The sequence below is a fragment of the Cucumis melo genome, chromosome 6, assembly GCF_025177605.1.
Source record: "Cucumis melo cultivar AY chromosome 6, USDA_Cmelo_AY_1.0, whole genome shotgun sequence".
Lineage (NCBI taxonomy): Eukaryota > Viridiplantae > Streptophyta > Magnoliopsida > Cucurbitales > Cucurbitaceae > Cucumis > Cucumis melo.
Window position 1 is genome coordinate 28,140,486 of NC_066862.1, and position 218,795 is coordinate 28,359,280.

Consider the following 218,795-nt stretch of genomic DNA (forward strand, 5'->3'; position numbering starts at 1 on the left):
ACCAAAACAAAGATTCAAAATACATACGTATATATAATGTTGATTAGATATTATCAAATTGAGTATAATTGAAGTTATTGAACCGGTCAAGTGTCCTAGTTCAAGATGTTAGAGAATAGAATTTTCTACTTTTGACTTATTGTTGAACGGACATAAATGTTTAAAACTTGTTTGACCTAAAACTCACCCAAAAGAAATAATAAATTGTATCAATCAAGATAGGAAATTTACTAAATCTAACCTAATAAGACTTTGAACTAAATTTTGTATTTAGTAAAACTTGTAAATTGTAGCAATTTATACATTGAATTTGCAATACCCATCCTATTGCATTTGGTAAGTATTTTATCTTAGGAGTAATGTAAATTGTATCAATCAATACCCATCTCTAATATATATATATATATATATATATATATATATATATAATAAAATATGGCACGTGATGCACGTTTTCCATTGATAAATTAGAATTTTATTTTTATAAAAGGAAAAAGAAATTATAAACAAATCTACCCTAAATAAATAATATATATATATATATATATATAAGTAATTTTTGTCCATTTTAGTTTAGCTTAGGAGTAATGTAAATTTGAAATTTGGGTTTATAAACTTAATTTTCAAAAACTAAAAATTGAAAACTTATCTTCCATATAGATCCGATTCGTTAAGTATTTTATCTTTCTATTAAATTTTTTAAAATTAAGTATATTTTCTTTTGAATTCTTTCTCGATAACTTGTATCTTAGGTACGAGAGTTGTTTTCTTAATCAACTTATAAGTGTTTGAGTTTTAATTTTTGAAATTTGTTATTATTTTCTCACAATGTCCTACTCATGGTATTCATATTTCTTATATTAATGCTTCAAAGCGTACGATAAATTTTAGCCAATTAAATTTTCTTGATAGTCCTACCGAAAACTCAACTTCATGGAAAAATTTGTCAATGGATCCGATGGAGGAACTAGAATTATTGAGGCCCAACTCAATTCAAAGCCTATGAGGAAAATTTGGATCAAATAAGATTTTGGGTCCAGGCCCAAGTTAACAAACAATTAGGCCCAAGCCCATTTAGAAGTCCACGGAAAACATTCATGAACAGAAGCTTTGTCCCTTAATTTTAGAGGAGGTTGGAAAAATCAAACATCAAAGCTCTCCCAAGATCTGAAGTGGTCTTTCAGTTCTCAAGATCTGAAGAAGTAAAGCTTTGAGAATTGAAGTTCTAACGCTCCAATGCGTAAAGTTCACATCATCAAAGCTTCAAAGTAACGAAACTCTCGTTTCTCGAATTTTAAAGATAGAAAGGTTTAAAGCTCTTAGAATCTGAAGTTCGTACGATCAAAATTCCGAAGATTTGAAGAATGTAAATCTCCTAAAGTTGAAGTCCAATCATTCTGAAAGATTAATAAGTCTGATGATTGATTCTCCGGTCAATCGATCCTCCAAAACAATCAATAAGTTTAATATTTACTTTTGAGATAATTAATTAAATGATTAGATTTTAGAAATTGTATTTACTATACTAAAATTAATACAAATGCAAAATTCAAATTTCACAAAAGTAAATTCATCTAAAAAGTTTCGTCGAACAAGCTTAGCCAGTTTTCATTAAAAAGCTAATTTCAAAAAACTTTTTGATTATCATTTTATTTTTTGTTTTTAAAAAATTAAGTCTATTTGATTTTTAAAATGCAGCCAACAAAATTTGGAAAAAAGTGGAATTTTTAAACTTAATTTTAAAAAATTAAAAACTAATAAACAAAGTTCCGTTTAGTAACCAATTTTGTTTTTACTTTTCAATATTAAACACTACTCTCACTTCCAACCAATATTTAAAATATCAAAATTTTTATTTATTTGCAATTGAGTAAAAATTTAACTCTTTTATTCGATATGAAAAATCATCATAAAAAATTAAGAGAAAATAGATATAGTTTTAAAAAACAAAAAATAAAATACATAATCCTCCTTTGGTAACCATTTAGGTCTAACTATCTTGTTTTTATTTTTCAAAATCTCTAAAATTAAGTTTATTTATTCTCCGTTTCTCATCGTAATTTGGTATTTCTTTAAGCATAAAATTTGAATTTTTAGTCAAAATCCAAAGGTTTTTTTAGTTTTATTTTTTGAAAATGTTGGCAAAAAAAGATTAAAAAAATAAAAAATTTAGAGATGGACATTATTTTAAAAACTAAAACCAAAAATCAGATGATCAACCAACGAGATTTTAAATATTTTTTCATTTGTATTTTGTTTTTAAACCTACAAAACTCATTTCCATTAGTTTGGTTTATAAATCTTATTGACTATATTTTATGAATGCTTTTCAAATCAATCTATACTCTAGAAACATTTCTAAGTGTTTAAGTTTATAAGTCACATTGAAGAAAACTCGCATATAAAAATCACTCAAAATAAATTTTAAAATGTAAAATGTGAACTTAATTTTAAAAAACAAAATATTTAAAAACTTTTTATTTTATTAGAATTTGACTAAAAATTTAACCTATAAACTTAAAAAAAAAAAAAAAAAAAAAAAAAAAAAAAAAAAAAAAAGGCAAATAATGGTAGAAGAAATTAAGAGAAAATAGATTCGATTTTGTTGAATTTTCTAAGAAGGAAAATCGTTAGACCTAAATGAAGCTTCCATTTTGGATATTTAATTTTTGAAAATAAAGTTTATTTTATCTCAATTTATTGCGATAGTTTTTCATCTTTGATTGAACGAGACAGAATTCAAAACCAAAAATTCTAGAAAAAACAAAAATAAATATAAAAATATTTAGTTTTAACAATGAAAAAGAAAATAAAAAAGAAATGATTACAAAATTGCATTAGTTACGTTTTTTTTGGTGAGTTTTAAACGAACATATAATTTGAATTTTGTAAGAATGAGTGGTGGTAGTTCGTAAGTGGACCACCAAATATGACGATATCTTTTGAGTGAAGATTAAAACGTTTCTCCTCTTCCTCTAGAAAAAGAAAAAAAAAATTCCCAATTCTTTTGCTCAAAAAATTCGATCAAACTTCATTATCTAATAACAAAAGGAAAATAAAAACAATAATAATTTGTTGGGCACTTAGGGTTTTCTTAAAGAAAATGTGACAATATATAAATCATTTTTTTTCTCTCTCCCCCTTAAATTATCGAGCGGGTACGAGTGAAAAAAACGAAAAGATAGATATAAATCAATCGGATTGAAATCGATCTATTAGCTTGGTTTGGTTTTTAGTATAAAATCAAATATATTGATTTGTATTTAAAAAAAAATTTAAAAAGTCGGTTTGTTCTATTGTTTTTTGTTTTATTAAAAAGCTAATCAAAACAAATCAAACCGATAATACATTTTACCTTTGATGAACTCTATTAGCTTAAAAACAATAATGACCGATTTTAACCCTGGAAAGGCAAATTTAATTGGTTTTGTATTTTTTGTCTTTGACAAATATAGCAATTAAAATCTTGAAGTTTCCCAAGAACATCGATTTGTATTATTCTCTAAATTTTGTTTGACTAATAGATTAAGCTTCTAAATTTTCATAATATAATTCATTTAGACTTTTATTGTGATTTTATTTGAAAATCATTCATGTATCAAATTAAACGTGTATAAACTTTTTCAAATATTCATCCAATAAATTACAAAATGAAACATCATTCACAATTAGAAAGACAATTTTATCTTCTAAAAACTTAGTACATATAATTATAAGTTTCATGTAACATTTTTCTTAATAAAACGCATAAGAATTATGTAAATTAATATAATAATTATTTCAGTATTCAAATTGATACGTCTCTATCCTAAAAAAATCATACATCCTCACAATCTAAGAATATGAACGAAATGTTGTTAAGTATAACATAATAAACCAAAATATTTTTTTTTTAAAAAGTAAAATTTCAAATTTTATTAATAATAAATATTAATATACTTATCAATGAATCAATAAATACTAATAAAATTTATTAACGTGCTTTTATGATCGATTATTATTGATATAATCTAAAATTTTGTTATATTTTGTAAATAAATGATACGATGACGTCATCTATTATGATTTTTTTTTTAACATAAACGGGTTTGTTTGTCTGACGTGGATAGAAAGAAGAGATTAGGAAAGTGTGGGGACACGTGGGCCTAAAAGTAGTAATTACGTGTCGGCCAGCGAATAGATTATGAATCCACCACCCACCCAACCCCTAGGGGTAGGAGGAAGCTTCGCTTGGCTTGCTCCTCACTTAAACACATTTATTTATTCTTTTATTATCACAATTCTTTCCTTTTCTCTCTTTTTTTCTTTTTAATATTTCTTTTCTCCATTTTTTTAAATTGAAACTAATTAAATTATAAATTTAGTCTTTTGAATTCATTTACAATCTATCCATAAATTTTACACGGGGTCACAACCAATAATATTTCGTTTAAAACTAAGTAGCATTTGATATATATTGTAATTTGATACTTTAAAATTAACATTAAAATACAAAAATCGATAATGTGAAAAGATACATGTCACATTGGTCCCTATATAAATCCGTTATATTTCATATAAAATTGAAGATTAAAAGTTTTGTTAGACACAAAATTTAGAAAAAAAGAAATCAAAATGAAGCACGCAAATGTAATTGATATTGGATTCTTTTCCAATAAGTTAAATATTATCAGTGAAGTTATAAAGTTATAAATACAATTTAACAGAACTATTTAAAAAATATAAAAAATTGACAAATTATTTATATTTCATATAATAAGACCATTGAACAAAATTTATCGTAATTGATTTATTTTAATGAAAGGTAAATATTTAATTAAGAAATTTTTATTTAAAATTTATAGAAGTAAATTGAATTTTAAATTAAAGGTAGATTTTGAAATTTAAAATTAAACTACTAAAATGAAATCATGATTCGTTGTTTAATTATTATTATTATTATTCTGTCTTATGGGAAACTCTTTATAGAACGTTCAATTCTCCCACCAAACTTAGATTTAAATATTTTTGAAATTTTGATTAAATTGATAAAATAAAAATAAAAAACGAGGTAAAAAGATTATAAATTTATAAAGAATGATTGCAACTTTACTACCAAAGATGAAATCATACAAAAGGGACAAAAAATGATTGGATGCCATTCCTTTTCTTTTTTCATTATTCTTTTTTATTTTTTCTCACATTAAAAAAACAATAATAATTGAGATTCTTTCAATCAAATGTTTAGAAGGGTTGTAAAAAGGTATGGCATACAAAAGAACTAAATAAAAGTGATTCAAAAATTCTCAATAATAATAAAAGTGGAAATTAGGAATCTCTATCGAAGAATACTAGCGAGTGTATCTTCGACTTCGATCTTTTTCTAATTCTATAATCTTTATTTTTAGAGAAACGGTCATTTTCATTTGGAGAATTATTATAGATCGAAAAAAATGAAACTATTTACAAAATATAAATAAACTATAAAAAGTTAAAATAGTTTCAGTATTACGTTATTTCGTTATGTTTACCAAAATAGTTTAGTATTTTGTTATTTCTCAATATTGTTATTTTTTCGTTTTTTAATATAAACGTACGAAGAAATAATGTTTTTTTTTTTTTTGCTGTTCATCACGATATCGTTTGGTTTCTTTTAAGTATAACAAACATGAAGGACGATTGTTGAGTGACTCGTAATGATCTCGTAAATTTTAGATTTCAAAAAAGATGTTAATGGTCTAAGTTAATTTAATATTATTGTTTTTCAACTAAATTATTTTATTTTGCAAATCTTATTATTTTTCCTTTGAAATAAAATTCAAACATATATATATATATATATATATATATATATATATATATATATATATATATATATATATATTATTGCACATCATTATCAACAACAATATCTCTTCGTTTTCTTCCCAATTTGAGATTCGAATATATATTGAAAGCAAATATTCTATTGCTTTCACTAATCATATTTCAAGATTCTTGAAACCTACCTTTTTATCTTCACACAAATACCCATTTATTCTACTTTTTGTATATATCTATTAAAAGATATCTTAATTCTATATTTAGATCTCATTTTTATTACTGAAATTTTAATTAGATTCCATTTTAAACTAATTTTTGTATTAATTAATATATAATTCACTTGAAGTTTCAACATCTAAGTTCTTGATATTCACCTAAGTTTGTCATATCTAATATGTTTAGACACATTTTTGTTCTAAAATATCAAAAATATTGTTTGGATGGGAGATTTATTTCGTAACTAATATCTTTGTAAATTTATAAAATATGCGGAGTAGCTTAACGACGACCAAAACGAGCATGTTTATTGTGGAGGAACGACTTCATCAAACTATAGTCTCAATTGTTGGATAGATCATTGCCTCTCCCTATTGATGGACGCTAATTATTAGTGCAACGTAGGAGCCTAATGATTCGTGTGGGGGCTTTGAAGGCATTTGGTTGGGCTCATATTCATTAAATGATCAGGGAGTGAGGTTTGAGATCGGATATTTTGCAATTTGCAAGGATATGTATTATATTTGGTTTTTCAATGTGCCTAATATTTTGGTAGAGTCTGATTGTTTTGAAGTGTCGAGTGGTTCATTTTCTCTAATAGCGTATCAATGAATCTTTTAGGGGTATCTCCACCATCAAGGAAGCTAGGTAGAATTCGATCGATAGTTTGGGACTGTTGCCTTTTCTCATACGCGGATGAGCGTTAATTCCTTAGTTAACTCCTTTGCACGTAAGATGTTGTTTGACAACATTTCATATCTCCTGATCCATTTACATATAGTTTTTCTATATCAACCTAGAGGTCAAATGTTTAATTCTCACATCCCACTCGTTGTAAAGGAAAAGAAAAAGATGAATAGGTTGATGAACTATTATACTTAACATGAAATGTTAAGTTTCGAATTATATTAGTTGAAACATCTTTAAATTTAAAGCGCATATATCATAAACCAGATATAGAATTTAAAATTTGACCAAGTCGAGGATTTTTACTTTTTCTCATATGTCGAGGGGCGCAAATTCCTTGGTGAACCCATTTGCACATAATATGTCGTTTGAGCAAATTTCATTTATCATATATTCTCTTTTACTTAGAGTTTGTTGTATCAACCTAAAGTCAAACATTCAATTCTCATGTCTGACCCATTATAAAAGAAAAAAGAAAAATTGAATAACCAATCAGTCAATGAGCTATCATACTTGACATGAAATATAAAGTTTTGGATCATACCAAATATAAAATTTAGACTACCACTAAACTAATGGATATAATTCTAGAAAGTTCATCCACTAAACTCATGGTGTAAACTTTATGACTAGTAATTTAACAAATGGTAGACATGGTTTTCACTATTAAGTTGGTAATAGATAAACAAAACCAATATTAAAGAATGATGCAAATTAATGATAAAATTTGATTCCAAATTACACAAAACCAATATTAAAGAATGATGCAAATTAATGATAAAATTTGATTCCAAATTTTAAATTAAATCAGGACAAACTATTTAATGAAAGAAAATCGATATCTCGTTTAAATTTAGTTTTTATAATTTTAAAAATAACATGATAAAAATAAAAACTATATGTAGAATATATGTGGACAGTGAAATTTGTAATTTTGACATTTTATTTTATAGAAATATAAGTTAGGTATGAGAAACATTCCAATTAAATATACTTCACGAAGTTACCAACTTAAGTATCCATCACCCTTAGCGAAAAGGAATTTTGGGGGTTTAATAATTCCAAAAGGTAAAAGAAAAGGTTAAATATAATTTTATTTATTTGTTTTTAAAAATAAATATCAAGGAAATCGGTCAAAATTCTGAAATAATAAACCAAAAAGAGAAAGAATAACAATTAATGAATAAGTTAATATAAAGGGGGACCAATCGCTAGCTGGCAAGTGGCACTAACCAACAAATCAAAGAGGTCTAAATCCGGGTGCAGGTTAAGAACCGGTGGGCCTGGACGTAGACAATGGAAACCTTGGTTGTATAAATAGCCATCGGTGTGGGTCATGATGGGAAATTAGGTATCTTTACCTTGGTTGGCACGCAGCAAAGATCTCGTGTTTTTTTGGGAATCCGTCTAGTTTTCTTTGTGGCTTTGAGAAGATTTGAGGGAAGAAGAGGAAGAAGAGGAAGAAGAAGAAGAAGAAGAGGTTGTGGGAAGCTCTGGATCCCTATTCTTCCCGTTCTTGGCGACGGAGGTTATGCTTCTTCATTTATCGGTATCGATTTTTTCCGATTTCTTTTTATGGTATTGTGAAAACTGTGTCTGGGTCATCTTGATGTGGTCTGATTGACGGATTAATTGATTGAATTGAGTGTTAGGGTTATTGGGTTTATTTATCTTTTGATTTATGTTTGTATATGTTTTTGTGGTTAATTAATGATTCGATACCGGATGACGGAGATATTGTTGCGGTTTTGTTTGGCCATTGATTGAAGAAATTATCGTTGGGTGGAAGTTTGTAGCGAGGGTGATGTTCGTTTATTTGCCTGTTTGTGAATTTGAAGATTTGTTGACTAGTCGGTTGGTGAATTGGTGAATTGGTGAATTAGGGTTTGTTCAGATTCGATGTCGGATATATTGTGAGATTTTGTTTGCTCACTGATTGTAAGGAATCTCGTTGGTTTGGAGTTTTGGGGCATTGCTGTTTGCTTCGCTTGCTTATTTGTGAATAGGAATTTTTGTCGACTAGTTGGTTGGTGGATTAGGGTTTTAATTGGATGAGCTCGGGATGTCTATCATCTTATTGGTTATTGATTGGGGTTTTCATTAATATGGAATTAATCCTTGTTTGAATTGGCATTTGCATTATGTTTCTTCTCTAATTAGTTTTGTCTCTTGCTTTTATTGTGTCAATAATTTGAATATTATGATCAGATTTGGGTATCTGGTACTTGGTGAATGATCTTTAGTATCTGATAAATTGAAGGCTTGTGTGAATTATGTCATTTATGACATCGACTTTTCTAAATTATACTGACCTTTATTTTTTATATCATCCATGAGTATGAGTCTAATGATTTGGTGGTATTTTGAACTATCAGGTCTTTGAGGGCTTGGATATAAAGGGATTTCTATATTTTCTCGAGATATGGAGCCTGCTTCTATTTGGACAAATTCCTTCCAGCATCAAGTTTGTTCTTTCCAGGAAGTGCTTGATTGGCGTTTCCTCGTTCTTGGAGATTTTCTTTTGGTTTCCTTTGTCAATTGCACTTAGTGGTCAAGTTCTCCTAAATGATCAGCACAGGAGGCGTAATGAAATTACTTTATAAGATAGGTGTTGGATCGTTAGTGCAACTGTTCAAGTATGGACTATATTTAATGATTGATTTTCGTCAAATTTATTATTTAATTTTATTTTAATTATAATGCTCTATTTTTGTATTCATTATTCCGATGCAGAGCGTTGTTGATGCAGCATCGGGATGATTTTCTAGGGGAAACTTCTTTAGGGGTATGATGGAACTTGCACTTTTTTTTTTTTTTTTTTTTTTGTATTTAGTTCTAACCTCTGTCCCCTTTTCTACAGAGCTGAGTTCTGTTAATGAAACATCGAAGCTTTTTTTCACCACTACCTGAAGTCAAGACTATTGTGTTGGCCTCTGCTGGATCTTTTCTTATTCGTTCTTTATCTTTGTTCCTGATTGGTGATGTTTAGAGCGTCATGACCTTTCTTATTGGAGGATATATCTTTAATATCAGTGTTGAATAATGAGATAGCTACAAGTTAAGATCATAGTCATCTGGTATTTCCAACTGCTCTGTTGGTTTGGACGGTTAGTCTCGAGTTCAACATGTTCAGAGGTGTTTGCCATATATCACCGTATTGTTCCTCTCTAGAAGTTGAAGCTTTGGATTTTGTAATGAATAAAGCTGCACAACCTGGTCATCAGAATTTTTCTGGTTTTGTGCATTTGCATTTCACCATGAAAAATTAGTGGTGGTTTTTGCGAGATCAGTGCAAGACTATTGTTTACTTCTTAGTCTTTATATAAAGATAAATGCGAATTATCCTTTTGAAGTTTCTTTACTTCTTTTGAATAAGGGAGGTTGTCTTAGTGCCTGTACGAGGAAAATGGAGAGGTTGGTTGTTTCTCATAGCTTTATTGGTTTCTTTTTTCATTTGGTTGTGCAATTTACTTGATTGTGTAGGCATTACTTATGTTTATTGATTTTGTTTACTACTTTTAGGTACATGTTAATCAAGGAAGTTGGTGATGGTACTTTTGGAAGTGTCTGGCGAGCTATCAATAAGCAGACTGGTGAAGTTGTAAGCATCTGCTCATATCACTCTGCGTATATTGAGAAAAAGTGTCTGAAAAATGATTATTTTCAGTTTTACAATCTTCTATTAATCAACAGGTTGCAATTAAAAAAATGAAGAAAAAGTATTACACATGGGAGGAGTGTGTCAATCTGAGAGAAGTGAAGGTGATGTATCCCTAATTTTCTTTTCAGATTCCGATTGCCTTATCTTTTTTCCTTATTCTGAAGTCAATTTGCTTTTTTCATGATCCAAATGTAACAGTCATTGCGGAAGATGAATCACCCGAATATTGTGAAGCTCAAGGAAGTTATCCGGGAAAACAATATTTTGTACTTTGTATTTGAATACATGGTTAGTGTCATTTTGAAATTTATTGCACATCTAGGTTCAAATTTTTTTCTATCTGACTTGACAAAAATTTGATGTTCAGGAATGTAATCTTTATCAACTCATGAAGGATAAAGAAAAACTCTTCTCAGAAGCTGAAGTGCGAAATTGGTGTTTTCAAGTCTTTCAAGGTCTTGCCTACATGCATCAGCGAGGATATTTTCACCGTGACCTTAAACCAGGTACCTCAATTGTTCTTGTGTCTAGTGAATGAACTGATTTGTGGGTTCACTTATGCTATCTGCTATTAGTATTTTTAAGTCTTCCTAGTTCTTTTTTTCTGTTATATGGATGTACTCTTTATATAATAAATATACAGAGTTAGAATCTTTCTGGACACCTGGAAGGAATTATGTATTGGGTTTCATAGATTGGAAGATGGAAATAGCAACGGTAGATTTCATTTGAACACTTTGTATAATGGGTGGAAGGAATTTTTGGATTGGGTTTTCTCAGTTTTTTATATTGTGGTGCGTGATGTTTGTATTTTTGTTGTATATTTTGCTATTGGTTGTTTTCTCAGTATATTCATAATAATTTCTGCAGAAAAAGACTTGCCCTCTTTTTATTTGATTTATTAAAGAACTTTTATTTTTCCAGAAAATTTATTAGTTGCTAAAGACTTGATAAAACTTGCTGATTTTGGGCTGGCTCGTGAAACTAGTGCCATACCACCCTATACTGAGTATGTTTCTACACGGTGGTAAGTGCATCTCATCTCTTGCCTGTTATAAATTCTGTTGCATTTTCTTGCCCTTAGCACTGGTTGCAGTGATGCCGTATAGTAACGCTTAATCTTGTGTCTCAGGTATAGAGCTCCGGAGGTGCTGCTTCAGTCCTATCTCTATGGTCCTAAAGTTGGTGAGGAACAGATTGAACCTACATTTGGTCCAAACCCATCAAAGCTTAATCTTGGATGCTTACTGTTTCCCTTTTTTTGCAGATATGTGGGCAATGGGTGCTATAATGGCAGAGTTGTTTACTCTTCGCCCACTTTTTCCCGGAGCAAGGTGAGGTTATGCACATCCACTTATTACTTGTCAATGATTTGTGCATAAATATTATTAGTAGTTTAGTACCACTCCAATACTGATGTCTTGATGATTTTAAGATCATGGTGGTGTGGTGTTTGTTTTCACCTATTTCTGTAAAATCTGGTCATCCTCTTGTTTCTTGTCAGTGTTTATTTCATGAAAATAATTAGTGGGGTCTACTTAAGTATTGACCTTTTAGTGAACGTTTTGGCTTTCTGTCACCTATTTCCATGCTCTTTATTTGTCTTCCAAAATCTAGTCTCTATCATGTAGACCTTTGGAGATTCGAATCTATCGCCTGAAATGCATCTCTCCCTTGTCTATACAACTCTATTTACTTATCGTATCTGTAATTTTTATTTTTGTAAAATAATAAAACACAAATGAAAGTTAGGCCTGATTGTAGTCATTTGACATTCGAGTCGAAATTGTCAGCTAATTTGTAGAGTTTCTTTAATTGTTCCATGCAGTGAAACAGACCAAATCTACAAAATCTGCAATATACTTGGCACTCCAACTATGGATACATGGTCTGGTGGGCTATGTCTTGCAAGGAACATCAATTATCAGTTCCCGCAGGTCAATCTCCTTTGTCCTCTTTTGGTTGGCATAAGTAACGATGGAAAATATGTGTATTTGATGTATGTGCTTGTTTCCCCTGGCAGTTTAATGGAGTTCATCTCTCTGTTGTTATTCCCTCAGCCAGTGATGATGCAGTCAATCTTATTGCAGTAAGTACAAACAAATGACAATTGAAATTATTTGATCTTGATCTGTTAAAAATGAAGCTTCTTGATTTCATTGGATTAAATGCACCTTTATTTATTTATTTCCTTTTTAATTTCTTCAGTCACTTTGTTCATGGGATCCGTCCAAGAGACCAACTGCTATGGAAGCCCTCCAACATCCCTTCTTCCAAGTAATCCCATAGTTTTCAACTAAGACCAACAAATGTAGATAGTTTCATTTGAGATTTTCTTATATTTATCTATTGCGTGACAGAGTTGCTACTATGTTCCACCGTCTCTTCGTGCTAGAGCACCAATTACTCGAACCCCTCCTTCTGGTATATCATGTTTATTTTAGCTTTCTGTTTTTGAGCATAATAATTTGGAAACTTCACTTGGTCGGACAGCTTCTGATCTGTTCTTCACTACTACAGCTGGAACAAAGGATCTATTGGAGCAGCAAACTGCTAAAAAATATCCTGTGGCTTTATCTGATTCAAGAATTGCTGGTAATTTCTCCTCTCCGAAGCTGCCTGCGATGTTGAGCACAGGTACCACATTTATTTCTTGGTTGAATTTGCATGTATGTTTGGGCATGCTTTCCTTTTTTTGGAAATATTTAGGGGCATGCTTGGGTTGATACGATCACCCTTTCTTGGGTTACTCCTAAACATGCATTTGATCTTTCGGATCATTTTGACGGTATCTAGATATCGTTTAGAGCATACTTGGATATGAAGAAAAATAGCTTTTAGCTGTTTTCAAGTTTGTACTGACATTATTACATATACAATTTGATTGGCTTGATTTCTGAATCATCAAAACTTTCTTCCAGGTGTGCAGAGGAAGTTGGATTTGATGAACCAGGTGAGCGATATTTATCTGCTCCTTCTACCCAACCACCTGAAATTATCGGCAGCCACAAATTATCACTGACGTTTCATCTCTTTTGCTACTTTAGGATTTAAATAAGAATGATAAAACCATGAAGAGTACAGTTAGACAACAGAAGTACCGACCGCCTGTGAGGAATAGCCCTACCAGTAAGTTCCTTTTATACTAGAACGTCGTTTTTGTTATTTTGTGGACCCTTGTGATTTCATTATTTTCATGTTGGCAGACTCTATGTACAAGGGAAATAACGCGCGTGGAGTTTCAGATACAGGTGAAAAGTTGGCAAACATGACAATCGCCCCTCGCAAGCCGACAATTGGGCAGCTTCCTCGTCCGATGAAAGCAGGTGTTCGTTGGAGCGGTTCCTCTAGCGATCTGTTGATAAGGCCCGCTCAAGAGTTCCAATCTGGCAACAATTACCCCAGGAAGGTTGCTGGCTGATAGGCCCTTCCTCTCGTTATCTGTTGTTATGGGTTTTTTTATGTTTTTGTGTCTTCGAAGAGATCGTATGCAATGCCCACCCCCCCCTCCCTCTGGGAATTTATGTAATAAGTGATGCCTATGCTGACTCAGTTTGTTTTTCGTGTCTTGTTTGCTACATACTCTTACGTTTGCCTTGTGAAATAGAAGATTATCAGTTTATTCTTTCTCTGTTGCCTTAAAGAAGGCTCCTCCTCTTTCCTTGCTAATCATGGAATAAGTATATCAAAATATGTACAAATGTGCAGACTACTTGTTAGACCTTGTAGAAAGAATGAATGGTGAGAAGTCTTTGTGTTTTGAGACGATGGAAGAGTCGTGGGAAGAGGGTGGAGATGATAGGGCCAAAAATTGTCCAACCTTCCTTTGGGTAATTGAACAAAAAGTGCCAAATACTGCCTAGCCCCTAACTCAACCCTAACCATTTTAACTCTGGTTGGGTAGTTTATGGTTTATATTGTTAGGGTTACTGGGTATGATAGTCCAACTCTCTTTGTTAAATTCTTTCGTAGTTTAGATTGGATATGATTATTGTTGCTATGTTCTTACACGTAGAAATATAATCATTAATTCGATATCTTTGATATCTATTATGCTAAAATGCAAATGGGGTCTAAGTTAAAATTTTATCAAGGTTTGTGGATTTGGTACGTGGGTTTGAACCTTTAAGATTCGTGGATTTGAACTCATGGTACGTGGGTTTGAACCTTTAAGATTCGTGGATTTGAACCCATGGTACGTGGGTTTGAACTTCAAATCTTAGAAGAATGAAATTTTAAGGTTTGAACTTCAAATTTTAGAAGAATGCAATTTTAAGGTTTTGAACCTCCTGGTATATGGGTTTGAACCTCAAATCTTAGAAGAATGAAATTTTAAGATTTGTGGATTTGAATCCATGGTACATGGGTTTGAACTCTTAAAAGAATATGCTGAAAAAATGATTTGATTTATATGTATGCATGTCAAAATTGGCCACGGTCCCTCTTACTAAAGGGATTTATTCTTCGTTCAGAATAAAAGAAATGCAGGACAAAAAGAGGGTCCATTCTCATTCTCTTAGTATACTGGGAGGAGAAATCATTCAAGTAAACAAACCTTCAATCAATCTAAAGTTGTGCCCATCTTATCAACGAACGTGTGATGCTCCTTTGAAAAGAAATGAAACCCATAACTCCTAATTATCCACAATTAATGATCTTCACGTGTCATTTTTTCTTACCAAATTACATTGGTGTATAAGCTTGATTGGTGTATTGAATGTCAAATCATTCTTAGGATTATCCACAATTGATGATGTTCACATCTGTTATTTTTCTCACCAAATCACATTGGTATAAGTTTGATTGGTGCATTTGAATGTCAAATCATTCTTTTCATGCCAACCAACGGAAAAATCGGAAAGTTCTAAAAAATTGAAAGTCACAACTGGATCTCAATTATACAGAAGATTGCTATTGTAGCATACCGACTTGAGAAGGGATCAATGACGTCGCTCATAGGAGGGATCATGTATTGTTGAGTTTCATGCCATTGGCTAAAATGCCAAATGCTTAGAAAGCAAGAGATGATATATTAAGCATGAGATAAGCCAACTGTTAGAGCTCATAAACTCCTTTTTGGATATATGAAAAGAAAGACAGCAACAAGACTCGATAAAAAAAAATTGATAAAAATAGATTGTATAATGAATATTTAGAAGAAAAGGGAAGGGAAAAAAAAAAGACATGGCTTAGGAAGAAAATAAAAGAATGACTTGGAGAATTCTGATAGGGAAATCAGAAGTTTTGTTTTGCTTTTCTTTTTTTTCTTTTGTTGTATCTGTGGTGGCTGGTGGTGAGTAAGTTTTCCTTAGCAAAAAAAAAAAAAAAAAAAACACTCTATCCAGCTGATGGCTTTTTTGAATATTACATTCTAAAGACAAAATTTTAGGAACTCCTTTTTGGGACATGAAGGTGCTCCTTCTCATACTCTTTTTAGTTTTAAAACCTGTTGCTGCCATCAATAAATTATAGGTATTGAGCTTGGATCCTCTCCCTGTTATGTTCCCACCATTGCTTCGCGTTCATTTCCCCAAACCTTTCGCGGCTGTTCATGTCGAATTAAAGAATGTCAATCCATCTTTTAGTATCTGTAAATATTATTGTAGATGAATGTAAAATGTAGATGTTAATTACCTGAATCTGACACGACGAAGCTCTCTAGTGCCATCAACAAGCTGCCTGATAGTTATGTAGACCCCCGGTTCATCTTCCTCGACCCATTCCGCCTCAATGTCGCTTGCATTGCTAATGGAGATTGAAGGTTCGTCTCGAGAAGAGGTTGTTGTGCGTGATGCTTCCATCGAGGACATGTCACCTTTGGCGCTGCCTGCTGGGTAGGCGCTTGAACCTGCATATGGGTGGCTGTTTCCATGATCATAATGCTGGTCAGATGGAAATCCTTTACTTCCTGAAGGTTTATAGTTTCTCGGCGTCCAGTCTTTGTTCGCGGAAGTCATCGGACTATCCCTTCCCATTTTTGAGTAGGAAGAATCCCTCTGTGGATTGTGAACATTTACTGAATATCAGAAAATTTTCTCTAAAGATGATTGCAAATGTTTACTAAATACAAGGACTCAAAATTATTTTATATGTACTCTTTTTTTTTATATTCACAAGTTGTCAAGTTAGATTACACATCTCTCGATTAATATCATAGGACAATTTATATAAGGCTGTAACATTTAGGTGCTAAAAAAGCTTATAAGATAGAGATATAATTAAACAAGGTATGAAAGAAGCGACCGTTTCATTAGTTATTTTTTCGGCTTTCCTTCGATAATAGGTAATGGAAAATATGAAGGATACTAAATTTTAATCCTGGAAGAATAAAAGTCAAGAGGCAAAGGTTCTAGAGGGCTTACCCCGTCCTCAGTTCTTGGTGGCGTATGAAGAGCTTGTTGATTGAATCTCTGGACATTATAGAGCTCCGTTATTCTGTCATAATTCTCCCCCCACCATCGCTGAGCTTGCCATTTGTTAAACATTTCTCGACTTCAAAATAGGAAAAACTTATCTTAACTTTGCTAGCAATTTTAAATAGTACAAGTCAGTCTTTACTAAAATAAACATGATATTAACGAAGCTTAATTACAACTATTTGGCATTTAATTTTCAAAATTATAAATTTCGTCCTTTGAGATTAATTTTACACGTGTATATATCTTTTAAATTTACAAATCCACTCGACACTTAAGATTACCACCTTGTACTTTAAAAAAAGAAGAGCTTAGAATTGCCGCACCCAACTTATACTAGAAAAAGAAAAGCTTAGTATTCTTCTAGATGTAAAATTTAGATTTTAAAAATTTGAATTTATTTAAGAATTTTTTGGATAAAAGATTGAAAATTTAATATCTATCGAATACGTTTGAAAGTTGAAGAACTAGATGGACACAAATCACAAAATTTAATAGATTAAACCTGTAATTTAATATATTAATTAAAGACATAGTAACCGACAGCGTTAAGCATTTAATACTCAACTTACTTGAAACGAATTCGTTTTAAATCATTGCCTCCATTGGGTAGGGACACAAAAGTAATGTGAACGCCGGGCTCCACCTGTGCCATCCACTCTTTCGGCTCATCCTCATCCTCAAGCACCACATCACATGCTGATATGGTGGAATCGCCTCCAGGGGTCTGATCTCCTCTATAAGCCGCTTTAAATCTAGAGTCAGATCTTGTATGAGGGTGGCGGTTAATAGGAGGGAAGTCCCAAGCAGGGGTTGAACTTGCACTTGCCCCTCCTATGTAAGGATATGGAACCCCTTCTGAAGCTGTGTCAAAATCTGGGTATGGTCTCTGCCCTTTCTTATAGCTACTGGAGCCTGTGCAAGGCTTGCACTGCCTATAAGCACCAGAAAATTTCAACGCCATGTCCTTAATCTGTCAAATTTAGAGTACATAATCAGAACATGGACAGCTTAAGCACCTCTTAATATCTTCTAAAGTACAGTTAAATACTGAAATTAGGGAGAGAAAATCAGGTCGAAAGATTTAAGATGGCTTAAGATAGTTTTATAAACGTTGAAACTGAGCTAAAAAATCGAACAATGGTGGTCTTTGAGTACCACCCTCCATTGAATGTCCTCTCTTTTGTCTTAACCAACTTAAGTATTCTATCCTTTTGACTTATCTAATGTGATAACCTGCACGATAACACAATATTTTAGAGTCAACTTAGGTAGCACTCGCACAAACTCGGTGTTTTATTTACGACTCTGCCCATTATGATCAGTTTCTACTTTTTTTTTTTTACCCTTTTAACCTAAATAATACGTTCTTCATTGTATTCAATACATGTCACTATATTAATTATGGAGTGACGCATACAGTCCAGACATTGTGTATCAATAAATACGCATGAAATTGAATAATTTTTGCTTGGTGAGAGATACATCCACTTTTGAATTCCGTGGAGCATGCTGAATGGTGTTTTAGGAAAGTGGAATATACAACTTGAAGAGATACTTCGAAAAGATATTTTTCTTCTGTATTTAAAATATGAAATAGCATCATAAGAATTAAAATTTTCCTAAACAATCAATTAGAAAAAAAGTAGCAAATTTCTTATTGCCAATCAAGTGGTAGCTCATCCTGCAAAGAAAGGGTTTGGTTAAGAAACAATACTTTTGAAAAACAGTACGTCGACAAAAATTCAATGGTGGGTCACATTCAGGCGTTCATTGGGCTGTCCTTTCTTAAAATGCGTCTTGTCTATTCCAAAGTGAATATGTCAATGACCCCACCGCTACTTGACGCAAAATGTGCTGCCACTATTTCTTGGCAAAATCACATTTCCAAGACAGACTGGACCAAACACCCCTGCTTAGTTTAAAAAAACCTAATCCCAGAAATGAGCGATATTATATACATTATTATGGAATTCAACTTGATAAATCTTTGGTAATACTTCATTAGGATGTTTATAGTTCTCCTAACTAACTAACTAACTATAGGAACAATAAGGTGCACTATTCCAACATTTCACCTACCAAAAATGAAATTTATCTAGCGACATTTATTTAAAGTTATAGTAAAAAGAGCAACCCCCCACTGTTCTTCACTCGAATATAATTATAAAGAGTTAGTGGATCAGAAAGGCTATCCTGGAAATCAGATTGCCACTTAATAATAATTCCCCAAGAGAAAAGTAAGCGAACAATTCGTACTGGATGGAAGGCTCGAGGTAGGGAATGTGGATTTTCTCTCCATAAGGGGTAGTACTAGTTTGATCATTTGGGAATAGAGACTATTCAGAAACAAAAAACAAAAAACAAAAAACAAGAATCTTTTATTCTATCGGTAATCGGGGGACCAAGAAGAGCTGCAGGTCAGCAAAGTCAGATTATTGATACGACGTGTCTCTAGGAAAGCCACGTGGACAAGAAAGTTGAGATAAAATATTGGTAAGCTGTAAAAAAACCCAACTGGGTTTCTTCAAAATGACAAAATAGAAACAAAAACGTATTAAGGAGGGAGCGGTTAAGGACAATAGGTTGGAGCGCGTCATAAACAAAGCACAAATATAAACACTTTCTTACCTAAATTTGATCTTAAAAAAGATTTAAAAAAAGAAACAATAAACATTAGGCACGTTTATATTGGTGACAAGATTGAATAGATCATAGATGGTCCCCCATTTATCGCAAGGCTAATGGGTATTATGAATTTGTCTGTTTTCACAAGATGGAAAAGAAACTGGGAAAGCAAAGACGTAGCCGGAGCAAGACATAAAAAAAAGACGGAAGGGTATAGGATTAAGAACCTGCGTTGTCAGGCTTTTGACGGCTTCCTTTGTACTAGGCGTGCCACTCCCACGCGCAGCCCCATCCTCACCTCCGTCGTCTGTCTGTTTCGTACATGCTATGCATGTAAACATTTTGCTTCAACTTTCCCTTTTCTTTCCTCTGCAGATAACAAACAAGTAGGTTCCACCTAGAGGTTTAGTGCATACCAAATTCATGAAAGAAAAAAAAAGGAAATCCCAAGAATTAATTGCATAATCCAACTACTTCCCCTTTAATTCTCTCTCTTTCTTTCTCTTCTCCATTGATTGAGTAGAAGAAAACAAACAAGCCTTCCCTTTACCCAATACTATTTTATTTTTATAAGAGATAAACACGAAATCTATTAATACTCAAATAATAAAGAGCAATAGTTTCCATTTTTCCAATTTCATCATCATTTAAAACTAACTTTCATGAAAAGATCAACTGAGCAGAGCAGTAATTTCTCTGTTTTTTCAATAGCTTAAGCAGTTAAAGAAAGAAGAAATAAAGGGTGTGAATCATATATGGTCTGTGTAGTAGGTACGCGGCTAAATGGGACAAAAGGGAATTGGGGGAATCTGAAATAAATAGAAATTCGTTTATCGATCCGCGGGAAACAAATGGGTCCTGGAGAAAGGAAAAGGGGAATGAAAAAGGAAAAGGGCTGCTCGGGATCAGAGACGACTAAGAAAAGATCAGAATAGGAACAAGAGAGGGAAGAGTTGATAATTGAAAGGAAAGTAAATGAGGGCACAGCCTATTTGAAAGTAGTCGATTGAGAGAGACCGAGTGTGGTACATGCTTTGCTTTACTCTTACAAAGACGAATAAAGAATCAAATATTTTGTTAATGCCAAAGTTTCTGACAACTTATTGGCTCTTTCTTTTTTCCCTATGGGCAAATCGCATCACTCTTCCATCTTCAAGAAATCCAAAATTGAAAAGAAAAGCAAATAAGAGAGAGAAATAATTCATTAATTAAACCCAGCAGAGATTTCAAAATTAATCGTTTCAGATTGAAAGCTATGTGTGAGACGACAGAGAGACAATGAATATGGGAGAAGATAACAATGCAACAAAGAAGAAGAAGAAGAAGAAGAAGAAACAGAAGCAGAAGAATGATGTTGATATTTTCTTTTTTCCTTTTGGTTCTTCAATTTAATTCTATCTTTATTATTCGAAAACGACTGATCAAAGCAAAAGCCAACTGTGATTTACGTACTTTGTCCATCTTAGGCCCCCTCTATCAACATCCCCACCTCTTCCACGCCCTAATTTAATTCTCTTTTGCAGACTTTCCGCTGTTCCTCTTTATTTCCCTCCTCCAGAAACCTAACCTAATTTCTTCATTTCTAGCAAGAACAACGAAACCAGATTGAAAATCTCTAAGTCCCAAACTGTAGAAATCAACGGATTCAATCAAATGAATCAAATGCACACTTCCGAGTCATGAAATGACATCGAACGAATAAATGAATGAATCTTTCTTCAAAGATAATATTACAGAGAATGGATTGAGGAACGATTCGAAATGGTCTGGATCCTTAAAACAGAACACGAATGGAATAAGAAAATTATCAGAAGATTCCGTGAGAAAGCAATGCTCTGTTTGCTTGCTTAAAAATACGATCAAATTGAAGAAAACGGTAAAAGTAAAAGCAGTAAAAGTCTCACCTCGTAGAGCTTATATCCACCGAAAATGGAACAGAAATCCGCCGCGCACACACTGATTGCCTGCTAAGAAAATCCTTCACCAGCCACCTCTACTACAACACCGAATTCTCAACTTCCTTTTCCTCAAAATCTTTTTCCGTTTCAAGCAATCTTCGCTTTAATCACAGCAATGGCAACCAACATCAACAGCAATCAAAATCCCTTAAATATCGCCAAACAGAGCATCTTCTTGCTTAATTTCTGCAGTTACACAGACAAACAACACATTCTCTCACTCCACTATCACTCTCACTCTCACTCTCTCTCGCTGATTCTATGCCAAAACCTCCAAACAAACAGCAGAATCAAAATGCAATTAAGAACCCAAATTGAACACTCGCCGGCAAACCCGCCGGCGTTCACCGGCGGCGAACAGCAAGGTCCAAATCCAAACAAAAAAAAAATCCCAGAAAAATAGAGGAAAAAAAATTGTTCGGAAAGGGAAAGTTTGGGATATTATAGTTCCGGGTTTTACGTTATAGAGAGCCCAAATATCGGCAAAATTAAAATTTATAGACAACAAAGCAATTGAATTGGAGAGGCAGGTATTTATATAGAGAAATCCGAGTTGACGCCGTCTGGTTTTAGTCGTTAAAGTAACGAAAAATGTCTTTCGTGTGTAAGGGAGAGAGAGGGGAAATTGTTAACAGTGGATTGACGTTTGGTCATTACCGCGGAGGACAGTCTGGGCCCACATGTTTCGGTGACGTATTAGTGAGGATGAGGATCTCAAACGTGCATTCGAAGTAGGGTACGTGGCAGAATTTTATTGGATATCGGTGAAATGAAGAATAAAATCAACGGCGGAGATTCGTTTAATGTAAAAACTAAAATACAATTTTATATTTTGATCAAATCACTGCACGTATAGAAAAGATTTCAATTCTTATTCAATCGCCTCCTTCGATTTCTTTTTTCCTTTTTAAGAGAAAAAAAAAAATCATTTTAAATTGTTTGAGCTTTTATATATTTCAATCTTTTTTAAATAATAAATTTATTCGATGAAGTTCTTAATTTCATTATATGCTTAATGATTTCTCGAACTTTTACGTTATTTTTGTGTTACTCTTTTTTAATATTATTTTGTTATTTATAATCATAATCGTCTAGGCGTTAGTGGATGTTTCTACTAAATAGTTAAAATGGTAAAATTTGTAGTCATGGGCGACTAGACAACATACAAGTCATTTCTTGTTCGAAAATGGTAAAGGAAAAATCATACATGTTAAAAATTATTGAATTTGTTTAGTATTTCAATCAAATTGGGAACATAAAATAAACTAAAACTGGATATTTTTTATCGAAAGACGGTTTACTCTAACATATTTCAAGTTGAAATATTTATAATGCATAGTGATCTACAATTTAGTTCTTAAGTTATAAATTAAAGTGTCAAAGTATACAATTGACATATATAATGTGTCAGTGTCATTAAGATGCGTAGCTTGAGTCCTTTACCTTAATCGTATTAGTAATTTTAAAGAAATTTACATTCTCATCGAATAATTATAACGATGAGTATATATAAATAATTATGTGAAGTATACCAGCACGTTATAATGACTAATAAAATTTTATTTATAAAAAAAGGACTAATAAAACATTCATTACTTTAACTAAAGTTGAATGGTAGATACCTTACTTATGTAATTATTATCAAACTATGCTAATCTATTTTTTGTTTGAAAATTGATACTACATTACATATAGGCATTGTATAATTTCTTACTAGCTTCATTTAATAATACTAATGCTGATGTAAAATTTGTACTATTGATATCAATGTCAGAGGTTTGTTTTCTATAGTATCATACAGTCTAAACAGGCATTTAATAACCTTTATTTTTATTTGCTGAATTGAGTATGTTTCAAATTTCTCATCAAAATAACCTCTTTTATCATTGATGATTATAGATCATAAATTAATTGTACATTATATTTGAATAATTTTAATAGAATTGTTAATCTGTATATTATTATTGTTTTCATTGTTTTTTATACCTAAGAAAACGAGCTAAAAGACTCCTTATCGGCCTTTCAAATTTTTGAAGAAAATTAAACCAAATATATAAACAGTTAACCACTGTAGGGGATTAGATAACCATAAACAAAGTACTGTCTTATCTAACTTGTGACGAGCCATATACTATGAGAAGCATAGTTAAGTCCTCGAGCAATTTTACCAAACAAACGTTTTGAAACCTTACATAAAAGGAAATAATATCTAACAATCACATAAACATTATTTCAGGAGAAAAAAAGCATCAATATCTCATCATTCAACATTTGAATAAGAGACAAAATCTCTAAATTTTGAACAACCAGCAAACGAAAACCCAATCTTTCGAACAACCAAAGACCTTCTAGAACAACGTAACATTGTTCGCCTCAACACATAATGAAGATAAATGAGTGCTCCTAGTTCTGTGGTATGTATGACTAACTATATAATACATACATATACATGAACACAACCAGACAAATATTATTATTTACTGTGACTGATCAGTCTAATACACCACTTTTTTTTTTTAATCTTAACATTCTCTCAAGGCATCATGTAAGTTTAACATAGTCATTATACATCAATAGGAATATCTTCGTTTTGTAGTCTATTTTATTTTTTTGTATCCAATCACATCTACTTAGAGTTGTCATGAACTTATGTCCACTTATCATTATCAACCATATATATTTTTATTTTATAGTTAATACAAAATATCATAGAAACATTTTTGTTTAATTAAAGGGGGTATATATTTAAACATACAACTTAAAAAAGAAGTTTGCATTGCTTAATTAGCTAGTAGCAACATTTCCTTAAATATTAGAATTATTTGGTATATTAATGATTTTTCAAAAAGAGAGGGAGAAAAACAAAGACAAGGAGACAAAATATTTAGATTTTATTTAGGTATAAATAATTTGGAATAATGATAAAAGAAAAATTGATTGAGGATTCCATTTTGAATTTTAGTTAGCATTTCACCCAACAAACAAACAATGAGGGCATGTTGTCTCCATATAAAGAGAAATATAAATATTTTCTAAACTATTTAGTTTTATATGGTTTAGTGGTTGGATAATGACACTTCCTAATATGTAAAATACACTAAACTTAACAATTTTCTTTTAAATTATTAATTTATAAATTTAGATTTAAAATTTTCCATATATTTGTGTTTATTTGGTTTTATGGAGAGAAAAAAAAATTCATTACATTCTTCAACTAATTCTATTTCAATTTTTTGAAGTCACAACACTATTTTTAATTTAATTCTTTTTATTGCAATTAGTTTAAACAAGAAAGTAAAGATTAAAAATTCTAATAGAAAAATTATTACTTTTCTTTAAAAATTTGAATAAAAGTCAGAATGATTTGTTTTAAAACATTATCAACTATTAGGTGAAAAAGAGTGTAAATTCCAACTTAGGAAAATTAGTGTAAATATAATAATTGATTTCTTTCTTTATTGATTAAGTCATGTGCTTGAATTGGATTAACCCCTACAATTTAATTTTGTGACACTAAATGTAAGAGATAAACTTATGCAAATAGAAGCATACAACAAACTAAGCATATTAAGTTTGATATCAAATCGATATTCCTACTCTTTCGAACTTTCCATTTTTCTATAAATGTTTTCTATCGTGTCTCATCGTGCCAAATCACCATTGGTTAGTCTTATCAACGTGACACAACAACGATTAATTAACAACGTCAATAATAAAGGTAAACTAAAATCAAAATTGAAAGTTTTAAGAAAATAATTATTACTAATTAATTAAAAAAAAAGAGAGAGAAAAGAAAAAGTTGGAGGGTAAATGAGTAATTTAAATAAGTAGTTAATTGTAATTGGGCAGTCACGCAAAGAAACAAACATGCCACTGGTGGGGAGTTATTGTAATGTCTAATCCAATCAGATTGCACGGGTGAGGAACTGAGATGCCCTGCAGGTGATGATATTACCAAAAGTAATAATAAAATTAAAAACTAAAAAAGAATCAAAATTGGAATTGTAAGGAAGAAAAATCAAATCTTTGAAAGCTTCTGTCAAAGCTAAATCGTAAAAAGATATTCTAAGAAGCAAAAGCCCTTTACCTATGAGGTGTATTTGTCTCACTATTGTACTATATATCAAATTGCACACTAACCATTTTTTTTCTTTTGCCTTGATGAACCTCCAAAGATCCCCTTTGATATTTTAATTTTGTTTGTTAAAAGTGGAATAATTTGAATATTTATCTTTAATTTGAATCTCTTTAATTAATTTGTATTTTTTTTTTAAAATTTTTGTTACATGCTATAAATCTTGATATGTCACATCGTTTTTACGATATTCGAGGGTCATACATAAAATGATACATATTAAACTCACGTGATGGATATTTGGAAGATGAATTTACTAAAATCGATAAAAGAAATTCATTAGTCAACCAATAAATTATCGAGAAAAAAAATCACGGTTTTCTATGAAGTGGTGTGTTGTGAGTGTATAACTTATACTAGGTAGGCTACTCTTTGTCTTTAGTAATGTAGTGTTTATATAAAAAATGAAACACACTAAGAAAATAAATTATTTGGAATATAGCTCAAATATAGTTATAAACCCTTGAATATCTCCCCTTTTATTATATGCCATTCATTTAAAACTTTACGATAAAATACTAAAAAGAAAAAATCATCGAACCTTATAATATTCACATATATATGACTCATTTATTTTTTTTAAAAGAATCACTTGAACAAATATGAGAATGGAGAATCGAACCTTCAATTTTATGATAGATGACAAGTGTCCCCAATAGACTATATATACTCGAACATAGAAAATGATATAAGTTTAAATATTTTAATCCCTATGATTCTAGATTTTATATTTTCAAGTGTCTAATAATTCGGTCTTTGACTTTCAATCAATCTAATTAATCCATAATATTGATGTATTAATTCTTTTCTTTTTTCACAATTTTTACCTATTAGCATTTTTACTACGAAACAATATATTCACATATTTTATTTTTTTATATTAAAAATTATTCTTATTATTTAACTATTCTTTTGATAAAAATAACTTCGAATTTATCGAACATATATAGGAAAACTAATAAAATGGAGTGTATGAATTTAGAAGACTAAAATTAAAACTTCTCGAAAAGTATAAATACCAAAATAATCAGAAGGTCAGAGGTTGAAATGTCTACAAAATTGGGAGAAGGAGAGGATAAAAGGAATAAGAGGGGAAAAGGGGAATATGTGAAATAGAGATATTGGGGTTTGGATGATAACAAATCGAAGAACAAAGAGAGTAAATGTTCCCTTAAAATGGGGTCGATCTGATGAAGAGAAGAGAGGCTGCTGAGAATATGGTACGTTGAGGACAGAAACGGGGCACGTGAGTACCGGCTATGACCGGTGACAAGTCCTTGGAGACTCTGTTTTCCTTCGACATATAACACTTTGGTCCACACTCATGTTACTGGCAGTTGTCGGTTGTCAGTCAGCATTTGGGATTTGGCTTATTGCTTGCTTGTGCTTTGTTAGCCTGGCATATATGGCCAACCCACACCCACCCCATGCAATCTTTCCTTTTTCCCTTTACAAAACTAAAACTATATACCTTCTTTTCATTTCCATAATATTTACAAACTTTTTAAAATATGTATAACCATAATAATTTTTTACTTTATATAGGAAATAAATTATTATTATTGATATATATATATATATATATATATATATATATATATATGAAAGTTTTGTTAATAACATATGTACATTAAAAAAATTATAAGTAAATTTTCTTATAGAAAGATATTTTTTCTAACCATTTATAATTTAGGCTTGATTTTTCTATAACGTTTTTGAAATGGTATTTTTTTTTTTCAAACATACAAAATTGATAAATTATTTACAAAAATTGAAAGATAAAGATAAAATTTATTATACTTTATTTTTTTAAGAAGGGTAAATATTTTGTCAAATATTCTATTTTTGACAGTTTTTTAATTTATATAAAATATAGCGAATAAAGTAAGAAAACTTTAAACATATATTATATTTATAATAAGCTTAATTTAGGTTTTAATGGCAATTAAATGAACGCAAGTCAATTAACATACAATATCTGTACCATCAACTTCGAAGTCAGATGTTCGATCTTCATCTACCCTTACATATTGTAAAAAATATATGTTTGAAATCATTTAATCTGTCTAATTAAATAGGGATCATGTGTGTATGGTTTGCATAAAATAGAGAGTCAAAGACCACACAATTATAATGGTATTGATTAAATTATTATGCACATATATTTTTTAGAGTAAAGACTAAATTGTTACAATGAACCATTAACAAACTGTAATTCAATTGTACTACTTAAAGCTAATTTAAGTCAACAGTGATTGACACGACCTCTCACCAGAAAAGTGAAACATTCGAATTTATCAACTCTCAACAGGTGTACAAAAAAAAAAAAAAACAAGAAAATGTTTGACTAGATTGTAACGTATTGAAAAACATATTCCAATATTTAAAAAGATAAATGTTATATCTTATTGACTCTATATATCGTAGAAGTCGCAATTAAGCAACTTCGGCGCCATAGTCTCAAACAATTCAAAATTTGTTTTTCTCAAAAGCTCCAAAGTGTTTTTAGCCATTAAAAAAAACAAAACCCTAAAATAGATTTAAACCTTTTTTTTCTTTTACTTTTCTTTTTAAAATTTTTAAGACACATTGCTGCCTTCATTTGGCTTTATTCCATCCCTTAAAACCTCTCTTTAAGCAAAGAATGCTTGGAATAGAGGGACAACAAAACCAAACTCATCCCACACAAAAATACTCTTTTCCTTCTTTCTCTTTCCTCACCTGCATGTTAATGTTAAACTTTTCTCATATGTAATGTAATATCGAAGTTTTTTATTCGATTAAAAATATCATTTAAAATGTGTCACCCACTTTTTCTTATTTTGCAAACACGACACTAGAGTGTATTCAGTTGTACCAAAGGTATTAAGGGATATCAAGTGTATCAAATCTGAATCAAGTGTATTATGTGTATTTGTTTCTTTTTTAAGATTCCATATGAACTGGATCTGTTCTTTTTCCCTTTCTACATAAGTAATAAGTTCGAGTTATGAGCTTACCTACCTTTTTAATGTTATATTTTTATTATTATTCAATTTCAATTAGAAAAAATTAACTTCGAGTGACTCAGTGCGTTTGGATTAATCCATTTTTTAAAAATATTTTCTTTAAAATGAGTTTAAAATTGAAACACTTACATGTTTGGTTACATTTTTATACGATGTTTATATGCATAATCTATTTCCTCAAAATTCAGCTTTGAGTGTTTTTTTTTTTCTAAATTGATTATTTTTTCAATTTCATCTTTTAAAAAATATATTTTGAAAAGTTACCCAAACATCTCAATTTTGTTTATCTTTTAAAATTAAATACTTTAAAATGTAACTTAAACGTATCTTAAATTACATCAACTAGAAAAACGTAGTTCAAAATTATAATGACTTAAATCAAATGGAGGAGAGAGGCACCAACTTTTGGTAAAGCGAAGGGTGACACAAAACAAGATCTTCTTAGGCAAGAAAAGCATAGTCAAGGTCCAAAAACGTCATTCCCCCCACCCTCCTCGATCCCATCACTCGTGAATTCTAAAAGAGCTCCTTCCCAAACATTCAAATTTTACTTCTTAACTTTTCTTTTTCTTTTCTTTTCTTTTCTTTTCTTTTCTTTTCTAATTTCTTTCTTATTATTATTTTTTTCCTTTCTTAATTCTTGGGGTTTTCTCTTTTTAAATTCTTAAACTTTCCATCTTCTCACTTTTCCCTTCTAAAAATCCTCCCCCAAAAATTTCATTATCTTCGTTTTTCCCCTTTTAACTTCATAATTGCATTTTCTTTTCCATGTGAATAACGATTATAAATATTTACTTTTATCATAAATAAACTAATAATTTTGTATAACTCAACGTTTCATAATTATTTTGGTTTTAAAATATTTAAAAAGACGTTGGAATATCCATAAATTTTGTCGATTATGGGACTTTATAATCTATGAAAAAAGATATATATATAAGAATTGAGGCTTAAACTTATTTGAAATAAAATACAATTTTATTAATGGACTAACTACTAGTATTGATATTATTTCAATTGATATAAACCATAAAGTTGAGGGAGACTCGAACCTCTTAGATTTATACTAAATCCATCGATGTCTAAATATGTCTTTGTGTTAGTAACCTTCTTCAAATATTATAGAATCACACATCACCATCAAATTTTAGAAATTACAATATTAAAAAATATGTCAATTTTTATTTATTTTAGCACATATAACTCAATAATGAATAAATTAGTTGTCTCACTTAATCGTCGTCGTTTAATCATTTTTTTAACCGTAATACTAAAAAGGATATAAATATGGGTTTTTTATATTAAAAAAAGTATTTACACTCCGTAAAAGAAAATCACTACAAAACAAAATTGATTATGGATCGTAAATATTTTACCAGATAAAGTACTGAAAAATTATTTACACTCCATAAAAGAAAATCACTACTAAAAAGGATTAAGTGCAAAATAATGTCAAACGTTTTTATAGTAATCTCTAAAATGGTGAAAAATGAATTGATTTGAAGCAATTAAAGGAGGTCGATTTTTCATTCCACGAGATAGGTAGGTAGGTAGGGGGAAAATGATTGAGATTTTTGGTAGTCAATTTTAATGGATTCAAATTCAATGATTAAGAGAAAGATTATATATATATATGTGTGGGAATGTTAGGAGGGGGGAGGGAAAAAGAAAGAAAGTGAAATGAGAAGGACAAGGAAGCAAAGATGAAAAGAAAAGAAGAGAGAGAGAGAGATTAGACTACTTTTTAACGTTATGAATGTTGGGGGAAGCAGTTTTCATTAAGTTTGAAAAGTGATTATAAAGACATTAAGTGATCCCATTCTAAAGCAATCTCTCTCTCTCTCTCTCTCTAAATCTAAATCCATACTTCATCTTACTCTTTCCCTATTTCCAATGTTTGATTTGATTGCTTTTTGTTTTTTTTTATTAATATTATTGTTGTTGTTATTATTTTTTAACCTCTCTTTCTTTTCTTTAATTTTTGAAATTTAAATCAAATTCTTAATAAAATATTGATTTTACCTTTGAATATTCTTCCTAGTTTTTTTTTTGTTTGTTTGTTGTACAAGTTTTTGGTGCTTGTACATTGATCTTTCTTTGTCCTTTTGTTTTTTTAATTCTCTTAATAAAAAGTTATACTTTTGTCAAGAGAAAATTGTCAAAAATAAAACATTTAACAAAATATTTACATCTCGTAAAAAAATCAAGAATAATAAATTTTGTCGATTTTGTTCTATAGAATATAAATTTCTGAAAAAACATATTTTTAATTGAGAATTTAAATAAAGTTTTAATTGGTTAAATATATGTTTTCATCGAATAATATATATATATATATAGAGAGAGAGATTTCAAAATATTAAATTTTCTATCTTTGTATATTGAATAAATACAAGAAGGGGAAAAATGTAAATGAATTAATTTTAATCTTATCGAGTAAATGAATGATTGTTTGTATTTTTTGTGTGATTCTTTGTTGTCTAATTAATAGTTTTTGGGTTAGTTTAATCATAGTTAACTAATCTTAGTGTGTGTTACTTCTTCTGTGTGACTTGGCAAGAGGATCGAGAGTTTTGATCATTTCTCTGCATCGTAAACAACATCGAATTCGATGATGTATGAATGAGTGAGATTGAATTTTTTTTATTGGTCGTTGCAATAGAAATTCTCATTATGATTTGTAAGTGGATGCATACTTCGATTGAACTATTGAAACCATTGACTTCGTGATCTTCTTCTTCTCTTTTTCCTTACTCTATTTCGATTTACTGCTTTTACATTTCGATGGACAATCGTTTGATTTGACGGTTTTATCATTTATGATTAGATGTCTTGAATTTTAATATGTTTTATTTTTTTTCTTGAAGAATTATTATTGGCTTTAGTGATACAATGAGGGATGAGTCAAAATGGTAAATGTGATTAAATTATCTATTTGACCTATAAACTTTTAGTTTAGGTTTAATTTAGTCATCATGACTTAAAAGGCTTTAATTTAGTTTATTTGCATTTGACTTTAGTTTTTAATATAATTTTTATTATATTTTCTCAAATCTCAAAATTTATTATTTTTTATCATCAAGGTTATTATAATTTTTTATTTGTTTGACTAAAGTAGTAATAAAAAAAAAATGAATTTTTGTGGGTAGAAATGGTCTTGGACTATATAACAATCTTTTTTTCGACAATTTTTTTTTATTTATTAATTACTTAGTTAGACTTTTAAAATGATCGAGTGAGTATACACGTTAAAAAAAAATATTTATATGCGTTATAGGAATACAATCAAAGTTTATTTCCTTAAATATTATTATTAAATGAAAACTTATAAAACTTAAATAATATTGATATTGAAAATATAAACTCGTCCAACCTAATTTTTTTTAATTCAATATTGATTGGTTGATAGATTCAAGTCTCCTAGTGATCGAGAAAAATGCCCTTTTTTTCATCTAATCAACTATACTTACATTTATAGGCTACCATAAAACTTTAGGATAAATGATTTGATAGTTACAAACACAAACTTGTACACTATAGATGTGTGTATATATATATATATATATATATATATATTAAAGAATAACAACTTTTTATTTAAAAAGATTATTCAAGTATATGATTTGATTTTTTTTTATTTTTTATTTAAATTTCCTTCCACCAAGACCAAAATCTTTTCCATTATTTGTGATTTGACTTGGATTAATATATTTTTATTTTTTATTTTTTTTTTACAAAAAAAACTTTACATAGTTGCATTGATATTTTGAATGACATTCATAATCCAATGATTTTCAATTATGATTTCATTTATATGGATATTATTTAGTTATTTATTTCTCTTGTGGGAATAAACTATTTATTCAATCATCTTTTTTTCTTTTTTTTTTTTTTTTTTTTGGTTGGGCGACTATTTTAATGTACTATTTTGTCCTATAGTTACACGATTAAAACATGGTTGAAATTTTAATGTTAAAAAAAATTATTCTCCACTTTTTATTTCTTCTCCTAAAAGCATATCCAAATTTTATTTTATTAAAATGTCATTTTAGTCTTATAATATTAAATTTTATTTAATTCGAGCTTATTATTTTTAATTGTTTGGTTTTAATTATCGTATTATCAATAAATCTTAAATTTAATTAATCACACGAAATTAATTTTTACTAAAATTGATTAAATAATATTAATTCTTTTTATAGGCAAGGCAAACTAAAAAACATGAATATGTATTTTTTATATATATAATTCATAGTAAAATTGCTATAGATTGACCTACGAAAAAATAACGATGATCAAAAGTACAATCATCGGTAGTATTTTAATAATTTTTTATTACTTTTTGTAATATTATGCCACGAGTTTTTTTCTAATATATGTTACGAAGAGTTTTTTGATTTAACTAAGGTTAATTGTATTTAAAGTGAATTGAGATTTTGATCGAAGTTGAAAGCATAGTATTGTAAGATGATCACAAGAGATTGATGCAATTTTATTATTATAATACCTTATTCCAATTGGTTTCATATAATTTGTCTATAGTACATGTATTCTTCAATCATATTTAATGACTTCTCTTATTATTAGTACTGTTATATATGAATATATATATATATATATATATATATATATATATATATATATATCTGTGTGTGTGGATGTATTATATATTTCAAAATGTAATTACAAAATATGTACACATCGAGTATGACTACGTACGTAGCGTATCATATATTTTACTATGCCATAATTTAATTAACCACATCAACAACATCACTCGTTATATAAAAATTGTAATTCAAAATTTAAATTGAAAAGTTGTTAAACTAATAAAATATTTACGTTTCATAAAACGATGTATATAAAAATTATAATTCAAAATTTAAATCGAAAAGTTGTTAAACTAATAAAATATTTACGTTTCATAAAAAATCAAAGAAAAGTAGATTTTGACAATTTTTTTTACATAGTTTATTTGTTTTCCAGTTTTTTTGGCCTTCAAAATTCACAATAGAATTAAAAAATATATATATTAACGATTTAAGTTTCGACAACTAAATTTGTAATGAAGAATAACTTTTTACTGCATTATGTTAGAAGATAAATTTACAAGTTTCTATGTTAATTCAGAGTTTTTCTTTACAAAATTCCCCATGATTTTGACGTAATTAGAGGTGCAAATTAAGGGCTAATTAAATTTTGGTGAATAATAGAATCAAAATCAAGAAGGTATATAAAAAGTAAAAGTTAAAATTAAATATAAGTGTATATTCATTATTCAAAATTTCAAATTAAAAATGAAAATAAAAAGAGAAATAAATGTTTATTTTCCCGTTATATAAAAAGAAGAGAACAGCACGACTATACTGAAACTGAGCTGTGCGAATATGCAAAGCTTTAAACACTCTCATCCGTACACTTTAAAAACAAACAAATAAATAAACCGACCCCCCTCCCTCCCCCTCCCCCTCCCCCCTCTCTTTATATAAAAAGGATAAGGGAAGAGGGAGAGTCAATGAAATATGAATGGAGAAATGTATGATTTGTACAATCATTTCAAGTCAGAAATGCAGAGTGAACAATACAAAGCAAAGAGAGAAGAAGAACATTACACTTGAGAAGAAGTATTGTCCTTTTTTAATTTTTGCCCACTTAGCCCTCTTCTTCTGACAATTCCCATTTTAGGCCCACTTTCTATCATTCCATCCCATCAGCCCAACTAAATCCCCATTTTCTTTTTTACTCCAACCTAAATTTTTCTTTTTTTGGTTCGGTTCGGTTTTAATTTGGTACACGTTTAGATGCGATTTTAAAATTATGTGATTTTCAATAGAATGACTTAGCAAATTAGCTTCTATAAAATTATATTAAGAGCATGTTTAAATCATTAATGTTTTATTTTATTGTATGTTTACTAAAAGAGTATTACATTTTAGAGAGAAATATTAAAAGAGGAAAATGACAAGTCACTAAGATAGAGAAAAAAAAAAGTTAAAGAGTGTGATAAAAATAAAAAAAATTACGAGAGTAAAAAAAATTCAAAGGAGAGAGAAAAAGACGAGAGAGATGGAGAGTAAGACAAAAGTTAGACGAATAGGTAAATGATGGGTATTTAGAAACGTATAGTAAAAGATTTAGAAAAGACAATAATGTCTACAAAAAATAGAGTAAAGTAGGGAAGAAATGGGAAAACACGACTATGAAATTTATAGCAACATATGTGTATAGAAGTGTTAGCAAATAAGAAGTTTGTAGTGCGAATTCTCTCATGTTCGTTGTGTTAATAAGAACTTATAGGTAAAATAAAAGTGATTTTAGAAAGTGATACTCTCAAACGTGCTTCTAGTTCATGTATTTTAATATCTTCTTCCCATCACAAATCATTGTTATAAACTTCATTTTTGTAATGCTCATATATACACCGACTATATCTTCTTAAGATTATGTTGGTGCTTAAATCTCATTTGTATCGAACTAATTCTTTATGGGTCTCTAGCGGTTGTAATTGTCAACTTACTTTCTCCTTAATATAGTTTTGAGATACTTTGAGTTGACCTATGTAAAAGGTCCAAACATCTATATGATATCAATCGTATTGCACTTTAATACTTAAGTTATTACAAGGAGTACAAATTTAACAAAACAGAATAGGAGTAAGGTCGAGCCACTCTTTTGAGGTGGTCGTATGAACTATAATGAATCTCTCATCTAATACATGCCTTTGTTACAAACAAAGACAATATTAGAGACGTCTAATCCAAGTCTAATTTGGTTACTCATTTTTTAGAGGTATATGTGTGTGTGCGCGTGTCAACTCGATTGGTTGACAAAAATCTTGAAGCATTTACGTTTTTATCATTTATCTATACGAGAATTGGATATAAATTTTGCAACGATGTATTTGGAATCGTTCTTCTTCCCAGTCTCTTATCAAAAATCTCATTTTAGGCCCACTTTCTATCATTCCATCACATCAGCCCAACTAAATCTCATTCTCTTTTAGTTACATTCAAATATCTTAAATTACAAGAATTTTCTACTGTAGTGATTTTGAAATATGTACTTTGACAAAGTGATTTAGTTCTACAATTCTAAAATGATTTTAACAAAATTAGAAAATGTTATAGTTCTTAGGTTATAACAATATTTTATTTTGGTTAGAAAATAATAGAAAATAGAGGATGAGAAGAAAATAGTAAACAACAAAATTACAGAAAGAAATTTGAAATAGCAATATTATAGTTAATTTTGTGCGGACTATATTGAAGTTGGGACCAAACAACCCTAAAAGAGTAAAAAGATAAATTATGAGGTTGGAGGAAAAAAAGGGTTGGGAGAAAGTGGTAAAAATTTAAAGGAGATGAAAAAAAAAAGTTGATAGAAATTGTTGAAAATTCAAAGGAGAGGGATGGAGGGATAAATATTTTATAGTGAGAGAAAAAGTAGTTAGAAGGAGAGACAAAATGACAAACATTTTATAGCCAAAGGTAAAAATGTAGAAATAAGTCAATGACTATAACAATTTTTCAAAAAGTAAAAAAGAACAAAAAAAAGGTGAGATTGGATAAAATAGAAAAACAACAAATTTAGAACAATAACCACTTAGAAAGCTATTTTCCAATAAATATTTGAGCAGAAATCACTTCAAAATTCACATTGATTCATAAAGTAAAGTATTTATGAATCATGGTCAAATAACACTATGTTAAAATAAAGGGATATATTTTGCCGATATATTGATTTTCACTCTTGATTTTAAAAGAGTTTTTTTAAGGGATATTTTTAAAGATCCAATTGAATTTTATTAACGTTGAAGAACCTTTTAAACAAAAGTATTAAGGATCAATTTTGATTCAATAGAAAAAATGATTTTTCAAAAAGTCATTTTCAAAAAAAAAAAATGCTCTCGATGATTTTCTTAAAAAATATGCAATCGTTTTTTAACCAAAACAAAAAACATATTTATAAAACTATCTCTTTTAATTCGTTTACAAGCAACATTATTTGTCGTATAACTTCGTTTTAGTAAAACGAAATGAGAAAGGTTCGAACTACAAACTTATGACAATTATATGGGATGAAAATTTGAATAGAAGATTATTGCTGACTACCATTGAGTTAAGTTCAACTAGATGGACTACAAACTATCCTCGTTTTAGCTTCTCATATCACTTATAGAAAAGACCATAATATTTATACGAAAAGAACCAGAGAAAGAAAGAGAAAGAAAGAAGATAAAAGCCAATTCATCTATTTCTTATTAGATCCACCCCAAATGGACTGCCAAAAAACAGGCCAATTTTTCTGAGCTTCATTCCAACCCAATAAAGAGCCTTCCCTCATAGGATCCCAACTAGAGGACACAATCCCATAGCTAACTCCCAAAAGAGCTGAGCCAAAGAAGAAGAATGAGACTATGACTGGCACCCATGAGGGCACATCAATCTTCAGCCCAACTTTGAGGTAATAGAAGAATGGGAAGAACAATAGCCCTATAAACAATGGAATCCCCACCGTAAATCCCATTCTACTCATCATCCTATTTGTCACTACTTCTGGTATTACACCACCTTCCTCTTCCTCGTTGTCTTCCTCTTCCTCGTTGTCTTCCTCTTCATCTTCGTCATTGTCATCATCCTCCCTTCCTTCTCCTTTTGTTTTCTTCATCTTCTTCTTCCTTGGAGCTGGTCCGAATCCCTTCGGACGCCTCAATGTTGCATTTAAACTCGTGGGATGGTTCGTGCGAGTTTGGTTTTGGTTAATGGTTGGTCTAAAATTTGGAAAACAATTTCTTTCGTAGCTTTTTATATGGATTGAGAATTCACAATTTTTCTGCTGAGAAAATATAAATTTGTCTAGTAAACAACGTGAATCATCGAATCATTCCGAGTTTAACAAATATCAATCATGCTCAGTAAAAAATCTCACCACATTCATAGACTCCTTTTTATATATAACTTCTTAACAACATATTCAAACAAACCACACTTGTTTCCTTTGCCCACCCTCATAATTCTCGAACAACTATCCCAACTCCTGTTTTCTTCTTACAATCAATTGTTCTTCAAAACTATCCTAATTCCTATGTTCGTAAATCAATCGAAATGGAAAATCAATAGTTCTGATATTTAAAAAAAAAAAAAAAAAAAGTCCTTCGTCATCCTTCCATTTCAGTATAATTCAACATTCAAGTAGTTATCATCGAACTGAATCGATGAATCACGCTAGGTTTTACTGATACCAAGCCTAAATCCTAACTACTAATCAAAACTGAGATTCGATTGATGAATAGTTCAGATTAAAGAATCCTTCGTCTTCTTCCGTTTCATTATAATTCAAGCAGTAGTCATTGAAATGGATCAATGAATCGTTCTAGGTTTCACAAGTATCCCTGATAAAGTAAATCCTAAATCCTAACTCCTAATCTTTAAGAAACCGATTGTTGATTGATGAACTTATGGAAAATCCATTGACAAACAGTTCGGATTAAAGAATCCTTCATCGTTTAGGTATAATTTGAAGTAGTTATAGTAGAAAAGGTTGTTATAGAACTAAAAGAAATGTTGCAATCGGGAGGCGAAATGAGAAGAGTACCTTAATGCGGAGTAATGGAAGGTTTGAAGGCGCAAGAGGAAGGTTGAGAGATCCGGCAATGGCGGCCATGAAGGTTTGTCTATGAAACTGAAATACAGTCGACTCGTCTCTTACATTTTGTATTCACTATGCGAAGCAGGGACGGACGCCATGGATGAGAGCAGTGAAAGAGGATAAGGTTTTCATCAAAATTTCGCTTAGAATTGGCGGAAGATTGTTTGGGTTCCTAAAGCATTTGGCGGACCAATGTGGCTGCCCCACGTGTCAAGAGGAAAAACTCCAAATTTTGTGTGAATCTTTAGCAAAAAGCAATATATAACTATTCGTACGATAAATTTTAGGTTATACTTATCTTAATGCATAATTATTTTTTTCCTTGTCTTTTTTTCGTGAACTCTTAGAAGAAAACTCATCGTTGAATCAAATATACGACATATTAGAAGTTCATTATTAATAAGTAATACAATAATCATATGTTGTGCTACATTGTTTGTAAATTTATTATTACGAGCTACGATAAAACCTAAGTATTGAATAAGCTTCTTATCAAGTTTATTCTTATTGTTTTTAGAATCTATATAAATACTATTTCCGCTCGTAGTTATGATTATGTTATTTTGATCATCTAACCGTCACGATGATCCTTAAGTTTTCTACATTCAAATCAAAATTTAAACCTTCATTTGATTGATTTTTCAAATGTTGATTTATCAAAATAACAACTTCACTATGAAAACAAGACAAACGTTATGGTATCAAGACCATTTTAGCTTAAATGTTTAATTTCATAGTCAAATTTGAACCCAAAAATAAAATAAAATTCTATAATCAATAAAGTTGTTTGAAAAATAAATCATTCCTTACTTACCAATGCAAACGATTAAAATTATCTTTATCCATTCTACAATTAAATCACATATTCAATCGCTAAAAATTAAATTAGTAGTCAATTGAATACTTCAAACACAACTTTTATACTATTAAAATCTATTTGTAGAGTTCAAATTTTGAAAATGATAAAAGCGATTTTAACAAGTTTAAGGCCAAACACGCCATTAATCATAAAAGAAATTCGGTTTGATGGCCCGCAATGTTTTTTTGTCCTTTTCGATCCAACGAAATAGAACCCTTTTACACTTCACCTTAACATTCACTTAAGGTACATATGCTCTTTAGCTATGCTCGTGATGACAATCTCAAATATTTTTTAATGTCACTATTATGATAAATAATATTTGAAATTTTCCAAAAGAAACTATAATTTCCAATCAGTCACCCAAAAGAATAAAACTATAGACTATGTTTGCCATTGACACATGATTACACAAAAAGAACTTAAGCAACAATATCCTGCAAAGTCATTGGAGAATGAGCAGAAAGAACTATTTGCCTCAAAATATTACAAAGTGACCTGTAAAAGGACACACAACTACATCACTTTTCTTCTCCATCTCTTCATTTCCCTTTTCCTTTTTTTCTTTTTGGTCTCTTTTAATGTTTTCCAATGAATCATTCTTCAATTTAAAACTTTTAATTACAATAAAGTTGAAAAGAAAAATTAATAGCTTGAATGAGTCTTAGTGTGAGAGATTAGTGTGAGAGATTAAGGGACGTCGCTAAAATGTATTTGGAAGTGATTCTAAAATAGTTAGTCATTTTTGTCATTCTTAGAATTACTAGAGAAATATTTTAAAACATTCTAAATCAATTTTAATAGTATAAAAAATTTGTTTAAAGTGTAAAATCATTCGTTAAATTGATTTTAAATGTTGAATATGATAAGAGTAGAGTGATTTTGAATTTTCAACCAGACAAAAGTGATTTTAAAAATATCAAAGTATTTTAACGTGAAGTCAAAAGTATTTTAATGATAACCAGATAAATAGAAAGCGTTCAATAAAAAATCATATGATGGTTGATTTTACCTTCTCAAGAAATTTTTTAAAGTGCTTTCAAGTCAAAGCACTCAAGCCAAATGCACTTTGGATTTGTTTACTCACAAAGCATTCAAGTGTTAAAAAATAATAACAAAAAATAGCATGTTAAGCAGCACTCCAAATCATAACCGTGGCATGGATTTCTAAATGAAGCTAAAGATGTTTTACTTTTTATGTGTAAAGAAACAAACCTAGAAGTCGCCTAAAGAATCCTACAAAGAGATGAAATTTTGATGCAAGACATACCCGGAAACAATCTATTCTTGGATGGCATTCGAACTTCCAAGGTCGGATCGCCCGTACTTCGATGCTGCAAACCAGTAAACTCCGACGACCCCACCAAGGACTCCAATGACCATAGAAAAGAGCTGGAAATTTGCTAGGAGTTCACCTCTAACCTCACTATCTTTTGAATGACACATGACCATCATATCATCCTTAAGCTCACAACCATCAGGCATCATTGGACCATACAAAGTGAAGGCTGTTTGATAAAACCAAAGACCCTGGAGCGTAATGGCGATACCGCTGCACATGTCAACCGGAAAGCTGGTAGGTAAAATAGCTCCAGCAACCGTCGACAAAATGCAGAGCCCAATCAAGAGGACAAGGAGAATATGGTAATAACCCTCAAGGCCTTTGTGAGTAGTTGAGTGAAAGTAAAACAACAGATATTCGGCGCAGAATGCCGTGGCAGCAATCAGACAAAGCGCTTCGTCTGGTAGACGAACAAATCTAAACAGAAAGAGGTGAGAGTTGAATAATCAGCTCTTTTTCAAGAAAAAAAACTAGTAATTAAGATTTAAGATTAAAGATAGTAAAAGATAAACTGCACATATATTTAGAAACTGATAGTTAACAACTCAATTCAATATTTGAATACTAGATTAAAAGATTATGCAAATTAGACATGTCCCCTTCTGTACAATATAACCATTTATTTGTCCACATTTCACTTCAAATTCTGGACGATGATCTCCTACGAACTGAAAAATACTAGAAATCAGGACGAAAAAGGTGTCTTTTCAGCGAAGTTTGGGAATGGGCACAACTTAAAATATGATGTGGTAGAAATTGCTATTGCTCTCATCCCAGAACTTCCATCTTATATGATCTGTAGGCTATATCTTCATATCAATTACTTCCCATACATGTGTTACTTTACTAATATGTGAACTTGATTGTACGAAAACAGCACGAAAGGTATAAATCAGAACAGATCCTTCACAGACCTAAACTTTGAAATCTTCACCTTGAAACTATGATCACTTATTCAATTTCCTGATGTAAACAAACTACTGCAAGATCAAGAGCAAAAGTTCGTGAACTTTTAGTCAACCAATTCAGCAAAGATACATCTACACACGCCACGTTTGCTCGTCCTTGCCGGCTTAAATTCCTTCTTAAAAGAAAATCCTCATACTTTCCACCATCAATTTGATATGTCTTATCAAGTAATGACATATATCCAACATCATGTTTTTATTAAACCCACCACTCAACTCAGAAACTAAGTTATAGTCTGTTTAATCTGTTATGCACGTTTTCAAAGTACTTCACAAAACTAACTTAAGCAAAGTACTAAATTAACTAAACCGAACTGATCTAAACAAAAATAATAAGAAACTTTAATGAAAAAGTTAACACTCTCAAATGCTTTGTTCATGAAACAATAACGAATTACCTGGATTTTTCAGAGAGCAAAGCGATGACTCCAAAAATGAAGAACATGAGAAGCATCCCCGAATGTTCAAAGTTGTTCATATGCGAAGGGTTCAAAACTCCATTAACGAAGAACTTAAGATGGGTTGAATACAAAAGCTCAATACACAAATCAATGAAACCGCCAATAACAATAACATAAAGCTCTAAGTATTTGAGTTTTCCGTCGAAGCCAGGCATGGGATTCCACACACGAACACGAAACAAGCTAGGATTTAACACGTACCGAAGCAGAGCACTCCATACGTGCCAAACACCAACCAGAAGAAACAGCGTTCCTGGAAGAACATGGCCCTTAAAAGATCCCATATCTTCAAATCGCTTTTACCACTCTATTCCTCCGTGATCTTCACTTTTGTGATAACTTCTCCTCTTCTACCATTAAGCCAAATTCTGTTTTCCCTCCCAAAAAAAAAACACTTCCATTCAGTAAATCAACACGGGAACTTCCTCAACTCTTTTGAATAATTCGTGAAATGCTTCGTGAAAACAAGTAAAAGTACCAATAATTCTCGCAAAACACAGCAAGAACACAGTGCGTAAAAAGAAGAGCATTATTGAAACTAATAATTGAGGAAGAAGACAAATAAACCTATTTTTTGAAGGCAAAATAAGAAACGCTTTAGAAATCGATTCTTCTTAAAAAAAGATCGTCAGTCTTCCACTTCTTTGGTCAAAATCGAACAATTGAAAGCAACATCCAATATCGCAATGATGTATAAAAACGAAATAAAATAAATAAATAAAAAAACAGATCCACAGGTGAAACAAAACGGCCAAAGTAGAACAAAAAAAAAATCGAGCAGCTCAAATAACACAGCAGCCATGAAAAAACAGAAACAGAAAAGAGGAAACAGATTTCGTAATTCTGATGATAAAAATCAAGTGGAAATGGAAAAAGAAGAAGGGGAAACGGAAAATGATGGAATAATGAATTGGTAATGATAAGTGGGAAAAGCACTGACGATTGCATAATAAGGTGATTGAAAGGAGTCGATCCCACCATGCGAGGGGTTGTTTGTTGCAGAAGAAATCAGCCCTTTTGCGGTCCCCGAAAAAGGCTTTGGCACAAAGGGGGAGAGAGAGAGAAGAAGAGAGTGCTTGAAAGTGGCGTTGACGATGGCGGCAAGGTGAGGATCTGATTCCGGTCGGTTCCACCTTCTCAAACTTAACGAATTGCCCCAAAATACCATTTTAGAATTTTAGATTAAAGTTTTAAAATACTATTTTTAAAACATGGTGTCTCATATGCTAAATGTGGATTTAGTTTTTATTTACTTTTTGAATTTTAGTTTAGGTTAAAAATATGACAGAAAATGTTTGAATTCTTTCCGTTTTAAAATGTTATACTTTTGGTTTGTTTAGTATAGAGTTCAAAAGTATTAGATTTGTTATTATAGTTTGTGATTATAACAGTGAATCGGTTATAACTAGTTTTTGTTTCAATTTATATCCTGATCATTATAATCTAATGTTTGTGTGTATACTATTTTAACTTTGGTAAAAAAACAGTAATCCAGTAGAACATAAAGTAAAAGAGAGGACGAGTAAGGAATGGTAACATCTATAATGATTTTGAATGGTACCATTATAGTTTAAATAGTGATGTTATAATTAATAGTACCTTATAACACCAATAGATGCAATTTGAATTTTTATTATAATTGAAATTCTAATCATAGGGTGCGAGCTTTTATATAGCCCACTCTACCAACTTTAGGTTGGTAGCTCAAATACACTTTTAAAAGTGTTGCGATTTCATCCTTAAGATTTACGTATTGTTTACTTAATCAAATAAGTGAGCTATTTGACAATAAAATTTTGGTTACTTCATAAATTTAATTAAACTTAAACTTTAATATTTTATCGTAAAAAAAACTTTTTTTTTAGTACAATGAATGCATGTTGATGATTGATTGTTCAAATTCTAGAGATGGTGATCGTGTCAGTACTATTAAACTAAACTCATTTTAGCTGTTAACTTCTAATTTCAAGCTTCTAAAAATTGTTTCTTTGTGGCATTATTGTCTATTGTTGCTTAAAAAACCACTTATTGAATGTCGTGTGATTGAGTTGACAAATTTAATAGCACATTAAATCCATTTCATAACACACAAGAGATAAAACTTATCAGTAGTTTTGCGAACCTCCATACCTCCACGAGGGCTAAACTTTAGGATTGTATTAAACCAATACATAATATCTCCTCGCAATTAAAAAACATTACATATATTTCGCACGTAAAAATGTGAAAGTAATCATGCATCTATTATTCTATACTAACCTTTTTAAATACTAAGTTACAATATATAGGGACAAAAGTTTTGAAGTCACATAGAGTATTTTCTTTATCTCCTTTTTAATATATATATAACAAATCATTCATTCGCTTAATGAGTCAAATGTCCAATAAGCTACTTAAAAAGTCACCCTAATATATTAAATTTTAACTTCGGAAGTTTTATTTATCTAATGATAATTAATTATATTATATTATTTAAAAACAAGTTGTAATAAAAACATTTATTCATTTAAAAGTTAAAAATAAATGTAAGGGAAAATAAAGGATAATGTTGTAGTACATTTATTTTAGATGTTAATAGAACAATATTTTTGGAAAAGCTATAAATCAATAGACTAATAAAGTCGGTTAAGACAAATGCAACCAATTTAACCAAAAAAAAAAAAAATATCACCTAACTCTTCTTTTCCAAGTAAGTAAAGAAAAATATAGTAAGAGAAAGACAGATTGAATTTAGCAAGGATTACCACGTTTATCTCTCAACAAGTGTAACATGTGAAATGCTAATGAAGGGTAATTTTAAGAGTGAAAGGCATCGCTTTTGTACAAAAGTTAGGTCGAAAATTAGTCTAGTTGGTTTATACCGAGGAAAACTGACAATCGATGTTTAAGAACTGAACCGATTGGCTGCATGTCAGTTTCAGTCATTTGCTTTTCTTTGCATGTTTTTCCTTTTTTTTTTTTCGGCTTTAATGGCCCATTGGACGTCTTTAAGTATATACAACATTTACAAACTACATTTTTAATAAAATCGACCATTGAGTGCCAGTTCGACCAATTACGGCCGTTCGGGTGTCGATGCTCACCCTATGTCATTTGCGTATAGAAAAGTTTATAATGTGTAGATTGATATAAGTTTTATTTTAAGAGATTGGTATAACTTTGAATAGTTAAAATATTATATTGATCTTTGTACTTATTTAACTTTTTTAATACAAATTTAAGACGAAAGATTTGAATCTAGACCTTCTTCTTAAGTAAATATAAGTGCGATCGAGTTTTTGTTAGCTATTAGTCTTTGTATTTTGAAATTTGTTTAATTTTAACTTTTACAGATTCAATTTTAATCTATATACTCTCGTCAAATATTTTGTGCCTAATATTCGTTTATCGTCGATTATTCTTTATCTCGTTATCTATACCATTTCTACTATAAATTTTTTTGAAAATAATCCAAACCCTTTTGAAACCAACATTACACGTGTGAGGCACGTGATACACACCAAGACTTAAAATATATTTATGGTCCATAATGCCCTTGTTCGAGAACAACTAAACTAGGAAAATTTGAACATTGGAGGATAATATTTTGGTAAATTGACATTATGGTGGACTTTTCATCACCTTGATTGCCGGACTCTTCCTGCGAAAATCAATTTATTATTTATATTTCCAAAAAGAAAAATATTATTGTTTTATTTTTATTTTTTGTTTTTTGTTTTTGTATAAATAAAATAACAAAAGTTTTGTTTTTGTCTGAGCGGTCCCACAGGAAGCGAAATGCACCTTACAAAAAAGTAAACCCCCTCACCGGTCTCCACCTTGTTTTGAATATATTTGGATTTCGTCACGGCGCCAACTCCCTGTTATCATCACCCCACTATCTTCGTCACCGCCCAATAACTTCCATACACGTGTCAATCATCCTCCCACCACCCCCTCTTCCCTTTTTTCCACCTACGTGGGATCCCTCGCCCTTCATTTCATCAGAATCTTTACCCGCATTCCCAATCGTCCGATCTCTCTCCTCGCCCACCACTTCCGAGATGTCGCCGTTTGTCCGATCCCGGTGCTCCGACGGCTCCTCTACCCGCCCTACAGTTCCTCTCTAAAGTCAATTCTTCTTTTGTTTTGTTCTTTGAATTTCTCTCCTCCTTTTAAGGGAGAATGATTTGATTTGTTGCCTTTACTGCTAGACTCGAATTGCAAAAGTGAATTTGTGACGAATTTGGAATTGAGGTTGAGAATTTTGGAAGTTTCTGTCCTTGTCATGCCGGATGTCTGAATTTGCGTTTTCGATTGTTTGCTTCGGAAATTCTTGGCGTTGTGATGACCGATCAAGTCACTTGAGCTCTCACTGATGTTGTGGAAGCAAGGAAGCAAGTATTGTTTTCTGAGCTTCCGAGTTTGCAAGACTGTGCATACTCTATTTGATTATTCCGGATATTCATTTTTCTTGACCTGTGAGAGGTATTGATCTGGCGCCAATCAAGTTTGTTAAAGGTATGTCGTCGAAGGTTGTGTATGAAGGTTGGATGGTGCGTTATGGCCGGCGGAAGATCGGCAGGTCCTTCATTCACATGCGGTACTTCGTGCTTGAATCTCGGTTGCTTGCGTATTATAAGAAGAAGCCTCAGGATAATCAGGTAGGTATTGTGTGATTTAGTTCAGGATTTTCAACTTTTGGTGTTGTGTTGTGTATTTCTAGTGATGTTGTAGCATCTTCGTATAAGATATAACTATGCACGAAGGGCTAAATTGCGTCAAATGCATGTGTAATTTCTATCTGCATTCTTACTCTTTTCGTTTTTTTGATCGAAATGCATTTCTTACGTGCCTGCTTTTTGATCTTTCGACTCAGGTTCCAATTAAGACCATGCTAATAGATGGAAACTGTAGAGTGGAGGATCGTGGCTTGAAGACGCACCATGGACATGTTAGTTGTTATTTCTACTTCTAATTTTTCTTTCTTTAGCAACATGTTGTCTTCTGATTCCGAGTATGAAAGCTATTTTTCTGCTTAAGCGGAAGCGAACAGTCTATTCAAGACTTAGAATGTAGCCAACTTATCTGTTGCAACAAGTGGCCCCTACTGCATTGGTAGGATTTGTTGCAACCAAGGATTAAATATCTTCGTTGTTTCTGTTTCGTATTTTCTTGTGAGGAGGAGGTTCCAATTGTTTGTAGTTTGGTCTCCTCAACGAGTGAACTATTCTATAGTGGATTTGTTCATAAATAGCCTCAAGGACTGATCATGGCGATCAAAAAAGTCCACAGTGCCTCCAAAAGAGAGAGAGAGAGAGAGCATCGGGATGATTCATTAACCTTTTGCCACTGGTTGAGGTTCTAGTTCGTGCTTTTTTACTCTTTTATGTAAATTTTTTGAATGCATTTCCAATCTTAATTATTCAAGGCAGTGTATGAGGCCTATAATATTCTCATTTTCTAGTGAATGAAGGCAAGATATGGTCACCTCTTCTTATTGCTGGTATGGCCTGGCAGTTTAGGTTTGATCTTTAGGGGTTGTAGTGTCGGAAAATCCTGTGATATAATAATTTTCCTTTTGAAGTAGATATTTAATCAATCTAGTCCGTGAGAGTATGTCTCAACTTTTTTCTTCTATTTTCTAAATGCTTGTTTACTTTCTGTTCTTTCTTTTTCATAATATATTCCAATTTTCAATTAGTAACATTCTTAAGCTTGTTGGCTGAGTTCAGACAAATATGCTTATTTCATATCAAATGATCAACCGTTAAGATTTTTGTTTCATGTATCTTGATTTCTTATCCTCTTAATTTTGTATTTCATAAGTGTGAATAATGGTGCTAACACTCCTTACTTGTGTATTACTTAATGATCTATTTCAATTCTCATTTTTGATGTTGTAGATGGTTTATGTCTTGTCTGTTTACAACAAGAAAGAGAAGTACCATCGAATTACGGTTTGTCCTACTTCCAATCACTTGATTGATCAAGATTGTATGATTTTTGCACATCTTTTATCTTAACATTGATAATTTACATACGAATAAATTAAGCCACTGGTCTTTTCTCATACTTTATTTTATATGGTCATCCATTTTCTTCAATTATAATTGATGTTTTGTAGATAGGTAACATGAGTAAAATTTCCATGTTGCTCTGTATCTTTTGGGCGTCCCGTTTTCTATATTTCACAGTTTATTCTTTTCATAATGATGAGGAACTTTTACTGGACTGGACATACTATGGGATGGCCTGATGTGTATTAGATACCTCAATGGATGCACTGATTTTAATTAGCATTTGATTTGCAGATGGCGGCCTTCAATATCCAAGAAGCATTACTATGGAAGGAGAAAATAGAACTTGTCATTGATCTGGTAGTTCTCAGATTTCCTTTACTAGTTTTCCTTTACTATGGGGTGGCAGTGCCTTTGTAAGTTTATAGTCATAGTCTTTGGCTTTTTGAATAATTAAAAATTGATTGTTTCCCATATAAAAACCTCATTAATGAAGAAGAACATATTAGTATCGAACAGTTATTCTCCTCATGTTAGTAGTAACATTCCCCTACATTATTTTATGTGTCTTGGATATTACCTTCCGTCACATCAGCTTATTTTATTTTAGGTTTTTATAATGGGTTCTGTCTCTTCTGGGTGTTGGTTTTCTTCATATCCATCATTTACCCCTTGAGTAAACATTCATACTCGTTTCTTTGATTACTACATATTATGAATTGATGACTTAAATCTCCTTTGCATGTGGAAATGTCAGCACCAAGGCTCACAAGTTCCGAATGGGAACAAATTTGTATCTTTTGAATATAAATCTGGGATGGATAATGGGAGGACTGCTTCCTCCTCAGATCATGAAAGTCAGTGAGTACATTTTCCCTCAATTCGTATCTAGATATCCTGCAAAAATATTTACCTGGAGATATGTAATTAGAGTACTTATGTTTGGTACTTACAGCATTCATTCCTCAATTTGTATCTAAACTTGCTTTTTGATATTTTCTACTACATTTTTTACTGTGTTTTAATAACCTATAAGGATTAGTTGAATATTATTCTTATAAAAATGTTCCTCTTGCCCTTTTGAAACATATTACCAGTTATATGTCTACTTTCTGCTCGATGCACAATTTTGTGAGACATAACTTTTTTGTTTCTGTAACATTAACAGGATCAGTGCACAGGAGGATGAGGATGATGCTCATCCAAATTTACTCAGAAGGACAACCATTGGAAATGGTTTGTAAATTATAATTTTCCTTCTCACCTTTCTTCTCTCTTTTAACTCAATTATTTAAATTTATTACCATATAATGTATGGCAGGACCTCCAGAGTCAGTGTTTGACTGGACAAGGGAAATAGGATCAGATTTTTCAAATCAAAATGCCAATAGTCAAGCTTTTTCAAGGAAGCATTGGCGTCTAGTTCAGTGCCAAAATGGTTAGCTATTTATTATTAATTTTTTAATCTTTGTTCTAGCCTGGATAACAAAGATAGAATAATAGAAAGTTGCTTGGATAACTGCATTCATACTTTTGTATTTGTGGTGGTTTTCTCAATCTTGTTATTGGCAGGACTTCGCATCTTTGAAGAGCTTGTAGAGGTTGACTACCTTGTAAGTTTTTTCTCTTTGTTTATACACATGAATAGGTTAATCTTGTCATTGATAAGTTCTTGGTGTAAACGTTCACATACCAATTCTCTTTGTAGCCAAGGAGCTATAGTAGGGCAATGAAAGCTGTTGGTGTAGTGGAGGCTACTTGTGAGCAAATCTTTGAACTTGTCATGAGCATGGATGGAACACGGTTTGAGTAGGTGTTTCCCTTGTCAATTTGAGACACTTGTAGACTTAGTTTAATAATTTATTTTCATTAATATTTATGGACATTCTTTTAAAATTGATTATACATGAAATCATTAAGGGGGTGTTTTGGTCAAGGCTTTGAGGAAGTAGAAGTCGGGAAGTGAGAAGTTGTGAACTCTACTCTTTGTTTGGCCAAAGGAGTTTGTGGTCCCACAACTAAAAACTTCAATTTTTTTGCCTTATTAAGGCCTTACACTGTAGACCCAAGAGTACATAACTCTGAAGATTACACAACTCCTTGGAGTTAGCAACTCGAATCCTTGTCCTCATACACCATTATCTAACAAAAAAGGAAAAAAAAAAATGAAAACTATGCAGAAGAAATGGAATTCAGATTTGAGATGCTTATTCAAGTTCAGCTTGATATGCAATTAGGGCCCATGCAAACAAGATCTGTTAACCTCATTTATACGATTGGAACTAGAGGATTAAATTAGAAATTACGAAATAGTTAAACAAGAAATAGCATAAACTAATAAAGTAACCCAAGTAATTCTAGGCACTTGGGATACAACCCTAGAATAAATTCAAGCCCAAACAACTGAAGTGCTTCCCTCACTCCTTCTCACTCAATCTATAAACCACCTTTTCCAGACAAACTTTTTAGTTAATAATTATTATTTCCTTAATACCTAAAAATATTATGCTAATAGTATTCCCAACGTATTGCATTATTGAATATGGGCCAGAAAATTTTAGGTTCCTTGATTACAACCCAGCAATTTTGGGCAAGGAAAATGCCACATTGGACTTCCTTCAATGCACCATTACGTATCCATGCCTTTGAAACATTAATTTCAAGATCCAGAAGTACTTGTTTTTCTGAATAATCATGACGTTATTACTTGTGATTTTATTCCTGAATTGCAATTTCCTGCTGCCTATTTCAAATGTTTAAGCTCCTTAAAGTTTTATTTATGGATTTGTTAGGTGGGATTGCAGTTTCCAGTATGGTAGCTTGGTTGAAGAGGTGGACGGTCATACGGCAATACTCTACCATAGGCTACAGCTAGACTGGTTTCCGATGTAATGTGCTTTACCAAAAGTGATTTCTGCATTTCCACATATCAGAAAAAAGCTGCTAACTATTTCTCAATTTTGCATTCAAAAATTTCACATGCATAATTACCATCACATGCGTACAAAAAATTTTAACTGGCACTTTTAAATCCTCCAACGATACTCATTTTACAATGTGGTTTATTTGGGTGCTACATCGTTATTCTTTCTTTTCATTATTACCTATGCACTTAAGCATCTTTTGTTACTTCATTTTTTCTTGTATGTTTCTCAAATAAATCTGATACCTATATGGAACGTATTCAAATACTTTTGCCAAAACTGATCAATTGTGTTACATAGGGATTAAAATAAGTGACATATGATGAAAAAATCAAACTTACAAAATTACATTTTCAATCCAGGAATATTTGGTATTTCTGGTTCATTTTCAATCAATTTCGATTGCAACATTTCATGTCCTTTATTGATTGCAATTTTGATCGAAACATTTCATGTCATTTTCTATCCAACATATTATAATAAAAACATTTTCAATCAATTTTGATTGCAAAACTTCTCTGTATTATATGCTCTTTACTTTGTTTTATGAGAGTAATCGTTTTTATTATAATATGTTGGAATTGGTGTAAAGTTGTCTCTCTTGGTGCTCCCATTTTCCTATTGTCATCTTCCCATGCTGTTACAGGTTTGTATGGCCTCGTGACCTATGCTATGTGCGCTATTGGCGCCGCAATGATGATGGAAATTATGGTTAGTGTTTTGATTATAAACTCTCTTTTGTTGTTCTGACTGGTGATAAATTACTCTCCTCTTCCCCTTGCTTTTATGCAGTGGTATTATTTCGCTCAAGGGAGCATGAGAACTGTGGTCCACAACCAGGGTATGTGCGGGCCCATATTGAGAGTGAGTTATCAAACACTTGCATTTTAGGACTGAAATTTTGAGGAACAAAGCTATTTGATAATGAGTTTATACATGCCATCTCAAGTATCTCTTTACTTTTTCCTGATTTTCGAAGGTGGAGGATTCAACATTTCACCTCTCAAACCTCGAAATGGGAAGCCTAGAACTCAGGTGCAGCATCTCATGCAAATTGATTTGAAAGGATGGGGTGTGGGCTATCTGTCATCGTTTCAGCAACATTGTCTCTTGCAAATGCTAAATAGTGTTGCTGGTAGGTTGTTCTTCTAGCTCTTGCCACGCACAAGCAATTTGTAAAATTGCATTATTACAACTTCAATGTTTGTTTGTACAGCTGTCGTGAATTGTTCTTCTCTTCTTTCTGAAAGTTTTCTAAGAGAAGGAAAATAAGGGATTTAAAAGGAAGAGTGAAATGAAGGATGAAGAAATGAGATTATGTGCTAAGATTTGGCGATGGCTTTCGACTTCAAAACAGTTTTTCCTTTTTTTACTTTATGATTGGGACTGGGGATGGTCTTTGAGAACCGGAAATTTGAGGAATTTGGTTATGATATTTTCTTTCATTATGGTTCATTCATAAGTGGATGAAAGCCATTATTGAGTGTTATTTCTGGCAATATTATCTGATGGATGTGGGAAAAAAGAAACAGTAGAACTTTAAAGACAAGTGCTTACTAAGTTTTTATACCTAGCTGAAAGTTAATCTTATGTACTTGTTATGATGTCTTTTTGTTGCTGGTTTTGGCAATAATTTTCTGCTTTGTGTTTGACACAATTGCCTTGCTGTATGTAATGATTGGGAGGGTTTTATCAGGATGGGAGGCCTTTTTTTTAGTAGCCTCCCTTTTTTGTGGGCTTGTTTTTTTGGGTGTTCGTGTATTCATTCATTTTTTCTCAATGAAAGGTTGTTTTTCATTTTTAAAAAAGGGCCATATCTTTCTTTCTGCTCAGATATAAAGTGGTTGTATAATGCTGTAGAAGTTGCAAATTCTAAATTCCATCATGTCCTTAGAGCTTCTTCCCATTTTCATTTCAAATTTATGCGAAATTGTAGTGCTAATCGGTGCTATATTTCTTTATTGAAATCATACAGTCATCTCTTATTTATTTATTTATTGTTTTCCTTCATATGATAGGGCTGCGCGAATGGTTTGCACAAACAGATGAAAGAACTGCTCCTCCGAGAATACCAGTTATGGTAAATATGGCTTCAGCTACAGTTTCATCACAGAAGAGCCTAAAAACCCAGGGGTCCAGCGTTCATGCTAGTTCTTCTATTGACCAAATGAATGCTGCAAATAGAAATTCTGTGATGTTGGATGAATACTCGGACGAAGATGAAGAATATCAAATACCTGAGTGTGAACAAGAGGTACAAGTTTCAATGACATTCATTGTGGCTTTCTTTTTCTAATATATAAATAAGGATAATAACATTTTTCTTTTATTATTACTATTACTATAGTTATTATTTAGCACATTTTCCACCTTGTAACAAGTTTTTAAATTTTCAGGTGTACCCAAATGAGCAGGAGAATGATATCAAAAGAATAGGTAAATTTTTATATATACTCTAGTATTCTTATGATATTTCAGATAAATAATTGTTTAGTAGTGCTGATTTAATGTAATATGTTGGTGATATAAGCTGTGGAAGAGGAATCAACAGATCCAATTGATTTATCCAGTTTCTCGGGAAATATAAGACGGGACGATCGTGATGGTTCTCGAGACTGCTGGAGAATTTCTGATGGGAACAATTTCAGAGTTCGTAGCAAGACCTTTTGTTTCGATAAGACTAAGGTACTTTAACCTTTTCCTGTTGCTTACTAAGAGGATATTGTTCTGGATCTGTTTTTAGAGCACTTATGTTTGTGCTTAATGTTGTGTTTAAAGATTCCGGCTGGGAAGCATTTAATGGATCTGGTTGCTGTTGATTGGTTGAAGGACACGAAAAGAATGGACCATGTTGCCAGGCGTCAAGGCTGCGCAGCTCAAGTAAGTTCTTAGTTGTAATAAATCAGTTGTTTATTTGATGTTTTACTAGTTTGTCAATCTCACTACCTTGGTAAACCTACCAAATTATATAAATTTTACGACTTCACAAATTAAACAAAAGGCTATGCCAACTTTAGCTTCTAAAACCTAATTGTTATTCGCACCATCCGATTATAAAGTACTCAATTTCAGTCTCTAGGTTATGTTAACTTCAATCTAGGTTATGTTATACAAACCTTGGTTTTCTTGTCTTTTATAGACTGCCCTCTCCAAGATTATAAGTAGTAATCGTTACGGCAAGCCGACAAGATACCCTATCGTTCATTTTTTTCTCTCTGTTAAATAGACTTGAAAGTTCATTATCACTTTTATTTTTCCTAATGTTTGTTGGGCTAAACTTTCCACACTTTGTTTATTTCTTTAGGTCGCTTCAGAGAAAGGTCTTTTCTCTATCGTCATGAATGTGCAAGTAAGTTCTTTGTTCCATTTGGAATTCAAAAAGGAAACTGAATGTATGGTGTACTCTGAGTTCTGACGGTCGAGATAATGGTCTTTGTTTAGGTACCTGGTTCGACGCACTACAGCATGATATTTTATTTTGTGACGAAGGAACTAATTCCTGGATCTCTTTTGCAACGTTTTGTTGACGGCGATGATGAGTTTCGCAACAGTAGGTTAAAACTCATTCCATCAGTTCCCAAGGTATCTCTAGATTCTAGTTGATCTTCATTAAGTAATGCATAGGTTCAAGTTTTATATTTTCATGGAATTTAGTCCCCAAGAGTTTGGTTGCTTCTAAATTCTAAGTTTCTAAGTGATTTTTGCTTTTTAGGTATTTCAAAATCATTTTGTTATTATGAAAATTTAGAAATATATACACATACATACATATATATACACATACATACATATATATACACATACATATATATATATATATATGTATGTATGTATGTATGTATGTATATTTTCAACCGGCTAAAAACACTTTTTACCCATCAAAATAATCTCACTCACATTTTATTTCATCTTTACTAATCTGTATAACATAAACTCATTTTAATTCTTTAAAAATAAAAATGGAGGTGGTCTATATCTCTAATTTTCCATTAAAACTGCAAATGGATTAAGTACTTGGTTTAAAACCATCATCAACTTCTATCAAAGACGCTATTTTTATTTTTATCTTGTTGGAATAAAAATTAACTTAGATACTATTTTAATGCAATTGGTGTTGTATTTGATTTTTATTATTATCAATGTTTTATAAGAATCTAGTTTTGGATTTTCTTTTATTAAAAAGAAATGTATGAAATACGATGGCAGGGTTCATGGATTGTTCGCCAAAGTGTTGGAAGTACGCCATGCTTATTGGGAAAAGCAGTGGATTGCAACTATATTCGAGGGCCCAAGTATTTAGAGGTACAAACCCCATGAAATACTCTTCCAACTTTCCTTTGGTTTTTGTCTAACATTAACATATTCAATCAATAGAGAGGGAAGACGCTCGTCTCTTTGATCTCGATCTCGACCTCACAAGCTTTGTGATAATTTTTATAAGCGATCTTTTATTATTTGTGTAGGTCGATGTTGATATCGGCTCTTCGACGGTTGCTAATGGAGTTCTGGGACTTGTTATTGGTGTAATTACAACATTGGTGGTTGACATGGCTTTCCTTATACAGGTTTGTTTTCAAGCCTTTTTGCATCATTGTCTTCACCAATTTCGTTTCTTTTGCTGCATTATATTTTATTATTTATTTATTATTAACAACGTGTCATTTATTAACAATTTTTTGTTTTTTAAAAAAATAAAACGAAACACGACGTGTTTTATTATATATAAAAAAATGTTTATTAGCGATCCTTTTTACCGTCCGTGCAATAATTTGAAAACAATAAACATTTTCTTTCAAGAAAAAGATCAAAATATTATCGTTATATTTATATTTATAAAATTTTAGAGCGAGTGACTAAAATTTTTGAAGAGAAGATTATGAATTAGAGCGTGAAAGAAGAAGTTAAAAGTTGGAACAGAGAGAACTATAGATATGTTAGAGATGATAAGGAAATAAGAAGTTTTTAGGGGAAAATTTTAGAGAGAGAAAAAGTTAAAAAGAGTGGGATTAAGGTCTCGACATAAGTGGGCGGTTGAGAGATGTTTATAGAGAATTAGAGATAGTGACGGAGATGAGAGGAAAATGCGTCAGGAAGAAGAATAAAAGTATATTAGAACGTTTCGGATAGAAATTATATATATATATATATAGTGACCGATTTTAGGGATTATTGTTACAACTGAGATATGTGGAGAGAAAAAAGTTAGAATTTGGATGGGAAAAATGGTACATATTTTGTAATTTTAAAATGACTTAAATCATTTTCTCTTATATTTGAAATTTTCTTTAATGTTTGATTTTATAGTTATAGATTCAATTCCCATTTCATTAAATTTTAATATTAAACGTTCAGGTCCCGTTTTCAACCATTTTGGTTTTGGTCTTTAAAAATTTTCCCCGTTTTATTTCATTTTCTTACCTTTTTTTTTTTTAATCAATTTTAGATACGATAATGACATTCTTAACCAAATTCTAAAAACCGAAAATTACTTTGTAAAATTTTATTTGGATAAAAAAGTAGATACAAAAGGAAGATTTTTTTTTTTGGAATAGAAAGCTGAAGCGAGAAATTTAGAAGTTGAAGATTAGGGTTTAGGGTTTATATAGGATTAATTTTCAAAAATCAGTAATCAACATTATTAAGGCTTTATTGATTTTTGTTTTATTTTTTTTAAAGTGTGTAAATAGACACTATTTTTACCTTTTAATTTTTTATTTTTTTTTAACCTTACTTTTTACCGAAGGTTTAAAAAACTAACCCTAGTTTTGAAAACCAAATAAAGTAAATTTAACAAAGAACTCAACCATTTGGATGCAAATCATTGTATGAAATGGAGAGAAAATATGCATAATTTCAAAAACAGAAAAACAGATAATATGCTTAAAGTCATGTTTGGAGTGATTTGAAATAATAGATAAAAGTAAAATAATTCATAATTAAAGTAAAAAAGTGATTAAAAGGAAAAGAATTAATTGGTGTTTGTGGGGGCATGTTTAAAAAAATGTAGGCAAATACAACAGAAGAATTACCGGAGCGATTAATTGGAGCAGTGCGAGTATCTCACATTCAGCTCTCCTCTGCCATACCCTCAAATCTAGACTCTTATCCATCTGATTGAATTTATTATGCATTCTTATTTTTCTTCTTTCTTCCTTCTACACACTCTTCTCTCCACTCCTTCAATTGTTTTCTTCTTCTCCACAAACCTCCATTTATAGGCTTTGTTTCATATATATATATATATATTTTTTTCTCCATATATATTGAAAAAAAAAATTAGCAAATAGAAAATAGAGAGAGAAACAAAAGGGCTAGTGGCTGCTCTTATCTTCCATTACCTTTCTAGATAAAGGCTGGGTTTTTCACTTATTAGGAACTAGAATCGTTTTGGTTTATTGCTGAAAGGAATTGAAGTTAGGAAGAAGAATACAAGAGAACAAAAAAAAAAAAAAAAAAAAAAAATCCTTTTGGGGTGGATTTGCAGTTTATGGAACAAATAATCTTTTGAACAATTTATGGATTTGTAAGTATGTTTTAAATTTTATTAAGTTTAATTTGATCTTCATTCTGGTGTTTAAAATTTTAACAATCTAGTAGACTCTTCTTAATAGGTTCATCTTTGGAAAATAGGTAGTGGAAAACACGTTGAAATGAGGTGAATTTGGTCTTGAAATAAAGTGAAAAAAAGGGGTTCCTAAATATGTTCAGTTTTTAGGCATTTCATCGTCAATTCTGTGGACGCTAAATATCTAGAAAAAGAATATACAGATTATTATATCGATATGGAGCATTTTACCAGATAAGAGACTTTGATGTGAAAGGAACATAGCATCCTCTTCACATGAAAATAAATGGGGATACCAACTAATATAATTGACCTATAAAAGAAAGAAAAGAAAATGCTCAATACAAAATACAACTTTATATATTTTCGAATAGCACATGTACTTATTCTTTTAAAATTAAAGGTTTGAATTCCTACCTACTTTTGTTTTTTTTTTTAAAAAAATGATGATTTTAGGGGAGTTGAAAGTTTAACCTTTTGATAAATGTATAGTGTCAAGCTGATGATTGTAAATTAAAAATATTGGTGCTTAATTGATCTTTCCTTTCATAGAAAATGGTGAAAACTAAAACTACAAGTATACTCTTTTGTTTAAGATCTAATAATAAAAAAAGATTGATAGAATGTAGTGGGTGAGATGATTGTAAAGTAGGAGTTATACGAGTGTGGAGTAGTTACGTACCCTTAAGATGATGGAAGAATGTTTAGAGCAACTTCCTTGAGAGAAGGCATTTCTTCTTGCTGATGTACGCAGACGAATTTGTTTCTGACTTTTCTAAGCACTTTCCAAGGACCTGGGTAGCTTCTACATTTACGTAACCAACCAGAAAAGGAAAAAAAAAAAAAAATCAAACGTCAGTTTGAAAATTAAGCTTATAAACAATATTTTTACTCGTAAACTTTCTTGTTTTGTTGTTCATTTTCTGCCTGTGTTTTAAAAAATTAAGCAAAGATTTGAAAACTAAAAAAAAAGTAGTTCTTTAAATGAAAAAAAATAATAGATAAAGCTCCTTTGAGTAGCTAGTTTTTGTATTTGGTTTTTGAAATCAAGTACTGTTTTTCCTTTTTAATCGTGGGTTGCACGGTAACTAACTTAATGGGACAACTGTTGATTCTGCAATAATTTTGAAAGTAAAAAAAAATAGTTTATTAAACAAGAAAAGAAAAATTAAGGTTTTGTTTGATAATTATTTTGTTTTTGATTTTTGGTTCTTGAAAGTTATGTTTATTTTTCCTCTACTTCTCATAACTAATTATATTCAAGTGCAAGAGTTGATTTAAGAGTTGATTTACTCAGTCAAATTTGGAAAACAAAATGAAGTTTTTGAAAACTTATATTTTTTTTCTTTCTTTATGAAGTTAGGCATGATTTTTTAAAATATTAATAAAAAGTATAGCTAGAAAAGCAAGAAACTTACAAGTGAAATGAATATTTATAGACTTAATTTTCATAACTAAGTAACAAAAATCAAGTGATTATTAAGCCTAAGTATGACATTTTAATTTAAGTTTGTTATAATGAAAGAATCATAGGAATGCGAGGATTTAAAAGTAAATGTGAAACCTGAAAAGAACTCCTCCTTTCTGGCCCTTGAAGTTATGAATGTAATATACAGTCTCCATCTTGGGGAAGAGAGTCTTCATGAGAGCCGCCAGCTTTGGATAGAAAAATGGCGGATAGTCTTTCACCTATTATTAAGGTTCACATTATATAATAAAGCTAACAATAATATAATGTAAAAAGAATGGTTGAAGTCCGCCTCGTCGATCACGATAAAGCTATTGTTACTTCGATCTAATGTCGGGTCTTTCCCTTCGTGATAATTATTCTACCATGGGAATCTCAATCAAAATTAACGTTTTTTTACTACGTTGCGACTAAATTTTTATATTTTATAAATACATTTGGTCCTAATTAGCTATTGATCAACACATAATATTTAAAAATTTTCCTTAAATTAGTAGTTACTACAAATAACATTACAATTATAAAATATAATATTACATATTAAAATCAAAAGAATTAAATTGCTATAAACTTAAAGTACTAGTAGTAAGTTTATAATTTTTCTCCGTCAGCAAATATACCAATTAAATATTGATGTCACAAACATTGTCAATGTGACATACTTTCTCTTAACCATTGCAAATACAACCATTAGATTCAAAATATTAGTATATATATAACAACGTTTAAAAAAAATTACAAATATAGCAAAGTTTTTTAGTGATAGTAGTCTATGGTTGATAAACTTTCGTGTGATATATCAATGATAGACTATCGTTAGACAAATAGACCCTACACATCCATCGACCATAGAAATATACTGGACTTTACTATATTTGAAATTAAATTTTTTTAAGGATATTTGTTATACACTTAGTTATTATAAAATTTGTTATCCATGATAATTACCTTTTCTAATCTAAGAGAGTTAGTTCGACAGTCACAAATGGTAATAAATATAAACAAATTATAATATTTGACGATTGACAATTACTAAATTCACAAAAGCATACCAAAGTGAGATAATATTCATGATTCCGATTCTCTAATAAACTATTAATCCTTAATTTAAGGTCTAATTAGTCGAGTAGATTTTAGAAAAGGCCTATTAAAACCTATAAGACACAAAATTCAAAGATTCAAGACAGCTCATAAACTTTCATGAACTAATCAAATACAAACTAAATTTAAGATATCATAAACATTAGCCTAAACATGCAATTTAACCAATTTTTAGTTAGAAATTTTACCGTTTAAAACGAGGATCCCAAACCCACTCTTCATTGGGTAATAGAAAAGTTGATAAAAGGATACAGCCGGATCTAATGCGGTCGAGCTCTCCGTTGAATATTATGAGTTTTCGAGTAGTGTTTTGGACGGCTTCCTTGTAAAGCTCTTCAACCACAAGCATTTCTGTAACGTAATGAGGAAAAAAAAATGACTAATCAGAAAAGCCCTAATTTATGCTCAATTTGGTGATTATTTGAGTTTGGATTTAAAACATTAAATCTATTTTCTCCTATTTTCTTAGGATAATATTTATATTTCTTTAACCAAACAAGTTGTATTCTTAGCTAAATTTTAACAACCAAGAGAAGATTTTAATTTCTTTTTTAGTTTTCAAAACTTGTTTGTTGGTGGAAATTGTAAGTAACAAAGAAATTTAAGTTGAAATTGATATTTATAGGCTTAATTTTCAAAAACTAAAAAAAAGAAAAACAGATAAATGGCCTTATAAAAAAAGGTACAAACGGCTTAAAATAAAGATGATAAGAAACAAATGAAGGGTTCACTAACCATTGACATTGAAATATGGATATGCAACCAGAAAAAGCTCATCTTCAGGTTTCACACGGTCAGCCATTTTCACTTTCTCAACAAAACCAAAATCCTCAAAAAATGATGGTTTTGTGAGGTAGTCCAACTTGAATGAAACTCCTTCAAATGCCGTGTTTCTTGCAAATTTAACTTCGTTGGCCTCTGGAAAGAACTGAATATGTTTCTCTTTACTACAACTAACAGTCTAGAATGTTAAAAAGTACTTTTATATGGTCAGAAAAGAGAAAGAAGAACATTCGGACAAAAAGCATATTACAAACAAAAGCGTGATTGCTAACACAAAAAGGATGCCAGCTATATTACTTTTCCTGATTCAAATGTTATACTATGAAGATATTTCAGAGGGAAAAAAGTGACAAATCGTGAAGAAAACAAGAAGATTTTGCTAAATTATAGTATTACGCACAAGAGGAATTTTTAGTACTGCCGTCAGAAGGAAAGGAAAAGAACAAATTATCATACGAGTTTGTCCTAATATGAATGCATTATATCGACCATTGGATGGAGATTTAATTTTTTTTTTTTTTTTTAACTCCTAATGACCATTAGATATAAATTCGGAAAACCTCTTTCTCATATATCCAATGCCATAGAAGTGTTGAACACGTTAACCAGGCCTCTTTGAATAGTTTCTCAAGAAAAAAGGACAACTCGTATTATGATCTTTATGTGGATGAAATTTTGGAAAGAAACATATATAGACTGAAGAAGATTTCACCTATTATATGCTTTTTAGTCCCTTCCAGTGATAAATTTAAGTGCATTCAAACATTTAATTCTGTAAAGAAAATATAAGGATAATGCAGTAGAACATTACTACTCTGGTGCGAGTGGCTTTCAGTGGATCTATGAAGCAATCGCAAAATTGGCGAATCAATTGCATACTCTCAGTCATTTCAATTCCTCCTTCGCCATCACCTGATACATAAGGTTATACGGTCTGTAACAGGCAAAACATGTTACTAGAGAGGCCTGGGAACAATTTGAGATGATAACGCAATTAAAATGCAACAATTCAAGAAGAGGAAAGAACCTGGAACTGATTCAAGACCAGCAGTTGGAAATTCGATCTCCTAGACCAGAATTGTTTAGATAAGAAATTTCACACTATTTAATCAATCAAATCAATCTATAAATGCTTCTCGTGTTCCACAGAAATCAAAATATGCTCAAAACTAACCATCAACTGTTTGTTGTCTCTTAAAGCAGCTTCAGTTGCTTTTTTCGCCTGTAGTTGTTTGAAAGAGGAAGCCCGTAAATAGTAGTTACATCTCAAAGCTAAATGTAATGTGAAAAACATCAATAGAAGACAACATGAAATTAAAATTTCAGCGAAGTTCATGGAAGTAGCAGATACAGCAGTGAAGTGATCGTAGAAAACAAAAGAAATTCTAAAAACGAGATCCGTATTTGATATTCACATCTCAAAGCTAAATGAAATGTAAAAAAAACACAAAAAACATGAAATGAAAAGCTAAGAGAAGTTAATTGAAGTAGCTAACCGCTAAAATGACACAAGAAAACTTACTCAGTAGTAAAGTGATCGTAGAAAAATGGTTACAAGAAGTAAAAAAAAAACAGAGAGAGATTCCAAAGAAGAGATCCGCAAACGATAGTCGAAATGTGAAAAACAAACACAAACGCGTGAAATGAAAAGCTAAGAGAGGTTAATTGAAGTAGCAAAACCGCCAAAATGACACAAGGAAATACACAGCAGAGAAGTGATCGTAGGAAAAATGACTACAAGAAGTAACAAAAGTGATTGAAACCACACCTGATTGAGAAGATCAGAATAATCGCGAGGAAACGGAACATCTAAATCAGTCGACGCATTGCTATTCTGACGATTACTCAAACTCGGCGGCAAAACTCTAAGATTTCTACGCGGCATAAACTCAAACATTGAACTGGAAACGAAACTCCGATGAGTTTTCTGGTGCGAAATCCTGAAACAAGCAAGCTAAAGATAGAAACAGAGAAAGAAAACAAGGATTTAGAAGTAGAGATTGAAGAGAACGCCATGGAAAAAGGATAGGAAAATGGAAAAATTACCTTTGGAGAAGGAAGTGGAAGAACCGCAGTGGAAATGGTAGAGGAAGAAGCAAAATTGGCGTTGGAGAAATGCATTTCTGCTGAACTTCGAAGTGAAAATTGAAAGCAAAAGAGAAAGAGAGAGAGAGAGAGAGTATTGATGATTGATATTCTTTCCTCCAAACGAGAGGTCTCTATGGAATGGAATCAAACAAAACTTCCATTTCAGTTGTTTATTTATTTTTAGTTTAGACAAAATATATATATATATTTAAAAAATAATTAAATATATCTTTTGAGTTTGGAATGTTTATTAAGAACAATGGTTGGATACTACTTTGTGCAACATACAAAGGTTTTTGTACTAATGCTTAGAAGCGTTAATATGGAAAGCTAACCTTCTATCTATGTCACAACACTAGCACTTTATGAATGTCACTTCCATTGTGAAATTAAACAATTGAAGCTCTAATGATATATTTGTTTCAATCAACATTTTCTTAATTTAACTTTTTTTAAAAAAATCCACAACTAGTGACTAAGAATGAAAATTGTGTTAGAACCTTAACTATTTTGCCACAAATAATACGTTTCTATCATGATAATGCGTTTATAACGTGGAGTGCTTTATGCGTAAGATTGGTTTTCTTTAATTTTTATAGAATTGAGTCGTTCAATGATAATATCGGATCGAATCATTTTAAAGATATTACAAATTGGACAAACTTATCTTTTGCCCTTTTGAGATAGACACCCAAAGTTTTTACTCATGTTTAAATATCATTTTTCAATATTCTCTTTAATTGAACATTTTGTAGGATTAATTTCAAGAATAATGTTTTTTTCAAAGTAACCATCGAAATAGGATAACCATAATTAATACAACTCATGTAGCTAAAGACTGGTCAAAGTTATGACTATAGTTGTGTACTGAGTATACGATTTTCCTTCGCAACATTTATTATTGTTATTATTATTTTAAAAATGGAAGGTACATGTGTTAATTTAATCACTATTAAAAAAAGTCAAATTTTTGTTTTTTTGTTTTAAAAAAATGTATACCTTATTTTAAGTTTCATTTTTATAAATAGTTCAAAATACATCCATTAAATAGAAATCCAATAAATTTTTTAATGAAATTTAACAAATTTATAAATTAGAAATGAATCAAAAATAAAAATAAAAGTATTAATTTGTAACTTCCTTTTACAATTTAATTTGCAATTTAAAATTTAAATTAACGTATATTTTAAAATATATAATTTTTTTAAAGAGATTGAAATCATTTATTTTCCTTAGATGATTAGTAACAAAAAATTAAATTTAACAAAAGAAAAATTCCTCAAAATAATTTGTTAGAAGTGAATTAGAAAAAACTCTGTCTTCTACATTATCATTTATGGAAAAACAATAATTATATATAGTAACTATTTTAGATAATAAAAGTAAATATAGTAATTATATGGTAAATTATTTTAGATATTGAAATAGTGTTACTCGATACGCTTTAATTTAATTGTGTAATCTCGTTACCTTTTCTTGACAATACTTTCACAACAATCCTATTTTTTACAATAATTATTTAATAATGTTATTTTTACTTCCATTTTGTAGAAGGATAACCTTTTTTGCTCCTAGAAATGTTTGAAATTATACATATCAGTCCAATATTTTACCAACGATTATGACATAATTTATAGGCGCCATTGGATTGAACATGCTATACCCATCTATCCATTTGCATCTTTTGTTTACAGATTTGGAAGAGGACCTTGTATGCCGATATAGATGCAAAACACAAGTAAACAATATAAAATACAACCTAATGGGTCCATTTTTTACATTATCATTGATCTATTACATTTTCATTGCAGTTAAAGTGACCTAAATACAATACAAAGTTAGCAATCGAAACATAACTCTTCTAATTATGCATTAATAACCTCCAAGTTAAAAATGTTATACAAAGTCAGATTTTGATGCACATTTTAGTTAGATAATAATTAGCACGATCTTTCATCCTTAGAGGTGAGAGGTTCGATTTTACAACCCACGATTGTTGTGTAGAGGAAAATTATATATATATATATATATATATTCTAAAAGGAAAAAATAGCTCAATTAGCGTGGAAAATGCACACAAAGAGTGTACATATAAGAATTATAATGACATTAAGACCTCCCAACTGTTCTTAAAAAAGGGCCTCTAAATTACCAAATTGGGAACTGATGGTGTACCAAATTTATCTCAAATTAAACAACCTTTAAAACCTTTTCTAAGGGCAGTTTCGTCCAAATTCTTTCCTATGAAAACCAACTTGTTAATCCTCTGTTCATCAGAGCCCCATGCTTTGCCTGGGCACCCATCCAAGATAGAATGCACTCCCTGAAAAATGAAGCAAGCAAATACAACCATTGATTAATTTTTGGAAAAAGTATCCAATAAAACTTACGATTTTATCTAATTAAACCCTAAACGTAAATAAACCGTAAATTAGCTGAGTTCTATTGAACCTAGGATGAGGTTGTTATGTGTATTTGATTATTATTGATTTTGGTGGTCAATTCAAGTAAGAAATGAGTATATATGAAGAAGAAATAAAGTACCTGAAAGACGTAACGTTGGTCATAACCATTTACACTCAACACCCCTTTCATTCTATACAAGTCATCTCCTTTCTCTTCGATCAATCGCTCGAGCCAATCGTCAACCTATAGGGTGCATTTCAAGCATTGAATGAAAATTTAAAACTCACTAATTAACTACATTAGCAAAGATGAAGTGATGATAGTAAAATTAGTTTAATAAAGACGAGTTTGCAGTAACATGATTTTTCTAACAAAAAAAAAAAGTTGATTTAGCTAATAAAACAACAAACGCCCTCTTCCCTTAAATATTTTTTTAAAAAAAACGCCCTCCAAAATTTCCATGGAGTTTGATTACATAAAAACATTTTGAAACTCAAAGGAAATTGTCAGCTAGGAATCTCATGAGTGAAATGCCAAAAAGCATACACCATAATATAAAAATATCAGTACCTCATCAAGGTCAAGTAATCCCTCCGAAACAATGCTGACACTAGACACAGCAGAATCGTGAACGTGGTCGTGATGATGATGATGAAGATGATCGTGTCCCTTATGGTGCTCTGCAAAATTGACCAAACAATTAAATAACGAAATGCATAAAAAAGAAATTTGTTCTTGTAATTTTACTTCTTTCATCTCCATGTTCATTTTTAAAAGTAACATGAGATAATGATCTAATGTGAACTACTTGTTTGAAAAATTTCCTTGAAAATACATCAAAGTAACAAAATGCTTTTCCTACTCTTTATTGTTTTTTATTCCGAAAAACGTTTTCAAAAAATATTCTGCCAAACAAAGTCTTCTATACAAAAAATAAAAATAAAAATAAAATAAAACAAAAAAATCCAAAAGTAACTTCCAAAGGTGCCCTTCATTCTTCATGGGATTTTTCTATGGCATGTTATCTTTCTTTCAAGAAAACACACTAAAGCTGAAGAAAACAAGAAAATGAGGGCAAATATACCATGTTGAGCTTCATGTTTGTGGTCTCCAGAACAAGTGTTGGCTTCAACTTGAGAATCAATTCTGCACAACATACGCAAGGTTCAAAACATTCTTAAAATTGGATGTCGTAATATTTAAAAATGGGAACAATATATAAGGAACAAGCAAACTTTGGCCAATCCCTGCAATTTTTCAACTCGAAAAAGAAAAGGTTAAATTAAAAGTTTATCTATGAACTTTGTGCCTATTTAATTCCTAAACTTCAAAAAAATATTTGGTAGGCGTAGGCATAGGCCCTTAAACTTTTGTTTTGTCTTAGGGGCCCACGTCTAATAGCTCCGTCAATTTAAATATTTAAAAGGTCCGAAGCTAAATTTATAAGTTCAAAAGTTTAGGAATCAAATAGACAAACGTCAAAGTTTAGGGGTAAATTTATAATTTGATAAAAATTAATGATAATAGTAGATGCTAATGCAACCAAACTATTACCTGTCCAGATCATATCCACCCACTCCTAATACAAAGTCGATGTCAACAGATCCAAACTTAGTCAACTTAACTTGGGCCATTGCATTAATTCGCTGCAAAGATAGATGCAAGTGCAATGAATACGATTTACAAATCACGAGATTAGGGTAAAAAAGAGCAGAAAATGCATCTTAAATGGTTCTAGATGTATCATAAATATGAGACAATAGACATCAAATGAAAAAAATTCGTTTTCATTTTTCCGGTGCTGTTCTCATTGAATTCTAACCAGCCCCATTTGATCAAATTAAATGTCTACATATTTACCAATGATCTCGAATTAAGATATGCAATGATATACCTTAATCTTCTGTGTCAGTTGCTTCAATTCTTCTGGACTTACAAGATCAATCTGTCAATACAATATGTAAAGAATAACGGCGGTTAAAAGGGAGAAGTAGGTTTGTAATAGGATTCTTCCAGTGAATTGAAAGAAAAGCCTTAGGCACAAAGTTCAGCACGGTAATTCTAATTCATTACCTTGTTCATTATAATCCTATCAGCATATGCAACTTGTTCTACAGCCTCGTTCACCACAAATCTTGGTTTCACTTCATTCAAGTGTTGCATGGCATGTTTGGAGTCTACTAAAGTTACAACACCATCGAGTTTGACATAACGTGAAACTAGTTCATCTGTACAAAATGTTTCTATAACTGGACCTGGCTTAGCAAGGCCTGCATCCATAATTCAATTTTCCAATCATCACTTCCTACAATTTATCGTCAATACCCATCTACATGACCCATTAAAATATATCACTGAACTTCCATACAGGAAAGGGCTAACGAATTTGTTGAAGTCTTTTTTGCTACAACAAAAGTCCCTATTCTAACAAGGAACAAAAACAATTATCAAAGAAATATCCAAAAGAAAAAACATGTAGCTGCCTTTCATCTTTCTACGACATTCTAGTATAAATTTAATGAATTGACATACAGGGATTCACTTTCTTTGCTTTTTACTATCCACCTCACCTATATTCACTTTATTTGCTTTCAAGGCCTTCAAGCAATTCTGGACCAATTTTCGTTTCACTCAAATGGCTCATTGAATGAGCTTGACATTAGTGAGTTCAGTTCTAGCCATCTTTGAACTACTACTTTTCATTAAGTCTGTCTTAATACTTACACTAAGTGAGACAGAATTAAATGATCATTGATCAATGATTCAATTAATAAGTAAAAATGCGATAAACACAAATGTAACTTTCACCAATATCTTTTTTAAATGACAGAGGGAATTTGACAAATATACCTGTGGTTTCAATAACAATATGATCAAACTTGTCTCGTTTTTTCTTGACCAACTCCAAGAGCATTTTAACCAGATCACCTCGCACGGTGCAGCAAAGGCATCCATTATTAACCATAACAATTTCTTCAGCTACAGAAGAGTGACTGGCAACCAAAGATCCATCAATATCCACCTCACCAAACTGTAAACAGTGATCGCAGCTTGATCAATCTAATATATGAAGAATAAATTGTGCATAAAATGGAGCATTTCCTTATTGCCTAGAATGAAATAAGACAGCGTAGGTGAGGTTGACAAACAGCGTGTAGTATATACCTCATTTTCGATTACCGCAATTCGCTTGCCATGTTGAGATGTCAGAATATGATTGAGGAGGGTCGTCTGAAAATAGAGTAGCAAATCAAATCATATTAATCGAAAAATGCAATGGAAGTAGGCAAGTGACAAGCACAAACTTTCACTTTTCCTATGCTTTTACACTAAAATAATAATAATTAGGAAATGTATCAATTAACACCCTAAACTTTTTTGAGTGTGTCAATTTATACTCACCATTACGTTTAGTTCATAATTTCCTTTCAGAATCGTTCTTGCACTTACTCCAATATTCTATTTGTATAACTGACATTAACGCAATATGATATAAATGACTAAGATTATAAAATTTAAACGATATTGGTCGAACAAAATAGAGGTTGTAAACTGATATCATATTTGTTCTAATAATTATAATAAATAATCAATTGAACATTTCCCATAAAAAACGAAGTACTATATTATAGTAAAAGAGTATCTGTATCATCATCTAGCCAAAATTAATCGCTCATCGTTAATATCAAAATGCCTTAACCACAGAGACCGTTTGTCCACCGATTGCCAACCGAGGAACAAATTATTCTAGCAAGTACTGAAGTTGAAAAGATGCTCATACATTGCATATCAACAATCACACACACAAAAATAACGAAAATAAGAAGAAATAAAGAAATAGAACCTTTCCAGCACCGAGAAAGCCAGTGATCACAGTGGCAGGAACGCGAGTATCAGAACCGAGAGCAGAGGAACCACCTTCAGGAATAGAGACAAAACTTCTGGTGTATGAAGGGCAAGAATTTGGACGATTACATGAAGTGGAATCACGGAAAAGAAGGGAACAGAGGTTTCGGACAAGTGGAGAAGAAGAAGAAGAAGAAGAAGAAGAACGGAGGGGAGGTTGAAAGAGGTGTCTGGGTGAAGTTCTTCGAAGAAGAAATGAAATCGCCATTGGAATGAGCTCTTCGAGTATTTGGAGAAGTAAGCTAGTGATGCTGTAGGAGTTTCTGACTTCTTAAACCCTACGCTCTAAACCCCCGATCATAAAGGAGTTGGTGTAAGTAGGAATAATACTCTTTTCCCATTTTTAAATTTCCTTTTTTCTTTTCTTTTAAATAAATAAATAAAAATTATTTTTAATAACAAGATGTTGTAATTATTTTATGATATATGATAAAACGGCAAAAGTGTAAATATTTTGAGATATTTTTAAACATAATAAAATAAACTAAAATATGTACGATATATATATAACACTTATAAATTTCTAGTATTATCTATCAATATGATTCATAAAAACATATCAACGTCTATCAATGTCTATCATTGATAGAATCTGAAATTTTGCTATATATCGTAATTATTTTGTCAAAGTTGCCATTTTTTATTATATCCAAATATTTGATTTTATTAGTAATAATAAAAATAAATTAAAATCAATTTTAATGTTGTTGGTTAGATAGATGTGCTCACTCCTAACTACTTCGATGTGGTTTGAATCTCCAAATACTAATAAAAAAAAAAAACAAGTTTAATTTTTTCAAAGATAGAAAATTCTAGAATAGACATAACATTGACAAATTCTAAAATTTTGTTATATTTTGTATGATTTGCTATATTTGTAACAAAATTTCAAAATCTATCAAAATATCACAGTAACATGTCTCCTTGTCATTATTGTTTAGACAAGAATATATCCCTTGTTGTTGGAATATTATCCATCGATGAGAGCATTAAAAACTCAGCAAATTCCTTTCGTATATAGGATCAATAGATACTTCATTAACCCAAAAAATGTCCAAAATGGATTACACAATGTTTTTCATCAAAATTTTGTAGTTTTGAAGTTTGAAACTACCACCTTGAAGTTCTTCTATCACGACCAGAAATGAAATACTATTATATAGTGAGTTCACCCGCTGCCTTAAAAACTGACTAGAGCACAAATGAACTACACTATTACTATATAGTGAGTCTAGGGATTGTAGGGGGAAGTATCATTTGAACGGAAAGGCTAATTATCTTGCATTCCTTTCAAACAAACACAAGAATAATCTCAACAAACTGTCTCAAAATTTGAGATCATTGTAAAAATACATGCCTCTCTCTCTAAATGGTTAGGGAGAATATGCTTACAACAAATGAAAATTACGTTGTTAAGGTGAGATAAATCAAGTGAGTGCCCTAACAAGAATGTTAATACAATGAAAGTGAGTTTTACACTTTCAGGGCAGCAATAGATAAACAACAGGTCAGGTGATCAAGACTGATTTTGAAGACAAAAAAATTGCTAATCAGTATCATTATGATCAGGTGGCTTTTGTAATTGAATGTAGTTAGAAAGAGAGAACTTGGGAGGAAGAACCATCAATGGTTCATCACCTCCCATTCTTCTCACTGACAATCCAAGGGAATACCCCAATGCCCGTGACACCGATACCGCGACTGCATTCCCAACTTGACGATATCTGTGACATTGATATTAATACAAAGAGATCAAACTTCAAGATCCGGTAAAAAAGATCGATTATAAATCATAAACTCTCTTTGATAACCGTTTTGTCTTTTATGTTTCGTGGTTTATGAATGAAATTGTTGCTAATCATCAATTATGTACAACTTCTCTCACCAAATCGATGTAAAGCTTACAAAGTTATATCCCTTTGTTTTTATTTGAAACAAAGAAATTCCTCGGTAAAAGTAATTATCCGGTGTTTATATAAGCTTAATTTTCAAAAAAACCAAAAAACCGAAGCACTTGCAAAAACAACTAGAGATCTATATAAGTTGTTAGTAAATCAATATATGTGAAAAATACTTTTGGTCCACTTCCATTAAAGTGACAATTTAGTCCATAAATTGTAGTAGGCAACAACTTAGTAAGTATTTCAAAATTGTAACATATTAGCGTATTAACATTAATAAGTACTATTTAGTCCCTATATCTTGCCACATTTATAAATTTAGTCCATATCGTGAAAAAAAAAATCATCAAAACTAAGTGTCAATTTTTATTACATGTGACTCAATCTTTATCATGAAAACAACTTTTACTTGAATTTCCTTAAATCATACAAATATTTTCAAGATAAGGACTCAATCATTATAAATTGTAAAGTACAAGAACTAAATCGTTACTGAATAAAGTTGTGAGACTAAATTATTACACAAACTGAAAGTATATGGACTAAATCATTCTAAACTATTTAGGGACTAAATTGTTACTTTGATGGAAGTTTAGGAACCAAAAGTATTTTTTAAACCAAGGATCTAACTTTTTTTAGGAAAAAAAATGTTATTGTTCATCAAACAAGAACAAACGAATGTTTAGAAAAAACTTGGATGATAAATTTTAGGGAACACTTACGAGAGTAAGAACATCTGGTCTTTCATTTTAAAGTTTAAATAGTAATAAATGAAATGTAGAGAGAAGAATACTGACCTCTCTTTGACAGACCCAGAGAATTTATAATAGTCTGGGAACCCTTGCAATCTTGCATATTCTCTTATGGTGAGAACTCGATCTTGTTCTGGGTGCAATGCTACCTGTAATATGAAACATTTAGAATAAAAATATCAAACGGTACTTAAAAACTCTAGGCGAATTAACAACGTTTTACTTCTTTCCTTCTTTAATGTAAAAATGTTGATTTTTAGTATTATTGCTAATGAGATTATAGTTTAGTATTATCCTTATTCTCTTTGTAATTAAAGAAGAAATATCTCTGATCAGGGTCTATATCTAATAGATTTTATTATATTCACAATTCTTTAAAATAGTTATTCTCTTTGTAATTAAAGAAGAAATATCTCTGATGAGGGTCTATATCTAATAGATTTTATTATATTCACAATTCTTTAAAATAGTTGTCATACACTTAATTTTTGTTTGTTAACCTTAAAAGTGCTACCAATTGCAATTATTCCTTTTTAAATGACCCATATCGACGTTTTAAAATCACAAGGATGAAAATGAACAAATTTTGAAAGCAATTGAACCAAAAAGAGCTAAAACTGAAATAATGAGACCAAAAAGGTATTAAAACCATCAGAAAGAAGAAACCGGAAAAAAATACAAATTTTATCACATGAACTGTTCAAGAATGGCAATTAGGAGAAAATGAAATTACCGAGCTGTGGCAACTTGGGAAAGTCACTACTGTGGGCACTGTCTCATCCCACCACAGCCTGCCAAATGGTCTGCACAACCAGAATATGAGAGGGAGAGATAATCCAAAGGAAATATGAGGCAGCTACTTGAATGAGATAACAAACCTTTTAGACTTTCCTTGTTCAAAAGTGATAGCATAGTCTGGTACCTGTTTTTTTGTTATACATGAAGGTTAGTTGTTTGGAAGAATCAAAACATGAAGGTGACATTTTTATTTCAATCACAATGTATAAATATTTTGGTTACTTACAACTGTTTCACATCTACCAAGTCAAAATACAACTTCTATAGTTTTAAAAATCTTGACCTTAAGTTCTAGTTTCATTCTATTGAATCCCAATCAATTTAAAATTCTATTTTTAACAATTTGTAGCTAGCTAGGAACATTGATTGTTGTGATTAAACAAGACAATGTTTATAAGCTTTGGTTCTTTTGACTGGTTGGGCGTCTTTTTTAGAAAATGCAAATAAGTATGTTTCTAGAAATTGCTTGCTAATAGAGCTTGATTAACTCTGTTAAAAGGAAATTAGGGTTTATGGCTTATTATTATTTTCCTTTTGGTACTTTCTATTTATGTATTTTTTCTTTAGTGGTTTCTTCAAGGTTGTACTTATTCCTCAATGTTAAAGGTCATTATGTACTCTAAATTATTCTAAATATTCAATATATTATATAAAATTATCAAACTCAAACAAGTCAGTGCTCAAAACATGGAGGTGATAAGACCCTAAACAGCTTGAGAAATTTCATAGTGAAATCTAGAGCACTAACCATCAATTTTCCAGATGGTAGTAATGCTTCGTTTGCTGGATCTCTTCGGACAACATTGTCACTCCCCACAATAACACCAGGGAGATCCCTGAAATTTGCCCCCTATGTACAATCTTGGTGTAAAGAGGAAGAAGAGCTGAGTGATAAATCTAACTGTAAAAATTGTATTTGATTACCTTTCTCTTTGGAATGTTGCAAACTCGCAAGTGGTCGTCTTCACCTAGCGAGTGTGGTTGATGGTCATAAAGCAAATCTGTACTATTGCTGTCTGTTTCACATCCTGTCATCTCTGTTCAATCAATTTAAAACATCAGAAAGAAGAGAAGGAAAGAAATAAGTATTAGTACCTAGTGTCAAGAAAACTTGTAGGATAGTAAATCTTAGGTAGGTGATCACTGTGAATTGAAAGTCGGAACTATGACCTCTTAACTCTTCATCAAGGCCATACCTTTTATTTGCAACCAGAGCAACTCCTAAGGTTTAATCTTCTTTTCTTATAAAATAAACATATAGGGGTTCATTCAATCTCCGAGTTAGTTAACCAGGAGTAAGACTTCGAAAATGAAGAAATCAATTATTTGAATGAAACACTTCTGGATAGATTATAGTAATTGAAATGATTGTTGTAGAAAGATGATATTATCACCATATTTAGACGATCTTATATATCTTTGGAATTCTGTTTCAGGAGGCTTTTCATATGGCATTTTTTCCCGAGACTCTGAATTCGAGACCTGCAGAAGTTAACCAAACGGAATATCAAAATGATCCTTATGATAAAGGAACAGAATTTGAATTCCAAAACAGTGAAAGTACAGCTGGGAGATCAGAGAGGGCGTCTTGAAGAACAACAGCTTTCTCAAGTTCACGGGGCTGGTCCTCATCATAAGCAACCGTATTTCGCTGTAAATATGGGCCCAAAAGATATAAATATCAACTTAACAAATAGAAAACCATATGTTCACTTGCTCCAACAAAGATTACCTCAAACTCAGGTGGGGGCCAATATCTAACAATTACTTCATGCGTTGGAAGTGGAAATTGAGGCAGTTTCTACACATCACAAAAGAAACTTAACGAAAAGAAGTGTAATGAATTCAAATTTGATAAAGATCATAGGTTCCTGACTAAATTCGACCTACAGATCATAATGGAAAGTGTAAAGTTCACCTCACTGGGACGGGCACCCCAAAGGAAAACACGCAACCGAAACTGTGGGAGACCAAAACATCCAGCAGCTATTGTTCCAAGTCTTGCTTGGTAATTCATATGTACCAAACGACTCACTGCATATCGTCCAAGAGAAGCTTGATTGAATCTCAAAATGTCAGTCACATTTTCCATCAATACATATTTAGGCTTTAAAAACTTCACTATATCCATGAAGATAACTATCTGGCGATTCCGTTCATCATCCATAGGACAGTCGATGTTTCTAAAGCGATTATAGCCACTGATCCCTTGGCAAGGAGGACCTCCACAAATCACATCAACATCCCCCTGACATAACTCACTCATTAGTGTCGATTGAAAGCATACTTAACAGTACTGTGAATAGGACTACTTACAGGGAGTGGCAAAATCTTCTCTCTCAAACCTCTTTGCACGAAATCCTGAATTGCTTCTTGGCAGTTGCTGCAGAAGACAAATGATGAGAGGGGGAAAACAGAGAAAACGGTTGGTAAAATAAAAGTGAAAATCAATAAAGAAGAATAAGTATTGACCTTAAACCTTCGATTGGCTCCCATGTATCTTCACTTGGACCATAGCCTTTCCAACGCACCTGATGAAAAAGAATATTTTACTGTGAATGTAAAGAAAAGTAACAAAATAACACAACAGGTTGACCCATGACACAGATTCACACCTCCCATTGCCATGCCTTGTTTATAACCAAATGAACCATCATATGAAGTTTAGAAGTGGCAGTTAATGAATTTATTCAATTGAAAAATGTACTTCAAACATCAGACATAAATCACTCTACGATTTATTCAATTGAGAACTAGAAGCAATATATCAAGCAATGATTCTTCTAGTGGGCCAGTATTTGGAAAAGTCTGGAAAAAGAAACACGACAAGGAAAATTGAGGACTAAGTAGAGAAAAAGAAAAGTGGACAGATGCACCATTATGTTCCACTAGAAAGAGGTAAATATTTTACCAGAAACATTAATCCACGTTTGCCTGTTCTGGTTGGATCACTATAACAAATGTCAACTAAGCTTGAGACCTCAAACTCAGAAGTTGGAAATTCATCTTCATCATCGGAGGACATTAAATCATCATCGGAGGACGTTAAATAATTATCGGCCATTGACCTCAATTGGCGTGATCCCTCTGATTCATTTGCCTTACAACGTCTACACAGTTTTTCCCACTCCTTTAATAAGTCCAGAAAATCCTCAGCAGTTTCATTTCTGACCTATTACAAAACGAGGTTAAATTTTAAATATCTAAAACAACCAAGGAAAAAAATTTCTAAAATTCAATAAATGATGATCCATACTCACATGTGTTTCTGGATGATTCAGTCTCAAGCTCTCACAGGCAGACATATGGTTATCAACTGCCCATCTCTAAGACAAGGATGAATCTTAAAATTGAATGAAGTCGAATGTGCTGGAAGCAGAATATTTTTTTAACTGCCCAGAATATAAAAAGTAACCATAAGATAGCCTACCGAAATGAGATCAACGGAAGAAAGTTTTGCACCAAGGCATAGTCCAGTTGACATTCCCCCACATCCAGAGAATAGATCTAATAATTGTAACTCAGCCTTCTTGGGAATATTCTCCAAAGTGTTCGATGTGGATGTTACATGAGGAGTATCAATGCAGTTGGTTGGTGCTGCCTTGTCAAGGTTGGTCGATGCTGCTGTGTCAACGTTCTTAAGGGATTCATCTAATGGAATATAAAACATGTAGAACTTCCACTTATCAGATAACACAACACAATTCAACATAAAACTGAATATCCTAAAAATAAATATAAATATTGCACAAATGAGGTAACTGCTCATGAAGATTTTTAAATAGAATTAAAGATTTCACAGCTATGTCATAATAAAACAAATAAACAAACAAACGTGGAAAATCAACGCTCAATACTTTTTATCATCCTTGGTCTAAGAAAACCATTCCCAATCCTTTGCAGTACTCAATCTTTAGACTTGATAATATGTATATCTTGGGTCGAGAGCAGATTTATAACTCCGTTAGTAACAAGTAACAAATTTGGCAAAGCAAAAAAGAATCGTTCAACTCTATCGAAAAATAGAGAAGAAAAAACACAAGGTCGAAGTGGAAACACTCCTAGTAGAGGGAGAAAAACCGCGGTATAGATGTTTCATGATAATAAAGGTAGAAAGGGAAAATATTTATGGGCAACCTGAACCTAATTAAAATAATAAAAAAGTTAGGACAAAGTAAATCTAAGCTACCCTTGAGCTTTCACCATGACCCAAGCCCACTATTTCTAACAAACTCAAACTTTTGAGGGGGTAAAAACGAGGGTGGAGACCTAATTGAAGCATTCCAAGTGTAAAATTTAAACCACATTTTAAAAGTATTCATTAATAGTGAAGAATCAAGAAGTGTCACTTATTCCTACCAAATGATATTATATGCCCAATAATAAATACACTCACCATCTTTCAACGTACGAAAAGTCGAATACTCTACACAGTATTCCATGTCATAATAGAAATCATATGAAGATGCAGAGTTTGATTTCTGACCTACCTGCAACAAGTGCACGTTAGTTCTGAAGGGGTGAGGCCTTACATGCCTACAACAATGTTCAAAAATAGTGAAGGCAATGTCAAATAAAATCAAGTTTGAAATAGATGGACTGTGAAGCATGCATACCCTGGGTTTTACTCGTTTAATATTAACTTTTGAAACAATACAGTCTAATGGATTGTCATTCATAACCGTTGAATAAAATAAACGCCTTGGGTCATGAAAAGCGCCCTCTTTCTGTATAACCTGAGAAATGAATTAAAATTACTTTAAAGTGCTCCTAGGAACAGTTGAATAATTAGTTATTGGTGGAAAAATTAACAAGAGTGAACTGGAGATTTTACTCACTGTATCTTCTACTCTATAAAACCATTGTCCTCTGAAATAATTATCCCCATCTGTTGTTTTGAAAAATTCTATAATCGTTCCAACGTGATTTTTTTCTCCTTCACCCTGTAGAAAAGGCTTAGAATAAGCATTATCATATGAAATACATTGCCATAGAATGAGCATTATCATATGAAATACAAGATGATTTGCCATCGAGAGAGAATTCAAAAACTCTCTTCATGCAACATTTGTCATTTGATGCTCAACATGTTTCAACAATGAAACAAAATGTTGATGGAAGTGCGTTCCCTTTTCTTCCCAGTCCTCAACAATATTATCAAACTAGTATTGACATAGAGGTCGTTTACCTTGATGTATACACAATCTCCAAGACTGAAAACAGTATTTCCAATATTAGCTTGAGTATAATGGCAATCCACATTAACCACAATCATATCTTCATCATCATCACTGTAAAACATGGTAATGTGAAATTGATTGGCTGAAGTGAAACACACTTCTTAATTAAAACAGAACTCAAACATCACAATTAAAGAATAGGCTTAAGAACTAATTACACTTTACCTCTCTGTCACCTTCTGCCCCTTAGAAATTTGATTCTGCATATTCCAGAACAATTATGATCAGGATACAAATTTAACGGGCAGCGCAAAGCACATTGGAGAAAAGCTAGGAGAGCTATATAAAACAAAATGTTCAACGGATTGAGATACCTTGATGCAAAAAATTAGATCAAGAATATTACTAAGAAGATAATGTGAAAGACAAAACACAAAAAGCAAGCCATAAAGTGGCAATTCAAATTAAACAAATAGTTATCTCAAAGGCATTACGGGGAAAAAAAAAAAAAAAAGAACACATCTCCTAAAGTGTTTTATCACATACTATAAAAATTAATATTCACGATTAGAGATTTTAAAAAAAGTGAATTATTTTATTGATATATTGTATATTAAGGATTAAAATAACTTGTAATAAGAGCATTTCAACTTTGTTTTCAAAGAACAGATATCAAAGACTCCACAAATTGTGGTTCTTAGATTTCTGATTCCAAAAATAAAATATGAGTCGTACAGGTAGGCAAGCTGTAGATTGTACAAAAGCAGACAACTACCTTCATTTCATAGCGCCATTTCCATCTCTGTTGAGCCTCATCAGCAGGAACTGGATCTCCAACAAAGAAATAAGCCATTTTGCTTACGTTGTTTTTCTTGCCAGCACCAGAAGAATTTCTTGTTTTCTCCAGAGGATGCTCTGTACCTGACTCTAGAAGTTCAGAGGAAGAATGTATGGTTTCACTAGTTTTGGTCCCATGTGTAAACTTGGACGTTTGATTATCTAAGGACTTGGATTGCTCATTTCCACATGAAGATAATGAAGGTCTTGGAGATCTACTTAATGACTTCTGAATTTTCATATCAAACCCACTACAATAATCAACATTGCAATCACATTTAGAGTCTGCGGAAAACCTTGGAGACCTTCTTAAATGCTTCTCGGCAATGAAACGAGAGTTTCCACTGAAGAGTTTAGGCTCTTCTTCGTGATTTCTACACAACGAGCAAGGTGATAGTTCGTCTTCTATCTTGAGACAAAATCCTCCGGTGAGATTTGAAGTTCTCAACAACGAAGAAAGTATTGCTTCATTAATCTCTTCTTGCTTTGAGAAAGAAAATTCTTCTGTGTCTAATTTTCTTGATGAATTCGTTTCAGTACCGTGGGCTGTCAATTCATCAAAGCTATCTTTCTTAGGAGATTTAAGCTTTCTTGAGGAAATCTTCTTCGATGAAGATATATTACATCCAATTTCATTTGCTACGTGATTAGATGAAAATCTCGGAGATCTCCTAACAAACTTCTGATACATGCCCTCCACATTTTTAACTACGTCTTTTTCCGCTCTTTGTCAACGAAGATGCAAAATTCAATTAAAAATAGAATTTAGATTCAGCAGCATTGAACCAATAATAACCCCAAATAAAAGTTTGTAGATCATAACTCACTCATAGGTCAAGCATTGTTCAGTATCCTTTTCACCCTGAAAAATTCAGTTTTCCAATTCAGCAGTAAAACAAATCCGTTCAATAAGCTCGTCACCAAGAAACAGATGATAAAGTAACTCGCAATGCTTGTAGGCCATACAGTAACAGTAGCAGCATCAACAAGAAGTTCAGACTTCAAGAATTGCCGGAATACCTTTTAATCATAATTGAAAGAAATTGCTGGATTACTCTATTAAACAATTATATCTTTTACACCCACATGATTTATTTTCAGAGGCATTAAACAAACCTATTAAAAAAGGTTTGTTAGTATCTTATGAAGTTGTTAATTATTCTTATTCCTTTCCTCAATATTCTGTTTGCCTATTGAAGGGTTCATTATCTTCATTGCTAATACAAAAGGCTTTTTTACTATCGGTCTCAACAAAATCATCTATTAAAAAAGACATATTTTCATTTCACTAGACTACCACTACAGAATGTTAGTTTTACATATGTTGACGTAAGAACTAGTTGAAATTAGTTTCGGTCCTTGAACTGTCTACCGAGTTCTATAATGTTTTTGTAATGATGCAAAAGAAATAATCAACTAACAGTTCATAACTGCCGGCTTATTGTCATCAAGTGTAGTCAGTAGCTGTATATTTTACCGCTGGTTCATAATTTTAATATTAAGGCCATCCAATAAGTGTTGTTTTCTAATTGTTGGTAAAATATATATACATATTCTGCTATCTCTTTGAGTCTTTTTTTTTCCAGGAAAAAAATAATATTGAAAACTTGTTTGTCTTTTTAAAATTTGTCTAACAACTATAAAATTTGTTAAAAGATTGTGAGAAGTTTTAGTAAAGCAATAATAATGAACAAAACACAAAACTTGATCAGCCGGACATTTACAACAAAAGTTTGAAATATCTTGTCAATTAAATAGCAAAAAACAAATTGAGATTATTGTAACTTTAAAATTTTTCAAAATATATATTTGTATTTAAAAGAAATAAAATAGCGTAGTCTTGTTTCAAAAAGTAATTTTTCAAAAAATTAAACTAAAGCATTTTTTAAATTTGTGAAATCAGTTTAATACTAGTTTTAAATATAATAAAATGAATCAAAATATTTATAAATATATCAAAATTTTAAAATATAAAATCGTAAAAGTTTTCTAAATTCTATATTAGAAATATAATGTAAATATTTTAAGCAATTTTCTGCTCTAAATTATTTCAGCAAAGAAAGGTATAAATAATATAGGAAGAAAACAAATTTTAAATTGTTACCCCTTTTAGTTTTAATTGATACACATTCCAAATTTAAGAATATTTTTTTTCCTTATTTTTAATTAAAAATATACATAAAACTATGTGAAATCAACTATAAAGCCATGTGTCTCGTTCACGATTGGACAGCAATTTAAAAGGATAACCTAAAGGAAAAAAGATAAATTTTTCCTCAAGAAATTTCTTCAATAATTTCGATTTTCCCTATTCGTACTCTTAAGAAATCCTTTCGATACCGTTAATTTCGTCAGAAAAATAATTAGCATGAAATCATCAGCTTGGGAGAGGGGGGAAAATGCATGATTAAATTAGGTAAACTTTGAATTCTCGAGATATGTGCAGTTACCAAATTGAAATAGTCCTCGAAGAGTACGCTTTCAAAACCCAGAATAAGGAAAAATCGGAGGCCAGCTTAAACCCAAAGTACGTTTTGAATTAGGGTTTCGCGTTCAAATTTGGACAATCATAAGCTCAATTACTTAAAATCGGGACGACAAAATGCAAGAATAATGGAAGAAAACAGTATTTAGCACCTGATTGAAGCCGCATTTCCTCTCATCGCCATTAATTGAGTCGAATCGAGGAGACCGTCTCAAGGATCTCAGCTTGGCAGCTTCCGTTGCAGAACTTCCTGAATCACTGATCTTCCTCTTCTTCTTCAACGTAGTTCTTGTAGACAACTCCTCCATCTCTCCATTTTCACCCTCAGACACATTGAACCGTGGCGACCTTCTCAAGCTACCACCATCCATTAACAACAATTTGCATTTCTCTAAAGGTAGCTTACCACTTCCTTCTCCATTTCCACCAGCCAATCCAGGATGTAGCCTCGGTGACCTTCTCTGGCAAGTCTCATTCTCTAACAATCCAAGATGCATATCAGTAGAAGAACCAGAACGAGCTCTTTTAACGCTATTTCTAACCACATTCTGCATACTAACACCCACAGGCGGACTAAGACTAAACCTCGGCGACCTTCTCGTCAAACATGCCGCCATCGAAATCTCAGGGTCAGAAATATCCAACGGCACCGGAGTGTAATCGGTGACTGCATTGTTCTCGTGCGGCACAAGCTGCAGAGATCTGACCTTCGAAGTAGCTAATTCGGATTTCGATTCCGATTTTAATGGCGACGGCATATTGTAGAGTGTTAAGAATGAAGAATCTGAGGGCTAGAAAGAGAAATTCATGAAAATGTGAGGAAGGAGATTGGTTAGAGAAGCGGCTGGGGAGGGTTGGAGAAGGAGAAGGAGGAGGAGGGAGGGCGATAGGACTGAGTCACAGCTTGGCGCTTAATGAAATTCTGAAAAATTAGCGAAAGAAAATGGAATCGCGGGTTTTAATGTGAAGTACTTCGTTGAATTCAAACAGAAGATATGATCCTATGTGGTCGGGTGTATCTTATAAGCAATAGACGAAAGCTATGAACTGTTTTCCTGACGTCAGATTAAATAGGCCAAAGTAATAATAGGTTTCCGTCAACGGATTACTGATTACGCCATTAATGACAAAAAAATATAAAAACAATTCAAATAAAATAATAAATAAATAAATAAACTTTTGTTTTATTTTGTTCTAAGAAATAGATCAAACTATTTATAAATTATAATCAAAATTATGGATAACTCGAATTCAATGTCTATCAATATTTTATTTTACTTTTTATAATTAGTTTGTGACAATTTTTCGATTTTTTTTTCTTAGAACATCGTTTTTCTTGCAATTCAAATAGAGAATCCGTGTCTATCGAAGTTGTATGTAAATAGTTTCATATTCTTTTTCATTTGAAATTTTTCTCTTTTTTTTTTATCTCTTAAAACTCTATTATTCTTACAAGGTTACAAGGTTAGATAAGCATCAAAGTCTATCAACTTTTTATTTTTATCTATGTAATTAGTTTCACTTTTTTTTATTTGGAAAAAATTCTCTTTTTTTTTCTCTCTTAAAACCTCATCATAACTTAGGCAGTGGAATATACTTCATTATTTGTTTTTTTGTTTTTTTTTGAAAAATGTTTCTTATTTCCTAACTTTTGGTGTAATTCTAATCTTTAAATTTTGAATTTTATTTTAATTTTTAGTTTCTAAAATTTTAAATGTTACAAATTTGTTAGTGATATTTAACTTCATTTTTTATTTAGTTATTATTGTCTCGATATTAATGTTTATTAATTAATTTAAAAAAATTAATAGATTGAGTTTTATTATTTGTTCACCCTATTAAAACTAATTTTAAATTTTATAAAATATACATCAACTAACTCTTAAAATTCGAAATAAGAAGTATTCGGACTTTTTTTATATTTTCATCACAATTGTTTTTTTGAGAGAGGTAACATCCAACAATCCTCTAACAACACACTCTTCATTGCTAGAGGAAAAATTAGTCGATGCTAAAAACCAATACATTTATTGTTACAAATAGTACATTGGTTAAGTCACAAGACTTGCACAAGGTGAGAAGTTAACAAACTATAAATCAATATATTTTTATTATTTAGTGAAGGATTTCTATGACCAAACAAGTGGTAGACCTAACGATTATTACTATTGGATTCGAAGATGGTTGTTAAAGTTTTTATCTACGTCATACCCACTTATTAAACACAATGACACAAATAAAAAAAAGTTTTGTTTAATTGGTACATAATATAATACTATTTGAACACTCTTATCAATCAATAGTCTGTTTGAAAAATGACTTTTTAACTGCTTCATTCAAAATAGATACATAACAAACAATAATCCGAGAGGTAACGGAGTCTAAAAAAGCTTCCAAATGTGGCATTGAACTAGCAGTAAATATGGGAATTTGTCCATAAAAGTTTAAGAATTTTTCCATAATCGACGAGAATTCATCTAAGGCAAAGCCTTGATGTAGAAATTTCATGTTTAATTGATGGCTCATCATGAAAGGAGAATGGGCCACTTATTGATGTTTGAATGGAAGAATTTCTCACTGGGCTCATTTGTGGCCTTAACAAAAAGGATCCTCCGCTTGTTTCTCTTGATATCCATTACATTTTATTTACTTATTGTTTATGTTTAATATAATTATTAGACAACTACGTGCGCGTATCAGTGATAGATTATAAAATTTTGTTATATTTTGATTCATTTTATTATATTTAAAAGCTAACTATTTTATTTTTTATTTTTTCATTTACTAGTATATGATGGTTAAAAACGTCGTACTAAACAACATAAACATGAATATTAATTTTTTATGATAAAATGCAAATTCAATTTTATCAAATTTTAAAAACCGAAAAGTTAATCGATGTATTAAATATTGAATGAAATTTTGTGTCTAATTGATACTTAAGTTTTCAATTTTACGCTTAATTGATCCATAATCCATGAACTAAGTTCAACAACTCAATAATGAATTTCGTATTTTTAAAAGTTTATGGACTCTCTAGACAACGGTCTAAAGGTTTAGATATTAAATTTATTGACAACCTAAAATTTATTAAAAATATGGAATGAGTATAAGGATTAAAATGAAAACAAATTATACAATTTAGGGAGACGTAGGATATTACAACTTTTTACCTAAAAAAAATTAAAATACTTCATACGAGTTTATTCAATTTTACTTCACAAACTTTTTTCTCATTATACGTATAAAAATCAGATGAAAATTATCGTTATTCTTTAGTAATTTCAATATAACTTAACTTAAAGATTTACTACCTACAGGTTGTAATCCAAGTATAAAATTTAAAACTAACGAATCCAAATAATCTTATTAAATTAAATGAAAAACCCATGATAATCTTAAACTAAATAACAAATTGCGATAATACCCATAATTAATACATTTAACATCTTAAATATGACGAAATAAAACAAAATATTTATAAAATATAACAAGGATAAACTTATTATATGATATAATATAAAATTTTGTTATATTTTATTAATATGTTCTACGTTTACAATAATTTTCATTTAACTTAAACTATATCTAAGAATTATTTATCAAGATTTTATCGAATCATAGCAAGTAAATTAAATTATAAATAATACCTACTAAATCCTACATTTTTGTTCATAACTCCTTTGCAGTTTACCATATTTTAACCTAAAAAGAACAAATAAAGAGAGAGAGAAAGCATAGAGCAAGAGAAAAGAGAGTATATAAAGAAAGATGCCAATAATATACATATCCAATGCCCGCCATTGTCACTGAACATATCGAAAGTCCTCTTTCAACCTTCATTGAATCTCTCGCTCCACCAGCTGTTACCTCACCAAATTCCGTCCAATTCTCCCATTTTAATACTCTCCCCCCTCAACGCCAAAAATTGGCCTAACTTTTCACTTCGGCATTTCATCAAACAACTACTTGCGAGCACCAAATCTCCATCAACATGGCAGCTGAGCAAAGCCCGAGACCAAAGCAATCAGAAATCCAGAACTTACCTCCATCGAAGTCCACCAGCGGCCGGAGCGTGTCGACACCGAGGTCGGCGAATGGCGGTGGCGGAGGAAGCCGGAGGGAAACGCCGGATTTCCACAGCACGGCAGCAAAGCTGGAGAGGGCGAAGGAGGTGTATAAGGCGTATGAAGGGCATGGAGAAAGGCCGACGATTGTGGAAATTGTTGGATGGTGTTTCTATGAACTTTGCTCGTTTTTTGTTTTGACGTTGTTGATTCCGGTTGTGTTTCCGTTGATTATTAGTCAGATTAGTGGGACTCCGACGGCGCCGCCGCAGGGATGGTTTAAGAGCTTTATGGGCTTCGATTGCCCTTTAAGAGAAATGCAATTGTAAGTCTTCTCTTCGTGTCTTTCTTGTCTCACTTGACCGTTGGTCGTTCCACGTGAACTGCAAAGTTTCGCACCAATTTCTTGGGTTTTAGAATGATATCCTCTCAGTCATCATTTTAGATATTCTTTTTCAATTTAGTCTATGAATTTTAAATATCACCCTTTATTTTTTAAATTTAAAATGGTATTACAATTTAGTTTCAACATCTACATATCCGATTTTGATTTTTCACACAATATTCATTTTTATGTTAATTAGTTTTAAATAATTTTAAAATAATAGTTTTTAAATATAACAAAATGAACCATTAAATTTACGAATATAATATTACATACTTGCAATTTATTATATGAACTATAGTATTTCCATACATAAATATTTGTTATTTAAGATAATTTCTCATTTTAAAAACTAAAAATAATTAAAATTTATATAAATTGTCAAAAACATAAATCTAAGTGTAATGAATTTTGTCTTCTTTGTTTTACCGATCATAAATAGTTTATCAATTTTTTATGTATTTCAAAAAAACCCTAAATTTTACTATATTATATCATTGTTAATTTAAAATTTTATTTCATTATTGTTTTTGTTTGAATTAATAAACGTTGACGTCAATGATTGAAAATGAAAAATTGAGGTTAAAATGTAACATTAAAACTTTAGAACTGAATCGAAACAGGATTCGAATCTCAAAGGTAAGATTATAACGGTTTGAAACTATACCAAATAAGAGCATATGTATTTTTAAAGAACACTACATAAGTTGATATTTGCTAAAAATTGGGAAATAACATAGAAAGTACACGTGGGGATCTTTGATTGGATGGATGCAGGTACCAAAGTCTAACAGAGCAAACAATAAAAGTATCCAACGCCGAATTCTCGCCATTAATATGGACCTCAATTTCATGGGCTATGGGTTTGGTTCTGGCCGGCCCAATCCTCGCCGCCGCTTCCTTCCACCTCGATTACGGGTTCAATCAACACCTCATCACTCTCGCTGCCGTCGCCGCCGGAGCCCTCACCTGTCTTCCGACAGGTCTCTTCAAAACGGTCAAGATTTTTCCTCTTTACATTGTTTTAATCGTCATTGCTCACTCTGTCGCCTTCACCTCTCACACGCGCCACCTCGGCCTCATGCTCCGTGGCCTCACCGGACCGATCGTCCACAAGGCCAAATTTTCCCTCAGAAGAATCGGATCCGGTCAGATTTCATCCTGGTCTGCCGCCGTCGGCGGTGTGGGTGCCTCCGTTATCTCCGCCTTCACTTACCACATGCTTCGACGGTTGGTATTCTAAGTAATGCTCACTCTATTGCTTTCGCGTTAAACTCTGTTGAATTATAAAAATGGTAATATTATTTTACTTTTATAGATGTGCCGAAAATATCTTTAGACTTTAGAGTAGAAAAATAAAGTAGTAATCAATATGAAACAAAAATTTGAATCACCCTGTCGTTTCAAATCATATATATGTATATACTATATAGACTCAAACTTTACTATTGTTTAGAAAATTACTAATATACTTTTTTAGAAAGAGCATTTCATTTATCCCACGAAACGAAAATGGATGAATATGCATATAAAAAAAATGCAAAGTTACATTTGATTTTGGTTTCTAGAAATTGAGTATCATTAAAGAATATTTCTATTCATTAGTCGATATATTTTGTCCTAAAAAATATATTTTGTTGCTGAATTTTAGGTGTTAATTTTGGAATTAAAAAAAAAAAACTAAAAACTAAAAACAGCAACAAGAAAATTGTTTAAAAGGTTGTTTTTGTTTTTAAAAATTATAGGAATTCAAATGTTAATAAGAAAATGTGTCGAGAAAAAGCACAATTGAAAATAATAATAATAATAACAAAATGATAATGAGAGGAATTACCAAATACCAAATGTGCATTAACCTTTGAAATTCTCTATATGAGTTATTTGCTCTAACTCTGCATGCTTTTTCAATTATCAGTGACAAGCAAGTTCAAGAAGGAGTCGACAATCACTTCCTCAACCTATGGATCGTCACGATCTTCGCCGGCCTAAAATGGCTTATTGGAATTTTTCATGTCTTCCTCACAAATCGATCAATCTCTATATCAATTCCTTCCAACTCAGAGCTTCACATTCTTTCAATTTTTAAATATCCTTACGCAATCGCCACCGTTATCTCCGGCGGATTCCTCTCTTCCTTCGCCACAATCTCAATCTTCACCGCCGTTTTACTCTTCTTGATCGGCCAAATCTGCTTCAAGCCAGTTTTAATCCTCTATCTATTGCTAATCTACTTCCTCGTCCCTCTAATTTCTCTCCCATTACTCCATCAATTTCAGATCCGAATCAAAGCCGACGCCTCAAAAATGCTGATTCTTGGGTTCATCCTCTCCGCCGCCACTTCCGCAACCTGTTTCTACTTCCACGCCTACACGTGGCGGCGGCACTTGGTGTTCGTCTTCGCCGTTCTTCAAGGCACGGCAGCAGCGGTACTGCATGCGTACGGAAGAGCTTTGGTGCTTGATTGTTCGCCAGCGGGGAAGGAAAGTGCGATTTCGATGTGGTTTTCATGGATGAGATCAATCGGCGGTTGCGTTGGATTTACGGTTGCGGCGGTAGTTCCGGCGAGGTTGCAGGTTTCTTCCGGTGTGGTGTTTTGTTGCGCCGTCGTCGGAGGAGTGGTATTGATTTTTGGTAATGTTACTGATTACGATGGCGCTGTGGCGGCGGGGCATGTGAGAGATGACAGTGAAAAGGGATCGCCGGTGATTGGATTGGATTCTCGGAGTGAAAGTAAAGAACTTGAGTCGCCGTGAGAATTGTGGCCGATAGTTTTAATTTACTTACGATTTTTGAATATTCTTTGCTCGTAATAAAAAGGCTTTTTTTTCCCCAAAAATTAATTGCTCAATCTAAAATTAAATTGTGAATCAATTCTTCTTTTTTATTTCTTGGTTTGTTTATTTTTATTTTTTTAGTATGAGAGGGAAATTCAAACCTCTAGCATGGCATAAAAAGTGTATGTTTGTAAAACAATGTTTAGTTTGACAAATTATTAATTATTTTTACTAATTATATATTTGGTGGGACTTTGTGATTTTCTATAAATGTATAAAGAAAAATATACCAAACTAAAATGAACAAAGACATTAATAATTATTGACTTGGAAGTTAGGGTAGAAACTAATGCCTCATTTTTTTAATTGTTAAGGGAAGATGTCGTGTGCTTACAAACAAAAAGTTTAGTCAATGAAGTCAACCGAACAACGGCGAATACAAACAAAATGCCGTTCAAATTTTTAATTGCCCAAGCGAATCGCAGCAGGCGGCGCATACGAACAACAAAGGCACATTATCGGCGTCGTCGATTCCACAGCAGCGAGTGTGCTGCCAGATCTCGCATATGTCACAAGCCACCATCCTCTCGCCGTCGTCGTCACCGGTGCCACACTCACATCGAACTTTCCATGTACCAACTCCTCCTTGGTACTTCAATGGTGTATCTAAATCAATACCCATTCCTTTCACAAACAACTCTGCTCCCGATTCTACCGCTCCAAAAATCACCTCTCTGTCTTCGTAATTCTCCAAATTCTCTATCGCCAAAACCTCGAACTGTTCCGTAACGTAATATGTGTCTCTTAGAGCTTTTTCTGCTGCTTCTTTTACTTCTCCGATTGTTGTGTGTAATGGAAGAACCACTACCTCGCCGGATGGCAGGAAATCACTCTTCAACTCTAAATCCGTATGTGTAAAAGTTAGCCTCGGCATCAATTTGATACTGAACGTCAATTGATGCTCTTCTTCATCTTGAAGAGGCCATTCTTTAGCAAAATGTTTGCTATCGAGAACTCCCTGGATTGCTAATTCCACCATTTCTGATTCTGGATAGTCGAGGAAAATGCTTCTGTATACACATAGTACGTCGTTGTAAATGTCTTTGCCAGGAGTTACGGTCGGTTCTAAATTTTCTGTTGATTCTTGCTCTTCTGTTAATTGAATGCCATTTCTAAGTTCATGAATCGTGTACTCTAAAATCCGCGTTTTAGGATTCACTGCACGGCGAACTATTTGGTTCCCTACGATCACGTTGTTCAGAGATTTTAGAACGTAATCGAGCAATCCGGTGTCGCCGATGTGAAGGCGAGCAGCATCTCGAACATCTTGACGGGTCATTCCATTTCCCCCATGGCTGAATTTATCTGATTTCTTCTCTTCCAATGCTTTCACAATCACCTCCGCCGCGTATTCTAACCGTCTCGCCGGCCATCGGCTGTCCATATTAGAAATTGCGGTGGCGAATTTTCTGTACCGTATTTGTTTCTCCTTCACCAGAGATTGCTGCTTGTTTCGCTGCAGAGATTGTCTACAAGGAGGAGGAGATTTAGCGATTGGTTGAACCGTTTTCTTCTCGATCGCAGAAACATATTTTACTGTCAACATGAACTTCAGTAGATCTTTCAATGTGAGCAACTGCGTTTCACTTAGATTTCGATAATGTCGAATGATTTGCTTCATTTCTTTTCCTCGATCGCTATAGTCTACTTCGTGCATTATCTTGTCGAGTTCCAGAGAGCTGAGGATTTCCAAAGCTCTACTGTAATGGTGTTCTTTCACTCCAAAGCTTCCTCGGCAGAATCTGTAGCCCCATCTCCCAAACCATGGATGTCCATATGCTACCCCATGAAGAAGACGAAGATCCATTGATCGTTTCTTGGACAAATCCTCAACTGTAATTTTCCTAGGAACCAAATAGAAAGTTAGAGAAAATTTCTTTTGCGGCAGAGAAGAACAACAATTTTATCATAGTCTTTCATAACTTCCATTCTTTACACCTTGTTCTTAGAATTGTGCAGATTCTATCCCAAAGATCCATAACTTCTCTGCCACAAAGAAACTTGGATCCTCCTTCGATTCCATTGACGCAGAGCAAATGCCCGAAGCCATTGCAGTGAATCAATCCATGAAGAAGATGAGTTTGATCATCGAGATCGAAACCGCCATCGTCTAATCGTTTGTTCCACCGATCATCCAACGGTATTACGATATGATATTTTCTTTTCGATACAAAATGATTACTCCACCCTGAAAAAATCAGAAAAAAGAAATCAGCCATGAACAGAATCCATAGAAACAGAGAAACTCAGTAGAAAAAAAGAATTCAAACCAGAACATCGGCATTGATCGCAATATGGTTTTGGGGAGAGCTTCACATCTTCTTCAATGGTGTAAAGAGGAATAACGAAGCTTCTATTTTCATGAACAAGCAGAGTACACCATATAGGCATTTCTTGAATTCTGTAATCTTCAATCTCTGCACATTGTTGAAGAAAGATTCTGATATTCTCACGAAATGGTCCCGTGGGGTTGATCGGCGATCCGGGATCGCCGAACGTTTGAAACCCGAAAAGTTTAGGCCTTCTCTTTCTCTTCTTGCAAGATTCCAGAATCGAAATCGACATGGCTGAAGATGAACTTCATTTCTTCATCTTCTTCTCCTTCTTCTTCTTCTTTCTCTATCATTCACTGAATTTCGGTAGTTTCATATTTGGATTTGGCGGTTTTGAATACAGGAATTTGAGAGAATGCTTAGAAAGAATAATGAAATGGTATGAAGATTGTTCTTTTGTTATAATTAAATATTGTTGAAAGTATACCGTTTTTCTGAGTTCGTTAATTGTATATTGTTGCGTTAGTTTGGGTAGTTATGTTGAGATTGCGGAGGATGTGAGAATATGTTGATATCTATTTGTGTGTTAATCAAAGGGTTGATGATATTAAATGTTCGTAAAATATATATAAAAAATGTCAAAACTTCTAACAATATGAATAGAATTAATAACAATAATTATATCCATAATTTAGTTTGAGATTAAAAAAAACTTAATTATCAATTTAAACAAACTTTGAGTTTTTTTTTTTTTTTTTTTTTAGAAAAATATTTGATGTCCATAAAATTGAAATATTGATCCATCAATTTTTTAGTCCGATGATTGTACAGACAATATTGCTATTTCGTTAACTCTAGGGTAAATTGTATAATCGCATTTTAAGTAAAAAAAATTGTACATATAGCACGAGATAACAATAATTGCATATATGACGTCAAATTGACAAAAGATTAAAAAACTGATGTCCAACTACCATTTCAAAGATTTTATTGATAACTTTCAATTTGAATAATAACCATTGAATGACATACTTAACATTTAAAAAAAAATTACTAGTTGACGGATCAATATTTACTATTTTTACAAATATATTTAATGTGCTGTATTTTTAATTTATTTTCTAAATTTTGTCATTTGCTATAATTTTCATTAAATTTAATCAATAAGGTTGTAAATGTTGTAAACAATTAATGTCAACTTTATTTGTGTACAAAAGTTTGAAAGTGAAAATTTAAACATACAATCTCTCTTGGTTGATTTTCAACAATATATCGTAAGTCTCAACCATTCAAATTGACAAAAAATAAATATTATTATTATTTCTATAAATCAACATTAAAAATTCTGACAAAATCTTTACTATTTATAAAAAAATCAAAATACAATGAATTTTTTTTAGTTGTATTTTTTTAGTGCAAAAAGTTTTTTTTTTTTGTTTTATATTTTTGAAAAAACCTCTTAATATATACATAGTTAATTTAGGTTAAAGAATAAAAAAAAAAAATAAGGGTAGACTATACCATCATATTAAATATTTGTTTATATTTCTAATTGCTTAAAAGATTGCAATTCTATCAAACAATCCGCTCATCAAACAAACATGAAGACTCTTTATATTTTATGGGCGTGATATATTGTCTAATTATTTAATACTAAACTTTAGTTGCGAATTACATTGAAATTTAACCCTTTTTTTTTTTCCAATTTAGCGGACCAAAATTTATTTTTAATTAATAGAAAACTTTGTAAAGGTTTTATTAAAAATATATATATATATAAAAATGAATTCTTATGAATATATAAAAAATATATATTTGCAAAATATAGCAAAAAAAAAAAAAAATTGAAATGTGCTAAGAGTTTAGTAGATTTTGCTACGTAGCTAAGTATTTTCAATTTTTTTGCTATATTTAAAAGCATTCCTAAAAAAAGTCTAAACGCTTATGTTTGTTTACCCACTTGTAAACACGATAAATTGATGGTAATCTAAAATATGGATCTTGTTTGATTACCTTAATCGTTGTTTACTTGTACTTTTTAAATATAATAAATTGTGGTGTTCACCTCAAATTTTGTAATCTAAGACTGTAGCATGAATGGGGAGTTGCGAGTGCCCAATTTAATTTTATTTGAAATTTATGCAAGACTTACTCGTTTTTATCGTTATTGTTATTTTTATCATTACATAAATTATTAGAATTATGAATATCATATTTAATATTAACGTTGTCTCTTTTATTACTATGGTTGGTTTATTTATGTACGATGTATTACATCTTACGATAATGGTAACAAATTTATAATTATAAGTAAACATAACCATCTAAATACATAATTTCTTTTTATTATTGAGAGGATTTATGAAATTCGACCAATTTATTTTCACTATAGATTCTCAAACGCGGGCTAAAGCTTCAGAGAAGGGAAATAGTGTAAATTTTGGAAGGGGTTTCAATTAGAATAACCTAAATTGATATATCATTTTACATAACGAGTATTTTTCACTAAAAAATTTCATAAAAGTCATAAATGAACTATAAAATTTCACAAATGTATGAATTAATTTATCTTATTACTCATTTCATATAATTACATGGAATATACGACAAACAATATAAAACGAAATAAAAAGTAGAAAGAGAGAGAAATTGGTAGGAACAAAATCACCAAAGAAAAATAACTAAAGAGTAATTTTGATTATAATATTATCATAATATAATTAATCACTTGCCTTAATAAATACAAATACATATATATATTAATAATTAAGGAAGTTACGATTAATATAATAAATACGATTGTGGATAATAATTAAGAAAAATATCTTTCGAATATCATAATTTTTAAATAATTGTATGAGTTAAAATTGTCGTCAAAACGTAAGATAATCATTGAGAATTTAGTACATCTGTGTGATTTCTCTAAATATTTCATTTTGGAATTTAGATGCTGTAGCTGGGCCTAGTAAGAAGTGAGAGGCAAGGTGAAGCCCAAATAAAGTTGAAGCCTGGCCCAATGTTAGTCCTTTTGGATTCTGTTTCCCATGCGATTCTTTTATTTATATGAAAAAAATAAAGAGAATTGCGTGTGGTCCCAATTCGGCGGTTATGGAGAATCTTTGGTGCAATCACGAGAGCGTTGGACTTTAGCACGCGTAGTGGGGCCCGCAACTCCGCTGGAAACAACTCCTCCTCCTTCTTCGTTTGTTTGTTTATTTAGGTTCGGTAATTCTCAACAAGGAAAAAAGATATATATATATATATATATATATATATATAAATTTAGTCACATTTCTAGTAAAAAAAATTTCTAGATATATCTTTTTAATTCATTAATTTTTAAATATAGATTCAAAAGTGTCGTTCAAATAATTTTATACTTATAATATTTTAAATTAAAATATATTTTCCCTTTAAAACTATAACATATAATTGTTTTTAAAAAATCAAACATAAAATATATTTTTGAATCTTATATACATATTTTATAAAAATCTTAAACTATTTTTTTTAAAAAAAAAAGTTCGAAGACCAAATATATCTTATAAATTTAAAACTCAATACCAAAAACACATTTCATCGAGACTTGGAAACTAAAAAGAGTAGTTTTTTCGAAAAACGAAAAACTTTCTATCTAACTTTTTAAACCACCTTAATTAAAAATGTTATTTTAATTGAGACATGTGTTGACATTTATACTCCTATTTTTATAAATTAAACTTCGACATATCGGATGAATCGAAGTATCATTATTTTGTAACAATCTTTGTGAAATATAAAAAATAATCAGCAAAATATCATTAATTGTATAAATAATTAACATTTTAACTTGGTATAAAAAAGGTCCGAATACTTATTTATGTTAAACTTAACGTTTCTTTGAACTTATAGTTCAAAATTTTATCTATATGAATAGATTTGGAAGTTAAGTTTATTTAAAAACAAAATTATAAGTTTAAAAATCGATGAGAAGTGAACATATATAGATTTCATATCTATAATTTAATTGAATCATAGTGTTTGTATCATTAATGTTCGAAGTTAGAGATTTGATTTTTTCTTGTGTATAAAGAAACACTTAAAGAGAGATTTAGCAATTTTAAGTTTATTAAAAAGGTGGACCCTAGTGCTTTGTATATATATGGTTTGAAAGGGGATAAAATCAAATGAAATCATATATATATATATATATATATATATATATATATATATATATATATCCAAAGTGCTTGCTTTGCCTAACTTTAATTAATAGTGATCACATTGCTACCACACTTAGCAAACCACTTTCTCTTTTTAATGAAAAGCCACTTTCTTTTTATATAATTATAGCAGCATGGTTTAAGTAACATGACAACAACAACTCCCACACTAATTGTGTTATTTTATTTTAGAATGGTAAAAGAAAAAAAAAAAAAGAAAAAAAAGAGGAGAGTAAAGTTGGTTTAATTAGCATTTTCTTTCATTAGTTGACAAACTAGTGAATGAATTCAAATGAAATATACTATCATCATTGTTCTTTTAAACGTAACAATAAGACGGACTCTTTCTTTATTAATCGAAAACGTATTGTTAGATCAACTGAGTTATATTCAAGAGACATTTTGCTTTTGATTTCTTTTAATGTAATTTCACATCTTTTGTTAATACTAATTTTTAAAAATAAAATGCATTCAAATGAAAGCCTCATCAAACACCAATTGACTTCCCATAAACGAACGAGAGATTTCGTCTTCCCATAAAGAGAAAACACCATCTTCTAAGGAAGAGGAACTCTCCACAAAACACAATAAAGAATACAACGGACAAAAAATCCGGGACCAAGCCAATCCAATCAATGAGTTTGTTGGTCCAATTATAACTCCTATAACAACGATTTTATTGAAATTAAAAATGTATTCGTCTGCTCTTAAGTCGGATGTACACCCCTAAATTGTTAACATCAATTTGTTAAAAAAAAAGTAGTAAAACACTCACATATAATTTATATTCTTCGTTTGTGATGGCAACAACATAAATTAGCCAACGAAGATACAATATATTTCTAAATAATGATAAACCAAAAAAATAAAAAGAAAGTAACATTGTCGCAAAAGAAAATTTGTCAAAATTGATAAATTGACAATATATTTACTCTTCACGTAAAAATTAAATATAATTAATTTCGTATTTTAGTAGTTTTTTATATGAAATGTAAATATTTTTTTTTTTCCTATATTAATCAAACATAACCTTAAAGTCGGGATGCAATTTTTTTCTCCTAGAAAAGTCAAATAACCAAGTTGATAGGCTTATAATTTAAGATCAATTAAATCCACATCAAATTAAGTCAAGAAAACATTAAGTGTTACTTTAAAGTAACGAAATTTCAAGTTTTTAGAAATTAAATGTTCGAACTTTTATCAAAAATGGATCCTTATACTCTAAAAAAGAAATATATATTTCTAGAAAATACATTTGGCATATTAAAAATAATGGACCATACATATTTAAAGTTATAATTAATTAGTGGCTAATTAATTCATTTCCAAATCAGACGAAAGAGAATCAAAATCATAGACTCGAATTTGGTTGGTAATAAATTAAGAAACCAATAAAAGAAAGAAAAAAAGAAGAAGAAGAGAGAATAGATTCGAGGTCTAATTTATAATGTTCCAAACATTTATTCTCCTATTTTTGGTTCAATTTAATAAAGAATTTTAATTTGATTCCTATGTTTTTTGGTATTTATATTTTTAATCTTAATTACAATCTTTATAGGAAAATTGTAAAAAATAATAAAAGAAATTATCTATATTTTATAGAAAAAGTTAATGATTTTTTTTCTACGAAATATAAATAGTTTGATCTTTTTATTTTTAAAAAATTTCTTTAAAAATAAAAAAATATACGTTAGTAATAAAACTAATTAAATGAATAGTAATTGATTAAGTTTTAGTATATTTTGTGGCTTTAAACTTTAAATTAAAACAATATTGATTTAAAAGATAAACATTTAATTAACACTATTGATTAAAAATGTTAAATCTTTTCAACTCTAACACCAAATTCTAACATCGTAATATTTTAAAATTACAATTAAATTATAAAAAATTCAAAATTAATTATTAAAACAATAAATTATCATAAACATAAAAAAAAAAACTACTTACTAATTATAGTAAAAAAAAAACTCAAATAAATTAAAGAAACTTAATAATTTTATTATAATTTATAAATATTTTCAATTTTTTTTTCTATATTTGAAAATCTACCCTTCAAATTAACAACCAAATAAAGATGGAACTCTGACCCTATGAAAAAAAATGTATTTTTCTAGTAAAGAAGTAAATGCATCACTACAATAAAGTAAGAAGTAAGAGACATAAAATAATAACAATTAAGTTGGCGCTAATTTAGGTTCCGTCACGACGACACACCCAGCTTTCCCGCCGCGAACTACAAACCAATCCATTATTGACAGCGACGCCGCCATAACTATAAAGCCTATATTTCTCATTTTCGCTTTATTCTTTTATTCTTTTTATTTTTTTTTTATTTTATTTCTAAAATAATTTATTTGTTATATTTTTTATTCAAACCATATATACTTCATCTCAATGTTGGTTGTATTTAATAGGTTAAAAATAAGCTTTTGATTAGCATAATTGTACTTTTAATTTTTTAATAATTTAATATCTATATTTTCTAATTTATAATAATTTTGTGTTTGAAGTTAAAAAATAATCGAGGTTAGATATTATTTTCTTTTTGAATTAGGGTGTAGACTACGTATTTTGCAAAGGGATAGTTGCAAATGTAGTAATTATATTCAAAATAATTAAGTATATAGCAACATTTAAAAAAAATTACAAATATAGCAAAATTTGTCAAAATCTATCAATAATAGAAGTCTATCACGGATAGACCATGTAACAAATGTTGGTCTATCACTGATAAACCATAGGAGTCTATCAACGATAGAAGTCTATCACCGATAAATTTTATTATATTTGCAATTTTTTTAAAATGTTGCTACATAGTTAATAATTATTCTAACAATTGCTATCCATTCTAATTACCCATTTTGGAAAATCATTGCGTACATGATTAGTATAAGTTTAAAGAGTCGCAAGTCTCCCTCAACTTTATGCTCTTACATTATATATAATTGAAATAATATTAATATTAGTAACTAATTCATTAGTAAAATTGTCGTATTACATTATTTAGGTCCAAGTTCAAGTTCCACTATTGACAATTTTTTCACAGATTAATTTTAAAACAAATTCTACAACAAAAACTAAATTATTACAAACTTTAGAATATAAGGACGGAATTGACTTTCAGTAAAAGTAACTATTTTACTAATCTATTGTTAATAAAATTTACCATTTTACTAAATTTGCTTAAAATTATCTTGTATTTCATTTCTTAGAGAGTAAAAATAAAGTTTTTTCAAAAAAAAAAAAAAAATACAAATCATTTATACCTCGTGAAATAATAACACTTCAACGTTTTCCTAATAAGAGTAAATATTTTGTCAAATTTTTTTTTTATCTGATTGAAAAAAGAAAGTTGAATTCATAAATACCAAAATAAATGAATGAATAAACAAATATAACTTAGTGTTGGAATTAGTTTGATAAAGACTCTACTAAAGTAAATTAAAAAACAAAAATAAGATAAAAAAGACTGAACCAAATTCCCTGTTCTCTCTGTCTCTCTCCTCTAAGCTTGCACATGGACAGTGAAAACAAGTAGAAAAATGGCGGATTGGTGAAGTCAAAAACCAAATCCCACAAGCAACTATATGCTTTCTTTCAACCACTTCAATCCTTCCATTGATTATCCATTCCATCATTTCCACTCTGAAATTCCTCTCCATTATTCCTTTCTTCTTCTTCTTCTTCTTCTTCTTCTTCTTCTTCTTCCCAATTTTCCTTCTCACTTCCATTTCAAAACCATTTCCCTCTCTCTCTCTCTCTAGAACTTTTTCAGTCCTCTAATGGCGACTCTTGGGGATATTGGGGTTTCAGCATTAATCAATATCCTGACTGCCTTTGTCTTCCTTCTTGCTTTTGCCATTTTGAGAATTCAACCCATCAACGACAGAGTTTATTTTCCTAAATGGTATTTCAATGGGGGACGAAATAGTCCTCGTGGTTCCAGAAATTTTGTTGGGAAATATGTTAATCTCAACATTTGCACTTATCTCACTTTCTTGAACTGGATGCCTGCGGCTTTGAAGATGAGTGAAACGGAAATTATTTCTCATGCTGGGTTTGATTCTGCTGTTTTTCTCAGAATTTACACTCTCGGGTTTGTTCATTTCCTTTTTGTTGATTTCTTGTTTAGTTTTTCTGATTCTCCTGAAGTTTGATGATGGCTTATGATTTACAATCTTCTTTCTCTGTTTTCATGTTGGGTTGATTTCGATTTTGAGCACCTTTATTATTATTATATGGCATTCGTATGGTTTTATTTGCTGTTTACTGTTTCTCCTCTGTTTCATAATGATTTTGTTTTGTGTATTTGGAGATTTGTCTGTTGTGTTCTTCATCTTTGTAAAGAGATTTTCGGTGTTTGATTTTGGAAAAAGAAACATAGTTTTGGTAACTTGTTTTTTAAAATTGTACTTTCTTGTCGTATTTTTCGTATATTCTCACCAGTGACCTGTATTTAAATTATATATAGATAAAAAATGATATCAATGAGTACAGTAACATTTTCATTGAGAAAGTCAGTGTAAAACAAAGTATAAACAGATCTATTATGAAAATAATTTCTGAAACAAAACTGGAAAAACGTTTTTGTTTTTTAAAAGATAAAAATAAAACGAAACGATTATCATAGGAGACTTTTTTTTTTTTAAAATGTTAGTATTATGATTACTCATAAGGAATAGATAACAATTTGTAATGTATTTTTTCCTCCTTATGCTTGTTGGCAGGTTGAAGATATTCTTCCCAATAACCATTGTTGCACTACTTGTTCTCATACCAGTCAATGTGTCCAGTGGGACACTGTTCTTCTTAAAGAAGGAATTAGTTGTAAGCGACATCGATAAGCTTTCGATATCAAACGTTCGTCCTCGATCCATAAGGTAGGTGTTCTTGTCTATATTGAAGAGGAAAAGGTGCACTTTACTATTTATTTTTATGTTTGAAAATGCTCGAATTTGTGTGTTGATGTCACATTATTGAGAGGGTGAAGTGACATTTGTTTTATCACTCTTCTTTATATGTTTGATCTGATTTTTTAATTTGAATTGGATCTCATAGTATGACTTGCTGGGAAAAGGCACACTAACATTTGAGTTTCAGGTTTTTTGCTCATATAGGATTGGAGTACTTGTTCACCATATGGATTTGTTACTTGCTTTACAAAGAATACGACAATGTAGCACAAATGAGATTGAATTTCTTGGCATCACAACGGAGACGTGCTGAACAGTTTACTGTGAGTGAAGAATTTTATTGCTTAATAGCTATTCTTCCAGGAATGATTTTACAATGCGATTTTCGGTTAGAAAATCTTTGCACTGATTGCTTAATGTTCAGGTCTTGGTTAGAAATGTACCACATTCATCTGGCCGCTCGACCTCGGATTCGGTTGACCAATTCTTTCACAAAAATCATCCCGAACATTATCTCTCTCATCAGGTAAATATTACTATATAAGAATATATTCAAAGAAAATTGGGCATGATTCATAGCTCGCCCCATACTACCAGGAGGCCTTTTATTTAGCTGGTGTTTGTTTTTTAAAATCATTTCTTGTTTTTAGGCTGTATATAATGCCAACAAGTTTGCTAAACTAGCAAAAAAGAGAGCAAGGCTCCAGAATTGGTTGGACTATTATCTACTTAAGTTTGAAAGGCATCCGGATAAGAGACCGACTACAAAGGTATCCACCCGACTTCCCATGCGCTTGAATTCGACTATTTAGTTTCAGTCAGTCAATCACATAGGCTGCAAACCCTTTGGTTCCTTGTTATGGTTAGAAATTAGACCAATTGAACTATTTTTTTCAGACAGGATGGTTTGGAATTTGTGGTAGAAGAGTTGATGCTATCGAATACTACAAACAACAAATGAAGGATCTCGACGCTAGAGTAAGTCATCAAAGCAGATTCAATAGTTCTCCAGATTTAATGAATTGGATTCTTAATAGCATAAAAGTTGAGCAATCTAAATTGGTATTGATGTATTTTTGAACCCCCATGTGTACAGATGGCATTGGAGAGACAGAAAATTATCAAAGATCCAAAAGCAATATTACCAGTTGCTTTCGTTTCATTTGATTCTCGTTGGGGTGCTGCGGTTTGTGCACAGACGCAGCAGAGCAAGAATCCCACATTATGGCTGACAAATTGGGCTCCAGAACCTCAAGATGTTTATTGGCAGAATCTTGCTATACCATTTGTTTCCTTAAGCATCAGAAAACTAGTTATATCATTATTGGTTTTTGCTCTAGTGTTCTTCTACATGATACCAATTGCTTTTGTACAATCACTCGCCAATCTGGAAGGTCTCGAACGAGTTGCTCCTTTCCTAAGGCCCGTGATAGAATTGTAAGTCAACAAACATTGTTACCTCTGTATCTACGCTCCATCATTTTTGTACTTATATTTTGATGCCTCCTTATGATGAATCTTCAAAGACTGATCATTTAAATTCAATCATTATGTTATGCTATACAGGAAGTTCATCAAGTCATTTTTACAGGGTTTTCTCCCGGGTTTGGCTCTCAAAATCTTTTTATATATTCTTCCATCTGTTCTAATGGTCATGTCAAAAATTGAGGGACACGTAGCAGTTTCTGCCCTTGAAAGAAGAGCTGCGGCGAAATACTATTATTTTATGCTTGTAAATGTGTTCTTGGGAAGTATTGTGACTGGTACAGCTTTTGAGCAACTGGATTCCTTCATTCACCAATCTCCTACCCAGTAATGCCTCACATCCTTTCAATGATATGCAATTCACCAATTATTTTTCCTCATCACTAATATTGTATATGGACTAATGATCAAACTTCAAATGGCCCTTCAACCTGATTGCAGGATTCCTCGGACGATTGGAGTTTCCATACCAATGAAGGCTACTTTCTTCATTACATACATAATGGTCGATGGGTGGGCTGGAATAGCAAGCGAAATTCTTCGATTAAAACCACTGGTCATCTTTCATCTCAAGAATCTCTTTATGGTGAAAACTGAAAGAGATAGAGCAAAGGCAATGGATCCAGGAAGTGTGGAATTTCCTGAAACTTTACCGAGCTTACAATTGTACTTTCTACTGGGAATTGTCTACGCTGTCGTCACCCCCATTCTTCTCCCATTTATACTCGTCTTCTTCGCATTTGCCTACTTGGTTTACCGACATCAGGTTTGTCGCCCTACATTCTGATTATCGGACTACATTTCTGATTACCAATATCAGTATATATTGTTTTTTTGATTATCAGAAGGAACACAGTTAGCGTTCAAAGATTTATTCGATCCTGTGATTTTTTACGTCTTACTGAATCACGGGTTGCAAATGTGGATTATTTGTGCAGATCATCAATGTATATAATCAGCATTATGAGAGTGTTGGTGCCTTTTGGCCCCATGTTCATAGCCGCATCATAGCAAGCTTGTTGATATCTCAACTACTTTTATTGGGTTTGCTCAGTACAAAAAAAGCTGCCAATTCTACTCCATTGCTTGTCGCCTTACCAATATTAACTTTATTCTTCCACAAGTACTGCAAGAACCGATTCGAACCTGCATTTCGTAAATATCCTCTCGAGGTAAAATCTAAGTACTTCAAGTCTAGTTGTTGAAAAGAATCTTCACCAACATTTCTTCATGACTTGCTGATACACGCACATGAAAGTCTTGGGATAACATAAAGTCAAGTGTGAAGGAATAATTATAGCAATTTCTCAAGTATAATTTTAACAACCTTTCACGTGGTGTTTAGGGACTTGAATTGAGTTCTTAAGTCAAGAGTTAATTTGTTAGAGTTAAAAAGTTATTGTTTAAGGTACAGTTATTTAGTCTAAAGTTAGGAAACCTTAGAGAGAGAGAAATATAGGATAGAAAAATGTGCAAAGTTCTTTTGTGACCACTCTTGAAGTTGGTAGAGTTGACTTAATTAATACCGACTTATAAAACCAGTGGGTCAAACAATTTTTTAAAGTTTTTACTCAAATTGAATGTTTGAAGATACGACAGTAACAAACACTATAATTCTAAGTGAACTTTTACGGTATTCCCTCGAGTCTTACATTCTATTGTTTCTTGTTCTCTAGGAAGCAATGGCCAAAGATACACTGGAGCGAAGCACGGAACCCGACCTCAACGTAAAAGCCTTCTTAGCCGATGCTTACTTGCATCCTATTTTCAGATCTTTTGAGGAAGAAGAATTATCAGAGGTTAAAGTTGAGAAACAAAAGTCTCCAGTACACGACGATAGCTCTGTGAGTGAACTCAGTTCTCCTTCCCCACCACACATAGTTGATGAACATCATAATCATCATCCTCAGTCCCCACCCCATTATATATATCATCCTCAATCCCCTCCTCATTTTGTATATCCCTCGTATCCTCCACATCAATATGCCTATAGTTATGATCCTGAGCATTAGAACAATTTAAATCAAACAATATAGGAATTGACCCCCCCAAGCTGATAGGTTTAACCAAACTTTATGTTTTATCTTTCATTAATTGTAATTATCTCATTCTCAATGAAAAATGTTCTCAAGTTTCATTCTGTTTTTTTGATTGATGAAATTGGTTACATTCTGTTTTATCTCACTCAGGCAATGGCCAAAGGTTCATTCTGTTTGATCTTTCATTCATTATATCGAGTCGTTGGGTAATAAAAGGGTCTCTAAATTTAATGATTTGGTATATATACATATATAAAAGGAAAAAATAACTTTTTTAAAAGATTTATTCTTTAATTTTTAATTTTTTAGAAATTCACCCATCAAAATTATCTTTGTTAACATAGTGATTTAATCTTTTTTTTATAATTTTAAAATTAATTATAAATTTTTTTTGTTATATTCATTTCAGCAATTGCGTCTAAAACTTTAAGTTAAATGATTTTGTAAAAGAAAAGCTACCGTGAAATTAATTAAATTAATATAATTTTTAAGGAAGTTCTACATTTATTCTCTATAAATTAATTTTGAAGTTTGTCTTTTTTATTAGTTAAAGTAAATAATGAAATATTAATTCTTATAAGTTGAAATTTGAACGTTATATGATTCCCTCAATCAATTGTGTATTTTTTTAGAACTCAATTAGTTGCATAATTAATATCTAAAAAACTACCAACACTTACTAATGGTGATTGTTAATTTTATTATTAGTAATTAATTTAAATTAATACAAATTATAACATAAAAGTAAAAGGAAAAAAAAAAGTACAAATACTATAATTAGGGCCATTTTTTTTGCTCATGTAGTTTATATTATTTTAAGTATCATATTTTTCAATAATAATAATAATACTACTCTTAATTTAATTGACCTAATTTCACGTTTATACAAACATTTGTTGTTAAATAATGCATATACAGTTGTTAAATGTGTACATAGATGATAAAATTGTACGCGAACTTTTGTAAATGAGTCACATTATTAACTTCTTCTCGAACAAGGGCAAGTAGTAAAAACTGGTACTAATAAATAGAAAAAAAAAATGTTAAATCGTCTTTACTTTTAAATGACTTTACAAAATTTAAACTTAGATCATTGTTTGGTATGTGATGTTCTAACATAAGAAGAATCGCATCCAGGAGAAATCCGTTAACCGAGGTAGAAATGAGAAGAGATTCATTTAAAACTGATAGCAAAATAGGTATTTTGCATCCTCTGGGTAAGACTGTTATTGGCTCGTAAGTATTCCACTTGTAATAAAATACTGTGTGCATGAAAGAAACATGATATGTCATCCACCTCGTGTGAAAAGAAATTCCATTTTACTTCGAACATTAATAATGCTTATTTATAAGTTAATCCCACGTCTCATGAAATATTAAGATCTAAATAAACCAATCACAAGAAACATCAACCTTAAATTGCAGGGTGGGAGTAGGATAGCACATAAATATAGCATGACAACATCCACACTTACCTCGATTGTTCTTCGCTATTTATTCTTTGGTGTAATGATGTTTACTATAATAACAACAATATCCGAAAACAATGCACCTTCAACAACTTATGGCAACTACGAATCTCAAGTGAAGGAAGATAATGGTCATTTGAAGGTCGAGTCGGAAATTGTGACAGATTACGTCGACTGGAGTCCGAGCCCGATATTTGGGGGAGGAAGAGCAGGCCTCATTCCACACTAAGTACTTGTTTGTATGGAATGGTTAGTTTCCCCTATAGTAATTATTAGTACTACACTTATCCTTTAAGATAACATTAACCATATATGGTTTCACTGTATCGTCCCTTCACGATCGACACCCCCACGTAGTCATGATATTATGAAACGAAGTCCTACAAAAGCTTGTAATATGCTTTCATACCCTTTTGTAAGTTGAGTAAGAAAGTTATAAAATATATAAGCTTTCTATAGCTAAAATAAAATGTTATTGTTTGTATATGCTATTTTAGTCCTTAAATTGTCCATTAATTTAGATAACTGTCGTCTCAACTTAAATGCTAGAGGAGAACAAAAATACAAGTTCATGGTTTGAAAAGAAGTATGCAAGTTGAAGCAAACTTCAATTATAAATATGTTTCGTTCAAACACACATCGTCACAAGATGTGTTTACGGACGCTGTCTTCTTTAGACTAACCATATCTATCAGATCAGAGAGCAGGTTGGTGGTATGTGGTGGATATCAAGAAATCTTTCAACACATTGTCTCTTTTCTCATTTTCCTCTCCTTTCTCCATGGATCATTGGCTACTTCGTTCTATACAAGTATTGTTCTGCAAACTTCTCCAAGTACTTTGATTCCTTGTTACGAATGAAAAACTTGTTCAATTCTGAAGCATCACGAAACGCTCTCACCTGAAATAAAATATTTACGATCATTATAAAAATAACCAGTAAGCTTTGTTCGTCTCTATAAACATTGCACAGTTGCACTAAACAGTGGTTCGATATTATTGTTTGTTTGTTAGCTCAATTCACTGAGCCATATCATTTCAAAAAACATATTAAGCTGCATAAGTCACCCCTCATTCTAACTTCCAATTAGTATTGACATTTACCACCTAACAATAAACCACCGATTGACTCAAAAACATAAACCAATGAATAAAATCAAATTTAAGGGGCAATTGCAAATATACCAAGTACCAACCATGCCTAAAGTATTAGTCAATATAGCACAATAAAAGATAATTAGTAGATGTAGCAATATTTAGATTTAGTTCTTGAAGTCTATCACAGATAAAAGTCTAACCACAATGGAGTCTACAACTGATAAATTTTGTTATAGTTACAATTCTTTTAAAATGTTCCTATACACTTGGTTAGCTTAACACGTGCTGTTCATTGCAATTAGCCTAAATTTAATAGTATTTTTCAATATTGTGACACCCAAAAACAACATGAACATGCAAGACAGCAATTACAAGCTCACCATTGTTCATCTTCAGTTTTATATAGAAATTAATAAACATGATAGTAACAAATAAACAAAATTGTTTTCCAGGTCGACAAATAGATAGCACCTCATTTTATTCAAAGACAAAGCGTAGTATACAATTTGACAAGAAAATATGAAGCAACAAGTCCTTGGGTTTTCAATTGTTCTTATCTATTAACAGAAGGCAAAAACAAATAGAAATAATCAAACAGATGGAGGCACCATCACACATCTTAGACATGCCAATAAAAAATTCTGGAACACCACAACATTTTTTTGATTGGTACTTACATAAGATGAATAGATGCTGGACCAGAAAAAGCAACTACTTTCTGAGCACGATGAGCTTCCTCCTTGTAAAGGCCCTTCATTTCTTTTTTTGTGCGGCGTGCTTCACGACGTGCTTCTTTGATAGCAGCCTGCATAAATTAAGGAGAACATCAATAAATACTAATGAATGTACAGATATCTCCAATTCTTTGAAGACTGCACGAATAAAATAAAAAAGAAAAGTATAAGGTAAGCCACCTTACCTTTCTCTCCTTCTTCTCTTCCTTGGACTCCTGACCATGCGACTTCCTCTTCTGAGGTTCAGTTCTCAAGTTGCTAGTATCTTTCACTTTCTCGACTTTTCGACCATGAGGTAAAAAGTTCACCGGTAGCTTCTCTTTCCCCCGAAGAGTTATCACAGGATTATTGGAATTAAGAGCTCCAGCGACAGTTTCAGCCAACTTCTTCCTTCTGGTCATTTCAGGAGCCATGATCTTCCCAGGATGGTTATTGAGATTAGAACATGTAGAGACGATAGTCTCACAGTCCCAAACTTCAGATTCATCACTGCTTTCCTCAAATACAAATTCATCTTCAATGCCATCATCTTCATTTTGATATTTCTCAGCATATTCCATACACCGGTGAATTACATCACTGGCAGACTGCAAAAGCTCTTTATCTTCTACTCCTTCTTTACCACTCAATATATCTGCAGGAGCCTTATATCCTTGCTCAAGTTCCAAATCATCCTTACTATGGTTGCCAAGGGCATGATTGAGCTTTTGGGCAAGGGACTCGTCCTCTTCAGCTATACAGGGTTCGTCACAATCGGTGTCATCACAGTTGCTAGATGCATAGTCCCGGCTCAACAGCTGCATCCGTTAGAAACAGCGAGGTAAATATAAAATCCTAACAGAAAACTGTTGGCAGGAAATATGATAACGTATATCTCAATCAAAGAAGAAAAGGGAATGATTGGTCCCACGACTAGTTCAAAATCATTGAGATGAAAAATTGTAAGAAAGGTTTACTCCTGAAAGCATTCAAGAGCCTTCCACAACCTCCCACTAAAATATACCAGAATACTACACTCACGTTCTCTTTGGTAATTCATTGTTGCTTTATTGTCTATTAACCCAATAAATGACTGACACGAACAGGATTGTGTGAAGAAAAAAGAGATCCCTCAGAGATTAACTCTAGTTAAAAAAACAGAAGTTTTAGGCAAAAATTGCTCAAGACCTAGCCTAGATATTAAAATTGTACTAAAAAAGAGTGGAAGTTGGAATTAAAAATCATTATTAGTAAACTTAAGGTCGTATACCAAGTACAAAAAATCAAACCACAATCTGAAATTTTCAAACATAAAGCATTCTTCGATTATGCCATAATTGAGACTCTGAACCCAAACAAGTAGAGTACATAAGTCTAAAATTTCAGAACAAACCGAAAAAGTTAATAATCACAAGAATGTGAGAACCAGAAATATACAGAACTGCAATGCCTAATGGTTGGGAACTCACAGTGTCGAATTGATCGTCCAAAAGTCGACGAGTTCGTGGCTTATCAACATCGCTGCCATCGCCTGCTTCTTCCAAATGTTCCATATCTGCATCCTCAAAAATGTGGTCACCAAAAGATTTGTTGTTAACTAAAAGGCTTCCAGCCTTTCTCTCATCATCCTCAACCACACTAAACTTATTGTTCGTTGCGTCACCCTCCCCATCTTCACACAAGTTTGCCTGAACAACAAAGTCCTCTTCTAAGTCCTCAACATCAGAACCAAATCGCGATAAATCATCATCATCAAGAAGTGCAGCTATTTCAGGGTCAACAACATTTTGAACCCTGATTCCAACAATCTTGGATGCAACTTTGTAGACGTTCTCATCGGCATCAACGTTCATTTTAGAAACAACCATTCTGGAGGCGTCATAAGCCTACAAAACAATCAAAGAAACGTTATTATACGAAAGGGAAAAAAAGTCATCCAGACAACACAAAAGCTTCCCAAACTGTTGCTTATTTTGAGAAATAGGTAACCACAGAATAATGCTGAATGTACTAACTTATGTATCCAATCCATATCACGAGTAATTATAAATACAGCCCAAATGCCAAAAAATAGTTTGTATTCTGAACAAAATAAAACAACCAACCTTCTCATCGCGTGGAACCTGATTCAGCTTGGCTTTGGGGTTCTGATAAAATGTCGAACCACCACCAGTATTCTTAATCTCCCGAAGATGCAGCAAATAATTGTAACCGTCATCAGGGAACCCAAGCTCCAAAATCTCTCTTCTAACATTTTCCGGTAACGACGATGTTCCACCAACTTCCCCACGAGACTGCATAGATGACCCAAAACCCCCATTCTCTTCCTCATCATAATCCTCAGAAGCATCGGCAAATATTGAGTTAGGATCTTCATCGTAGCAGGCAGAACCGGAAGCATCGACAGGACCATCATCAAAGGCAGGGAGAGTATAAGAGTGGTTGTCAACACGAACAAAAACACGGTCGGTGGCAGCAGTTCCATCGTAATTGGGATCAGATGAGTCACGAGCAAGTAATTGGAAAGTTGCCGATTTCTTCTTGTCGAAAAATTTCTTCTTTCCCATTGCGAGTCAAGTTAAGAAACCCGAGGATCGCTTAGATGTAGAATGGACCAATAGCACCACAAAGTATAGAGTAAACAGCAGATGTCAGGAGTCAACAAAGCTGGTGTCACGGAGGGACAGTCGGCGGCGTCGTCCAAGAGAGGGTGAGCGGCGGTCGGCGGCGTCGTCTGATCGGAGGGGAGGGGCCGAACGTTGAAGATAGGAGAGAACTAGAAGAGTGTGAAGAGAATGCTTAGGGTTTGTTTTCTACCAAAGGGGCTGAATTTATTAAACAATAAAAGGGTTGTGGTTTATTTTTAAAAAATTATCTTTGAATGATATTATTCAAATATAATCATAACCTTAAATTATGCAAAAAAAAAATTTCTTCTAAAGAGTCAAATAACCAAGTTGAAGTGTAAATTTTAAATTTTAATTATTATATATATGTTCTAGAAAACTTAATTGTTTAATTTTGAAAAAATGTATTTTAAATTTTTTTAATTTTTAAGAAAGGATTAAATAAATTAAAATAAATAGCCGTTAGTCAACCAACATGGTCAAATTGCTTATTGTAGTCGCGAGCTTGTGAATATCCCACCGATGAATATATTCCGATCGAATATATTACTCCCTTCTTGCTCTCACTTTCACTTTCAATAATTTCAATCCCAAATTATACACAGAGATAAACTATTAGATATTTTCTTTCTTAAAAACCTTAACTGTATCAACTAAACGTAAAATTTACAACAAACATAAAAGGCTTAGTTTAGACTTTAGAATAAAAGAGAAAATATATGACTATAATTGTATCATGAACTCATTCTAATTATATAGTTTAAGAGTGAGGTTTAGTTTAAACTGACACGTACACATTATCATTAAACTGTCATGTAAACATAAACATTAAAAGTTCAAGGACCAAATTCGAGAAAGGTTGTCAAGGCCCAATCTTAGCCACAAGAAATATGTTTTTTATTAAGCTTGATCTCTGTTTCCTAAAGAAAAGCCAATTTCTTGCTAAAATGAATGAAATTCTAGGTGATTAAAAGCTAGTTGGTTATTGTTTGGGATTGGCAATAGTCAACAAATTCGACATTAAGGAGGTTCACAAATATCTCCACCGAGGAACCGAAACAAATTCGACTTTAAACTTATTTTTCAGAATTTGCAAAATAAGTTTAAAGCTATTGAGCTTTAACACTGTGTTGTGTTCTTAATCAATATTCCAATCCTAAGTCCATGGTTTGTTCTAACAAATCATTTTGTTATTACCTTAGCCACAAAACATGCCAACTGGGAATAGTGTCTCAAATAAAAGGTGCTTAGATTTGTAATAGTTGAATGTTAGGTTTAAGTAAAAATATACCCTATATATTCATACACTTCATTGTGTAATTTTGGGGTTGTTTGTGGTTGAAATATAATCATGATTGTTGAGAGCTTGAGAGATGTTGAAATGCATGAATTAGCTTATTCGAAAAAAGACTTATGTGAGCAATTGAGGGTAGAACGAAAGAATAAAGACCGTGAAACGAGAAAAAAATGGTGAATTGAAAACTGTGGAAAAATGATGGGTGTAGTATCACAAATCGTGTTCAAAATGTTCAATCTAAATTAATTGTGGGTTTTGGATTTCTCATCTCATTATTGTATCCAAATAATCCTTACATTTAGAGAGCTGAAATGTAATCATAATTATTGGAAATTAGATGGAATTGAAAAACGTGACTAATTAAAAATGGAACGAAAATAAAATCACGAAGGGTGAAACGTGGAAATAATGAGAAAGGGAGTTGAGTTGAAAAGTGTTATAATGAAATGAGTTTTGTATTATAAATCGAGCTCAAAATGTTTAATCCAAACATGATTTTCGATCACAATACATTATAAACTCATCTCGATTTCTCCCGCTTTTGCTCAAATGAGTTTTGCTTTGGGGTAATTAGCATTATTTCATATTGAAAGTTTAATATTCCATCCCATGGCTAAAAATCTTCCAACTTTACATACTGTTAAACACAATAGCACAAAACTACGACTAATACTAACTAATTAACCAACCAAATTGGTACGTAGTGCACATAGCCTAACGAAGACCGACATAATCTTTCGATCTAGAAGTCGAAGATTCAATTTTTAGCTCCGTTACTGTTGTTGTACTACGAAAACGATAGATGAATTTTATGTTTTTGCGGATTGAGTCGGGGAGAGTTGTGTGGTGGCTATAATTTGGTGATAAAGGTGTCTAATTTTCAAGCCAAGAATGGTCTGAAAAAGGCCTGTTCCATTATTGCTTCCTGGGAAATCAGAGTGCATCAATATTTGTTGAGTAATTTCACCATAATATTTGGTGGAAATGTTGCTTAGATGACTTTCTACATAGATAAGCTCATCCAGTTTATCAAATTGCCCATCCATCTCCAATACTGTTACCTGAAATTACCCCAAAACAAATCTTTTATCATTAATGAAATTTAATTTGGTCATATGAAAATTTTAAGAAGTTAGGGAGTCAAACAAATAATAAAGAAAACAAAAGAATAATGTGTTAACTACGTCAAGACAGAGGAGAAACAATTTTATTAACAAGAGCTATTCATAACGTAAATGAGACTCTAGAGTCATAGAGTTTATAAAATGCATTTCTCTAATCTCTAAGGTCATAAACCTAAATAACTTAGGTTTTGAAACTCCACATATCAAATTCAAGGCATTTCAAATAGACTAAGTGTGCTTATAATCTTTTTAAACCTTTCATGTAATGGTTTGGATACTTATAAATTTCTTTTTTTTAAAAAAAAAAACTCTCAAATAGGTTAAAGTACATCCGACACAATTTTGAAACTTCAGGTATTTATTGGATATAAAATTAAAAATTTAAAGACCTTATCAGATATCTTCTAAAATTCAAAAACCAAAGAATAACATTAGGTAGCGATTTAGTTTTTTTATTTTTGTTTGTTTTCTCTTAAATTAGATACTAAAGAATGCTTCCCGCATTTCTAGAATAATCGATTGAATTCTTCGTTTGATTTTACAAATAAAAAACTAGATTTTGCTTATTTAAAAGTCTGAACACTATTTCAAAACTACAGTATTTACTATTTGACATTCATTGTTTTCTTATTCTTTGCTACAATGTATTATTTTCTTATCAAATCAAAATAATCTATATATTAAATACATGTTATTATAACTCAAATTAGAATAATCTACGTCCTAAACACAAACTATATATTCTAATTAAACTATGATAACCTCTGACTATATAATAACTCATTCTTTGCTTCAAACATCTACTAAAGAGTTTATTTACTAATTTAAATGATTCTTTTTAAATATAAAAAGTGAAATAAAATATCTATAAATATAACAAAATTAAAATGTTAAAAGTATAAATCTAATAGAACATTGTCTGTTATTTTGTTGTTTCTTCTGATACTTTTAATAATTTTGAAAGAAAAAAAAGGTGTTTGCATGAAATGCACGAGTGTCGAGAAGAATACCTCATGACCAAAGTAAGTTTGAGGGCTACAAGAGAGCCTAATTCCAGGATAAGAACATGTAAGCTTTCTTCCACAAGGAATCCATGAGATCGTTGATCCTTCATCAAACAGGTAAACTGGATTGAAATTCTCTATTCCTTCTTTCATTATCAATCTAACTCTAAGAATTTTGCCTTCATTGTCATTTGGAATCAATCTCGTTGGCAATACTTCCATCACAGCATCCGCGTATTGCTTTTGTGGATCTAAATCCAAATCAAAACAATCATCGCATTCAGATCATTCAAGTATGTTTTTCTTTGAATCTTGTTTATCTATGCCGGATTTTGAGATTTTTGTAGCTTAATTTTTACCGATATATGCGTCGAAATCTGGTTTTCGTGCTTCGATGCTTGCTTTGATACTCTCAAGGCTATGGCCTCTCTCTGCCATGTCTCTCTGCAATTGTTTTGATTTCAATTTCTAAATCGAAATTTAGAGAAAGCAGAACATTAATCTATCCTAATTTTTAATTTCGTATGTAATATTTGATTAATGTATACCTGAATCTTCCAAGCAAATTTGACTTCATCGCTGATATCTAAGTAAATGCTGAAGTCTAGAAGATCCCTCACTCGTGAATCGTACCTGCATAAATATAGATCTATGGATGAAATCTCGTAAAAATTACTTGGCCTGCAAACTTTGATTGATCAGTTAACAAGAGAATATGAAAACATATGAAAATGCAAAGGGAAAAGGACTATTTATTTCAAGTGATTCATTCATAACAAAGTGGAAAGCTAGGTTTGGTTGATCAGTGATATATAGAAAATAAGAAAAACATTGAAAACTCTTTATCTCCGGTGATCACTTAATAAGAATCAAATGCAGGAGGAAGGGCAAGGAAGTTGTAAAACTGAAGATATCTATTCAATTCCTTGGGTCCTTTTTTCTCAAGGTTAAAGAAGTTTATGTCTCAAAATGTCTATGAACACAGAGATATTGATGTCACACTTAGAGAGTTTTGGTATTTCGTAACTAATTGATTAAGCAGCGGCTCAAAGACGACCAAAAAAGGAATGTTGGGGATAAAATAACTTACATCGGGTGCAGGCCTTCGATGACAAGGATTTTAGGAGGCTTAATAAGCTCAGGTGGATCTAGAAGACCTGTGACATGATTATAAATAGGCTTCTCAACTGCAATTCCATTTTTGAGAGCCTTAACTTGCTCATACATGAGATCAAAATCATTAGCTCTTGGGTCAAGTGCAGTAACTCCCTTCTGTTTCCTTCCAGTTCTATCTAATGAATGATAATCATCTAAACATATCACAGTTGTAGTGTCACTTATGAGTGTGTTGGAGTCTGGATTTCCACCTCTTGGTGGCTTTGCTGCACCTCCAAATACACTAGTTAGCCTCCTCATGAAAGTGCTTTTCCCACACCCTGAATCTGCTGCTAGACCAATCACAACTGTCTGTTGGTCACCTGCTGAGCAGGTTATCAGCCATGGGTTTGTGTTGGCTTTGCCACTCTTGGATTTTTTGCCACTTGCGAAGAAAACTATCTGTTCTTGGTGATGTCCTAAGCTTGTTTTTGATGATGAATAGACTGAATAATGTGTGTAGATAAGGGACTTGGCTGTAGAGACTGTTGCCATGGTCTGAAGTTCAGATCTTTGGTTACTCTGAATTGGTTTTCTGAAGCATAAAACAGGTTTCGCCTTCACTTTTCCTTTCTTCTTTTCATGCAGAGGAAATATTTAGAATGGATCAAGAAAACAGACTACAGTTTAGAAAGGAACCAAAAAAACTTGGGTTGATGAAAGCTATAATATGTTAACTTACTGCTAAGTTTCTTCAATTACCCCTGTTATCTTTGTAAAATTTAGATTGGAAAGAGGGATTTTGTGTGAGTTTTTGACATTGGAGACTGGTAAAAATGTCATTTCCTAAGAGAAGTTGAAATGTTGGATTTCTGATTGATGATGAAGTTCTTGATGAGTTGATGACAAACAGTGATGAGAGGAACTTTGTGGTGGATCTCATTCAGTTTTGGATATTTTTGATGCCACGTGGCAATGGTTGATTGGATAGTTGTGGATGAGAAGTGAAAGGTGTAGAATGAAGAAGAGATGAAAACTCTGAAATCAAAAAATTACTCAATCTTTGGCTCTTTGAATTGTGCTGTTTCCCAGTGTCCTCCATCAAATTTGAACCACAAGTTCAATGAAAAGAAGGGAAGGTTTGAGAGAGAAAAAAAATCACATATATTGGACAATTTTAGACTTATATTAACATTTTAGATTGTAATTAATTAAAAGTAACTCATGCAATTGGATCTTGACCGTTATTAATTCATAAATGGAAGAAAAAGAAGCTTTCAATAGTAGAGTGGTAAATAGAGTAACATTGTTATCTATAACAAGTATTACTCTCAAAACTAACTTATAGATATTGCTATTAGTATATATATATTACAAGCATTTATAAAAGATATCAAAGCTATTCATGGATATTTAAAATTGATATTGAACCTTGACATATCGACTACTTTGAGGTTGGAGGTAAGAATTTCTTGTTTTTCATTTTGTTTCACACAATCATTTTAAACATGAAATAAATCTTGCATGGAAATTTATGACATTTCCGTATTTACAATTAAATGGCTTGGTGCCAATATTTGAGAGGGCATTGGGAAGAAATCAGAAGTGTAATTCACATTAAATTTACACAATGCTGACATCATCTTTGCCAAATAAAATCAGAAAATAATTTCACCCATAGCTGTTGTTTGTATGAGCACAAGATTAAAACCTATATTTTGTCAATAAGTAAAGCTACATCAAATATTATTGTGTGATCTGAATGAGCATACAGAAAATAAAATAGCAATTTTCGCACAAAATTATATATTTATATCACATCAATAATATCAATCATCAATTTTAGAATCCACATCTCTCTCTTGGCTCATTAAAATAAAAAAATCAACATCCTAAAATACAATAACCATACTACCCTATAAACCCCCCATCACAAGAAATGACAAACCAAAGATTTTTCCGCTGCAACATCGCAAACGTTGCTTGATGATCTCTCTTCACTCATTTGTTTCCCCTAAAATACAAATAGATTTTCTGCCAAAAAAAAGAAATAATATTAAATAAATCAGGTGGAAAAAAATACAGACCTTGAGTAGTTAAATGTATATATATATATATAAGGAAAATTTTATTTGTTAACGATAAAAGCAAGGGCAAGACTCGGGAAAAAAAAAAACTTTGGATACTTTAAAAAATGCACCTAATCATTGTCAAATTTGATTGACAATTCAAAAAGGCAACTCTAAAGTCTGTTTGGTATAATTTTATTTTTGAAAATTAAATCTCATAATATAAGTTTTTCGTTCGACACATTTTTTAAATAGCAAAATAGTAAAATGTACAAAATACAGCAAAATTCGTCAAATTTTATAAGCTTTTTTCTTTTTTTCCTATTCACTTAGTTAAATTTCAAAAATAAAAACAAGCTTTTAAAAGCTTTTGTTTTCTATTCACTTGGTTAAATTTCAAAAATAAAAACAAGCTTTTGAAAACTACTTTTAAGTGCTCAAAATTTGGCTTAAAAATAATTAACAAGGCAAGAAATTTAGGAGCAAAAAGCTAAAAGAAAAAAAGAGAAAAAACCAAGTGGGTACACCAAATGGAGCCATAAGTTAAAAAAAATCTGGTTTTCTTTTTCAAGAGAAAACAAACATAAATTTTAAAAACAAAAAACAAATTGTCATTAAATGAGGGTAAAATTAGATAGGTTTCTTGAGTCACACTTTCTCTGAACACATTCCTTCTAAACTCTCATTCAGAAACAAAAATCAAGTTTTAAAAAAAAAACACACACACACAGGTTTTGTTGTTCTTTTTCTAAATGCTTTTAAAATGTCGGTGAAAAATCAAGATAACTGTATGTAGAACTTGGAAGTAGTGTTTATATGTTTAATTTTTTAAAACAGAAAAATTAAAAATAAAATGGTAATCAAACGGACCAAGAAAAAAAAAAGTAATAACAAGCACATTAGGATAAAGATAACCATGTCTTACCTGAAGGACCCACAAACTAAGAAGTGATTCCAAGCAAAAAAAGCCAAAACCAATAAGGTAAAATATCTGTGCAAAGAAAACCCCAATTATTAGTCAAACTCGGAATAGTAGAGGAAGCACTAACAAATAGTAGGGAGAATCTGATCTTCAATTATATTTATGCTTGTATTCAACGTTCAAATAATGGTTCTCTCGGTAGACTTGCAACAGTTCAAAATAAGCATGTCACTCAATCATGTAATACTAACGAAAAAGTAACCAATTGTTATTGTGTGACAGCCCTAAAAATAACCTCCAGAAGCATGTTCAAACATTTTTGTGGTTCGCTCATAGGTCTAATGGTGTAAAATCATTGGCAACCCGTACAAAACCACACTATTGATATTGCTAAGGAACCTAGAAAGGTAAAGAGATGAATGATGAGGCAACAAAGATAGTCCAATTCGTATGTTTGCCATTCTAACACAGATTCTCCATTCCTCTTTATAAATAAATAAAGAGAGAGGGTATGCAAGATTTATAGTTCTATATTTTTTGTCTATTTGAAACTTACCCCAACCAAGACATGATCAGAGAAGACGTCGATTGCTGCTAAGATACCCCTGAAAAAGTTTGAAGGATATATTCAGTAATCCATGCAGCATGGAGAAAGCCACAAGCAACAATGAAAAAAATACGAGCAGCTATTATATAGGCAAAAGAGTGAAACTTCATTTCATGAACATTTTGAAGGCAAAGCATATTAGAAGGTTGAAATGATAGCCATGAACTTACGTCAATGACTGTCCGTGAAACACAACAGGAGGCGCAATGGCAGCAAAAATGCAAAATGCAATATGTAGCTGTACAGTGGTGGAAACTCAATTAATTAACTACTACATAAAAAAAAAAGGGGTAAAAATCTTTATTTTGAGGGAAAAAGATTGATAGTATTTAGAATTCATACCAAGTAAAACATGAAGAACCAACCAAATTTCAAGGCACTATCTGTCCTGCAAAGTTAAATAAAATGAGAAATACAAAATAGTGTCAGCAATCAGGAGATTACAGCATACAAAATGAGTAAATACAACAATAACATCTTAGGAAATTACGAAACAAAAATATAACAAGAGAGCAGCAAAGACAAGAGCAGGAGGGAGAGTCCGAGGCTGAGGGAAGAAACCCAATAAAGGAATTCCTCTGAACAGATTTGAATGAAATATAAAGATTATTCAATCTCACCTCATAGCTCGGTATAGAGGCCTGTACCATAGCACATAGGAAAGAGGAATTCCAAGTATCGCGTATATAACAGCAAGGAAAAAAATTTTGACTCCTGCCAAGTGGTGACAAAAGTCAACAAATCGATTTATTGCAGCTTAAGGTAACCCATTGCACAAAAAAAGAAAATTGAGAGTGAAGTAATTACCCCCGCCTCTAATCCAGCAGACAGTTATTGCAATAACATTGAAGAACAAGCACAAAACAATACCTGTGATAAAATGTAGAGTTAAAAATAACTATGTTGCATAAGACATGCTTAGAAACGAATATGTCAAGGATGATATGGTTGGTGAGGCAAGAACCCAAGTAAGGTGAAGAGCATTATACACACATAGAAAAGAAACTCTATCAAAATGCTTAACTCAAATATTTGGACAAAGTTTATACAATTAAAAATATGGTGTTGGGGGGTTCAAATACAACGCACCAGATTTAAAAAAGGAATTGAGACAATTAACTTTGCATACCTAGCCAACTAGCAAAAGCCAAGTACTGCAACTTCTGAGCATGTACTGGGATTTCATTAGCTATATCATGATGAATAATGGGGAAAAATGGAGGCCAGTTTCTATCATCAGCAGGGACACCAGCTGTGCAACATTGAAAAGGTTATAGACTGTCAATAGCTTCATAAAAACAAGAGCAAACAACATTCTATGTCGTTTCTTGTAGCATTATCAACAACCTTTAGAAACAGCTTCTTCCCTCTTTTTGATTTCCTGGTAAAAATGAGACGTAAGAACAGTTAGTTAACCACTCCACAATAACAAACAAATACCTTTTTTGTTGGTTGGTTGGAGGAGGGTTATGATAAAGTGTGTATATGCATAATATATATATAGATATAAATCAAATAGAAAAAAACTACCGTCTAAAATTAGAATACAGAATAGAATCGAAAAAAACAAAATCAACTTGCATAAAAAAAATGAGCAGGTGAACAACTACCAACATGTATTCATATATATAGTCGAGTTATGGACAGCTGTAGGTGTACGTAGTATCAAATAGTCTCACACAGACACAAAATCATGGATGTCAAACAAATCACCTTTTCTTTCCGATTAAGTTCAGCTTCCCAGGCAGCAAGCTCTCTCTCCTTCTTCTTCGGATCCTACAGGAACCAAATAAAACATTACTTCTTCAAAGTAAAAAGAATCCAAGCAAGAAAGGACAGAGTATGATAATCATTACATTCATCGTATCCAGTGGGATATCCACTGTAGCATCATGCTTCTGTCCAAAGCCAAGAGTGTCTGATACCATTTGCGGGATTCGAAACTTTGATCCAGGAGCACCACCACCTTTCTGCAAATGTTGAAATTAGTAATGACAAGCCGTACTGTTACCATTTCAATCCTCCTAAGAACAAACTTGATTTGCTTACTTCTTATAGTTTCAAATATCAGATGTTACAGATAAATAATAAGCTACAGCCAAGGAGAAGAGCATTGTCAATAAACAACAAATGGATGCTTTCAATTTATGCATATCCAAATAACAATTCCACACAGATTGTATTGACGCTCATTTTCAATCCCAAATGAGATATGAAATCATCTTCCTAAGTACTCCAAAACAACAACTAGTACCGTTAAGTCTACGTTTAGTACAATTCAAATTCCAAATTTGAATATCTACTTCATCCTTCAACTACTTCACACCACTCCCATAATTCTCCAAAGATATTTCTCAGGAGCCATAAAACCAACCCTACTCCACCAAATTTAGCAAAATTTCCCTTAGATCCAGCTTAAAGAACAATCCAACAACCTCACTCACACTCCCTCAAACTCAAAAATAGAAAGTAAAAAAAAATAACACCACCCAAACACTCGCCGAATATAAATCGTCCGAAACAAGAAACGAAAATGCGAAAAAATAGTAACGAGATGAATAGATCTAAAGAAAACTGAGATTAAGCCACAAGAGAAAGAGAGAGAGAAAATAAAAAAGAAAAGATTACCGAGAATGGATTGACCTCTTCTTCATCGAACGGATTGGGATCGTTGTGGCGATTCATGGCGAATTTTCAGATCCCTAAGATCGAGCAATTTTGTTTTTTGGAGAAGGCGGTGGGTGGTAGCGATAGAGTTGAGTGGAGGTTTGTTCTTGAAGTGCCTTTTTATTATCGGTGCTTGTTTGTTACGCGGGATGCCTTGCAAATTAGCCAATATTTCTTTTTTGAATTTATATATTATATTCTCTTTCTTTCTTTTTTTCTTTCTTTTTTTTTCTTTAATCATTCAAACTTATTTAAATTTTTTTGAATTTTTGAATTTGAAATTAGGAGTTTAGGGAACTTCCAAAAGAGTTTTCTTGAACTTTTGTAGTTTTGTTTATACTTTCTCAATTTTTTCTTTGCCCTTTGGTTTCACTTTTAAACTATCAAACTTTTTTATTATAAAAATTGAGTATTAGAACTTATATAAGAGTATATTTGTCCATTTTAATCACATATATAATATTTGTAATCATTTAAAATTAATTTTAATTGAATAATTCGTATGTGCTTAAAAGTATAAAGTTATGGGTGGATAACTCTCAAGTTTACGGAGGATGTGGAAAATAATATCGTAGAGAAATCTTAAAGATATTGAAGTATGTGGTTAAGAATGCTTAAAATCTGAAAGACTATTTATATTAACAAGGTGTCTTTTTTTTTTTTTTTTATTAATTCTAAGAAATTCAAGTTAAGTGTGCTTAGCTTGAATTGGTGTAATTCTATGTTGAGCTACATCTTTGAAAGTTCTATAAGAAGCATGTGAGTGAAGACAAAATATCTTGAAATAATCGTTGTTGGTTTGTGATAATAACTTTTACTCTTTAAAACATTCAAAACAAGCAAAGACGATGGGTCATAGGGGCATCACGAGACCATCAAGTGTAGAATTCATGTGGTAAGTTTTAGTTCCAATTTTAGGCATGAGGCATTGTGTTTAGATTAACTTTTCAAGTGTTATTATATAATTTTTTTTTTATATAATTTTTTTTTATCAAAAAAAAATTAATTAAAAATTGTTTAAAATAACTTTTTTTCTAGTTAGCTTAAACACACCCAAAGCATTGAATTCATATTGGGTTTAAGACGTCAAGTGACTTTCAAAATTGAGTCTCGCCTATTTTCAAAAAGTTTGAGTTTGATCGTTGTAGTTTGATAAAACTATGGCAATTAAAAGCAACATTAAAAAGTTCAAGTTCCTATAGTAGTTCTAAGCTCGCAAAGATGGTTGTCAAAAAGTCGGTTGTTTTAAATTTTGCCTCTTTTAGTGTTATTTCTACTTGAACTTACAGTTTAGCGTTTATGTTGAGAATCGTGGATTTGAGTTTTGTCCTTCGTATTGTTATAACTCATACGTCGACTACTTTACACTTTTATTTTTTGTTCTTTTCATTGGATCATTGACTATCTTGATTGGTTATCCCATATTGTTGGAGCTGAGAAGGTCATGATTCGAGATCTGATTTGATTTCTTTAATGAAGTTTGTTTTAAAAATAACTATATTTTATAGGACGCACAAGCATTTAATACAAAGTTTTTAAACATTTCTAAACTATATCAAGACATGTTGTTGTACTCAACTCGGAGGTTGTTTTGAAATCGTTTATTCCTATTTTTCATTTTACATATGCTCTAAAGACTACAAGCATATTTTGGAATGAGTTCACTTTGAAAAAATATTTATTTTAAAAAGATATTTTTAATATATGAAAAATATTGTTGTGACAAATTACATTATTAGATTAACAAAAAGAAAAAAGAAAATTAACGATGTGAATCAAGATGTTATAAAATTCAAGTTTCAATTAAGATGTTAAGTTTTAAAACTTCAAGAACTAAGATGCTACAACTAAAATCTCTCGTAACCAAAAGAGTAAATTTTCATTCTTTTTAAAATGTGTTGTCGTTTAATTAATAATACATCATAACTAATTAAACTACATTCTTAATACATTCATTTTTGTGTACAATAAACTATATTCTCAAATTGATTATTTTTCTTAAAACTTTTTAAATTACATAAAACATTTTTTCAATACGACAATATTATAGAATAGTCTCACCATATAGATGTTGATATAACTTGTTCACAAAAATTACGATAAACATCATTTCGTACGTAAACACATTATTTTAAGAGAGTTTCTTATGAATAAGAAAAAAAAAATTGAAATTGTTTACTAAATATAAAAATCTCATAATATTAAACTATCCATCATTATATTTTCAGCCTTATTTTTAAAAACCTTATCTATAGAAATATATAATATGGATTATTATTTTAATCCAAGTTATTTATAAAAATATTATTTTTCGAGCATATATAATTTTAATTCAAATAGTTTTAACGAAGCAAGTAAGAAGTTACTCGAGTCAAATAGAATTTTTTATATACAACTTTTTACCACCCAATTTAAATATTTGGAATACAAAGTCCATAACCAATATCAATCGTGTATAGTTAACATTTTTCTGAAAGAAATTTGTCAACTACTAAGAGATTTGTAGCTCAAACATTGACTACAAACTTCTGTCTGTTGTGAACATAGCTTTTGTGTATTGTTTGTGGTTCGTACTACCACTGTTTTTTTACTGTAAATTTTGAAATCAAACATTGAATATCACAAACTCCAAATCGTGCAAAGAAAATGATAATAACGATAATAATAAAAAAAAGTTAAAGCTTTGAAGTTACAATCCAATAAGAAATCGCCAAGGGGTTCTCTTTTCAATATAGTTTTTTTAATGCCTTTTGCCTTGAATGAATGTACTTCTTTGGGTGTTCCATATCTTCTGTCAAACCGATCTTTCCATATTCTTCACAGCTTTATCAATTCACTGTTAATTTTGTTAGCAATTCTACGAACCCAATCCGTTCAATCTTACTACAAAAAGATACCAAAGAATCAAATCTAAAATCCCAAAACCCCATTCGTCAAGCAAAGCTACAATAGAACTTCGCTTTCAATCTATACCAAACCTATCCTTTCATTTTCCATAATCCAATTTCCCCCTTTTTTTCTTCTTCTTCTCCTTCTTCTTCTTCTTCTTCTTCTTCTTCGATTCGAGAGGGAGAAAACGACTTCTGTTTCTCTTTTGAACCTGTCGAGATCCGATCCTTATTGGGTTTTTATTTTTTTGGACTCTTTCGTTTGTCTATGGCGTTTGGACTATTATAGAGAGAGAAATTGAGGGACCCTTTGAAGTAGAGAGAGTGAGAGAGGAGTTTATAGGGCAAAAGGCGGCGAGATCTCTATACCCATTTCGTTTGTTGCGAGTAATTTTTGTTTTGGGCCTTTTATCGAACAGATGGTGGGCATTTTTTCAAGATTTTCTTCTAGCAGGACAGGGCATCGACGAGCGCAAAGTGCTCTTGTAAGTAGGCGAATTAAGATTGATTTTTATTTGCTTTTACTATTTCGAATCTGTGTATTGCCATGAATCTTTCGCTGTTTGTTTCCCTTTTGAGGTTTTGAAGTGATGGGTTGTCCATTGATTGTTATATATATCTTGCGCTTGAGATTATCGGTTCTGTTTTTGAAGAATCTGAACTTAATTTTCATTTCCTGGTTTTTTCGTGGCTGCTAGATTGGTTGACTTTTGATAAAATTGGATTCTTACTTGCGTTGTTGTGGTGGAGAATACGATTCTTATGGGTCATTTTTGTAGAATTCTTTGACTTGGGTCATCTGAAACTCGAATCTAGTGCTGATTTTTGGTCTTCTTTTTTTTAAAAAAATAATATTAATCATAATGAAGGTTGTTTATTCCATAGTAATGGACCAGCTAAGCTTTTATGCTTCTGATTTCCATGGTTGTTTCTGAGATTTCATCATATTTTCTATTTTACTTGTCCTGTAACTTTGAAACTTTAATGGAGGTAAGGAAATTACCATCTGGGTCCATGTTTTCTTTTACTCTTTTAGATTTGTTAAACATTTATTTGAATATTTTGGGTATTTTTTTATGTTAATAAAGTGTCTTCATATGGTGCAGGATGGGAGAGAAGGACTGCCTCCAAATCCAGAGAGCACTGGTGTTAGTGCTACTTCTGCTGCTGTTTCTCATGGAATTGAAGTAGCAGTTGAGTTCAAGCCTGTTGAACATCCAATCGAGCCTCTCGACAATGATCAGCCAATTCAGTGCCCATTGCCCGAACCGTCTATTCTGAATGTAAGCTGCATAATTGATCTTATACAATTATATATCTAGTTACTTTATTGCATATATTATGTATATATGTCCAAGAGTGAAAGAGGCAGCAATTGATGGGTATCAATCCCTGAAGTCGTTTATTCATAGATTCATATCGGGAGGTCTATTCATGATTTTAAAGATGAGATTAGGAAACTGTAAAAGAAAAAGAAACTAATATGGTAAGCATCATAAAGTGGAGTTGTCCTATATAATAATCATAAACTTATTGCACAAAATGATTAGTTCCACCTGAAGTAACCTTTTCTTACCCCACCCCAATCATAGGGTCATACTACACGGTCTCGAATTATGCTGCTTGCCGAATAATCTGTATCAAACACATTGGAATGCTAGATTCTAGTAATTTTCCTTCCAGATTAGTATGTGGACAAATAGTTGTGATCTTGTAAATATGAAAAATGTGAAGTATTCAAATCTTTATTGCCCCTCTTGAAACCATTGAAAACTTTGATTGAATATAGCATTTATGATAGATGAAATTTGGAAGACATGAAACTGATTTTGGTTGAACTAATTGTTAGAGAACTGTGATGTTGTTGGCTTCCTTATTGATTTATGAAACCTATCACTACTAAAAGTCGTAGGGTTTGTGTTATATTTTGAGATCTGATTTTGAACTCCTAAACCACTAGGATGGAAGAATATGGAAGGAACGTGTATCAAGTATGCGAAAACTGCCGGATTTACCTGTTATGAAAGAAGCTGAAGTTGGCGAGACAAGACCACGACCAACACGCACAATCTTACCATCTATCAGTGCTCCTGAACATAACATCCTAAACCTACTCGAGGAATCCGGGATATAGCACAACTAGTTACTTCTCATCTGGAATTTAGAGTTCCCTATACAATATTTTTTAAAGTTTTCATCCCCTCCCCCAAAGTTTTTACCTTTATTGTTTTTTCATGTACAATGTCATGTCACAGGTTCAGTGTTTACATAATATATCAGAAATTTAGTGTTCAAATCTTCAACTTTCTGTGTTATCTCTGTTAGTTTTGTTGTTCAGGTACTATTTTGTCATCGAAGTCCCGAAAGCCAAAGGAAAACATTCGAGCAGTCGAGAGATTGAGATTATTGGTTTGGCATTGCAGACTTGAATATTGATGGAAGAGGAAGATGAATGATGTTAGGTAAATACAACTGCCTGCACATGGCTCAAAAAGTTTGAGACAATTTAGAGTTGCAAATTATAAATGGAAATATAGGTAGATTAGCTGGATATCAAAAGGACCCTTACAGCTTCTCATTTTTTTAAAAAAATATTGGCTTTAGGACTTTCTAGGAGACCTAAAAATAAGGAGATGGGAGTTGGGAGTTGGGACAACTAGGGGCCGTTTAAGCCCTTTCTTGTTTTTTTCCCACTCTTTTTTCTTATTTTTCTTAGTAACTGTTTCTTGTTCTTTATTTTATAATTCAAAAGAAAAATCATAAACATGTTTTTTTAAATAGAAATTGGACGTTAGGTAAGAAATTCTGTTTTCCTTTTTTTTTTTTTTCAAATATAGTTAAATGTCACTATTTATTAGTCATAAACATTAAAAGGTCGTTTAAAGGGAAGGGTTGGGTTATGAGGGATTAGGGTTATGATAAATTTGGTGTTATGATAAACCTAGGGTTATGATAAAGATACATTTGGAAAATTGGTTTTTATGAATGTGACACGCAAACCGTAAATACGTAAATAAGTGCAAATAACAATTGAAAATATGAAGTACCGAAAACAATAAGATTGAGATTGATATCAAAATTTAATTAAAATTAAAATTTTGGTATCAATCTCGTATTGTAAATATATTAATACGAAATCGAACGTAGAATTGATTGAAGGTAATTAAATTAGAAATTTTAATTATATAATCACAATAAATTACCTAATTCAAGAATAAAGCAAGAAATTAAAAACTTAATAATGTAATTATATCAAATTCATAACTTGAAAACAAATTGTGTTTTAAAAGAAAAAGATTAAAATTCACAAAACTAATTATAAATGAGGAAAAAAATAGATTAAGGAAGAGTCGAGAAAAGGTTTAGAGGGTAAAACTAGGGTCATGATAACCGTTCCCTCCCTTTTATAACCTTCACCCAAAGTATGTAATAGACAATTGTTTTTTTTTTTCCTAACATTTAAAGTATGTAATGTTTGGTAGTGTTCTCTAAAATTTTAAATACTTATGATTTCACTTGTTTTCTTTAAATAACATTTATTTGCCCTACAATTTAATAAATAAACAATTTATTCTTGACCAATACAACCACAACAATTTATTCTATTTAAGTAACCTACCTATATATGTACAAGACAATTCTTGATATAATTATCTTCAAAAGGATCTAACTCTGGATACCAAACATTTGAGACTTTGATTATTTAATTATTGGTATGATATTAAATTGAATTAAAAGCCTTAATAATTAATTGTGTGGACCCCTTTGTTATTTAATATAATTTGAAAATATATGTTTTCAGTTAGTTTGACTTTCAATGCTTTTATGACATCAATAAGAAAAAAATCATTCCTTTTATTTTCTTAACATGATAGCTTAGCGCAATTGACACATATATATTTGAATGAATTATTATTAATTTTGATTTAGAGAGTAAAATTGAATACAAAAATATGTCAAAATTGATAAGCAGAAGAGAAAAAAAGGGGTTTGAGGTATTTTGTGTATATGTTACGTTTTTTTAAATAAACGAACTTAAATCATCTTTCAAAAAAATTATCGTTGTTATTGTAATATCACATCTAAACAACGATAGGATAAACATTTCTAAGTTCTAACATTTGTCTCCCAGAATGTATCCCTCAAGATGAGGATCCTAAATGAAGTTGAAATCAACTTCCTCAATGAGTTCACATACATGCATTCCCTCCCTACCCACAACGAGAATAGGCATAATAGGTTTGAAGCAATATACCTGTGAATCTAAGGTGTATTATACGACTCTCTCATTTAGTATATCCAACTTAACTTGGGATAACCAATGAATTTTATATTTGTTATGATATGATCTCCATCAAAACATAACCATACACTGACCACTAGCTATGTTAATCATAGCAACCACCGCTGACAAGTTGTTTTATAGTGAATTGAAAATAATAAAAACACTTTTAGTATGTAACAAACCTAATGAATATGGTAGACATGAGCAGTGAAAAACATGATCGAATTTAACTCTAATTGCATCTAATTCTATTAGAAATTAACATGCATTTACCTAACTAAAACTTAATTAGGGTTTTAAGAAACTATACTTTCGTAGCTCTCGTTCACTTGTAATCCTCCCATGATCTCGAACCGGACCACCACTAGAGTTGACCTTACTATTCTCTGAACTTAAAATCGAGTTATGAGATCGATGAATGAAGGATTTGTGAGAGAGGAAGAGATGGAAATTTGGTAGGGAAGTAATCAAAATTATAAGAGGTGTGGTTTTTTTTTTAGAAAAAAAAAGGTTTTGTGAATTTTTGAAGTGAAAATTTACAAGAATCACCGAAGTCTTCAACATTTGAAAAATAAACCTTTAAATAACCTAATTACGGAAAAATGCATGCAAGTAGTTTAACAAAACTCAGCACTTACATTCCACTAACCACTTGTGGATTTAGTGGGCTAGGTGTTTACATCCCATGTAGCCACTTATCCCACCAACTTAAGTAAAGGAAAAAAATAGTTATTTGATCATTTAAGTCAAAGTCAAACTTTGATTTTTCACCTTTCAACATTTTGACGTTTTTCAACTTAAGTCAACATTTTGACTTTTTACCATTTTGTTCGTTTTGATTAATTTCAACCTTTCAAGCATGAATTCGCATTCATTTTTCCAAAATTCAATTCGTATCTAAATATATCATCAGTCAAAGTTTGAATTTTTAAACCAATCAAATATATTGTTCTAAGTTAATTTCATATGAGCTAGTAAGGGATCCTAATAAACCTATAGATTATGAGCTCCAACGATTCGAGATTAACTTGCTAAACCCTTTTAAATTGAGCTAATCAACATTCGTTAACTAACGGGTCATTCCACTAAAGTCCTGTAGCGGAACCCTCTCACTATAAATATATTTGTGTCTATCTGATATAATTATGACTAGTAAGTTAATCTTTCACAGGTTGTTTGTAACCTTGGTTAGGTCAAAACACCATTTTACCCTTAGGATTACATCTTGCTCCTTAGGCTCCACTAATCCACTATTGAACAAATTGGTTTAAATTCCAACTTATAAACCGAATCCCTCTCAAGCCAATGAGAAAGTTCCCCTTGTTCAAGATCTAAGTACAAACCTTAAGGGAACAACCTATCTACTAACCCTAAAGCGGATATAAGTGAATTCTGTCTTGCATTCTATATCCTTAGCTATTCACCATGTCTTACCTCTCAAATAGGAGTTTATTGGGTCAACGATATTGAGCTGCCCTCACCTATGCATATCTAAGGATAATCACATTTAAACAGGAGTTCATACTGAGCACGTGATTAAGATTAATTAAGTTACCTAGGTCGTCAATAGTTGAAATAGTTAGTTTTATATAATCAAGAGTGTTATAATGTAAAATTGACAATTTCATGGTTCAAGTCTTTTGTAAACTCTTACATATGAAGCCCCTACTTTAATGTCTGCAGATGAACGATTCGGGATCACACTATTTGTACTAACTATAAAGTGATTCGTATCCACAATGTCCTCAGATTAAGACACCCAATCTTATTCATATACTATAGACCGTTTAGACTATATACTTGAACTTAATCCACATTTATGTCTCTATATAAATAAAGATCGAGTTTACTCAATATAACCTCATAATCTTAGTTTATTGAATTAAAAAATTTCAATAGCTTATTGGATTCAAGATATTGAAACTCAAAATAATCTGAAGACCTTACTTTATTTCAAGTTGGATGAATTCTGCTGCATTTTCTAAATATTTTCAATATGTTTCTATTTTAAAAAATGTCCATTTCAAAATTTTCATAGTTTTTAACATTAATTTTTTTTAATATAATTAAAAATCTGCCTAAAATTACGAGGACATTGCCAAACCCGATCCAACGACCCATCACATAATCAGGTCGGATTATTCCCAACCCGACTCCATAGACGACCACGCAAAATGACCATAAAGCCCATCTCTTGTAAATCTTCCTCTTCTTTTCTATTCTTTTCTTTGAGAACAAGAAAAAGAAACAGAGGAAGAGGCAGAAATTATATAAATTGGATTTCTCTTTTTTCTTTCTTTTCCCTCTTCGAAAATCCATAGCCGGAGCAGCCATGGCCGCTTTACAGTACCTCGATTCCCTTCGTAACTCGCATCCTGAGCTTGCTGAATGGTACAACACCCTCGCAGATCTGTACCAGAAGAAGCTTTGGCATCAGCTCACGCTCAAGCTCGAGCAATTCGTCGCTCTGACCGTCTTCCAGGTTGGTTTTTTCCAACTTCCCACGTTTTCGATGAATGTGTCGACATTTTGATTTTGTGAGTGCGGGTAGTTTCCAGCTTCTAGATGCTTTGATTTTTAGGTGGAAACTGTTAGGGTTTTGGGTCTGGGAATGTCGAGATTGAATTTTTGATAGCGAAATGGATTGACAACTTAGGGTTTCTAGATGGAGAAAATTGTGGGGTTCGAAAATTTGGGGGTTTTTGCTGAAGGGGTTGTTTTAGCTAACGGGATTTTCTATTTAACTATTTGTTGGATTCAGAGTAGTTGAAATGTGAAGTACGGTAGAATTTCCCCCCTCTTTATATCTGTAGTATGAGCGAACAAGTTGAATGGATCGATTGAATGTGGGCTGGGGTGAGATGGGTTTGTTGGAGATTAGTGATTTGTTTGAGGTGACTCGTGTCCAATTTACTCATTTGTAAAAACTGGATTGAGTAGATTAAGATTTTCTTACTCTGTAGTAGAGCAACTAGTTTTGTAGTCCAATCTTTGCCCTGTAATTTTTTCTCCCTTTCATGTTCATAACATGCAAGTTAGGTCTATTTGGAAGAGAAACGTTGAGGCATTAATCAAAATATCCAAGTCACCTTAGCCAACCGTCAACATCTTATGCTTTGGGGCTCGGCATTCTAACTTGCCCTATCTGGATTTAAAGTTGACATTGTAGATTGGAAAATAAAATAGTACGCTTGAACTGGGGTCTTTGTTAATACCTGAGTTTGACTTCACTGACTTCACCCTTTTCTCAAAGAATTCGATCTTTAGATGTTTAGACTAAGGAGTGGATAGTCATTCATTGGGTACTGATTTTGGTCTTCTAAAGCTGAAATAGTTTAAATTAGTTTGAGCAAGCTATTAGATGTTTTATTTGGTGAGCCCTTGTATACTTGAATTCTTGGTTGAGTTTTACTGTAATGTCATGCTTTATCTATATGTCTTTATGCAGAAACCTCAAATTCAATTGACAATTTTTTATGCTTTAATGTTTAGGCTGGTGATGCACTGATTCAGTTGTATCATAACTTCATCACTGATTTTGAGACCAAAATCAATCTTCTCAAGCTTGCACATTTTGCTGTGATTGTCTCACGTCAATATGCGGAGAAGGAAGCCGCCATTAGTTATCTTGAAGGGATAATTGAGAAACTAAGGAGTACTAAAGAGCAGCGTATAGAGGAGCCTATCCTCTATATTAAGATGCAAATAGCTATTTTTAAACTTGAGCAAGGTGACCGAAAAGAGTGCAAGAAACTATTGGAAGATGGAAAGAGCACTCTTGACAGCATGACGGACATTGATCCATCTGTTTATGCTAGCTATTATTGGGTTTCATCTCAATTTTACAAGTTCCGCCAAGAATTTGCTGAGTTCTATAAAAGCGCTCTTCTTTATCTAGCATACACCTCAGTGGAATCACTGTCAGACTCATTTAAATTGGTATGACGAATTGTTTCTTTCTTTATATACTGATTTACTTTTATTCTGTTATTTTTTTTCCTTTTCAAATAAGAAATAAGCAAGCTCATTTCATGATATCCAATGCATGATTAATACTTATCCTGTAACCATACTTGGTTCATGTTCTTTTTTTCATTATCAAAATTGTTGTCCATTGTGATGCCTTTAGGATTTGGCATTTGATTTGTCTCTTTTTGCACTTCTGGGAGATGAAAACCTACAAATTATTCTCTATCTATACTTGGTTCTTGTTTATGTTTTCAATTGTCAAAATTATTGTATGTTGTGCCTGTAGGATTTGGCATTTGATTTATCTCTTTCTGCACTTCTGGGAGACAACATCTACAACTTTGGAGAGCTTCTTGGACATCCTATTGTAAGAATTTGCACCCTAGTACCTTTTTTCTTCCTGCTCTCTGTCTGTGTAATATTTCATGTTACTTTTGAGATCTTATATTTTCCTTCCATTCTTCTTAAAACCACCTCATTTGTTTTTTCTCCATGAGATGGAGTATCATAAATATAACTCAGCCTTTTCAATATAATTTAGATTTAGTGCTAGCCATGTTTTTACAAGCTATTGAGGCTCGCTCAAGGCAAAGACTTATTCTTTTAGCCTCTAAACTTGTGCATTTGTTGAACAATTAGAGAAACTTACGCCTTTGTGAAGATACACTGCGGCTTAAAATCTCTATGCCTCATCTAATGATTGGAAAACTAACAGTGATTTGCCTCATTCTCTTCAAAGATATAAAGGTTTGATTTGGACAACTGCGATGTTAAAGATTTCCTTTAAAATTCTTTTATTAAGTGGAAATTGTCAGGGTGGTTTTTTTTTACACTTTTAAATGACTATCGTGTGTAGTAATACTTGGTCATACCAATTTAGAATTTGTTAAATGTTTTTAATTCAATTTGAGATTTATACAGCCTCACCTCTTCAAGAGAAAAAGTCCCAATGTTGCATTACCCTTTTAAAACAATGAGGTCAAGTAAAGTACAATGGTCTTCATATTTATAACAGGCTGCAACACTTGGTATCTCTGTGTAGATATTGTGGCTAGTGTTTAATCTTTTCATGCCTCTATTTATTTTGGACTTTGAACGTGATGTGTCCGTAATTTCTTTCACTTTAGATCAAAAGCTTGCTGGGCACAAAGGTCGAGTGGCTTTACTACATTCTTCAGGCATTCAATTCTGGTGATTTAGTTCGCTATCAAGAACTATGCCAAGTCCATAACGCAGCTTTAAGGGCCCAACCAGCTCTAGTTGAGAATGAGAAGAAACTATTAGAGAAAATCAACATCCTCTGCCTCATGGAAATTATCTTCAGGCATGCCGGCTTTGCTTCTTTGTCTCCAATAACTTAATTTTCTATATCATTTTGGTGCTGATTTGGTTTTGTTGCAGCCGGCCGTCTGAAGACCGAACCATTCCATTGAAGGTTATAGCAGAGCGGACAAAACTTTCTATAGAGGATGTGGAGCATCTACTAATGAAGAGTCTCTCTGTAAGTTTCACTTGTAGTTATATTCACAAAAAGATTTGTTTCGAGTTTGTCCATAGACTTGGTCACTTTGAATTAAAATAGTGCCAATAGAAATTGATGCTGGAGGAACGCGGTTGTAACCTATAGGAAAAGCATCGGTGATGTAAAAAAAGTAGCAAGTTGGATGAATGAAAAAAAAAAGAGGATCTTGAAATATAAATAAAGTATTTTATCACTACTTTCACGGCACTTGAGAAAAACTAGTTACCATTCATTCGTTTGATTATCGGTTTCTGGGTTAACTTCATAAGCTGGTCTATACCTTTCATGTCTTGTTTCATCTCTTGGGTAGTCTTAAATCTAAACCTGATCCGACGTCTTATCTTCCATAGTTTGTTTCACTTGCTTTAGCTCATTTAGCTGACCCTTCTGACTGACTTGATAATTTCCATGATTGAATTATTCTGGCAATGCGCTATAGAATTTTTCCCAACGATCTATAACAGAAAATCGGTTGATTTATGTTGCAGGTCCACCTTATAGAGGGTATAATTGATCAAGTCGAGGAAACGGTACACGTTTCCTGGGTGCAACCTAGGGTTCTGGGCATTCAACAGATCAAGTCCCTGCGAGACCGGCTGGACAATTGGGTGGATAAAGTGCATTCGACTTTGCTCTCAGTCGAGGCCGAGACCCCTGATCTAGTTGCATCATAATCCTCTTCATTTCATCTCTAAACAATTTAGCCGAGGGACAAAACAAAAGCCAGGAGAAACTACTGCCGATCCTCTATATGATGATTTTCATGTGCTGGCTGGCTGGCTGGTTTTGAAGCTGTCTTTTCATCTTGCCTACTGCTTTCTTGAACTATTTTCTAGGAAGCAGAAGCCTCTACTTCAGTCTAGTTAGTTTTAAAAGTGAGCATGGATTGGAGGAGTTGGAATGGACTTAAGTGGGTATTAGACTTCCTTCTGTATTTGTTTTACTTTTGTTGCATACAATTGAGTTTTGATGTGCTCCATGGAAATCGATTTCATGATTAAGTTTAAATCTTATAAACCAGACTTCTTACAACGCATATAATCTCATTTCTTCATGCCTAATATGGGAAGCCTAATGAGCTATACAAAATTACAAGACATCCTTCTACAACATAAATCCAACATTTCACTTCCTTTTGAACATGAATATGGAGAACATTTGGATTTAGGCTTGCTAATGCCCAAGTACAAATCAAAACTCGAAAAAAAATTGCAAGAATCACCTTATTCAAGGAGGAGAGTCGATGTAAGGGAAGCATGTTTTCTTTTTTGGGCTTCCTTTTGATATTATCTATGAAAGTAGTACTAGAAATATCATTGTTGTCTAACAAATGGAGATGAGCTCACATCTGTGCTGTAAAAGGAATCTTCAGGTCCTCCATAGTAGTTCTCCTCTTTCTCCTCATCCCACTTGACAACTTCTCTTATATACTTGAATGCCTCATCAATAGTCACTCGATCCCTTGCTCTAGCTTGCCACACGAATAGTTTACGACCTGTAATGGATTGATAAAGGTCTTTGAATTTCATAGCTACATAGTAGTAAGCTTGATGAGATAGTGACTGGTTGCTATGCAATGGGCGTACTGGGCTGAAATCGTTGAACCATTCACAAACATTCAATGACCCCCGATTTACTTTCTCTTCAAATAGATCGTACTTGTTGAGTATCAATACAAATGGGGTATCTTTGAAGCAAGGGTGTCGGACCATTGTCTCAAAAAGCTCCTTGCTCTGCATCATCTTGTTTTGTAATAGGTTTCCGCTGCCGCTACCTTCTGGGGCAAGGGACATCTGATCAAAATCACTAAGAGCAACGCAAAAGACGACGACTCGAACATCTTCAAACATCTCAACCCACTTGCACCCTTCATTCATCCCCTTGGCACTAACTCTTATAAGCTGATATCTGTAAAATAGATAGAAACCAAGATTCAGATTGCAGAAAAAGAACACACATATTGAAGGGAAACAAAATCCATCAATCAATAAGTGATTAGAAGAAAGAAATTATCACAAATTGAAAAGCCACGTCTGGTACATTACTTGCCTCCAGCAGAAAACTATGAGAAAATTCTAGGGAGTAGTTTTTGTCAACGACCTAGTGCAAGCTTTAGAATCATTTTGAAAGAGTTAAAACCACTTTTGTCAAAATATACTTTGAATAACTCAAAATTAATTCATGATTTTTTTCTCTTAAATTTCTAAATACAGAATTGATTTGAATAATAAAATATTTTTCGAGTGATTATGAAAATCTCACTCCCAAACATGCCTTTAGACCTTAGAGGATTACAAGTACTTTTTAACTCAAGTATTTAAATGAGGCTACGAATGTAGAAGCGTTTTCAAGGAGTCAAAACACTCCCAAGTACTTACAAACAAGGAGTTGATAGATGCTTTAAGAAACACTTCTAAAGACAATCCTAGGCTTAGACATTCATACACAATTTCTTTCACTAACTTGTCTCTCTATGAACCCCTCGCACTAACTTCTCTCGATAATTTATCAGCTTGCCTCATGAAGAAACTCTATTGAAGGCATGCAACACTCCTCCCAAAAACAGACGAAAAAACATTTTATAATTATTATTCAAGTATTTATCCTAAAGTTAAGAGCGTTTCTCTCTCATCCACGAATCAATATGCAGAACGAGAAAATATATTACCTAGTGAGAGGTGGGGGCGGAGCTTCGAGATTATCAGTGTAGGTCTCGGACATTGGACTCCGATCATCAAGTGAAAATTCCATGAAAGCCAATCCATTTCCTTGGGTTACTCCTTCTGCATACAGGATATCTCTATCAGAAGGTTCGTATTCGTTACTTGAAACCTCCACTGCCTGCAAACAATCACAAATTCTAAGCAGTCTCCCCAGATAATTCAATCAGAAAAGTTGACACATGATGGAAGATGGTGTTATCTCCAATAGAACCATTCTGGTTTTAAAAAAGTCAAGTATATCGGCAAAGAAGGGCATGATCGATTACCCTGCTTAAGAAATACTCCGCAACATCGGGAAGAAAGTGGAGCTCACTTTTTCTCTTGTAAGTTTCCTGGATTGCAGGGTCCTTCCATAACTCTTCAACTAATGGAGCATACTCACGAGTTGCAGCGGGGAAGAATGCGTCCAAATCTCCAGTGGCAATGATATCGAGGAGCCAATCGGAAAAATGTTTCAACCTTGGGTTGATGGAATATATGCTTTCACTAGCTTCCTTCTCTCCATCTGTGGAAATAGTAAATGGAGAAGCATGAATAAATTTCAATCAAAAGTGACAATGAAAGAGGGTGGAAAGAGTTCTCACAACTCAAACTAAGAGACCATATTGCATACACCACTCTTCATTAATTTCACCCATCAACTCGAAATCTTAAAAATTGGGTATCTGTTAGATAGGAGATAAAGTCTCTTTTAAAGAGTGAAAAATACATTTTTTAGGGAGAGATTTCTCTCTTATCTGAAGGAATTTTTTTAAAGAGTTCACAGTTCTGCAATTTTCCCAAATTCAACCCTTTCCAGAACCTCTAGGCTTATCTAATCATAAATCCAATGAATTTGGCGTTGCAAAAATTACCAGTTTCAAGAGCTTGATCCCCCTGGGAATTTGAAGCCTTTTTCCTGTTTATGATCTCCTCCTCAAAGCGTTCTCGACCATCTAGTAAGATGCTAAGATACTTGTACATATTACTCTGAATCATTAGTTTGATGTCTTGAAGTTCTTCTTCATTAAATCTGTTCCCATACAAAAATTTTCCCTGCACAAAAGAGGTAAACATTGAAGATAAGTGGATCGGAATGTTTCATTTCTAGTAAACACGATCGAGGCCATTTCCTTTGCAACAGCCACAACCTTACAATTGCAAGATAAAATCTTTCATCCCCCGACCACGAACAAAACAGGCATCTTGCCTTCTAGGCGGCCCATGCATTTATATATATCCCATCCACATTTGTAGATCAATTGACACAGGAAAACTTGAACTCTATTGTATGTATCCCAAAATTAAAAAGAAGTAAAACTCAGAATCTTCTGAGAACTCTTTAGGAAAGCACTGATATAAGTAATTTTCTTTCTCGGGACACACAAGTTACAACCACCCTCCCCCCACCCACCCACACACACACAACATTCGAACTAACTCTATCAACATATATACATATGTTCTAACTTTTCTCTACTTCCAATGTTAAGTTATGTTACAAGGTCGTCCCAAGTCTATATTAAGTTCCGGTACATGGTTTCAAACTTCCATTATAAAACTGGGAAAGATAGAAAAGCCTAAGGAAGGGACAAACTCAGTTATAACAACACTAATGATGACATGCTTACCTGCTTGAAGATAGTGCTAGTTCCAGAGCCTTCAATCCCAATGAGAAGAAGTTTCTGAATCCTCTTTTGTTGCTCAAAGTAGTTGGGGACTGTTGTATAATTGCTAGCCTCTTCTCTCATTCCATGAGGTGGTTGACCATGTAGCACGGGCAATGAGAACAAAGCACAAACAAAGCGTGTTGAAGCCTACCTCAATCAAAGCATAAATAAGGTTCTTTATATCAAAAGGATAAATTTGGCGTAGGTTAGACTTCATTCAAAAGATTTTATGTTCACCTTCTCCCAAATATTTCCTCTGATATTGTTTTGACCTTCTTCCTCATAGCGACCGTCGTCATAGACCCAAAAATGCGTGTCACGTGGGCATTGTACATTTGCCAACTGAGAAAACCACAAGCCATTTAACATTTAAAAAAAATCAAATTCATAGTTTTTTTCTTCTTCTTTTTTTTCTTTTTGTACTTGAGTAGACATCAAGATGCTTTTAGTTTAGCAAGGAAGCCAATGAAACAAAATCAATTAGGAACTTTTCCAGGAGGAAAAAAAGAGGAACTAATTGGTAGAATCAACCACAATGTAACTCTTACTTTTATGACCATTGGATGCTTGAGAGGAAAGAAAAAATCAGTTTATGACCATTGACATTCATGAAAATGACAGCTACATTATGGTAGTTCCAAAATTTTCTCCTTTCAGAGGCTTTTGTTGGGCACGGATCCCCAAGCCAATGGTAGGAGAGGGGCTAATGAACTATTCCAGACTTTTTGCATCACCACGTAAGACTCTTCAGAGAATAATTTTTTCCCTCCCATAATGACATACACTCTCTATGGGTATTTTGGTAACTTCTATTTACCCTATGTTGGTGGACAAGCTCTGATGTGGCCACTCTATGTGATATGAAAAAGTCAATAGTTAAAGCCTCAGAAGCAAAAAGAAAAAGGAAAAAACAAAGAGAATTAGAATGTCTACGTTCCAGTTTACAAAGCCAAAAGGTGTACCTTAAGCACCCTTAATTCGAGTCTAGTGATTTCTCGACCATTGATGTAAACTTCAGTGTTTCCATTGCTTGCATGGGGGCTAAGTTTTCCAGTGAAACTTAAGTTTGAACTAATGATTCTATCTGGCTTTTCTCCTTCCTGTCAGACCAACACAAAAATACTTCATGAAGTTCTAGTTCCAGAGGCAAAGGTCAAATGGCCATTCACTAAATACACATAAAAAAAGCTAACACCAGTAAATTATAGTTACCTTTCCCCAGAGACCAGACTCTTTGTCGTACCAATATCTCCCAGGTTTCAATTTCTGTGGAGGAAGAGGGCATCCAAGTAATTCTGCCATCTCTTCGGACCTTAGAGGTAATCCATTTACAATCAGCTGTTCTGGGCGAAGTTGATTAGCAGGACATTCTTTCTCAGCTTTCATAATTTGCTTCACTTCCAAAGGACTAAGTAGTCGAGACAAGACCCTCGAATGCTTGCCCAATTTTGACCTCTTAGATTCGTCTATGGGATCACCGATGCAAGTGACACATTTACGCCCTTCAGGCATTGATCCCATAGCCCTAAGCACACAATTGCTGCAATACTTGGCATCACAAACTAGACATGACTCCTTTGTTTCCCACTTTCCTTTCCCACACCTATAACAGACCCTACTTTTCTTTTTCTTTTTCTCTTTTGAAACTCCTACATATTCTGGATACACTTGCTTCTCGACGCTAAGTTCTTTACGATTGGAGTTATCAGTATTGAAAGTGACAACAGGTGCTCTCCTCGCATCAATAACTACTTGTTTAGGCTGATTGTTAGGAGGGTTGTGAACTGAAGCTGGGGAGGCAGAAGGTGAAGCTGAAGAAAAATCATGGTTTTGCAAGACGGATACTACAGATTCTGAACTTCCCGATACTCTTGGACTCTGAGTAGGTGGACTTGTGACGCCAACAATACGAGAGACTGGCAAAGGAATTGGTTCGATCGTCGGGGGACCGTTATTTGCAATTGACCTTTGGGATTCAGATAAAGGTTCAGCAACTGGAATTGAATGAGGATGTACATCAAGGGGTTCGACTCTTGGAACATCATAGACTACTGGTGGACCCTCGTATTCCATAGCTATAGAGTAATCCAGATCGCTAGCACTTTCAGGGAGAGATGCTCCAGGTGGGAGCATCTTCTTCACCAATTCCCTCCAGTTTTCTTCCTCCCTTCTTTCTGATTCGGCCGACATATTGCTAGATTTACAACCAGAGCACTAAATCCAACTTCTGGACACTTTTGAGACAGAAGAACTCTCGTTTTACGTATAGTTCCCTAGAACAGCATCCATAAGTAAAGCTGAATCATCTTCATAATCAACAAAGACAATCGCAGAAATTGTCAGCAAGAGATACAAACACAAAGAAAACTAAAGAAAACACTCGTCAGAGCCCTGGATTAATGGTTCTTAGTTCAACCAAATTACATCAATGGCAGACATCAAACTCAAAATTTTGAATAGGAAAAACTTGACCAAACTTTTAGGATACTAGGAAAGGTTCAAAATCAGAAAACCCCTTTAATCAAAGTTTTCGATCAAAAGGTTTACAGTCAAAATCAGGACACCCATAACGAAATCAAACAATATTTTTCAAAAGCTTGAAAAGGCAAACAAACCCACCTCTAGAATCCATAAGAGTTGAAAAAATCAGAGTCAAACAAACTATAGACAAACAAAAAGATAAAAGAATGACTCAACAAAGCACGGGCAAACAAAACCACTACAAGAATCAAATATTCAAAGCGAAGACTATTTTAGCAGATAAACATAGGAAATGAAAAAAAAAAAAAAAAAAAAAGGAGGGGGAAAAGAGATAGAGAGAGAAAGAGAGAATACCCTTTTGAAGAGTAAACGAGTTTCACTTTTAGAGAGAGTCAAATGGCAAGTAGATAGGGAAAGTGACAAAATGAAAGCGAATCGTTTAGATTGTAAAGCCCCAGAAGCGGCTTTTTGAGGTTTGATTGAGGCTTTTGGAACCCAAAAGGCAAAGCCTCTGCGAAACCCACCACCATGGACGAGAGAAAAGACGAAGGCTATTGAAGAGAGAGAGAATTAGAGTACAGAGAAAAAGATAGATAACAAAAATGGTGAAATCCAAGCAGAGAGCAATGAGAGTAAGACGAGTCAGAAATTTTAGACTCTTTACCAATTTTTGCCAGATGTCTTAATCGACGTTTTTACACTAATGTCCAGAACTCTAAGCTTAAAACAAATATTTTCATTTTACATATATATTAATAAAATCTTCATTAATTATACAATTGCTTTTTTTTTTTTTCTCTAACCTATAGATCTAATATCTTGAGATTAATACATTGTTTTTTTACTTCTATTTATGAAAGACATTTGAATATATTGATTAGGTTTTATTCTTGAAATCAAACTTTCTAATTTATGGATATATTAACATATTGATTGATATTTATTTATTTAAATATTTTTAGATAAATTAACATGTACATATCTATTTATATCTGTATGATAAATTAGATTGACGTTGACATTCATTTCTTTCAATATAATAATTACAAGGACGAATAGTCAAACTTTTCTCTTTTACAATGGAACATCGTATCAATTACTATTGAATTAAACTTACCATGGTAACTATTTGTAAATTTATAACCTAAAATTTATAATGAGAATGGTACAAATTGATCACATTGTAAAATTAATTGTCTTCCTTTATTAAATAATTATTATCCTCTCGATGATGCATATTTATTATACTCTCAACGATATGTTTAATTCTTAACAATGTACCCTTAAACTAAAATTTTATTGTAATCTTAATTACTATCGTCAACTTACTTATTAAATTTTAATGACAAAAGAAATTTTAGTGAAAGACATGACCACATGACTATGTTAATTACTCATCATAACTAAAGCGTGTTCTAACCTTTTATAAATACGTTCTATAGTTTTATATTTTACAGTGGAAAAATTGAACCACTGACCTTAAAGTTGACAATATAAACTTATACTAACCAAGATAGATTTGTGTTGGCAATGTGTTAGACAATTTAGTCTAAGCATTTCAAGCAAATTTTTAAAATAGCATACTTTTTATTTTACCATATTTCCATCCACACATTCAATGGTGACATTATCTACCAAAAAAAAAGAAAACAGATGGGATTAAAAAGAGAGGTAGTGGAAATTTTTATTATGTCTACATAAAGAGACAGAAAGTGGGTCCCATATATAAGTCATCCAAATTTCTAATATTTTATTGTAAAAATAAAATAAAATAAAAAATCTATTGATTTTTTAAAAAAATAATAATAACAATAATTTGGTGATGGGATGGTGAAGTTTTTTATCCACGCGCCTGTGAAGAGCGTGTATTAGATGCGGACACGACCAAGATATTTGTAAGTTTACATGGAATTGCTGTTTCAAAGGCACTTCGAAGAGCGTGGGCAATCATCTCGATTTTGACGGTAACGGTATCCTTAACCTTTGACGCCAATATATATATATATATATATATATATATATATATATATATATATATATATATATTTTTTTTTTAAATTTTTCAACCCTCACTTTTCTTCATTTTAGTAAATTTGGGACAAACTTATAATCCAATCTTTTTTTTTCTTTTCTATAAATTAAGTGATCAATAATGGTTATATTTATAAATATTTTTGTGAGTATGGTCTTTGCTGTAATTTCTGTATATTTTACTTTTAACAAAAACAAAATTCAACATTTATTTATTCGGTTTTTGTGAGAGTCGTAAATTTGAATGTTGGCCAACATTTTTAATAATGAAGAGTTGGGTGGGAGCCCCCGAGGAGGTGATTTTAATGATAACCACGTGGAGGCCAGTAATTAAGTGTGGAGGTGGGACCCCTTTACGTCTGAGGTTCTTTCTTTTCTTTTTTTTTCTTTTAGATAGAGAATTAAATGAATATATATATATATATATATATATATATATATATATATATATTAAAAGAACAAAAATAACTATAATATTTTCATAATTTTTTTAGTTGTTTTACTATTCGTTACTCATCTTTCTTGTTTTTTCTTATTTGTAATTTATTTTATTTATCATCTTTTTCATTTTTTTTATATTTTTAAACGATTTATTTTTCTGTTTAAATTTCTTTTTTTTAATCATTTTCGATAATATTCTTTGAAATTATTAAAGAGTTGTTTCAATATTCTTCTTCATCATTCTCATACTAGAGAATATCAAATCTAACGATCGTGTTGACCATAATCTAAACAATCGTTTAGCATGGTTAACACGATCTTTTCAGTAGGATCAACACGATAATTAAATTCGAAATTTTTTACTATCGTTTATCATAATCAACATGATCATTTGCCATGTTAACACGATCTATCATTTAAATTTGAAACATTTTTTTTCCATCGTTAAAAAAAACTACATGATTGTGAATCATGACATAAACGATCGTAGATCATTCATTTGAACTGTAGTACACGATCATTTAGAAGAATATTAATCACACATATATTGTAACGCCCCGAAGATCGAGGTAAATTTTAGTAAATCATGTGAATTTTCGGCAATTTAAGATTTTTGTAAAACGATAAATAATAATATAATAGTAATTATATTATTATTATTAGGTATTTTATCATTTTAGTTTTAATATTAATAACTTTTTCTTATTTATTTAATATTAATACTAACATTATTATTTAATATTATTTTAATTATTTAATACTAATATTTATTATAAATTATTATTATTTTTATATAATATATATATTAATATTTATTATTATTATGATTAATTAATATTAATGTTTTATTATTAATAACAATTATTATTATTTAATTTATATATATATATATTTATATAAAAAAAAAAAAAAGAGAAAGGAGAAAAAACCCTAGAGGCGCGCCGCTTTCCCCCTCACCATCCATCTTCTTCTTCGTTTCGTCTCCCTCAGCGCCGCAGCCGACGCTCCCCCCTCTCTCTATCCTTCCGTTCCGCGCCGCCGCCACCATCTCTCTTCCTCCGACGCGTCTCCGTCTCCGTGGTGGTCGTCCATCGCCGTCTACACCGTCGAACTCTCCAGCTCCATTGCCCGACCGCCGCGGCCCCCGTCCATTTCGGATCTTCCCTCGGCTTCAAATCGTCCCACCTTCCGCCGTCAAGCCGTCGTCCTCCGCCGCGTGAAAACAGAACCGGTCGTCGGACTCTACCCAGCCGCGGCACACCCCCGTCGTCGAACGCCCGAAGCTGTCGTTGAATCTGCCCGTTTTCATCCAAACCCGACCCGGTTCCAAGCTGACCCGACCCGAGACCCATTTGCAGCCGAGCCACGAGCCACAAGCAAACCCAGCCGAGCCGCAAGCCACCAGCAGATCCAGCCGAGCCGCGAACCGCGAGCTGAGCCGCGAGCCGAGTGAGCCGAGCCGCGAACCGAGTGAGCCGAGCCGAGCCGAGGTGGAGCCGAGCCGAGTCAAGCCGAGCCGAGCCGAGGTGGAGCCGAGCCGAGCCGAACGCCTTCAAGCCGAGCCGAGCTCCTTGTTTCACCAAGCCACCTAAGCCTTCCTTCCTCCGCTCCGGGTCACGGTGAGTCTTCGGTAAGGATTGTTTTCGATGAATTCCTTAACGTTGCTACATCCGATTAGAGTTTGAATATTGGAATAAGATATGGCCCTACTTTTCCCCCTTGAAGGTAGTACAGAGTTGACGCTTGAGTTCTCGGGTCTCGCAGTAGGCTTGTTTGGAGGTAGTTTGCCTTTCCTTGGGTAAGTCAACGGATGTCGCTTCTGACCTTTTTAAAACGACTTCTACTAAAGTTATCAACTAAAACCTTCGTGTTTTCGTTTTAGGTTGAGCTGTTGAGCGTGGATTCGATCGAGGGGCATAACCGAGTATCAGGTAAGGGTTTTCCCTACTACTGGACCTCGGGTCGAGGCCGGAAACGTAGTAATCCACAGGGGATTACACGTTAGTGATTATATTGGATAAGTGTATCTATGTTGACTGTTAAGCACTGTTATTATGTTTCTGTCTGATGTAACTGAACCGCAACCGCTAATTGTAGATTGAAATTTTAGATTGATGGATGTTGATCATGGGATTAGACGGGGAAGGACAGTGAGTTCAGTTGGTTATTTAGCTGTTTGAGACTTGGGGCTCTTCCATAATGGTATACGAATAGTTGACGCGTATAGCAACTGAGGGTGTAATGGTTTAAGCTTATACTACCTGGCCAGTAAAGCCCTTAGGGGAAATGTAAATGATTGATGATTGTGGTATGACTGTGGTAGACGATTGAGTATAGACCGAGGGGTAACGGTTAGCTTCATCTATGGGGTAGTGTGTCTTACTTATATGTGCATCCTTCGGGAGCACTAGACTGATGTGTGCATCCTTCGGGAGCACTAGACTGATGTGTGCATCCTTCGGGAGCACTAGACTGATGTGTGCATCCTCCGGGAGCACTAGACTGATGTGTGCGTCCTTCGGGAGCACTAGACTGATGTGTGCATCCTTCGGGAGCACTAGACTGAGATGTGCATCCTTCGGGAGCACTAGACTGATATGTGCGTCCTACGGGACCACTAGACTGTTATGTAGGGTACCCCCGAATAGGAAGTTAACTGTTGTCCCCTAACGGGCCCAGTAGTGGGTCCCTTACTGGGTATGTTTATACTCACCCTTTTCTCTTTTTAAACTTTTCAGGTAAGGGCACAGCGAGGGGCAGACCGACGAGAGGCAGGAAGGACGCGTGAAGGCCATATGGACGCGTCTGTTTTCTTATCGCTTCCGCTATGTATTTTGTCAGAATATTTGACTTGTGTTTTTGGAACTGACGACTTGAGTTTTTTTGTTTGAGACTTTTTATGATTTAATTTTTAATAGGGCCCGAAACTGTCTTTTTGTAATGTTTCTAATGCTTTTAATGAATCGTAACTGGTCCGTTTTAAATTTTATGTTGAATGGTCGAGTTTTGGTATTTGGTAGTGACCTCAGCTTAGTCCAGAAAGTTGGGTCGTTACATATATAGTCGATTAATCCCATGTTGATTGGGATATTTTCATATTTTCTATTATGAGTTCATGAATTTTTCTCATTTTTTAAATCATTTTATACAATATAAATATTTTTCTAATTTGTTATATCGCTAATATATTATGTATTATTCATTTCATAAAAAGGGAATGAGGGAGTGCAGAATATAATTATTGGATTTGGTTTAAAACTTATTGGCTTATTTATTGCCAGTTGGCCCCTATCTATTTTATTGTATTAAACTTTCTGTCCTTTTTTTCCCTATGCCTAATCCACTTTCTTTCTTTTTTCATTCTTGGCAATTTCTTTATTTTTTTTTTCATTTCATTTATGTTCTCCATTTCTTCCAAAATTAAGCACATTGCCTAAAAGGTAACTTTTGTAGGAAGATGCCAAAAAAAATATGATGAAAAATTATACCTTTTTTACATTTAAAATTTTTCTATACTTTTTGTAACAAAAATTTTCGTTTAACCCTTTGGAATAATCTCGAGGGAGAAAAAGGTTATTCACATCTAAATATTCTTTTTATATTTTTATTTAAATGAAAACATCCCCGGATTCATGACCTTTTGGAAAGTATTTGTGAAGTTTGTTAGTATTTTTGTTAATGTCTAACTCTTGCAAGGGATTGATAGTTTATTTTGGAATAGTATAAGACTTTTATAAAATTTTCATATTCTTCACTAATGTTGTTAATTGAATGTTTGATTCCAAGTTCAAGGGCCACAAGAAATAACATTTTGTCTCAGTTTTTGTAACTGTACAAGTTGTATGCGGGATTAAAATATCGATGTTGATGTATACAAGTCTATATAACATAAAAAAAAAAAAAGCAAAATGTCCATGACGTGTACGTGTGAAAAATGAACCAAATCCTCGTTGAAATTTATTTTGTCATTAGAAGGATCTTGTTATGTATTCTACAAGAAGGAAACTCGAGGGAATTGATGGATCTTGCACAAGCAAATGAATATGTGGTTTAATTCGATACAAAGTAAAGAATCTTAACAAAGCTTGACATGTCACGAATCCTCTTAGAACAGAGGTACGCATTCGAGAACACAAACACAAAAGCGATGCATGGATGTCATCAGCTCGTGCTATAGTGTATTAAGTTAAGTCCTATAATGAACACAACTCTCGTGTTTAGTTGCTAATCGTTGAGGTTATAACCCTAAGAAAACTATAGGCGATAAACATGGATAGAAATTTGAATTTTACTAATTTATTGATTAAATATCAATATTCATCAATATTTTCTAAAGTCACAAAATTGCTTCTACAAAGAGAGTTTAGATAAAAACTTTAAAAAACCCTCACCTTCTTCTCCTTCTTCCTCACTCTCACGACGTTCACTCCCCGCGAATACCGAGTGGCGCGAACTCCGGTCGACGGCAAACACGATTTTAGGTATAATTCATTTTTACCTTTACCCTCTCTTCACTTCCATCTGCAATCGCTCAGCGTTGTTTGATCTGAATATCGAAACACGCCAATTGAAGATTGTGATCACACGGGGAACTTTGGAACTTCATCATTATCGCCATTCAGCTGAATCAAGATTCTGTGAAAGATTTGGAAGTCAAATTTTCAGTTTTGATTTCTCAGTTTATTGCTTTCTTTTACCCTGAAATCAAGCGGTCAATCATTCCGAACACGGCTGGATTTGATTACTGCACTTTTTAACCTCGAAAATTTCAGTCACTAAATCTCGTTTTGTTTGCGCGTCGTTGGTTCTGTGCCTTCATTTTTCATTTTCAAGCATTAGATCGATGATTGTTATTATCTTACAGATGAAAGAATGAGATTGGGATGACTTTCGAATCATGAAGTGTGTTTTCAATCTATAAAATTTAGTTTTGAAATTGTTCGTAGAGTTTTGATTAGAGGATTTAAAATGATCATGGATATTCTAAAAACATTCGAGTATTTTTAGGAGGAGTTGTTCAATTTCTTCCAAAAATGTTCGTTACAGCACTTTTTTCAATTTCAAATCCTCCTGAAGTGCTGTGCAAGCTTGCTTCGATTAATTTCACAAGCCATTTTCCTGTAGGCAATAGCATGCTAGTCATGAAGTTGTTCAGTGTTTCTTCAACAATTTTGCTTGTTTGAGTAGTTCCTCGGCCCCTATTTGATAACCAGTTCAATCTCTTGGTTTGGTTTTTTATCTTTGAAAATTAAACTTACAGTCACTACTTTTACTTTTGGATTTCTTTGGTTTGTTATATTCCTTCTACAAATGTTTTCAAACCCAAGTCAATTCAAAAACTTGGTTTTGTTTTTCGAATTGAACTACCATGTAAAGAAATGGGGAGAAAGCAAGCACAATTTTCAAGAACCAAATGGTTATCAAATGGGTTTCTTTTACATGTTAACTATAGAGACCCCAAGAGGTGCTCAATCATGGATCTCTTGTCTTCCAACGAAGTCAGACTTGATACTACGGTCTCTTTCAGTCTTGTATCCTGTTACTGTGAACTGTGAAGTTTTCATGCCATTTGGTGTTTTTATTCTGTTTTGACGTGCTCGTTTGCTATCATAATCATCCACAGGATGAAATTAGAAGAGGAAAACAACTTGTAGTTCATAACAAGTTTATATAGTTCTCAGTGACAAGCTTTTATTAGTTTGCGAGTCTCTAGTTTCGTCATATCATTTATGAATCTCTGCATTCTTTTGTCTCTTCATTTTATCACTGTTAAATTTCTTCCTGAAATTTCTCAGTTCTAGAGATAAGATGCTTCCATAGAACTCAACTCACTTCCAGAGGACACAATAGAGAAAATGCAGAAATTGGGAGATTTCAAGCTACCGCATTTCTTCAATTATCCTCCATATTTCACGTAATGTTCACCATCTGTTTCATTTATTATTATTTTTACATCATTATTAGCAACTTGTAAGCTGTGTGAGTCAATTTCGGATGATGTTGATATCTTGGTTTTGTCGACAATTTCCTAAGTGAAGAAAACTAACAGGATACAGCATAGAATGGATCACCTATACTTTCCCCACCAGCCTCATATATACGAATGTGATAGCTGTACCTTACTGCAATGTTGATTGTTTCACTTTTATCAAGCTTGTCTTCTGTCTTCAGTTGCATATATAACCTTTTTATTGCATGTCATCTCAGTTTGCAACCAGTGAGGGACACCCGTGAGAAGCAAATTCAACTTTGGAAGGAACTTATCCTTGATTACTGCCGAACGCAAAAGATATTTGTCATTGGACTTGAAGAGGACTTTCCTCTATTTTCAAATTCTGTGATTGAAAGTAAATTTCATGGCCTTGTTTGGTTCTAATTGGGTGTTAAAACCTTTTTGTGTTTTTAACTCAGATGCGTAGCTGTGTGTTACTGTTTCAGTTGTTTGATGTATTTTATAGTGTGGTTGTGATGCTACAGGATCTCTCAGTCATGAAGCTAGACAAGCTTTTCTCTCAGCTTTAGTTTCAGATGGTTAGGGCCTGCTTGTTTAGTTCGATAATTCTATCTATTAACAGTTTCCATTCATTTTCATAGAGAAAATGCTGATACTTATTCATTTTAATTGCCCTTATAGGTCGTGCAGAATGGCTGGATAAAGGACATAGGAAATGCCTTATTTTATGGCACCGGATTCAAGATTGGGCTGACATCATTTTGCACTTTGTAAGACTAATTACATTGGTTAAATTAGTCTCAAAATTTTGGTATACATGTCTATTTATCGATGAACTCAAAAGTGTCCAATAGGTCTAGTTCAATTCTAAGTTTCATAGATCCTTGACAAATTTGAAAATTATGCGATCCATTAGATGTAAATTTGGATTTTATGCTATTAAACTCTCAGTTTGTGTCGAGAAGATTTACGAAAATTCAAAAGTTCAGAGTCAAAATTTGTAAATTTGAAAGTTCAAGGACCAAATAGGCATAAGTTTCGAAAAGTTAAGTTAAGAGACTGAATTTATAATTTAACTAAATATCTTTTTAACTGTCATAGTTATTAGTGAGTTTGGAATGATTTTGAAAGGGTAAAAGTTGCTATCCTTCCATTGAAGGAAGTAGGTAAAATTCCACAAGTATTTTGATAGAAATCGGAAGTGCTTTGAAAATTTGTTTTGCTTAAATTATTTCTTAATAAATAGGTGAAAAATAATGGACTTGAAGATAGTGTTATGACAGTCGAGGAAATACGTTCAGGAGTTGAATCTAGAGGAACAGGTACTTTCTTTGCTTATGTACTCAAGGTACTAAATGCTGACCTTTCGATGATAATTAATGGAAAATTTATAACAAAAATTGAAATGAAATAATGAGATTAAATTGCCAATCATTTTACACTTTTTAAATATGTTAATATATTTTATTTATTTTAAGTTCTCGTTAGTGCCATTTTATATGTTTCTGAATGTGTTCCCAAAGGTGATATTATCACATTTATTGCACGGTGTATAGCTTTTGATAGAATAAGGATATTCTTGAAACAACGGACAAAGTCCATAGTTTATTTTTTTAGCCAATTTGTTATACAAATTCATTAGCTCAGCTATAACTGACATGTAATCATAAGTTCGAGAGTTCAAATCTTCATTCACATTTGTTGTGTTGAACTTTCTTACGGCATTTGTTCTGTTTATCTTTGGTAGAAACGTAATGTATAAGTTTTTGCGTAAACATTCCCATACCTCATTTATCGTGGAGTGATGATATATATTTGTTATTTGCCATGAGCATAGCATAGCTATAGTTGACATGTACTCCTCTTTATGCCGCCCCCGGCTCAAATCTCCATACCTTACTTTTTGTTGAACTAAAAGTTAACGTTTGAGTTTTTATGTAAACATTTCAGATCTGTTGTAGAGACAATATATGGTTGCTTTCTGCAAAACTACCTGTTTTGTGCTTTAACATTACCATATCTTGAAACAGCAATTTTACTTCATTGTAACAAAAAAGTTATTTGTTTTTCTGTTTTATAAATCAGAGCTTCAAGGGATCGATCGTACGATATTAATGAGAGCATTGAAGCTACTTGAACAAAAGGGGAAGCTTGCAATTTTCAAAGGTTCTTCGACAGATGATGAAGGCATTAAATTCTCTGTATAACTAACTACCAATGTTTATTCACATTCACTGGCAATCTTTCTTTTTTCAACACTTCTAAATGCAACTTTTCATTTAGTTTCCCCCCAATTCCAACTGGGATTTTGGGATTATAGGTTCTTGGTGCAGTTCTTTGAATGTAACCAAGTGGACCTCCCAATAGAACTTAAAAGTTAAAAGGACCTAAGCTTGGGGGTGAGGATTAAAATTTTGATGTCGATATTGATATTGAGGTCTCAAACTTACATATATATCGACACATGGACATGTATTTTCATCCTTTCTTAAGAGTGCTTTGGAAAATATTTGTTTTGTATTGTTAAAAAAATCTAAAAACAATCATATTATTTACTTCTGTTATTTGGATTGGTTTATGAGATGTGAACAGTCTAATGTTACTTAGATGTTTGATTTTTTTTTAGAAAAGAATTGTATAAATTCTAAGGCAAATTACCTTTTCAATTTTCAAGTTTTAATGAATATGTTATGTTTGAAACCATTTATGAGAATAAATTCATTTGATCCCTCAAAATGTATCTACTACTACTAATATGGAATTTTTGTTTTTAAAAAGGAAAGAAATGCAAATATTTCTCATATCTGAGAAGCAATTTGACGTGTATGATAAATAACTCATCTCAACTTAAAATCAAACAAAAAGTTTAAAATGTTTATTCCATCGTCGAAAAGCTTAAAACAGAAAATCCAAATCTTAAAATGATATGATCATCAACATCACTTTTGAGTCTCCACAAAAGCTCGTAAAAATATAACTTTATTAAATATCTTCAACAATTTAACAAATAAGTTCTTTATGCCTTGCCTCTTCTTTGATTGATTAGTCTCTATTTTCTTTTGCATTCTATTGATTATTATACTTCAATATTTCCTTTGTATCACACTTTGTATCTCGTACCACTGTCATTAATTTGACACTTTACGATTTTTCATGGATTTATAAATTGCATTTATGTTAAATTCATCTCTATCCTAGATTTTTCTAAGAAAAACTGTTTCTTCAAACATATTAATATCTTAGTTTTTAAGAAATTGAGTTATTGTCATATCCTCGAGAGCTACGTCCTTTTTCATACATCCCTTCAATTACAAATAATAATAATAAAAATAAATAAGTAAATAAATAATACAAAATTCTTTTCTTTTCTTTTTTAAAAAGAAAATTTTGTTATGTGATTAAATACTTACGTAGAATATAAAAGAAATGCCAATATCACCCTCACACGGCTTTCCTCCTTTACTTCCACCACTCTTCCTGCAGCCACAAGACCACAACCCCTTCCAAATGCTGATCCTCCAACACTCTGATTTCCCCAATACTACCTTTAACCTCACCGGAAAGAGAGCCATCTATGAAGAATTTTCTAAGTCCATTCCAAGGCAGCAAGGTGAGTTGGCAAAAATCGAAGCTTGTTAGGTTCTAGGCTGTTGGTAGCATGAAATGACACTAATCCGAGAACAAGTTTTTCGAAACCAAACTATGGTTACTTTACAAAAATGCTTGTTTCAAGGAAAGAGAGGTGGTCTATATTCCCAAGAAGTTCGTCATTTAAAACTAACAAGATTTTCCTCTAAGTAATAGAGAGAAATTTTTTCTAGTTAGAATTCTAGAGTTCCATCAACGCTTCAAAGAACTACATTTTTTCCTTTTCCTTTTATTTTTAGCGTTTCCTGTCAGATAGAAAGGAAGAGACCCTAAAGAGCCATTCCCCACCATTCTACCGTGTAACAAGAACGATAACACAAAGGGCAAGGAGAAGTTTTTCAAACTAGATGAAAACTAGACTAGAAACCTTTTTTTTCTGGGTGAAAGAAACAATTTCTTTGATGGTACAAAAACTAGAGTAAAAACTTGAAATCTAGTAAACAAATGGAAATTAAACTCGAAGCTAGACAAAAACTTGTGGGACTAAATAGTGTTTCTTTCTCGTTCAAATATTTAGATTGGACTTACTTTTAGAGCATGTTTGGAATAGCTTTCTACCTTTAAGCACTTGCTCCAAATAGGCCTTAGTTACATAACCAAACCGTGTTTTTTCAGAAGACTACTAACCAAACAGTGTTAAACATATCAAATACTTTATCCTTACAAATTGATAATACCTTCTCAATTGAAATTGTGTCCTAAGCATAAATTCTGTGGGAGAGAGAGACACCACAGATATTTGTCAAACAATATTAGAAATAGTAAGAGGCTACTGCCATGGCCAAAAAGTGCTGTGCCTTGATTTATATACCACAATGCCTCTTATGCTACAAATCATAATGCATTGTTTATTTAAACTTACATGGGTAGTGAGTACATACCAGATAGTCAGTTCGCCTAAAACCAGCCAGATATCAAAAATAAGATAGCATTGAACACAAGCAGAGAGGGAATTTTTCACTCAGATTCTATTTGTTTCAGCAGGTGGTTAGCAAATCCGAGGGAAGAGAAGCTGGATCAAGTTCCCAACAGTCCTTCAGTTGCCCAAGAGCCTCATCTATAGAAAGCTTCCGAGCAGGAATTTGATGCGAAAATAATCGGATATCGTCCTTTTCGAACCATCTAATAGCATGATAACCAATCTCCCTTCTCTTGAATATGGTCTTGTAACCATTAACCTTCTCAAGATAAGCCATACTTAAACCATGCATCTCACTGTAAGTTGTTAAAAACACCGCGATATCGTAAGTCCGTTTCTCTTTATTTGAAAGGTTTCTTCTCTTCTCAGCATCCAAACCTTCTTCTTCTTCTTTGTAAAGTGCCCATACTGATCCCTTTTTAGGATAAATCCTATACACTTCCTTTGCTGCTCTTTCACAATCCACAACATGAGAAAAAATGTTCAATGCATGAGTGGTTGTTTTTTTAGTGACCTTAAATCTACCACAAGATACATGAAATCCCATCATCTCCCAACAAAGTAGTCTTTCATCTCCATTGTTTTGAACATCCAACCAACTCATTTTCACTTCAAAAGGATTTACAGTAACTTCTTCGATTAAGCCATAATGCCTTGGCATTCCATCATCGTCGTCATATACGGCCCACACTTGCCCTTTTTTGAAACTTCTCTCCATTCTGTCCTTGTCAAAATCATAGAAATCTGAATCTTCCACCATCATCATATCCAAATCAACACCATTACATGAAGTTCCTTGCCTCTTCTGAGTTTCAAGATTCACATTTTTCTTGGAATTCCTTTGCTTTGCATTCTCCGAACACCCAGCACTATTTGATGTTCCTTGCCAACGAATCCGTAGTCGACCTTTCATCTCTTTCAAAGTTAGTCTCTCATCGTCGTCGTCATTCTCCTCAACCCCTTTCTTTCTCTTGTTCTCTCCTTCTTCTGCTTCTTCCTCCTCTTTTAACTTCAGTTTCATCTTCTCTTTTCGAGATTTCTGAATCACTTGAGACTGTAACTCAGCCAAAGTCATTTCCTCCTCTATTTTTACAGGCTTTAGCTTAGACCTCTCTAAAACCTCACCGACACTACTCATCTTCTTCCTCATACTCCCACTTCTTAATCTTCTTCTACAAATCCCATCATCATCATCAACTCCTTCTTCCAAATCGCCATTTCCAACTTCACCTTCCACGGAACCAGCTTTTCCATTTGACTCCAGACCTTTCTTCTTCTCACCATACATCTTCCTCGCTGCAGCATTTCTCTTCGATTGAACGGTATTCAAAGATACGTTTAATCCTTCGAAACTACCAAAATTTTGCCTCGAACTCAAATTCCTCAACCTTCTACCCCCAACCATGACCCCAATTTCCCTAATCTCAGGTTCATTATACACAACTTCAACAGCTTTAAAACTTTTTCTACAGCTAGGGCAGACTAGATTATGCTCTACGTACCTCTTCTCGAATTGGTGCAGAAGCCGGCACGTTGAGCATGCAGTCCAAAACGTCTCGCTCTCCACAGCAGCATCTCCAATCTTCTCGTCCTGAATCCGAATCCGAAGCTTCAGATCATACTCCTTCCTCCTAACCTTATCGGATAAACAATGAAACGCCTCGCCGACGAGCTTGAACGCCTCCTCGGAGCCGGAATAGGGATTCTTATCCGGATGCAAAAGTAGAGCGAGCTTCTTGTACTGTTTTTTGATTGTGTTGATGTGAGCAAACGGCTCCACCTGAAGAATCCGGTACCAGTCGTCCGAAGAATCGGCGGCAACCCGGAGAATCTGAAAGGAAGTGAGGATTTCGGCGGCGCCGTCAAGGTTGGGATCGAGACGATGGGCTCGCTTGGCGTACTTGACAGCAGACTTGAGATTGGAATCTCTGAACCTCTTCTCTGCCAGTTCTCTGAGACGTCGAGCCTCTGATTTCTCCTCGCTTACTCCATTCATATTCAAAGAGTGGCGCCGCGGTGGCGGCGGCGGAGGAGGGAGTGCTGATCGAATTTTGCCGCTTGAAAAAGAAAAAGGTAATATTTTCTGTTTTTTAAAAGATAAAAATCAGTTGGCTTTTAATTTTTAAATTTATGTCTTTATATATCACTTTTAAATGAATAATAAAGTTGTCCAAATTTAGTTCACACCCTATTATCAATCTCCAAATCAAACTCCCAATTCTCTCTCATATCAAAACAAGAATGGAAAATCAAAATTTTATTTAATTTTCCTTTTTGTCTTTTAGAAAAAGCATTGATTAATAATGATAGACAAAATTATGGTTGAACCATGGTTTTTATTTGACATCGAAATTGACTACTGAATTACTAGTTTGGATATCAAAGTTCGATTCCTTCACTTCATATATTATTAAAACAAAATTTACCAATAAAAAAAAAGTTAAAATACTATTTTAGTTTCATATATTTTAAATTTCTTCGATTTTAATACATATATTTTCGGTTATCTAAATTTTAGTTCGGTGTAGTTTTAATAAATTTTAAAGTTAATATTTGAAAGTTAATTTCATCACAATCGAGCGAATAATAACAATATCTTTAATGTGAGAAATTAGAATATATGAATATGTTTTTCAAAATTTATGGTTAAAATGTTACAAATACAAATAATAAATAATAACTATAATTGAGAACTAAATGTTATTAAAAATATATAAACTAAAATTAAATTTAAGAGTTATTAAAAATATATAAATTAAAATTGAACAAACTATCTCGTCTCGACCTTAATTTATAATCATAATGCCTAAAGTTCGAGGATTATATAAATTAAAATTTTGAACTAGTAATTGATACAATTATTTAATTTAAACGATTATTAGTTTCTCATAAATTTTAAAATTTGATTGCTTATTTAGTAATAAAAAGAAGTTGGTCTACAATCCAACATACTATAATTAGTTAGCTTATATGACTGTTGTACTTTGTGGAGATATGATTGGATTTGAAGGTCGAGAGAGATCGATGAACACACCTATGGTAGATTAACTTCAGTGAAAAGAGAAGAACATGAGTTTCATCAACTTCAGTAAAAGAAAAAATTACAATAATTAATGGGGAAAGTCCAAAGAATTAAATATCAGAAAGAGTTTCTTAAAAAATCACCAATCTTAAGGTGATTTCATCTCCCAAATGCAGAGATCTGATGAATGATAACACAAAGAACAAATTGGGGAGACCTGTTTTTATTTCCCAGGGGAAGAGGATAAGCTAATAAGATCAATCAAAATCTTTTCCTTTTTATACCGAACAAAAGTACATTCAACTCAATTGACACTTATACGTACAAAGAATCAGAAGGTTTTCTGTTCGAATCTCTCGTCTCAACTTCATCTCGAAAAAAAAGGTACACTTGAGTACTAAAATAATCCTTTTCTACATTTTATAACTTCCATTCTACTTCCCAGCTTCATCTTTCACAATTTACTCCTCTCTTTGTAACGACCTTCCTTTTTTAACAAAAGGATTTAACCAGCTGAAGAAAAACATCAATGGGATCAAGCCTTCTGTGATGGAAGGGAGAGAATGGTCGGTTTAGTAGGGTAGTTTGGGGTATTGAATTGGTTATTAAAGTATGTGAGTTCTAAGCGAGTGTAGTTGAGGTACAAATTATTTTAGTTGGTTGTTATAGTATGTAAGAACATTTACAAAATGGTAAACACCATAGACAACGAGGATTTTCAAATAGCCTAATTGTAACCAACCGTAGGTTATAATAATTGAGAACTCCAACTATTATAATGGGAGACTCAAACATTGAGTGGGTAGCCCACACCACCCAAGGCAAGTTAGGGGGTCAAACGCCCCCTTGGCATCTAATTTTTAATCACGTGGATCATATTATTCCTTAAATGCTATATCTACGAAATGTGATGCACGAGTAAGAAATCTATATCACCTAACACAAGAGAAACCAGAACCAACAATTTTGGCGAACCAGATTCAGAATTTGAGTTGAGTCTATTTACAAACAATACAAAAACTAAACATACTTATTCTACCAAAAAAGGAAGTAAAAGTGGCAACTGACCTGAGCTTCTAAGTTCTAATCCTCTATATTCCTGATCAGCAACCTATTACAATCTAAGAACAATAATACAATTCAATGGTAATTCGTTAGTTAGCATATGAGTAATTGTATTCTATGAGAGAAATATGTTTAACAAAAGGCTATAAGTTAACTTGATAGCATGTAATGTACAACAAACTTGTGGCCTATCGCATCATTTCTTGCCTTACCAATACGCATTCGATCTTGTGCTTGTATCTATTGGTAAACTTAAGCTTGTCGGTAGCTACGATGGTTTCAGAAGCTGAATATATCTCACACTAGAAAAGCTTCGTTCTTCATTCTCTCTTAGCAAACAGCCATTTCATCCAAGATGCCATACAATACTTTGATAAGTGTTCGGGTAGATCCTTCTACAAGAAAGCAATATAATCAGTACACTGCAGAACTTTGTTTCCTTTTAATAGGGATCTAATTCCATTGAATACATGAAATATGAGAAAGAAGGAAACACAAACAAAATGAAACTATTTTTGTCTTCAAGTAAAGGATCGCATGCAATCAAACAGTTCAAAATGACCATAAACCAAATACAGTTGATGCATTATCTTTTTTTATTTAGCTTTTTAAAAGATGGAAAACATATAACAGGCAGTACAAAAGATCCACCCACATCAAACAGAGTCCAAACATAAACATCAGGGAAAGCCAAACAAGAAAAGAGAAAAAGGGTTTCCAAATATTTAGAACAAAAAACAAAGGATAAATACGAAACTCTTATGATACCAATACCCAAAGAGGAGATATTGAATGTCGCTGTAAATCAATCCTCCCCATAACACCTCTGGTACCTAATTATCTTCCTGTTCTCTCAACCCCCAAAAACAAGAAAGCAAACTATTTAAACTTCATAGAAAAAACAATTAAGACAGAGATCCATTACATTTTATTTTTCTGTGAAGTGTAAATATTTTGTCTATTTTGTTATTTCAACAATTTCCCATAGGAATTCTCTTTTATTGATTTTTTTTATTTTATTTCAATAAGAACTAAGAATTGAATACAGGACCTCGGTTTAAATTACGAAACTTACAAAAGCAACAACTGAGGTAGACCCTGAAACCAAAGAAATAAAATGATTCCCCTAAAAATTTATTAAGCCAACACATTCACTGAGACATTAGAACTTACTCGCTTGTGCGCTCATACCATGACTATGTACTTTAAACTACAATGAGATACAGAAATGAAGGTTGACGACCAAAGTACTTACAGCATTCCATGGTACAGTGTAATCATCAGTGGAAAGGAACCAACTTCCAGTGTTTAACTTCAAGTCCATCCTATCATTTCTAATATCCAAGTCCAACAGCTCGTCATCACAGCTTTCCTGGCTGTCAAAGTTCCTTTTTCTTCTTTTTCCACCTTTCTCCCCCTTTTTTCGCTTCTTAGATTTAGCACGTGCTCTATTACACGGTTCACAACCATCATCTTCTGACGAGCAACTGTGATCCAACAACAAATATTCATTAGATTTTCGGAATCCTATGCCGTTATCAACAAACAAGGATTCCCATAATTCAGGAGTCTGGCATTCCTCTGACGTTCTATAGTGAAGAACCCAAGACTGAAGCCCTAGCCATTTTATCATCTCTATTGTCTTTTTCCTCCCGTCACACTCCTTCAACAATGGGAACAAGCAATGACTGTTGCTTGAGATCGCTGAAATCTTGTGGATAATAGCCTTGATTTCATCCAATTGTTCTTCCCCATCTTCATCACGTAAAAGGCGTAGAAGTTGCCGTCCTTGATTAATGACAGCATTTAATAGTAAAATCTGATCAATAGATTCAGAGTCACCATACTTCGCAAGTATGACCTCAAACATGAAAGACGAATTACCAAAATCCTTGGTTTCTATTCTAGGCCTAAGAAGTTTGCATAACACTTTTAGAAAGTTGCAGAAATCAGCATCTTCAAGAGTAACAAGGAGATGTTGACACAGTGAAGAAAATGACTCATGCATCAGGAACTCATTAATGACTTCCCAAACATCTTTTGAATCATCTTTAAGCATCAGATCGATGAAAAATTTCACAAAGAATTTCGTGTCAAGAAACAAAATTTCACCATCTTTTAGTGACTCGGCAAATTCATTGGAAGACCAAAACTCTGGTACATTCTGAATGAAATTCTTCACAGTTTGATGCACATCCAGATCAAGAAAATAATGGGGCTTTGTTGCAACCACTGCAGGTGATTGCCCATGTTTCCCCTTCCATTCAAGCTCCTCCCAACAAATGTCTCTATTTACAAAAGCAAACTGTGCTAAGGCCTTGGCACCTTTTCCATGATCTGATGCACCATTTGTGGCAAAATTGGAAAACCACTGAGATATTCTTCTCGGGTTTCCTGCAGAATCAAGAGTGATAGCATTATCAGGAATTTCCATGGAAAGTGAAAACAAACCATCGAAGACAGAACTAGAGAAAACACTCTATTTATGATGGAGCAGTATGCTGTGGCATTAATACACAAACTCCTCTGTCAAGGAAAGCAGTTGTAATATCTTAAAATTAAGGTTAAAATCTGTTGATAAAGAAGAAAACTAAACGCAAGATAAATTACAACATGGGAATAACCATAAAAGAAACGAAACATAGCAGCAGCATTTCCACAAGAGAAAAACCATACATACTCTGAATCTATTAGCCAACTTCATGTGAAACTATATTTTAGAGAGGCTTTGGTAAACAATTTACGTCGATAAAGCACAAGTACACTTTCTTTTTATAAGAATTTACTTCCATTGATAGATGAAAATACAGAGGGGAAAAAGCCCAAAGCCAAAGGAGTTAAATATTTCTCCAATTGGTTATGAGAGACGTGAGGTCGTACAAATTGAAAAAATAACATTTGAATATTTCTCCGTGTCAGTCGGCACTTTCACAATAGTTATATGCTTGTTAAACAAAAACATGTCTCAGATGCTGGCTTGACAGTTGAAATTCAAATCTGATACTTGTTGGAACCAAACACTTGATAAGCACAAGAAACAATGAAACATTCTTGAATATTTTAGAATGAACTACGTTAAATACGTAACCAGTGTTGATTTTAAATTCTTTATGTCGAGTAGTTATTTCATTTTAAAACTGATAACATAAAGTGTTAAATCATACATGCACAAGTATCCCAAAAAACAACAAGCTTTTAGCAAGAGAATGGTTGAGATGTATCAAAATAATATATACTTAAAAAATGTACATCCTAATTACATGTCCAAGGCTCCAAGCTTTGTCGTTTCCATGTCTCATAAGTCATATCCATGCCCATGCTCTTAAATCTACATAAATACGTAGCGGGTCCTTAAGAACAAGGTTCAGGCTATTATTAACAAAATAAATGCCTTGCCAAACACAGATAATCAAATCAATTCTAGAAAGATATACTCGAAATAGCAAAATGTGATTTGGGTTCTCTTTCTTAGTGTTCATCTATTAAACCAACTTGAAAGAATGAAGATTTGGTAAAGTGTTCTTATTACCAGCTAGAATTTCTATCGCTAAATTTGACGATGAGTAAGCAAACAGAACAGTCACCTTCGAAAAACTTTTCCATTATGTAGCTTCTCTTAGCAATGAGAATCCCTGCCTCCCGTGACCTCTTTTCAAACAACGTTTGCAGTAATTGAGAAGCAAAGGCCCACTTCAACGGCTTCCGTCTCAGTAATGTCATAAACAGGTCCCGCTGATGCTGGGGACTGATCGATGTCACACTAGCTATGGTATTAGAAAGCCATAATCGAACCTCCGACCGTCCTCCACAAGTCAGCAACTTCCATAAAACAGATTCTAATTCACTTAACAGAGATATTCTCAACTTCGCAGAGCTAACATCCTGTTCGTCGTTGAAGGTGGACTCTAGTAGAAACAGATCGATCATTCTATATCTATACAACTTCCTATTGAACGCTTTCTTTCTCGATTGAGAACCAAAACTCATACGAAAATGAATTCAAGCATGAATCAAAGACAAGAACAATAACTGGTTGATCGAAGTGTAGCAATCGATTGGTATAGCAACGATTTAACGACAGAACCTCAAATTCATACCGATTCTGGCGTGAAATCGTAGCTAATTTTCTTAATTTTCCTATCGCTGCTTCCTGAAATTTCAAAATCGCCGGGACGAGCTTCAGCGCTACTATTCCACTTTCCAACTTCCTTCTGTTTCCCAGCTCTATGCTTTTGTATATCCTTCCAACAATTTAGAGAAATTATTTTAAAGCAAAAATTTTATAGCAATTTTTTTCTTTTTTTGGTTTTCAAAAATGAAAAAGAAAATCATTTTAGGTCAAAGAAAATTAAATATTTTGTCAATTTTGCTACTGATTTTTTTAAAAATAGTAGATATTTTGTTCATTTTGTTGTTTGGAACCCGATACTTTTTAGTATTTAGTACATACAAATATCAATTGAGCAAAATTCTCTATAATATAACTATAGATGCTTAATATTTATTGGTGTACATCCACATCCTATAAGTATTTGTCAACATTTTATTGACGATGTTTATTATATTAAATCACCAATAACCTTGTAACTTATTTCAACAATAATTGACGTACTTTTGATATGAGAGATGAGAAGTTCGATCTCCATTATTGAAATTTTTTGTTATTTTTAAATATAATGAAATATAACAAAATATCATTGATAGATACCATATTGCTATCATCTATTACTGTCGTTAGAAACTGATATTTATCACTCTCTATCGACAGTGAAATTTTGCTAACAATTTTACGAATCAAAAAAAAAAAAAACTTTCATCTTACGTTGTTTCAAATATTTATCTATAATGTGTAATGTTGTGTTTTACACTATAATAAGTCCTATGCAATCCTATAATTTAGGGTAATTAGAATGGATAGCAATTGTTAGAATAATTATTAACCATGTAGCAACATTTTTTAAAAATTGCAAATATAGCAAAATCTATCGGTGATAGACTTTTATCGTTGATAGACTCCTATGGTTTATCAGTGATAGACCAACATTTGCTACATGGTTTATCGGTAATAGACTCCTATCATCGATAGATTTTGACAAATTTTGCTATATTTACAATTTTTTTAAAATATTGCTATATACTTAATTATTTTGAATATAATTGCTACATTTGCGACTATCCCTATAATTTAACATTAGTTTAGTTCATTCATGTGAAAAAGAATGGGCAAGCCCAATGTTCAAGGCCCAATAAAGTTGATTTGGGCTTCCGCCCACGAATATCGGTCATGCCGAAGGAACGAGAGAGGGAGAGAGAGAATGGAGTGGCGTGGCTCATGCCCTGAGGCTGAAGGGCGAGACGGCGATTTCGCAACTTTTCCTGAGAGAGAAAGAGAGAAAGAAGAAAGAGAAAGAACAGTAGCTCCGTACGAGGACTCTCATCGTCAAATCTCTTGGAATTTCCACTTCTGATCTTTCCATTTTTCAGACACAAAAACGAAAGCTTCAATCTTTCTTTCAATTTCTGTCTCCCTTCATTCATCTCAAGTTTCTCTTCAATTTTTCGCTCCGCTGTTTTTACCGATCCTCTAATTCCTGCCTCCTTTCGTCATTTGATCACCTTTCAAGGCTCAGAATCGAGTCTCGAATTCTTCTCCTCCAGGGGGGTTTTTGAAGTTTCGACTTTTGGTAAGTGAAATGCTCCTTCTTGTTCAAATTTGAATTGTGAGTGATGTCGTGTTTTTGTTTATTCCCCCCATTTTTGTTAGGGTTTTTGGTTTCGTTCGTTATTGTTTAGCTTCATGCATGTTGGAACTGGACAGTGTGCTTGTTTTCCTAGCAAATTGGCAGCTCAAACGGAATTCTGAATTGTGGGAATGATTTTTTTTCTCTTCTCATTCGATTTGTACCGGACTTCAGAATTTGAAGTTGTTGATTTTTGTTCAAGGAAATTCATCAGCGAGAGGTTGCGGCTCGTTGAGTTTAGAGTGTTCTAGAGATTAGGATTCGTGTTGTTGGAAAGGCTTGGAGGATGGCTGGAAGATGGTGAAGCAGAACCATGAGTGGCAGTGAGATGGAGAAACCACCAAAAGACAAGGAGACGAAGACACCGCCTCCTCCTACTACTCAGGTTTAATTTAGGCTTATTTTGAAGTTGAGTTTTATTTTATTTTATTTTATTTTTTAAGTGAAATGTGTGTGTGTGTGTGTGTGTGTGTGTGTTTTACTGTGTTCCTGTAACGACCAAGTTGTTCTTGAATAAAAACATGGGCTGAGAGACAAGTAAATATCAAGATCAAATTAGTATTAAGTGTTAAATGGAACCATTTTCTTCCTCTGCAGAACTGTTCTATTAAAAAAAACTTAGTATAACTGAAACAAAGTGTATGAGCAAACAGTTTGGTAGAAGCATACCTCAAATTAGTGTGTTCAAAGGAACACGATCACGGATCCAGTTTGTAAAACAACTTAAATTTTCTATCAAGTACCACAACATGGGCCTCAGTCTATAAAGTTTGTTTTACAGGAGCAGACTACAACCACTAGTGCTGGGACGGTCAATCCTGATTGGTCAGGTTTTCAGGTTACACTTTGGCAAAAGCTTTTAGTTTAATAATCTTGTTTTTTGGGATGGCATTATGGTTAGATTGTTACATATATATACATACATATATATATATATATATATATATATATATATATATATATATATATATATATATATATATATATATATGTGTGTATGTATGTATGTATGTACACATGTATTTATTTTTTTGGTTTTCAGGCATATTCACCTATTCCTCCGCATGGTTTCTTGGCGTCAAGCCCCCAGGCTCACCCATATATGTGGGGAGTTCAGGTACACGTACCACCACTGGTTTTTTGAGTGTCTTATGTCTGCCTTTTGACCCATGTGCGTATATTCTGATTGGAACGATAGATCAGTTTTTAGTCCTCCTCCTCCTCCTCCTCCTCCTCCTCCTCCTCCTCTTCTTCTTAGTATTACTAGTATTTAATTAAGGCACTAGTAACGTATTTGTGGATCCTGACGATAAGCCTGTGTCTCTTAAATGAATTTTTCTGGTAACTTTGTGCTATTCCTACATGTGACATGTCAATGCTCGATCATGAAGCATTTTTGTCATTGCTTTACTGAGTTATAGTGAAGTTTTGATTTTAACAAAAGGGTTGCAATGGATGTTTAGATCAGTCAATGAATATAGAGAATACAATATCCTTCATCATCTGTGATTGGCTCTTGCTTCTTTATTTTCCTTTTCCTGATTTATTGAGCTACCTTTGTAACTTTTTGTAAGGATAATTTGCTTTAGTTTTTGTTTTTAATTCCATTTGGTAGCATTTCAGATGTTTATTTCTGTGGGTTGGAAATTAGAAAGAGCTTCTTTACTTTCTAACTTTTAGTAAAGAGCATTGGAATTGGCTGATTCATGGCTTCCAGAAATCTTTTCTCTTTCCCTGTTTCCTTTCCTTTCAGGGAAGAAGTGCTTCGTGTATTTATCTAAATGTGAGTTTTTACTTGCAGCATATTATGCCTCCTTATGGCACGCCTCCACATCCATATGTTGCAATGTATCCACCTGGTGGCATATATGCTCACCCTTCCATGCCCCCGGTATTTCTTGGCATGATGGTTTTATAATTTTTTAAAATAATGTTCAAAACTTCTATTTATGCTTTGTCTGACGCTTTTGCTTTAATTGTATGCTACATTCCAACATGTATAACAGGGATCATATCCTTTTAGCCCATTTGCAATGCCTTCTCCAAATGGCGTCACTGAGGCCTCTGTGAGTTTCCTCTTTATTTTATAATGACGTATAATTGTCTTTAAGCGGATAAAAATGACATGTGAAGACGTATATAGGGTAATACGGCAGGCAGTTTGGAAGGAGACGTTAAGCCACCTGAAGTAAAGGAAAAGCTGCCAATTAAAAGATCAAAAGGAAGTTTGGGCAGTTTGAACATGATTACAGGGAAGAACAATGAGATGGGTAAAACATCTGGAACATCTGCCAACGGAGCATACTCTAAGAGGTTTTTTAACTTTTCTATAAATTTCTTATCATTTCCTAAAGAAGAAGAGAAGAAAAAGAAAAAACAAAAGAGAAAGCGAAAACTACTGCTAAAGAAAGAGAAAACAAGGTGCGATAAGCCGCTCCCCTTCCCACTCTGTGGTGCTAAGCCGCTATTGAGGGTAGCCGGAGTGGAACAACAGAGAAAGCGAAAACTACTTCTTTGAAGTTTCATACCTAAATTATTAGAATAATGTCATGACCACTCGGGCCTTTTTCTGTGCTTTTTTTTTCTTGGGTGGGGGAGGAAACTCTGCAGTTGAGTGAACATTTATCATAGTTGTGAGGACTGACTAACATGGGAAATTCTAGATTTTTCATGCGATGATGAATGAACAAGAATATAGATGGTTAAAAAAAAAACTTCACTTTCTTCAGAAGTGTATTCCTACTAATTTATTGATGGGTCATTGGAACCTTGGGTGATTTTAATCTGACCTGGTTTTTGTAGTGCTGAGAGTGCCAGTGAAGGTACAAGTGAAGGAAGTGATGCCAATTCTCAAAATGTAAGTAGTGGTCATTGCTTATCTATTGACATTTTCCTCTCTAATGGATCGATTTGTTTAGTTTTGGATGCGACCTAGATAGATCCTGTTTCTGTAGGTGAGTCAACTTAATGTTGCATGCCATGGGTTCTTTTTACACTCTTTGTCAGAAGAAATGAAGAATAAGTAGTCTACCCCCTAATTTCTTTCAACTGAGGAAACCTGAGAATGAAAGTTAGAGAGTTCATATAAGTCGGTTGGAATGTTAAACTAGATTGATTGAGGGGGAAAATGAAATGAGAGAGTGGGAAGTATGTTGATAGTGTTTATTACTTGGATAATTGTGATGCCAAATTTGTTTGGTTGCATTTTTTTTCAACTGTTTTTCCAGTCTTTCTTTCTAGATAAATTGATTGTTAGATAAATTGATTGTGTAGTATTTTACTTTTGTAGGAATCACAACCTAAGTTAGGTTCCAGGCAAGACAGTTTGGAAGGTTTGGTTCTTTTTTCTTTGCCTTGACAATATCTGATGTCAGACATGGTAAAAAAAATGCATCTTCCTGTTACAGTTGAAGTATCTCAGAATGGTAACTCAATGCATGGTACTCAAAATGGAGGATCTAATACTCAGGCTGTGGCTGTCATCCCATTGGCAACTGCTGGGGCCCCAGGAGTTGTTCCCGGTCCCACGACCAACTTAAATATTGGAATGGACTATTGGGGTGCATCATCCACTATTCCTGCAATGCGTGGGAAGGTTCAATCGACTCCAGTTGCTGGAGGACTAGTTACCACTGGATCTCGTGATAGCATACAGTCACAGCTTTGGCTGCAAGTAAGCTCTAATATAATTCAAAATCTTGGACTTCGAAGTTGAAAAGAAATAATTATCAAATTTTGGATTTAGGATGAGAGAGAGCTTAAAAGACAGAGAAGAAAGCAATCAAATAGAGAATCTGCACGACGATCCCGGTTACGCAAGCAGGTATTGAAAAGCTGCTGAAAACTATTGATCTTGTTGGTAAACCTGGTTTCTCGTGTTTCTCCTCTAACCGTTGGTCCTTAACTTATGTTTTTCAGGCAGAATGTGATGAATTAGCACACCGAGCTGAAGCCTTGCAAGAAGAAAATGCCAGTCTTAGGTCTGAAGTTAACCGGATAAGGAGTGAATATGAACTGCTACTTTCGGAGAATGCTTCTCTGAAGGTAATACTGAAAATATTTCTTTTCCTATTTCTCAATTTATTCTCACCGTCAACATGTTGTCTCACCCTGACCATCACACTTCATTACTAATTACTTTATGATGTTGATATATATATAATTAGTTAATTACTTTATGTACAAAATGGAGCAAGCTGTTTTTTGAATAATATTGTAATCTATTTCATAGTACATGCAGTTATCCCCCCCCATCTTATAGTCTAGATTTTGTTTACGCAGGAAAGACTCGGGGAAGTTTCGGGAAACGAAGAACTAAGGACCAGCAGGAACGGCCAGCGTACAAGTAACGAAACCACCACACAACCTACAGAGTCAGAGGTCGTGCAAGTTGGTAACAAGAATTGAATCTTCCCTCCCTGCTTGCTGCTGCATTTTTTAGGCGCATAACCTAACTAATTTGTCAACAACCCCAAAATTTTAGTTCTCATGGCTTGTAGTGTAGTTGAGTTATTATGTAAGCTGCTGACCTGTTATAGTTTTAGGACTGTTTACTCCTTTGATCAATCATAATTATATCTCTATGGGGTGTATCCTTAACTTGTCAAAGCCCCCAAAGAATTAGATATTTGGTGTGTGAAAGTATTCTTGTAGTATTTACACTTTCACTTTAGCTTCTGTACTAAAACCATCCACATTAATTGTTGTTAACTTGGAGAAAAAAATTAATATATCTTGCCAAGGCTTTACTTGTTTGTACTTTTCTGATCTGTATTTGTTGTTTTCTTCTTGAAATTTGGTTTCTTTTCCTGATTTGACACAATTATTTTCAGTGTTTTTCTTTTTGCACACAAATGTTGTAAGAGCAACCATTTTTATTTTTAGTTTTATTTCATCCAATAGACTGATTAAGATTCTTGTAAGATCAAGCAAATAAGGTAATCAATTGCCACCATGATCCTACGATCACGATTTGATGATATAAATGATGAAATTGGGCTATTGAGAAGGGCTAGTTTTCATATTCTGAACATAACCAATTGAAAGGAATAATATAATTCAATAAAATCTTCTTCCCCCCAAAGAATTTATCTGATAAAAATACCTTCTTCCTCTTGTTCTATAAGCTACTGCACAATTTTAGAAAGGGGTGTTAACAAAAGCAAAGCATTCTATACAAACCCACCATTGAAAAATCCTTCCCTTTTCTCACTCATTGGAGGACCTTCTTTCACAACAGCAGCTCCGTTGAAAACAGCTGCTACAACAACAGTCACTGCTGCATCTCCATTGAAAACAACCAGAGCAGCAGCCGCACTTCCGAGCAAAGCAACTGGTGGAGGGGCAGCTGAAGCAGCATCTCAGCTTTGGGCATTTTGGGCATCTAGGTTTACAGGATACGGTACATTTCAACCGTACTGAGCAGCAACTCGCACAGCTTGGTCTCGAGCATTTTGGTCGCAAACATTTGACTTTGCAGCACCATCCATGACAAGAAACTGAACAGCAACAGGATCTTTTTTGCAGGTCAAGAGTTTGACGAATTCTTTTAAGGCGAATTTTCGTGGTTATGTTCTCCATTTCGTGAATGAACTTGCAAAGATGGCGGATATAGTCAGGATAAAGTTCTAAGTTGCAGTGTCCTCCTCCTTTTATCCATAGAGGGTCGTATGGTTCTCTCGACATTTTCCATAATCCATTTCCATGGAGCCAATTGACAACATCATCTTCTGTGCCCTGTGAATTACATTCAAACACATCGAAAATCACCAATTTATCTATTTCAACTCTTTTGATGGAATCCAAAAACTCCGTTCTTACATCCTAGATGAAACTCATCGACAACAATTGAATGGTGTAATTAGAGCCATTTTTATGATATGTTACCATAAAGTTGTGATTAAATGACAGGAAAAGGAACAGCTACCCGTACATATGTTCATGTAAAAACTTGTCTACGCCGACATGCACACCTGACTATCTAATCAAACATCCGGTGAAACCACTGGAAACAAGTTCGAGTTGAAGCAAAGTGAAAAATGTTGTTAATTGCTCTATGTTTAAACTAATTTTTTGGTATATTCATGAAAGACATCCATAAGGGAGAAAATGGGTGAGAACTTACATGTATTACAAGCACAGGACACTTCACCTTCTTAATTTTGTTAATGTTCTGCACGAAAAGAGAAAACTCACAAGCTTAATGCACAGATGAAAGTATCAAATCCATAAATGTCGAAGATAGGCATGTTACCTTATAAATATCAAAGCAAAAGGTGAACTTAACGTGACATAGAACTCGTAGACCTGAAAGGATCGCGCTATGCAAGACGACACCCCTCAACCTCGGCAATTTAGAAGCCAAATGCAACGTTGGTCCACTTCCAACAGACTGCCCATACAAGATCAAATCTTCTTGGCTAACTCCGTACTCGGTTTCAAGGCACTCGTAGACTGCTTCGATATCAGCATACGTATTCGATTCGCTAGGCTGCATTTCACAAATAACGTTAATTCAACTAGCAAACAGCAGTTGTGATTTAAGTTTTTGGTAGACAGCATAGAGCAATGAGCAAAAACTGAACGAGAGCTAGCTAATTCAGCCACCTTCTATCAATGATCCGAGCTTTTTTGCAACGAGCGCTGGTGAATCATCGTCACAAAAGGCTCGAATGAAATGCTAAGGAGTTAAAATTCATCAAAATTTCATTAAGAAGCAGCCTAGATTACTGCCCTTTTATTCTGGGTTAATCTCATGCCCTCGTCAAACCGCAATTTTTTCAACGTGACACAGAAATGTTAGAATCTTACCCTTTCATTTCTAGATTTTGTTTGTAACATGTTTTAAATACTTTATCACAACTTCAACAAATTGAAATCATTGTAGAGACTAACCCCTAAACTCTCAAACAGTCAAATCTAAGGCGTAAACTGCTTACTTAAATGATAGAGTCAAACACAGCAGGTTGTTGTGTAGAGTGAAACATCAACATACCTTACCAGTTGAAGCTCCATAGCCAGAATAGTCATATCTGCATAAAAAGATTACGAAAAGTTTAGATACGAAAACATGTAACATTTGAAAACAACCAAATTCACCGAAATAGTACCAAGAAAAGCTCGACAAAATCCATAAAAACATGAAAACAGGTCCGAGATTATGGTATAACGTCTTAGTGCAACATTTTTCATAACAACCATGACTGCTTACGGCAACTTAAGCACACTTGAACTAATTATCTCAAAGGACCAACGATCGTAACATACAACATTCCTCGTCCTTTCGACTACTTGACAGAAACTATGGTTGTTACGTGTAAACCAACAAATAGGACAATTACATAAATGTCAATAAGTTTATATAACAAAATTTCTAGAAAACAAAAGTTGAGTAATTCAAATTTATTCCAAAAGAGAAAAAAAAAATGACATTATATGGAAAAGGAAAGCAAATCTTGAGAGAAAAGAAGAATGGAAAAGGAAGTAAAAAGCAAAAGTTTCACAGAACTCCATCAAAAGAAAGAAAAAATATCATATTTTGCAACTAAAAGAGGAGAGAAAATGGGTGCTTTTTTTCAGGGGAAAAGGTAAAAAAGAAGGTTAAAAAAATGACCTGAAAAAGAAACCAACTTTGGAACTATTAAACTAACCCTTCTCTTCTTTCACTTTACACTTTCCACTCAATCATCTATGAGGTAAATAATTGATGTAAAATTGTAAAATCTTCAAACCCCAAAAACAACAGTAAATTTCAAAATCCCATTTGGATGAAACATTCAAAAGTAAAAGGAAAAAGAGAGGATTGAACCCAGTAATAACAAAAGCCTTCTAGTTTCTTTTTTTTTTTTTTTTTTTCTTTTAAATGGCAGAGAAAGAGAAGCCACAGCCAAAAATAGAAACAAAGTTCCATAAATCAGAATAAAGTGCGAGAGAAGATTGAACCCAAGAGATTCAAACCAATTTCATAAAATAAAAATTTTATAAAAAAAATCCTTGTAAGTATCAAACATGGCAGAGAAAGAGAAACTATAGCCACAAAAAAAAAAACAAAAAAGTTAAGAAAACCCCTCAAGTTCTCAAAGTAATAAAACTCCAAAAAAGCTTCAACAAAAACAGAGCTCCATTAATCAGAAGGAACTTAAAAAGAGAGGGTTAAAATAGAAACCAATTCCTCAAATGTAATAATACAAAATAATAATACCAACATAAACAAAGCTTCATAAATCAGAACAAAATGAAGAAGACCAAGTGAGAGGAAGGGCAATTTTATTTATTTATTCATTTTGTAAATTAAAAAATCTCTACTCCTTCAATGTAATAAGAAAAAACCCAAAAAAAAAACATTAAAAAAAACTCAATTAATCAGAGTAAATATGAGAAAAAAAGTTAATCAGAGGAACTCCAAAAACTTAGTAAAAAACAGAGCTCCATTAATCAGCCCAAAAACACAAAGTAAGACTAACTTTATTTATTTATTAAAAAAACACAACTCCTTCAACATGCTAAAAAAAAACCCAAAAACAGCTTTTAAGCTCAATTAATCCTAAAAAATGTGATAATTAAAAAGAAAGTAAAAGAAAAAAGAAAAAAAAAACCATATCCTTCAATATACTTTTTTTTTCAAAAAAAAAATAGAAATTTAAAAAAAAAAAAAAAAAAAAAAAAACCACAATTCCTTCCATGTAATAGAAACTCAAAAGAGCTTTAAAAAGAAAAACAGAGCTCCAATTATTCAGTACCCATAAGAACCTTAAACAGAGAATAACACATAAACTAAAAATCCCAACTCCTTGAAGATGGGAAAAAAGTACCAAATGTTTTAGAGTGAGGGGGAAAAACCACCAAGTAACCAAAAACCTTCTCTAAACCTCAAATTTTCACCCAAAAAACGAGAGAGAGAGAACAAACCCCATGAGATTAACTCTAAGATTAACTTTAAGCTGAAGAAAAAGATCATAGAGTTGACCAAGATCAGCAGCATTTCCATGTGAATAAAGCAGAGTAAGTCTCGCACAAGGATTCTTCAAATAAAATCCCACTATCTTATTCCCACGTTTGGTATCTATCATCAATACATCCAACAAACTATCCTCCACCACCGTCCCCGCCGCCGTCGACACCACCGTTAGCCTCCCCTCCCCTTCCCCTTCTCCTTTTCTGATCTGATACGTCGCCGGCGACGGCGGAAAGAAGGCAAATTTTGAAGCCAATTGAGAGAACATGCAACCCATTCACCACTAGAACACCTTATTAAACTCAAACTCATGAGATTCATTCACAACATTTTTTTGGTTTTTTTTTTTTGGAGGAGAGGGTGGTGAAAGTTTTGAAAAAAAAAAAACAGAGAAGGAGAGAGAAAATGGGGTTTAGACAGAGAGAGAGAGAGAGATGAGTAATGGAGAAATGAAATGAAATGGGTTTTGAAAATGAAGGAAATGGGATTTGGATGTTTAGCTATATTTGTGTAAGATCATTGTTTGTAATGTAAAGTTTTCAGATTTCTAAACACAGAAAGAGAGAGAGAGAGAGAAAGCAGAGTGGCAGAAGAACACTGAGCCATTGTATTATTAAACTAATTAAGCAAACTCTTGTTTTTCTTTTTTAATTTTAATTTTACATTTTTCTAATTGGTGCTTTCCTTGTTGATTTAGGGTTAAACAACCCAATTTGATTCCCGACTTGTACAAGACTATAATAACCACTAGTTCGTGTAGTAAATACTATTTTAAAAAAGAAATCTTTCTTACCGTATCTATCAGAAGAATTGTTATGAATAGAAAAAAAATGAAACGGATTACAAAATAACAAAAAAAAAAAATTAAAGAAACTACGAAAAGTTCGATAGATTTTACTATATGTTGTAAATAGTTTCAATAATTTTGTTGTTTTTAAAAATATTCCTATTCATTATTTGTTACAACTTTTCTATTTTACCTTAGTTCAACTTATTTACACTTTATTAATGTTTTATTATATTTCGTGAATTTTTCCCGACGATATAATGAAGATTTTGATGTAATCTTTTTGTGACGTTGAGTTTATAGACATGTGCAATTTTTTATCAATATATTCATTTGTCGATGTAATTTAAAATTCGTGATTGATCTATACAATTTGATGGTAAAGATTTAGTTATTTTTCGTTTTAATTTTAGATCAGTTTCGTGAAATCTCTTATTTATGTGTAAGATACGCACTATAAATCTATTGATTCATCGTTTCTTTTGAACACATAGGTCATGAATAGATATCAAGTAAAATGTGTTAGTATGCATGTTGTATACGTTTTTACTAAACAGTTACAAATTTTAAATTACAAGATTTTCTAATTTATCGCAAATTGTTGATGTGAGTAACATTTTATCGGAAATTTTTTTTACTATTATTTGAAATTTTTTACATCAGTAGGATTTATAGTTAATGAAAAAAAAAAGTACTTAAAAAATAATTGGTAAGATTTAACCAAACATAAGTGTCAAATTGAATCTAAATCAAAATAATTATGGTCAAATTAGTCTTTTAACCTAAAATTAAATTAAGCTTTTCAAATTAATTTGGAATCCCACCCATTTATTTAATTAACTCTTTTTATTTCAACAATGTGCCTGTCTACCTATAAAGTTAATAAAACAAAACAAATTTGATTTTTATATATATATATTTATTTTTTTACAAAGCCCAACTGAATTATTTATATTATAAATGGTAATAAAAACAAATACATACATATATATATATGTGTGTGTAATTTTTTAAATTATGTATTTAAAAGTGAAGAGAGAGAGAGAGAGAGAGAGAGAGAAATAAATTTGTTTGTGCATGACTTCATTGCTTTGTCAGTTCCTCAGACATTAGGTCAAATATATATATATATATATATATATATATATATATATATATATATATATACACACATGTTTCTCTCTCTCTCTCTCTATCTCTATACTAAAAGCCAAAATTTGAAGTTAAAATTATTATTTATTTATTACCCCAACTTGATTATTTATTTAATTTGAGTTCAATCTTAAACTTATTTTAGGATCTGGATTTGAAAAAGTTTGAATTTGTATAGGTTAAGCATAAAAAGCAATAGAGGCTGACCCATAGCATATTTATGTACACATTATTAGATGTTCAAATTTAATAGTAGCTTTTGATTATATTATCATATTTTTGGAAATACTTCCTTTGATTTGCATACTCATTTACTAACTATGCCTTTGGAACACAAAAACGCCAAAGATAAATGGTTTGTATGGGAGAATTTAAATTTTGATCGTATTTGTTCTTATAAGCGAGAATCAATTTAGTATAGATGTTGAATTTGAGTTCAATTAACTTTATATTATTTGTATAATTTAATAAAAAACTAATATAATATCGATAAACGTAATAAACATAGGTAAATTTAAACCAAAAACGTTTTTGTATTACTAATACGTTTATATATGAGTTGAGTTGTGCTCGTTTTGTCCTTATGTGAGATATCTACCTTGTTGTGTTCATAATGTTTCATCTTTTATTTATTGATAATTACTCAATAATTTATGGACGGTGTTATGACTATTTAATTTATTCGTAGATTTGTTTGAAGGCATTAAAAGAAAAAAAAAAGATTGAGATGTAAAAAAAATACATAAAACTTAGGTTCTTTTAAGAATTCAAAATTTTGGTCCTCCTTTTTCATATTTCTTTTTTTTATTATAAAATATATTTTGCGCAATGTTTTTCTTGCCAAAAAATTATTATTATCGTCGTTGACTATTGTGTAAAAACAAATTTAAAAGACTAAATTTAATATTTATTAAAAATACAAAACTAAAACGTCTTGGTTTTATGCTCTAAAACTTGTAAATAATGAACTTAATCCATCGATGAGTAGTTTAAATTAAATTAATAACTTTCTCGTGTGGAAGTTATTTAGGGAACGTGAGAATATCCCACATATCTCAATCTCTCATTTTCTCTTTTCCATTATGAAAAAAAATGAAAGGCAGGTAACCCAGTTTTGGAAAGACTAACCGAGTTCTCTGCATAATATCTCTTAAAGGAAAATATATATATATATATATATATATGTGTGTGTGTGTTTATTCTTTCCAATTTAATTTTGGTTCCCACGAGCTAAAGCCTCGAAATACTTAAAGGGATAGAAGAGGCTCCAAGTAGTGGTGTTCGTGATTCCAAACTTGATGAATTGTAGATTCAGAGACAAAAATGGAAGTAAGATTTTTTTTCTTTGTAGTTATACATTTTTTATGTTAAACATGTTTAGCCAATTATTATTTTATATTTATGTATTTGTCAATGTAGTGGTATTTTTAATTCCTAAATGAATTAATATTGAGAAAATGTTTTGTAAATATTTTATTTTCCATTCAAAATGAACATTTTTCAAAAATAGCTATCATGAGCTTAACTTAACCGTTTGAAATATTTGTATGTTGTCGAAGACAAGAAGTCTTAGGTTCAAATTCCAACCCCCAAGTTGTATTAGAAAAAAAAACTAAAAGAAAAAAAACAATATATATTAAAATAAACTAAAATATTGCAAAAAAATATAGTAAAATTTTTTATAGACTTCTAATAGATATCTACTGTTGATATAACATAAAATTATGATATATTTATAAATATTTCAAACTGTTTTATCATTTACGAGGATTTTCCAAACTAAAACGAAATAATTGAAAATATAAGAAAAATAAAAGTTAATTTTAGAGATGAAGTTTTTTTTTTTTTTTCCTTTTCTCTTATTATGTTAACTTTTTATTACCTTTTATTAGTATAATTAATTTCTTGAAAATTATTCTAAATTATTTTATTTTTACAAGTGCAATCAAATGGTAAATGTAATATTTAAATATATATATATATATAGAAACAATTCTCATAACTAAGGGGTAAAAGTTCAATTTGTAGAAACAAATTAAACTTTTGGTATTATCTTAAAGAATATATATAATATGAAGGAAAGAAGGAAGGAAGGGAAGGGAAGGCATGGCTTTGTTTCTAAGATGCTATGAATGTTTTTGTTGATGATTTTGTATGATTAGTTTTTATTTTTCATGCATAATGGAGACATAATCATTTCATTCTCAACATTTTTCTTCCCATACATTATCATACAAAATAATATATAATATTTTATAATATGCTCTCTTCCTCCCCTCTTATACACTTTTCATTTCTATTCTTTTTTAAATCCCCTAATGAATTACTAGTTTTGTTTTTATGTGAGAAATAAATCTAAACTTAAATAAATGATAAGGTTCTTATTGGTACCTTTCTTTTTTCTTTTTTTTCTAATGGTATTTATTTTGGATTTTTTTAAAAAAAACTATAGAGCGAGAGACAAAGATTTGACGATTCTAAAGTTGATATTACACGGTTATAATGTTCAACTTAAAGGAGAAGTTTTTTTAAAAAAAAAAATAAAATAAACAATAACACCAAAAAATCCTTAAAAAGAACTTAGCTCGACCTATACATACATATGGAGTTTTTATTTAAATATAACAAAAAGTCAAATTCTATCGATGATAGAATAACAAGCACTTTTCTTAAAACGGGAGTAATCATACACAAAAACAAAAGGGAGAATTTACATGTAGGGTTCTTTAAAATTAATTAGTTAGATTACGCGCATCACACGTGTTTTATAATGTTAAAAATGAAATGTACTTGTATAAATAGAATATCTCTATACGAACAAAATACATGCTAAAATTATTTCAAAAAACAACCAAGGTATAAATTAATTAGACTAAACATGTTTTTCGCTAAACTAGTTTAATTATTTCATTACTCGTAGTTTAATGTGTATCTAATTTGCATTAATTTTAACTAATAATTTTAATATAAATATAATCCATATTAGATTAATTATTTATTTCAATACGTATCTAATTTACATCGATTTTAACCAATAGTTTTAATATAAATTTAATCTATATTAAATATTAGCTCACAAGTTAATTTTGGATATATTCATACATCCAAAGTTAAATTTATATGACAAATTTTAATTAAAATAAATAAGAGTTACATTGTATTATTTTCACGAGTGAATTACAAATTTAAAGCTCTAACGATATGAGATACGTTATATCATTTATGTTGAACGAATTTTAGGTACTAATTTATATTATATTTACTTTAATGATATTTAGTGGTTTAATTATTATGTTTCGTGATTCTTTTTTATGATAATTAAATCTATAAAAACATTGAAATATCAACGATCGGAAGAAAATTTAATACTATGGATTAAACTTTGTTTTATTTTATAATAATCCTAAATTTAAATTTTGTATTTGTAAATATTTTATATTTTTATATTTTTGCTAATTTTAAATAATTACTATATAGTAAAAGGTGGGACCAAGAAAATAGTGGAAGCAGAAGTTTACGTGTAGTGGGAAACTTTACTGTGAGCCGCAGTGTACAATCACTACAGCGTAAACGGCAAACCTCTTCGTCCACCCTTTCAATCTTGGCCGTCCATTTTTTTTCCTTCACCGTCAATTTGTTTTTTTATTTTTCTTAAAATACTTCAATCAAATCAAAATAATTATGAAAATATTTAAAAACGATTTTTTTTCGGAAAATATAAAAAATTCACAAATTATTTACAAAATCACTGAAAGAAATATTTACATATTTTATCAAATGTTCTATTTTCTTTTTTGACAATTTTTATAAAAAAATAACAAAATATCTCAATCTATTTTTAATAAATTAAGATAGACCTAAAATAAATACTCCGATATATATAAATATGATAGATTATCTTTGTCTATTACAGTTTCTCGTGGATAAATTATAATATTTTACTATATTTAAAACGAGTTTCTATTTTGAATTTCACAGTATTTTGTTAATTACATTATAACCTATTTTTGAAAGAAAAAATGAGTATTATAAGTTTTCTTTGTTATGATATATTCTATTAATAAGAATGATGGCTAGCGATCATTTATTATATAGGTTGCCCTATCCTCTCAAAAGAAAAAAAAAACAAATATTGTAGGTTAATCTAAAATTTTCCAAAGTTTATATTTGTGTTTATTTGATTTTTTTTTTTTTTTGTTACTTGGAAAAGATTTTAATAAAATTTTAGCATCTTTTGTCAAGTAAATCGCTAAATAATTTAAATTCTATAAATCTTTAAAAGTTAATTGATGATCGATATAAAAATTTGAATTATCAAACAAAACTCTTAATTATGTATAAACTATATGATACGGTAAACAACAAATTTAGAAATTTAGAAATCTATCAAACACAAATACAATATACTTTTTAAAGTTTAGAAAAAAAAATAATGAAGTTTGAGATGTATTGAAACCATTACTTAATTGACTTGATCATGAGATATGCTTTTGTAAAATAATTTGACACGACAATTGTTTCACGTGTATTGTACTTATTCGAAATCAAGCATAATAAGTAATTAATTTTGCTAGAGCCACCTCCAATCATTAAATAATCATTTAATATCAATGTATAGTGCTATTGTTCTTGACACGACGTAATACCATTGAATAAACATATTTAAAAGATCGAGCAAAAAAAAAAAAAAGCTTAAAGTATATGTCTCACGTGAAGTATTTTTAATACCGCAAGAGTATCATTTTTTTCAATACTATTACATGAGTACAATATTTTATTTGTTGGCACGGTTCGGTCTTATGTTTTATAAATATGCTTAAAAACTTGGTAGATCTAATATTGCGTTCTCAAATAGTACTAATTAACAAGCAATAAATGATCAAACGAGTAGACATATTTATCATTTGAAAAAGACTATCGCAAACTTAATCAATTGGACAACTCTCTCGTCTCCTGTCATTGATGAAAAGTAATAACAATAAAGCTACCAAAGTACAAGAACATAGGTACCACTCTAGATTATTAATTGTAGTCATACTAACATTATTTGAGAATGATATATATAGAGTTCAACAACATCGAACAATTATTATTGGTCAATGAAATTTATTCATAATATCAATGGATGTAATAGGCTATTATACGTATATATGTATGTATGTATATAGTGTAATTTAAAGTTGTGTTAGAGGATTTTGAATGATGATTTAATTTTGTGCTAGGAGGAGTTGGGATGTGACAACAAATTCGTATCTGATTTGATTTGATGGTTGAACTGTACAATCAATGAACGATTGATAGAAGGAGACTGTATGAGTTTATGGTGGGAGTACACCGCACTGAATCCGGCCCTCCTTCTTCGTGTCTTCTTTATCCCCCGCCAATTATATCCGGGCCCCACGCGCTTCACTTCGCGTGCTTCCCAATACGCCAAAAACCCAAAAAATAAAGAGAGAAAAAAACTCCTTAAACCCATAAAAATGGAAAATTGAATAATAATAATAATAATAATAATTATTATTATTATTTTAACAATAATAATTATTGAGAAATGGAAAAATAAAAAAAAAAAAAATATAAAATATTGGTTTTGTAGTTGTTGAGTTTAAATTTAGTATATCTCGTGTTATTTTATTTTATTTTGGTTGGGTGTTGAGTTGTTATGGTTGAATTATAATATTATGTATTTGTCACTTAAATTATTTTAGTTTGAAAACAAAATAACAAAAAAATAAAAAATGTAAAATGTGAAATAATAAAAACTATAGCAAATAATAAATATTTTAGCACATGTGAAACTTTGAACTACTGTTTACTTAGTTAATTGAAATTTTTTAAATAATATTTATTATAACGATAAGTGGTTATTATAGTCTTAAGTAACCCTAATTCCAAACGGCTATAAGTGTTTTGTTTTGTGAGTTATTTGTAATAAAATATTAAACTTTATTGATTAGTAAATTAGAATTGAGAATATTAAAATTGTAAATTATTAATCATTCTTCTTGTTATAATATATATATATATATATACACACATACGATGCAATGTAAAAGAAATCAATTTTGTTAAGGGACAAATAATATTGAAATAATATTGGGTATTGGACAAATATTATGGGTTGACGATAAGACAATCTTTGAAAAACATTTTCATGATTGTAAATATATTAGCAAAAACACAATTTAATAATCTATCAAACTTTGGTTGACTTTTAAGTGAGATTTCTAAGTTTCCTTTTATTTCTTTAGTTCTAAGTGATTTTTTTTTTTCAATTACGAGAACAATAATCATTAAGAAAAACCATCGGTTCTTATATTTTTAAATTTATTCAATTTTAATCGTTGTGTCCTCTCAAATGTCAAATTTTAGTTTCTTAACATTTAAAAATTCTGAAATTTAGTATATACTACTAATTACTAATTTATCGTAGATTTTGTCTTTATTTTTTTTTTTCTATTAGCATTTTTACGATAAGATTTAAAAATATATTCATAAATCGTATGAAATTTTAATTAGATTAAACTGAATTTAAAATTTATTAAAAGTATAAATACTAAAATTAAACATTTAAAGACCGTTTGGAGCAAATATTATTTAAGACCATAATAATCATCTCTTGTGATAGTAAATACCATTTATCTAAACACTGCATTTCAAAACTCCTAATTTGTTAACGTTTTTACTACTTGACATGTTTACTGTTTTCTTATTATACTGTGATAATGTACACACTAAACATATATTATTATAGTAACTCACCCGTCAACCCAAACACGTATTGAAAGTAATATTTGTCTAACGTGATAGGTAAAGGCGTGGAAGGGAGGACCCGGCCGGCGGGGAGTGGGAGTGGAGGCACGTGAAAGTCACGCACCAGTGTGAAGTCAGTAGTAGTACGTGACAACGTGGGGTCCAGGCGGTTCAAACGAACGGTGGTGATTCTGTTTGGGTTTTGTTCATCTGACGGCTACGACGAGGCCCTACATGTCTGCTGTTCACAGAAGCCGCTAACGTGAGTACTTATTATGTCAACTTAGACTATCAAAGCCTTCCAAAAAGAAAAATTGGCTAAATTTCACTTTTTTTAAAAAAATAACCCTATGGTTTCTTAATTTTAGATTTTAACTATTTAGTCCCAAAATTTCAATCCAAAACGTTGATTCGGTTTATAAATAACAATTTAATGAAATTTATTTTTGGTAAATTTAAAAAATGCAAAAATATTGACATTTAATTTTGATGGTTTATATATATATATATGAAAAGTAAATTATTATGAATCGCAAAGTATAATAATTAGAATTACGACTTAGTAAAGTTTTAAAGATTAAAATTGTTACGAAAATGATAGTACGGAATTAAATCTTTACGAACTATAGTTTTGGGACTAAATTGTTGTTTTTATAAGAGTGTACGAGAGAAAAGCATTTTTAACCTAAAAATAATTATAGAATGTTGGTTGATACTCCGATATATTTGTTGATATATGTGTATATTAAAAGGTTCAATATTCATCTTTTCGTAAAATCAAAAAAATTTTAAATTATATTTTAAACTTCGATAAATATGATATACTCTAAACTTGAATAAGTATTGCAATTTTAATTTTCACTTGCTCGGTTTTTTTTTTAAATTGTATATTGATTTTCTTTTTATATAACTTTTGATAGTTACCATCTTGATTATTTTTGTGCACTGATTAAACGTAATTTTTTTTTTTTTTTGTTAAGAGCTTGATTAATGTTGGTTAAAGTTATTGATTTTTTAAAAATTTTGATTTAATCAGAGTTGATAGAAATTGAGTAAATGTTAAGACTTTGCAATATTTAAATAAAGTTCCAAGTCAAATTTGGATTTTAATATTACTAATTAGCAACAATGACCATTAAGATCAATCACCTAAACTACATAGATTAAAGTATATAGATAAGATTGAAAGAAGAATGAATTATTAAAATAAAGAAATATAATTTACAACAAAAAAAATTAATAAGTGAATAATAAAACAAAGATAATTAACACAAACACCTTTAGTAAAGCAAAGGACAAATGAGACAAAATCTTTTTGACTTAAGAATCATTAGAGTGCATAAGACATTATTATGCAAATCTTAAATAAAGGAAAAAAAAATAGTTAAAGGAAGTTGATTATATTTGACTAATTTTATTTAAAAAGTGGCTTTAATTAGTGTACATTCTTTGTTTTTTCAATGGGTTCACATTAAACCTTTTTTCTTTTAGATATTTTAGATTTTTCGACGTAACGTTTTTAGATATAACAAATTTTTAGATATATTACGGATAAACAACGATAGACTTCTATTAAGGTCAATCAACGATATGATAAATATTGTTAGAAGTCTGTCAGTGTATAGATTCTCAAAATTTTGTTATATTTTACAATATTTTAAAAAATTAGAGTAATTCCTCACAACTTTAACTAAGTAATCGACCTTTCAAATAAGTTTAATAAATTATTGAAGATTTTTTTTTTTAATTTTAAAATACATTGATACTTTTTTTTAAAGTTCTGAATTTTTATTTTTTATTTGATTAAATGATTAGACGTGTTTTTAAATTTTCAAGTACGTGTCTATTTGGTTCATGATATAGAAATAAACGCAAACCTAAAAAGAATTAAAAAGCCATACAAAAAGGAGAAAGTGGAAATACTTTGTAAGTTTACTTTTCAAACCAAATATTGCAATAAGAAAAAAGTTATTTTATCATAGTTTTTATTAAGAATTGCAAACTAAATTAAATTAAATAGGAAGGAAACTGTAAAATATTTAAAAAGTTAGAAAAAAAAATAGATTATTAATAAAATATTAGTTGAGCTGAGTTTTGATTGACTATTTTCATTAATCGTTAATTACTTGTAATTGTTTAATACTCAAAATCAAAAAAAGTTTTTTTTTTATGTATATCTTTTGAAATAAATTGCAAAACCTATGAGTATATTTCATAACTTTTAATATGAAACTTGTTAATCAATGAATTTGGATGACTCAAGTTTGGTTTCTCTGATAACGTTAAATCACTTGAATTCTAAAAACGATTCTACTTACGCCACAAAATACCATCCAATGTTAAATTGTCCATTAACAATCATCAGTCACACCCATCGCTAATTGACAAAACCCTAACTGTAATTTCACGTTTAAGAAAAAGTCAATAAGATCGTAAAGATTTATATTTTTACAAAAATCACGTCCCCTTTAAATTGGGTGTCGGTTCTCATCAATTCACAAAATATACGAACATGAATCGTAGATACACACGACAAAAGAAGTAAGAGTCTAAAGTTGTTTGACAAGTTTTTAAAATCGAGATAATTTTGTTATAAGTGGAGTGACAAGTGTCCATGACAAGGAAGGATTGGAAATAAATAAAAAGATTAATAATGAGATGTAAAAGCACTTTTAAGAATAGGAAATAAATAGAAGAAATAGGGAAATATTTTTCTTGGGAAACCTAAAAGGGGGAATTGATTTTTCTTGGGAAACAAACACAATTTAAAACAATGGTGGATTAAAGCAAAGCAGCCACGGCACGCTTCTCATTAAGATTTTATGATCATATGGTCATGGCCATGGTGTGGTCCATTTTTAATTAATTCATTTTCCCCCCCATCAATTTTAATAATTAATTATTTATTTATTTATTTATTTATTTATTAAATTATAAGTTATTATTATTTTTTCTTTATTTTTTATGTTTGAAAAAGTTTCAAACAAATCCCTAGATTTGTCAAAGATTATATGTTAAAAAGGTTAGATCTATTGGAAATTAAGTTACAATACAAACTTTGTTTACTAAATTAAAGTTTCATGACATAATAGATGTTTAGAGATACTTATATACTTATTTATATATATATATATATATATATATATATATATATATACTTTTTTTAACTTTAATGGTTGAGATTGAGTTTTTCTAATAATCTGTGTATTTTTTTAAGAGATATTTTTAAATATAGTAAAATAAATTAAAATATTTATAACATATAACAAAATTTTGGATTCTATGAACGATGGATATTTATAGCAAAATTTTGAGGGACAATAATAAATGTCTATCAATTCGACTGATAGAAGTATATATGAGTGTCTATCAATGTTTATCATTGATAAAATCTGAAAATTTGCTATGTTTTGTAAGTATTTTATCGAATTTGTCATTTTTGATAATTTTTTATTTTTTAATTTATTTAAATTTTAAATCTCTTTTTTTGGCTTAAAAAATAATCTTATAAAATAGAAAAATATTTTAAATGACAAAACTTAAAAAAAAAAAAAAAACTCTTACAATAAAATATATATCACAATCTATATGCGATAGAACAAATAACTATAGAATACACCAATAACAAACAATCTATTTTGATCTACTGTTGTAGATAGAATAGTCCGAATACTCCATATTTGGTAGATATATTTTGAAATTAAATTTTAAGTTAGTTTTTATAAACTAAACAAAATTACATAAAAGGGTTATGGAAATGGAGGATTAAATAAAAAAAAAATGTAAAGGTTAAGATTTGTAATAATTTTTCAAAATTTAAAAGAAGAAGAAGAAGAGGAAAAAGAAAAGGGTAAAGAATGTGAGATTATTCCAAAGTTTAGTGCATGAAAGCATATTATTATTATTTAATTAGGGGGGAAACAAAGAAAGAGTGGGAAGAGTGATCCCACGTGGAGAACGACGTCGTTTGTGCATGTGGTTTCTGATTGTTTAACGTTAACGCAACTCTCTTGTCTTTTTGTTGTGTAAATCTACTTTTTCTCTGATGCCCACTACAGCTTACCCATTCTTTTTTAGTAAACCTAATATAATCTGAATATCTAATTATCGACCTTCGAAATGATAATCCGTAAAATTTTAATAAAAAGTAATTATAGATTGATTTATTATATAATTATTAGTTTATATTTTTTTTTAATATATTTATTTATAAGGATGTAAAATATTTTCAAAATATACCAAAATATCATTTGCTATGGTATAATTAAATCTTGCTTAAAATTGAAAAAGATGTGTGACAAAGAGAGATTGGTTGTTTGTTTATAATATTTCATAAATTTTAATTAACAATAAAAATTTTACTAAAATTATGCCGTTTTAGTTGGCATCTACATTTAAAATTCGTGTTTGACTCGCGTTATAGGAAGTTAATAATGGGGTGTGATTAGCTAAATTCATATTTCTAACTCACTCTTCTCTCAAAAACATCCTTACAAAAGTTTAAAAGTTAAAAATAATATTGATTTAAAAGTATGAAAAAATAAACAATGTTAAGTTACCAAGTACATATTAAAAAAATGTTCATTTATAAAAATTATAGAAAACAAAGAAGAAAAAGGAGAGTTGTGTATAATATTGGTTCAGTGAATAAACTTGTAAAGGAAGAGAGAGAAGTGGTGGATGGAACAGTGGATTTGGCTGTGAAGATTCTCACCTCTCTCTCTGCCCTCCAATGAATCTCTTTATTTTTCAGTGATAATTTAAACCACCAACAATTTTACACGTGTCATTTTATTTTTGAAAATTTTCTGCAAATGAAATGAAACTACTATATATATATATGTATATATATATATTCAAAATGGTATTTTATTTTTGGAACTATTTACACAAAATTTATCAAATTCTATATAGGTCATTTGAATCTTTTTGCTATATTTTGTAAATTGTTTCATTTTTTTGTTTTTCATAACAATTTTTCTGTTTATTCATATTTTTGAACATCAATTTGATCTAGATTTGAGTACTAAATCAATATTTTTTTTCACATAACGTGAAGTTTTCATGTTTGGTTGGGAAGTACATACGAAAGAAATAGGTTAAAAATATTAATTTTAATCTTCATACATGTTGAATTCTATTCCATTTTGAACAGTGTGTATTTAAATGTTTGAATTTTAGTTCTTTTACATTTAATAAATCTTAGATAGTTTATGTAGTTGATTTATTATTATTTTAAAACATATTGATTCAGTAGTGTATCGAGTATATCCATATTCTTTTGATATTTTACGAGTCTCCTTTTATTTACATTTTTTGCAAAAGTAACAAATCAGGACTATAAGTCTAGTTTCTAATACTTATTTTGGCAAGCAAGCAAGAAACTAACTATTATAATTATTTAACCAACTTTAAAAGCTAAATTTAAGGTAAAATGGAAGTAGAAGAACAAAAACTTGGACATGTGCAAGTTAAAAACTAGAAGAAAATGCACACCAAATTATCGTTTCAAAAGTCAATGGTTCGGTTCACACTCCTGCAGTGTTCGAACTCTAAAGAGAAAACAAAAAGAAGGGGGAAAATCAATATTTAGCAATGGTACTATCAAATTAAATATGAGTAATTATAATAGGTAGCAATTTTTAAAATAATTATTAAGTATGTAACAATATATTTAAAAAATTGTAAATATAGCAAAATCTATAAGTGATAAACTTTTATCGTTGATAGACTCATCGTTGACTATTATGATTTACCAGTGATAAACCAACATTTGCTACTTGGTCTATCGATGATAGACTCCTAGTTTCTAATACTCATCCTCCAATGATAGAAGTCTATCATCGATAGATTTTGACAGATTTTGCTCTTTTTTCAATTTTTTTAAAATATTACTATATACTTCATTATTTTCATTATTTTAAATATAATTGCTGCATTTACGACTTAATGGTGATAGTGGACTTGTTATTCAAGAGTTATCAACCGATGGGCTGCAGCAAGGCCCAAGAACTGATGCAAAACCATTAGCCCAATAAATTCTCACTTTAGCCCGCCCGCCAATATCCAATCTGACGTGTTTAGAACACATTTTCAAGCATTTAATTTTAAAAACAAGTTTTTTTTTTAAAATAGAATATTTGATAACTTCATTTTAAAGAGTTTTTATAAAAAAATAAAAAATAGAAAAGAATATAAAAGAGATCTTTAATCTTTTTTGCCACGTGAATCCAAACGGACCATATGAGACTAGTAAAATATGATTAATCAAGATTGAAGGAATTCGACTACTATACATAGTTGCAAATATAACAATTAAATTCAAAATATTAACATACATAACAACATTTTAAGAATATTACAAATATAGCCAAAACTAAACCCACATCTGGGTTCTAAATGGTCGTTTGGAGCACAAACAAGTTTGAGACCCTTTAGGACAAAGATCATCTAAAAACTATAATAAATACTAGTAAAAGTCTTCAATTAACTAGGGTAAAAACTATTTCAGAACTACAGTTTTTACTATTTGACATTCGTCGTTTTTTTACTATTCACTACATTGTTTACTATTTCCATATCAAACTAAAATAGTCTTACATACCAAACACATTATTATAACTCAAACTAAAATAATCTATGTCCCAAATACAAACTATTATAATCAAACTACAATAATCTAAGACTAATAACTCACTCTTTACCCCCAAACACCCGTTCCTTTGAGATTGTAATAACCACATCTTGATACAATACACTATTTCAAAACCCTCATTTACTACAATTTTTACTATTTTATTCTTCAGTACAGTATTTTACTCTTTCCCTCCCAAATTAAAACAATTTACACCTCAAATACATATTATTATAATCTAAACAAAAATAAGTTATACCACGAGCAAGAACTATTGTAATTCGACTGGGATTAATACCAACTCTTGCCTTAAAAACCAAATATTATAGTTCAACCATCCGCCCAAATGGCAACCATAATTTTCTCTGCGCACATTACATATAAATTAACCAATCATGTAAACATTTAACCACCTATAATATAAATTAGTAAATCATGTGTAAAGATAAACACCAAATTTTGAAGGGAAAAAAGAAACCTATTGAAATAAAACCTCAAGTGCTTAATTCGCAAATATATATCTTATCTTCTAGCACTTGCAAGAGTTTAAACCTGCTGTCTTCGATCATGATTTTTTTATTTTTTTATTTTTTTGGGGTGAGCATATAGTTTGAACAATGGAACAAACCGTACCGAAGGCAGTCGGTTGAAGAAGAGGAGGAACTAAGACAGTATGGCTTCATATTTTTTTAAAGAATAAAATTGACCAATCGATTGACGACGAGTTTATACTCCTCGATGGTCGAAGTCAGTTTGAATATTTTCTAGACTGACACTGGTAGGTTTGGTGGTGGTTTGCTCTGAAAACCGACTCCGACAAACCGTTGCACACCCATGCTTCTCGTTATTTTTATGTTATGTTCATTATTTAAGTGAGAGTATAAAAGTAGTTTCTCACCTTTGCAACGGCCAGAAAACTGTTGACGTATTTGATTTACTGGAAAAACATGCCGTAGAAAAATAACTCAGAACGCCATTAACTAAGATGTAGAAATTTTCTCTTTTCCTCCTTCTAAAATGCTAAGTTTGATGGGGAATTTCTAGCATAAGCTATTTCCTGGGCTGAAATAAATTCTCCAAAGGAAACAAGAAAAGAAGTAGAACCCAAAATGAGGTATTTTAACCAAGGAAGTTGATAATCACCAAATGGAGAACCAAGTTGCACAGGACGAAATCTGCAAAAGCTCGCTCGGGTGCCAAATCCTGAAAATTTAAAAGGACGATACGTTAGCTACTCCAAAATGTAATGCTGTTACCAGATCTGGATTCTCTATGATAGGAACTTCACTTGTTATTAGTTTTTCAGATAATAAATGGAGGTAGAGGAGGCAGTGCGGAAAGAGTAATACTTGATCAGACAAATTGCTTTCCAACATGAACGATGACATGAAATAAAAGGTTAACGCCTTTCGCTTTAACTTGTGAGTGACAAGTACTTGAAATGAATTAGTTTAAAATTTGATTGTTTGAATGTTCGTTAGAAATGAGAAGAAAATAGGGATTTTACAGAAACCCTTTCCTAATATGTAAATGAAATATGAAAAGACATGAAGAAATTACCTTGAATTCCTTGTTTTCTTTATTAACTTGGATCCGGAGACAAACTGCAAATTAAAAATTGGATCAGAATAAGAACTGTTCTTCCGTTTTACATTATTTTTGTGCTTTAGTCACGAAGATACACATTCTGCTTACCAGCAAGGACAGCTGTCCCGATACAAGAAAGAACACCTGAGAGGAAAGAGTTGAACGGGAACGATCCTACAATTGCCATGTATGCTACCTGTTTACAATGACTTATCAGTTCCTAATTCAAAACATATTTAAGAACTTGAAGACATATTTTGAAAGAGTGCCAAAACGGTGGGCAAGATGAAGGCACCACACCTCCTTAGAACACCTCAAACCTTTTAAACTTTTTATTTTATTTATTGATTAAGAAATAAATATGAAATAAATATGAAATAAATATGCATAAATAAAATAAAAAAGCCTAATAGCTGAATCACTTAAAAAAAATACTTTACTTGATCTCATAGTTCGTAGTCCTATGTTTTCCACATGAAATGATGTCGTTACTATTTACCTGTAGGGCACCCTAACAAAAGAATTTCTTTGAACTTTGTGCTAAAGTCTCACAAAACTATTTCGCTTTAGGTAGGTGTCACCATTCGAGATCATAAACTCAACAACATTCAAATGTTAATGCCAACAATACAGACACCAAAATAAACAAAGGTCAATGCCAATAATTGAGTGCCTTGACTCTTGAGATTATGGGGCATAACCTAAATTACTAAGACCTCCCGCTCCTAGATTAAAAAATTTAGTCCAAAAGCCGATTCTCTCTCTTTATAGAGCACCATTTGTGGGTTAAATTAACTAGCTGTAAATGAAACATGCTCGAGTATTCAATTAAAAGACAGAGTTCTAACTTACCAAGAAAATCAGAGCGAGTGAACTAATCTTTTACAACGAACATTCAATTACAGCTTTATAAAAAGGAAGGGACCAAATGTTGAATTGAACAGATGAAATGCATAATAGGTGCAATTAAGCTAAGGGTGTCAAAATAACAGCACAACATTCCCCCACAAACGGGCTCAACACGTAAGGCTGATGACTTTCTTCGATCCTTGATACAAAAGAAATTCTCAAGATGTTTAGATTTAGGCAACAATTATTTTAAATGTCCTCATGAAACACATGTTTTTGTAATTATAAGCTTGCATTACACTGTTAGAACTACTAGGGGAAATTTCTGCAAGCCAGTTAATCTAGCAGTTGGATTCCCAATCTTTTGTGTCCTTCCATTTCCAATGAACGGTTGCTCTTAGGAAACAATGATACACATATGACAATGAAATTAAGCACTAATACAGGCGATATCCTAGCAATATATCAAAGTCACGCTAGAATCACATTCGGATGCAGTTTTCTCCAATCAAACACAACTCAAAGGTAGTAATCAAGAGAGAAAGGAAAATTCGATGCAAATCCATTCCAAAAAAGAATCAGCAACAATCATCAAGGAAATGGCACCAGAAGAAGGATCTAAAACACACAAACCTGGATCAGAGCGGTGAACACAGCATAAATCACATAAAGATCAATGATCTGCGAAGAAGACGATCTAGGTCAAAATTTTCCACCGGGGAATCTAGAGAGAGAATGAAAAGATATAGATACCTTGAGAGTTGTTGGAGTGGCGGCATAAGCTGAACAAAGCGATTGGAAAAGAGCTTGCGCGTCCTTGCTCGTGGATCTCGCCATGGCTGAGAAGTATGGAGCTCTGTAATCTCAAGCAACGAAGAAGAACAAATGAAGACTTCTCGTCTAAACGTCAAAATCCTAAGGAAATGGAAGGTGAAAAGTCTTTTGTACCCTTTTATTAAAACCCAGCCCTAATTACTTATACATTACATTCATAAATTGATCTGAGGAAAAATTTGTTTATGAACTAAAAAAGGCTAAGACATTATTTAACAAAGATCGATACATAATTTGATAGGTTTGAGATCAAATTTCTCAGATCGGAAAAATAAAGAGATTAAATTGTTACGAGTTTAAAATTAGATTGAAAATATTTTTTAATCTGAAATAACAATTTAATCTTGAACTTTGATTTGTAGTAATTTAGTCAATGAATATTCAATTTTTTTTGTCATCTGTGAACTTTTGTATGTAACAATTTAATTCTTGTACTTTCAAATTTGTAGCAATTTGGTCCTCGATCTGTAATATTTCGTAGCAAAAATTCATCAAAATTTGATTTCAAAGTTTACTATTTTATGATATACACGTTGTATTTTATAAAATTATGGAGTCTTTAGTTAGTTTAATGATTTATATATCTAATAGATTTCATTAAAATTTCACTTTTTTTTGTACCTTATGGACTAAATGTTACAGATTTTCAAGTTCAGGGATTAAGAACTAAATTGTTACAAAATTGAAAATTCGAGAACTAAATTGTTTCAAACCAAAATTTAGAACTAAATTGTTACTTCCAAACAAGGAACTAAAAGTGATTTTCAAGGTTAAAATGGACTAAATCGTTACTCATATAAAAATACAATATAATATTGTATTCTATATCGACTTTTTTGATGGATGGTTAGGAAATGTTTATTTTTCTTTACGTTCTTTTGCTCGAAATCAAGCTGGCCGTTATGTTACTTCTTTTGTTGTCGGGTTTTGTCTTTTATTATTCTTTTTATCCTTTTGTCTCTTTCACTTCGAAAGTTGATTAGAGGTGTTATGACTCTCGCTCCGCTAGTTGGTTTTTGATAACAGCTAGTTGGTTTTTGGATGTTATCAAGAATAACTGTACTTTCGCCAAATGCACGCGGGGATTTCAATTTTATTTGATCAAATATCGTGTTTAAGTCCTTTTGCATGAAATGTTAAATAGAGATTAATGTTGTTAAAATATTTAAGTCCTAAAACTTTTAAAATTCTAAACTTCATTATAATTTAGTGTGAAGTCATAAATTTGACAGGTTTTTTCCCAAAACTATTAAAAATTTAAAATTCTGAAATTATAAAATTATAAATGTGAAGTCTTAAAATGATTGTTTAGAGAAATTTTTGAGGAAAAAAAAAAAACAGACTTACATGTGAAAGAAATCTAACTTTTCATACATTCCCGCTCATAGGATAAAGCTCCACTCTGATTTTTTTTTTTTTTTTTAATCAACAACACGTGAGAGTAGGAAAATCGCAAAATCTTACTTCTTGGTCGAGAGTATACACCTTAATCAATTGATATATCCTCTAGTTAGCGATTATGGGCTGGTGACATTGTGTATGAGTGAATGATAGATATCTTACAAAATAGAAATAGAAATAGACAAGATATAAAAGTACTGCAAAATTCAAACTCATTTAGATAAAAGTTGGGCTTTCTTTTGTACAAGCAAATTCGGTGCAAAGAGATTTATAGAGTTGTAGCATAGCCACACATATACCATGGATGTGAAAAGTGGGGAAAAATTGGTAACACGAACTAAGCAAGCATGAGGAAACTTGGTTTTCACTATTTCTTGGCATGAGATTGCTCCATAAGGTATCTGCAAAAACAGAACCAGTTTTGAGAAATTAAAGCCTTGCATTTCAGCATAGTAGTGGGAGTTGATTGCTAGCAAAATCTCAAAGAACAAACAAATACTTCAATCAAAGATTTAAGTTGGCAGCTTGAGGAAACAAAGAAGTGAAAGAAAACTGTGCGACCTCTTAGTTAGGGAGATAATAGGATTATTTTTGGGGTTATCTGTAAGGGACATATTAGTAATTAGCTAGTAAGTTTGTGAGGATTTTTGGATTACAAATAGAGGGTGTTAGAATTCGTGGTGTGTGGGTGTCGGTAGAAATTTCCATGGTCTCGAAAAGCGCTATATTGTAATTTCAATGGATATTGTTGTTCTTGAATTTGTTAGGTGGTATTCTAAGAGAACATAGATATTTGAAATGATAGATATATATATACGCCTAAGTTTGCTGCAGCATTGTGGAGCTGAGATGTACAATTTCACTTGCAAATTCCAAACAAATCAATATAAACAGAAAACAGGGATGAGGATGCTAAGGGATGGAGGTTGTAGAGGTTGGGAGCCTATAGCTCAAGATCTGCCTTTTTGGCCATTTCTGAGAGCATTCCTAGGAGGAAAAGGAGCATGAACTGGGTAGAAAGCGATTTGAAGCCCAAAATTTCCAAGAAAGTGAAGTTTTATCTTTACACTGTTTGCTATGGAAGACTGAAGATCTTATCTTCAGGGAGATGAATTTTGCTATATGCTTACACTAAAAAGTTGAGGATGGGCTAATTCAATATTAGTGAGTGTCTGAACTAGTTTATGTGTACCTCGACTAATTTCACGGAACAACCCGCCTGACACTACAACATTTAGGTGTCAAGGAAACTCGTAGAAAATTAATACTTAGATAGATGGCTACCATAGATTGGACCCATGACCTTTTAATTATTGAGACCGTCTCCTTTGGTTAATAGTATTCTTTTCACAAGGAGTTCTTTTGTAATTACAGTCTCTCAATGGTTGTTAGAAATTGGAAGGCATTTTTGCGTTAGTTTTCTCTTTTTGGTCGGGTCATCTTTTATGTGACCTTCTTGGTAATCTTTTTTTTTCCTTAATTACATATACAAAATACGAAACATCTATGGACAAAAAAAATATGTAGTATGCAAGTCTTGAGAGAGAGAGTGAAACTACGCAAAACTTACTTGCCAGTGTAGAAGCCTGCAGAATACCAAGCATTTAAAACAGTAGCAAGGTCTGTTTCAGAGCTATCACCACTTTGAGGCATTATCTCATCATGCCTATCACTCTCTTTCACTATATGAACAGATCCAAAAAAGAAAAAAATGTCATAAGGTATTAAAGCATGCAAGTTAAAGGCCAACCCCATACCTTTTAGTGTAATTACAGACATGAGAAGCAATGCCTTATGGATGAGGCAGAGTGTTAAAAAGGATAAGATGAAAACATAAAGCTCGTAACCTGATGGGAAGTTCACCACTACGTTTCCTGTCACCACTAGTTACAAAAACTTATACATCTGAACCATTAAACATGAAAGCCCTGTAATCTTATCTAAAGCTAAAGAAAAATTATATAGAAACAAATTGTGCAAGATGATCATTTTGAAACTAGACGGTGGCATGCAGCAATATACATGTTCCAACATTGTAGGATGAGCATCAAGTGGTTTGGTTGTCCGTGCTCATCATATAATCATTTAGCGAATATGACACTACAAAAAATCCCATTAACTATAGTTGGGGACTATAGAGTTTATCTGTGAAACTTAAAGGGAACATGACAAGGATAGAAGGAGGGCAGACCTACAAAAACAACAGCCTAGAAGGAACCAAACAAGGACAAACCTAGCAACCTAGAAAGACTACCCAACAGGTAATTGCAAAAGTCCTTAGATACCAAACATCCAAATGGAGGCATCCGCACCCTTTTGGTTCTTGGTGTGTGGATGTGTGTGTGGATTGAAATAATAATAATAATATATAGCAAACACAAAATAAATATCTCTCGAGATACATTTTATCATCTTTCCTTTTGTAGAGTTTTTGCGGAGAAGAGAAGAGTTATTATAATTATTTTTATCAGTTTTCTTTTGCTTTGCATTGTTTCTTTTAGGCTTTTGGAGGGTCTTTTACTTTTGCCTCTAGTTTGTGTTTGTTAATGAATGTCATGATTCTTAAGGGGGAAAAAAGAAAAGATAAAAAGATAACCCGAAAAAAGAAAAAGAAGATAATAGCTTCTATCTCCTTGCAGTAAAATAATAGTACTAAATTCTAAGTAAGTAGCTTCTATGTGTTAAATTCAAATATATGACTAGAAAATCAATTAAACTGAATCTAAATACAACTAACTAGGATGTTATACAAAAATATAATTTAAAAGACCAATGAATTTTCATGGGTATTCCATCGGATGCCTGCAAGCTTACTTCAGGAGTTACATTTGAAGGGAAGAATAAGAGTTATTGGATAACAGTAAATCTTCTGATAAATTTATGCTCTAGTTAATTTAAAGCATTAATTTGTTTACTTTATCCTTGATGTTTTGTACTTACATGTCTTTTATAATTAATTCCTCTCATAACAGTGTTCTTTAAGCTCCTTCAGTGTGGGGATTCCCTTCCCTCGACTTCTCTCTCCTTTTTTTAAGGAAGTTTATAATGTCTTAACTTGTTAAGCTATGTACATTAAATTTTGTTGCTTGTACAAAACATCTGTCATCGGCATACATAAGAAAAATCTTCGATTGAAGAGTAAAAAGGAATTCAGATAATCTGAAAAATTCGGCTCCATAAAATCATGCCTACCTTTATTTACAGTCTTCAAGGAAGAAGATATGGCTCTTGTTGCAGAATCCATTGCAGTTTTGATAATGTCATCATCAACAAGGGACGAACTTTGAGGACCTGTAGCCAATGAATGAATAATGATTAATAGAGTAACAGTGTTGACAAACAACAAGCATTCCAAACAAGCAACAAATGGAGAATCAAGATCACATACCAGCTAAAATTGGATAACCAGTGGGCAAATAGGAGGGTATTTCTGGGTAATGAGAAGGCTGGCTTGCAGAGACTGGGTGTTCTTGATTAGCAGCAGATGTTCCCCATTGAGTTCCAACGTCAGAACCTGCATTCACATCCTGGTAGTTCCAACCACCAGCACCACATTGATAAAGCTGTTCTAGAACCTTCTGTCTCTTCTCTTCAAGCTCATAATACTGCTTGAGTAGATGGTTATACTCTTCTAAATCGGAGTCCTCAACGGGCTCCTCTTGTGTCTCTTCCACATGTAGAGCATCTGAAAAATCTGTACAAGCTATAGATAGCTCTACACCGATATTTTCCTTAGCTTCTAAGGTACTTGTAGTCTCTTCGACTTCAAACTCAACATTGTTTTCTCCATTATAGCTCTCTTCATCTACGCTCCTGTTCGAGAGTTTCAGAGAGAATAATAAAAAGTTAACCAAGATAACTTCAAAGAAGACACTCAGGATTAACTATATGTTGTTTTCCCCATATTTTTTCAAGGGAAGTTACAAGATACCCCACAGAACAAAAAGGGGACTAGCTACGGCAATTCATCAAAATAAGCTAAAATTTATTGATGAGAAAAAGATACGACTGCTCTTCGTTGATGAAAAGGAGATACGACTGCTCAGAAAAATAAAAGAACTGGGTCTAGGGGCCAGACCTAACAATAAAACTTACGGAGATCGATAAAAAGAATAACCCAAAAACTATAGAACTCATTCCATAACTTACCTGAATCCAAAATCTAGTATCCTTTGAGACTAGTCAAACAAATCCATAGAGCATATATGACATGCGTCAAAATAAAGGACTACACGCAAGCATCTTTTAAAGTTCATGTCAATCACAGCCTGGGCATTTTTCTAATTGAAGATGAGTATGTTTTCTCTTTGTAATGGAACAACTGTCCACTAGGGTTGAGTAACTTGGTAGCTTGCAAGACTAGTAACTTTGAATAAATGCCTCAAATCCTATCTCATAATATTATCTTTTTGTCCATAAATATATCAGAAAGAAAATCTTCAGCAAGGGAGAATAGACAGCCTAAAGAAAACCAAAACTTATCAAACAAAAGGCTAAAGCACCTCTTTCGATAATGAATTAAAGAAACTCTCAATCTGTCATATAGTAGGCTTATTAAACTCAATCTTCGTTGATCACACAACCCTTGTTTTTACAGATATGGCCACCAACCACCTCACCTGCAATGAGGATGCAGTCTGCAGTTTATTTGTCACTGATAAACACAAACTGGTTTCTTATAAATAGTCATTGGAGTACCTTCTTTGGCCAATCAATAGAAGTTAGAAAGTCAGAGTGTCAACAAAACTGGCAGGATTGGGATTCATCCCCATTTTCATCCCTGCAAAATTAAAATCCTTTGTACAAAGATGAAAGATTGAGTCTGGGATGGAGACTCCCTAGATGAATTTGAGACAGGCTCTTGATGAAGAGATTCCCAACTAAACTTCCCAACTGAAGATTTTCCACCTTTTCTAGGTAAAATTCCTTCGAAACCTACTTGCAAAGATGACACTCAATGACTTTAGAATGTTTACAAAAGTCTTTTAAGAGACGTTTCATGCTAAAGATGAAGCATTCTCTTACCAGATCCATTTATCCCGTATTATTCACATTAAAGTTTCACATAAAAAAATCCAAGTTCTAAGAGACTGAATCGTTTTTCTTTTTCTTCCTCTTATCTCATTTATGAGAAACATAACAAAAAAGAGATATTTGGAACATAGACAAGAAAGTTTCATATCCTCACCACGTGTCCTCCTAAAAGTATATGTTCTTCCCATTTCCAATAGCCAGCTTATCTCTAGTACTAGTAACAAGGTATTCATCTTTAATTAGACATACTTCATGGTCTCTTGTAGTATTTGAAAGTAACAGGATCGATCCACAAACCACATCTAAAGAACTCCATAATTAGTAGCCAAACCGTAAAGTTCAAAGTTTTCACAAACAAATAACCAATTTGCAAAAGGAAGTCCACCCATCCAAACACTCATAAACATTATCCAATACAAAAAATAACTATATATAAAATCAAGCGAAAAACGATAACAACAAGCATCCAAGCTTACACTTCCATTTCAACTCAAAGGGTCAAACAAAGCAAGAACGTTGGCGGTTACCATGATGACAAAACTTCGAGAAATTTTCAACGTAATCATAATTGATAAGGTACCCTCGACCAAAATCTCAGAAGTTTGAATCAAATTCTAAAGAACTTTCAGAATTTTATATAATTACAATGAGATTTCAACTACCATAAGTATCAATTACAATAAAAGGTACCAAAAAAAAAAAAAAAAAAGAAGAGGAAGAAAAAGACTCAATAGTAAAAAAGCTATGGACCTTTTCAGTTCGTCGCTCTTACCGCAATCATTAACAACTCCCCCTCCCTCGGCTGAAACACAGGGGACTTCATGTCCATGCATTATCTAAAAAACAGCAATATCTGATCAGATATGACCCAGAAATCAAAAATCCAAAGAAACTCAACAAAAGGCAAGACTGATGACTAGAACAGCAGTTTTCAGATACTCCAAAAAAGAAAAAAAAAAAAAAAAAAAAGAATTAGCAGATGGGTAAAGAGAGATAGAAAACCTTGTACTTCAACATAGCTTCATCCATGGCTTTGACAATCATGGAATTATCCCAATACATTTTGTCTAGCCCCATATTCTCGATTAAATTGTGAGAGTAAAACGATTCTAAATAAGAGAGAAACCTGAAGGAAATGTGTTCCCGCCTCAGCTAGCCGCGACCTGTTGACACAGAACTGTACGTGGCCGTCACTGTTTACGGGTCGGGTCGATCCGGGCCATGACTATTTAATATTTTGTAATATATATTAAATATTATTTCGAATAATTTTCATAAATATAATCGAATAATAAAATATTTTTTTATTTTGTATATTCTCTTCTCTTTTTCTACCATTTTTCGTTTATATTTTTATAAAAGCATACAATTTGTTTTCCATCGATCATAATTTTTTTTTTCGTTTTTTAAATAAGCGATTTATTATATTTTTAAAAATCTTATTATTTTAATTCAATTTTATTTTTTACGAGTTTATTTATATTTGTAATTTCAAATCTATATATATGTATATATTCGCACATATCGTAAAAATAAAAATTACAAATACACCTTGTTCTTTCGTAACAATTGAGTCGTAACATTTTTAGAAGTATTAAAATTAGATCCATTGCGTAAAAATTAAACCCACAAAATATGAAAATTGAATTGTCAAGTTTATAGCACTAAGTACAATTTACAACAACTATGAATTATTTGTTGAATTTTAGTTTTCTTAAATTTATTTTCCAAACTTTAATCCTCGAACTTTTGTTTGTCCAATTATTGCTATTTTTTTTTATTATTGTTATTGGTAAGGTAACTTTTTTTAATGATATATTTACTATCAAAGTTTAAAAACATAATCGCATCTTATAACATATATATTATGTTGCGTTCATTTTATAAAAGTCAACTTCACGTTAATTTTTACAACCTTTAAACTAAAATTGAATAATTTGAACCACAAATGGTATTTCAATGTATGTATATTTTTATTGTTCATATATACACGTATATGTTCAAATATTAAGGGGTAATTTGGGGGAAGAGTTGAGTTATAAAATGGTAGTGTTATGATAAAATTAGTGTTACGATAAACCTAATTCTATCCTAACATATGTTTGGGATAATAGTTTAAAAAGATAATCTCATGATAAAATGTGTTTGGAGAACGAGTTTAAAAATATAATTTTATGGAGGAGTTGAAAAATATTTAAGAAAATGAGAGAGATGGAATAAAGGTTATGATAACCCAACCCAATATTGATAGCCCTTGGACCAAACGACCTTTGATAAATTAGACGGGTTGTTTCACATATGTCCAATGTTCAAAATTCACATTAACTATTAAATTTTAGGAAGAAAAAAACAAATAATAAAACCATATAAAATATATACGAATATAATATGTAATAGTCTACCAGTAATAGATATCTATCGGCATGTATAAACTTTTGTTAGCAATAGATGATAGTAGTATATCAATGTCTTATCGACACTATCAATAGTATATATTCTGTTGTGTTTATAAATATTTTGAAATCGAATCGTCAACTCTAAAGATAACAATTAGTAGTACTTGTCTATTGAAGTTCCAATACATAATTATTCGAAAGGGTGAAAATATCATTTAGTTCGCTTTTAATAAATATTAGAGTTAGTCCTATTGTTAGTTTATTGTTGATTATCATCTATTAGCATTTTCTATATTTGACTATAATTTCTAAAAACACAATTTATATTATGGTAATTATTATTATATTAAATTATTTAAAGTAAAAAAGCCACTAAATATATCGATAAATATAATAAAATTTCATACAGAAATTTTGTTATTTTGATTGATTACATTTAGAGAACAACACTTAAATTTAATTAAGGAATTAGTACTTTTTCCAAGAGTTATCCATTATCATTAAACCACATACGTAGTTGATGAATTTTTAGGTTTATATATTTATTAGAGACCAAGTAAAGTTTGTGAATTAAAAGCTAAAAATGAAAAGTCTAGGGACTAAATAGAAACAAATCCAAAACTTGAAAGGACTAAAAATAAAAGGTCGAGGGACCAAAAAGGGACATCGCCGACTTATGGGGGTAATACGACGCCGTTTCAGTTTTATAGGCATATATGTAGTTTTTCCCATTCGTCGTAATAACCTTTTTTTTTTTTTTTTACTTTTTTTTTTCTTTTTTTCTTTTTTAATTTTATTTCTCCTCTTTCCTCTCGTGTGTTCTTCGTCCCATGACCTGCACCTCTACTGCAAATTGAAATCCATCACATGTTATGTTAATTTTTTTTCTGTTACATGTGAAGTTGATGGTAAGATTTTAGTTCAATTGTTTTCTGTCAAATTTTCTGAAGTTTCGTTTAGTGTTTCGGTTGTGATTTCAGGTTTTAATCCTCCTGTTTATGGCAGCATCTAGATTTTTGGGTTTGGAGTATTAATTTTGCTGTCAAAGATGATAATATCATGCAGATGATTCTGATCTGTTCGGTCTGAGCTGTTTTGGTGAATTTTTCATTGCAATTTTAGGTTATCTTTTGTGAATTTTTGTTTGGGTTGAGATTTTGAGTTGAATGATTGGTTAGGGTATTCCTAACTTAGGTGGAGCAATTTTTATTAATTATTGAATTATTCAGCTCATAGCAAGGTTTCAGCATCAGTATAGGATGGTAGTCCGAGATGAAATTTATTTTGGGAGGAGAAGGAATATTTTGACTGTCAGTTTTAAAATCAGTATAACATCAATTGTTGAAGTTCTGCTTGTGTTATCTTGGTTTTTCTTCTTCTTTATTTTTATACTTTTCGATGAATCAATCAACTTTAGGACTTTTAGTGGCACCTGGTAATCTTAATTCTCATCTACTTTTGCTGTAACAACACAATTCCAGTCTATCCTCCTCCTTATCCTCATCTTCTTTTTAGCAATGCCTCGTCAAAGATTTAGTATAGATTTCCTCCAACACTAATCTATGGACTTGCTCTTTTGAAACCCACGAGATTATTTTTGTACATCAAGTTTAATTGTGGTGCTTTTTGCTGTTTTGAAAAATTTTCAGTCATAATAATCAATTTCTTATTATCTTTTCATCTTTCCTAGTATGAGTGGATATACTATTTTTTATCTTCCCATTTTAATGATTTTTTTTAAAAGAGCCCTACCTGAATGGCGTGGTTGCTTCTTGCCGTGCTCAAATATTTATGGTTCTCCTACTGATACGTGTTCTACATAATATTTATTTGAATGCTCGTCATAAAACTTATGTTTCAAAGGTTTTAGGACAGAGTTTAATTGGAAGATCATGCATGTCGTAGAAGCCAAATTTTAAAAAAATAAGTAGCTTCCATTTTGGCTCAGAGTACTAAATATGTACAAGCTTTGTAGTGGAATAATATTATCATCACGGTTTTTTAATTGCTTGGAGGTATCTAAAATTTTTCTGCATGTCATGGTTGTATTATGTGTTATTGGAAAACCAGTATTCGTCTTTTTGATACCCTTCTGACATGTAAATTTGTTTTAAACTGGAATTGCATTATTTTCTAACCCTATAGCTTTATTTTTGTTGTCCTTTTCCTCTATATTACTTTACAGTCTGGCAGCTTGCTTCTCGACACTTCCTGGTATGTTCCAATTCTCCGAGCTAAAGTTCTTGTGCACACACCATAATTACATATCAATCTGAGTTTTAAGCTCGAGTCTTCATACTTACATGAAAATGGGAAAATAAAGTAGTATCACTTTTTCTTAATTTTTCCTCTGACGCGTGTCAACATAATGTAGTCTAGTGTTTATGACTGTTCAATGTTTTCTCATTCAATAGCCATATTTTCACTTTCCAGGGTTTTCCAAGTTCTTCGCATGGCTTTCTTCACAAGTCCGGTGACTGTATAGGGTGTGCTCTGGATTTGTGACACACTTTTTGATTTGAAGTTGGATTTAGGTCTTAGTGTAGCCAGTAAAAATGGAAGACAAGATCGCAAAGGTATTGGGTAGCCAGAGAGTCGCACTTGCCTTAAAAAGGAAACGATCAGCACAGTTTGGTGCATATTCACCCGACCCAGTCTGCATGGCACAGCGGCCTACCATGACTCCATTAGATAGGGTGGAAAAGAGACGGAAGCTAGGTGGATGTAGTGGAGTACTTGCAAACTCTGAAACTCGTTTTAGACACTTGTACGGAGGTTATTCAAATTTTATGAAAAGTGGGACACCGAAACACATAATGTTATATGAAAATGATGAGTGGATTAAATTTCCCCGTGATCTTCTTGATTTGGTTGTGGATGATCTACAAGTAAAGAAAGCATCCCTGGAAATTAAGTTTAATGGACAGCACTGTGTGCTAGATTTTTTGCATATGTTTTTCTTGGACTTAAATACAGGGTTGCAACAACCTCTTGCATGGATTGATGCAGCAGGGCGCTGCTTCTTTCCTGAGATTTATGGTGCAGATACAAGTGAATGCTGCCATTCCAATAATTTTGAAAATAAAGAACCACAGGTTGAAGAAGCTCATGAGTCTGACGTAATCAAGTTGCAGTTGGAAATTGAAATAAGTGGAATTGCCCAATCGAGTTTGAAGGTGTGTAGTGGGGAGTCAAATGATTACATCAAGGGGTCCCAAACTGATGAAGAACTTGCTTATGACCGTGGTATTGAAGAAATTGAGGATAGTTGTGGTAGAATACCTATTGAAAAAGCGTATGACGTTGTACCTGAACATAAAGAGTTGGATGAGAACCTCATCTCTGGGATTCAAGAACTTAAAGAGCTGAATGTGAACCTCATTTCTGGGATTAAATTTTCGAACGGAAGATTGGATACAAGTACAGTGGAAAAGATATTTCGTGATAGGATGATGAGATCTGATGATAGGATAGAGATACTTAATATAAAACACTGCAATGACTCTATAATGCAATCTCAATTAGAGCTTTTCAATAAGCAAATAGAAATGACCAAACTGTACAGAGGGGATGCAAATGTTCGTTTTGCTTGGCTTGCTGTTTCTGAAACAGAATTATCTAACTTGATGATGCATGGAATTGGGCATTCTGCAGTTTCAATCAAATCTATGTATGGCACAGGTGTTCACCTCACAGCCGTCAATTGCTCAAATGTCAGGTGGTTAGACTTTTAGATGTATAACGAATGAGAGAATTTTATTAACGTTTTAAAGTTGGGAATACAAGAAGACAAATACTCTATTTTGTGATTGAAAAGCAAACTAATCCTAATCTTAATTAATAAAAAAAATTAATCCTAATCCTAATAAATTAAGAATTTAACCACAAGACCCTAATTCCTGCTACATCAAAGTGCTTGAAAACACATTTAGCTGAATTCTATACTTGTGTTGAATGAAAAACTAAAACTTTGAATAAGGGAAGCTATTGATTATGCTCCGCATCACTCTCTTGCCACTTAATGGTCATTCTACTTGATTAGATGATTCCAACCTCTTAACATTTTGAATGGCTTGGATGGCTGGGAGGATCCCATGATTCAAGTGCTCAAATTTGCCTTTTCGTGAGGAATGCAAAGTTTTGTAGCATCCTAGCTTTTGTGTTTGTCCTAATTTTATTTTTTAATATAAAGAATAACATCGACACTATCCATGTTGTGTCTGTGTCTCGTGTCTAGTGTCTATGTCCATGCTTCATTGCCAACCATAAATTTTCATCTTTCTAGATCCAAGGGCAGATGGCCTCCATGGTATACATATTCTTTGTCATATTTGCCATTGGGTCTGCATAACCTGTACAACTCAGTAAAATTTCCTCCTTATCATCATCCACTTTCCCTATATGAGCTTATTGTTCATCTGGCCATGACAATTTCATATAATGTATCTATGTTGACTGGTATTTCTCATGATTTTTTTTTCCTTTCAGAGGGTCTGATCTTATGTTTATTTACAGTGCAAGTCATTGCAATATTGATGACAACGGGGTGCAGTATCTGGTATTTTGCCGTGTAATATTGGGAAACATGGAACTTCTTCGCTCTGGAAGCAGACAATTCTATCCAAGTAGCAAGGATTTTGACAGCGGAGTGGACAACCTTACAAAACCAACATATTACGTTATATGGAGAATGAATATGAACACCCACATCTATCCAGAATCTGTTGTTAGCTTTAAGGTTGCTCCCAATCCCAAAGGTGATAATCTTCTCTGGGTGCACTGTTTGTTAGACGAGTCTGCGACTTAATTCTTGTTTTTCCTTTATTAGTTGTACAAAGTCTGCCCCAAGTGCTAGGACAGTCATGTTTTGCCTAGAGATGTTTCTGCGCTGATGGTTGGAGATAAATTGTTGATTACGGTTTTCTTATTTGAAGTAGTCAGTATCTAATGACTACTCGTAATGTTATTCTGAGCACTTATTGATGCTGATCCATTTGTGCAGTTGAAAGCCATACTAACGATGTTTTGGGGATCACTGCATCTCGTCAAGGGTCTCCCAACCAAATACAGTTGGAGTCTTCTGTAGTTAATGCGGTAAGCCTCCACATTTGTCAATTGGTTTATGTCTGTTGCAAAGCAGCCATTCATTATGAAGGTTTGAAATATGGGTCATGGTACATGTTTCTTGTTTTCCTGAAGATGGCATTTTGTGAATTGTGCCAAAAATATGAAACCTTTATTTATGTTTGATCTTTTCACACGTGGCTTAACTTGCAAATATTAAACTATCATTTAGGTTTGCGATGGTCAACCTTCAGATATTTGTAGATCTAACGAAAGAGCAGTTAGTGTGGGTTCCAACTCTGTAAAAACACCCAAGTCTCCATGGATGTCTTTCTCCATGTTGTTTGCTGCCATCTCTAATAAGGTCCCTTCTAAAGATATGGAGCTTATCAATATGCAATACGAACAATTCAGGGTAATTTGGCATTTAAAATTTATGTCATACTTTTTTCCAGGTCGTTTCATGGTTCTTTCTTTCCATGTCTTTTCGTGTTATTTATATATGTATTCTGTTTTCTAGGCTAAGAAGATGAATCGTGATGATTTTGTAAAACTGCTGAGACTGACAGTTGGAGATTCTTTGTTGTGGACTACAATATCAAGTCTTTGCAAGGTCTTCTGCTTCCCCCATTCTTTTTCTTATAAAAAATTTCTTCTGATTTTCAATTCCCTAAATTCGTTCTACCTTTGAAACTTCGACCTCTGTATAAATGAAAAGTCAGTCAACCGTCTCTCTTTTGGACTCGAAGGAAATATTTCAATGTTAAATAAATAAAAAAAGAAAATCAAAGACAAGAACAGCCAAGTAGCGCAGATAACGACCAACCAAAACCAGAAAAGGAAGACCTCCCAAGAAATACAGAAGGTTAGATAGAACAAGAAGGAACAAGACGTCCTTGGGAGAAACAAATAACAAGAAAGCAAGGCTTTCTAACCAAAGAGACATGGAATCTAAATCCGTCCAATGTTCCTCTTTGACCTCTATACTTGGGAATTCAAAGTTTCTTTTTCATGTCTTGAAAAGGAAACCACAAGGCCTTAATGTTATGTAGAAACTAAAAATAAACATTCAACTATAAGATGTAAACTAAATTGAACAGAGAAGACGAAAACATTCCAATTCAATCAAAGAAACGTGAACTAGTTGCTGAGTATTTCTTGTCCCTGATAATGGGGGGTTGACATTCAACTTCCTGGTCGAAAAACTCTCTAATTGTTCGATTTGTCTCAGTGATAGCTGAGTAGATTCTAGAGTACCAAGCGTTCATCTTCTTGGAAAAAGAGAAAACCTTCTTCAGGCGTGGCCCATTCATGTTGATTCTACTGGTCCTTATTTGGGCCTATTCCCGAGTCCTTTGGTCAGTTGATTTCAATTGGTGAGGATCATGAATAACCTCGACTCTTTGTTGGAAACCCCACACACACAAAAAGGAAAGAAAGAAAAAAAAAACAATTTATACTCCTGAACTTTTAGGGTTGTATCAATTATTACTCCAAATCAATAATTGTATCAATTTAAAATCCTAAAGTGAATTCAGTTTAGAGTCTTTAGACCATATGTTAGTGATTTTATAACTATTTTTGCTTGATTCTATTAAAATCAACTCGAAACCACCGAAGTAAAAGCACGTTCACTCCTATTCTAACTTTTTAATTGTTTAAAAAATTTTGGCTTTCCGAAATTCTAATAAAGTAGCAAGAAAAATTATCACATAGGAAGATGAAAATCCACTTACACAATTAAATTAAATGCTGCTCCCATTCATTTATGTTCAGCATCTCTCGAATATTTTGTTGATTTCTGCATTTAAAAGTAGACCTTATACATGCGCTAGATAGCTTTAAATGAAATCTTAGCAGAGGGTCTAAGTTGATTCATTTGCAAAAATTTAAGATCTTTACTTATACAAAAATGATTAATTTGAGGCTTTAATTGATACAAACACCATGTTTAGGATATATATTTCCCGCTCTACCCCAGTTGAACTATATAGGAATCAGGACATTGAATATTGGTATTAACGAAAGAAATTGATGTTATATCTGTACAACTTGATTTGCCTCATTTTGTGTTCTCCCTTGATGCTGCTTCCGGACGATGACGTTTTGTTTATTGTAGAGTCTAATATGCATCACCTATGAGTTCAGCTCTATGCTTGTAGAAATGAGATGAGACTATTGATTTGTCTTGCATTTTTCCTATGCTAATTTTTTTTTTTATTTACTTACAAATCGATGCTTTAAACTCTTGACAGTCGTGTTTTTTTAGTCTCCAAACTTTATCTAGTTTTATTTACATTCTTGAGCTTTTAGTTTTGATTCCACCTAGTTCTTGTCATCAACATCATTATTCAAAATTTTGACACTGAGTGATGATTTGGCCCAATAGTTGGATAAAATAAGGGCACGTGAGCTAAATACGAAATTTACTCTTTGGTTACATGCTCATAGATTGTCCAACCAACTAGCTTGTTCGTGTGTCCAATTATCACTCATTTGTATGGCTAATGGGCGTTCAACTAATCAAAACTTTGATGATGTTATTGGGGACTCAGATTGTGATAATCATCAAAGTTTGAGCAATTTAATTCGTAATTTGAGAAAAGAAAAATCATGTCATTTGGTCCTTTCTTTGAAAATTTGATTCCATCGTTGCGTAAGAAGTCTGCTTTTGCTAGGTATGTCCAATGTCCAATGCTTTTTCTATTTGTTGCAGGTGCCACCGAGATCATCCAGCTCATAACGAAAGGATTTGAACAAATGAGGATTGAAAGTGATTTTAACGGTAACGGTTATGTGATGCTTTTGGTTAGAATGCGTCGACTTAAAATTGTGAATATGCTCATCATTTCTCAAGACCTTATGATTTTTTGTTTTGGACTCTTGAAATGTACTTTATTGTGGTTTATTTACTTCAAATATTATGTTTCTAAGTTTATATTTATGTGTAAAAGGCTTTCGATTATTGAATGTTTAGTGTATTGGTCAGGTTTATCAGGAAGTTGGCAACGATACGGGCAATGTACTTTGTCATCTCATCATATTTGAAATGGTAGTTATTGAAGTTCATATTGAAAACTCTTCTTATCCACATCTTTTTATCTCAAATGCTTCTTTGTCGACCACTTATAAACATGCCAAGTGACCAAAAAAAAAAAAAAAGATATTGATATTTATTGGTAAAATTATATATAATACACATTGTCAAAAGTTCTTGAGAACTTTGTAATCATAATTGTCCAGTCCTCGAATAATTTTAGGTCAAATTGGTTTTCAGCAAATTCAATTGGTAAATTTGAATTTGGCAATCGTGAAGTTCAAAGAACTTCAAAGCTAATTTTTTTTAAAACCAAATGGACACAATGCTTTATATAAGGTTTTTGGAACTAAAACTGTAATTTATCAAAGTTCTAGACTCGATGAAGATTTATAACAGATTTAGTTATAACGTTGTGGCTGATAAGGTTCCTGAGATCTGTCTAACGGAGAATTTGATATGAATCGACTAATAAAATGAGATTATTTTAATTAAAAAAGTATTCTTAAAATACTAATGATAAGATAAAACATGAGAACTTTTATGATATTTATTTGTACATTGACAATTGATCGTCAATGTTTGTGGATATCTCTATTTTATAAATGTTTTGGTTCGTTAAAAAGTATTCCTAATAATTTTGGATTGTGTGTGAATCCTAATATTAAAAGGAAAGTAATTGGGGGATTCAGTTTATAGAAACTAAACTAAATCAACACAAATATAAAATTCAATCAAATTTAAATCTCAGTAGTGGATGCAGTTATAATGTTTGCGAGCGAAGACCTGAAGGATTAGAGAAAACAGGTAATGTTAGTAATTTCTTTTAATAATTTAATTCCACACAAAGAACGGTAATAGAAAAGGAATAACAATAAATACAAAAATGGGACTTCTCGTTCTTCCATTTTAACAATCAAATTAAAAATTTAAGAGACTCTTTTTCTTGCGCTGAGGAACAATTGAAGATGGAAGAGATCAAAATCACCTGAGAAGCAACATCTTTGTTTTCAGGTACCGGTGTTTGTTATTCCATCGGAAGCAGGATCCCAACCTGGAGGTTTGATGTTTGGCCAATCGCCACGACATCCCAACCGGATATAAAGACTTTTCTTATCTACAATAACACAGCACAGCAAATCGCTCAATCAAAATATACACAGAACTTACTTCAGAAAATCGACAGCATCGATGTCGCCAACTTTAATATGAAATCAGATCACAAGATCGAAAGTTATTTATTTTGGTGGTTCTACTACATAAAAATAATTCATGAATAGCATTGGTATATCACTGCTAACGGTTGACATCGTCGAAATTGGGTAAAAGTATGAAATCGATTACAAATCTAAAAGAATTGGCAGCCACTAGAAAGATTGATGATGAGTTATTCCTAGGCTACCCCATCAAAGTAATGTTGTTTGAGTCAGAACTAACACCACAAACTTCATGCTAAACAATGGCTAGATTCATAAAACTGGAAAAAAAAACCTTGAATTGTTTTTAAATCACCAAACAACCTAAAAACTTAAGCCAAGAGATTATATTTAGAAATAAAATTGAACTCACACTTCAATACTCTTCTGCTTTTGGGCTTGAAAATTTGTGGAGGATTCAACAAGTGAAAGATTAATATTAATTATTAGCTTACATGATGTTAGAGGGGGGTAAAGGTAAATTTTAGTTACATCAAAATTAATTATTAGCTTAAATTTTTGAAAGATTCATATCTTTAAGTCACCAATCAATTCAAAAATTTATGTTAGAGGGGGGTAAAGGTAAATTTAGTTACATCAAAATTTTATCTCATAGTCGATATGAAAACATGTTTTTGAGGATCATAATTTTGATGGTTTGAACTAACGACTTTGATATATATATGTATATACACTCATACACTCCCAACTATATCTTTGACATGTAGAAAAACATTTCTGTATGAATCTGAGATTGCAAAAATTGTACCTGGGAGGTTTTTGTCTGAGAGAATAAGTTGCTTAAGGGCACTTAAAGCTGCCTGAGCCACTACTTTGGAATGAGCATCATCCCAACCCTGAAGTTTAACTACGACTTCGGCATTTGAGTAAGCTAGCTGACTGTCTTGCATGTGTCTCTTAGCTTCTTCCTTAGCAGCACTTTCATCTGCATTTAAAGTACCATCAAGAAAAGTTTCTTGTGTCAGTGCCATTTTGAGTCCCCAACTCATTTATTTGTATGTTGTCCTTTTGCTTCTCATTTCTGGCCGATTGTTTTGGAAGCTTTTTGTTGGTCTCTAATGAGTTCTGATGACATCTTTAATCTCTTTGCGCCTGCATTGGTGGGTTGTTCTTCTGATGGGATTAAGAAAATGGTTTGATTGGCAATAACACATGCTTTGCTTTGCAGTCTTTGGTACAAGCACAATGATTGTCTTTTCAAGGGTTACTTTTTGTCTTTTGATGTCTTCGGATTTTTTCGGTCCAACTAATTTCTATGGGTGCAAAAATAAGTCCCTTCTACTCATTCTAGTGTATCTTATTTAGTTTCCAAATATAGATGTTGGTTGTAATCACCCATAGGTGTTAGGGTTTTCCCTACTTCATTTGTCAATGAAATATCTCTTATTCCAAAAAAGTTTCAAGAGGATGTACAGTAAAAGGAAACTAGAAATGGACCTCATGCTATCTTGTAGACAGAAAGTTCTGCAAAACTTTGAAACTGGGTTTTCATCAACTTGTGGGAAAGAAAGACTAAAATCAAGATGAAAATGAAAATTTTGTAACTAAACGGAAAAGAAATCGAAGCTAACCTGTAGCCTCAGTTTGTGAAAGCCAGACAGTGAATCCTGCATATAGATGTCTCCACGTATCCGTTCTTCCTGCAGCTCCCAGTCGACCTCCTAATGTTGCAACAACAGCACGAACATGGCTGTGTAATCAACAGGAAGAACATACATCCTCCAATTCAATTAATCAACCAAATGCTTAAAGACAAGTATTTAAAATACCTGCTTAAACTTTCTATTACAGTGTTTTCTGCTTGTGCTACAGCATTGGAGCCTTCAGCAAGCATCCCTGGAATTGATTAGTCATTAACACACTGCAAAATCGGGGATAAAAGTCATTTTAAGCATGTAACACAATTTTGGTTCTCTGGTCTGAGTTAGCACTATCAAATTTTGAGGTAAATGGTAAATCATAGGGACTTGGTGTTAAGTCTCCCGTTGTAAATATGCATGCAAGGAAGGGTGAAAGGAAACCAAGGATTAGTATCTCTATTACTTAAATCCTTTTAGTCATTTTTCATATATTTAGTTCTTACTTTGTTTTCCAATTCACTATAAATATGATAGAGAGAGAAAGAATCTTCCACATATCTCCACAATAGTATGAATTATCCACTTTAGGCAAAAGCCATCATGGCTTTACTTTGGAACCACCCAAAAGGCCTCATACCAATGAAGATAATTGTCCTTACTTATTAAAGTTTATGTTTAAAATGATATTGTCCAAAATGTGTAGCTCACATCATCACAAGCCTTATTAAAGTCTGTTTAAAATGATAACTTCTTCTCACGATTATATATATTGGGAATGCTACTGGGATAGTAGTAAGGGCATAATGGTAATTAACCAGTGATGATTTGGTTATAAACAAGGGGAGTTAGACACATTATAGGGGAGAATGATTTTGGTATTGTAGAGTGTAGGACTTCAGAGAGTAACATGGCCCTTCAAGAAAAGGAAGTTGCATGAGGCAGCACAGTATCACTTCCTTCTGGACTCTTTGTTCAAATTTATTTTGTCAATCTATGATTACCTCTATTTTTTACTGCTAAAAGTTAGAGATCATTTTGCGCAAGTTCTGTACTTCCCTTTTTTCTTGGTGGCTCTCCTTTCGGGTGGAGGCCTTCCATTCTACACTTTTCTAAGAGATGAGAAACAGAGATCAGGCACATAACACTCTGATCTCAAAAATCATTATATAGACCAAACTATAAAATTGTTAGTAGTTAAGGGAATCCATTACCTCTCTAGAAAAACTCCCTGAGGTGATTATTGGGAAAAGGGACAAAAGTTTATAAGACCCTGAAAGTGATTAGTGCCACAGCATGTCCAGGGTGAATAGTACTTACATGAATCAATAGTCTGCTTGGAGAATGTTTCCAGCAATTCTTTTGTACTCAATGGAGTATACCTAAGAATCATGCCAAAAAAAAATTTCTCAGATGAAAGTTTGATAAAATTAGCAGGAATAGTTCTAAAAAGGGCGTTTTTAAAAGTTTTGAGGCACACTACAACAATAGCCCTCCAAGGCTCAAGTGTGCGGCAAAAATAAAAAGGAGGCTTTTTTTCTATGAGCTCACAAAAGAAAATATGTATATATGTGTGTATGCACGTTCAGTATATGTTGTATTGTATGTCAAATAATAAGATGATGCAAAATTTAAGAGATTATAATTTTTTATTTGCGATTGTTGGGGAAGAGGACCTTTAAGAATCTTCCTGAATTTCTTCCTCCAAAATCAAGTTGATTATATCAATTTAACCCTAAATTGTTGTGAGCGAATAAACTTAGATCATTGGCTAGTGATTTATAACTATATTCACTTCATTTCATTGAGGAAGTAAAGTGAGGCATTGAGGCCATGCCTTGGGCCTAAGTACACCGTTCAGTGTACATTTTCAAAAACACTAAGGAGGGCGTAATTGAAAAGTGGAAGTTAATGTTTTTTTTTTGCCTATGACAACTGATGAAGTATCTGGCAATAAATATTTGCATGGTTTAAGTTGTTACATTACAAGGCTACAATTCAGTTGACGATCATTACCTGGAAAGCATGAATCATTTGTTTAAGATAAAATGACATTTTATGTGACGACTAATATCGATTTAGACCATTGGAAAAAGAAAATGACCTGAGATAGAGAAAAAACGCCATACCCAAGTCCAACTGCGAGTTCATGAGCAACTTTTTGGTTAATATCTGTTGAATCCCCTATCAAAAATATAGAAGTTCCTTTTAGAAGCTGCGTAGAACCTGCTGTTAGGGATTCCCAAGACTCTACAATGTCGGGCCATTTCAAGTCCGGATCATGCTTCTTTAAATTTATGACTAATTGATCTTCATCAATATACCTGTTCAACATAGAAAATGCCGTACTTAGACATTGAAATCCATACTGGTTGTAGAAGGTCATCTATCATGACAACAACAAACCATATAGTTTCTGCAGGTTTTATTTTCTCAAATAGTTGCTTTGTTTCCAGAAGAGTTATGATAGATCCCAGGCGTTGTACTCTAATAGTCAAAGAGGTTTCATTTGCATCCACATAAACATCTTTAGAACTACGAATGTCTTGAGTCCCGAGTTGTAACCTCAGTTCCACTTCAGAAGAACTATCGGTAAACTGCACAAACTTTCGACCAGTAAGTATGGGGTAAAAGGCAACTCCAGAAGCAGGGTGAATAGGAAAAACGTCCTTACTGAGTGTAAGCAAGAAACATGAAGTGCTAACGCCTATATGATATAAGAACTCATCATCTGATGGCCACAACACATGCAACCATAACAATTATTATAACTCCTCGTGCCATTTCTTATCCTATTCTAGTGGGTTATGATAATTGCAGAATATATAAACCAATTTGTTTCAAACATTATGTGCCTTAAATTGATGCAAATGGGTTGATTGTTTCATTTTCCAATAAACTATTTACATGTGTACGCCCAAATTCTCACCAGCTTCAGTGAGGCATCTGCATGTAAAACTTCAGCTCTCTAGCCTCTAGTTCCTCAACGTATGCTGATCGAATACGCCGTTTCTAAAGACAGCGAGCGGAAAAGAGAAGCATATTCCTCTTCCATTGACAAAATTCTAGTCTAGATACAATCCTTCTCGCTTTTCGAAGGAAATACGAAACGTTATCCTATAAATACTTCCCAAGATTCTGAACGCAGCTAGTACATACGATGGACTACAAAGAAATTCAACGAAATAAAAGAAGCCAGAGCCACATACAATTTACAATCCTGTCATTTTGCAGAAGAGGAAGTACCTCGTAATCCAAAGTGCGAACTGGAGCGGTGCTGGAGGAACAATTACGAGTGAAACGGGAACTGAAACGAGAATTTGAAGGAGAGAGGCTGGAGCAGGAAGTAAGAGCGGTGGAAATGGAAGAAAATGCGACGCCACTGGAACTAGAAGAGGAGATCGGAGAAGAAAATTGGAGGTTTCTGATAGGGTTTTGAGAGAAAAAACACAAAGCGCTGGTAAAGCTCGTCGAAGCCATTAGAGAGAGCTTCGCGCGAAGAAAAGGGAAAAAAAATGGATAAGGAGATTGGTGAAGGCGGGATCGGCCGACGATGGCCAGAATCTTTCGAATCTCATATTGGGCCCTATAAGGCCCATTATTGGCTCATTTATCGGCCCAATCTAGACATTTACTGGATCATTGATGGCCCAACTTCTTATCCTTCTCTCTCTTTTAACTCAAAAACCTTTTAGTCCTTAACCATTAACACATATATCTACACATACAACAAACATATATTAAGACTTGGTTTTCTTACAACATGAGAAATCGAACCTCAAACTTCGTGGTTAGTTACACAAGTTCAAGCCAATTGAGTGTATTGACATCGCTACAAGTGGTTATTCTTATTCTTACTCATTTTTTACCACACGACACTGGTTGAATAATGATTAGAAATTTACTTTCTAATACAAGTTTTAACACAAAATTAAGTTGATTTAAGCCTATAAACAAAACATCAAATATTTGAATCTATGAATTATATGTGTTTTAAATATTAAAAGGAAAAGAAAAAGAAAGATATGACTTTGAAAACTTAAAACTTAGAAGGAGTTTAGTTTACAATTAACTTTCTATGTGTCACGTGGATGAGCTATCTTTTATTGGTATAAATTTTGAATACTTTATGTTAGTTTTAGTTCAATTTATTAAAGTAATACTTTCTACAAATGGTCATGGCCCATAATAGTTGGCATTTTATTGAATGTCAAAGGTGGTCCATAGTCCCTTTAATGTGGATTATCTATCACTCAATAATTTTATTAACTAATGTATGTTTTCTCATACACTCATTCCCCATATCTTTCTCTTACTATAAAGTTCGATACGGCTACCAAACAATTAAAATATTATTTCGATTTTGGTTTCGATCGATATTATCATAAATTCACGAGTTTAACATCGATTTCCACTTTGTCGTCGTAGTAAACAAGCAACAACGGATTATTAGGTCACTGTTATGAATATAGGGTAAATAATAAATAGTTTAACTTTGTCGCTATTTTGTTTTTAAATTATTTCCATCGATGAAATTGACATTTTATTGACGATTTCATTGAAAGTATTTTTATATAATTGAGATCTCAACATTTATATCATATTGTACATTTTAAACATTGAGTACACATACCAAAATAATGTGTTTTAACATATAAAGTCGAACCAATCAAAACCCTATTGTTGGATAACGACATTTGATAATAGATGTTGTTTTATTTGTTGAATGTTAGCATGGTGGACGTATACACAATAAGTTAACTTTATACATGAATAGTAAATGGACAATTATACCAAGTCCCCATGCCATGTTTTTTAAGAACATTTAATAAACTTTTTATAAAAGGAAATCAATTCAAATTTAGACCTTTATAATATACACACACACACACACATATATATATATCATATTGTATCATTTCAAAAGCAATTAACTAGTGTTTCGCGATAATTTTCAAAGATTCGAATCAAATTATCTCAACTAAATATTGGGGATAAATTCTCTATTTTGATTGAATTATAATTTTAATATTAAAACTTTACTAGTTTGTGTCTAAAAATCCATATGTACTTTCAAACTTGTATATTATTAAACTTCAAACAAAATTTGATCACCGTGAAATATTAATCGACCATATAGTTATGTCCATTTTGACCTAAATTTTCAATTTATTCTCGTGAAACTTTGTGAATTTTATAAATAAAAACATACCAAAATAGTTAATAAGCTAAATTAATTGAAAATCTAAAAATCTTAGTATACATTTTGTTCGAAATTCATAGACTAATATAATGTACCATCAACCTCGAACATTTATGAAATATATTTTAAAGTTTAAAAATTAAATAAACTCAAATTCTAAACGTTTGGATTTAAACTTGAAATCTATCATATAACTAATTTTTTTTAAAAAAAAACAATCCATATTTTATCTCAATTTTTTTTATTATAGTTTTCTCTTTTTTATCTTATTTAACTAAAAGAATCTCTTATTCAAATTTATACATCAAAGAGAAAAAAAAAAGCATTTATTTCTATAGTTTTGAATAACATCGACACGTTTTGAAATCAAAGTGATGTTTAAACGAAAAATCTAAATGGTTATTAGTTTTTTTTTTCAAAGTAATTAATATTAAAGAGTATATTTTTAAAAAAAATAAAATTGAAGAAACAAAAGAAAAAAAGAAAAGAGAAGAAGTGTGTCCTAAATAGATGAGGTGTGGCAGAAGGAGGAGTAGAGGAGTGATAATATATACAATTCAGCAAATGTCACATCATCATCCTCTTTTCATACTATGCATTTTCCAAAAGCTAGTCATTATGAATGAATCATTCACTGCAGACTTTGGGATTTATTTATACAACTATTATTATTATTATTATTATTATTATTTATTCAATCTCCATTTTTTTTGTTTTTAAATTATAATTCTATGTCAGTGTCAGAGTGTCACAGGTTCTGACAACTTATTTTATTTTATTTTCCATCCACCCCTTTTCATTTTGGGATTTTCAAATTCATCCCTCTAAACTCTTTTCTATCTTCTATTATTATTATTATTATTATTATTATTTTAGTCTTTAATTAATTTATTAGTAACATCAAGTTTGAGATTTTCTTTTATTATAGTGCTTATAATAATTAATGCATGGGAAATAAATTTACGAGTGTGTTTTTAAATGTTTATGAGAGATAATCACCAAAAAAAATATATATATATATTTTTGTTTTTAGAAAGAAACGCATAATTAAAAGATATACAATTTATCTTTTTAAAGAAATTAATCGAAAAAAATGTGTATTTTAACTCTAAAATACACATTTTTATTATGAAATGAAAATAATTTGTTAATTTTTTTTTAAAAAAAGTGTATTTTAATTTTAGAAATGCCGGTTGAAAATTCCGAGCATAATTTTAGTAGGAATACGTATTAAGAGGAATAAGAAAAGAATACCTAGTTTACAAGAATTTAATAAAAGGCTATTTTTCATCTATAAGGATTAAGGAGTTATTATTAATCGTATTTATAGCATAGAGACACATTATAAATAAATCATAGCAGTTACATTCAAAATATTAGTGTTTATAGCAACATTTTAAAAAATTGAAAACATAATAAAATCTATCAGATTCCATCGATGATAGAAGTCGATCGTTAATAGGCTTTGTTATAGTTACAACTTTTTTACGAAAAATCAGCAATAAAGACATATTCTGACATGTGCGAAGGTGCTTTCTTGAGCTCATTAAAATAGGTATGTATCAAATTTTCTACCTCCACATCGAAGCATTGGCATTAAAGAATATCCCTACATATCATGAATCAGTAAAACCATATTGTAAAAAGAAAAAGACTTGTCACAATTATTTACCATAAAGTTAGGCAATGTACTAAAACGTTGAATTTGATAGCTATATATATATATATATATAAAGAGCTTTCGGTACAAGAAAAGCTAGTTTATCAATAATAGTTCAATCGAGAAAGGTCAACTGATGTTAAAAGAAAAAAAAAAAAAAGGAAAACCCTACCTCATTCATCGTTTGTTCGTTCATACCCCTCAATAGATGTAGTAGTACGATACAAAAACATATTTGGACCCGGGAAGAAATAAAGCGAAAAGAGGTACCTTGAAGTAATTTACATATATAATTTTAAACTCATTTTCAATATCTAGTAAATAATATGTTACTTTATTTTAAAAATTTATAGTAAAAGTAATATAAATAACACAAAATTGTTTTATGAATTTAAAGTTTGTTGAAAATAAGTTCATGTACTAAAATTAAACCTTTAGGTAGAGACTAAATTTAATGGGCGAGAGCAAAATCAATTTTCTAACCAAATCGTCATTAGGTGTTTAGACTAATCCGACGTTGGTTAGTTGAACAATGGTTTAAATATGGTGAAATCTTTGAAAAAAAATTTAAATGCATTATCGATTTGGATTTTTTTTCTCAAACTGGCACTAAACAAATTTTTTTCTTATCCTTGAACGATCGAGTTTTTGGCATAATCAGTTTGAATTATGCGGCTTGAATTTTTGTTCTATCATGCTCACCATACCCTTCTTGAAATCGAACAAGGGTGCGAGAATATTATATTAATTTATTATAAATAATAATAGTAAGAGTAAACTAAAAATAAAAAATGAAAAAAATAGGCGGCCTTGAATGCCGGGTAGAAAAGGAAATGACTGCCCGAAAGGACAGGACTAAGAAGGAATGGTCGCAATCAGTTTTCTCGCGTAGGCTTAGGAGGAGTTGCCCGAGCTGCCCGAAAGTAAAGGGGGGAAAGGACAAAGGAGCGACACTGGTGGTAGAGTGACAGGGCGGTCAGCGAGGCGTCAATCATAAAGCAATGGATTACAAAATGATTTCCATATAATAAAATAAAAATAAATATAAAGAACCTCGATTGTCTCGCAGTACTTTTTTCTTTCTCTCTCTCTTTCTTTCTTTCTTTATTTAATTATCAATTGTAATTGTTTTGCTTTTTAGCATTGTCGACGCTGATTGGCGGTGACGCTGGACGCTGTGTCTTTGACCGTGTCGCTTAGCCACTGCGGCTGTTTACGAGATGTCACTTTCACACGTGCGAACCATTTTCAAAGCGTGTGTATGTATTACTTAAAAGAAATCTTATAATGAAAAATTTTGATTTTTGTGACCGTGGGGGGAGGGGGAGGGGGAGGGGAAGAATAATAATGCACTTTGGCCCCCGCGAGAATATCGCCTTATAATGCGTTGTGTTGTGTGTTATGACAATTTTACAATTTTAACTTTTTTTCCCTTTCCCATCTTTTGTTTTTTTATTTGTTTTCAACCCTTGTCTTCTTCACTTTTTTTTTTCTCTCGACCTTCAAATAAATAATATTATAGTTGAAGATCAAAATTTTTTCACTTCTACATACTCACAGTAAATATTTTTCACTTCTATACTCGAGCTTTGTTTAGTTTGAAGAATGGTTAATTTTTATATAGATATATAACAAAACACTAAAACATTTACGGTATGTAACAAAATTAAAAAAATCCATGAAGTTGGTCATTCTTTTTTTTTTGAAAAAATATTTGAGGTTTGATCTTCTTTTCCATCTTCTTTCTTCTTTCTTTTATATTTTTTGAAATCACATATTTGTTTTCAATCAACCATAAATCTTATATTATTCCTTTTCAATGCGTTATTTGGTTTAAAATTGTGGTACAAAATATAAAAGATCTTGGTACACGATTTTGAACAAAAACCTAAATTATCGTGTATCAAATTTAAACGATATTGGTACAAGATCGTGTACTAAATATGAAAAATCTTGAAAAAAAATCGTTGGAATATTTATTAAGTACATGACCTTGAAAACAAATCAATCGGATATTGGTACAACTAAGATTTACGATCGTATACCAAATCTAAACAACCAAGACTATTTAGATTTGTACGCCATCGTATACCATTTCCTTACGATCGAGTATGATGATACACGATTGCGTATTACGATCGTTTAGAAGAAGAATTACGTATAGTAGTCAATTAATCGTGTGTTGACTAAGACATAGTAACAAATTAACATGTTGATTTAGACATTTTTTATATTTTTCATCGTGGGTCTGTATGCTTTTTTTTCGTTTTCAAAATTGTTATCAATTTGTTATATTCTTTAAAATATCCATCGACGAAAGTTCTATGTTATTAAAGAGAAATCCAGAGAATTAGTGAAAAATCGAATCTCTTGTCTGTCTCTAGACATTAAAGATTTTACCAAAATACTAAGTTGAGTCAAATAGTTATTAGGTTTAGAGATTTT

General features: G+C 32.0%; 26 protein-coding genes across 56 annotated transcripts; 9 read left to right on the forward strand and 17 right to left on the reverse strand.

The window, feature by feature from the left end:
- Positions 1–8,047: 8,047 nt before the first annotated feature.
- LOC103490725 (cyclin-dependent kinase F-4) lies at positions 8,048–13,995 on the forward strand. 4 transcript variants are annotated; one of them, XM_051086401.1, is made up of 19 exons: positions 8,048–8,254; positions 9,081–9,341; positions 9,439–9,490; positions 9,566–10,119; positions 10,228–10,306; positions 10,399–10,467; positions 10,565–10,654; positions 10,734–10,872; positions 11,291–11,393; positions 11,499–11,551; positions 11,634–11,700; positions 12,195–12,303; positions 12,390–12,455; positions 12,575–12,643; positions 12,727–12,790; positions 12,887–13,003; positions 13,288–13,319; positions 13,414–13,495; positions 13,612–13,995. In XM_051086401.1, the coding sequence occupies exons 4-19, from the start codon at positions 10,112–10,114 to the stop codon at positions 13,785–13,787; spliced, it is 1,323 nt and encodes a 440-aa protein (XP_050942358.1). In that variant the 5' UTR covers positions 8,048–8,254; positions 9,081–9,341; positions 9,439–9,490; positions 9,566–10,111; the 3' UTR covers positions 13,788–13,995. The 4 variants fall into 4 exon arrangements, with proteins under 4 accessions (XP_050942358.1, XP_050942359.1, XP_050942356.1 ...); XM_051086402.1 differs by having other exon boundaries at positions 8,048–8,233; XM_051086399.1 differs by having other exon boundaries at positions 8,050–8,254; positions 13,573–13,995.
- A 1,480-nt stretch (positions 13,996–15,475) lies between these two features.
- On the reverse strand, positions 15,476–21,855 carry LOC103490727 (protein BREVIS RADIX). 3 transcript variants are annotated; one of them, XM_008450377.3, is made up of 6 exons: positions 21,315–21,855; positions 19,638–19,779; positions 17,355–17,755; positions 16,729–16,858; positions 16,001–16,362; positions 15,476–15,911 (listed from the first exon to the last, which is right to left on the reverse strand). In XM_008450377.3, the coding sequence occupies exons 2-6, from the start codon at positions 19,749–19,751 to the stop codon at positions 15,833–15,835; spliced, it is 1,086 nt and encodes a 361-aa protein (XP_008448599.1). In that variant the 5' UTR covers positions 19,752–19,779; positions 21,315–21,855; the 3' UTR covers positions 15,476–15,832. The 3 variants fall into 3 exon arrangements, with proteins under 3 accessions (XP_008448599.1, XP_050942360.1, XP_050942361.1); XM_051086403.1 differs by having other exon boundaries at positions 19,638–19,966; XM_051086404.1 differs by lacking the exon at positions 21,315–21,855 and adding an exon at positions 20,069–20,711 and having other exon boundaries at positions 19,638–19,966.
- A 14,789-nt stretch (positions 21,856–36,644) lies between these two features.
- Positions 36,645–38,370, reverse strand: LOC103490730 (protein PAM68, chloroplastic). Of its 2 annotated transcripts, none has more exons than XM_008450383.3 (2): positions 38,106–38,310; positions 36,645–37,343 (listed from the first exon to the last, which is right to left on the reverse strand). In XM_008450383.3, exons 1-2 carry the CDS (start codon positions 38,172–38,174, stop codon positions 36,762–36,764), a joined length of 651 nt encoding a protein of 216 aa, XP_008448605.1. In that variant the 5' UTR covers positions 38,175–38,310; the 3' UTR covers positions 36,645–36,761. The 2 variants fall into 2 exon arrangements, with proteins under 2 accessions (XP_008448605.1, XP_008448604.1); XM_008450382.3 differs by having other exon boundaries at positions 36,742–37,346; positions 38,106–38,370.
- Positions 38,106–42,976, reverse strand: LOC103490728 (uncharacterized). Of its 6 annotated transcripts, none has more exons than XM_051086408.1 (4): positions 42,730–42,944; positions 41,727–42,157; positions 40,289–40,777; positions 38,106–38,401 (listed from the first exon to the last, which is right to left on the reverse strand). In XM_051086408.1, the coding sequence occupies exons 2-3, from the start codon at positions 42,071–42,073 to the stop codon at positions 40,300–40,302; spliced, it is 825 nt and encodes a 274-aa protein (XP_050942365.1). In that variant the 5' UTR covers positions 42,074–42,157; positions 42,730–42,944; the 3' UTR covers positions 38,106–38,401; positions 40,289–40,299. The 6 variants fall into 6 exon arrangements, with proteins under 6 accessions (XP_050942365.1, XP_050942364.1, XP_050942363.1 ...); XM_051086407.1 differs by lacking the exon at positions 38,106–38,401 and adding an exon at positions 39,367–39,516 and having other exon boundaries at positions 42,768–42,944; XM_051086406.1 differs by lacking the exon at positions 38,106–38,401 and adding an exon at positions 39,367–39,516.
- Positions 42,977–45,757: 2,781 nt separating this feature from the next.
- On the forward strand, positions 45,758–56,965 carry LOC103490731 (protein ENHANCED DISEASE RESISTANCE 2). The gene is made up of 22 exons (XM_008450385.3): positions 45,758–46,432; positions 46,648–46,722; positions 47,675–47,728; positions 48,083–48,148; positions 48,546–48,649; positions 48,957–49,024; positions 49,110–49,226; positions 49,361–49,401; positions 49,497–49,597; positions 50,581–50,676; positions 51,359–51,423; positions 51,505–51,576; positions 51,692–51,847; positions 52,731–52,966; positions 53,109–53,148; positions 53,243–53,397; positions 53,491–53,592; positions 54,017–54,061; positions 54,154–54,294; positions 54,919–55,014; positions 55,176–55,277; positions 56,720–56,965. Exons 1-22 carry the CDS (start codon positions 46,292–46,294, stop codon positions 56,828–56,830), a joined length of 2,184 nt encoding a protein of 727 aa, XP_008448607.1. The 5' UTR covers positions 45,758–46,291; the 3' UTR covers positions 56,831–56,965.
- A 398-nt stretch (positions 56,966–57,363) lies between these two features.
- LOC103490732 (protein LPA3) lies at positions 57,364–62,885 on the reverse strand. 3 transcript variants are annotated; one of them, XM_008450387.3, is made up of 10 exons: positions 62,676–62,885; positions 62,398–62,583; positions 61,804–61,851; positions 61,657–61,696; positions 61,441–61,541; positions 60,582–60,774; positions 60,099–60,197; positions 58,842–58,959; positions 57,960–58,082; positions 57,364–57,590 (listed from the first exon to the last, which is right to left on the reverse strand). In XM_008450387.3, exons 1-9 carry the CDS (start codon positions 62,748–62,750, stop codon positions 57,962–57,964), a joined length of 981 nt encoding a protein of 326 aa, XP_008448609.2. In that variant the 5' UTR covers positions 62,751–62,885; the 3' UTR covers positions 57,364–57,590; positions 57,960–57,961. The 3 variants fall into 3 exon arrangements, with proteins under 3 accessions (XP_008448609.2, XP_008448608.2, XP_050942366.1); XM_008450386.3 differs by having other exon boundaries at positions 60,582–60,807; positions 62,676–62,873; XM_051086409.1 differs by lacking the exons at positions 57,364–57,590; positions 57,960–58,082 and having other exon boundaries at positions 58,842–58,966; positions 60,035–60,197; positions 60,582–60,807; positions 62,676–62,877.
- Positions 62,886–64,751: 1,866 nt separating this feature from the next.
- On the reverse strand, positions 64,752–69,331 carry LOC103491113 (uncharacterized). The gene is made up of 10 exons (XM_017045090.2): positions 68,968–69,331; positions 68,289–68,354; positions 67,974–68,154; positions 67,197–67,393; positions 67,018–67,068; positions 66,678–66,769; positions 66,208–66,269; positions 65,694–65,803; positions 65,262–65,366; positions 64,752–65,040 (listed from the first exon to the last, which is right to left on the reverse strand). Exons 1-10 carry the CDS (start codon positions 69,235–69,237, stop codon positions 64,903–64,905), a joined length of 1,272 nt encoding a protein of 423 aa, XP_016900579.2. The 5' UTR covers positions 69,238–69,331; the 3' UTR covers positions 64,752–64,902.
- A 954-nt stretch (positions 69,332–70,285) lies between these two features.
- Positions 70,286–81,918, reverse strand: LOC103490733 (DNA (cytosine-5)-methyltransferase CMT2). The gene is made up of 23 exons (XM_008450388.3): positions 81,135–81,918; positions 79,325–79,359; positions 78,436–79,222; positions 77,886–77,920; positions 77,669–77,771; positions 77,319–77,423; positions 77,097–77,216; positions 76,877–76,970; positions 75,911–76,131; positions 75,741–75,806; positions 75,392–75,652; positions 74,953–75,011; positions 74,797–74,863; positions 74,399–74,728; positions 74,213–74,281; positions 74,045–74,131; positions 73,875–73,962; positions 73,405–73,517; positions 73,229–73,330; positions 72,561–72,604; positions 72,416–72,485; positions 71,728–71,831; positions 70,286–70,753 (listed from the first exon to the last, which is right to left on the reverse strand). The coding sequence occupies exons 1-23, from the start codon at positions 81,738–81,740 to the stop codon at positions 70,576–70,578; spliced, it is 3,744 nt and encodes a 1,247-aa protein (XP_008448610.2). The 5' UTR covers positions 81,741–81,918; the 3' UTR covers positions 70,286–70,575.
- A 2,817-nt stretch (positions 81,919–84,735) lies between these two features.
- Positions 84,736–88,443, forward strand: LOC103490734 (uncharacterized). Its single transcript, XM_008450390.3, has 3 exons — positions 84,736–85,374; positions 86,212–86,664; positions 87,350–88,443. The coding sequence occupies exons 1-3, from the start codon at positions 84,977–84,979 to the stop codon at positions 88,185–88,187; spliced, it is 1,689 nt and encodes a 562-aa protein (XP_008448612.1). The 5' UTR covers positions 84,736–84,976; the 3' UTR covers positions 88,188–88,443.
- Positions 88,444–88,543: 100 nt separating this feature from the next.
- Positions 88,544–90,970, reverse strand: LOC103490735 (PHD finger protein MALE MEIOCYTE DEATH 1). The gene is made up of 3 exons (XM_008450391.2): positions 90,539–90,970; positions 90,207–90,456; positions 88,544–90,112 (listed from the first exon to the last, which is right to left on the reverse strand). Exons 1-3 carry the CDS (start codon positions 90,831–90,833, stop codon positions 88,663–88,665), a joined length of 1,995 nt encoding a protein of 664 aa, XP_008448613.2. The 5' UTR covers positions 90,834–90,970; the 3' UTR covers positions 88,544–88,662.
- A 7,249-nt stretch (positions 90,971–98,219) lies between these two features.
- LOC103490736 (CSC1-like protein At1g32090) lies at positions 98,220–103,281 on the forward strand. The gene is made up of 11 exons (XM_008450392.3): positions 98,220–98,842; positions 99,474–99,626; positions 99,847–99,982; positions 100,084–100,185; positions 100,310–100,429; positions 100,557–100,637; positions 100,756–101,096; positions 101,226–101,471; positions 101,586–101,910; positions 102,083–102,316; positions 102,821–103,281. The coding sequence occupies exons 1-11, from the start codon at positions 98,529–98,531 to the stop codon at positions 103,154–103,156; spliced, it is 2,388 nt and encodes a 795-aa protein (XP_008448614.1). The 5' UTR covers positions 98,220–98,528; the 3' UTR covers positions 103,157–103,281.
- Positions 103,282–105,085: 1,804 nt separating this feature from the next.
- LOC103490738 (uncharacterized) lies at positions 105,086–109,305 on the reverse strand. Of its 2 annotated transcripts, XM_008450394.3 has the most exons (5): positions 108,569–109,305; positions 107,933–108,349; positions 106,670–107,281; positions 106,428–106,555; positions 105,086–105,553 (listed from the first exon to the last, which is right to left on the reverse strand). In XM_008450394.3, exons 1-5 carry the CDS (start codon positions 109,028–109,030, stop codon positions 105,550–105,552), a joined length of 1,623 nt encoding a protein of 540 aa, XP_008448616.1. In that variant the 5' UTR covers positions 109,031–109,305; the 3' UTR covers positions 105,086–105,549. The 2 variants fall into 2 exon arrangements, with proteins under 2 accessions (XP_008448616.1, XP_050942367.1); XM_051086410.1 differs by lacking the exon at positions 105,086–105,553 and having other exon boundaries at positions 106,424–106,555.
- Positions 109,306–110,823: 1,518 nt separating this feature from the next.
- On the reverse strand, positions 110,824–114,512 carry LOC103490739 (phosphoribulokinase, chloroplastic-like). The gene is made up of 5 exons (XM_008450397.3): positions 113,606–114,512; positions 113,064–113,148; positions 112,875–112,959; positions 112,522–112,766; positions 110,824–111,448 (listed from the first exon to the last, which is right to left on the reverse strand). Exons 1-5 carry the CDS (start codon positions 114,163–114,165, stop codon positions 111,197–111,199), a joined length of 1,227 nt encoding a protein of 408 aa, XP_008448619.1. The 5' UTR covers positions 114,166–114,512; the 3' UTR covers positions 110,824–111,196.
- An 887-nt stretch (positions 114,513–115,399) lies between these two features.
- On the reverse strand, positions 115,400–120,066 carry LOC103490740 (secretory carrier-associated membrane protein 4). The gene is made up of 12 exons (XM_008450398.3): positions 119,837–120,066; positions 119,065–119,178; positions 118,922–118,984; positions 118,556–118,589; positions 118,338–118,460; positions 118,016–118,078; positions 117,829–117,922; positions 117,551–117,596; positions 117,379–117,446; positions 117,158–117,206; positions 116,605–116,670; positions 115,400–115,644 (listed from the first exon to the last, which is right to left on the reverse strand). Exons 1-12 carry the CDS (start codon positions 119,891–119,893, stop codon positions 115,612–115,614), a joined length of 810 nt encoding a protein of 269 aa, XP_008448620.1. The 5' UTR covers positions 119,894–120,066; the 3' UTR covers positions 115,400–115,611.
- Positions 120,067–122,521: 2,455 nt separating this feature from the next.
- Positions 122,522–125,066, forward strand: LOC103490741 (uncharacterized). 2 transcript variants are annotated; one of them, XM_008450400.2, is made up of 3 exons: positions 122,522–123,248; positions 123,870–124,046; positions 124,724–125,066. In XM_008450400.2, exons 1-3 carry the CDS (start codon positions 123,183–123,185, stop codon positions 124,895–124,897), a joined length of 417 nt encoding a protein of 138 aa, XP_008448622.2. In that variant the 5' UTR covers positions 122,522–123,182; the 3' UTR covers positions 124,898–125,066. The 2 variants fall into 2 exon arrangements, with proteins under 2 accessions (XP_008448622.2, XP_008448621.2); XM_008450399.3 differs by lacking the exon at positions 122,522–123,248 and adding an exon at positions 123,622–123,753.
- A 4,195-nt stretch (positions 125,067–129,261) lies between these two features.
- On the forward strand, positions 129,262–133,571 carry LOC103490742 (26S proteasome non-ATPase regulatory subunit 13 homolog A). Its single transcript, XM_008450401.3, has 6 exons — positions 129,262–129,530; positions 130,541–130,987; positions 131,304–131,384; positions 132,145–132,341; positions 132,419–132,518; positions 133,028–133,571. The coding sequence occupies exons 1-6, from the start codon at positions 129,381–129,383 to the stop codon at positions 133,211–133,213; spliced, it is 1,161 nt and encodes a 386-aa protein (XP_008448623.1). The 5' UTR covers positions 129,262–129,380; the 3' UTR covers positions 133,214–133,571.
- A 70-nt stretch (positions 133,572–133,641) lies between these two features.
- LOC103490743 (extra-large guanine nucleotide-binding protein 3) lies at positions 133,642–140,088 on the reverse strand. 3 transcript variants are annotated; one of them, XM_008450403.3, is made up of 9 exons: positions 139,747–140,088; positions 138,124–139,217; positions 137,874–138,011; positions 137,149–137,253; positions 136,873–137,058; positions 136,117–136,297; positions 135,529–135,767; positions 135,208–135,380; positions 133,642–134,447 (listed from the first exon to the last, which is right to left on the reverse strand). In XM_008450403.3, exons 2-9 carry the CDS (start codon positions 139,099–139,101, stop codon positions 133,853–133,855), a joined length of 2,595 nt encoding a protein of 864 aa, XP_008448625.1. In that variant the 5' UTR covers positions 139,102–139,217; positions 139,747–140,088; the 3' UTR covers positions 133,642–133,852. The 3 variants fall into 3 exon arrangements, with proteins under 3 accessions (XP_008448625.1, XP_008448626.1, XP_050942368.1); XM_008450404.3 differs by having other exon boundaries at positions 138,124–139,184; positions 139,747–140,016; XM_051086411.1 differs by having other exon boundaries at positions 138,124–140,016.
- Positions 140,089–146,181: 6,093 nt separating this feature from the next.
- On the forward strand, positions 146,182–150,381 carry LOC103490745 (vacuolar protein sorting-associated protein 25). 2 transcript variants are annotated; one of them, XM_008450406.3, is made up of 7 exons: positions 146,182–146,345; positions 147,660–147,778; positions 148,072–148,211; positions 148,342–148,395; positions 148,499–148,587; positions 149,064–149,165; positions 149,903–150,381. In XM_008450406.3, the coding sequence occupies exons 2-7, from the start codon at positions 147,720–147,722 to the stop codon at positions 149,930–149,932; spliced, it is 474 nt and encodes a 157-aa protein (XP_008448628.1). In that variant the 5' UTR covers positions 146,182–146,345; positions 147,660–147,719; the 3' UTR covers positions 149,933–150,381. The 2 variants fall into 2 exon arrangements, with proteins under 2 accessions (XP_008448628.1, XP_008448627.1); XM_008450405.3 differs by having other exon boundaries at positions 146,183–146,345; positions 149,064–149,139.
- A 1,862-nt stretch (positions 150,382–152,243) lies between these two features.
- LOC103490746 (uncharacterized) lies at positions 152,244–156,764 on the reverse strand. The gene is made up of 2 exons (XM_008450407.3): positions 156,475–156,764; positions 152,244–154,467 (listed from the first exon to the last, which is right to left on the reverse strand). The coding sequence occupies exon 2, from the start codon at positions 154,378–154,380 to the stop codon at positions 152,443–152,445; it is 1,938 nt and encodes a 645-aa protein (XP_008448629.2). The 5' UTR covers positions 154,381–154,467; positions 156,475–156,764; the 3' UTR covers positions 152,244–152,442.
- LOC103490747 (uncharacterized) lies at positions 155,605–160,714 on the reverse strand. 3 transcript variants are annotated; one of them, XR_007821827.1, is made up of 4 exons: positions 160,056–160,706; positions 157,727–158,865; positions 156,684–156,866; positions 155,605–155,950 (listed from the first exon to the last, which is right to left on the reverse strand). XR_007821827.1 is itself a non-coding variant. In XM_008450410.3 (3 exons), the coding sequence occupies exons 1-3, from the start codon at positions 160,456–160,458 to the stop codon at positions 156,792–156,794; spliced, it is 1,617 nt and encodes a 538-aa protein (XP_008448632.2). In that variant the 5' UTR covers positions 160,459–160,714; the 3' UTR covers positions 156,356–156,791. The 3 variants fall into 3 exon arrangements, 1 of the variants encoding a protein (XP_008448632.2); XR_007821826.1 differs by lacking the exon at positions 155,605–155,950 and adding an exon at positions 156,356–156,527; XM_008450410.3 differs by lacking the exon at positions 155,605–155,950 and having other exon boundaries at positions 156,356–156,866; positions 160,056–160,714.
- A 1,071-nt stretch (positions 160,715–161,785) lies between these two features.
- LOC103490748 (bZIP transcription factor 16) lies at positions 161,786–166,970 on the forward strand. 2 transcript variants are annotated; one of them, XM_008450411.3, is made up of 13 exons: positions 161,786–162,155; positions 162,415–162,597; positions 162,994–163,050; positions 163,255–163,329; positions 164,014–164,103; positions 164,219–164,278; positions 164,356–164,525; positions 165,015–165,069; positions 165,502–165,544; positions 165,620–165,885; positions 165,958–166,035; positions 166,131–166,256; positions 166,494–166,970. In XM_008450411.3, exons 2-13 carry the CDS (start codon positions 162,526–162,528, stop codon positions 166,617–166,619), a joined length of 1,218 nt encoding a protein of 405 aa, XP_008448633.2. In that variant the 5' UTR covers positions 161,786–162,155; positions 162,415–162,525; the 3' UTR covers positions 166,620–166,970. The 2 variants fall into 2 exon arrangements, with proteins under 2 accessions (XP_008448633.2, XP_008448635.2); XM_008450413.3 differs by having other exon boundaries at positions 162,427–162,597.
- A 175-nt stretch (positions 166,971–167,145) lies between these two features.
- LOC103490749 (uncharacterized) lies at positions 167,146–171,731 on the reverse strand. The gene is made up of 5 exons (XM_008450414.3): positions 171,120–171,731; positions 169,207–169,243; positions 168,466–168,702; positions 168,337–168,384; positions 167,146–167,948 (listed from the first exon to the last, which is right to left on the reverse strand). The coding sequence occupies exons 1-5, from the start codon at positions 171,440–171,442 to the stop codon at positions 167,421–167,423; spliced, it is 1,173 nt and encodes a 390-aa protein (XP_008448636.2). The 5' UTR covers positions 171,443–171,731; the 3' UTR covers positions 167,146–167,420.
- Positions 171,732–187,444: 15,713 nt separating this feature from the next.
- LOC103490750 (dolichyl-diphosphooligosaccharide--protein glycosyltransferase subunit DAD1) lies at positions 187,445–189,919 on the reverse strand. Its single transcript, XM_008450415.3, has 5 exons — positions 189,681–189,919; positions 189,561–189,608; positions 188,187–188,274; positions 188,052–188,095; positions 187,445–187,694 (listed from the first exon to the last, which is right to left on the reverse strand). Exons 1-5 carry the CDS (start codon positions 189,762–189,764, stop codon positions 187,611–187,613), a joined length of 348 nt encoding a protein of 115 aa, XP_008448637.1. The 5' UTR covers positions 189,765–189,919; the 3' UTR covers positions 187,445–187,610.
- A 1,432-nt stretch (positions 189,920–191,351) lies between these two features.
- LOC103490751 (uncharacterized) lies at positions 191,352–197,372 on the reverse strand. Of its 5 annotated transcripts, none has more exons than XM_017045197.2 (7): positions 197,199–197,372; positions 196,947–197,032; positions 194,551–194,975; positions 194,355–194,453; positions 192,920–193,045; positions 192,733–192,844; positions 191,352–191,563 (listed from the first exon to the last, which is right to left on the reverse strand). In XM_017045197.2, exons 1-7 carry the CDS (start codon positions 197,271–197,273, stop codon positions 191,530–191,532), a joined length of 957 nt encoding a protein of 318 aa, XP_016900686.1. In that variant the 5' UTR covers positions 197,274–197,372; the 3' UTR covers positions 191,352–191,529. The 5 variants fall into 5 exon arrangements, with proteins under 5 accessions (XP_016900686.1, XP_016900687.1, XP_050942370.1 ...); XM_017045198.2 differs by having other exon boundaries at positions 192,920–193,036; positions 197,199–197,371; XM_051086413.1 differs by having other exon boundaries at positions 192,733–193,036.
- A 1,967-nt stretch (positions 197,373–199,339) lies between these two features.
- On the forward strand, positions 199,340–206,734 carry LOC103490753 (inactive poly [ADP-ribose] polymerase RCD1-like). 5 transcript variants are annotated; one of them, XM_051086414.1, is made up of 9 exons: positions 199,340–199,500; positions 200,778–200,806; positions 201,026–202,310; positions 203,108–203,349; positions 203,595–203,686; positions 203,889–204,071; positions 204,177–204,269; positions 206,373–206,441; positions 206,646–206,734. In XM_051086414.1, the coding sequence occupies exons 3-8, from the start codon at positions 201,148–201,150 to the stop codon at positions 206,397–206,399; spliced, it is 1,800 nt and encodes a 599-aa protein (XP_050942371.1). In that variant the 5' UTR covers positions 199,340–199,500; positions 200,778–200,806; positions 201,026–201,147; the 3' UTR covers positions 206,400–206,441; positions 206,646–206,734. The 5 variants fall into 5 exon arrangements, with proteins under 5 accessions (XP_050942371.1, XP_008448639.1, XP_008448642.1 ...); XM_008450420.3 differs by lacking the exon at positions 206,646–206,734 and adding an exon at positions 199,598–199,690 and having other exon boundaries at positions 199,346–199,500; positions 206,373–206,626; XM_008450417.3 differs by lacking the exon at positions 206,646–206,734 and having other exon boundaries at positions 206,373–206,626.
- A 476-nt stretch (positions 206,735–207,210) lies between these two features.
- On the reverse strand, positions 207,211–213,021 carry LOC103490754 (probable inactive shikimate kinase like 2, chloroplastic). 2 transcript variants are annotated; one of them, XM_008450423.3, is made up of 9 exons: positions 212,734–213,021; positions 211,894–212,084; positions 211,617–211,811; positions 210,808–210,869; positions 209,680–209,746; positions 209,482–209,600; positions 208,659–208,835; positions 207,682–207,810; positions 207,211–207,479 (listed from the first exon to the last, which is right to left on the reverse strand). In XM_008450423.3, the coding sequence occupies exons 1-8, from the start codon at positions 212,965–212,967 to the stop codon at positions 207,704–207,706; spliced, it is 1,152 nt and encodes a 383-aa protein (XP_008448645.1). In that variant the 5' UTR covers positions 212,968–213,021; the 3' UTR covers positions 207,211–207,479; positions 207,682–207,703. The 2 variants fall into 2 exon arrangements, with proteins under 2 accessions (XP_008448645.1, XP_050942373.1); XM_051086416.1 differs by lacking the exon at positions 207,211–207,479 and having other exon boundaries at positions 207,488–207,810.
- Positions 213,022–218,795: the final 5,774 nt, after the last annotated feature.

Coding starts and splice junctions, on each gene's coding strand:
- LOC103490741 (XM_008450399.3), top strand. CDS start 123,670: ATGCTTCTGATTTCCATGGTTGTTTCTGAGATTTCATCATATTTTCTA. Junction 123,754..123,869: donor ACTTTGAAACTTTAATGGAG/GTAAGGAAATTA, acceptor CATATGGTGCAG/GATGGGAGAGAAGGACTGCC. Junction 124,047..124,723: donor CCGAACCGTCTATTCTGAAT/GTAAGCTGCATA, acceptor CTAAACCACTAG/GATGGAAGAATATGGAAGGA.
- LOC103490742 (XM_008450401.3), top strand. CDS start 129,381: ATGGCCGCTTTACAGTACCTCGATTCCCTTCGTAACTCGCATCCTGAG. Junction 131,385..132,144: donor AGCTTCTTGGACATCCTATT/GTAAGAATTTGC, acceptor CTTTCACTTTAG/ATCAAAAGCTTGCTGGGCAC. Junction 132,519..133,027: donor TACTAATGAAGAGTCTCTCT/GTAAGTTTCACT, acceptor TTTATGTTGCAG/GTCCACCTTATAGAGGGTAT.
- LOC103491113 (XM_017045090.2), bottom strand. CDS start 69,237: ATGGCGATTTCATTTCTTCTTCGAAGAACTTCACCCAGACACCTCTTT. Junction 68,155..68,288: donor TTGCGGTAATCGAAAATGAG/GTATATACTACA, acceptor CACTGTTTACAG/TTTGGTGAGGTGGATATTGA. Junction 65,367..65,693: donor GATTACTTGACCTTGATGAG/GTACTGATATTT, acceptor TGCACCCTATAG/GTTGACGATTGGCTCGAGCG.
- LOC103490733 (XM_008450388.3), bottom strand. CDS start 81,740: ATGCCGTCGCCATTAAAATCGGAATCGAAATCCGAATTAGCTACTTCG. Junction 76,132..76,876: donor TTTTCGTACGTTGAAAGATG/GTGAGTGTATTT, acceptor ATATTCCATTAG/ATGAATCCCTTAAGAACGTT. Junction 73,963..74,044: donor CCCTCTCTGATCTCCCAGCT/GTACTTTCACTG, acceptor TAACTTCTGCAG/GTCTCGAATTCAGAGTCTCG.
- LOC103490731 (XM_008450385.3), top strand. CDS start 46,292: ATGTCGTCGAAGGTTGTGTATGAAGGTTGGATGGTGCGTTATGGCCGG. Junction 48,650..48,956: donor TCCTCAGATCATGAAAGTCA/GTGAGTACATTT, acceptor TAACATTAACAG/GATCAGTGCACAGGAGGATG. Junction 53,398..53,490: donor TTTGTTTCGATAAGACTAAG/GTACTTTAACCT, acceptor TTGTGTTTAAAG/ATTCCGGCTGGGAAGCATTT.
- LOC103490730 (XM_008450382.3), bottom strand. CDS start 38,174: ATGGCCGCCATTGCCGGATCTCTCAACCTTCCTCTTGCGCCTTCAAAC. Junction 37,347..38,105: donor TTCCATTACTCCGCATTAAG/GTACTCTTCTCA, acceptor ATATTTTCTCAG/CAGAAAAATTGTGAATTCTC.
- LOC103490754 (XM_008450423.3), bottom strand. CDS start 212,967: ATGGCTTCGACGAGCTTTACCAGCGCTTTGTGTTTTTTCTCTCAAAAC. Junction 211,812..211,893: donor AAACCTGCAGAAACTATATG/GTTTGTTGTTGT, acceptor TATGTTGAACAG/GTATATTGATGAAGATCAAT. Junction 207,811..208,658: donor CTCAGACAAAAACCTCCCAG/GTACAATTTTTG, acceptor GTGTTATTGTAG/ATAAGAAAAGTCTTTATATC.
- LOC103490746 (XM_008450407.3), bottom strand. CDS start 154,380: ATGAATGGAGTAAGCGAGGAGAAATCAGAGGCTCGACGTCTCAGAGAA.
- LOC103490748 (XM_008450411.3), top strand. CDS start 162,526: ATGAGTGGCAGTGAGATGGAGAAACCACCAAAAGACAAGGAGACGAAG. Junction 165,070..165,501: donor GTGATGCCAATTCTCAAAAT/GTAAGTAGTGGT, acceptor TTACTTTTGTAG/GAATCACAACCTAAGTTAGG. Junction 165,545..165,619: donor CAGGCAAGACAGTTTGGAAG/GTTTGGTTCTTT, acceptor TTCCTGTTACAG/TTGAAGTATCTCAGAATGGT.
- LOC103490734 (XM_008450390.3), top strand. CDS start 84,977: ATGGCAGCTGAGCAAAGCCCGAGACCAAAGCAATCAGAAATCCAGAAC. Junction 85,375..86,211: donor CCTTTAAGAGAAATGCAATT/GTAAGTCTTCTC, acceptor GGATGGATGCAG/GTACCAAAGTCTAACAGAGC. Junction 86,665..87,349: donor ACTTACCACATGCTTCGACG/GTTGGTATTCTA, acceptor TTCAATTATCAG/TGACAAGCAAGTTCAAGAAG.
- LOC103490738 (XM_008450394.3), bottom strand. CDS start 109,030: ATGGGAAAGAAGAAATTTTTCGACAAGAAGAAATCGGCAACTTTCCAA. Junction 108,350..108,568: donor AGGTTCCACGCGATGAGAAG/GTTGGTTGTTTT, acceptor ATTGTTTTGTAG/GCTTATGACGCCTCCAGAAT. Junction 106,556..106,669: donor AAGAGAAGAAGGAGAGAAAG/GTAAGGTGGCTT, acceptor TAATTTATGCAG/GCTGCTATCAAAGAAGCACG.
- LOC103490735 (XM_008450391.2), bottom strand. CDS start 90,833: ATGTCGATTTCGATTCTGGAATCTTGCAAGAAGAGAAAGAGAAGGCCT. Junction 90,457..90,538: donor CGATCAATGCCGATGTTCTG/GTTTGAATTCTT, acceptor TGATTTTTTCAG/GGTGGAGTAATCATTTTGTA. Junction 90,113..90,206: donor TGCACAATTCTAAGAACAAG/GTGTAAAGAATG, acceptor TTTGGTTCCTAG/GAAAATTACAGTTGAGGATT.
- LOC103490749 (XM_008450414.3), bottom strand. CDS start 171,442: ATGGGTTGCATGTTCTCTCAATTGGCTTCAAAATTTGCCTTCTTTCCG. Junction 168,703..169,206: donor ATGGAGCTTCAACTGGTAAG/GTATGTTGATGT, acceptor TGTGAAATGCAG/CCTAGCGAATCGAATACGTA. Junction 168,385..168,465: donor TTTGCTTTGATATTTATAAG/GTAACATGCCTA, acceptor CTTTTCGTGCAG/AACATTAACAAAATTAAGAA.
- LOC103490736 (XM_008450392.3), top strand. CDS start 98,529: ATGGCGACTCTTGGGGATATTGGGGTTTCAGCATTAATCAATATCCTG. Junction 99,983..100,083: donor GACGTGCTGAACAGTTTACT/GTGAGTGAAGAA, acceptor CTTAATGTTCAG/GTCTTGGTTAGAAATGTACC. Junction 100,430..100,556: donor ATAAGAGACCGACTACAAAG/GTATCCACCCGA, acceptor TATTTTTTTCAG/ACAGGATGGTTTGGAATTTG.
- LOC103490732 (XM_008450386.3), bottom strand. CDS start 62,750: ATGCATTTCTCCAACGCCAATTTTGCTTCTTCCTCTACCATTTCCACT. Junction 61,697..61,803: donor GAGACAACAAACAGTTGATG/GTTAGTTTTGAG, acceptor ATTCTGGTCTAG/GAGATCGAATTTCCAACTGC. Junction 60,198..60,581: donor TCCATATTTCAATGTCAATG/GTTAGTGAACCC, acceptor ATTACGTTACAG/AAATGCTTGTGGTTGAAGAG.
- LOC103490728 (XM_051086408.1), bottom strand. CDS start 42,073: ATGGGATCTTTTAAGGGCCATGTTCTTCCAGGAACGCTGTTTCTTCTG. Junction 40,778..41,726: donor TTGCTCTCTGAAAAATCCAG/GTAATTCGTTAT, acceptor CTTTCTGTTTAG/ATTTGTTCGTCTACCAGACG.
- LOC103490743 (XM_008450403.3), bottom strand. CDS start 139,101: ATGTCGGCCGAATCAGAAAGAAGGGAGGAAGAAAACTGGAGGGAATTG. Junction 137,254..137,873: donor TCGAATTAAGGGTGCTTAAG/GTACACCTTTTG, acceptor TGGTTTTCTCAG/TTGGCAAATGTACAATGCCC. Junction 136,298..136,872: donor CTAGCACTATCTTCAAGCAG/GTAAGCATGTCA, acceptor TCTTTTGTGCAG/GGAAAATTTTTGTATGGGAA.
- LOC103490725 (XM_051086399.1), top strand. Junction 10,307..10,398: donor ATAAGCAGACTGGTGAAGTT/GTAAGCATCTGC, acceptor ATTAATCAACAG/GTTGCAATTAAAAAAATGAA. Junction 10,655..10,733: donor ACTTTGTATTTGAATACATG/GTTAGTGTCATT, acceptor TTTGATGTTCAG/GAATGTAATCTTTATCAACT.
- LOC103490727 (XM_008450377.3), bottom strand. CDS start 19,751: ATGTTTACATGCATAGCATGTACGAAACAGACAGACGACGGAGGTGAG. Junction 17,756..19,637: donor TCAAAAGCCTGACAACGCAG/GTTCTTAATCCT, acceptor TAAATTTGACAG/ATTAAGGACATGGCGTTGAA. Junction 16,859..17,354: donor TTAAAACGAATTCGTTTCAA/GTAAGTTGAGTA, acceptor CCTATTTTGAAG/TCGAGAAATGTTTAACAAAT.
- LOC103490751 (XM_051086412.1), bottom strand. CDS start 197,273: ATGGGGCTAGACAAAATGTATTGGGATAATTCCATGATTGTCAAAGCC. Junction 193,046..194,354: donor CTTGAAGACTGTAAATAAAG/GTAGGCATGATT, acceptor TTTTGTAACTAG/TGGTGACAGGAAACGTAGTG. Junction 191,564..192,732: donor GCAGGCTTCTACACTGGCAA/GTAAGTTTTGCG, acceptor CTGTTTTTGCAG/ATACCTTATGGAGCAATCTC.
- LOC103490740 (XM_008450398.3), bottom strand. CDS start 119,893: ATGAATCGCCACAACGATCCCAATCCGTTCGATGAAGAAGAGGTCAAT. Junction 116,671..117,157: donor CTGATCATGTCTTGGTTGGG/GTAAGTTTCAAA, acceptor TTCTTTGCACAG/ATATTTTACCTTATTGGTTT. Junction 115,645..116,604: donor TTAGTTTGTGGGTCCTTCAG/GTAAGACATGGT, acceptor TTTTTTTGGCAG/AAAATCTATTTGTATTTTAG.
- LOC103490745 (XM_008450405.3), top strand. CDS start 147,720: ATGCAGAAATTGGGAGATTTCAAGCTACCGCATTTCTTCAATTATCCT. Junction 147,779..148,071: donor AATTATCCTCCATATTTCAC/GTAATGTTCACC, acceptor ATGTCATCTCAG/TTTGCAACCAGTGAGGGACA. Junction 148,396..148,498: donor CTCAGCTTTAGTTTCAGATG/GTTAGGGCCTGC, acceptor TTGCCCTTATAG/GTCGTGCAGAATGGCTGGAT.
- LOC103490739 (XM_008450397.3), bottom strand. CDS start 114,165: ATGGCAACAGTCTCTACAGCCAAGTCCCTTATCTACACACATTATTCA. Junction 113,149..113,605: donor ATCGAAGGCCTGCACCCGAT/GTAAGTTATTTT, acceptor ATATTTATGCAG/GTACGATTCACGAGTGAGGG. Junction 112,960..113,063: donor AATTTGCTTGGAAGATTCAG/GTATACATTAAT, acceptor AAACAATTGCAG/AGAGACATGGCAGAGAGAGG.
- LOC103490750 (XM_008450415.3), bottom strand. CDS start 189,764: ATGGCGAGATCCACGAGCAAGGACGCGCAAGCTCTTTTCCAATCGCTT. Junction 188,275..189,560: donor TGTTCACCGCTCTGATCCAG/GTTTGTGTGTTT, acceptor CATTGTAAACAG/GTAGCATACATGGCAATTGT. Junction 187,695..188,051: donor AAGAAAACAAGGAATTCAAG/GTAATTTCTTCA, acceptor TTAAATTTTCAG/GATTTGGCACCCGAGCGAGC.
- LOC103490753 (XM_051086414.1), top strand. CDS start 201,148: ATGGAAGACAAGATCGCAAAGGTATTGGGTAGCCAGAGAGTCGCACTT. Junction 203,687..203,888: donor AGTCTTCTGTAGTTAATGCG/GTAAGCCTCCAC, acceptor ACTATCATTTAG/GTTTGCGATGGTCAACCTTC. Junction 204,072..204,176: donor TGCAATACGAACAATTCAGG/GTAATTTGGCAT, acceptor TCTGTTTTCTAG/GCTAAGAAGATGAATCGTGA.
- LOC103490747 (XM_008450410.3), bottom strand. CDS start 160,458: ATGAGTTTTGGTTCTCAATCGAGAAAGAAAGCGTTCAATAGGAAGTTG. Junction 158,866..160,055: donor AATGGAAAAGTTTTTCGAAG/GTGACTGTTCTG, acceptor TTGATTCTGCAG/GAAACCCGAGAAGAATATCT. Junction 156,867..157,726: donor ACACTGTACCATGGAATGCT/GTAAGTACTTTG, acceptor GCTTTCTTGTAG/AAGGATCTACCCGAACACTT.